The following is a 288,358-nucleotide window of genomic DNA, read 5'->3' as shown; positions in this document are numbered from 1 at the left end:
TGTGGGGTTGATCTTTCATCAACTTTAAAATTACTTTTCAAGAGTAAACCCCATAAGCACACTACAAGAGTTGTAACCATTGACACTTCTCATACAGGAATGCAATAAAATGTACACTTGGCATTTTGGAGTAGTCCTCTCATATCCTAAGGAATGTGATGTCATATCAAATTGTGACACAAAGAAAGATATTTTTAGAATATTGACACAAGTTCATTATGATAGAATACAACAATCCTTATGAAGTAGACGTTGAAGAGGAAGATTATCATGAGGGGATAAATGCATCATTTCTTAAGACATGTGAGTTGACTCAATGTGATAGAGATGATTGGGGGAAGTATTGAGATTAAATAGAAAAAAGGATGCGGGATGACTACATATCTTCATCTTAGTTGTCAAAGTGTACAATTATTATTAGTTGTGATCTCCATTTTTTCTACATGCATCTTATTGAAACAATCAAGTAGCCTCTTCCCTATTGGGATGCTTCATATTTCTTTGTATAATTCACTATATGTTGTTATTTCATATTAATCTGATTAAATTCAAAAGAGGCATACCTAATTATCATTGAATGATGGAAATATGATGTATCATGGGTTCTTCACAAACTACTCCATAATAATAAAACATGTTGCACTATTATAGCATGATCTAAAATATTGAATATAGTATATTTTACTAGGATACTTCAATTTAAATATTGACTTAAAGAGATTTTATGAAGATTATGTGATCTAAATATTGATCAAAATTGATCATAATTATTGAACATGTGAACGACATATTAATACTACTTTTTGTGGACTGTGAATACTTGATATCTCTATTGAATGACCTTATTACCATGGTCTCTAAAATTTGATGTCTCTAATAAATGTTATTGTGAATACTAATTATTGGCTTTGATACATCAAATATGAATCTAAACAACATTCTTCCACATGTAAATATAACAAACTACTATAAAATGGTGGAAATAAAATCATATTAGTATATATTTTACAATATTGTTTTTATTGACAAGGGACTCTATTGATGGAAAAACTTGAATTGCAATTTGCAGCATAGATTTTCTTTGTGTAGAAGGTTGAGGCATGGTTGTGTCGATGGAATTATTTGTATCATCTTTTTCTCATAGTTTGTATTTGTCTCTCTACAAACAATTCCCTTCAAGCATTACTGGCAACTGGAATTCAAGTAAATGTTGTCAACTATGATACATATTATAGATGGTGACTTGCAAGTAATATCAAAGTATCTCTAGGAATCACAATTAAATTAAAGTTAATTTACATTTAGGTTTCTTATCTATGTCATCACATGCATAGCTTACTTATTCCATTTGTAGCAAGAGTGTGAACATGTGCTACTTACAATATGCTTCCAATTAGTAGCTGCCAAAAACTTACATCATTAAAAGTCCCTTTAATTTATCCCCAATTAAAATTGTTGTTATTTGACTACATACTTGATGTAGGTATTGGCTACTTTAAATTGAGTGCAAGATTCTTAAAATTGACATTTCTATTTATTTTTGTGTTGTAATTTTAAATGCAACCAGTTGTACATGTCCTGAGTATAAAATAAAATGGTTAAATGTTATTAAAACTTTTTAACCATCCCTCTTTAGATAAGATCTCGGTAGATTTGTGCATATAAGTGGTATTTTTGGAAATTACATTTTCTTCACAAAATGAGATATTTCATTGATTATTATTGTCAATGGTCATACTCATAACAAAATGTGTATCTCAATTTATCAAATTTAGGGAAATACAAGCTTAAGTTTGCATGCCGGAATAATATTTTAACATATTCTTAAAAATAACAAATTAACCACATCACCATATGAACATAGAAATACCACCAACATGGATATCTACTATATATTAAAGAAAAAGAAATCCCTTCATGACAAAATACATATTTTAAAATAATTTAAATAAGAAAGAGCCAAAAGTGTTCATTAGTATAACAAGATATAAATCTTAATTTATCAATAATAGGGTAATGCAAGATTCATAGGTAGCATTACATAGATGTTCTTGATACTTTTGTAGATTAAAATACTATCAACTAAAAGTTTCCATTTAAATACACCAATGAACTAACATAGTTGAGTTCTCTTACCCAATCATATGCAATAGTATGAGACTTATGACAAGGTTCAATATCTCAAAACAATGTAAAGTTATTTTCATGGATCATTGATGAATCGATTCTCAATCCTATTTCATGTGGTGATTTTCGTTATGTTTTCCTTTAAAAATAACTTAAGAAAATTCTACATCCTATTCTAATAAATGTGCATTTCATCATTTTTTCTTACAATCCATATTATATCAAAGAATCCTCTCACAAATTCATCTGATTTTTTCTATAAGAAACTATACCAATATCATAAAATGATTTCCTAACTAGTTAGTCTACAAGGAATAACTTAAAACACAATGGCTGTAGCTACATATTTTCTTAAAATGATTACACTCCTCTAAGTGTAATTACAAATATTGATTTTCGTGAATTATAGCATTCCCTAAAGTCAATGGAATAGGTAATCACTTGGTTTGTGGAGATTTTTTTTCATTGCCTTCTAAAATGATCTATAATCCATACTCAGTCTTGATTTACTATCCATGTTTCACACACTATCAAAAAATTGTATAGTTTGTGCTAGTTAAAAATGTGTTATTGTTCAAAAACTACATCAGCAATAATTTTTATTTGCTACATTTATATAACATTAATATTTGATTAACTTACTATTAATAAGAAGTAGGTCTTTTAATATAGGCCTATTATGATTTGGGTCACTCAATATTGGCCTTTATGATCAATCAAATATGCATACTAAGTGTTTTATATTAGTATATGCAAGTGTGATGTAATGATGTTAAGTGCAATCTGCAATCTTTTTTTGTTCATCACTAACTTTAATAAAGCTAAAATTTCCCTTTATTTATAGAATGATGAACATTCTAGATACCTGATGATATTAAAAACAATAACAATATCTTTATTAATATGAATCAAAATAGTGAAATGGAAGAACACCTTATGAAGATGCGGTACAAGGTATGTGAAATCATAGTCTAATGTGGTTTCGGTCCTTCTCAACACTCTAATTTTTACAATCAATTGTGTTACATAGATATATAGGTAGATAGGTTACTTATCAGAGTAATTAAAACTAATTCTGAGAAAAAATCCTCTATCCTTATGCTTGATGGATGTCTTTACCTTGTTTGGTCTATTTATTGGAAGTCATTCAAGGAACACAAGTATTTTGGAAGCTATTCAAGGAACAAAAGTTTTTAGACTTGCTCCATGAGCAACTCAATCTTGAAAGGAAAGGTGAGGGAGGGTTTAAAAAAGAATCCTAGACAACCATTGAAATGAAGTCCAATGGAGAGCTAAACTTGAACTTGTTAAAGGATAATTTCAAGAACAATCTCAAAACATGGAAGCAATGATAAAGAATAATTAATGAGTTGAAATTATTACTAGTTTTGTGTAGAATGAGACATCTCAATCTATGGATGTTGATGACACAATTTGGGAAGATTTATTGAAGGTAACATGCCCTAAAAAACTGTTTTTATTTAAATCTAACTTATTAAGTTAGTAATAATAGTCAAATAAGTAATTCAATATCTATTCCAAAATGTAGAAAAAAAAAATTTAAAATGTCAAAGTGTTTAAGAGGTGCTCATTCCAATACTACAATGACTCAGCCTTACTTGTGGGAAATGGCATTAATGAGGGAGCCACAACTGCAAAAGGTCAAGAGATAGAAGGACACACTATGGATGAGACCCTAGATCTTGAGATGATTATGAGGATATTGGTAAACCACTTTAGGTTGTTGCTGATTTGGATGATGAAGATATGAGTAAATCTATATCCAATCACTATAGTGCAAAAAGGGGCAAACAAGCTCATTCAACATCATCATCAAGGAGACCAAAGAGGAAGAAGGCAAGTATGGCTAGTTCCATGAATGAGGTATTGATTAATAAGGTAAATAAGAGCCTCACTAAGCCTCAAGTTATCAATTTGGATGAATATTGTTAAAATTATATTATATTTATGGAATATTTAAAATTAAAATTTCCTAATACACACACACACACACACACACACACACACACATATATATATGTATGTATGTGTGTATGTATGTATGTATGTGTGTGTGTGTTTGTATACATGTATGTATGTAAGTATATGTATATATGTGTGTGTATGTTTATATGTATGTATATGTATGTGTGTATATATACATATATATGTATGTGTACATATGTATATGTGTGTGTGTGTGTGTGTGTGTGTGTGTGTGTGTGTGTGTGTGTGTGTGTGTGTGTGTGTGTGTATTTATTTATTTATTTATGTATGTATGTATGTATGTATGTATATCTTCTATGTTTAGAACCTCTTCTCGTAATTGCATTTTAATATGTTATATGTTTTTCAAGAGAGGGTTTTAACTCTCTTTTTATATCTCATAAAATATAGACTATGATTTTACACCATTACCCCTTCATGTCAAATCACTTGATCATTCACATGACCCATAACTAAAGTATATCAGTAAATGAAGATTTTATTAAAACAAGCTTACATATCCCATGCACATGATTTATTTTTCCACCTCCATGTGACATGTTTTTTATTAGATAAACAAGTTTTACAGGGAACCTAAAACTTGAAAGTTAGTACATAAGAAGGCTGATAATAAGCGTGATAGCCTAGCCAAAAAAGTTTAAGTTCAAAGGCTGATAATAAGCATTAAGCCCAGCCAAAGGAAAAAGTACTGAGAAAAGACCAGGAAAAGGAAACAGACAAAGCCACGGCCAAAAGCTAGCACAAAAAATCCAAAAGACAGCAAAAAATAAAGGAACAGGAAAGAGTTATTCCTCGTTCTTTTGCTCCATATCCTGCATCACTTGAGCGGCCTCAAAGGCCTGTTGATTCTCCTCCATTTCCATCTATTGCCCCCTTTGATTCCCTTGGTCCTGTGTAGGAGTGAAGTTGTCCTTTGCAGGGTCATCCTCTGTTCTGGCCTCATCTCTGTCATTTCCATCCTCATCCTCATGTGTTTCTCTATCTTTGATCCAGCTCATGAGAGAGATGATGTTGTTGTTGATGGAGCTTAGCAAGGAAAACATCTGGTTGGCAAGGTTGTGATTGTAGTTTTCCAGATTGTGTATCCTCTGTTCCACCAGAGTGAGCCTATCAGCTAAATCTGTCCTCCTGTTGGCATCCATACCTTCCTTTTTGGCCTCAATGTGGCATCCATACCTCCATGTGACATGTTATAGGATCAATGAATATGTTTTGATTGACCACCCAATTCACTTTCCAATACACATGACTACTATGATGTGAGAGGGTGTCAGACTTTATTTTGATCTAATTGATATGAATGAATTTAATTTAATATTTAAATCTTTATATTAATTAATATACATATTAGATATAAGCATAATAAATAATATATTGATTAATATACTGTGACACTAGATATATATGAAATAATAAACTATATATTCCTCTAATAAAATTAATCATATTAAAACGTCATCTGGCAAAAGCTACAAACATTAGCACTCTTAGCTAGGGATGATGATTATGAAAAGATTCATATATAATATGAATAATATGTTACCTTAACATAATATTGGAAATGGTGATATTGTCCCATAATATTTGAAGTAATGGCTTAATAAATATCAACTCAGGTGGCATTCACCAAGTACTCTTGAGTAATGGCCTCCCAAACATCAAGATGCATAATATTCACCAAGTACACTTGAATTATGGCCTCCTAAACATCAAGTTACATGATATTCACCAAGTACTCTTGAGTAATGGCCTCCTAAACATCAAATTGCATCGCTTTCACCATGTACTTAAAATGTTTATAAAGTATGTGCATACACATTCTCATAATATGTACCGTATAAAAATGCATGGTCTGATTAAGGAACTTAATCCACCATGCAAAGGATAGTTTATCATGATCTGCATCGACATTGTAAGATACCCATCATAATAGAAAATTTAATTTATTGTAAGATCATCACCTTTCAATCACTTTTTCAATTACAAGTGATAATCATTTGGAAGTCACCGCTTCCTCGTGATGTACATAGGGCCCATATGAAATAATATTTGTCAATAAGTAATTTATTAGTACAATAATCAAATACTCTAAGATACTTCTCAGTAATTACAATATACAAGTTTACCTCAGAAGTTTTCAACCTTTATTTTGCAAGAGGCTTGGTGTAGATGGTAAAGAATAATGAAGTCACTCTTAATCCAAAATTTTATTAAAAAAATCAATATGTTGAAGTTATTTAGAATAGAGATTTCTCTTAATCTAAGTTTGAATTACTAACTTCAACGAAGGAAGCTAGATGTTTGAGTTTGTTAGGACATATTGTTGTAGTGCGACCATAGTTTTCGCATCTAAAACATTATATTTTAGAAGGATCCTTTTATTCTTGAATGGTTTTTTAACACTTTTTCCCTTTTTCCTTTTCAAATTAGTGGTGAGATTTTGAATATCTTCATTTGTGGATTTCATGTCAATTCCTCTAAATTTCAGATTATGCTCTTCTTGAATACAATCAACTTTTAGTTGATCAAATTTGGGGAGCTTCAAGCAAGTGCATATGCTTTGTCTAAAGTTTTCCCATGAAGTTGGGGGTCCATTTAATGTTTCCATAGTTAGATCTTTACTATCATAGATGTGAGCAATTGTTAAGAGTTGGTTTCTTAATTTTGTTATCCTCATAAAGTATGAGGTGATTGTCTCTCCTTCATTCATATTTATATTAGTGAGTTGTTTCTTTGGAGTAAGAATCCTACTAATGTTGTTAATTTTGAACATGTCTTCTATGGATTTTCACATCTCATATGTAGAGTCTAACTTTATGATAATAGGTAGTAAATTATTTTTCACTCCATCCACTAATAACTCCATTGCTCTAGTATTCTATTTTTCCTACTAACTATTTTCATTGTCTTCCTTAGGGCAGGGGAACTCACTATAGTTATTAGATCATGCTTCTTCAAAATTAACATCATTCATAATTTCCAACCTTCAAAACCTGACTCACCTTCATGCCTATCTTCAATTCTCATTCTATTTACCATTTTGATGAGTATTGTTAGTAAATAAAGAGGTCAAGGCATATTACATTCGAATATAGTTTTTAGGTCTTTAGTAGCTTTTGTGTTGTTGGTATGTTGTAGGGTGCATATATGTTAAATTGTATACCTTTGAGATTGGTTGTTTAACTTTTTCATTTTACTTAATTTGGGTTCTTCACATCCCATTTGATGGATTTTTGCAAGGATTTTCAAATGTTGAGAAACTATTTCTGAACATAGAATACAAATTTATTTTAACATTGTTAAGTTTTAATGATTGATTATGTTTCTATTTTTAGAAAAATATGTGGTTGATTTGATCTTCCTTGTTTCTTTGAATATTCTCATTTGAGGTCTCAACATGTATGATCTTAACTTTCTTGCTATGATGTAGAGAAAATAGTTGTTCAATTTGCTTCATATATAATCAATCTTACAAAACTGAGAAAATATCCTGGCTATAAGATAGACTCTGATTTAGACTAAAAGTTTTATTATTATATATGTTATTGAATTTTAAAAGACTATCTCTTTGCTATTCTACATTCATCAAATGATACTAAATTGCTAACTTTTTTATTCCCCATTCTTTGTTTTTATCAAAATTTTGCAAGATTGAATATATATTATGGGTCTAGATGGAGCTATGAAAAAATCCTCTACTCTATGAATGTCATTCTAAGTATGATCCCTCTTGTAATACCATTGGAACTATTTTATAGCCATGGAAATTATAGTGGATATTCTTAATGTTACTCTGCATTGACATAATTCAAATTTACAAGTCAATCTAGTGAACACAATTTCAACACCTTCTACATTTATGGATAGCATGATCACAAGACCTTATCTCTATTCCAAGATGACGTTCATGGATACCACTTTAGTGTGTGTATATAGGAAGTTACATCAAATGAAGAAAAATATTGATGATATTGATATGATATGCTAATATATGATATAAAAGTGATCTATTGATGTGTATATCCAAATGATATATGTAACTTGGTTATTCCAAAGATTTCCAAGCCATAAATATGTACATACAATTCAATAACCAAGAGATTAGTATTTCAATAAACATGATCTTACATCTAGCTATCCCAATGATGATTGATATATAATATGTTCCAAATTGGAATATGTCTCCCAAAAGGGTATCTAAAAATCTATTCACATTATTTTATTACACATGAAAGTTCTCCTTGTCCAAGACACCATGTTGGACTAAAAAATATCATGTGTTGGAACATTGTAAGGGAAATGATAAAATATAGTATCTTGTGATAATGCTCCCTAAGACCATACAATTAAATGCATATTGAATTATACAATTTTATATCATACAATAATAGGTTGGAAAGGAAATGATGAAACACCAGGTTGTATAATGTAATTCTTTAATATACAAGTAGGAATATTGTTGTTCATAGAACAAGTTAAACCGTAAGGAAAAACATAAATTCTCCACATTGGGGAGTACCAGACACTATCAAATTGAGGAGACCATCCCTCAAATTCTTTATAAACATGAAATCCATGCATTTCATCCCTCAAACATATAAAATATCCACCATCTAAATTACATCAATGAATCAAACCTATAAGAGAAGTTGCATCATATAGTAGTACATATACAATAATCAAGAGGATAAGAGAAGAGAGAGGAGGTCAAGAAAGGTTCTATAATTGGATGATAAGATGTCCCTATTCTCTAATACCAAATAGTGATATAGGTAGCAATGCCTCCTAACCATGTGGAACCCATAGGCCCACGATTTGTGTTCATGGAGATAATGACCCAACCATAATCACATAAGACATAAACATCCAAATGGATTACACACATACCAAAGAGTGCATGATATAACTCATATGATCACGAATAAAATGTAGTACTTTAGATCATTACTATAAACACTATATATGATAAACTATGTAAGGGATCTAGTAGATTTTAGTCACTTGGATTGTAATAGCCCAAGTTGTATGTGGTTATGGTAAATTAACTCCCTAAGAGACATTATACCATGTCCTCATACTAGCTCATATGTAATACACACAATGAAAGTTAAACACCACCCTTACACTAGCTCCCTTGGGATGCTTGTCTATTAATAAGGTGGATCTTGTCTTAAATTAAGTTTTATTATCCCATGTGTTTTATTTGTGATCACTTATTTAAACCTCTTCATGTTACCTTGTTAGCCACTTCTAGACTAGGGTACCCATGAGAAACAACTCCACACATCTCCCCATACTTACCCTTTCCCACCAAATGACAAGAATGAAAAGGCAATGAAAACTTCCCAACTTAACCCAACCCCTTAATGAATAAATTCTCAATTGAGCTTTATCCAACAATTTGGATCTCACAACATACTACCATAGGCACACTCACATGCACATGGGTAGGTACAACCAAATCCATGCAAAATAATGATATAGGAAATGAAAGGGCTAGATTCAAAGAAAAAAATCAACAAAAACCAGAGTTTAAAATACACTCAATTGGCCACTTTTCCAGGAGTATGAATTAGCCTATGAATTTGAAAGTCACAAAGTGAAACATGAGATGAATGGAAAGATAGAGGACAATTAATTTCCACCATCCAAATTCATACCATAGAATCTGATGCATAGCCAAAAGGATATGATTTAACTTATAAACATGACACCAAACTAGATAGGATTGTTGAAATGATTAAGTGGCCAAATACCCCTCAAGTACCCTCAAAGGTACCAAGTCTTAATATCACATTTAAATTATTATTTCAACACCTTTTCATGACTCCTCATACTAAAAAAGGAATATTCCAACTACTTAGAAAACCCTACAACCATTTGTTTACACAAAACCCACTCTTTGTGCTCAACTAGGACTAAGTCCTCAATTAGGTCAAAACCCTGTGTTCTGCCATTTTCACCAAATTCTTCCAAAACATAAAATAAAATAATTCAAAATTAGGATACCCTTTTTGAAACTCTATACCATGTTCCAAAATTAGATAGTATAATTTTGCACCAATTGTACAGACTAAGATAAACTACTCTAAAATTAGGCCTAATTAGGCCACTTTTCCAAAGTTACCCTTAGAAATATTGATCTCCAAATTCCCAAAATCTCAAAGAGGTTATATTATCTTGACAAATAAAGGATGTACTAAGCCATTTGACCAAATGCTCCATCTTATAGGCAAACCACAAAACCCTCACTAATTTTGGCCCAAAACTAGGACTTCTTGGAAATCACACATCCCAACACTTATGTGAACAAATCAATGACCCAACATAATCTCTAGGATATACCCTGACTCTATTTGGCATAAAAACCTATCTCATTAAGTTAGATTTTCTATTGCTATACCCATGACAACATTTTCCTACACTTTTTACAGTCCAATCACAATGTACAAAAAATAGATGTTCTTCTCCTACCTTAAGTTAGTTAGTAGCATTGATGGTATGTTACATGGGATCCATTTTGTGAGAAACCAAAAAAATACATTCACAAACTAGATACTCTTCCCATTAATTCTCTCAAAATAATCAACCCTATTATAAACTTGTCCCACAATAGAATATGAATCTGGAACTTTAAATATTGAAAATGATGTAAATAGACCTATACCAAATGTTTACAGCTATATTACACTATAGGTAAAACCAGTGTTCAGTCTATTCTACAAGAACATTCAAAACAAAGAACCAAAATTTAAGAAAGTGTACTTTATTGATCTCAAAACTTAAAATTTGTACCAAGTCTATCAAATTTCATATCCCATGCCTTATAAAGGATTTATAAGTCTTATATAAACTTCCATCAATTAATTCCACTTAGTTTTTTTCATTAGACTACTCAAAACAATGTATTTTCTCTAATCTTGCTCGTTCTGAACTAACAGTTAGGATTTATATATATGAATTTAAAGCCCTTAAAAATGGAATTTTAATTTCTACATATTACTAAGGCTTCTAAATGAATCTCACTACATCATAAATCAATCCTATAACCTCATGAAACCCTTACAGATGATAGGTCCATTGGTTTCATTGATTGGTTGTATGGTCCCTTTAGGACCATCGGTATATTTTGCTATATTTTGCTAATACATTAAGTTCATTACATTCAAAGGCCATAATTGTCTTTAAAACTTGACAATTCATCCTCATTGGTCTTTCAACTTTATATTTTCTCATTGTTGCCTTCATGCCTTCAATTGGTCCATGAGGTGCTCCTACTTCAAAATTTTAGCTCAAATTGAGCAACATGCAAAATGAGCTACAAGAAAATACCCAAAAAAAAAACATCTCATAATTTGATGAAATTGAACAACCACTTCCAAAATTCACTCAAATTCCTAAGAATCAAGTAAAATTCCCATTTTGGACACATACACAAAATCTGGGAGCATAACAAGACAAGAACTCATATTTTAAATTTACACAACCAACAAATGTTCATACTCAAATAATCAGGCTATGGAATTTCATGAAAAAATAGGGGAACACTAGTTATCATCCTCTAACCATTTAGAAATCAAAATAATCCATTGAAAAAAGTAAAATAAATAAATTTAGAGAGCCCTACTTCACTCCAAACTACTGAAATTGGGAAATGAGAGAAATAAATGGAGAGAGGACCAAATGAGATGAAAACCAAGGGAAAAGATGAAGAATCCTACTACAAATCCAATGAGCATATCCTTGTGATGATTTGAAAAGACAATCTCCACATTAAAAAAACAAGAAAATACCCAAAGAGGGTTTTGGAACAATTTCACAAATTTCACACTCCAACAATAAGAAAGGAGTGTAAAAATTAACTTCTTTCCTAATCTGAGTATTATAAATTATAATATTAACCACTTAATAAACTAACTGACCCTTTCCCCAAATTAATTAAAACAATTCCATATATATGAAATTCAGCTAAAATAAATTAGATACTAGTAAAAATAAATTAATTAAATCATAAAAGTTCCCACAACCATTAAATCTATATTTTAATTTAATATTTTCTGTGACAACTATAGAACACTAGATGAATATAGGTTTAGTTATATAATGTATAATGAATCTAGATTTACTAGGTGGAATGATAATAATATAATAAACAAGGATACGTCATCCACATAGGGATGACATTAGCTCAATATGAAAGGTCAAGGTCACTGTCTCTTGGTACCTATTGTTGGGGATATAGGCATAAACTCAGGTTTTATACTAAGGATAAATGTACCTAGTACCTATTCAATAAATATGAAAACATAAAGTAAAAAATCCTAATATATAAATAGTTAAAGCACAAACAAACACATAGTCATGTAGAAGGAGAATGAGACATCGAGTAGATCTCACAGGCAAGTGACTATGAATCTTTTCCCACTTTGTATTTGCACCAATAGGAAATAATGCATAGGATTGGTGCAATAGAGAATAACAACATATACTTACAAGATATAAAGAATAAATTTAAGTATTTAAACAATTCTTTAGTGTCATATGAGCATATATCTACAAAATACAGATGTCAACAACATAGAAATACACCTGCAATAAATCCAATAACATCCATATGATATAAATACAATCCATAATCCAAGTTCAAATATAAAATACATCATACATCATTATAAAGAATCATATCACATCACTAGTATCATCATGCATATATCATCAAACCGAATAGAAAAATCCTCTAGAACCTAACAACTATGATACTAGTAATCAAAATGATGTATAGTCATCAAAGCATCTCATCATGCATATAAACAAGCAATAATAATCAAAGTAAATCTTGGGTCAAAATGAACATGAAACATAATGAGAACACATGGGTCACTACATACTCCCTCACTAGGTATAGGCTTACCCCTAGAAGCCTATAAATAGATATGGGTGCAAATCTCTCGACTTTGTGGCATCTTCCTGTATAATAGAAGTCTCATTACTTAGGTCCCATTAGACCTTACCTTCTCTATATCCCAACCTCTAAGGATCAACCTCCAATGCTAAAGATTACAAATGGGCTCCAAAAAAAATTCTCATCCTCTACCTATAGAGCACCCCAATCAAGAACATGTGTTGCATTGGGAATATACTAGCTCAAAACAAAAATGTTAAAAATATCTTGGATGCATGATAGAATAGGTGAAAATTCCAAGTAATAGACAACAATACTAATCCTCTCAATGGAGTGCAAACTTAGAACCTTTTCTATAATGGATGAGGTTTTCTATTGATGGACACTCAAAAACTCTTAATCACCAATAAAAAAGTGATGAATGTGCAACTGCATACTTCTTCTACTGATCATAGATAATCACCAAATACTCTCTAATAAGAATGACATGTTGTTCCATATCTTGAAGCATCTCCTGACCCAAAAATATTTGATCCTCTAATTATTCCCAACTCAAAGGAGTATGATACTATCTAATGTACAAGGCCTAAAAAGTAACACACCTAGAGAACTATGGTACCCATTATTATAGGAAAACTGAAATGAATACAAATAGTCTTCCCACTTGGCATATAAATCCATCACATACATGTAAAGAGTGTCCTTAAGAACTTGGGTCACCTACTCTATTTGTCAATCTGTATCTGGGTGATAAACATAACTAAAATTGATCTATGTGACCAAATAATTCTGAAGAGATGTCTATAGTGCCAAATTGAACAGTAGATCTCTATCCAAAAATATGTTATGAGGGATCCTGTGAAACTGAAAAATATCCTCCAAGAATACATTCTCTACCAAAGAAATAATAAATGATGCTCTCATGGGTGAGAAGTGAGCTACCTTGGACAAATATCCACTATCACCATAATAACATCCTGATGACATAGGAGACCCCATAACAAAATCAATGAATATATTATCCCACTTCCTCTCAAAAATGAAATGCAACTGAAAAAGACCCATAAGATGTTGATACTTTACTTTTACTCTCTAACACTCAAGGTATTGAGAAACAAAATCAAAGAACATCATGATTCATCCCTATCTAAAAGTATAATTAACTAAGGTCAACATGCATATTCTTAATGCCAAAATGTGTAGAATATGTTGCACTATGTTCCTTTGACATAATCAAAGAATGAAGATCCCCCAAAACTTGCACTCCAAGTGCCACAATAGCTTTTTGGACTCCAAAAAGAGTAACCTAAAAATTATCCCTCAAGAAAATGCCTAGACTCAATCTCCACTCTAACCTTCTGATACCAAGTGTCACTAGGAAAGTCCTCTAAGATAAGGCTATGTAAATCCACACCCAATGACAAAACTAAAACCTCATGCCTCCTTCTACTTAAAGCATCTAAAAATGTATTCTCCTCTCCCTTGATGTAATAAAAATCAAAATTTTACTCACACAAAACTCCATCCAATGATATTTTCATGCATTTAGGTTTGGCTAAGAAAAGATATACTACAAGATACAATGATTATTATCCAACTCAAACTTGTATTCCAAAATAAAATGTCTCTAGTACACTAGTGCATGCATAATTATTTCTAACTCTAAATCATGAGTGTGGTAGTTTAGTTCATGTTCCTTGAGCTTCTAGGACTCATACATAATCACACATCCCTCCTACATAGGTACTGCTCCCACAACCTCCAATGACACATCAGTGTATCGAGAATAGGCTTTGACATGGATGTGAAGATCAAGGGTGTTGTTGAAGGTTCCCAAAACCAAAACAAAACCATGAAAAAGAGAATCAATGACCAATTTTAAACCTATGGCCAACTCAACTTGCCACCTATCTACTTGTCATATTGTCACTAGCCCACATTATTGACCAAGAGAGGGTGAAATAAAGTAATGTGATGTACTTGAATCAAATAAAATAGTGGTAGTAGTGTAACACACATTTTGTCTCTATTATGGTTCCCTAGTGCTTATCTTGATGGTTACCAATTGTTGTAAATACTTTGTGGGATCTACCTGCATCCCCAACTATAGGCTTTGACATGGATGTACTATGACTTAGTCTAATCAATAAATTTTGAGGACACATTATTGCTTGATGTCACCACAAGAAAAGAATGGTCCTCCAAAATAACCATACTCACATTGAGGTGCACTTGACTGCTAAAACATTCCCCTACTAGGGCTTGACTATACTCTTTGATATAGATAACTATATTGTGCCTACTTGCCTTACTTCTAGTCCTATCCTTGCCCTCTTGAGATATCAAAACCAAGAGGACTTTGTTGGCTCCAAGAATAGTAGAGTCTAAAAAAATAATGACATTCTCCCCTTGAAGGTGCCAACTAAGTATGAGATGGCCCAACAAACTATGTTTGCGTAGAAGGTGTGGCTAGCCTCACATGCCATACACTATAGTTCGGTGTACCTTTTCTTCTACTAAATTCTCTTAGCATAGTTATCTCAAAAAAAAATTCCTTATCAATGAAATTGAAAGTGTTCTAGGTTGACACATACACACATCTCCAATAATAGTGTCATTAAGGCACCAAATAAAATGATAAGTTAAGAGGACCTAATCATGGTTATAGTTGTAATATTGCCTCAAATCAAAGAACCTCTACTCATAATAGTCCATTGACATGGTTCCCTATTTGATCTCATGAAACTCATTTGCACCAAACTTTGTATACTAAGTAGAAAGAAATATCTTTTTGAACTGCTCCTCAAATATCTCCCACATAAGATCTACAAGGTTGATCTAGAGATTCTAATCCAATATATTCCATCAAGTGGAAGTGTCTTCTCTTAGGTGTGTGATCGCATAATGGGATCTAAGGTTCCTTGCAAAAGGATGCATAATAAAGAAACACCTAAGGTCTAATAACCATGCCTAAGCCTAATTTTTTTCTCCCATAACATCAAATAATGGTGGTCAAGGTTAAATGAGGTCTCTCATCATGTCCAAATAGATAGTATCCTTGTTATCCACAAACCTACCTTTCCTATGTGTATTGTTCACACCAAGTGGTGTATGTGAATTCTCACACTCTCCTCTCTTCTCCCTTCTTATACATATGATAATCTTCTCTCCCTATAATCCTTCATTCTATGATCCCTCATATAGTGAACCATCAAGTGTAGGTCCCAATTTATGAGCTCTTGGATCAAAGGAACCAATACCTCCACACTATCTTAGTTCTCTTTTGCCCTATCCCTTTCCTCTTCATGATCCTCCTCACATTATTCCTTGTGATGTTCTTCCTCATGAATGTTCTGATTAACTTTCTTGTTGGCCACAACCCCTTTCGTGTCCTTGTGCAAGAGGCATCTTTCAAAGTCAACAAGGCATGAGTCAGAACCTTGTGATAATATAAATAATTCATAACACAAGTGTAAACCATTTAGAGACAAGTATCCATACATATATAATTTAATTCTTAAAGAAATATAATGTGAGAATAACACCAAGATCCCAACATTTGAACACGGGCTCTGATACCAAGTATAATTCCCTACTCATGAATCCTTGGAAACAAGGATAAAATAAAGACTAACATTTTGTTGTTGTTTAAAGATAATGTTATCCAAAATACTAAGCATATTACAACTGAGATACTTAAAAAATAGCTAAAGATTTCCAAGCCTTGTGTGTGTGTGTGTGTGTGTGTGTGTGTGTGTGTGTGTGTGTGTGTGTGTGTGTGTGTGTGTGTGTGTGTGTGTGTGTGTGTGTGTGTGTGTGTGTGTGTGTGTGTGTGTGTGTGTGTGTGTGTGTGTTTGTGTGTGTGTGTGTGTGTGTGTGTGTGTGTGTGTGTGTGTGTACAATTCAATAACCAGGGGATTAACATGCAAGCTTCATTTAAATTACATATTAGTATTTCCATCGAGGTTCTTTTTGAACCCAAAATACAATTCCTATGTGATTAACCATACAAGTTATTTTTTTTATTAAACTATGTAGTTAAATGTGAGCTTACATCTAGCTACCCGAATAATTATCAATATTTGATCTATTCTAAATTGGAATGTTGCTTCTTCCAAAAGGTATCCAAATATTTTTATTTTTTATTTTTTCACCACACATGAAAGTTCTGTTTGTCCAAGATACACATTTGCATTGTAGAATATCATGTGATGAAAAACTATAAGAGAAACAACAAAATGCATTATCGTGCAATAAAAATTCCTAAGGTCATAAAATTAAATGCATGTTGAATGATAAAGTGTTGTATCACCCAATAAAATGATGAAAGAGAAACAATGAAACATCGGATCGTACAATAAAATACTTCATTATATGACCAAGAGTATTGGTGTCTATGAAATGTTAAAATGCAAGGCCAAACATAAATTCTCCACACCACAAAGTACCAAATACTAGTAGATCGCAGAGGCCATCCCTCAAATTCTTTATAAACATGAAATACAAAAAGTAAAAACATCTAAAATATCTACCATATATTTTGAATCAATGATTCAAACCTACAAGAGAAATTACATCATAGAGTGTAGTTTCAATAATCAAGAGCATACAAAAAAAGAGAGAAGACCAAGAAAAGTTGCAATAGATGAGAAGACCACCCTTATTTTGATCTCCATTTGTGGTATACCTAGAAATGCTCCCCAGCAACGTGGAATACATAGACCTGCCTCTCTGTTCTTATGGAGATAATGACCCAACCAAAGTCAAATAATACAAAAACATCCAAATTAGTTATAAATGTGCAAAACAATGCATGAAAAATAACTCATATGATCATGGATGCAATACAAGTACTTGAGGTCACTCTATAGAAAACTCTATTTGATAACTATGCATAGACTCTAGTATAGTGTATTTTATTTTCTTGCACTGGCCCAATCTATATATGGATATGGTGAATAAACTCACTTAGGAGGCCTCATATTGTGTCCTTCTACTATCATGCACTAGCTTGTGCAAGAGACTAGTGGCCATAATGACACAATACTCTCACACTTGCTCCCTCGGGTAAGTTGACTATTGATAAGGTGGATCTTGTCTTGCATTAAGTCTTATCATCCAATGTGTTCAATTGGTTATTTAAACCTATTCATGTTACCTTGTCAACCACTTCCATATTAGGGTACCTATGAGAAACCACTCTATACATCTACTTGTACATACCATTTCTCCCCATATCATGAGTACTAGAAGACAATGCAAAATTCCTAACTAACACACCCCCCCCCCCCCCCCACACACACACACAAAAAAGAACTCAATTGGCCTATATCAAGGACTTTGAGTCTCGCAAGACCCCTTCATAGGCATGGTCATGTGCACATCGGTTGGACAACCAACTCCATATAAAAATAATTATACACAAAATGCAAGAGATGAATTTTTTTTTTTTTAAATGGTAGAAAAAGTGTAAAATACAGTACCACATTTTCAAGACTATGAATTCGCCTACAAATTCAAAATTCATAAACTAAAAACATGAGATGAAGGGAAACCTAGAGGATAATCCATTTCCATCATCCTAATTCACATCAAAATATTCTAGCTCAAATATGGGAGGCACAAGAAGAATTCCCCCAAAAGAAATCTTGAAATTTGACAAAATCAAAGATACGCATCCAACTCAAATTCTAAAAAATCAAATAAAATTCCCCTTTAGAGTGCATATACAAAATTTGGCAACATAAAAAGATAAAAAGTTACATATTAAATTCACAAAACCAAAAAATCTTCATACTTGACCAACTAGGCTATGGAATTTGATGAAAATGGAGGAGAACACTAGTTCTATGCCTACAACCATTTAACGATCACAATAAACTATTAAAACAATGTAAAAAAACTAAATCGAGAGAGCCCTACCTTACTCAAAAATCTTGAAATCAATAAGTGATATAAATTAAATGAAGAGAGTTTTAAATGAGATGAAAACCATGAGGAATATGAAGAATCTTGTTATGAATCCAACAATGAGACAATATCCCACAAAAAAATAAAATAAGAAAATCGCAAAAGAGGGTTTTGGAGCAATTTCACAAATTTAACAATTCAATAGTAAGGAGTGAGTGTGAAAGCTGATTTTTTGCCTAATATAAGCACTTTTCTAATAAAGTGATTTATAGACTAGAATATTAACCACTTAATTGTTGACAAGTTGGCAAGTATGAATGCATATGTTGTCATTTATGTAAACCCTATGCTAAGGTAAGGTCACATGGACTTATAGTTTGGTTTTGGTTTTCGTTAATGACAAAATTGCTTAAGTATAAGCCAAAAATTCAGATAAAAGAGGTATAATTTTAGTCAATGAGATTCACTTGAGGAATATGTATGGCCACAATTTTGGATAATGGTAATATGTAGTCTATAAATGATGAAATCATTTTCATTGGTATTAATTCTACAACTTGCATTTATATTTTGGATGAGAAATGTAAACACAGGTCACTAGCGCAGAGTATAGAGTATATGGCAAAGAATGGGTAATTTGGCTAAGGAATTGAATTGTCCTATCCATTCAATTACTTGGCAATGTAGGGACGCCATCCTAGATGTAAACCCTTAGTTAACAAGTTTTGTTAACATATTTTGGATAAGTATTTGACACATTTCATCTTAAAGGTCAACTGGACATAATATTCAAATGTGTATATAAGTAGGAATTTTGGACATGCAAAGAACAACTATGATATGATTATGTTTTGCAAGCTTAATGTGTGATGGGATATTTATGTTTTAATGATCATACACAATAAGTTAATGCACTGACATGATTGGATGTGTGATACACAAAAGAACTAATCAAATATTGAAAGTAAAGTCAATTTTGGTATATAGTATCTATAACTCTTGTATAGATTGTATATAATTGTATGAGCGAAAAGCTCTATTGTAATACAACTCCTAATAGGGTTGAGATGTCTAACAAGGTTTGTTTATCTAATAAGGAATCATTTACATAATGTCTGTAATATACTTCTGATAGGGTCAACACTCCTTACTAAGTTTTTAGATTAGTGCATTATCTTGTGGGTTCCATTCTCATGCCCAAAATATAAGGGCAAAAATACACAATTTTTTTTTTAATAAAGTTAAATAAAACCATGTTTAACACATACTAATTTCAATATGTTACACAAAGTTTAAATGGGATAGAAGTGAGTTTCAATTGTAATTCATAATGATGCAGAGTCAACATCTTGACCCTATTGCACCATAACGGAACCTTAGGCTTAGTTGTTATAGGTACACCTAATTCGGGTTACACAATTTGGTTTGATAAAACTCTAGTTAAAGTGTGACATCATATTTTAGGAATAATTAGGGTTCCATAGTTCCTTAAATTTGAATCAATATGTTTGACTAATTTCATACAACATATTAGGTTTGATATGACTCCACATGTTCATTTTGTTATGTTGGACAATTTCATTAGGTGATTTAATTTTGCACCTCTTAGGAAGTGATCCAAAACTTTAATACTTGATCTCATTTAGAATCATACTTTAATTTTATTTATTTATTCATTATTTAATTACCTTCAATATTCATTTCATTTTAAAACATAATCCAATTTACTAAATCAAAATGTCTAGTCAACTTGACTTACAACACTTTCGAAAATTGCAGGAACGTTATAGACCCAATATCTCTTCCTAACCCAAAAATTAATAAACATTAAAATTATAACTAATTGGATATCTCATAGAATACTAAAATTTTTGGATTCATTCGTTGTGTTAAATATATTTATACCCATACCCATACAAAAAAAACATTAGTTCACCTCACTAAAACACTATCTCAATTTAACTCCAACATTACACCTAAAGATTAATATCCCCTAAGCATTTTCAAACTCTAATTAAATCCATAATATTCTAAACATAAAAAAATACAATTTCCCAAAAACCCATATATATATATAACATATTTAAACACATACTTACACCTAAATCATCCATTCCTAACTATCTCCTAAGCCCACATACCTACTAACCCATAACCCATCAACCTATAAATAAATGGATAAATTACCTTTATTATTACTAAGAATCCTATTAAACAAAATAATAAATAAAAAATGATCTAAATCATAAATTTAATAACTAACTACTAAACTAATTAATTAATCCCAACTTAACAATCTCTAATGCTCACTTACTCCCTTAACTCTCTAATTAACCACCCTTAATCCCTAACCCTCCTTTAACCCATATCCCCTTGTAAATTTCCACCCTTCCAAATGAAAATTGTGTTCCCCAAGTCTAATGTGTTGCCCCACATCCTAACATGACAGGGAGTGTACCATCCTTGTTTAACGCATGGTTGACTAGGACAAGGGTGGGGATGCAAAAACAAGAGTTTGGAGTTTTTAAAAGTTTGGTATTAAATGCTCCTAAGTACCCTACTATACATGGCATTTGGGGATATTCGAAGAGGAGTGGGTGCGTGGACCAAGGTCTGAGCTTGTCTCCTCCAAAAGGGGTATGCATGAAATGATGGATGGAGACATAGTTTTTTCTTTAATATTTAAATTGAACGTTGAGTCCCATTTTTTTCTTATTACCAAACCTATGCCTAAATTTGGATGAGGGAGAGTATGAGGTGGAAGTGGGCCCCTATGGGTGTCCCATTCTCTCTTACATCGAGTGTATTTTTTTAAAATGTTTTTTTAATATAAAAAATTGAATGGTGATCCTTGGAAGAAGTTAAGTAGGAGAGTTATATGATAAAGTTTATTAGGTGAGGAATTTCTAAGTAAATTTTGTTAGGAAAAAGAATATATTCTAAGGAATAATCTTAGTTACAATGAGAATTAAAACTTTTCCATACATTTTCCAGAGAGGATTTTGGCTCTCTTGATTAGATGAAAATTGTAAGTTCTCTTTTGTCCTTCAAAGTGCTAGGTTTCCCCATAGGAATTTTATAGTGTCATAGGGTATTAATTTTTTGTCCATTCTATTGAGTGGATTGTGGGTAAAATTTTGTATTCAAGTTTGAAGAAATTTTAGGTACTTTACAAACAATGCAATATAAGGTAACATTCATTGAATTAACCAAATTTATATCAACTGAGGTTTTAATATGCAAGTAAGATAAATGTATCTAGATCAAATATTGATTTTATCATAGTATTTTAAGGATGAATTATAGCAGCTATCAATTAAATTACTCCTATATCCATATTCTATAATAAGAGCTTTTGAATACAATCAAATGAAGTGAAGATTTCATGGAGAAGGATAGAGAGTTATCAACTCAAACTTTTTCAAAGCAATCTAATTGGAAGTAAGATATGATTAACAATTTAATAACACTTGATCACACAACTTGCATATTTCATACACTAATTGAATGTTTGATTTATCAATATTGAAATTATAACATTTAGACCATCTCTTTCATGATCATTCTCAATGTGGATATACAATACAGTAGGTGGTATTATAATGGAGAAACCTCTAATAACATGACACCAAGAACACCATTAGTGTCCCAAGAAAACAAGGATTGCTCCATTATGAGATCCTATATAGGCAATCTGCAAAACATAGAGAACAACCATGGAGAGCTCACCTCCCATCCTAGGCCCTAAAAGGCCACCCACCGAGCTATGAGAACCAATAACCAACTGAGTGACATCCAAAAACCAATCACAATGATACAACTCAACATATAATTCCCCATCTCAGGTATGCACAACATGTTTCATAATGAATGACTAGGGAGAAGGTGGATTTTTCCAAGTAGGAGATGTCAATGAAGAATACAAATCTCATGCCTCTTCCAAGGATACCAAATCACATAAACTTCCATTTTATTTCTCTCCTTATTTCTCCAAAATAACATCATTCTGCATCAGGATTTAACAGTGTGATTTTGAGTCAAACTCATTGACCCATGTTTCATGAGTAGTGATTCAACATGAATCCATCTCTCATGAGAATAAATGGAACACTTAGCACTAATTTTTTATTCTCATGAGAGATGGATTCATGTTGAATCACTACTCATGAAACATGGGTCAATGAGTTTGACTCAAAATCACACTGTTAAATCCTGATAGCAATATCACAATTTGACTTGCTCTGGAAATTATCTCCTACTTACCAATTGATGAGCTTAAGGGTCTTTCTAATGAATGGTTCATAAGGAACAAAACTTGGTAAAGGTTTTGCAAATAGGGTTGCAAGCTTTGGGTTTAACCATGGAGGAAACTCTACAGTTAAGCGTGCTTAGGCTGGAGTAGTACTGGGATGGGTGACCTCTCAGGAAGTCCCGGTGCTTCACCCCTATGAGCATCACCTAGATTCAATGAGTGCTAAGTGTTGAATTTATTCTCATGAGAGATGGAGTCATGTTGAATCACTACTCATGAAACATGGGTCAATGAGTTTGAGTCAAAATCACATAGTTAAATTTTGATAACAATATCACAATTTGACTTCTTGTGGAAATTATCTCCTACTTATCAATGAGAAGAGACTCTTCACTCACTTGGACTCAAGCTAAATCCTTTCTCTCATACATGGAAACTTCTTCCCAATCTGAGGGTGAGTAATTCCAACACTCCCTTCATAGTTTCCCCATCAAAACAAGGAAAAGAAACATGAAAAGAAAGCAAGTAAAACCCACAATACCCATCCCTAACATGATACAAACACACACACATACTACAATATTGACACATAAAAGAAATGAACAATCAACATAACCATGGACATGGAGAACTTACCTTCACAAAGGCTATGGAAATGAATTTTGAGATGAGATAAAATCCTCTCCTTCCTTCCAATTCCAAACTTGACTTCTCTAAATGTAGAGAATGGGTGAACAACCTTCAACTCTTCAAAGGGACTCTAGATAGCCTCCAAACTTATCTACCCAAAATAGAAATAACTCCAAACTTGAATGTTAGCCTCCTATGGTCTTCCCAGTTGCCCCTATCATAAAGACAACCTTTAAGAAAGAGTGAAAACTTGGGTAACCTCATGGTGACGATCCATTTCCACACAAAAGGGAAATTGGGATATTTTAGGGGTCATAAACATTGCTAGGAAGTTCTAGAAGGTGGGAAAGGTTCCTAACCCATACACATACCATTTGGGCACTTGAATTACATTAATTTTGGCTTCTAGGATCAATTTAAGACCTACACAAGTGGCTTGAAATATTTGATCTTCAAAAATTCTAAGGATGTAACCTTTCCACTAAACCCTAATTAAGGGGAACTAATTTACGTTTCTAACTAATTAGTCTTAATTAATGGGTTACTTTGCTAACCATAAATTGACATGTCAGCACACATATGCATATAACAAGTGTCAAGTGACACCATAAGATTTAGTTTTACATAACATTCAACATGTCACAAAATACAAAATGATACACATATATTCAGATTATGATACAAATTAAACACTAGACAACAAGGTTCGAATCACTTATTGGATTCAACCAAGTAGTCTTGTAGTTTGCACATAGGGTTAATTATTGATTCTCTAATTAATTCTATGGTTAATTATCCTACACACTCAATTCGAATATCAGTAGGTCGATAACATCACATTCATACATTTAAACCAAATTTGCATAATCACATTGATTGAAACATTAAAACTTTCATTTAAATAACCTTTCTCATTTCTACACACATATTAATCATCACTAATTGCATAATTAAAGTATTTAACATATTCATAATTTTGAATCATTTACTGAAATACACCATCATAATGCATGCCTACACATTAAACATCAAATAACATGATTAAGCATTTTTAAAGTAAAACATCAAACGACATAAATAATATAGATAATGTCCAATCCATCAAATAATTTCTCAACATATCGATTCATAATGTGTCAAAATGAAATGTATCAGAGGTGCTATGATGGATCGAGGCGAGGCCTCACATCTTTGGACATGCAAAGAACAACTATGCTATGATTATGTTGTGCAAGCTTAATGTGTGATGGGATATTTATGTTTTAATCATCATACACAATCATTTAATGCATTAACATGATCAGATGTGAGATACACAAAGGACTAATCAAATATTGAAAATATTAGTAAAGTCAATTTTGGTATACAGTATCTATAACTCTTGTATAGATTGTATATAATTGTATCAGCATAGAGCTCTATTGTAATACAACTCCTAATATGATTGAGACCTCTAACAAGGGCTAGTTATCTAATAAGGAATCATATGCTTAATATATGTAATAGACTTTTAACAGGGTCAACATTCCTTACTAAGTTTTTAGATCAGTGCATTATCTTGTGGGTACCATTCCTACTAGGTTTTTCCCTTGGTCATGGTTTCCCTAGTTAAAAACTATAGTGTTATGAGTTTCATTGTGTTGTGTAATTTAATTTTCAATTTACTCATTTTTTGAATACAATTGATTAATTCTGTATTGACTGTGATGTTACACAAAATGTCATATCATTGCCAGTCAGTCTATGTCGAGCTCACTTGGGTATTAAAGATAGTTTCCTATATCTGTCAAGCATTCCAAAGCTTGCCTTGTTTAGAAGATAGTATCTATCAAGTTCACTCGGGCGTCAAAGGAAAGTTTGTGAAAGTTGAGTGTTAACTGAGCTCACTCAGTTAATGAAGGAAATGTTGGATGGAACCAATGTTAACCAAGCTCACTTAGTTACCAAAGGAACTTTGTGAATATGTAGTGTTAACTAAGTTCACTTGGTTAACCCAGGAAAATTATTCTAGAGTTAGTGTCTACTGAGCAAGGTAGGCTAGCAAAATATTTTCTTGTTTTGGCATATTGAGTTCAACTAAATTGTCCATTGGTTCTAGCCGATTGAGAAGATTATTCTAAGTTGTATTGAAGCCAACTTGACAATATGAAAGATATAAAGGTAAGGTCAAGTTGAGGATTGAATGTGAGAAAAAGAGTTGAAGATTTGATGATGCGAAGAGGAAGTGAATTAGAATGATAACCAAAATATCCTTGTTGAGATGCAAAGATACATTCAATCAAGAAGGATCAAGTATACAAGCTAGAATCAAGATCTATAATCAGCAATTCAGTTGCATCAGGAATCAGATTATCTCATTGTTACTCTCTAACCATTATAGCAGTGATCTAAATCTCTTAAAAGAGTTGGCTTAATAGCTATTTGTAAATGGTCTAACAAGGTGGCATTTCTATTGAATTGTCTAAAGACCTCTAACAAGGCCACTCCTAATAGGGTGATTAAATCCTCTAATAGGGTCACACCTAACAATGTATTTTTTAACTTTTAATAGGGTTGGATCCTAATAGGGCTCACTTTAGAAGAGTAAATATTAGTAACTAGTTGCAATTGGTGGTTTTTCCCAAATTGGTTTTCCACATTAAATCTTGGTGTCAAGTGTGTTCATGCTATTTCTTCTATGTGTTTGTAACTAAGTTAAAGTAATATAAATCATAGATAATATCTTAAAGATTTCCATGTTATTCATTTACTGAGCTATTTTAGTATTTACCAAGTTACAACATTTTTTTTTTGTCTATCGAGCATCAGTAGAGTTAAGTTTTCACAGAGTTATTTTGTACTAACATCTAAGGGATCTAGGATTTATTTTAGTGGTAACTGACTCACCCCTCCCCTCTTATTTACTCCTCTTATATTTCCAACAATTGGTATCAAAGCTTTTGGTGCTTGCAGAGAAGGTTTTAAGGACCAAAGCTAAAGATCAGTATGTCTTATAGAAGAGAGATTCCCAAGTTGAACAGGGACAACTTTGTAGCATGACAAGGACTTATGAGGTTACATTTTGCAACTATTAGTGATTCAGGTTGTAAGTATCTTGATAATGAATATAAGACTCCTTTTGGAATATTACCAGTTGAAGATATTACTGAAAAGAAAAATCATAACATCATGATGATTGACATTGCTTCTGCTCTTAATTATGCTAAATTTGATGAAGTCAAAAGTTGTACTACAACTTATGATATGTTGATCAAACTAAAAGACATTTATGGAGGAGATGATAATGTAAGAAGAGCTAAAGCTAAAAGTCTCAGAGGACAATTTGATCAAATGAAGATGAGAGAAAATGAAAATATTGCAAAATATGTTGAGAGAATTAAAGAAAGTGTGAGCGCAATAAAAGTATTTGGAGGAGACATTGATGAAAAAATAGTTGTAAGCAAGGTACTTAGAACCCTTCTTCCTATCTATGCAATTAGAGTATCTTCTATTTAAGAGATGAGATGTGATCCAAATAGCAAAATAACTTTGGATGCTCTAGTTGGAAGATTGACAACTTTTGAGTTGGATAACTATGATAACTATGTCCCTAGTTCCAAAGGTATTGACTTTGCATTTGAAGCCAAGTTTTCACTCAAGAAAAGGGGTAAGAAATCAAAGGCATGTCAATCTAAAATTAATGAAAAAGAAGAAAGTTTAGACAGTTATCTTGAAGTTGTTGAAACCCTACTTGCAAGGAAATATTCCAAGGCAGAGGAAAGTACAAAGGTAAGATACCTCTAATCTGTTTCTCTTGTGAAGAAGTTGGTCACATTGATGCAAGGTACCCAAATAGAGAAAACAAGGATGAAAAGAAAGCAATAAGTACAAAGGCAAGAAGGAATTCAAAAACTATAAGGACTACAAGGACAAAGGTAAGAAAAATTATTTTATGGCTAAAGATTTTGATAATAGTGAAGATGAAATGGTGTATATTACTGTAAAAGATGAATCTAATGATGAAGGAGATCAAATGTCACTTATATCTCATGTTAGGAAAAATGACACATGGATTATTGATAATGGTTGCTCACATCATATGAATGGACACAAAACAAAGTTTGAGCACATGGAACATTATGATGGTGGTAGTGTGAGATTTGGAAACAATGAACCTTGTTGCATAAAGGGAAAAGGATGTATCTCATTAACCAATGAACTTAGATGTGACAATGCTTATTGGGTTGAAGGACTAAAGCACAATCTACTAAGTGTGGCACAATTGAATAAAATTGGATTCAAGATAGAATTTATGAATGGGAAGGTCAAACTACTAGATGGAAAAGGAAATATGGTTGGATTTGACAAACAAACAAAAGGTAATCTATTCTATCTAGATCTAAGTGAAAGTTCAAGTTTTATTGCTCAAATAGAAGAAAGTTGGTTATGGCACAAAACATTATGTCATGTGAACTTTGATAACCTGGTTAAGATAAGAAAACATAGAAGAGTAAGATGTATTCCTAGTTTGAGTAAATCTGATATGAGTCTATGCAAAAATTGTCAAATTAATAAGATGGGAAAGACTAGTTTCAAAAGAAAGAAATATCATTCTGAAGAAGTCTTAGAGCTTGTTCATACATACTTAGTGGACCTATTGGATTAGAAAGTTACAATGGAGATAATTATTTTCATTCTTTTTTTTGATGACTATTCTAGAATGATGACTGTAATGTATCTAAAAGAAAAATCTGAAGATTTTCAAAAATTCAAGTGGTATCTTGCAAGAGTAGAAAAAGAATCTGGAAAGAAGCTGAAATGTTTGAGATCAGACAGAGGTGGTGAATTCATTTCCAATGAATTCAATGAATTATACATTGAAATAGGAATTAAGAGATAAGCATCAGCCCTTGGTACTCCTCAATAGAATGGTATAGCTAAAAGAAGGAACATATCCATCATGGATTGTGCAAGAACATTGATGATAGAAAAGAATGTTACAATCAAATACCGGAAGGAAGAAATCAGTATTGTAGTGCATACCTTGAACAAAGTACAGTTGAAGAAAGACTCAAATCAAACTCTTTATGAACTATGGTATGGCTACAAACCTAATGTAAGTTACTTGAAAGTTTTTGGAAGCAAATGTTATATTTTGATAGAATCTAGGAAAGGTAAATTTGATGTCAAAGGTGATGAAGGCATATTCCTAGGATACTGTTAGAGTAAATAATAATTATTTATGTTTTACTTAAATTTACTTAGGATAAATGCATTATTTATTAGTTTCATACCTAGGAGTTAGCATACTTTTATGTGTTGACTTGTTGATAACATAGGAGTTTGCACCTACCTTGTCATACTTATCCTCTCATCTACGTGGAGGATAATCCACCTTTTTTGGGCATGTGCTTAGTTGTCATTCTTATCTCCTAGCTCTTTCTAGCTCATTCTAGAAGCATCCTAGAGGCCTTTATAAATAGGCTCTCCTAGTGTATTTTGTACAACATTTTACATTTTATCTGAGAATACAATTTTCTTATTTCCAGACCAAACCCTTGCCTCTTCTTGTCTTTTTCTTCTCTGTGATAGGTTTTCTACTTATAGGTGATTCAAGGGCTTGTGGATTTAATTTGCATATTTGTTCAAATCCTACATATACTCCTACGAAAGTAAAACATACAAATGTTTGAATTTGTCTACTCATAAAATCATAAAAAGTGCACATGTGAAAATTGATGAGTTTTCAAAAAAGAGTAAAGAAGAAGCAACAAAGAGCCTGAGGATTACAAAAGATTTATTTACTACGAACCTAATACCCTGCCAAATCAATCTGGAAGAAAGGATGCCTCACCTCCCAAATCCCAAAAACTACAGAGTTTTAATCAGTGCAACCTGAGTCATATTCTGAAGGACTCGAGTCGTAGTCAGAAGCTACCAAGTTGTTACTAGAGAAAACTAAGTCTAATGGACCTAAGTCACAAATAGTGGGACCCGAGCTTATCACAAAAGGTCATGAAGAAATTAGTGAAACAAACTCCAAATCCAAAGTACCTATGCTAGCAAGATATGTGAGAAGGCATCATGCACCTAACCAAATCATTGGAGACAAATCAAATGGAACAATGACAAGAAAAAAATTGAAAGGTGTATGTTTACTTGTTAAATTTGAATCTAGAAATGTTAAAGATGCTTTGGATAATGAAATTTGGATTGAAGTAATGAATGAAGAAATAGAACAGATAGAGAAGAACAAAACTTGGACTCTTGTTCCTAGACCTAAGGATAAAAATGTAATTGGCACAAAGTGAGTATTCAGAAATAAGCTAAATGAAGATGGAGAAGTTTCTAGAAACAAAGCAAGGTTAGTATTTAAAGGTTATTCACAAGAAGAAGGTATTGATTATGGTGAAACTTTTTCTCCTATTGCAAGATTAGAAGGTGTTAGAACTTTACGAGCTTATGCAGCACACAAAGGATTTAAAGTTTACCAAATGGATGTAAAATTTGCATTCTTGAATGGAATTCTTGATGAGGAAGTCTACATAGAACATCCTAATGGTTTTGTAGATCCTAGCAAAAGTGATATGGTCTGCAAATTACATAAAGCACTATATGCTCTCAAGCAAGCTCTCAGAGCTTGGCATGAAAGACTTCATAACTACTTAATACATATTGGTTTTTAAAGAACAAATGATAACAGTAGTCTGTATATCAAAGAAGGACCAAATAAGAAGATTGTGTTGGAAGAAATATTTTTGGATGACACTTTATTCAAAAAAAATAATGACTTGTGCAAGCAATTTTTAGAAGAAATGAATAAAGGATTTGAGATGTCTATGTTTGGAGAAATAAAATTCTTCATTGGATTGTAAATCTAGCAGAAGAAAGATGGTATCTACATTACTCAATCTAAATATATCAAGGAGATACTAAATAAATTTGGAATGGAAGACTCAAGACCATTGGAACCCCTATGTCTACTGGACATAAGCTTTCCAAAGGTGATGATTCCAAAGAGGTAGATCAAACCACATATAGATCAATGATTGGAAAATTGCACTATGTAGTACATACAAGGCTTGATATTGCATTAGCATTTGGTATGGTGGCAAGATTCTTAGCAAATCCCAAAGAAAATCACATGATGGCAATCAAAAGAATCATGAGATATCTGAAAGGTACTAAAGACTATGGTTTATGATACAAAATAGGAGGCAATTTGGACTTAAAAGTATTCATAGATATTGATTGGCCAGGAAGTATTGATGACAAAAAGAACACCAGTGGTGGAGCATTCTTTCTTGATAAAAGTCTAGTGTCTTGGACAAGCAAGAAAAAAAATTGTATTTCTCAGTCCACAACAGAGGTGGAATATGTGGAAACATCAGTTAATTGTTCTAATATTGTTTGGTTAAAAAAAATGTTAGCAGGTATGAAGATATAGATCAAGGATCCAGTGGTTATATACTATGATAACACCAATGCAATTAATATATCAAAGAATCCAGTGATGTATACCAAAAAAAAAAATGTTGCTATAAAATATCATTTTTTGAGATAATTGGTACAAGATAAAGAAGACAGATTGAAATATGTAAATATTAAAGAAAAAATTGAAGACATATTCACCAAGCTATTACCTAAGGATGCATTTCTATATCTAAGAGCTAAGCCAGGGACATTCCCCTATCTAAAGCTCACTAAATGAAGTTTAGTGATACATCAACTAGAGCATGTTGAAGATCAATCAGTTGGTGCAGTATTGACAGAGGGCATATTGCAAATGAATTAGTACATAAGGTACATTGATATTCATTAAATATTTTCTTTGGCATGAGATGTCAAAGAGGGAGACGTTTGTTGTCATATCTCATAGAAATTTTATAAAGAGATGTCAATAAGGGAGAATGAACTTGGTCTAATATCAAAGACAGAGTTTTCTATCAGAAGAAGATGTTGAAGACAAAAGTTTTCTTACAGAGGGAGAAACTAAAAGCACAAGGAGTTCACATTGATGGAGGGAGTTTTCATGGATGAGAATTAGAATGAAACTAAGGACATGTTCCTTACTTTTTTCTTGCTCTAAAATTTCATTGCACTATGACATTTTGTATTTCCATTAATGCCATAGAGGAAGATTGTTGAATACAATTGATTAGTTGTGTTTTGTCTTTGATGTAACATAAAATCTCATATCATTGCTAGTCAGTGTATGTTGAGCTCACTCAGGCATTGAAGATAATTTTTTGTATCTACAAAACATTCCAGAGCTTGCCTAGTTCAAAAGATACTATCTACCAAGTTTACTCGGGCGTTAAAGGAATGTTTGCAAAAGTTGAGTGTTAACCGAGCTCACTTGGTTAATTAAAGAAATGTTGGATGGAACCAGTATTAACTGAGCTCACTTGGTTACCAAAGGAACTTTGTGAATATGTAGTGTTGACTGAGTTCACTTGGTTAACATAGGAAAAACATTTCAGAGTTAGTTTCTAATGAGCAAGGTTGGCTAACGAAGGATTTTCTTATTTTGGCATATTGAGTTCAATTTAATTGTTTGTTGGTTCTAACTTATTGAGAAGATTATTGTAAGTTGTATTCAAGCTGACTTGACAATATGAAAGAAATAAATGTAAGGTCAAGTTGAGGATTGAATGTGAGAAAAAGAGTTGAAAATTTGATGATACAAAGAGGAAGTAAATTAGAAGGATAAGCAGAATATCCTTGTTGAGATGCAAAGATACATTCAATCAAGAAGGATCAAGTATACAAGCCAGAATCGAGATCTGTAATCAAAAATTCAGTTACATTGGGAATTAGGTCATCTCATTATTACTCTCTAACCATTTTAGAAGTGATCTAAATCTCTTAATAGAGTTGGCTTAACAGCTATTTGTAAATCCTCTAACAAGGTGGCATTTTAATTGAATTGTCTAAAGACCTCTAACAAGGTCACTCCTAACAAGGTGATTAAATCCTCTAACAGGGTCACACCTAATAGTGTGTTTTGTAACCTTTAACAAGATTGGCTCCTAATAAGGCTCACTTCAGAAGAGTGAAAATTAGTAACTAGTTGCAATTGGTGGTTTTTCCCAAATTGGGTTTCCACGTTAAATCTTCGTGTCAAGTGTGTTTGCAACTAAGTTAAAGTAATATTAATCACAGATAATATCTTCAAGATTTTCATGTTATGCATTTACCGAGCTATTTCAATATTTATTGAGTTAAAGCATTTTTCTATGTATCTACCAAGCATCAACAGAGTTAAGTTTTCACAAAGTTGTTTTGTACTGACATCTAAGGGATCTGGGATTTATTTTAGTGGTAACTGATTCACCCCTCCCCTCTTAGTTACTCCTCTTATATTTCCAAAAATGCAAGTATATGGTTAAGTGTTGAAGTATATAGTTGGGAAAAATGAGTTGGAATATTATTTCAAGCCCCCTTGTTAATTCTAGAACTCTGACATCATACTGGTCTAATTCTACAGACCATACAAATCTGATAATGCATGAAATCCTTTACTATAAAGGCCTATATATAATTGTCTTTTCCTTAGTTGTGATTGGTGTCTCCTTGGGGCAATATTGTTAAAGACTAAACTTGATCAATTTGGTTATTTTAATCACCAACTAAATGTCTTCCTTTGTTAGACGTCAATTTCAAGAAAACTATTCATACTGACCTAGAGAGGGACATGTTCCATTTAGGGCCATGCCCCTTGGTTGCTATATTTATGTAGGGTGTGATTGTGGATAAAGGACACACATTGAAACTAAGTCTTCTCCTTTAGCATTCACTGCCTCATATGACTTATCGTAGAAATAAATATATTATTACAGAACTGTAAATCACAGCAAGAAGAATTAATATATCATGTGGTATTGATAAAGACCATCTTCAACAATAGTAAAGGCACTATACCAGTGTTGGAAGTTCATAATTTATGAAAAATTTACATGGTATCAAAGCTCTAGTACTCGAACCTTGGCTTTGCAAATTAGTAATCAAACTTGATTCATATCTAGCATCATTCTTCTACCTACAATAACTACAACATCTAATGTAATAAGACTCGAAGATAGATTTGATGGTAAAGTCCATTTCAATATAGCGCTAGAAAAACTAACAATATTTTAGAATTAGTCCACTCAAATTTATGTGGACCTATGTCTGCTCCTTCTCTTGGAGGATACTAGTACTATATACTTTTTATAGATGATTTCTCTAGAAAAACATGGATTTACTTCTTAAAATGTAAAGAAATAGAAGAAATAATTAATATATTTAAGGAATTCAAATCCTTAACTAAAAACCTATCAAGACACAAAATTGAAACTCTTAGGACTAATAATGAAGGTGAATATAATTTAGATTAGTTTAAACATTTTTGTAAAGAAGCAAGAATTACAAGGGAGTATATTGTTCCTTATAACCCACAACAAAATGGGGTAGAAAAATGGAAGAATATAACAATTATAGAAGCAATAAGAGCTATGATATTTGATCAAAATTTAGAATATTATCTTTGGACAGAAGCCTCATGTACTATTGTCTATATTTAGAACAAAAGTCCTCACTCCCACCTTAGAGATAAAAAACTTGAAGAAGTCTTTTCTAAGGTTAACCAAATATAGGTCATCTTAGGATATTTGGGTGACTAGTATACATACATGTCCCAAAGGAAAAGAGAACTAAGTTAGAACCCTCTAGGAGGAAAGGTATTTTTGTCAGGTATAGTGAAACATCTTAAGCATACAGAGTTTTCATACCTAGTCTAGAAAAATATTGAACTTAGTAGGGATGTAATATTTGAAGAAGATTTAGCATTCAAAAGAGCCCTAAGTTATGAAGATCCTACACATATATTGAGTTTTGAAGAAAATCATGAATATGGGTTTCATAGGAAGAACTTTGAAGAAATTTAAGAAATTCAAAATCTTAATCTTGAAGAAACTCAAAATCCTAAGAAAAGACCACTTTGGGCTATTAAGACTGTAGAGGAAGCACAAGACTTTGATGCACCATCTGGAACCTTCAGAGAAAGCAAAAGACCCAAAAGATTTTCTAGTTATGTAACAAATATGAGTGATTCAACTAAATTAGAACCAACCAATGTTTCAAATGTTATTAAACATACAACTTGGAAGGATTCTATGATAGAAAAATACCAATACGTTATTAAGAATGATGTTTGGGAAATTGTTCCAAGGCCTGAAGGAAAATTTTTTGTTTCTTCTAAGTGGATATTTAAAATCAAACATATTGTTGATGGTAGCATTGAAAAATATAAAGCCAGATTCGTAGCTAGAGGATTCTCTTAGAATTAGGAGGGAATTGATTATGAAGAAACCTTTTCTCTAGTTGCCAAATACACCTCTATAAGAGTAGTCCTACCTATTGTAGCATCAAAGGGATGGAAAGTACATCAGATGGATTTGAAAACAACATTTCTAAATAGAAAGATTACAAAAGAGGTATATTTGGAACAACCTAAAGGATTTAAAACTCTTAACCCTAAAGTCTTTGTTTGCAAGCTCAAGAAATCTCTCTATGAGCTTAAATAGGCTCCAAGGGCATGGTATGAAAGAATTGATGAGTATCTCACTAGTTTAGAATTCTCCAAGAATGAAGCTGATCCAAATCTCTATTATAAAAAGGATAAAGATGATATGATAATTTTGATACTATATGTTGATGATTTACTAATAATAGGTGATGATCATCTTATAGATCAATGGAAGAAAGATCTAATCAGAGAATTTGAAATGAAAGATTCCTTCCTTACTTCCTAGGACTGGAAATATGGTAGAACTTTGACAACATCATAGTTACTCAAGGAAAGTATACATTAGACATCTTGAAGAGATTTGGAATGTGGAACTATAGACCTATGTCTTCTCCTATGGGGAGTAATCTACACAAACTTAAGGAAGCAATGACAGAATCAGCCTCCATAGATTCTACTCTTTACAAATAGATGATTGGGTCTCTTATGTACTTCGTAAATACAAGACCTAATATTCGCTATGTTGTTAATGTATTAAGTCGATTTATGTGTGAGCCAAATGATATTCACCTAGTTGCAATCAAACACATTATGAGATACTTACAAGGCACTCTTAACCTTGGGTTCAAGTATGAGAAAGTTGACTTGGACTTACATGGGTTCACAAACTCAGATTGGGCTAGAAGTGTTACTGATAGGAAAAGAACTTCAAGATGTTGTTTTAATTTAGGCTCAATAATGATATCATGGAAATGTAGAAAGTAGGCATTAGTAGCACAGAGTTCCATAAAAGTTGAATACATTGCAATAGCAATGGCCTCTCAGGAAGTAGTTTGGCTTAGAAAGTTACTTGTGGGATTATTTGGTCAACCCATGAATCCCACTATTATTCACTATGATAATTAGAGTTCCATTAAGCTTTTTGTGAATCCAATTTTTCATGATAGGTTCAAGCATATTGAAATTCATTATCATTATGTAAGAGATATGGTAGATAGGAAAATTGTCAAGTTATAATACATTTGCACTATAGATTAGACAACAAATATTCTTACCAAACCTCTCTCTTGATTGAAGATCAATCATTTCAGGAAAAGACTAAGTATGGTTAAATTATAATACATTTGTATTCTTGAATTATTAAAAAAATAATTTTGTGTTAAAATTATTATTGTCAGGCTATTAACTATTATGGGCTCCACCATTTGTATTCATTATCTAAGAGGTGACGATCTGTGAGATAATGAACACTTGTATAAAAGACATTATGAGAGATGATGATCTCTAAGATAATGTACTGAACAATAGAGAACTATTGTCAAATTTGGATGAGTTCAAGATTACATTGTGATGTAGACATTTCTATGCCTATGAGTCACAACTTGGATAAATGAAGGATTTAATCATTCTCCAAATTTTATCTTATGTACTGGTAGATCTTAACTCAGGATCATATTGTGATATAGGCCTTTTGGTACCTATGAGTCACAACTTGGATAAAGGGAGAATTTAATCATTCTCTAGATTTTATCTTGTATAGTAATATGACATAGTATCATGTGTTTGTTGCCCCACTTTTGTTTTCTAACCTATTGGAAAAAGTGAGTTATGTGTGTTTAGATGAATTCAGTCTTGTTCCTGGAAATGTTTGAGTTTAAGTCTAGATTCCTAAAGGGCAGGTGGTCTTTATTGGATTTTCCCAATATACCTTTTGTTTCTTCATAGCTAAGAGGGTTGTTGTTTATTTCTTGTAATTTGTTGGGTAATTTTAGTACTCAATCTGATAAGATCAATTTTCACTCATTGCAGATGAAGCATGCTCACTAGTTTTGTTCCCATGCTCTTGAAACTTCTATAAGATTCACATCTCTTCATAGCACTAGCTCACGACATATCAATGGTTGATAAAATAAGCATTGGCAGAAAATCCCATGTTGCCTTCTCCATGGCAGGTTTTCAACCCATGAAGGTGATTTTCCACGAGGGCTCACTTGGAGACGTATCTAGCTTAAAAAGATTCAAAGGGCATAGATTTTAAGGAAAATTGATGTTTGAGTCTAGGATCGGACTCCTAAACATAATTTGGATTCATTATCACCCAAATACTAAGCCTTGGTAGAAAACCCCATTTCATCTTCTCTTTGGTAGGTTTCCAACCCATGAAGACAATTTTTTGCAAAATAGATAAAAGTGAAATACAAGATGCTAAGTGACATCCAAGAGAATCCACACACCTCAACTAAACATCTTTAATAGTTAGAAATCATTTGTCAAAGATTCAACCAATAAGGAATTGTTGGTGGAAAAATAGAAATTGCCTCCTCTTTGATGGTTTTCCAACCCATGCAAGCAATGTTTCCACTATGTGTAGGAATCAAATCAATAGGTGAAATTTGGCCCTCGTACTGGATCTAGTATATGTTAGGATGATATTGGAACAAAACAAACCATTGCAGAAAGAAGATATGGCCAAGATCTCACTTGGAAAATTTTCATCAACAGAGTACCCTAGGGGCAACTTTTTGAAACTAAAAGGAAAATAGAAAAGTAAATGGCGTGTTAATGAAAAGTTATTGTTATATCCAACAGAATAGTGAAAAGACTTTTAAATGTCCATTGAGCCATTACATTTACTCTTGTGGGTATTTCCTTAAATTTCACTCATGTGACACAAATTCTAAAGTATAACAGATGAATTGAGGTCCTTGTATAAAAACTCACAGGAAGTTGAATGAGTTACCTTATTTCCTTGATTTCTCATTTTATTAGTACACATAGCTTTCGAAAGCTAGTGATTATTGTGTCTATTGTCTTATTCATTTTTTAATTCAAAATCTCATTCATAAGCTATGGCCACTAAGTTTGCAGGTTTTGATCGTTTGATTGGGATCAAGTCTCAGCTATAGAATTTCACAGACACATCCCTTCATTTCTATGATATGGCAAACTTCCAAAGGAGGGTAAAATATGAACACATTCATCCTATCACTAAGAAGCTTCAAGGATGTGGTTTGGTCGAAGTCCTTGGTTTCCTAATTGTAGTTCAAGCCCCAGAACTCATTTATGAATGTATTCACCATTACAATCTGAAAAACAAGTAGATAGTTTTTCCTGATGACACTGCATTGATTTCAATCGATAGACAAATGATGGTGAATTTCCTTCATGTGCTAGAATGGAAGGAGCTTTCTGACCTAATTGTCAGTGGAGTTGTTTCATAATTCTCAGCAAAGAAGATGATATGGAGGAAGGAGATCATGTGATCATAGTTCCAGAAACCATGGAGTGCTAAGAGAAAAGTCCCCAAGACTTTATTCAGAACGAACTTCAAACTAGAGATAATTAACATTTTAGTTCTTAGCACAAATTGAGAGGTGAGGTAGAAGCCCTAAATTTTGTTGAACAATACTTCTTTTTGGTTTAGGTTATATGTTCAGATACACAGTATATTGATTGGGCACAAGAGGTAAGTGAGATTATGTCCAATGCTCTCCAAGCAGCCAAGTTTTACAATTCATTTTATGTCTCCATTCATGATTTATATGATGGTGTGCTTGCAATTATGGCCGGGTCCTCCACACCTAGATGAATTTCCTGATAATGTCAAGTCCTATGAATTTTATTCATGTCTCTAGTTATATAATAGTTATGCATATTATGTAAAATTGAATGGCGTGTTTACTATGAGAATTTGCAGGGAACTACAAGGGTGCCTAGAAAGGAGATTCTCCCCTAAAACCATGGCCACTATCAATCAATTTGGTTGTTATTTTATTTAGTTTTCATCTTTTTCTTACCCGAGTCTTACAACTTTTGATGGATTTCCTCTAAAGCTGCCAAGATGTCCTGATGATATGATAGTCTTGGTAGAGATCATCTGACAAGCTCTACAAGTGAACGTCCTGAGTGGAAGTATGAAGAAGAAAGGATACGAGTTCCCATGAAGGTTGGAGCATTTAGTTGTGACACCCAGTTAGATGCCACAAATATGATGAAGGTTTTTGAGAAGAAGTACAAGCTAGATATGTACGAGGTCTTGAGACCTATGTTTGACTCCAATGGATATGCTAAGGATGTCCTATAGATTGGGATTTTCATAAAGCATATCAGCACCATTGAAGACTACTGGGTTGATTACAAAGATGAATTTGAAAGTCATGATCACACTTTCACAAGATTGATAGTAGATCAAGTTAAGCTATATAAGGTAAATAAAGATGTGGACGGAGTTAAGGATGATGGTCAAAATATATATAGCACTAATTATTTGACCAAGTTAAGGAATACTCCTATAAGATCTGAACCATTCAAAGATGCCATAGAAGACCTAGATGTGATGATGGCAAGAATTTACAAGAGGACCAAAAAGTGGGTCGAGTGGACCATGGCATGATGAGGTAGGAGCAAAGGTGCATCTGCTCAACCCTCCCCAAATGTAATGGCTACTTCATCTTCCCATAGCGGTGCTTCAAGAACAATTCTACCTCTCACTGAAGGACCTGCTCAACTAGCCAGAGGAGGTGATCAACCTCCTAACAAGAACATCCAACTAGATAAAGCTTGTCATGATGGCTTAGTACCAGTGATCGGGACAGAGGTAGAAGTCAAGAAGAAGAAAGTAGAAGAACTAAAAGATATTGCAATCACAGTGAGTCTACCATCCCCCAGCAGTCCAATCCCATCTATAAGTGCAACACTACTACCAAGTAGCCCCCAAATACAAGTAGTTGATCTTGGAGATGTCGGGAGCAATGAAAGTGAATCCACGGAGTCAGATGAGGCAGTAAAGAAAATATCCAAAGCAGAAAAGGTATTCCAAAATTCATTTCTCCTACTCCAATAAATCATTCCTACTCATCATCAAAGGCCTTGACTCTTGTTAAGAGAAAAATGTTCAGTGTTGATACACTAGGAACTGTATCCAAGGTAATTGGAATCGAGTCATGGCTCAAGAATACTTTGGATGGAAAGAGGAAGAGGATAGAAGATGGGGCTCTAAACAAAGATACTATGTCTCTGGCCATCCACTCTGGATTGACATTGAGCAAAGTAAAGAACTAGAAGACTTTTTCTATACTCGACTAAAACCCATATACAGGGAACCTAACTATGGAGATTGCCAAGCCCACCAAAGATGGTAGGATTAAAGATCTAACTACAACTAACTTCACATTGCAATCTCTAGATCTAGGAGAGGTCAAGAATGAAACCAAAGCAGGCTCGTGGAAATCATCCAATGAAGTAATAGAGAAAGAGCTTGAGGGCCTCAAGCTTGCCAAAGTCAGGATGGAGGTAGAGATCCATGAGCTCAACTGCTTCATCAGGAAATTAGTTGCTCCACTAGCAAGTATTTTAGGAGTACCACCTACTAGTGATCCTACACCTACAGATATTCAAGGAGTCATCTCTCAACTGCAAGTGGATAAGCATTTTGGGTAAATTGGTAGAAAGTGGAGTGAAAAACTCAAGTCTGAAGGACTTGTGGTTGTAGAACAAATAGGCAATGTAGTGTTGAAGCTTGAGACAAAAAAAGATAACATCCTAACTAACTGAGCTAATTTGTCAACAGAAAAGGCAAAGAGTGAAGACTGGATCTCCCTCCTACATATGGTCATTCAAATTAAAGACAAAGAAGTAGTAGAAGAAAAGATTCTATAGAAAGGAGATGAACCTTTGTTTGAATGGAAACAAAGATTGCAATTCAAATCTGAAATGATCTCAATAGTAGAGGAAGGGCTATAGAAGACATAAAGAAAAGTTAAGGAGGAACGAGATAGGAATTATGAATTGGTGAAAGGTCTATGCACTGACTCCCAAACAAGTCGACAAGGGAAAGGAGTAGTAGGAGTTTCTGTCATGCAAAAGACTTTCTCTAGTTACTTGGATAAATTAATAGAGAAATCTACTAGCCATTAGGACAGAGTGTTTGATCTCCAACAACTCAGTGGATGCTTACACATGGTGATAGAGGAAATGCAAGAGCGATTGAATATAATCAAGGATTTGGCCAGAGAACACTCCAAGTGGCTCCTCAGGCACACTAACGTCCACGTCCACAAACACAAGGAACTCATTCCAATCATTATCGCAGCCAACGCCTATAAGGTGAAATAAGAGAAGGGGAAGAAAGAAAAATGATATTTCTCCCACTTTTTTGTATTATGATGAGAAATTGTAATTGATAATTGGTTTTTGGTCATTCATCATTTTTGAGGAGATGAACCGATTCAACTACTTTTTGTAATGGTTCATCTCAGAATCCTATATGTACTTGATTCAAAGATTACTGAAAGGTCAGCTAGGCTTTGGTGTGGAAAACTTCATATTGCAGAGACAAATTGAATGTGTTTTCTATCATTTATTTACTGTTCCATTGCTTGTTTTAGTTAAAAGCATCTCTTTGAGTTGAATTGAATTAATGGACAAACAAAGATTTGTTTCCCTATTTGATACAACAAACTGAAGATAATCATCATATTGTTAGAGGTTAAAAGAGATTATTTCTAGTATTGTTTCTTAAGCTATTCCCTTGCATTTTAGAGTTGAAGGCATCACGTCAGAGTATCTGGTTCGTATGAATAGAATTCATTTACTACATCATCAAAATTTGCAGGTTAATAAGAGGTGTGGATTCACAAAGTTGATTGGTTTTAAGACCCAAATTCTAGCCTGAGTTAATTCCTATCTAGGCCTAACTTGGTTTTCCTCTCAAAATCACAAATTCAAGGGAGCTATACCTATAAATTTAGAGGGAAATTGGTCATTTAGTGTGGTTTCCCCACTTTTGTAATTAGTTATTGTTCATAGATATTGGGTATTTAAAGAGTCAATTTAAAAAAGACAATCTGTTTATCAACAATGTTCAATGATACCACATGCTTAGAAGATTCAGATAGATATAGAGTATCAATCTATGCTTATTCATCTTAACTAATGGTGCTAGATATGTTATCTCTTAGTATGATTATCAAGCTAAGAGGGAGTGTTAATTTTGTAACTCTAACATCATGTTGGTATGATTCTATAGATCGTATAGATCTGATAATGCATGAAATCCCTTGCTATAAAGGCCTATACATAATTGTCTTTTCCTTAGTCATGATTGACATCTCCTTGGGGCAATATTTTTAAAGACTAAACTTGATCAACTTAATTAGTTTAATCACTAACTAAATGTCTTCCTCCATTAGACATCGATTTCAAGAAAACAATTTAGGCTGACTAGAAAGGGAAATGTCCCTTCTAGGGACATGCCCCTTGATTGTTAAATTTATGTAGGGTGTGATTGTGCATAAAGGACACATATTGAAACTAAGTTTTCTCATTTAGCATTCACTACCTCATACGACTTATAGCATAAATAAATATATTATTGTAAAATTATACATCACAACAAGAAGACTTAGTATATCTTCTAGTATTGATAAAGACCATCTTTAGCAATAGTAAAGGCACTATATCTGTATTGGAAGTTCAGAATTTGCAAAAACTTTACACCCCTCTGCCTTGATATTATCTGTTTCTAAAATTAATAAACTAATTGGGCTTTTTCCCAAATTAATTAAAATAACTATAGATATATAGAATTTAACTATGCCAAATTAGTTGTTAATAAAAATAAATAAATTAAAACATAAACATTTCTCACTACCTTTAAGTCAATATTTTAATAAAATATTATCTACAACAACTGTGGAACCCCAAATAAAAAGGAACACTCACTAGTCCAACCATATAATGCATAATGAATCCAAATTACCAACATTGATAAATGGAATAATAATAATGCAATAAACAAAGATATGTTATCTATACAAGGATGCCATTGGATCAGTATAAAATACCAAGGTCACTATATTCTAGTTCCCACTGTCGAGGATAAGGTACACAGTTAAATATTGTACTAAGAGTGAATGTTCTCGGCACTTATTCAAAAAATAAGCTAACACCAAGTGTAGATGCTCAATATATAAATAGTTGAAGCATAAAAAAATACATAGTCACATAGAGGGAGAAAAATATATTATCACATAATATAACATTTAAATTAAATAATTTCAATAATCATTTAGAGTCATATGATCATATATCTTTGAAGGTAAAAATTGGATATCCATAGCATAAAAACACACCAACAATGAATCTATTAACACTCATTTGATATAAATATAATCCACAATCCAAGTTCGAATACAAAATAAAATATGAATCATCATGTCACATCACTGGCATCATTATGAACATATGATCAAACTGAATAACAACATTATCTAACATCTAACAACTACGATAATGGTAACCAAAATAATGTATAGTCATCAGAGCATATCATCATGCATATAAAGAAGTAATAATATTCAAAGTATCTCTCAGGTCAAAATTAACATGAAACAAAATGTTAACACATGAGACACTACAAAACCTTAACCTGGGTCAAGTGTTTCCTAGATGACATTGAATCGCTAGATCAATTTGGGACAATGACCAAAGGTCTAAAATGTGATGAGAATACAAATTTTAGATCAAGTGTGAGCATAATAATCTAGGCCACCTTGACCTACCAAATAAGGTTGGGCTAATGAATGAATTTCCATAATGTGAAGAAAATATAAATTTTTGTGTAAGTGTGAATATAATCAAACACAATTAGCCATGGAAGGCCAAAAAAATAAAATAAGTCACAGATGAGCATGAAATTGTCTAAAGATACAATTTTCGGTGCCACATCAACAAATGTTGTCAAATGAATCCAATGGTGCTAAATTCCTTAAGAGAATTATGTTAATGATTGAATTCATATCCAATATGTTGACACCTCTATATAGGACCTTGGCTCAAAAGAATGATCAATGCCACCAATTATAAGTCAACATATACATAAATTTAGTTTATACTCAACATTTCTAGGTACACAATAAAAAAAAAAAGTCAAATTGTGATTACACTCTAATAAGATAGCCTCAATAGATCAATACCCAACATTGTTACACTCAAGGTACTTGCATAACTAATTGTCTTGGATTAAGCACATCCTTTCTACTTTGGATGTTTTCTTTACTGCCTCGTCTGACTCAAATATAAAGCCCAAGATATTATACATTAGACATGAAGTCAAAGAAATAACCATACATGACACCACCATATCAACATATATAGTTAACCCCAAGAGTAATAAGGTTAAGCCACCATATTATCTTTAAAACATGTTGAACATTGGTACAGATAGACCACTTAGAAGCCACTTGGGAAAATTTACTTCTAGAAAGCTAAGAACCATCTTCACTTGCTACTCAGAGCTTTCCTAATGGTTTATTTGCCATGAAATGTATTTCAAATCTAATTCATCATGTTAATCACAATGCTTCATGTTATTTAATTATCTGCTACTTTGCCTGACTAACTAAAAAGTTAATATTATATAAATACATAATTCAAAAAAATCATGTTAGTTATTAAGCAGATAAAATTAGGTGTAGATAATGGCAAATCCTCCATCTAGAAATTATCTCTAAGCTCAAAGATTTTTAGGCTTGTTACATTAAACACATAAGAACTGCTACTATGTGATTCTTGAGATTTTACTAAACATAATTAATTTAGAAATTAAGTAAAATTCAAAAATAATTAATCTAAAAATAAGTAAAATTTAAAATTAATTAATCTAGAAACTAAGTAAATTAAAATGATCGTGTATACAAAATCCTCATGCAACAAGGAATGTGTGCAATTCTAATTACATTTTCAGTTCTCTTTCTTTTTCCAAAGTTTGCACCATTTCAAATGGCTACATTCTAAAAAACATCAATCCCCATTAACCCATTAATCTAATATAAATACATGCACACAAATTTGATTGTCTTAAAACATAAAATAGCTCAATGCTACTAGTAACACTCTAAAATGACCAACAAAGCTAAGGAGAATGCACAAGATGAAGTAGAAACTAAACTCGAATGAATCTAGCAAAGGGTTTGTAAAACAACCAAAATTACAAATATTCTTCACATATTGCTTCATAAAACAATAATTTTATGTGATCCTCAATACATTGTGACATAAAAATCCATTATTAAACTTTACCACAACCTCTAAATGGTGGCAGGTTTTTTCTACCATATTTTTCATTTGTAAGACAAAGTTGTAGAAATCGGACCATAGATCAAACTCACAACCTCTTAATCATAAATGTGAAGTAAAAAAAGGGAAAAAGAATCCCTTGAAGATAACTTATAAAATTTAAACATTGATTAGAAAATTTACGAAAGAATTAAATAAAACAAAACAATCGATATCATATAGAAATTATTAAAGTAATAAGGTGTTGTCTTATTAACTCTATTTTACTTAAGCTAAACTTTAGGCATTTAATAATTAATTCTTTTATTAATTATTATCATGCAACTTAGGTTAGTTTCATTTAGGGTTTTGAACTCCTTTATAAGGATGGATCTCTCTTCGTAATTAACATTTTTTGATTGAATAATAAAATATCTTTTTGCTCATCAAGAATGTCTCATGTGTAGATTTGTGGATTCTAGCCTCCATAGCATTTTCTCCTCTCTTTCTATGATAGGTGTTTTCATGTAGTGATTATTGAGAGATGTCGTGTGAGTTTTCCTCAAGTTCAACAAAAATGTTGAAAAAAGATAATAAAATGTAATGAAGAAATACAACAAATTATTTATCATCAACACCAAATTGCAAGGTGGAAAGGACATTGTGACATTAATTGAAGAGCATGCTGACTTATAGACAAGGACCAAAGAACATTGTGAAGAGGGAGTGAGAAGATAGTCAAGAAAAATAATCTCCAAAATGTGACGATATTATTGAAAAAAGAGCTTAAAAATGCCCTTTTACCCATGCTAAGGAAAAGACCCAAATGGCCTATGGTGAACATGAAACAAAGAGCATAATATTTAATTTTTTTTGCTCGATTACAAAGAGTCTAATATTTAAATGTACCCCATACAAGATATTAATTCTTATTAGGTGAGTAGTCTCACGTGTCTTAAGACATTGAATGATATATTTTGTCTAATTACTAATTTGGTATTTATTTTTTGGTTGTCTAATGAATGGGTAATGACACAATAGAGGTTATCTTTCAAATGATACTTTAAAATGATCATTTCTTGACCCTTACACACATAACAGATCCTAAAACATGTGTTATTACTACCCAAAAAGCAAAACAATAACTATAAGAAGACATAACTAAACAAATTTGTCGAAGTCCAATGCAACATTTAAGTGCACATAGTTATCTATAAGAAGTACTAGTAACATTGAAGATAGTGCCATATTGTTGTCATCATATGTATGATAGACTATAAAAGGACCTTTCCTTTCATTTCCTTTTCTTTCATTTTCTCTATAGAATTAAAAACGACAATATCAAGTACAGTGGATTTCCACAATAAAATGTCTATTATTCTCAACTCTCAACTAAAAATTGTGATATTGTAGTTTTTGAGTCAAACTCATTGACCCATGTTTCATGAGTAGTGATTAACACGAACCCATCTCTCATAAAAATTAATTGAAGACTTACCATTATTTGGATCTAGGTAATGCTCACAAAAGTAAAACACAAAAACTTCCCAAAAGATTACCCATCCCAACTAGGTACGTGAATTCTATATTTGTATATCACACAATATCAATAATACTCTAAAATTTAAATGTGCTCCTATCAATACCCATCGACCTCCTACCAAAATTAGCCGATAATGGCCGCCCCTCAATTTTATGCTGGACTTCCATAAGAGCTCACTTCCTAATTAAATTGCATAAAGAGAATTCAGGATTCTAAGGCTTCCAATTAAATATAGTTTCTGCAATTTTCCATGCCGTGTGGTAATATAATTTTAAAAATTGACCTTGAAAACACATGGGCTGCAAATTCACCAGTTTAGTAGCGGTAGTTACCCTGTTTTTTCTCCTTTTAATATGGCCGGATCGACAAAATTGTCTGCAAAATAAACTACTGACAGGATTTATTTTGGCGGTGGAGAATTTTGTGCCCTTTTCCTTTCATCCACAGAAGATGGAAGCCGATGCTTCGTTGGAATGCGAAAAACGAGTTGAATTTTTTATATCGCGATGGATTTTTAAGAATAAAAGAAACGAATTTCTTAATAATTATTCTTTTAGAATCAAAATTTGTCGCTCTCTTTTTTTTGTTCCAATTAAAATCAGTTGAGGAAGTTTCCATGGAAACCTTCGCGAGTTTCTTTTTGTCGCAGGTAATTGATGCGTTCTTTCTCCCAACTTCTTGTTTACTCTATTGTAGTTGTTTTGTTATTTCGGTCAAGATAAGGAAGTTACCTTTTTATGCGTTGAATATATTATTCATGTAAGATGACGTAATGGCTTGCAGAAACATACAACTCTTTATTAATTTACATGGACCTATCACAAAAAGAATCTGATAGAGGTGGGGTTCTTTTGTTGTACATTCCTTGGGATATTCTCTCATGAGTATTTTTAAGCATGTGAATGGTTCTTCATTTGGTTTATTATCCAATTATGTTTCTTTGTCCATTTTCTTTTATAATCACGTAGGGAAGACTATACAATATTTTAACTTCATGTTTATCAATTTTATTTTAGAAATTTCAAATCATTCTTAATTTTTAACTCTAGCTTATTTGTCAAGTCTTATGTTTATAAGTAAGGTTTTAAATCTACATCGTCAATTATGATACCACGTCAACATGTTTATGTCAGATCGTCCAAAACAACCTAAATAAACAACAAGACCAATGATCGTGCAAAAAATGTACCCATACTTGAAATAACTAATGTGACATCAATCATTGGTTTCTTTTTAAAACTAAGGGTGCAGTTTTTTCCATTATCAACACTCATCTAACAACTTTAAAGTCGCAATGATTAGTTCAATATTGTCAAAGAAAATAAACATTAAGACAATACTCATTAATATTAAATACATAAGTGTGGGTATCAAATGATCAAATTTTCTCACAACCATTAGAACAAGTTCAATAATCGAGTCCTTTCCCCTATTATGAAGGAGTTCATAATTAGATTTTGTTGCTTATAATTCTTTGTTAACTTTTCACTCTTGTAAATCTATATAACAAAAGGTATATTCATGTTTGTTAATATCTTGTAGAATATTAAGAAAAGTTTAAGAATTAATTAACAACACCAAATTATAAGAAAACAAAAGATCTAAACATATTGTAGAGCTTTTATGAAACTTAACAGGTCAGTCTACACAAACAAAGTACCATTTTCCCCAAGAATTTGAAAATAATTATAAAAAAATGTTTTTGATATACTATGTTTAAGCTTTTAAGGCACACATTAGAGTTTATGTTCTTTTATAGGGTTTGGATATGGAGAGACTTATATGCCACCCACATTTTAGACTTTAAGAGATAATACACCGTGAGTCCTCTCATAAAGATCATTTAGTTTAAACTATACTAGGTCGACACTCAAATTAACTTACATGTAATTTTCAAATGAAGAAGTTTCTAACCCTCACATAGTGTTAGTTGAAGACTTTGCATGTGAATTTAGGTTGACTATTAGATTTGATTTGACTTATTCATAGAAAGAACATTATAGATACTAAGTTGACAACGAAGAAGTTAAATTCATGTCACATGCAACTAAGTTAGACAGGTTCTTTATTTGTCCAAAGTTTTCTAAACTTTTCTTAGGATATCTAAGGAAGATTGATATATTGAGTCATTTGTATAAAGCATATTGTCATGTCCCCTATTTTCTTCTAATATAATTTAATAATAAATGTAATAAAATAATAATAAAATGGATAAAGAACTCTTTACTTTGAGAAATTAAATATTATCATATATTACTATTATATTATAATATAATATAATATAATAATAATAACAATGTAAATTCATGATAAAGAATAAATAAATTTTCTTTGAAAATTTGAATATTATCATATATTATAATATAATAATAATATTAGACAAGAGCCTACAACACAATAGTAAATTGTGAGCTTCTTATCGAAGAGGTCTTGGGTTCAACACTACACAAGCTTAATAAATAATAATAAATCACATAATAATAATGAATCTTGACTTCAGCCTTTTACCGATAAAAAAAATATTAAAAATATAATAATGATATTGCAAATCTTATTATTAAAGAAACAAACCATCTTATCCGAATAAGCAAAGATATTATAAAAAACAACGTGAACCAAAGGTCACGACCATACATCTGATATAAGGCAGAGTTAAGGAGAAAACATAAAAAAAGGAATAGGGCAGACAAAAGGCGGAGGAAGGAAAGGCACAAAATTACGTTGAAGAGTACCAGATGAAACATCGAAACATTCTCTGCTCATAGCGGATAGATAATTGAGGGAGACAAGTAGATATCCACCGTGGGCCATGCCTTGTTTGAAGGAAGATCACTGTCATCGCACAAAGAAGGAAAAACATGAACGTTAGGAGTGGAGACTACCCAAATACATCAACAGAACAACTCGTCATAGAAGTATTGCGATACAACTGGTAATCGCCATTTAAATCTACAGCGAGATGATATGAGGAGGAATGAACATGGGAAGCCACCAACAGGCTAGAAATCCAAATGAACAGAGGATACACCGTCAATGTTAGGAGAACGTCTAAGTTCCAACACTCGAGAATACCATATAAATCTTTCATCGACAACAAATAAAGAATGATAGAATGTAGATTCATGGGAATAGGAAGTATTGTATCAGTCTTCAGGTTGGCTTCATAGGGGATTAATACAAATAAAATATTGAGACTATTCAAAAATGTCTGTACATCCTTTCCGGGCCACGAGCGTGTATTAAGTAATATCGAAATTCATATCGATAAGACTATACGATAATTGTTGAGACTATTCCACTGCTTGTTGGGAGTTGGGAAAGGAGGTTATATAAAGGCTTTCCAGGCTAGGATGACTGTCAATGAATACATGTGAACTCGGCTTATCAGGGATAGGAATGCCAGGCAAAAAAGATATAAATCAAAGTTACACTACATAGAGAGTGTGCACGATAGATCATAAGAGATTTCACTACAAATGGAATTGGATAGCGAAAGAATCTACTTCAAGGAATTAAAACAAATCAAAGAGGAAAGATAATCGACATTACCAAGACTTTCCTTATTAACATCCAATTCAAGTGTATAATTATAATGGAAATCATATTGCATATAATATCTATTGTATCTAATACTTTAGAGACCGTAATGACTAGTGAGTTAAAATTTATCCTCAGGGATCAACTCCCTTTAAGGAAGCATTCCATCGAATTAATCTAAGATAATAAGGAGCCTTGATATGGATTATTGATATATCAGTGGACCTATATTTCCATTTCATGAAATTAAGGTGAAATTGTGATTGAAAATCATAAGGTGAAATTGTGATTGAAAATCATAACAGGAGAGGGAATTCAAGTTATTGTAAGGCAGGCAGATAGGAACATTATAGTGGTTGGAATAGGAATAGGCTATTCCTATTCCACCTTTTGAGCAGGAATTCCGCTACGTTCATTTTGGACTAAAATTATAATTAATAAATTATAATTCTACTTTTCGTGTTTACAACCAAATGCTGAGTTTCCAAATTCTAGCAGTCAAATTTTCCTATTCCCATCGAATTCTAACTACCAAACGGGCCCCAAGAGACAATACACCACAAGTCCTCTCATAAAAATCATTTAATTTAAACTAGACTAGGTTGACACTCAAATTAACTTACATGTAATTTTCAAATGAAGAAGTTCCTAACCCTCACATAGTGTTAGTTGAAGACTTTGCACGTGAATTTAGGACTTATTCATAGAAAGACCATTCTAGATACTAAGTTGACAATTGAGGAGTTAAATTCATAGTCACATGCAACTAAGTTAGACATGTTCTTTATTTGTCCAAAATTGTCTAAAGTTTTCTTAGGATATCTAAGGAAGATTGATATATTGAGTCATTTGTATCAAGCATATGTTATCTCAAATATGACTATTCGTGGACAACCAGATTCATAGATGGAACTATTCAGGACAACAGATACACCCTTGTGAATGAGCTCATCATTTACAAAGGGCAAATATTTTTGGTTCTAGGCTCAGCAGCGAGGAGAATGGTTTTGAAATCTTTTTATGATTGACCTATGGCAGGACATCTTGGTTTCTACAAGACATACCAATAGATTAGAGAGCGATTCACATGGAAAGGACTCAAAGCAGAGGTACTTCGGTATGTTAGGGAGTGTCCCACCTGCTAGTAGAATAAGCAGGAACACTCCTATCCAACCAGTTTACTTCAACCACTTCTGATTCTTGATAGGAAGTGAGAGTGTTTATCTATGAACTTCATCACAGGACTGCCTACAACACAAGGTAGGGACTGCATATATGTGGTTGTAGATCATTGTAGGAAGTTTGCACACTTCTCTCTGATCACTGCTACATAGGTGGAAGAGTTGTTCTCCAAGGAGATATTTAGATTACATAGCTTACCTCAAAGCATTATGAGTGACAAAGACAATAGGTTTATGAGTCACTTTTGGTAGGAGCTATTCAGGTTGTGTGCAACAGAGCTCACTCTGAGTACTAGCTACCACCCTCAGACAGATGGTCAGACGAAGATAGTGAATAAATGGGTGGAGGGATATCTCATAAATTATATAGCAGGGCAACAAAAGACATGGGTAAAGTGGATTTATCTCAGTGAGTATTGCTACAATATCACTTATCACATGTCTATTCATATGTCACACTTTATGGTCCTGTATAGGTATGAGGCACCCAATTTTATGGATCTGCTTTTGAGTGACAGTAGAGTGCCTAGTGTAGTTGATTTTTTATAGGAGAGTCAAGACATTGGTAAGACTCTCAAGGATAATATAACCAAGGCACATAATCAACATAAGCAGTATGTAGACTAGAAGAGGAAGGAGCGAAATTTTGAGGTTGGAGATATGGTGTATCTTATGTTGCAGCCTTACTATCAATTCACTCTCAAGAAGAGTGGTGCTGAGAAACTTAAGCCATGATACTATGGTCCATTCAGGATTATCAAGATAGTGGGAGAGGTGACTTATGAGTTAGATTTGCCGGTGGAGAGCAAGATGCACAACATTTTTCATGTGTTACGCCTCAAGAAAGAACTAGGACATCATATTGTTCCCTCTACAATGCTTCCACCCTTGGATGATGAGAGAAAATTGGTATTGGTGCCAGAAGCTATCATTGATTTAACGGAAAGGAACTTGAGACGACGTACTATAAGGGAGTGTTTGGTGAAATGGAAGGACCTACCAGTAGAGAAAGTGACATGGGAGAATGAGGAGATTTTGCAGCATCCAGACTTGAAGTTGCTTGAGGACAAGCAATTTCAAGGAGGGCGGATTGTAATGTCCCCATCTTTTTAGCATCTCAATGGATTTCTTAGCCTTTACATTCTCCAAAGGCTAAGCAGAGAAATAAGGAGAAATTGATAAAATCATTTTCTTATAAAGTCATTAAATAAATTAAAATTAAAAGGTGACTTTATATTTAATCAATTTAATTTTCTAGAAGCACAATTAATTATTGCATTGCAAGGGAGAAGCTTCTAGAGAGTGCATTTTCTAGAAATACAACTAATTATTGTATTGGAAAGAGGGAAGCTTCTAGAGAATGCAATTTAATAATATTTTATTTTCTTCTAGAAGGGCGAAGGAAAATAATAAATAGAGGTGAGAGCATCATTGTTAATCATTTGATTATTGTGAATTGCATTTGATATAAAACTAGGAGAAGAAACCAAGGTTTTTGATTTCAGTTAGCCATTGGAGAAAGTCTACTCTTCAGTGTTGCTTGCGGTGGTGAAATATCCACTGAATTTGATATTCAGGAGAGCTTCAATTTAGGAGTTCTATTTGTGCTTAAATTGGAGAATACATTTATTGTTGGCTACTATAGTACACAAGAATGATGCTATGCTACAGTACTTATGCTTGATTCATCTCCATCCTTGGGCATCACTATTGTCAGGTTCCTCTTGCAGCTATTAGTAGTTAACATTGTAATTTTTTAGGGCATATGATTTTGCTGTGATGATTCAGATCAGATTTTGACATTACTATAGTCATTATTGTAAGCCATTTGTCTTGGCAAACTCATATCAACATTGTACACGAGAATGAATTCAATAAAAGAGATACATGTTGCATACCATTTGTTTGATGAAATGTCCATCTAATAGCATATATGATCAACATAATAGTTGTATGCCAATTGTTTGTCAAAATGTCAGTGGCTGTAGGTATGCATTCCATATCTAGTTTTCATGTATATGCATTGAAAATATCAAAATAACTGCACTTGCATATTAGTTTATTGTAAGATGCATTGTAATATCATTTGCAAACATTCTAAATGTCTTAGCATTGAAAGACAACAATACAAGTGTTTGACAATATTCCTTGAGCTAAAATCAGTCAGTTTGGGCAAGGGATATTACACCAAGCAACTTAGATACAAAGTGTCTAAACGATGAAACAATATGTAGCATCTAGATAATGTAATTACTAATGCCAATGATGAAGAAACTGATTATTTGATGATTACCAATAACCAAGGGCTATGCTTAAACAAAAAATATTTGGTATTCAATTGGAAGTATTTTTACATGTTAAAATATGAATAATGGTCATAGTATTTTAAAATAATTCAACCTGGAAAAAATAATACATTTAAATTAGAGGCAATCCAAAGGATATATTTCCATTTATGGTTGGATATAAATTAGAAAGATTTGTTCTATTCTAAAGATTATTGATAATAAATAAAATAATATTTTAGAGTTATAGTCTATTTGTGTATAAATCGAAACAATGGAATATTTAGACGTCGTCAAAACATAAAATAAGTATAAAATAAAAAAAGAAAAAGAAAAAAATAGACACTTCTATCTTCTATGAAAACATTTGTATACTTCACTCCTCCATCTCTAAACTATCAGCCAACAACCAAAATTAAAATTAAATTTACGAAATAAGCTACATGTGGATAAAGATAAATTCCAAATAAATCTTTAAATGACTTGGGAAAACAAGTATCTTTAATATTAATTCACACGTACTCAACTATTATATTAATGAGCCAAACAACTGCTTAACTCGTCTTTAGAGCATACTTTAATTGCCTTCATAACGAACCACGCAATCCACCAACGAACGTCACCAAGTAACGACCTCGCCTCGAAGTGACCAATGCCCCCCTCACATCAAATTAAAGTGGGGCTCTGATGGAATTTGCTTCCTAATTAAATTTGATCAACAGCAATTTCAGTCAGACACTTAATTTATTCTCTGCAACTTTCGTTGCCGCGTGGAATTTTTGTTTTTTTGACCCCACAGTATAATACAATTTCTCAGCCATGAACGCTGCCGCGGCCTTTACAATCGAAGTAGCCGGAACGACAAATTTGTTTGTAAAATAAGTTAGTGCAAGACTTTAATTAACCAGTAGAAAAATCGGCGTCTAAGGATGGATTCCGGCGCTTCAGATGCGAAAAATGAGTTGAAGACATTAATAGCAAATGGTGAATTTCATAATTTTAAAAATAAATATATAAGAATCATTTTATATCTATAATTACTCTGTTAGAATTAGTTTTTAACGAATATTTGTAAATTAATCCATATGCATTTTGTGTTCAGTGGACGAGCCTTTGAAGAAAACCTTCGAGGTATTGTTTGTGTCCTATAATGTAATTATTCTCTCTTCTGTTATTAATTCTTTCCTTTCTTGTGGTGGTAAGAATTTACTTTTTGGTCAACTGTTTAGTTTAAGATGTTTCTGTTAAAAAATAGTTTATTTTAGTTGTTTTGGAATCAGCCTGCTTAAAGGAATTTATGGTAAAATTTGAGGGAATTTAGTATGGATAGGGGAGTTTATGGCCAAAATTAACAATAAGAGTTCCCACTTTACGGCAAATGTCTGCAGGGGCTCGTTTGTAGGCTTGCCGTGTGTGTGCTCTCTCATTTCTTTGTGTACTCTATCATATTTGTAAGCATGTTTCAGAAGGAGGGGTCTCGATGAAGCTTTCTATTTGTTTACAGCTTATGTGTACTATTTCGCTCTTGTAAACATGTATAAAAAGGAGTTAGTAATTAAAATTTGCTGTTCATGTATAATTCTCCGTGTATTCTCTCGGTCTTGCAAACGTATATGACAAAATATCCTAGCATTAGAATTGAAGTTCCTGTGCATTTCTTGGCGGGCACTCTCACTTGTGGAAATTAGTATCACAGAAGTACTTGCAATTAGCCTTGCTGTCCGTGTGTAATTGTCGTTTATTTTCACTCTTGTAAGCATCTGTCATATAAGCGCTCAAATCAGGTTTGCTATTGGCGTACGATTCTTAATGTACTTTCCAATTATTTGAATCCCATATCTTAATGTTGTTGATGATTTGTGATTGCACACATTATTTTAGTCTCATTCAGCTAAGTAAAATCTGTCCCCTTTATGTTATGTTGGATTATCTTATGATATGGTAACTTCAAAATAATTTCTTTTACAATTTTTGATCGGTAATTGCAAACTTTTTATTGATATTAAAATAAAATAAGTACATCATTTGCTACAGTATCAGCCACCTTCCGCAGAGCCATCCAAATACCTCCACATCAACCTCCAACATGACCACCATACCGAAAGTTTAGGCATTGTAAAGCTAACACCCTGCAGCTGATTTCAAAACCACCATTCTACACCCATTTTCATCACCACAAAGCCAGCGATTACACATTCCAGAGTTAGGGCACCAGGCCCATGTATTTAAAATTCATTGGCACTACTAAAATGACACAATGTGAAAACCTTCCCAGAGAATATGAAACTCAGGATTCTAGGTGCCCACTACAAAAAAGGAGACTCAAGAATTCTACCCACACCCAACACCACACAAACCACCCTTCTCAGAGCCTACCTCAGCAATTTTTGTGCCCATGTGCTTGGTCTTCGTTGATCTCCTTTGCCTCAGCAGCTGTGGGTGAGCATCTGCCATGTCCATGACTCTGTGCATCTTTGCTTCATGCTTTCTCAAAGTCATCTTTAGGGCTTCCCATGCCACCTTCACTTTCACTCGATACTCGTCCCTATTTACTCACCCCGACCATTGAGCAAAAGGGACAATTCTGAACTCCTCTGCTTCCTGCTGGTTTTCAATCCCTTCCGAAACATCAAACCCTGCTCCAGGCAGTGCCCATTCAAACATCAAACAACAAGTTATCATCTACAAGGGACTTCAATACCCATTTTATTGTATTAATGCCTTTGACAATTTCAAGACTCCATGCTAGCACTAGGTGGTAATGTCCTTGTTTAAATGATACTTGTGCTTGGCATTGATGAATTCAACACCCAACAAATCCAGCGTTGCCTTCTTCAGTTCATCTTTTTTGCATTTGAACAATTGTTTCAATCTCTGTGGTTTGACCGCTTCAAAAAAAACCTTGTTGTTGCCGTGGCATCACAAGAGAAAAGGTTGCCTGGTTTGTAATGATTTAATCTTGCAGTGTAAGATTTTGGAAATCTTCGAACTGAATCTCCCAACATCAGATGTCAGGACTGACTCCAAAGGCAAATCCACCACCTCATTACTTTGATGTTTACTATTGGAAATTTTAGAACCTTCAAAATTAGCGTACTCCTTTCAAATGACATGGATAAGTTTCTGCAGCTGCCATGCCTATGGTGTACTGCTATAATCGCCTCCACAATGAGTTTGAGTAAGAATCTACACAGTTAAATCTTGATAACAATATCACAATTTGACATGTGGAAATATCTCCTACTTATCACTTGATGAGCTCAAGGCACTTGGTGAAGGTTTTGCAAATGGGGTTGCAGGCTGAGTGGGTTTAATCATGAAGGAAAACTCCATAGTTAAGCGTGCTCGAGTTGGAGTAGTACTGGGATGGGTGACCTCATGGGAAGTCCTAGTGCTTTACCTTTGCGAGCATCACCTAGATCCAATGACTGCTAAGTGTTCCATTTATTCTCATGAGAGATGGATTCATGTGTGAATCACAACTCATAAAACGTGGGTCAATGAGTTTGACTAAAAAACTACACAGTTAAATCCTGATAGCAATATCACAATTTGCCTTGTGGAAGTATATCCTACTTAATCACTTGAAGAGATTAAGGGGCTTTCTAATGAATGGTTCAAAAGACACATCACTTGGTGAAGGTTTTGCAAATGGGGTTGCAAGCAGAGTGGGTTTAACCATGGAGGAAACTCTGTAGTTAAGCGTACTCAAGCTGGAGTAGTACTAGGATGGGTGACCTCCTGGGAAGTTCTAGTGCTTCACCTCTGTGAGCATCACCTAGGTCCAATGAATGCTAAGTGTTCCATTTATTCTCATGAGAGATGGATTCATGTGTGATCACTACTCATGAAACGTGGGTCAACGAGTTTGACTAAAAAACTACACAGTTAAATCCTGATAGCAATATCACAATTTGACTTGCTGTGGAAATATCTCCTACTTACCAATTGATGAACTTAAGGGGCTTTCTAATGAATGGTTCATAAGGCACAACACTTGGTGAAGGTTTTGCAATTGGGGTTGCAAGCAGAGTGGGTTTAACCATCGAGGAAACTCCTTAGTTAAGTGCGCTTGAGTTGGACTAGTATTGGGATGGGTGATCTCTCGGGAAGTCCTAGCGCTTCACCTTTGTGACCGTCACCTAGATCCAATAAGTGCTAAGTATTCCATTTATTCTGACGAGAGAGGGATATATGTGTGAATCACTACTCATGAAACGTGGGTCAATGAGTTTGACTCAAAAACTGCACAGTTAAATCTTGATAGTAATATCACAATTTGACTTCTTGTTGAAATATCTCCTACTTATCATATATCTCTAATTTTATCAATCTTCGATAGGCTTTGCAATATCCCCACTTTGTTACTTAAAATATGCTTGCAAACCCACGAATGGCCATATCTCTCTCAGCAAACCTAAAACCACAACCAAGTCCAGAGCCCTCTTGTAACATTGCTAACCTCTCCACAACATCATTTTACATGTGTAATTTCAAAGGATGAAACATATATGCATATACTTCTTTGTCTACTCTACCAACCCTTCCATGGAGCTTACACATTTGTGCAAGTCCAGAAAGATGAGCATCTTCAATTATAATTGTGTTTGCATTTTGGATATCAAGACCAATTTCTACTATATTTGTACACAGAAGGATTTTTATTACGCCTTGAGCAAAATATTTCATACCGTTTTCCAGTAAAGAAGCGGCTTTGCTTAATCTCATCTCACTGATTTTGTGTTGGCACTGATCATTTCTCCTCCTTGTCATTGTTTCTGGTTATCATAGCTTCACTTCTGGCTTGTCTTCTTATTCATTTTTTGTTGTGGGGTGTGACTTGGATTTCTGTCAATATACTTATATGTCTCTCACTCAATCTGGAGTTTAAATTCTTAAACACTGCCTATCAATTACCTGAGTGTCATTTCACCCTATGATGACGGTGGAAATAGGATTGCCCATGAATTGGCATCTTTTGCAGTGTCACCTTATCCATCCTTGCAAACATGTGACTTTGATCGCTATTCTTTTCTATCCTTTCATTCCTCTCTATGTTGTTAATTTGATCATTACCAAATTTTTCTTGTGCACTCCTATTCCCTTGCATTTTGGATATCAAGACCAATTTCTACTATATTTGTACACATAAAGATTTTTATTATGCCTTGAGCAAAATATTTCATAGTGTTTTCCAATAAATAAGCAGCTTTGCTTAATCTCCCCTCATTGATTTTGTGTTGGCGATGATCATTTCTCCTCCTTGTAATTGTTTCTAGTTATCACAACTTCACTTCTGGCTTGTCTTCTTATTCATTTTCTGTTGTGGGGTGTGACTTGGATTTCTGTCAATATACTTATATATCTCTCGCTTAATCTGGAATTTCAATTCTTAAACACTGCCTATTCAATTACCTGAGTTTCATTTCACCTTATGATGACAGTGGAAATAAGATTTGCCCATGAATTGGCATCTTTTGTTGTGTCACCTTATCAGTCCCTACAAACACGTGACTTTGATCACTATTCTTTTCTATTCGTTCATTCTTCTCTATGTTGTTAATTTGATCATTATCAAATTTTTCCTGTGCGCTCCTATTCCTTGCTATGTGCCAATCTATTGCCTTAATTAGTTTCATTGGTTGCATCATATATATATATATATATATATATATATATATATATATATATATATATATATATATATATATATATATATATATATATATATATTTGGTAGTTAATCCGTAGCCTCTGATTTACTTCTTTCTTCTTATGCTTATTTTTCATTTAAAGATGCCATGGGTACTCAAACACAAGAATCTAATGTTATTTAGCATATCTAAACTTTTCCTACGATCCAACACAGGCATTCTAAGTGTAGAAGCCTCTTCATAGTGCTTCTCAATGCTAGATTATATGTATACATATCCTCTGCGATATGTATGCCTTTTAGTCTTCGTAAGTGCAAATATTTTTCTGTGATGTGTCAGGATAATTATACTATCTTCTACATTTGTAGTTGGCTTTGATGTTGTGTTAATTTTTCGAGGATTGCTGCAAATGTACTAAGCACTGCCATAATATTTGGTATGTGTATTCCAAATGGTAGCGACCTCTTATTTATAATGAGAAAAGGATAAGAGGAGACATGTCACTTCATGGGACATGACATGTCTATTTGTTAATTTGATAATTAATATAATAAACATTTAACTATTGTTATATATATATATATATATATATATATATATATATATGTATATATATATATAATATTAATTTCTCTCATATAATAATAAACTTTTATAGATAAATTATATTTCATATATAATTATATATAGGTTTATCCGACAGAAGCTACCAAATATCAACACAAGTCAAAGTGACAAGTTTCCTAGAGGCGAGAGCAGTAAACTAGAGAACTAGCTCAACTGTAAGAGTAGAGTTGTCAAGTGAACTCATCTTGATGAGAGTGACATCGCACCTAATTATTCTTACTCAAGGAGATGAATATGGTAAATGTGTCAAAAAATCTAATCTATTGCTGGAGTTGAAAAGAGTTGGCATGCGCTCTTAATTTCCAATTCACCCAAGTAAATAGATTAATTACCTAGGTAAACTTTCTAAAGATGCAATATAGATTACACAAATAATTTATTACAAGCCTTTATATGATATTCTGAATTCAACCATACCAGTTATGATAATACAATTTCAATGTGGCCACTTATGATGGTTTGAAGTACCTTTTTCTTCCTCATAGTCATAATTAGGTAGAGGAACACCCCTTAATCCTAATTGGGCTGGGTTGAGGAAATTACCAGAATTAATTACTGAAAATATTAGGGTTAAATTTGTGACAAGTGCATAGTATTATTAGATGTAGGATGATAGAATGTTAGGTGCACAGCATGCACATCCAATTCAAAACAATGTTGCTGTCAATGCTTAACAATTCCAAATGCTTTTGTAGGAATTGTTCATCTTCCCATATTGCATCTTCATTGGCGAATTCCTCTACTTGATTCGGATTTTAGAAGTGGCTTTGTTTCACAAACTGCTCATTTCTTTATGACTACAAGGTTATGAAATAATCTTCCCTTCATCTAACAAACACAATTTTGACTGGATTAGAAGCTTGTTAGTATTTCATTCTTTAAGCAAGAAACACTAAATATAGGATGAATGTTGGAAGAGGGTGAAAATTCCGACTTTAACCCACACTGATGGTTTGGAAGGTTATTATTATTATTGAAAATATTATTTTAGCAAAGCACATTTGTTCTTCTTCCTGTCTAGTTCTGTATTTTTTTGTTTATGTGTTCTTGCAATGTTGTGCAAAAGCTTTTATGGGATAAACCTGATGGGTAAAAGGGATCCTACAAGTGGATTGGAATTTTTTGCAATTTTATGGACGGGGTACTGAATCCCTTCCACGAGTGCTTAAGGGATCGGCTAGGTTGGAAAGTGGGTAGATGGAATAGTAGAAGGAACTACCATGACTGATTTTATTTTGTCATTGAATCCAAAGCTAACATATTTAGTGTATTAGGGTTCCTCTTACTTAAACTGCGTGATATTGTTAATAATCTAAGTTACCTATTTCGAATCTAGGTACGAAAGACCCATATGTAGATATGTGCATATTTTTGGGGGTTTTGGATGCGTTTGGGTACGCATATATATATAATGTCCTCGTTTATGGTCAGCCTATGTAGTTGATAGAGTTAGCCCATCATAGCGACCCTCGTGAGCTGACAGGGCGTTTTGGGGGTCTCAGTTATGGATTTACTATTTTTAGTAGTTGCTATTCTTGGCAGTGTAGTGGGTGGCTTGGCAGTTGATCGTCACTGCAGTTGATCAGGCTAATAATTGCATGAGCTCTTATTTATTTATTATTCATTGAGTTGCATTATTATAATAATGTTTATATTATTATAATAATGACTTTTAGAGATATTTCTAAAAAGCAAGTTGGAAAGTTTCTAGTGTTGAGTTCTTTTGGGAAACTTCCACATTTTCTGTAGTGGAGTTTTATTGAAACTTTTGCCAACGAAAGCTTATAAATGAGAGCTCATTTCATTGGGAAAGACATGCTTGATTATATATTCGATTTTGTTTCTTCGTGGCTTTTTCCTGGGTTCTTAATTGTATGTCCTTGCTGATGTATAAGGGTTGGAAATTCTGAGAATTGCACTTGCAATTTAGCTGCTGAGGTATAGCTAAGATTGCCCAACTTCTCTATTGTTCATCACTATATTTGAGAAGTGTTTTTATTCCATTGCTGAAGTAGAGTGGATCTGATATTTGCTAGATAATCTCTGGCTGTGGTAGTTGTGGTTAAGGAGACAATTGTTGAAGGGTATTAACTGAGATTGGAGGACGGCACTTAGCATTTGAAGTGAATTTGTTTATGAATATTGTTGGCTGCGTTTGTAACCTTGGATTCACGTGTGGCTTGGAGTTCAGCTGGGAACTGTATGACTTTGGCAATTTGGACTGGGCATTGGCGGCGGCTAGGAGAGCTTTAATATCCCATTCTGTGGTCACGTGTGCAACCCTCGGCTTCATACTATCCATTAGACGTCAGTCTTCCTGCCTGCTATTAACAGTTGAGGCCGAAATCAGTGAATACAGCAGAGGATGTTGAGTCTAGGTGATGCGTGGGTGTTGGATAATGTTAAACGCTTCTATATAGAAGCTGCATAGTGGACGTCACTTCCCACTGGCAGGTCCAGCAGGTTATGACACGGCAAATCAGGTTTATTTAATTATAAATGTTGGACATTTGGGATTATGACATTTGTTTAAAAACTCTTTGTCTCTCCATTATTATTAATACTCAAAGAAATTCTGGAATTGTTGCATAGTTTTAGCTCCTTCCTTTGTGTTCATTATATACTCTGAAAATATATAAAATAATATATTTGAAAATCAAAGAGAAACAACAAAACACTGTTCAGTGGCATGCATAGTACTGTTGGGGCATATATATGGTTTTCACTATATATATATATATTTATATTTTATAAATTTATGTATCTACAAAAAATATAAAAAATATACAAAACTAATCAAAAAATAGGAAAAGAGGATGATAGTGACACATATCACAATGCCCTACAATACTAAAACCTTCATAAGTGGGGCCTGGCTTAGGCAAAATCTTTAGAAAAGTGGAGATGGCACACAATAAGAATTACATGTACATGAAATTACTCACCTGCTCATAATCTTATCTTTCTTTTCTGTCTCAACTTTGTATCACGCTTCTACAATTTATTGCTTGTATATACACAAAATTATCATCTACGAAGAGCTTTGTTCTTCCAAGGTCTAGTCTTATGGACACCAGCAGTCCATTTACTAAACAATTCAAGGATTGAGCAACTGACAGCCCGTGGCTAAACAGCCACGAAAATGCACTTCCTTTACATTGCTTTTTCTAACTTTTTAAAAATTCAACTAAGTCCTCTCCTTCTTATGGAAGTGCATTTTCATGGCTGTATAGACGTTGCCCAACTGACATAAGCCATTGGACTTATGATGAGTATAACATCCAAACCTTTTATTGACACAAAAAAGTGTTTTTTTCCAGATGCTTAATGGTCTCATCTCAGGTATACAAATTTGGCAGAGAAATTCTAGTAGTTAGGTACATAGGAGGGAAGCATATGGGCCGAAATGACGATTACTGTCTTCAATTGCCTATGAAAACTATGATAAATTGACAAAGTCTATCAATGTTGCCTAACAGCAAAAAAATCATGTATAAAGCATTTAAAACAATTGATCGTCATGATGCCTAACATAATTTTCTGCTATATGGCCCTCTTATTGAGTATCAATGTCTTCTAGACAATACTTATGATTATTACCACATTCCTGAACTTGGTACTTCAGTACATTGCATAAACCAGGCAAAGGAGGTTGACCTCTTTCAAAATTTGATCACAGATGCATCCTGATGTTGTCCAGGTGCTCATCGACAACCCATGGTTGTGCATCCGGATGCATCCACAAGGCTTACTGTCGCATCTCCCCATGCATCCACACCCAAATGCATTCACACCAGAACGCATGGGCAGGGGGTGTGAATCTGGTAACTAAGATAATATTGAATACGCTTTCACTCTTTCAGGTTTAACATCACTTAAATGTGCTGGATTGTGTGGTATACAGTGTTTGACCATCTTGAGTGGAAACTTGAGGTGCCATGGATGCCTAGGGATTTGTGGTATTACCCATCTGGATGATTCTTTATTCATGTGTTAAGTTTGCCTTCTTGCCAAGGTTTGATGGACAAGACTGAATGTTAAAGAGCCTTTTCGTTTGGATAGATATGTGGAATCTTGAACCTTTGCATATTGATCTGAGAAATTGGACTCCTGGAAATGCAATTCCAAGGGAGATGCCTTTTTGGACATATTGGAATTGGAATAGTGAGATGTTGTATAATAATGTGATAATTTTTTTTTATGAATTAGTGAGATACAAGGTTGATCTTGCTTCATTATAGAACAAAAGGGTGGTGGGTGAGGGGTCTGTAAAATTTAAAATGCATTGCAAAAGGGGGTGCCGGTCTATTTGGAAAGCACGATCTTTCCATAAGGTTTAAAGTTTCGGGGTGTTTGATTTCTACCATTGATTAATGGTCAAGGCTTCAACAGTTAGGTGTTGCGGAAGACATTTGTTGCAGGCTATGTGATAGATATGAAATAGATGAGCATGTCTTTTGGAAATGTCCTTACCAGAGTTTTTGTGCATAGCTTCATGTTAAAATCAATTCTTTATGTAGAGTCCTACTTATGGTGGGAGGTCTTCCACTTGGAGATTCATGGATAAGTTGGTAAACTGTTATCGCATACGATACTAGTGTTTAACTTTAATGGAAGCTCAAATGTAATAACCCTGACCCGGCTACCACTTAAACAACTCCAATTTTCACCAATTTCCCTTTCAAATCAGATGTTTGGTATTTTAACAAACACTTGGCAGGCAGTGTCCATATGTTTGAAATGATTTTAAAAACATTTGTAGGTTCATAAGTTTTCCAAATTCCCAGACTCGAGCAAATAAAAAGAAGTTAATGTTCTGATCTAACAATGGAATGGTTACATCTGAGCCAACTTCAAATGGAATGCAATTAATCAATTTCCAACTACAGCGGAGAGCAACTTGTCTTGCCAATTTATTGTTCTTCAATTCCACATTTACATGGCCAATTCTTTATTCCACAATTCATTCGTATGTACTAACAAAAATCATAAACAACAATGATTTAAATGGTGACAAGAACCTTTAAGTGTAGTTCTACCAACATCAGCTGTAAGTTAATTGCCTCCAAAGCATATGCATGTCTCTAGATGAATTCACTGTCCTTGCTCACCAAAATGCAGAAACAAATATCAAATGATGACTATGGTATTGAAATTGCAGACCTTCATGATTAATCACAGGCTTAAATAATGGCCATTTGCAGCTAATGTGACCCTCCAAAATGAAACACAGGACCTCTATTTCAGATCACTGCTTCTCTTAACTTCAACACAGGCCCTCCAGACCAAAGAATCAAAAATCGGAATCAGATCGGAATCGGCAAGGCTTACTCGAATTGTGAATCACCTATGAATTGCTTGAATCGCCGCTATGAATTGGCAAAGTGAAAAAAACTTTGAAATTTAAAGAGTTTAACAATTTAAAACTTGTTTCATGCACCCTTTACTGAATATAACTAGAAAACACTATAACATCATCAAATAGAAGTTGACATACATAAACAAGAAGCCTAATTGATAAATCCATCACATACATAAAATGTAAATTGTAGCTTAAGTAAACAAAAATCATAGGATCATAACGAGTCATGACATAGATATATAGATTATAGAATTACAAATGTTGTCAAATCATAAATGTGTGTAAGACGAAGATCCATAATGATAATCATAAGACCAGATAAAAAATGACATCAAATCATAATGTATGTAAGATGAAGATCCATGATGAAGAATCATGAAACACATGTCTATTTGTAAAATCAAAGTTTAAACAAAATGAAAAAACAAGGCTCTAGCTCAAGCCTTAGGCTCATCATCATCCTCAAGATCAGCTGCAGCCTCAGGATTAGACTTAGCCTCTGAATGCCTTCTACAAAGGTGTCTAAGATAGGTCCTAGAGGACCGTTGAGCTATAGCCCCTACATATGCGATGGGTGCACAAACATCAGTAGGGCCTATATCTGGGGTGTGCTCTGTGCGTGCACGTGTGTGTTTGCCAATGCTTGAACGTGCTCTAGCCTCCTCCTCTACCATGGCCACAGCCTCTACCTCTATATCTGTAGCCTTAGTGAGCCACTTTGACTTTGGATCAATCTCCTCTAGAATGATTGAAGAGAAGTCAATGGCCAAAATCTATCTGGTACTAAGGCGGAGGTTGTAATGAACAAATGCAAGATCATTCAACCTCTGCATAGACAACTTGTTTCGCCTATTCGAGTGGATATGCTCGAACATGGACCAACTGCACTCACATCCGGAGGCACTGCTAGGATGACTCAAAATACGAATGACAATCTTTTGAAGATTTGGGGTTGATTGCCCAAACATTTGCCACCATCTATTTGAAATGAGGGAAAAGGAAAACAATTAATCTCATTTACAAGCACAACTTTAAGGCTAAATTACAAAATCAAAAACTAAAATGCATAAGTCATAACAATTATGAGTTAACTTTAAGAAAATATTGTTTTTACTTGGTTGTAATGATGTGTGGGCCTCTATGGCCATTCTACTAGAGAAAAGCGGCCCCTCCTTATTATTGAATTTGTCCAGCTCAATGGTTGCAGTTGCGGCACTACCATCAGGACTCAACCTCTGCATGACTATGTATAGGCTGGTAAGGACCTCCTCATCTGCCCTGAAGTTAGGAAGGAAAAAAGATATGCTGGATTAAGGTAATAGGCAGCTGCATGGATGGGCCTATGGAGTTGATTCTACCAATAATGTTCCAAATGGGGCCATACTTCTTCGGTACTCCTACATACTGGGCTCTAATGGCCTCCTTGGCCCTATCCATGCCCTCCTATATGTAGCCTATAGAGGGCTTCTCCCCATCAGCAGTTTGTAGGAGAGATACAAGGGTCTCACTGATCTGCATATAATGTAAAAATATAAATTGAGTCAAGACTCAAAACTAAATTATAAAGCTAAATCATTAAATCATTAAAATTATGAAATAATAAATAACAATACTAAATGTTAAATTGTAAAAAAATTACCTTGATTATTTCTTGAGTAGATGCCCAAAAACCATCCTCATCAAAGAGGATATTCCCCACATCCCTTGATATCATCAAGGACTTTAGTGTGATGAAATTCGAGGCAAACCTCGTGATGCCTGGACAAGCTAGCTTCCTATCTTTTGTGTATTTCCTCATTGTGGCGAGGACAAATACATGGTTGTATATAAACTTGCATATACTTTTTGCCCTTTCAACACATGATTTTACCCACTCAATCTTACCAATGTCCGCCAACATGAGGTCAAGGAAATGTGCGGCATAATGAGTCCAAAATATAGTGGAGTGCCTCTCCATCAATAGTTTGCTTGTAGCAATTTTAAAATTAAATAGAATTTTAGTATTTACACATGTTAAGAAACTTAGAATTTGAAAAGCTCAAAATTTGATGAGTCAAAAAGTTAAAAACTTAAACTGTTAAAAATTAAAAGTTTACCTATAGCAACATAACTTGCTGCATTATCCATCACCACCTGCATCACATGTTCTTCCCCCACCTCTGCTATGACTTCCTCAATTATTTCACACAAGTATGTGGCGTTTTTGACTTGAGAGGAAGCATCAATAGATAATAGAGCGAAACATTTAATTATCATGATTATGATTCAAGGACCATCAACAAATTAACAATCAACAAATTAGCAATCAACCATTCAAAATTTAAATTAGCATGTGGGAAAGTAGAATGATCAATCACCTCCACAGGAAACAAGAAAATTGAGGAATGTTCTTTCCCTCCTATCTGTCCAACCATCAGTCATGATGGTGCAACCCTTTATGGTCCATTCCTTTTGGTGGTTGGGAAGCTCAAACTTCATGTCCTCTACCTTTTCATCTAAGAGGTAGCCTCTCAACTCAGCCTCAGTAGGGGCTTTAAAGCCCAGACCACTATTTATGTTTTGTAGCCTCACTCGGATAAATTGTAGCATATATATATTTTAGAGATTATATATATAATTAATTATAAGATTGTAATTATGTTAACGAACAAACATGTCCCATGTCTTTTCTTTACTCACTTTCTTATATATATAAGAGGTTGCTTCCATTTGGAAAACATATACCAAAAACATGGCAATGTGGATACATTTGTAGTAGACATCCAAAAAAACCAACATGGTATCAAAACAAGTTTGCTACTAGGCTTGCAAGACTTGAAAGATAGTTTAAAAATAAATTTTGTAGATTATATGAAAGTGGATGTGCACAGAATAAAAGAGTAAATAGAGAAGTTCATCATTAAACATGGTGGACATGATATTTGAAAACTTCTACGATAATAATTTCCATATCAAATATGAGGCAAACATTTAGAGCCTGCGTGGAATCGCATTTATGTAGTGTTGTGCGCAAGAAAATAAAAAACAAAACTTCAACCCTAATATATAATATTAGAACATCCAATCAATAACAAGGGTATTCTAATAGCACACTTTCACAGTAGATTGGACTATTTGAATAGTCATCAAGGATGCTTCATACACGTCAAATGGAAAGATGACATGGCCTCTGAAAATGAGGCAAATAAACTAGTACATATTGCCAATATGCTCCTGTGCATATCTCCAAGCATAGGAGATCACACATTGTGAGAAGCCCTCCAACATGAAGTCTTATGAAAGAACTTACGCAAAATGATATTGGCTTAGATACGACTGATACGCCATTGTGGAGAGTTTTGCAGACATTAAAGGATTGAAGAGATCAATTACTTCCCACCTGCAAGGTCAAATCGAGCCCATGCATATTTACACCAATGTTTTGCATTGGAAATGTGCGGAGGAGAAGCAACATCCCATCAAGCGCACAACATCAGTACATAATCGATGGTTGTTTCCGATTACACACCTTTAACAGATATATATATATATATATATATATATATATATATATATATATATCTTACATCGTACAAAATAGAGTAACACCACTCCCATGTGCTTCAAAAGACATGAGTAGTGGAGTGTTCTTGAGCCTCATACACGTTCTCAACTGTGTAACAAGACTTGACGATAGAGGTCATCCAAGGAAGACATTGCACATAATAGAGGGTAGTTGATTTAGTTAATAATTAAAAGGGATTTTTAAGGACTTGGGGTACTGATCCCCTAAAGATGATTATGATATTAAAATCAAGACCACTGCGGATAGGACATTGGTTGACAGGCATCAAACCCTACTTCAAAATCTTTAGCAAGGATTGTTGTGCAAAGGCTACAATAAAAAAAGAAGTAAATTGGATATATGATGAGAAATGTGGATGCCTATTCATCGGTTATAGCGGCATCATGGGGTAGAAGGTAATATAAAGAGAAGTATCAAAATCTAAACCGATAGGTAAAAAAGGACTGATTTCTTTAAGGTAAGTTCAAAACACTTATATTAAGAACTCCATATTGATTTAAGAATTTTTAGAGTTTTACATTAATGTGTTATCATTAATAAGTATTTTATAGTTATATTATCTGAGATAGTATATTCTAAGATATATGGTGATTATATATATATATATATATATATATATATTGAAATTTGTCACTGTAAATTATTGTATGTGGTATTATCAAGGAACTAATATATATATATATATATATATATATATATGTATGTAGGTATGTATTGAAATTTGTCACCGTAAATTATTATGTGGTATTATCAAGGAACTTATATATATATATATTCAAGTCTTGAATATGTGCATGTATGTTCAAAATATATTTTATCTATATTGAATGGTCTTATTATTGTGCATATCTATTTATTATTCTTGCTAATTATTGTGGTCTTTCTCTTCTTCGAGATTTTTATTGTAGGAAGAGGGAGATTGATATTGAGAGGGAGCCTGACATGTTTGAAAAAGAGGGAGAAGATTGAGGATGTTATAAACCATCAGTGATCTCAGTGTTATTGATTAAAAGGGAGTAAACCATGATGAGATGGATTCTCTAGTGATCAATAAATTGTCACAGTCAGGTGGATCTTGATTCATACATTGTGACTATGTGATTTTAATGGGCCTACCCCCTGTGTATATCATGAGGAAGTGACGAATTCCAAATGATCATCACTTATATTTGGAGAAGTTGTTGTAAGGTGACGATCTTGCAATAACTTGTATTATGAGATTTAGCAAATTGAGTAAATGGTGAATGTCTTGCATCTCAACATTCTGGGAGACCATTACTTTGAGTAATTGGTGAATATCGTATGATATTCTGGGAGACCAATGCTTGTGATGTCAAATGTGATATCACACCTTATTTTAGTACTTTGTGAATATCGGATGTCGATATTTTGGGAGGCCAATACTCTTGATATCAAATGTGATATTAAAACTTTATTTGAGTACTTGGTGAATATCGGATGTTGATATTCTGGGAGGCCAATACTCTTGATATCAGATATGATATCAAAACCTTTTGAGTACTTGGTGAATATCTTTGATATTCTGGGAGGCCAATACTCGTAATATCAACTGAGATGCCAAAATGATAGATATCATTTGATTAAAGATATATTTTTACCATACCTAATATTACCAATGGTGTAATGCATATCCTATGTTTATCCTCCTTGGCTAAGAGGGAGTGTTGATGTTTTGTAGCCTCACTTGAATAAATTGTAGCTTTTATATATATATATATATATATATATTTTAGAGATTATATAATTAATTAATTATAAGATTGTAATTATGTCAACGAACAAAGATATCCCATGAAGGGACATGTCTATTTTTTACTCACTTTTATACATATATATATATATATATATATATATATATATATATATATATATAAGAGGTTGCTGCCATTTGGAAAACATATACCAAAAACATGGCAATGCGAATACATTTGTAGTAGACCTCCAAAAAAATCAACAACCACAAATAGTTACGGCATCTATCATGCATTGCCAATAAGGAGTCCTGTCAGAAATAGATTATGATTAGAAATTTAGTCTTTAGATAACAAATCATTATGTAATATCAAATATGAATCTACGATTACACAAGTAGAAATATTAAATTTAAAAAAAAAGAGCAAATAAAAAAGAAATAATTACCTTGCTGCAATAAATGGAATGTTGCAAAAGTACCAAAACTTGCAAATTTGTTTTCTGGCAGCATCATGAATCTCCTTGTTCAAACTACCCATGCTCTCAAGCGAGGGTTGTGAGCCAGGAGTAGTGCGTGGCACAAAGTAACTATCCAATCTGAACTTCCGCACTCTAGGCTGAAATATAATATGCCCAGGCTCAATATAAGAATGACTAGCACTAGGACAAGCACTAGGACTAGTAGTAGCACTAGCGCTAGCACTAGGACGAAAGGGAGGCCTAGAAGAACCCTCTCCAACGCAACCTACGGATGCGGATGTGGATGTGGATGCAGGTGAGGGCGCATGGGGAGCCAATAGCACCTAACTGTCCAAGTTGTCTTTTCTTATTTAACTTCACTTGTTCCAAAGCCTCTAATGCCATATAACATTTTCTTTTTGCCTCAGCAGTTTGTTTAGTGCATGGGGTAATATCATGTCCAGGTATGCCTGCAATATGATATTTGAATCTATAGATGCCACTCGAGTTTATTTCTTTACAAAAAAAACATTTTGTTTGATATTTTGTTCTTTCAGTAAATTCTTCAGTATAGATCCAAGTGTCATCCTTTTTAGGCATGATGGAAAATGAAAGCTAAGGTTGCTACAATAAGAAAAATCCATTACAAACTTAAACTAAAAAAAAAAACAGCAAACCCTACATTATTTTTGAGCAAATTGTACAATGTAAAATCACATAGATGTTTGCAATTTGTCATAAAAACCAATTGTAGGGTTTGCAAGATTGCACCTTGCAATTTAGTAAAAAAACATGTAGAAACTAAAAGACATTTAAGATTTATAAATGAAAACTTAAAAAAATTGACAAAAGAATGAAAAATAAACTAACATACAAAAAAAATCAACACTTACCTCTTGCAAATGAGTTGAGGAGTGTTGCTATTGGCTCCTTAAAGCTCCCAATGCAATCTTATGGCCTCCCCAAACTAATTCTTGATCTCCTTGATGCTCTTCTTTCTTGCTGTTTGCAACCCTATGGTTTCTCTTTTCTCTTCTTCTCTCTCACTTTTCCTCTCTTCTTCTCATACTAAACAATTAGAAGGCCCTTTAGGGTTATAAGAAAGAGGAAAGCCACAATAAAACATAAAAAAAGTGTTTTAATTTTTATGTTTTTAAGTTGCAAATTCATGCTAGCCATGGCTGATTTCACGTGCCGATTCATGGCGATTTATGGCGATTTTTGCATCAATCTCGATTTTGGTGATTCATGCGATTTTTGCCCCAAAAATCGGCGAGCCAATTCACTGATTCACCAAATATCGCTCAGCCTTAGTTGGATCACCAAATCGCCTGAATCGCGGCGATTCACGTTACTCTGCTCTAGATGCCCAAGTATTAGAAACACAGAGCTTGCTAGCTGATTTCAGGCCTTATAAAATGTTCTTGAGTGTAGAAATATGTCAGACGCTGCTACAGGAAGAATGAAATGGCAGCCCCAAACAAAGCACATAAACCATTCCCAAGAAAACACAGCTAGTATTGGATTATCACAACAGTAAATATTTTTCAAACCACCTCAGTTTCCTTCAGCAGTAATTAAATCTTCTTGCAGACTCAATTCCTTAGCCAGAATCAAAATTGTAGAGGACAGTGAACGAAATATCTAGAATAAATGAAATCACTATACCTCAGCAGTGATTTCAAATACCTCACAATCTCAAACCCTTATACTTCAGTAAGGGCATGAAAAATCAAAACTTCAGGAATATCACAAAAACAATAAGCATATAAGATAATCAAATAATTGGATGCCTTTTCCAATGAAATGAGCTTGTATTTAGACTCAATTCCTTAGCCACAATCAGAACTGTAGAGGACAATGAACGAAATATTTAGAATAAATGAAATCACTATACTTCAGCAGTGATTTCAAATACCTCACAATATCAAACCCTTACTTTAGTAAGGGCATGAAAATTCAAAACTTTAGGGATATCACAAAAACAATAAACAAATAGGCTAATCAAATAATTGGATGCTGTTTCCAATGAAACGAGTTCGTATTTATAATCCTTTATTGCCAAAAGTTTCCCAAAAGAACTCAAATCCAAAAACTTTCCAACACAACTTCACTTTATAACATGTAATACTTGGCTTAGGCTTATAATTAATTAAATAAATGACTCCTTAGAATGATGAGTCAACCCTCAACTTAAGTGAGATTATAAAGTTAAATTATAACTTTATTATAAGCCATTTAATGATTTAATAAAAATTTGGCCACTAAAAATATAATTAACTCCCAAAATACTCGTCATTTCAATATGCCATTTGAAATAGGAGCCACACCTATTATTTCTCCATGTGACCAAAAATATTTTCCAAAAATAGAAAGGGTCCATCTCAATCAATACCCGACTTACCACAAATAGTAAGTACACAAAACTAAGCCCAAACGAAGGCCAATCTAAGCCAAACGAAGACCAACATGTAATTTACTGAATTTTGGAGAAGACAAGACCCTCCCAAGCCAAGCCAATGCCTCATAAGATCCTCTATCGACGATAATTAGCCCATGAGGATCACAATAATAGGCTAATCTCTTAAACTTCGATGCTAGCAAAAATGGGGACATCACAATCCTCCCTCCCCAAGATTGCTTGTCCTCAAGCAATTCGGCAATATAGTGAACTCCAACCTCTAACTAGATCCTAAATGAAGAAGTATGTGACACCTTTGTCAACATTCAATCGAGTGCATACCATTAACATCATTAGGACCAACAACATAACTTGCAACCTAGCACTCAAAACTTGTGCTGATGATGTAGGAGTTAGGATATCACCAGAAGACAATTCCATAGGAAATCTAGTCATACTCTTCTTCCGGTCAGCACCCACATAATATATATTGGATTGGAATCTTGATCACCAATAATCTTTAAAAAAGACGTAGCTATAGGAGAACCATATACACTCATGCCAATTGTATCAACAATAGGTGTAGCCATGTCAAAATATGTGGACGCAGGAACATCACCAACTGCCACAATAGAAAGCTGAACTGATTCTTCAAATGGTGAAAACTAAGCCCAACTCCACTCAAGTGAGTGATCAACATCAGTCTCAAAAAGGGGATTGTCATAAGACAATGCCAAATCCATATCGAACATAGGGTTGTCTGCAAATTGAACATCAACACTGTGTTGATCAATAGTATAACATAACTTTGTCTCTACATCACTCACCTCAATAACATGTGTACTATCATTAGTGCACACATCCACAACCGCATGCATATGGCTAAACTCCTCGGTAGATGGCTCAACTGACACAGAAGTGGCTGTTGAGATGACATGGCTATTGAGATGACAATATCCTCGCATGCTCCTACCTCCACTATCACCACATCACCATCAAATGCACAGTCCTAGTATACTCCACATCCATTGTGTCCAACTCATGCGGTGTCTCATAAGAAATATCTCGCACATTTGTAGCCACCACTATATATCATTACATGTCACTCTTTGAAAAAGTAATAGCACACTCGGTTCAATTCTTGGATTTGAAATCAATTGGGTCATCCGCTTTTTTCTTATTCAACTCATTTACTAATATATTCAACTGTTTCAGAATACCAAACTGTATCACAGTTTCTTCATCCCTAGGTGGTGAAGTACGCCCTCTGCCGGTATAATGTCTACCCAGAATGAATCTCCTGTCACCATCCATAACTATTGAATGCCAAACCAAACAAATGCTATCAAACTCTTGAACAAATCATTGATCAAAAAATTCTTATCTCAATTCCTGCAAGCTGGCAGGAAACCACTTTGATGCCACTATAATAACCCTGACCTGGCTACTACTTAAACAACTCCAATTTTCGCCAATTTCCCTTTCAAATCAGATGTTTGGTATTTTAACAAACACTTGGTAGGTAGTGTCCATACATTTGAAATGATTTAACAAATATTTGTAGATTCGTAATTTTTCCAAATTCCCACACTCAAGTAAATAAAGAAAAGTTAATGTTCTGATCTAACAATGGAATGGTCAACCAATATAATTAGAAGTTCTGTTCACATCTCAGCCAACTTCAAATGGAATGCAATTAATCAATTTTCAACTACAGTCGAGAGCAACTTGTCTTGCCAATTTATTGTTCTTCAATTCCATATTTACATGGCCAATTCTTTATTCCAGAATTCATTCGTATGTGCTAACAAAAATCATAAACAACAATGATTTAAATGATGACAAGAACCTGTAAGTGTAGTTCTACCACCATCAGCTGTAAGTTAATTGCCTCCAAAGCATATGTACATCCCTAGATGAATTCACTGTCCTTGCTCACCAAAATGCAGAAACAAATATCGAATGATGGCTATGGCATTGAAATTGCAGACCTTCATGATTAATCACAGGCTTAAATAATGGTCATTTGCAGCTAACGTGACCCTCCAAAATGAAACGCAGGACCTCTATTTCAGATCACAGTTTCTCCCAACTTCAACACAGGCTTTCTAGATGCCCAAGTATTAGAAACGCAGACCCTACTAGCTGATCCCAGGCCTTATAAAATGTTCTCCAGTGCAGAAATATGTTGACGCTGCTACAGGAAGAATGAAATGGAAGCCCAAAACAAAGCACAAAAACCCTTCCCAAGAAAACATGGCTAGTATTGGATTATCACAACAGTAAATGATTTCTGAACCACCTCAGTTTTCTTCAGCAGTAATTAAATCTTCTTGCAGACTCAATTCCTCAGCCACAGTCAGAACCGTAGAGGAAAAGTAACAAAATATTCAGTATAAATGAAATCACTATACATCAGTAGTGATTCCAAATACCTCACTGCCTCAAACCCTTATACTTCAGGAAGGGCATGAAAAATCAGAACTTCAAGAATGTCACAAAAACAAAAAGCAAATATGATAATTAAATAATTGGACGCCTTTTCCAATGACATGAGCTCATATTTATAATCCTTTAATGCCAAAAGTTTCCCAAAAGAACTCAACTCCAAAAACTTTCCAACACAACTTCCCTCTATAACATTTAATTCTTGGCTTAGGCATATAATAAATAAAGTAAATGGCCCCTTCCAATGATGTCTCAACGTTCAACTTAAGTGAGATTATAAAGTTAAATTATAAATTTACTATAAGCCATTTAATGATTTAATAATAATTTGGCCACTAAAAATATAGTAACTCCCAAAATACTCATTATTTAAATATGCCATTTGAAATAGGAGTTACGCCTATTATTTCTCCATGTCACCAAAAGCACTTTCCAAGAATAGAAAAGGTCCATCTCAATCAACACCGACTTACTACAAATAGTAAGTACACAATACTAAGTCCAAATGAAGTTCAATTTGAGTCAAACAAAGACCAACCTGTAACTTACTGAATTGTGGAGAAGACAAGACCCTCCCAAGCCAAGCCAATGCTTCAGAATATCCTCTATCCATGATAATTAGCGTACGATGATCACAATAATTGGCTAATCTCTTAAACTCTGATGCTGACAAAAATGGGGACATTACATCAAACATTAAGTAATCTTTCATGAACATCTTATTACTCTCATTCTGGGCTATTTATGACATTTTAAAGAGATTGTATTTCTAATTGAAGTTTGGATTCAACCTTTCCCGTAAAGAGTTTGAGTCTTTTGCTCATGGAGAACATGCTTAAATGTTAAATTTTCAATCTTTCTTAGAAAGAGACTTCTCTTCTGTCCCTGCTATTAAACTGATCCTTTGTTCGGTTGAAATAATTTAGGATGCATTTGTCTTGTAAAAAATTGATCTTAATGTCTCTAAATTTACCATGGATCAAATAGAGCTCAATTAAAGGTAGTTTTAGTTTTCAATATTCATTCAATTTGTTTTCTCAAATAACTGTTTCTTGGTTTGTTTACAGATGCAATCACTATTTTATTATGTAACTTTTTCATTGAGAATTTATGATGAATGAAACATCATCATTGAATCAAAAGCATGGTTGTTGGAAAGTTATTATCATATTTATAAAAAACATATGTATATGCAAATGATAAGTAGCTAGATGTCTTCTATGCTATTGCAGAACATTCACCAAGGTTACCCACAGGAAACATTAGAGAGATTTTTGAAGGCACGTGAAGGAAATGTTCATAAAGCACACAGAATGGTGGGATGCTTCTGAAATCTCTATTGATCTTCAAGTTTCTCTACTTATACAACAAAACAAATCATTTTCCTTTTCATTTATACCATGTATCTTTGTCTTCTGCAGTTGCTTGATTGTCTAGATTGGAGAGTTAAAAATGACATTGACAATATATTGGCGGTAAAAATCTGACTGCCTGTTAGTTTTTGGAATTTTTGTTTGGGTGCAATTTAATGACTTTTATAATTACTTACAATTTTTCATTGTCAAATATTAATCTCAACCTCTCTGATTAACTTATCCCAAGGTCTGCACATTTGTGATATTTAGTAGAAAATACATTTACCATCTAAATCATAAGCTTCCAGTTTTTTCACCTATACATGGATTCCTTATTGTGGTCATTTGCTATTGAGATCAATACTTCAACACTATTAATCTGTGGTTTTTTGTCTGATTATTGCCAACTATCATTTCAGTGTTATGTATTGTAAGTAGTCTACTTGTTTTGTTTCACCCCTAACATCTTATGCTCTGAGTATCTTGAAGCTCCACATTGTAATATGAGAATCATCTGATGCATAATACAAAATGAGTTTTGGTGCAGACATGAATAACATTGAAGAAAACTAGAGCCAGAAAATCATTGTGCCAATTCGCATTGCCAGAGATATAGTGATAGTTATTGATGAATTAAATAATGGGACTTTATTCTCATTTAGTGATATCTCTAAACTGATTGCAGAAACCTATCGAACCAATTGAAGTCTACAATGCTGTTCGGGAATCACAACTCATTGGGATGACAGGGTATTCTAAAAGAGTAAGAGAGTTGTAGTGACCAGTTTTATTTTCTAATGCATATTTCTCAAGTTTTTAAACATTTTTCCATTGCTTATGCACTTAGTCCTACACATGAAACGCAATGGGAAAACTCAGGAAGGATAAGAAATGTCAAAAACAATCAAGGGTGTAATAAAGAATGTAACATAGCTTCCTCAGTGACAATGGAACATGACAATGTAAAATCCCGAACTTGGCTATAACATGAACAATTTCCTAATTCACCAATTTCTTATATCATTTGGATGGTTTGACATTTTATTAAGCCTTGGCAAGTATGCAACCAGTCCTGATGTAACTAATGCAATCAACTCTATACTGATTATATCCAATATTGGAAATGATTTATAATTCCAGTTAGACTTCTGTCTGTTATTCCTCACAACCCACAACTTGCAATAGTAATACTGAGAGGTGGAATATATATATCATTTTATAGTTCTTTTGTTTGAATTTTGGATGCAAGAAATTGTAAAGAAATGACCAGCATTTACCACCCAAAGTAACTGAATTACCACTTATTTATTAATTGAGCTTACATAATCAGAAGAGCAAATTAAAGAACCTGGTCATAATTCTCAGAATTGCACAATGCTGGAGAAAGATTTTGGAATGCAATTTGGCTTCCATCAGCTCCACATTCATGCCAAGCACTCTAATAATTAAGTGCAAATGATCTGAACTGGAAACCAATCTGCCTCCTTCAATTTGTAACACCTCAACAAACCAGAGGTCCCTTTTAATCTAAATGCCATGCTTGGTCTGCTCAAGTGAACATTGACTGGGCATTATGACTGATCTCTGACTGTCCACAGTAATGTAGGAAACCGAGTGTAGTTAACGTGCAAGGAACTGCTGCAGACACATGCCTCCCAACCTCCCCAACATGGCTGCTAGATAAATTGCAGGCCCCAGCAAAGGTATGTTAGCCACCCAAGAATCATTCCCACACCAAATGCAAGGAGTAAAGGCAAAATCAGGACCAATATAATGCTGCCGTCAATCCCCTCTCAGTTACGTCTGCCAGAATACAGACTTCCAGAATTAAACTTCCACCAATGTGGTCTCTCAGCAAAGAAATATAAACTCCACAATTCAAGAGCTGATCCCTATCAGAATCTCTCAGCCACAGTTGACACAGTCGGGGGATTCTACAATTGTTTCTCTCAGCACAATTGTAAATGAAGACCTCGGGAAAATTCTTCAAACCCACCACAGGATGACTCTCTCCTTAGATACAGTGAGCACAGTAAGGAGAATTGGTAAAGTACTCAGAACTTGATCCACAATACCTCAGTTGTGGAATCAATGCACAGCTCAGAATCAAACCCTTATACCTCAGCAAGGGATTTGAAAATCAGAATCTCAGAAAAGCCACAAAGGTAACAAAAGAAATTGTATATTCAAGCGTGCCTTTCCCAATGCAATGAGCTCTCATTTATAATCTTCCACTGGCCAAAGTTTCCAAAATAGCGCCACCTCAAAAATTGTGGAAGTTTCCCAAAAGAACTCAACACTAGAAACTTTCCAACACACTTTTTAGAAATATATCTTAATACCATTAGTATAATAATGCAACTCAATGATTAATAGATAAATAAGAGCTCATGCAATTATTACTTTATTAATTGCAGGTGATGACCAACTGCTAAAGCCACCTGCACTGCCAAAAATAGACCTACTAAAAATAGTAAATCTATAGCTGGGACCCCCAAAACACCCTGTCATCTCACGAAGGTCACTATGATGAGCTAACTTTATCAATTGCGTAGACCTACTAAAACGGGGACATTACAGTCCTTCCCGAAGATTGCTTGTCCTCAAGTAATCTGACATCATACAAAAACCTCCACCGGGATCCCATAAGAAGCAAGTGATGTCCCTGTCCTCACTGAACCGACAAAATGCCAATACTATCAACAGAACCAATAACATGACTTGCAATATAACACCGAATACTTGTGCCCAAGTGTCACTTGTAGTCAGATCCATAGAAGCTCCCAGTATGTCCTTTGCACTAACCCAATCTTTTTGCCAATCATTGGACTTAGGTACAAACAAACTCTGCACAACATACGATTCCTGCACAAATCTGAAGCAGTACAGACTCCCCATAAAATATACCTCACTACATTCCTCACTAGAATCCTAATCATCTCTAGTAACCCTTGTAAAAGATGAAGCCACAAGAGAACTAGGTGTAGTATGTGGTTCTCTGTTTCTCTCAACAAATGCACTCACCTCCATTGTATCCACGACGCCCATGTCCTCATCAGAATCGACAAAGATAGAAACACCACCAACTGCCACTATAGGAAACTGAATTGTATCTGTAGATGGTGTAAATTAAGCCCAACTCCACTTAGATGAGTGATCATTGTTAACCTCAAAATCAATAACATGTGTACTATCAACAACACACCTGAACATCTAAGGTACTACTACTAAGTGCTTCACTAAATGAATCATTTTGTTACATCCCAATTTTTGACCTAGCTTGAAATTTAGCCGTTGAGGTTCACATGAAGTCAGTTGGCAGTTTAATTTGATATAATCTAGCGAAATGGTAAGATAGTTGGTCGTTATGATTTCAGGTGAAGATGACATGTTAGTTGATTGTTAATCGTGAATTCATGGAATTAAGATGAAAGGTTAACTGTTATGATTATTTATGATTAAATAAATAAATAAATTACTGAGAAATTCTTTGCAGGGATCATGTTGAAGGGGTGGAAGCATTGCCAGAAAAGAATTAGGCAGGGCATCACCATTACTGGGTAGACGGGTAAAGGACCTAATGATTTGAAATAGAATACATCTGCGGGACTCACATGGGTTATTTAACAATTAAATTAAATTAATTTAGTTAAATATAAAACGTATCTTAAAGGATTTTCATTTATCTTTCATCATATTATTTTAATTAATATTTATAAAATGTTCATATATGTATAAATGATTTGGCACCATTATAATTTAATAATTAATAAAGTAATGTTGCTTGTACTTATAAGATTTTAATAATGTTCGAATTATAATAACATTTCAATTATTATAATTCTCGAATTATAATCTTCCAACCCTATTCTTTTCAATTTAATATTATTTGCTTTTAAATGATAAAACTTGGCATAATTAATTGATTTAAACATTTGGCAATTTGAGTTTTAATCTTTCCAACTTCTCTTCCTCATCTTTAAATTTTAATTTTTGATGTATTCGTATAGTCATCTTGGGAATTCGAGGGGCTTTCTTTATAACCGATGGGAGCCGGATAGTCATGGTTCGTCCCTTATATGGAAGCTGTGTGATATATTTTAAAAGACCCCAATTATTAGTTTTCTTGGATACGTTTTTTCCTTCCTTCCAAATTTTGATCATCTTTTAATTAACTTGCAAGTTGGGAAGACAGGGACTCATATTCGTTTTCTTTAAAACATTCCTTTCTTTTTGGTGGATTCATTCCTAATCGATTAGTTGGCCGTACATAGTTAATTTGGCTGAAGTCGTGATGAGAGAGAGGTTGGTTATGAAGAAATAGGAGAGATAATTCAACGGCATTGGGATCAATTGTTTTTGGGGGAACATAAGTTGAGCTTGGATCAGTTACCAGAATATGCAGAGAATGCAAGTTCATTGTGGTACATTGCCCATCGCCCTTTGCAAGTTAGAGTTTGGGGGCTCATTGTCATTTGAAGTCATTCCAGGAGACAATGCGGGAGGCCATTTAAATGTAGAATTCATGCAGTCTTCACCCATCAATCATGGCTTTTAGAAGGACGCACTCCAACACCACTAATGCCACCACACACTATTGTTAAGGTTCTGGACGTCTTGATTGCATGAGAGCCAATATTGATGCCGGTCTAATACAAGACCGAATCAGGTAGACTTAAAATAGATTTTTAATTCTTAGAGTCTCTTTTTTTATCATTGATGTTCTTTAATCGTAATCGAGTACCATCCCTGTATATGTAGGATGGAAATACATTGATAACCATGAATTATTGAATCTATCTGAACATATTAATTGCGGTTGTGTTTCATAGTATCGTCTTTCTTATTTGTTGTTTTCTACTTATTGATAGAGCTGAGGATAAATTTAAATATGTTTTTCAAATCATTTATTCTTTGATTGAGTATCCAAACATAGCCGAATATTAGAGAACAATTTATAATACAAGCCATTTGCATTTTTAAATGTATATAAGACCATTCATCGAGAATCCCTAAGAATATATTATTTGTGAATTTATTTGACTGTTGTATTATACTTGATCGAATACATAAATCCACATCAATGCATAACTTTTTTTTCTAAATTTTTCGAACAAGATCAGAATTCTATAGATTTCCTATCACCAAGGATTCACCGGTGAATATGCTATAAAAAGGTGAGGAGGTGGAGTTATTCTGCAAGAACACGGTAGAGGAATTAGTTATGAATTAATTAATTAGACATTCAATTTTGAGATCTTTAAAGAACATAATTATGTGATCATAATTTGTGAAATGCTGGATGCATGTATAATTGACAGAACCGGTTGTTTTGAGAATTCCTAACACCTGGGATCCAACCGGTTGTGTAGCCAAGAAAAAGGGTGACGAGGTGAAAAGAGGAATCTGTAGTAACACGAATTAGTAATCAGTTATGATAACTCAATGTTTATCATTTTAATATGAATTAATTAATAGCTCATGCATATCCCTGTTAATGTGATCTCCTGCTGCCAAGTCGTATGGTGAGTTAATTACTAGGAAGCCCAGTAGATGGCAAGATGACCTTTGCCTATTCCGGGTAGGGAGGGCCTTTCTCGTTAGAGACTGTGTGGGGATAAAGATGTGGTCCAAGGTTGGGTGGTTAATCCCCTGACAATGTTTCACCTCTCCTCAAGATATCAGATGTGCGTTAGACAGAGATAAGCTATGCATTCAATTGTTTATCGGAAACAGGTAATATTACTTTTATTTATGAGGTAAGATTAAATTGAATTATTTCATTGTTACTATTATTTTACACTAGATAAGAGATAGAATCATGGACTACTTACATTTATATGAATATGAAGTATAAGCATATTTCTAATCTTGAGATACTGTCACAGTTAAATAATTGGAGGGAAAGGAATTTGAAGCCCTAATTGATTGAGAAATGATTGGAATCCTAAATGATACAGTGGTATCGAAATCCCTAATTGAAACCGTGGTATTGAAAGCCCTATTTAAATCCGTAGTATTGGAAGCCCTATTTGAATCAGTGGTATCGAAAGCCCTAATTGAATCCGTGGTTGTGGAAGCCCTAAGTGAGTTAGCAGTATCAGAAGCCCTAAATGAACCGATGGTAATCAATGCCCTAATTGATACAGTGGTATGTGATGCCCTAATTTTATATAATGGTATTTAATGATAGTTGTCATTTGATTTTGGTTTAACAATATTGGATAGAAGTCATTTTTGTGGTATTGTTATACAGGTATTTGTGGACTAACCTGGGTGGTTGTAGAAGTATCCCTAGTGGATTTCAATCTTAGTTTTCCAAGGTATGTAGTTTTCAATTTCTGTAATAAATACATTTGATGGTGCTTCAAGTTTTTAAGTCAAGAAATTTTGTCTAACTATTTTTAACAGTAAATCTTATTCACATGAACATGAATGATATAACTATCTTCCTATGAAACGAAGTAGTAACTGTATTCCTTGAGTACGTTGGATGTTAATTTAGACCCGGGAAAACGGGATGTTACACATTTATCACAAAAGTAGCTGTAGATATATCATCGCACACACTTACCCCCATTACCACTGCATCCCTAGGCGAAGAAGTACGCCCTCTGCGCGTATAATATCTACCTGGAATGAATCTTCTATCACCATCCATAATGCTGGTAACCAAATCACAAAATCAATCTGAAAATCCTCAAAGTCAACATTAATAATAACTGAGCCCAATTTTTGCAGGTTGGCAAGAAACCGCTTTGATACCACTATAAAAACCCGAACTTGGCTATAACATGAACAATTTCCTAATTCACCAATTTCTTAGATCATTTGGATGGTTCGACATTTTATTAAGCCTTGGCAAGTATGCAACTAGTCCTGATGTAAATGACGCAAATCAACTCTATATTGATATATCCAATATTGGAAATGATTTCTAATTCTAGCTAGACTTATGTCTATTATTTTTCACAACCATATATATATATATATAGTTTTATAGTTCTTTTGTTTGAATTTTGGATGCAAGAAATTGTAAAGAAATGACCAGCATTTACCACCCAAAGTAATTGAATTACCACTTATTTATTAATTTAGCTTACATAATCAGAAGAGAAAATTAAAGAACCTGGTCATAATTCTCAGAATTGCACAATGCTAGAGTAAGATTTTGGAATGCAATTTGGCTTCCATTAGCTCCACATTCATGCCAAGGGCTCTAATAATTAAGTGCAAATGATTTGAACTAGAAATTGATCTGCCTCCTTCAATTTGTAACACCTTAATAAACCGTAGGTCCCTTTTAATCTAAATGTTGTGCTTGGTCTGCTCACGTGAACATTGATTGGGCATAATGACTGATCTCTGACTGTCCACGGTAATGTAGGAAATCGAGTGTAGTTAACGTGCAAGGAGCTGCTCCAGACACGTGACTCCTAAACACCCCAACACGGCTGCTAGATAAATCGCAGGCCCCAACATAGGTACATTAGCCACCCAAGAATCATTCCAACACCAAACACAAGGGGTAAAGGCAAAATTAGGACCAATATAATGCTAACGTCAATCCCCTCTCAGTTACATCTGCCAAAATACAGACTTCTAGAATTAAACGTCTACCAATGTGGTCTCTCAGAAAAGAATTATAAACTTCACAGTTTAAGAGCTGATCCCTCTCAGAATCTCCCAGCCACAGTTGACATAGTCGAGGAATTCTACAACTGTTTCCCTCAGCACAATTGTAAATGAAGACCTCGGAAAAATCCTTTCAAACCCACCACAGGAAGACTCTCTCCTTAGATACATGGAGCACAGTAAGGAGAACTGATAAAGTACTTAGAACTTGATCCACAATTCCTTAGTTGTGGAATCAATGCACAGCTGAGAATCCAACCCTTATACCTCAGCAAGGGATTTGAAAATGAGAATCTCAGAAAAGCCACAAAGGCAACAAAAGCAATTGTATATTCAAGCGTGCCTTTCTTAATGCAATGAGCCCTCATTTATAATCTTTCGTTGGCCAAAGTTTCCAAAATAACTGCACCTCAGAAATTGTGGAAGTTTCCAAAAAGATCTCAACACTAGAAACTTTCCAACACGCTTTTTAGAACTATCTCTTAATGTCATTTTTATTATAATAATGCAACTACCAACTGCTAAAGCCACCCATTGCGCTACCAAAAATAGACCTACTAAAAGTAGTAAATCTACAGTTGGTACCCCCAAAACACCCTGCCAGTTCACGAGGGTCGCTATGATGAGCTAACTCCATCAATTGCATAGACCTACCAAAAACGAAGACATTACAAACAAGAAGGGAATTTGAAAACGAGGAATATTTACTTGATAATTAAAGACAATTTTATACTGATGAAGCATTGTTTGTAATTATTTTTCCCTTGCCAACTTTTTTGGTGTGCAATTCATAGAGGTCATCAAACCTTAGCATGTGGCTTTTGTAGATTCTGTTTTGAAGCCAAATATTAGTATTTTGCCGAATTGAAATGGAACTGAAGAATTAATCCCCTCTTATTGATGATTGCTATTGTTTGTAGGAGGGATATAAAAAAATTCTAAGGTGAAAAAATTCTTAGAATAACTGAAATAGAAACAAATGGGAAACTACATTGGTAAGAACATTAAGAAAATGTGGTGGTTGAATTCAACTTTCATTATAGACACAAAGTTTTCAGAAAATATGGATGCTCTGTGCAAGTGTAGGAAACCATAGTAATTCACAATGAAATTGTCTTATAAATGACCTATGTAGACTTGTGGAAAATCAGGCTATGATGAGAGCTGCATACAAAACTCAACTTTTATTATAGACTCAAAGTTTTCAGAAGATATGGACACTCTGTGCAAGTGTAGGAAACCATAATGATTCACAATGAAATTGTCATGTGAACGACCTATGTAGACTTGTGGAAAATCAGGCTATGATGAGAGTTGCATAAAAAACGATTAATGGGGTTGATTCTTCCCTCAAAGCTCAATGGTCACACTAAATCTTTTTGAGAAAATGCTTACATAGGCAAATTTTGATGTCCCCATATATCAGGTTCTCTAGCAATGTAGTTGTCACTAACTTTTTGGGTTTGTGTCAATTTTCTCACAGTGGTAATTTAATGTTATCAATGAGCTTAGATGGTTTATAGGATTCACATGACACTTTTAGATATTATTTACGGCTTTTGGTTTGGGCTCAAAAATATTTAGAGGGGGCTTCTATTTTTTGTTAATCATCCAATTAGGTCCGTTTTGTTGAAGTTAGCTTTGGGAGGCTTACATATCAGATTCATACATTGATTAACTAATACATTAATTATTCATTATGACAATCTAAAATTGATTCCTCCCTAGCTAAGAGGGAGTGTTAAAAATAATGCCAAGAGAACAAACTAGGAGTTATCAAGAAGGATAGCTAAGTGGTAGTGTTGATGTCATTGTAGTTATGGCCATATTCTTTTAGGCCGACATAGATAACATAAGTGGTTGTGATGATATAATTATATTATTATGATAATATAATTATATTGATAACATATATATCATATAACATAATTATATAATTAAAATAATTATATTATATGATATTATAATTATTAGTGTGATAAATAATGATAATTTTATATAATAATATAATATATTAAAGCTATTATATTATATTATATAATAATATAACTGTTATATCATATTATTATATATTAAGAAAAGAGTGGTGACCCTTGGTAAGGGTCACCAACAATAAGTATAAAGAAAGAAATAATTCTTCATCTTTGATGATTGGATTAAAAATAATATACAATTAGAAAATACCTGCATGGTATTAGAGCATGTATGATTGGAAAGATTATAGATCACTATTGCTAAGGTGATTTATTTTTGCATCAATCTCACTATTAGCTCAGATTTAATTATTAGTAATGAGAGCATGTATTGCCTTAAGACCCCATTCATTCTTTATCCAGAACTCAGGGTGGTCGGTTGAGTTTCTGGTGCGGTATTGATAGATTCAATCTTTTCTCTTTAGTTGGTGAACTGTTTCACCTAATGCGAATCCAATCAAAGTTGTCTTAGTTGGTTCATGGGTGATGCAATATTAACAATGGCTTATTCTTTGTTGGAAACAACTTTTGTGATGGTTGTTGATGGTCACAGATCTATCCACACCAGCCTTGTATTGTCAGAGAGCTTGAATAACATTTATACTAGCTATTTTCATTTGTGGTCAGATCTCTATTTTAGGCGACTGACTCCTATTGACTGGCGTACTCAAAGAGGCATCAATTTTTTTGTAGACATTCATCAATAATATCTTATGTCAAGAACTGCCTTGGTTTCAAATTGGGGAGTTCTATCATTAGTTAGTGATTATTAGCTATCTCCATTGTCTGTGATGACGATGCAAATTGATGTTAGTCACTATGGTCTAATCGGACAAATTGTTTGCGAGTGTATGATAACTTGGAGTATTGAAATAATTATGATGTTCAAACCAATAACATTTGCTATCATGATGATGATGTGTGACTTTTGTGGCTACTATCGTATATGTTATGCATGTTGTTGATATCAGGTAGTCTCTGCAAACAGAAATCATTTTTTTGTAATGTCTATTGCCGCCTTCCACAAATGATATCAATTATGTTTGTCTTGTAGTAGATATCGACATGAATTTTGTAGACGATCATAGTGCTGAGGAAGAGTGTCGTTGTCACTCCTAGTGACTAGTAGATGAACATATGGTATCATGCGGATATGTTCTTAGTTTGTTCAAATTGAAGGATGTAATTATGTTAAGGATTTGTTGCTTAATGATGACATTGTTGATATGGAATTAGCAGTGTCTGTCACTTTGCTTGATACATTTGCACATCCTAGTACATAGATACATCAACAATTTGTGCAACCAATGCGTAAATTACCACCTAAACTGTATTACGTGGCACTGGCATGATGTATCATATATATGAATATCGGTTAAGATCCAAAGGCCAATATTATTGACTAGAAGGGTGAGAGTTGGGAAGTTCGAGGCCCATGGACACTCGTATGTTATGGCATGAACATAAATATGCTTTTCGAGTAATTTTTGGTGACATGAGCGATGACACCACCAACACCTTGATTCTAGCTAAAATTATGAGTCTAGAGGAAGCAAAAGTTTCTCTAATGGCACGACTTGGAAACACAATTATTTGGTTATACTTTATGATGACTTTGTTTGGATTGTTATTGACTTGTTGGTCATTAGGGTGACTTATGAGTTTGATGAGACATTTGCTGATGGTTGTTCTTTTTGTCAATAAGGTTGATGGTAAGATTCTTGACGATGCTCATGGTCTCTATATTTCTTAAAGGACGTTGAGGGTGCTTGGGCTCTCAATTGAGATCTCAAATGTTCATTGATAATGTTCCCCTTGTCAATGAACTTAGGAAGCTGTTGATTCTATTTTTGTATTAGTACATGCATTGGGGCATGACATTGCCATTTTTTACAAACAATTATAGAAACCTGGCTTTGTAGATGAGATTTAGTTATTTTGGAGACTGGAAGAACTCTTATTCTAAAGTAGATCGAATTCTTCAAGAGGAGGAATCAATATTTAGAGGGAGTTTGACAAACTATTGGAGGCAATCTAGGATGAGAAGTTCAAAAGGTTGGTATCAGTCTTAGAGGGAGTTTGACCTGGACAAGGAGGTCAAAAGGGTGATGTCTATCTTAGAGAGCTACATCATCATGAAAACTGTTAACAAGTCCTTTGTGAGGAATAAGTTTGAGGTACAATACCTTGTAATGCATTCGTCTTTGTGGGAAGGAAGTTTGAGGTGAAAGCACTTGTTCCACCCTCTGGAATAGCTATGGTAAATCCACCCTCTAATATGGTTCATGGTGGATGTTATGTGTGTGATGCAATGACAAGATCATGGGAGAGAATCTGTGGTGATTATCTTGTACTTGTGAAATGAATATCTTGTACACTTGTATAATGTTACCTTCATTGTGAGATGACAATATCACAATGATGGTTGATATCTCATGAAGTAATGGATTCCTAAAATTCATTACAATATTTATGGTGAACCATAATAATAAAATTCATATGACATAAACTAAAATGGAAGCCTCCCTAGCTAAGAGGGAGTGTTGAAGTTAGCTTATGGAGACTTACATATCAAATTCATAATGATGTCTCAAATAATGCTTTGTATTACTTGAGACATTGATTAACTAATTACATTACTTATTCATTATGACATAATCTAAAATTGATTCCTCCCTAGCTAAGAGGGAGTGTTGAAGATACCATTGGGAGGACAAACTAGAAGTTACAATAAGGATTCCTCCTTAGCTAAGGAGTATTGATGTTGTTGTATCTATGGCCTGATTCCTTGAGGCCTACATAGATAACATGAATGGTTGTGATAATATAATTATATTGGTGGCATAATTATTGTGATATAATTATTATAAAATAGTTATTCTAACAATATCATATGATATAATATACCAATAATGTTGAGAGTTCATGGGTGAAAATGTTTGGAAGGTTGCAAAAGATTTTAGAAAGAAAGGGAAATTTGTCAATGAGATCAATAACACTATCTTAGCCCTTATCCCAAAGAAACAAGTCTGTGAAACAATGAAAAATTTCTGCCCTATAGATATGTGCTATTCTCTCTATAAAATACTATCCAAGGTGTTCGCGAACAGGTTGAAAGGTATTGTTGTGACCACTGGTCACACCACGCCCATGCCTGGGACCCCCACCATTTTGTTTGGATTTTGCCAGCTTTTTCCTTTTTCCGCAGAGCACAGTTTTAGAGAAGTCATGGAAAAAATAAAATCCTCCAATCCTTAAGAATCCCGCTTTCCATTAAGGCACAGAGCACAGTTTTAAAGAAGTCATGAAAAAAATAAATCCTTCATTCCTTGAAAATTCCGCTTTCTATAAAGCGTGGAGCGCAGACTTGAAGGAGTCATGGAAACATTTCATAAAGGATAAAATCCTTCATTCCACTAAAAGCCCGCTCCAGTAAATCTCGAGCACAGAATTAGGGATTGCAATTTTTATCTCCAATCCAAGGATAGATATCGGGATTGATAGCGCAAGCCTGAAGATAGTGAGCGAAATGTTTTAGAAAAGATGAAATCCTCCAATCCTCAAAAACCTCGGCCTATTAAGGCAAGGAGCGCAGTTTTCAGGAAGTGGAGGAATGTTTTGGAAAAATTAAATCCTTCATTCCTTGAAAACCCCGACCTCCTAAGCATGGAACGCAGTTTTTTTTAGGAAATATCGTGAAGAAAAAATCCTCCATTTTGGGAAAAGTCGGATCCCGTGAATCATGGAGCACAATTTTAGTGTGGCATAGAAATATTATCATTAAAAAATTAAATATTAGTTTACTAATATTTAATTTGATTTTTTTTTAATAATAATCCAAAGAAAATAAAAATGGAAAAAAAAGTTGCAAATGAATTTGATTTTTCATTTAAAAATGGAAGTTAATTAAATATTGATTTTTTTTAATTGATATTTAATTAATAAAACTAAAAAAAAATCAAAATAGAAATACTTAGCTTCATCATGAAGTTAAGAGCATTAAAGATAGCAACTTTTTGAATCAAGTAGCAAAAAGGCGACAAGTGGCACAAAAAATGGAAACCTTAATGGTTAAGTAAAGCAGTTGCCTAATTTTAGTTTGCAGCTTTAAAGGCATCTTTTTTGAAGGATGATTTCTATAAGAAACCCTCTCATTCATTCAGGCTCACACAGAAATTTGAAGAGCAGATCGAGAATAGGAGTAAGATTTGAGGAGTTCAAGGAAGCAGATTTTTTTGAGAATTTTTTTGAAATTGTTGAGGAGTTTTCTGGGAATTCACGTTAGAAGATTTTGAATCCTATCAGAAAGGATTTTTTCTTTGCAGTGAGTTGTTGAATTTCATATTTCTCGCGAAAGTGTTAAAAAGTTAATCTTGAAAGGAGTATGGAAATTTTGGCGAAAATCCAAAATCTTTGTCTTATGGACAAGTCATATCTGTTGTTTTTAATGCTTTCCTTGCATAGTCTTATGTATGTATGTTTTCTATTTTGCAGGAAAGGAAAATGGCAGAGCCCAGGGGAACAGGAGAAACGCGAGGACAATTGATAAAGAATGAAAGGAGATCTATCCTGAATCCAAAATCATGTCAAAGTGGACAGAAATTGGAGATACAAGTCTTGGCGGCCTTGATTTGAAAGATTTTAACCGGAGAATGCTCGGATATAACGACTATCACCCAACACACCTGGCTACAAAAATTGTGAGAAGTGGACTTTTTGTTGCAGTTGGTTTCCCTCCTTCTTTTCAGCATCCAGAGTTAATCGTGGAATGTACCAAGCATTACAGTCCTAGAGATAGAACCATCCGGGATTCTAAACGAAATATTTTGGCAGATTTTTCTCCGACATCCATTTCTGAAGCATTTGGAATTCCTTCAAATCCAAGGATGGTCACAAAAACACAAGAGCAAGCACTGAGAATCTATACATCTGGAATCAATTTTTGTGAAGAAATAATCAACAAAAGATGGTTGAAAAAGAATAGACCACATCATTCCAAGATTCCTAAAGAAATAGTATGGCTCGACTTGCAGAGGGAATATAGTGATATGGTCATGATGTTGAGTCGCATATTTGGCATGCCTTATTCTTATAGGTTTGAATCTTGGATGTGGTATTTTGTTGAGTAGGTAATGGAGGAAGGTGACAGAATAGATTGGGCTGGGCTCATAAGTGATAACCTAAATGAGCAGTTGATGAATCTAGAGCATACAAGGAAATTTTACATGAGCTCCTATGTCATCTACATGCTAGCACGGAGGACAAATTATGATGGACTACGATGCAAAGGACCAATTGGAAGCGGAAGCTAACACCTCAAAGTCCACGAATGTTACCCGCAGTTGCATTTGTATTCAAAGGATGATTACATGAGGGTTAATGATATATTTTCCATGCGCATAGTAAGAACACTACAAAAGAGGCCACATATAAGAATGTCAATGGGTGCAATGAAGTTGGTTGAAGAATATGGCGCCTGGTTCATTCAGTTTCCTACCTTTTCATACATCCGAGTTCAAGGATTCTCCACGGAGCCATACAAACTTCCCAGGTATCCAACGGATAAGATGGTCTTGTTAGAGCTTACTCGACAACTTACTGCCTATGACAAGATTCAGAAAGGGAAGAAGTTGGGATTGCAGTTTCCAATTTCCATAGGAGAAGGGAAAACTGAGGTATGCCCATGTCTAAAAGCTGCAGAGGAATCATCAGATGAGCTCCACTTCTTTCGCCTTCCGCTTTATCCAAAGAGGAATGATTTTGATCCTTTCAACAAGATCTCATCAGTAGGAGGGTCAAAGTACCAACACAAGGTTCACCTTGAAGACTTTTGGGCAAATGCAGCAGACAAAAACGAGATTAGAAAAAGATTGCATTCAAGACTACCATTGAACATTATTAGAACATGCAACATATTCAAGGTTCCTAATCAAATGGAGGAGGACCCAAATGTGATGCGAAAAGGATTCAATCCAGAAATGATAGCTTAACCATTTGATTGGAAGAAGAAAGAAATTATAGATCTTGAAACCCTTTCAAAACCAGTCTTAGATTTTACAAAAGGGTGGATCGAGCGTAAGCTTGAAAAATTAGTTGCACCAGCTAATGGATTCACATATAGGTTGCTTGGCCACAGACCACTCAGGGATGAAAGATCAAGACAAATATCTGAAGGGACTGTTGAAGAAAGGGGAACTCCATCCGAAGATGTAGGAACCAAGAAAGGGAAGGAGGTACCTCGAGAAAAGCATCCTAGGATTGAGGAAGTCATCCAGGAATCTCAAAATAAGAAGCAGAAACACGGAGATGCTCCCTCTTCTCCAAGTCGAACTCCAAGTGCCCAAGAGATAGAAACTTTTGAAAGGCAGGATGTGGGGACAAGTATAAGGAGATTTGAGCAAGAAGAGAATTTGGATAGGCCAATTCATGATAGGTTGAGTATAAATGCTTATGAAAAATCCATGCAAGAAAGAGGGAGAGATCAAGATATTGTTAGAGAAGAAATTCTTGCCACGATCTTAGAGCGAGAAATGATTAATGATGGAGATGGTCCACTAGAGGAAGAAACTCCAGGGGTAGCAATACATCTTCCAAGTGTCGAAGCTATAGTTCCTGAGGTTACAATGGATAGTCTAGGAGGTGAAGAAGAGATTGACATTCGAGCGGTCCAAAGGAAAGAACAATTGGTAATTCCAAGGGACCAAAGTATACCCAATCCGGAATGGTTGAGGCAACGAATTCAATTGCATCAACAAAAGGAGGTTGATCCAGCAATTGAATTACAGGAAATTTTGGACCGATCAAACCAATCAGAAGAACAAGGGAAAGCAAAAAGATATACTAAATTCATCAGAGGAGAATCAGGATCCAGAATCTTGCAAATTGCGACTCCCACAGTTGACAAAGGAAAAAATCAGATTGCTCCAGATGAATATCATGTTACAGAAGTAAATCTTGGTCGGGCCTCCCGAGAGCAAATATTGGAAGAATTTGATGACTCCACACAGGCATTGAAGGATAGGCTGAAGAAAGTAGAAGAAGGGTATGAAAAACAGAAAAGAGAAATTCGGGCCTTATGTCAGTACATCAATAACTTGCCTCATCCAGTAAGAGAGGAAGGTCCATCATTTGTCCCTCCAACAGGTGTTTCCAGTGAAGTGGTAGGTGATATTGACAGAATCAAGCGGATTGCTCAGGGTGCAAAGATTTGGATCGAAGGAATTCAGGAGGTAGCCTTCAAACATGCAGAAGAATTAGTGCAAGTGCACAATAGGGCATTGGCTGCAGTCTCTAGGATTCAGTGCATGGAGGAATCATGGGTGGATGAGCATATTTACCAAGAAGAGGTGATTGCCGACATTCAGAGTCTGATGGATACCCCAAAGCAAGAATTGATTGATGGTCGAGTTATCAGCGAGGGGGATTTCTATGATTTTATTCGATGGTACAGTGCAGTGATCATGGCTAAGGAAATGTTCGAGAGCTTTACTAGGGAATCTAGTCGATGGAAAAAGATTGTTGATAACATCAAGCAAGGAATATCAAATGCAGTTGCGTCCTTGTTATCACAAAGATTAGGGGAAGAGGAAATGACAACTGATAATCTGAAAGTCAAGCTAGAGGAATTCTTTCAGCTAAACGTATATGGAAGAGATGATTTTGAGAACTTCTCCATCTTCTCAAATACAATGCACAATACTAAGGACTTACTACCAGATTGGGATGAAAGCTTGGGAAAAGCAGAAAGAGCAATTGCAGTTCTAGAATTCAAGCAAGAATCTGCACCAAGCATCAGTACAGAGGAGTTGGAAATAGTATTAGATCAATTTTGATCTTTCAGGCGAAGAAATCAAGGATAGATGCATTAAATGCAGAGTGGGTGTGCATAGGGATCATTTATTACACCCCACTCCTTAAATTAGCATGCATGGTGGGCATTTATTACCCACTACAGTAGTGGATTCTTTATGGCATTAATGTAGATTCCTTTCCATTGCCCTAACCCTAATTAGGGCTGATGTGGCATGATCTCGGCCATCGGTTATTGTGATCATCCGGGCCACCCGTTGTAATCGAGGACATATATAAAGGCCTCATTTCTCATTTGTAAAGAAGATTTTTTATGAGATTGTTGCTATGAGCTACTGAGATAATAAAGTTTTCATTGGAGTTTGGTGAATACTTGACGTGTCTTAGTGCTTGCTTGTTCTCCTAAATCTCTTCAAGTAGATTAAGTTTAGCATAGTCAATGTGTGGTGATTACAATGGAGAATATGATGGTGTATTGATGAATTCCTTTGGTTCATACTTTTGACGTTTTAGTGATTTTAATTCATTGTGTAAAGTTAGCCTGAACCTCTTTCATGCATATGCTCAACTTCTATCATTTGTATACATTGTTCTTTATGATGTTGTATGCGGTGATATGAAAATCTTTGGCATAACCCTTGAAGATTGCACTGGTTCATGCTTAGTTGTAGTATAACTTGGTGAAGCAGAATTTAGTAAATTGAGGAATTTGTCCACTAGAATACTATTTGTTGTTATCACTACCATTAGGATTAGAATAGAATTCCTGAACCCCATCTTATTTAATTTCTGCATATTCTGTGAAAAATCCAAAAAAAGAAGCGCTTCATTGCAAAACCTTAAGATAGCTCCCTCATCCAGTATGGCTTGAAATGAATATGAATAAACACGTAAGGCCCCTTGTGATCATCAGCAAATCACATCAACCACCAATCTTATCCATAGTCAAGACCTGGCATTAAAGGAACCTTGAAGTCATTGTATGATCTTCTAGCAATCTTAGCATACACAAGACTTTATTCAAGAGAGGATAAGATATTTCGGTATTTTGTTCTACTGTTTGGTGAGTCATAAAACAGACATCAACAGGTATCACTAGTAAGCTCATTTCTGAAGATCAATACAGACAGATTCACGGCAGGAGGAGAAGTCTCGGACAGCATATTGCTCGAAGTCATCCATTCGTTATACAACAAGAAGAAGAAAGGTATGCTTATTAAATTGGATGGATGTAAAGCCTATGAGAGAATTGTATTGTCTTTTCTAATAAAGGTCCTTAGGAAATATGGGTTCTGTAAAAAATGGATATTGTGCATTTACCATTGTATATCCTTTGTAATAATCTTTAGTGGTTAATGGTGTTGTATGTGGATTTTTTAAAACGACCAATAGATTGAGAGAGGGAGATCCTCTATCTCCATCCCTGTTTGTACTAGCAGCAGAAGTCCTTAGCAGAAACATTAAAAAGCTATGCTCTTCAGGTATTTGTGAAGGTATCTAGGTCCATAGGAACATCCATCCTTGATCTAATTCCCAATTTGCGGGGCCTCAGGATCAAAAACCAATATAACCAAAAAATGCTTGGAGAATTATTAAGTTGGATCAGGTCAGTGCATGAACAAGGAGAAATCACAGAGTTTCTCTCTTCATACTTGCAAGTTTAAGCATAAAAAGATTGCTAGGATCTTGAATTTTTCTGTTGGATCCTTTCCTCTGGTTTATTTAGGCATCACATTGTTCATTGACATAAATAACACTCATATTTGGCATGATATGATAAAAAAATGTAAAGACAAGTTGGCCTTGTGGAAGAATAAATAGTTAACTCAAGTTGGTAGAATCCAGAGGATTAAAGTTGTTTTGTCATCCATTCCTATATATTTTATGTCTTGCTTTAAACTTTCATCGAAAGCAGTGTCTTCTCTTGATCGGATATTGAAGAGGTTTTTATGGGAGGGATCTAAGGAAGACAAGAAGATCCCTCTTATAAATTGGGATATTGTCTTAAAAGAGGAGGAGAAGGCCTCAAAAAGATGGAGCTGCACAACTTGTTATTAGGTGCTAAACTATCTTGGAAGTGTATAAATACCCAAATAGACTGTGGTGTAGAATTCTTAGCATCAAATACCTTGACTCAAGTGACTCTGGGAGAACCTTTTCGATTGCGAATTTGAGTGCTAGATCTTCTGTTTGGAATTTCATTTGGGCTAGTAGGCACCTAATTACTGACCACCTATCTTGGAAGATAGGTGATGAGAAGCAAGCTAAATTTTAGTGGGATTTGTGGAATGGTGAAGAGGCAATAGTAGAATTGATAAAAGACAAAGATTGGACTAGGGAAGCGGAAATACCATAGGAAGCCATGGTTACAACTATATTGACCCATGTAGTCTTATCTATTTGCAGATAGTTTGGAAAGACATTTTAATTGGAAACTCAACAAATCAAAAGATTTTATTTGACATCTTCAAGAACATAATGATTTGTCGATTGGAGCAAGCAAACACACTTATGTGGTGTGCATATAAGTTAGGAGAATATAAGGTAAGCTTGGGGTATGCAGTCCTAAGAAAGAGAAATATTGACTGTAAATGGCCATCACACTTATGTTGGAATAAAAGGCAAGAGCATTCCTTTGGATATCTCTTGATAAGTGCATTTTCACTAGAGATAGGCTTAGAGCCATTGGAATTACCAGCCTGAGTTGGTGTGGAATGTGTAAACAAAATGAAAAATCTCTTGACCATCTTTTATTATGGTGCCCCTTTGCAATCTCATGTTGGGATTGGCTGCTCGCTAACTGTAAGGTTCAAACAGTAAGGAATTGTAACCTATTGGACTTCTTGTTATCTTGGCCAATCAATAGAAAGAAGTGATCTCTGGTTAATATGCCTCTCCCTTCATTTGGCACATCTAGAGAGAGAGACTACATGATTTTCAATAACAGAGAACTTAGAATGGAGAGGGTATTGGCTGATTTGAAAGATGGCATTAAAAAAGTAGTAAATGTGCACTACAAGCACAAGGAATTCAGATATTATTCACAATGGGACAAAGATATTGAGGGTTTCTGGAATGTGGAATTTGGAAGCAACAGAATCATTTCCCATCAAAAGATTTCTAGAAAGGATGTAGCACAATTTCCTCCCCCTATTGGATGGGTTTAAATGGACTTTGACGGAGCAAGCAAGGGTAACTCAGGTAGAGTGGGATACCGAACTATATTGAGGAATAAAGGGAAGATGCTTTTCTCAATTCTAGGTCCTTATGGTATAGCCACAAATAATGAAGCAAAACTTAAAGGTATATAAGCAGGACTGGCGTTGTGTTTTGAAAAGGGCATCAAGGGAGTGGTGATAGAGGGAGACTCGTAGGTAATACTTAACGGGATTAGCAAAGGTCATTTTACCAATTGGAAGCTTCAAAGATGAACCAACAGAATTAGGGACCTTTTGAGATGTCTGGAGGATTTTAAGCTTCAACACACATTGCTTTGATTGGCTAGCTAATAAGGGGATGAGCAACAACTTTGCCATCATTATTGAACACCATAGCCTACATGATATTACCTTCTTGACTCTCCTTACAAAAGATGCGAAACCAAGAGATAGAAGGGCAATATAAGAAGACTTCTTGAGCATATCAGAGCATCGACAACAGGATATTGACGAACTTTAGGAGTAGGTAGAGGAGCAAGCAACATACAATCAACTGGAGGTATTTATGCTTTGCAATACAAGGTGACAGTCAATGGGAACCCGGGAGTATGGAACAAAAGTAGATGGGAGATATTGTCCTAGAGGATCAACAACCAACATGATTTACTCGTCCATAGTCAATGTGACCTAGGGCATGAACTCGATGTAAGGGATCGAAAGATGGAGATGGGAAACAACAGATCTTGCACCAATTTGAAGCATAGTCTAGGTAATGAAGAAAGGGCTATGCTAGGAGAAACTAGAATGCAAAGTGAAAGGCCGAAAATGTGAGAAAAAGTGATTAAGGTAGTAAGTGGGAATGGAGTATACAAAGCCTAATTTGTAAAAGGTAGTTCGAGTTGTCTGTAAATTTTCACAAAGTAATAAAGGGAGCTATTCCTAGCAAAGATAACACTTAAACCCCCCATGGAAAATTATATATGATATTATAATTATTATTGTGATAATATAATTGATTCGGTATTATTATTATATAATAATATAATACAATAAAGTTATTACATTATATTATATAATTGATATATTATATTATATATATTAAGGGAAGAGTGGGGACCCTTGGTGAAGGCTCGCCAGCAATAAGTATAAAGAGAGAAACAATTCTTCATCTTTGATGATTGGAAAAAAAAATACAATTAGATGATACCTACACAAAATAAAATGTTTACCATCTTTTATGATTGAGACCACTCTAATGTAGTTATGTTTCAATTCTAGTTCTTTTCAGCCATTATCATTAATTTGGGTATATTATTGAGCTATGTTTGATTAAAATTACTAAGATTGCCATTTTAATTAAAATAATTTATCGGTTGTAATGGCTCCGTTTTCATGCCTTCTTGAGTATCTATTATTTTCATGGTTTTAGAGGGTAATGGAGTGTTCATGGGACCCTTTGTGGGTGAATCAGAGCTTTGTATTGGACCCTTGGGTTGTTTATAGTTATACTAAAACTCTCCATCTTAGAGATTCAATTTTTTGTGGTATTTTTTCTAGATGTCTTTCAAACTCCATTTGTACGCACATAGTATTTTTAGTAATTCTTTTGAGCATTGGGTCTCATACTAATTACAATTAGTCAATATGACAATCAGAGGGTATCATGACTATTACTGGGTAGTTGGCATAATTAAGTAAATGTTCCGATCATAATTCAAAATCTCGTTTAGTGCTACGTATCAGTGAGGCACAAAATAAAGTTCTCAGCAAATACCGGAGCTAAATCAGCAACTTCTTGGGAAAATATTGGGAATTTAAAAAATGATGTAAATTCAATTAGAAATGCACTTTTTTTTTGCAAAATTCAATAAGGATACGCATCTAATGAGTCAGTAAATGAGTAAACAAACCAAACAAGAAATGTAATATGTAACAAAGTTGCATCCTCATTTGGATTATCGATGGCTGGCAGCCATATTCAAAGACTCTGAACTATAAAGCAAACTAGAAGTAAAAAATTGTCTTTGTAAAATGATAAGAAAATGCAAATTTCAAGTAACATATGAAACTAATCTACATCTTCCTCTTCCCCTTTCCACTAAAAAGAAAAAGAATTTAGAAAACTTACATGTGAATCCGGAATCTGCTTTGAATCCACTTGTGATTTATCTACGAGGTTGCCAAAAACTATTTCTCTGCCGAAACCCTTCTCTCCTCCAAACACTCAAAATTGCAAAACAAACAATGAATGTGCAAGTCATTGGGTATCTCAGTTTTACCGGTGTCTCCCAAGAGAAGTAGTTATCGCGAGAAGTATGGGATTTATTGCAGAGAAGTGGCCAACTTATTGGCGAGAATATGAGGTCTTCTCGGCTTGACTTTCTCGCCAGAAAACCCAAAGTTTTCTTGTTTTGGAAAAGTTCTCATGAGTAGAGATATCTGTCACTTCTCGGAGAGATTTTAATCTATGGTTCGGCTTTTATTGGAGATAATGATTAATATTAATTTATTAAAGTTTTTACTTTAATAATATTGATTAAATTAATGTCTTCAAATTAAGGAGATATAAGGGGATTCAATAGCATAAGTTATTTTAATGATTAGAATGTCATTTATTAAGCCTTTATAGGGGTAGCAACTACATTGAATGATTAATTGAGATGAAATGAAATTATAAAAATGCCTTTTGTATTCTCCAAGTTGTGGGTTTTTGAGAAAGTTATTAAAGGGCTCTTGAGAGATTATTAATTTATACTTGTCTACACATTTTACGAGTAGAGCTGCAACAAGGGTTTGCTGGTTTGTGGAAGCCATAATTTTCTGAGAACAAAATCCCACAAAATAAACATTGTTTGTAGCTGTGGAAGATACTCAAGAACACTCATTTTGATGATCTTATCTATAGATTTCATAACTATGCTACATTTTTCAATTCAACACAGTCTGATCAGAATTTCAAGAGATAGGAGGAAAGAAGATTTAAGGGTTTAATTTGCAGATGGAGGCATTGGAGATTACTAATTGCCGGCCATACCACCTCCGATCAGGTTGTAACATTCCTAGGACTAATATGGGGTTTGAGGAAGCAATTCTAGATCAGTTTCAGACACAAAATCAAGCTGGACCAGATTTATCAGCAGCCGTCTGATAGTCATCAGTAAAAATAAACTTCCAACTGGACATTTTGGAATGCTGTGCTGCCTGAAGGAGAGCAGATTGAAGGGTTTAATTTGCAGATTGGAGGCATTGAAGATTAATCATCGCTGGCCATGCCATCTCCAATCAGGCTGTACCATTCCTAGGACTAATGTGGGGTTTGAGGAAGCAATTCTAGATCAGTGCCAGACTATATATCAGGCTGGACCAGATTTATCAGCAGCGGTCCAATAGTCATCAGAAAAAATATCATTTTCTGACTGGACATTTTGGAATGCTGTGGTGCCTGGCTACCCTAGGCACTTGATTGCGGTATGTTTAGAAATTTAGTTAAGTGCCAATAATATTTCAGTTTGGTGAAAGTAATTTGTCTCTTAGAATTAGGAGTCATTCCATTTTTGTTTCTCAGCTTTCATTTTATCAAATGCAAGGAACACACAAAAAATAAGGAAATCACAGAAAACAAAATAATCAGAAATTAAATATCAGTTCATCTTGCATATTCCTAAGTGTTGTATCAGATATAGCAGCGACATTGTCTCATATATCCTATCAATTGCACAGCATAAACATTTAGAAGTGGTATCATAGATTATTATCCTATATGTTATTTGAGACATTGTGGAGAGAAGTCTCTTGCAACTGATCTTTGCAAGTTGATTATCCCTATTTTATAAGTTCTAGCAAAACGGAACATGTCACGTAACATCATATTAGGATCATAGCAGAAGGTTTGGTATTCGGGGAGGAAACCCCTGGATTTGGTTGAAGCAATTTCGTACAGAAGTTGCTGTGGTGCTATTGTTGAATGATGAAATATATTCTGGCGCATTCACATCGGATTTGAATGTTTGGACTTTGCAGCTTAAGGAATGATGAAGGCACAGAGAGTTTAAAGATTATCGAATTTGTTCAGATGCCAAAAATAACATTTGCAATAATAATTTGTTGGAATAAAAGATCGAAGATTTCCACTGCTAATTGCTTTATAGAGGAAAACTTCTTATTGATCGTTCGATTCATTTCATAGGTGTTGGATGCTCCCTATCTGTTAGTTGTAAAATTGATGTTAAGGCAAGAGGGTTGACTACAGGAGCGGTGGGCAATAAGGAGTGAGTAAATAAGAGGAGATGTTTTATGTTTAATCTGATGTTTTCTTGTGATTGTTGTGTGAAGCTGTTATCGTAATTATTTTCATCGCTGAATGCTATTTGGTAAAGGGCTGGTATCTCTTATGCATAGTTGCACACCTTCCAAGTGTTATGTTTTGGATTAAACTGGGACAGCATGTTATTTTTGGTTTACTGGAGGATAATAGGTCTGGGACTAAATAGGAGTCCAGGGTTTTTAGAGGAGTGTAAGGTGTGGAAAACAGGTTTTGTATTAGTCACAACACTATGAGGGTTGTTTATGGCAATGAAACATCAAAAAAATACCAGTCTTAGCACTGTGAGGCAGGTGTCTAGATATCTAGGAGTTCTGGGCCTTTTTTGGTGAATGAAGATTTATAATCACTCACCATATGAATAATGACAAATTGTGGCAGTTGGTATTGATAAAATTTTAGCAGGCGGGCAATAAGGAGTGAATAAATAAGAGGAGATGTTTTATGTTTAATCTGATGTTTTCTTTTGATTGTTTAGTGAAGCTATTTACATTGCTGAGTGCTATTTGGTGAAGGGCTAGTATCTTCTATGCATAGTTGCACACCTTCCAAGTGTTATGGTTTGGATTAAATAGGGACAACATGGTAAATCGGTTCGTGGGAGGATAATGGGTCTGAGATTAAATAGGAGTCAAGGGTTTCTAGGGGAGTGTAAGCTGTAGAAAACAGGTCTAGGGTTAGCTGCAACAATATGAAGGGTGTTTTTGGCAATGAAACATCAACAAATACCAGTCATAGCACTGTGAGGGAGGTGTCTAGATATCTATGAGTTGTGGGCCTTGTCTGGTGCTTGAGGATTTATAAGCACTCATTATATAAATAATGACAAATTGTGGCAGTTGGGATTGATAGAATTTCAGTGGTCACCATTGGGGAAAAATTCTGCTGCGAAAAATTGAAGTAAAATATGGTTAACTTGGTAATTTTCAGTCTTTAATAGGTTTGGTGTTCATGGCAGAGTGGCATCTAGTCTACTAGTGGATGTAGTTGGAGCACTAAGTTTGGATCTGTCATCAGGCTTATAATATCATTGAGCCAAGGCCCTTGTGTAAAAATGTGTACTTTTTCTATAAGTGATGTTAGACGATGTTTATTGTTGAATTTTGTATTAAAACATTCTTAGTTTTATATTAGAAGTTTTAGGAGTAAGTTGTGAATGCCTGTTAAGTTTAATTGGCATTAGTTTGATCTTTTATATAGTGCTTATCATATTCGTGCAATATTATAAATTATCTACGCATTTTTTCTTGAGGAAAAGCAGTTTAATAAGTGTGCAAACCTAATGAGGTGGCCAATAGGAGTAGATATGAATGGTAGTGGCTGGTGGTGCGGTGGAGGGAGGAAACATAAAAAATCAGTAAGGGATTTTACAGTGAGTATTTTGATGGTAAATCGATGTTGTTTTAGTTGTATTAAACAAAGGAGATGAAAGCTACTTATATAGATTTACAAAGACGATGTTTCTAAAAGAAACAATCTTGAACTAAAGATGGAAATATAAACTACTATATAAACTAAAGACTAATTAAGATGAGCATTAAAGAAACACAGAATTTTTAATACCCTCCCTTAATGGTCATTGTCCAACTAATGTCTTTTGGTCACAAATTTTTCAAAACATTTTCCTGCTGCTGAGACCCCGAATCTGCAAAATATTAACGACCAAGAAGCCAACATTCGCCCATAAAAGAATAGAGAAGGGTGCCCCCTTGTTCATAATGCTTTGCAACAAGAGACAAGAGCCTGCCATTGAGATAAGTCTGCCACTAACCCTCCCAAAATCAGCAAAACACTTGACCAAATCATCCCAAAAACATCCAACCTAATGTTGGATAATGAAGCTTCTCTTCCCTGGAGACAACAACAAACACTGAGAGCAACTAGCACGATTTTGAGGAAAAATTGGCAAACCCGTTAAACTTTGCAAATGAGCATGATGCTCCAAAGCAAACTGCAAAAATCCACAATTTTTGAGGAGAAAAATTGACAAAAACTCAACACAATTTTCGAGGTGAAAATTGATCAGAATCCAACATGATTTTTGAAGTGAAAAATCAATCAAAACCAAATAGAATTTGAGACATAGATAAGAGAATATAAAGCTTCGTTTTTGAGGAGAAACGGTAAAACCCACTAGATTTTGAGGAAAAAATTATAAACCCACAAAGGAATCCCACGCAACTTTGCGAATTATAGAGACCCATAAGAAATTTTTTAAGGGAAAAAATATAGAAACCCAAAAAAAAAAATTAAGGGAAAAATTATGAAAACCCATCATAAATTTTTTTAAGGGAAAAAATTATGAAAACCCACTAGAATTTTTAAGGGTGTCAAAACATAAGACGTTGCATGGTAAACTAGCACATGCAAGTACATATAAGTACATGCAACAACCATACAAGTACATGCAACCCTAAAAACTAACAGAAACTTTTGCTACAACCAAGATATTGCAGGATCAAAACCCTTAACCAAGCTTGCGATTTCCAGCAAAAATCCGCGAAGATGAACCACAAAAGTGTCATAAAATACCTCTTTAATTATTTTTATTTCTAAAAATTGAAAAGCAATTTTTTGGAAAATTTTCCAGATCAAAATAGGCTTGAATTTTTCTTAAATAATCCTCCAAATTTTATGAAATCCCATCGACCTGCTCTAATACCATGTTATGGTAAATCGATGTTGTTGTGGTTGTATTAAACAAAGGAGATGAAAGCTCCTTATATAGATTTACAAAGACGATGTTTCTAAAAGAAACAATTGTGAAGTAAAGACGAAAATAGAAACTACTAAATAAACTAAAGACTAACTAAGATGACCATTGAAGTAACATTATAATATTCTAATAGATATATCATAGCCACACTTCTTGCCAGCCTATCAATGAGCCAACTTTTGTTGCGAATTGACACTTACAGGACAAAGTTTGATTAGTTGATGTCATTTTAAATACTTTTGTTTTGGTTTTAGTGGATTGCACAACAATGGTATATCTTATAGAAAACCATCAAAGAAAGGTTCTTGCTATATGGATTGCCAATTGAAATTTTCATCCAAGAACAATGTAAGAGTACAAAAGGAAAAAATGAACTATGAACAAGAGGCCACCAGAGTTGATGATCGGTATCAAGAATTATTGGGTGATTCAAAGAGCAAGTTTCCTTAAAGGGATCTTTGAAGTTGCTAGAGTTAAGAGTAGCCAAGCAAAAGAGACCTTATAAACTACTTAAGGAGTTCAAGAACGAAAGAGGAAGAGACAAGGTTCTCTAGGAGAAAAAGAAAATGTACTTAAGAAATTCATAGCCTAAATCTTCAATGATGAAGATCAAACTTTGTTTTAAGACATGCCCTTCTAGCCAATAAAAGATGAGTTTTTCAATTGCAAGGAAGAATGATGACAACAAGAATGATCTTATATGAAGAAATCTTTGTTTTCTATGTAAAGGAACTTAGGTGACTAGCTACCAATGCAAGGATAAAAAAGTATAGTTGTTAGAGGTAAAATTCAAAACAAGGGAGACCAAAAAAGAGAAGGAACAAGTGAAAATGAGTACTTGATTTACTACGACTATAACGAGTTAAAGACTCGTGAATTCATGAACTTATCTAGTAATGAGGAGATTGCCAGTAAACAAGAAGATTGTTAGATTGCATTTCCAGAGGTATATTAACTTTTCTTCAATGTATAGTGACAGTAAAATAACATTTTTATGAGGATCCATTATCAATAAAAGTAAAAATTTTAAATCTTTACTTATTTCATTTTCCACTAATCAAAACCAAAAAGTCCGCTCCATACAATATTCCAAAGGCGGATACTACCCACTATGTGACTCTTATTTTAATTGTTTATTGAGTGTGTGGGTTTGTGTTGTATGGCCAAGCCTAGCTGTATTGAACCTGTTACTAAAATTTTGCACGTGTAAAATTTAAGCATCAAGCAAAAAGGGAGAATAATATTTTGAAAGGTACACATCTGAATTCAAATAGTTCAGTATTACATAAATGATTATTCATTTTTGTCAACTACAAAAATGTCATTTGTATTAACCATGAAAATTGCTGAATTACAAATGTACCTCTCACACAACAAAGCTGTAAGAGTAGCCTTCACTACAATGCTACTTCCTATCTTATACAAGTAAAGTAATAAAGAGAACGGTCGAGGGTCAAAGGGTGCCAGTCAATGCCTGGTAATGACTGGCTGCTCGCTCCTTGCTGGTTTGTCCATTGATGAGTTGCTCGCCGAGGTACTAAGGATCCTACAATATAAAGAAGAATGGGTTAGATCATCACGATCTAAGCAAAGATGGCGTACCTCACCTCAAAAGCAAGAAACATTCATTCTTCTTTATCATTACACTTGTATAGAATAGAAAATAAGCTTTATAATTGAAGGAACAGCAAGAGATATATCAAATATTGCATTGTATCCAAGTGTAAAAGATAAAGCAGAGAAGAAGGTTCATGAATGTCTTATTGAACAACAGCGAAAATCTGTTCACAAGCTATGCTGAAATAACAGAAGAGCGAACTTTTGATAACACAACAGCATGGTCACACTGGCGACTGGAAGAATCATTTTGGGCAAAGTGTGACAAGATGGTGAAAATCATAGCAAACAGCAATGAAGCAGCTGTAGATGTTGTTATGATGCAAAGAAAGATGAGATTAAATAACCAAAGAATAGTTTATTGGACATTCAACAGGTATAAGGAGATCAGTAGGCATAAAAGATGAAAAGCTACAGGAGAGAAAAGAGGTTAGAGTTAACATCAAGCATATTCATGGCAGATTCAGTTAAAAATCCAAACACTCAAAGAAGCAACATCAAATACTCTCTAATAAACTTGTATTTTCTTTAGCCTTCTTACAAATAAAATGAAGAAATTATCAACTGAGGAAAGCCCGACAAACTATAGAGACCTGCAATAGCCAGCAGCAAACCAAAATAGTGCTCAAATTGTAGGAAGGCAATCAAAATGAAAAATGCCCAAATATAAAAGATTACAACAAGGGTTCAAGCTAGAGATCTCTGATATTAAAAAAAAAAAAAATGATGGTAACTCAAATAGAAAACGGATAGATGAATAAATGGAGAATAATCAAAACCCATGTTGCATAAGAGGATATAAAAACTCACTCCAAAAATAACTTATGGCTGCATTGTGAAGACTCAGTTGCAATTTAAAAGACTCCAGATGGCATTAGAAATATCAGCAAAGCAAAGCCACATGTGTTTCAAAGACCTAGTCGCAGTCGGAAAAAGACTCCAAAATGGTGTGTGAAAATGTATAAAATCAAACACATTTAGCTCCAAAAATGGCTCAAATCAACCCTATTTTATGCCAAAATTCAAGCTAAAAAGTAAACAACATCAATCACGACAGCAACAGGAGAGTTGATTTTTATGGTGGAAAAAGTCCGGATTTAGGTTCCATATTGCACCAAAGCATATCGACGGCATATTCAAAACCCTCTCTCAACATTTTCCTCAAACTTCATATGTTTCGAATGAGGAAGAAAGATGTTCTTAAGGTTTTTGTGTTTTCCTCATTTCTTTTGCATTCTATTTGGAATCCGCAACCTAATGTCGAGCTATGTTGAGTATAGAAAGGCTAGATGTTTTATTATTTATATAATTATACATTAGTTATGATATTTTATGTAATGTATTATTATATTAATAATAAAACATAATTTTTAAATAGATGATATACTTTATAATATGATAATATGTTGCTTTAAACTATGTCAGGTAATATATTATCATATTATTAAGTATTTCTTATGTTTGCATTTTAATAAATTGTTATTATTATTGATTGATTGATGTCATTATAAATCAATTTATCAATAATTAATTTAAGTGCAAATATAAGAGTTGAGCAAGGGTATTATCGCCAAGTTTAAGGGGGCTCATAAAGGTAGAGGAATGGATTTGCATTGATGAAGAAGGAGAAGTTCAATTTGTTGGAAACAAATGGAGGAAATCTAAGAGTTGTGGAGTCATTCTAGGAAGTTCGGATTTGGCTTTCTCCCAGTTTTTAAAGGCCATTTAAGAGCAGTTGGAGTGTTTTAAGGTCCGTTTTGATGAGCTGTTGAGTTCTTTGTTAGATGGAGTGACTTTTTCCAAATGAAGGACTTCTTTTCAGTGAGCTTTGACTCCTATTTTTTGGCCTTTTTGGTTGGATTCGACCGCAAGAGGTGGAGTTCGAGTTAGTACTTAATGAGTTTGCAGTTCATTTGTAAGGAGTTCTTTCTTATGCAATTTTGGCTCTTAGTGATTTTTCTATATCTTTTAGGAACATTTTTGCATGATTCTATAACTCGGTTTATGATATTCAAAAGCTACCTTGGATCATAGTTCCAAGAATCACGGCGATTCATGCGATTCACGCGATTCAGCGATTCGATTCAAGCCAAACGATTTTTTGTGAATCGGTGAATCGAATCAGCGATAAAGGGTTTATGAAATAAGTTACTCACTAAATTTTAAGGGTTTTTTAAATTTTCTGATTCATGGCCGATTCGATTCCGATTCATGGCCGATTCACGATTTGATTCGGCCTTGCCGATTCCGATCCGATTCCGATTCTTGTTACTTTGCCTTGGATACTATTTTGGCATAATTTTTATCATTTTTTTTCATTTGTAGAATTGTGTTCGTGTGATTTGATCAAACTATTAGTGAAAGCCTTATTTTCCTTTCAGTTTTGTCTTACTTTTGTACCTTTTCTATGATAAATGTATGGCACAGTTTGTAAGTTGTGTAGAGTCGATGTAATGTGTTCTCTATTGTAAAAGATTAATTTTCATTTACTGAGCAAATATCCCTTCCAACCTTTTTGCAAAATATTTATGTGCATGCATGTGTTAGGCAAGTTGTGTGAGTTTTGAAAATTGTTTCATGGTTTTCAAGTGTAAAAGTTCTTTGAATATCACTGTTTCGAACTTTAGGTGCATCACCATAGGTTTAGTTTTTGTTTTTTTTTAATCTTTCTATTCCTTTCCCTCATAAGTTTTCAAGTTTTAGGTGAAGCATCTGATAGGAACCGGCCTAGAAACCGGAGGTCTCACTTCAACTACATGTCCCACATTGAAGTGATTCCAATGTTATACTAGAATTACTGAATGAAAAAATACTCCCATATAAATTATAGGACCAATACATGAATGACAATAATGGTAATAAAGCTGGTAAATTTCTCTTGATTTTGGGTAGTCCATACATCAGGTTTAAAACCATTTCAAAAAATGGCAGAAAAAAGCCAAAAAATGATAAAAATGGCAAAAAAAGCCAAAAAATGGCAAAAAATGGAAACATTCCCTAGGGAAAACTCCTTGATCCAAAATCATTGTGATAAAGCTGGTCATTTTCCCTCTATTTTCGGTAGTCCATACATTAGGTTTAAATTTTTTTCAAAAATGGAAAAAATGAAAAAAAAAAAAGCAAAAAATTCAGATAAAAATCCAAACACTCAAAGCAGCAACATCAAATGCTCTCTAATAAATTTGTATTTTCTTTAGCCTCTTTACAAATAAAATGAAGAAAGTACCAATTGAGGAAAGCCCAACAAACTACAGAGTCCTGCAATAGCCAGCAGCAAACCAAAATAGTGCTCAAACTGCCCAAATATAAAAGATTACAACAAGGGTTCGAGTTGGAGATCTCTGATATAAAAAAATAAAAAATGATAGTAACTTATATAGCAGACAGATGAATAAATGGAGAATAATCAAAACCCATGTTGCATAAGAGGATATAAAAACTCCAAGTTCAACTCCAAAAATAACTTATGGCTGCATAGTGAAGACTCAATTGTAGTTTAAAAGACTCCAGATGGCGTTAGAAATATCAGCAAAGAAAAACCACATATGTTTCAAAGACCGAATCGCAGCTGGAAAAAGACTCCAGAATGGCGTGTGAAAATGCATAAAATCAAACACGTTTAGCTCCAGAAATGGCTCAAATCGACCCTATTTTATGCCAAAATTCAAGCTAAAGAATTCCAAGTAAACACATCAGTCATGACAGCAGCAGGAGAGTCAATTTTTATGGTGGAAAAAGTTCAGATTTAGGTTCCATATTGCACCAAAGCATATTGACAGCATTTTCAAAACCCTCTCTCAACATTTTCCTCAAACTTCATATGTTTCGAATGAGGACGAAAAATGTCCATAAGGTTTTTATGTTTTCCTCATTTCTTTTGCATTCTATTTGGAATCCGCAACCTAATGTCGAGCTATGTTGAGTATAGAAAGGCTAGATGTTTTATTATTTATATAATTATACATTAGTTATGATATTTTATGTAATGTATTATTATATTAATAATAAAACATAATTTTTAAATAGATGATATACTTTATAATATGATAATATGTTGCTTTGAAATATGTCAGGTAATATATTATCATATTATTAAGTATTTTTTATGTTTGCATTTTAATAAATTGTTATTATTATTGATTGATTGATGTCATTATAAATCAATTAATCAATAATTAATTTAAGTGCAAATATAAGAGTTGAGCAAGGGTATTATCGCCAAGTTTAACGGGGCTCATAAAGGTAGAGGAATGGATTTGCATTGATGAAGAAGGAGAAGTTCAATTTGTTGGAAACAAATGGAGGAAATCTAAGAGTTGTGGAGTCATTCTAGGAAGTTCGGATTTGGCTTTCTCCCAATTTTTAAAGGCCATTTAAGAGCAGTTGGAGTGTTTTAAGGTCCGTTTTGATGAGCTGTTGAGTTCTTTGTTAGATGGAGTTACTTTTTCCAAATGAAGGACTTCTTTTCAGTGAGCTTTGACTCCTATTTTTTGGCCTTTTTGGTTGGATTCGACCACAAGAGGTGGAGTTCAAGTTAGTACTTAATGAGTTTTTAGCTCATTTGTAAGGAGTTCTCTCTTATGCAATTTTGGCTCTTAGTGATTTTTCTCTACCCTTTGGGAATTTTTTTGCATGATTCTGTAACTCAATTTATGATATTCAAAAGCTACCTTGGAGACTATTTTGGCATAATTTTTATCATCTTTTTCTCATTTGCAGAGTTGTGTTCATGTGATTTGATCAAACTGTTAGTGAAAGCCTTATTTTCCTTTCAGTTTTGTCTCACTTTTGTACTTTTTCTGTGATAAATGTATGGCACAGTTTGCAGGTTGTGTAGAGTTGATGTAATGTGTGTTGGTTCCCAAAACAGCAGATTGGGAATCCAAGAGCTTTCCACTTCTCCAATAGGACTTCTCAATTAGTTCTGGCCAACGAATAGGAGTACTTTTCGATTTCCCTGCACTTCAGGCTCTGCTACACCTAGGTGGATAGACCTTCTCCTCAAACTTGATCACCTGGTTTAGAGGTTTTCTAAAGTGAAATTAAACATAGGAGTTCTTTGACAGGCAAGGTCCTCGAACTCGATCAAAATGAAACTGAATACTGAATAATGGTTGGATGTTTTGTATAATTGAATAATAATAAATTTGATGCTTGTAGGAAGGAAGCATATAGATTTTTTAACATCAATAATAGAAAGATCAGTGCCTTTGCTCATCCGGGCAATAGAGTCAATTTTAGTGAATTTTAACGTACAACTTTATAATGTTCTATGCACTTATACTGCCAACAATTAAATAATCAAGATGCAATAGATCAAATATTTATGCAATCCTAAATTAGTCTAGACTGAGTTTTAACTCCTTTAGTAGGGAGACAAACTTGATATAGATAGGAAACAATTTGATATTTCACAATATCTGTGATGATCAAATTTAAAATGCTAAATGACCATGTCAACTTATCCGATATTTAAATTGTATACAAAATTTCAAAAAATAATTACAAGGGACGATTTATCTGCAGTTTAAATCTCCATGCCATTTAGAAATAAACAAAGGACTTTTTATTTCATTATTAAAATAAAATAATTGAATTTATATTACAAAGTCATATTAAATTCCTTATCCCTCCATACAAGTAATTTAAAATACTTTATGTAGAATATGAATGTTCCAAATATGTCTTTCATCTACATTTCATCTTCTATTTATATCCTCTTATTTTAAGGATGTCTTTTCATACGAAAAGTTATAACTAAAATTTACATCCTCTAAAGTTTGTCACACCTCTTCATATTTTAATTTCTTTTGTTTGCAACGTTAATTACCTTGGAACTTAATTGTTCTCGATGAGCTTTTTGGAAATGGATGAATTTTTATTTTATTTGCCTCAAATAGTCTCCCGTGAACAAGTGTTTTGTCCAATTACTCTCCGTGATTGTTCTTGTGAATGTTTAGTTTTGAGCACCTTTACCTTCAATGTACTCAGATTGTATATAATTAATTTATTTTCAATTCTTTTGCTCATGTGATGCATCTCCAATGTCCCACGATTCAATTGCTGAGTATTGTGCACACATCATCGCCTGACCATGACCTTCATTCTGCTTCAAACTCTTTGCTTTCTTAAACATCTTCCTCCACAGGTGTGATCTGGCAAGTCCCATTCGACATCATCCATTGTTTTGTGAAACCCTTTATGATATGGAGTCATCTTCAGATGTGCGTGAATGGCATCTAATTCTTCATCTGTGTGCATCTCACAAAGCATGATCGACACCATCCACCATTTTTTGGCATGGCATCCTTTAAATGTCGTGCATGCATATCATCATGTCTAGAATACTCCACGGTGTGCGTTGTATTTAGAAGTAAGTTTTCTATGGTGCATTTAATATTTTGCCGGAAGTATACTTCTGAAATGATGCCTATTCATAGTTTGAGGGATTGTGCGATACTATATCATAAAATACAAGAGGAAGACATAGTAAAATGCAAAAGAGTATTATGGGGATGATTAGCCACGCAGGTATGACTTCTTGGAAACATTATGAAGGCAGGTGCTCTGAAAATTCAACAGCCCAATAGCAACTCATGGCTCATGGTAACATTGGTGATTCATAGTACTCATAGCAGTCACACTGGACCAAACTAGAAGCACGTCTTAATAGTGACAGTGTCCAATTTCATTCAACACAGTTATATTTTAACCCAAATGCAACAACAGGACACCCTCCAGTAGCAGTAGGTATTCCGAAAACAATATTCCAGGTGTATGTGAACTGGAAGTAGGTAAAGAATGAAAAGAACTATCATGTCACATTCCATTCATTGGAGAGAAATTTTGGACAAAACCAGACTTTGAGATATTAGATAGTGAATTCCCATTAATAGTGGACATGTTGGGATTACTAAAGCTTTGGGGTCCTTTATCTTTGTTTTTGTTAGAACATCATTGGATTTGCTCACTGAACTAGGAACTGCTTTGGTATATTTCTAAATATTAAAAAAGGTCCAATTTCTTTGCATATTTCTACTAGTTGCTCTTCTGTTGCTTCATATGACTGTATCAACTAGAACTCATTATATACTCTTCATACATGACAGAGTCTCATATCATTAGTCATCAATAATGACACTGTATTTATGTTGCTTGTTAACATCTCTCCTTGTTGCTAAGTGGAGGCTCTTAAATTGTATAGTATAAGACGATGACTTCCAACCCTATTTATTAGCAGAATATTGGTAAAGAACTAAGCTATTGAAGTGGGATGGATCAAAATAAATAAAAAATCTGGTGATAATAGTAAATATATTTGTCAAGCCATAATACTTCATCAAGTCTCCAATATCATCTCTTAAATGGAGGCTTTATTTTTTGGGAATAAAATAGGGCTCCATCAGTGGCTCTTGTTGGGGTCACATACCCTATGCGGGCATGATGAGATTCCAGCTATCTCTGGAGGAGTAGAACGAGCATCCATGCTTAACATGATGCACGGTGAAATTGGGTGGCCCCAGGCCCCCCAAAAGTGAACATAGGTTTTTCCCTTTATCAAACACTCGATTCTGATCATGTAACACCTTCTTTCTTCTGATCATGGTATGCTTTCCTTCATCATTTTAGTCTGCTGCCCAAATATCAGACTTGTAATAGGTGCACCATCCTCATGAAGAATATTTATTGGCTCCATTTCATCAATAAAGTTTTTGGTACCCGTCTTACTTGCCTTTGAGAGATCATGAGCTGCAATGTGGTCTTTTCTGAATAGAAGATCCCCATAGTCATGTATTTGATCAGTTGCACAAACATCTTCTTGAATGCCTTTCTCTACACAATTTGCGCCATACTTCAAATATTGTTTCTCTTCATAGCAAGGCTTTGAGAATGCCTTATCTTCTAGAAGTACATTTTCTTTTTCACCAAGAGTTTGATCAGCTAGGATACTTTGGAAATTTTAAACACCATACTTCAATGCAATCTCCTCTTCACACATATCTGATTTTGTATCTCCTTTACATGTTTGAAACAACCCCTCCTCATAGGATGAACTAGTGCATGACTCCTTTGCTAAATACACCTCCTCATTCATATCTGGAGTTTCATCATCTTCAAAGCTGTCATTAGGCCTTCTATCTTCATCATGGTGCTGATGGATTGGCTGCATGGAAAATCTTACTCAAATAAAGGATTCAAGAACACAAAAAATTCAGACCTATCTTCAATTACTTCTTCTTCAAACAATGGGTTCAAGAATATAGAGAATTCAACCATATTATCATGAGAGCTTTCATTTGGATCATCACTTATGTCATCAAGAAGACTAATGTCTTCATCAACATTATCTTTTGAACTTTCCTCTTGTTCATACACCATATGATGTTCTACTTCATCCTCACTATACGATTGCTCAGAATGATCGTCTCTTTCATCCAATACCTCTTGAGAATGCACTAATCCATCGCCTTGCTCACCATGGTGATTCGAGAAAAGATTTGAGCCATTTTTCTCAACATGCTTCTGATATTCCAGATCTAACAAGGCTGAGATTTCTTCCACACTAAGAGAATCCTCTTTCTCATTTTCAAATTCACTATCATCTGTAGGCATATAAGTATCATCATGGGCTGATTCTCCTTCAGGATGTTCAAAATTTTCATCTCCATTTGAATCTGAAACTTCATTTGACTCATGTTACTTTAGTCTCGCATTCATTTTCCTCTGCAACTAGTTCATTATCCATAAGTTTGAGAAAGTTAAGAAACTGATGATCATATAAGAGACCTAAATCCTACATCTTTTTGAGAAGATTAGATGATGGAGGTCTGTATTTTGAATGTATTTCTTGATAGACATTAAACATCCTTATGAAGAATTGTGTTGCAGATTCATCTTCTTGCTTTTCTAAATTCAAATATGCATCCAAAGGAGATATATAACTTTGACTTTCATCGAATATTTGGAAGAGAAGCATTAAATCAAGATCTTCTGGTGAGATTCGTAACTCACGAAACTGTCTTATCAATTCCTTGCGTGAAGGCATGATGTCTGAAGGTACTTCATGAAAAATATCCACCATCCTTATAAATAAGTGTGCCGATGTCTCACCTTCATATCTTTCCAAATTGAAAAATACATCCAGGAGATGTATGTCTACATTCTCCATGGTGTAACATAGATCCGCTTCTTGATCATAGTACATATTGTCCATGTTAGGTAATTAAATCATTTCCTTCTGAGTCATCTCCCTCAGCAGAGCTACCAATTGAAACTTTATTAAATAGAATGCCATCTCTTTCGAGGAATGTATTGATCTTCCGGGTTCTCACTTCCAACAGAATACGCTTCTAAAGAAATTGATATAACTACCTTTTGATTCTGGTCTTACGAAATCTGAAACTCTGAGTAACTGCACAACACTTGTTGCAAGCAACTCTCCCTAGTAGAGTCATCAATTTGTTGGTTCCCAAAACCGTAGATAGGGAATCCAAGAGCTTTCCACTTCTTCGATAGGACTTCTCAATCAGTTCTGGCCAACAAACAAGAATACTTATCGATTCCCCTGCACTTCAGGCTCTGCTACACCTAGGTGGGTAGGCCTTCTCCTCGAACTTGATCACCTAGTTCAGACGTTTTCTCTAAAGTGAAATTAAACTTAGTGCTTTGACTGGCAAGGTTCTCAAACTCGATCAAAATGAAACTGAATATTAAGTAATGGTTGGATGTTTTGTTTAATTGAATAATAATAAATTTGATGCTTGTAGGAAGGAAGCATATAGATTTTCTGACTTCAATAATAGAAAGATCAGTGCCTCTGCTCATCCGGGCAATAGAGTCAACTTCAATGAATTTTAATGTACAACTTTAAAATGTTCTATGCACTTATACTCCCAACAATTAAATAATCAAGATGCGACAGATCAAATATTTATGCAATCTTAAATTAGTCCAGATTGAGTTTTAACTCCTTTGGTAGGGAGGCAAACTGGATACAGATAGGAAACAATTTGATATTTCACAATATCTGTGATGACCAAATTTAAAATGCTAAATGACCATGTCCACTTATTTGATATTTAAATTGTATACGTAATTCCAAAAAATAATTACAAAGGATGATTCATTTGCAGTTTAAATCTCCATGCCATTTAGAAATAAACAAAGGACTTTTTATTTTATTATTAAAATAAAATAATTGAATTTATATTTCAAAGTCATATTAAATTCCTTATCCCTCCGTACAAGCAATATAAAATACTTTATGTAGAATATGAGTGTTCTTAATATGTCTTTCATTTACATTTCACCTTCTATTTATATCCTCTTATTTTAAGGATATGTCTTTTCATATGAAAAGTTATAACTGAAATTTACATCCTCTAAAGTTTGTTGCACCTTGTCATATTTTAATTTCTTTTGTTTGCAACGTTAATTACCTTGGAACTTAATTGTTCTCGATGGGCTTTTTGGAAATGGGTGAATATTTATTTTATTTGCCTCAAATAGTCTCCCATGAACAAATGTTTTGTCCAATTACTCTCTGTGATTGTTCTTATTAATGTTTAGTTTTGAGCACCTTTACCTTCAATATACTCAAATTGTATATAATTAATTTATTTTCAATTCTTCTGCTCACGCGATGCATCTCCAATGTCCCATGGTTCAATTGCTGAGTATTGTGCATACATCATCGCCCGACCATACCTTCATTCTCCTTCAAACTCTTTGCTTCCTTCAACATCTTCCTCCACAAGCGTGATTTGGCAAGTCCCATTCGACATCATCCATCGTTTTGTGAAACCCTTTATCATATGGAGTCATCTTCAAACATGCGTGAATGACGTCTAATTCTTCATCTGTGTGCATCTCACAAAGCATGATCAACACCATCCACCATTTTCTGGCATGGCATCCTTTAAATGTCGTGCATACATATCATCATGTTTAGAAAGCTCCATGGTGTGTGTTGTATTTAGAAGTAATTTTTCTATGGTGTGTTTAATATTTTGCCGGAAGTATACTTCTGAAATGATGCCTATTCATAGTTCGAGGGATTGTGCAATACTATATCATAAAATACAAGAGGAAGACATAGTAAAATGCAGAAGAGTATTATGGGGATGATTAGCCACGTAGGTATGACTTCTTGGAAACATTATGAAGGCAGGTGCTCTGAAAATTCAACAGCCCAATAGCAACTCATGTCTTATGGTAACATTGGTGATTCATAGTACTCATAGCAGTCACACGGGACCAAACCAAAAGCACATCTTAATAGTGACAATGTCCAATTTCATTCAACACATAATGATATTTTAACCCAAATGCAACGACAAGACACCCTCCAGTAGTAGTAGGTATTTTGAAAACAATATTCCAGGTGCATGTGAACTAGAAGTAGGTAGAGAATGAAAAGAACTATCATATCACATTCCATTCATTGGAGAGAAACTTTGGACAGAACCAAACTTTGAGATATTAGATAGCGAATTCCCATTAATAGTGGAAATGTTGGGATTACTAAAGCTTTGGGGTCCTTTACCTCTGTTTGTGTAAGAACATCATTGGATGTCCTCACTAAACCAGGAATTGCTTTGGTATATTTCTACTAGTCGCTCTTCTGTTGCATCATATGACTGTATCAACTAGAACTCATTATATACTCTTCATACATGACAGAGTCTCATATCATTAGTCATCAACAATGACGATGTATTTATGTTGCTTGTTAACATCTCTCCTTGTTGCTAAGTGGAGGCTCTGAAATTGTATAGTATAAGACGATGACTTCTAACCTTGTTTATTAGCAGAATATTGGTAAAGAACTAAGCTATTGAAGTGGGATGGATCAAAATAAATAAAAAATCTGGTGATAATAGTAAATATATTTGTCAAGCCATAATACTTCATCAAGTCTCCAATATCATATCTTAAATGGAGCCTTTATTTTTTGGGAATAAAATAGGGCTCCATCAATGTTTTCTCTATTGTGAAAGATTAATTTTCCTTTACTTAGCAAATATCCATTCCAACCCTTCTGCAAAATATTTATGTGCATGCATGTGTTAGGCAAGTTGTGTGAGTTTGAAAATTGTTTCATGGTTTTCAAATGTACAAGTTCTCTGAATATCACTGATACGAACTTTAGGTGCATCACCATAGGTTTAGTTTTTGTTTTCCTTTATCTTTCTATCCCTTTCCCTCATAAGTTTTCAAGTTTTGGGTGAAGCATCTGATAGGAACCGGCCTAGAAACCAGAGGTCTCACTTCAACTGCATGTCCCACATCGAAATGATTCCCATGTTATACCAGAATTACTAAACTCATTTAGTTCAATAGCGGGTGCAAATTCTGGTACTTAATAGAACCTTAGGGACAAAAGGGACAATCACCAAACCCAAACCCCAAACACAAACATGAACCTGAACTGTCAATCAATCTATTTATACACCAGGTTTTCTTTTATTTGAAAAAGATGAAATAGCGTAATAGATAAGGACAATAAAATCAAAATCATTCTATAAATGGACACTTTGTTTAACATACTAATTAGAAATAATTTTTCATAGAAGTAGGGGGCGACAAGTACAATTTGGCAGTTTTTTTATTTCAGTCATTGATATGTAATTTATTTTCAGGTGGTTTTTTTGTGCAAATGTCAACCATGCACATAATTCAAATCATAGTACTCCTAATTTGGCTATGACTTGGCAAAATGAAAAAATCCTTTGAAATCTAGAGTTTTATAATAATTTAAAACTTGTTTTGTGCACCCATTATTGAATAAAACTTAAAGACACTATAGCATCTTCAAATAGAAGCTAATTTGTTATGACATACATAAACAAGGAACACAAATGATAAATCCATCATATATGTAAAATGTAAATTGTAGCTAAGTTTGTCAGGAAATGGAATTGAAACCAAAGGGATTTTGGATGAAATTAGTTAAAAGCTTAAAACCTTTAGACAATCCTTGTTCTACCTTTAATTTGACCATAGAAAGCTAGAATAGGTCATGGGGGGTTAGAGTGCTGAAGTCGTGCCGAATCTTGAAAGTTGGCCGAGTTCGGAAGTTCTTGGAAAACCACAAAATCTAGATTTTGCATCCTAACTCCTAAGCTGGAGCCTATCTCAAACATCCTGATAATATTTATACAAATATAACTTAAAGTACAAGAAAACTTATTCTTAAATGTTATATTTGTATAAATCCTACCAACCTCTGAGCAAAGTATTGAATTGTAGAGTAGACTTGCAAGTGTATACTCAAACTCGGTGAGTTGGGCTAGTAATGAGAACTTGGCAAGTTGGGTGAGTCATGCCAGAAAAGTTGGTGAGCCAAGCAGCCAAGTTGTCGAAACTCGACAGAGTTGACTCTGCTCGCCAACTTGTGGTGAGTTTGGGAACTCTGATTCAAATTATAGCTATTTTAGTTTGTTTAAGGTATATATCTATGACGTAAAATTTGATTTAGTTCATTTTAATAATGAATGCATTTCCATTTCTTGAGCTATTTCTAACTTCAAAGTAGCATTTTGCAGGGACTTCCTGTTTTTGCTATTGGTGTGGGGCTGAGCACATTTGATAAAGCATCTGTAAGACTAATTTCAAATAAAGTCCTTTTTAACCTATCTCTTGTAATCTCTAATTTATATTTTGGTTATATCTCATGCACTAATAACATTTGTCATTTGTCATTAATTATGTCAAGGTTTTCTGAGTATATGCTTGAAATAAGCATAGGATTATTTCTTTTTTTCCTTGATAATTGTATATCTGTTTGTGGGATGTCTAAAAACATTTGATAATTTTTTGATATTATTCAGGAGGATAAGTATGTGCAGTCCCATATACAGATCAATGAGTATCGAGATTGCATTCTGTTGGTTAGTTACATCCATAGTTTTTTGTTGAGGAAAATTTGAATAATATTTTGTAGCAACAAATTTTCTTGTCAATTTGTATTTTGCATTTTAATTTGCAGATAATTTTTAACCTGGTATTTGATCTATTCTGATAGCCAGAAGCAACAAAGAAACATGGGAGTTATATTGGTACTTGCTTGAAAGTTTTGGACATGACAGGACTGAAGTTCTCTGCAATAAGCCGCCTTAAGGTCTGTCATTGCGAATTATGGAAAATTGAATTGGTTTGTGTATTGCACATCCAGGCTTTGTTATTTTATAGATGGTTGTTTATGAGTGCCTAACATCACATTGAGGAAAAGAACATGTGATGGAAGTTTGTTCAGGAATCTTGATTAAAAATACTATTTAGCATCTTATTTCAATTATAGATTGTTTCTAGCTAGGCAACACTCTTTTCTAGATAGAAACCTACCGTTCTTTCAGTATCTAGGCATTAATTAAGTTGTTGAACAATTATTCTAATATTCTAAAAAGACAACGATAACTGATAATTTATTATTAAATAGAAAGCTCCATAAAGAATTTGGTAAAATGATTTTAAAATATGACTAAGTTGTTTTATAAGGTGTTCCTAATATAAGGGAACAAAGTCAAATATTGAAAGAAAAGAAATTTTAAAAGACTTCTAGAAAAGAATTTTATAAGGTGGTTCATCTTTTAGCTAGAGGGAAAAAAACACTCCTGGTTATGAAATCATAAGACACAAAATTTCATGGTTTCCAGCTAAATTTGTGATTAGTGTCAGGAACTTATTTTTGATTTTCAGAATTTGTGCTGAATCTTAAGGACTTCTAGGTTTCAGTTGTTACAAATTTACAATAGTTTGTCATTGATGTCAAATCAATATACAGGTTGTATGCATTCATCAGATATAGAAACTTTTGCCAGTGATACCTGATCCTGTTGTTTGGATTGCATGGTGAAATAATACTTTGTTAATTTTTGATGAAGTACAATCTGCATCATGTATCTTTGAAGTAACTTGTATTATACATCATTTTTGGGTTCATCTAGGCCTTTTTTATGATTGGAATCTGTGAATAGATTCAAGACGAATGCACAAGAAAGATTACTTTCAGAAAAATGCATATGGTTTGTGTTTACCGCATAAGTTAATTAAGAAATGCACACAGACAATGAACAGCAGAACTCCTTCAATTATTCGCATATGCCAACAGATTACATTATGCTTCATAAGATGAGATTGAATGATAGATGATTTACAATGATCCCAGACGGGATATAAATACTATCCGCTGAACCTTCCCGAAGGAGTTTGTCGGCCACAAACATTATGTCCGCTACAAACTATTTACCCGTTGGCTACAGAATACAGAATCACCGGTGACAATCACCCCGTCGGCTACAAAAACACCGACGACAATCATTCCATCGGCTACAGAAACACCGACGACAATCCAGTCGGCTGACAGTTTGCTGTTTAAGAATAATATCATTTGTCAGAAAAATATGTTACAGAAGAAAATCACCTATTTGAAACTTTTTCTGTTTTGCTTCAGCCTAATCATGGAAGACAGTTTGCAGAATTGGCAGGAGATTATAAGTGTTATTAGGATAATTACCATGCACAGCAGATGGGTACAGCAGTGACTGATATTTGATTGGTTGATCAACTGCCTCTGGATAATATTACATTATCATTGACCAGTGCTGTGATGATATGTTATTCAGACTTTTGGTAGATTCCTAGAGACCATCTTCTATTAATATAGGCAGCCACAATAATGAATGATGAGAAGCCACGATGGAAAGTAGTTTTGGTTGTGGTTTGAGTGGTGGTTGGTGTTTAGAGAATGTTTATAGCTTCTTTAAGATTCCTAGCTAGTTGATCACTTTGGGTGTTTGTACACTAGTATAGATATCTTAAATAAATCTATCTAAAGAAATGCCGATAAATATCCACTACAAAATAATTATAATTTAATTTACTACATCTAAAATTATTTATATTTCCTTTATCTCTTTTTATTTAATTTTTTACTAACTTAATCTTTTTATTTTAATTTCTTAAAAAATGGATGATTTATATCTGCAAATATTATAATTTAAACTGATATTTTATTTGTTATTTATTAAATTGTTTTTAAAAGTATATTCTATTTATAATAAGATTTAAACTTTTGACATGTAGATGGTTGTCAAATTTAACCATGAAGAATAAAAGTTAACATTAACATGCTCACACCATCCCACTCCCCTATTCTGCCATTGTAGAATGCCTATCAGCATTAATAAGCATTGTCATTCAAAAGGTTTGGGGGAGCTGTGAAGTCTGTGAAAGATGTGATTAATTGTGAATGAGAATATTAATACGTTGGTGATAGAGCAGTTTGAAAAGAGTTTTAAAGTGAATGTGTGAAGTGTGATCAAAATCATGTTGTGTGAAGCAGATTGAAACATTAAGGGATCTGAATATTTGAAGATAGATATATTTACAAGTGTCAGAAATATTCGTTCCAAACTTGTTTTTAACAGCTGATCAAAATGCTTATTGTATACACCTTGTATAGAAAATGTAACTGAATAGATCAGAACTGTAAATCTGTTTTGTAAATCCAGGCACAGGAAACTGTTTTTGTTGAATCAATTGAATATGTAAAAAGATTCCCTGCTGAGCACCCAACGGCAGCAGGACTGTGACTCTCATGTAGTTCTTTAATGGATAAATAATAGAGAAAAACAATGATCCCATTGAAGTATTTCACAAATCTATGTTAACAGTGAAATCTGCTTTTCAAATCAGTTTTAAAACTGCAGACAAGTCATAAGATTATTCAGAAATTGAATTCTCAGTGTTAAATTATTTCAGTTCAGAGAAGTGCTATTATTTTTTATTTGAATTTAGTTTGCAGAGAAATTGATATAAATATTTCAGGTTGAATTTAGTTCGTAGAGATAGTTTTTATTTCAAATTGGGTTCAGTTTGTAACATTGCAGTGAAATAATTGTAGTTATCTCGTTGGATCAGAAATCTTTGTTCACATTTTTAATAAAGGAAATCACAGAACTGCGATCAATTGTTATTCTTGTATATTCTATGTTGGAGGTCAATTCATAGATGAGTTGGTGCTCATAAAAAGGGTTTTGGTGATTCCTTGGGTTGGTGCCTGAAAAAAAAATTGCAACTCTTTAATTGCAAGGTTGGATTGGGACAATAGATCCCAGAACCATTTCTCACTGGTTTTCCCATCCTGGGTTTCCATGTAAAAATTTGCGCATTATCTCTCGTGTGGTTGCATTGCTTTCAGTTTCAAGTTACAGTTACTTTCACTTTTTAGTTTGAAGTTTAAAAGTTATTAGTTGTGAAGTTTGCATCTAAAACTGATTCAAAACCCCCTCTTAGTAGTATAATTGTATTCTTTAAGTGGCATCAAAGCCAAGTTCATGGAAGAGACTTAATCAGTCTAAGTAGATCTTGAGGATAGAACACATGGCTTGTTAGGAGGGATCTTTTTCTAACAAAACATCTTTGTTTGATTGCACCAATTATGCATTTTGGAGTATAAGAATGGAAAACTGTTTGACCTTTGTAGGATTTGATACTTGGATGTCAGAAAAATAGTTACACTATGCCTAAACCTCCTAATACTGATCCTTTCAATAGGAAAGATCCTGAGAGCAATACTAAAGCTAAAGATGCTATTTTGTGTGGATTGTCTAACACTGAATTTGTCAAAGTAATACATTCTCAGATAACCAAGGAAATGTGGTACAAGTTGAACAATTATACAAGGAGATGATAAAGTGAAGCAAGCTAAGTTGCAAACTTACAAGCCTAAGTTTGAAAGTGTAAAGATGAATTGTGGATTATCTCCTCAGGGTTGATGAGATATTAAGTGGAATCAAAGGTCTTGGTGAAAAGGTGAAATATTTTGTGGTGGTTTGATAAGTTTTATGATCTATACCAAGTATAATGCAAAAATTTATGCTATGGTAGAAGCAAGAGGTCTTGGCAGGATCACAATTGATAAGTTACATCTTATCCTAATAGCTTATGAAATAAGGATGGGTGGTGTTGTGAGGTTTTCACAACATCACCCCATTGCAAATCGACACCCCCTCTTTTTGTTTTGTTGTAGTTAGGTTTCCTTAGGTCTTGAGAGGGTCAGGTTGGGCAGTCCCTTTTGTTGAGGAGAGAAGTCCAATGAGCTTAGAAAGAGGGAGACATCAGTTAAGTCCTTAAGTTGGAAAGTGAAATCTTAATCAGTGGAGTAGGCATGAGGTCTATAGATTTTGAGCAATACATGAAGATAGGGGTGAAATTGTAGAAGCAAGAGCAACGACATTCAAATCAGAGATGAATCCAATTGAAAATGCAGACAGACAACTATCAAAAGCCTAATTTCTACAAGGAATCACCAAGAAAAGGTTATACTTGTGGTTGAGAATTATGAGGGAGTTTGAATGAAGCTATACCAAAAGGGGTAATCTTGAGAATAGGTCGGATTCCAACTTGGACTTAGGATTCCATATCCTAACTCACGTTGATATGATTTGTTCCACTACAACATACAAAATCAAATACTCAATATTTCAAAGTTACACTAAATACTTAATCCTCTCAAACTAAGCTTGCAAACTAAGATCTTGAAATGACTTCAAGGTTTCGTCAATTGTGGATACTTGCTTGAAGAAAATACTGTGATTTGCTAGGATCACTAAGGGGACTTTTCCTATTCATTCAATGAATATCAACTCTTTTTAAAGATTTATCTCCACAATGTGTAATGAAAATATAGTTTTTGTTTTCCCAACTCTTCAGCTCTCAACTTAACTTCTATTTGTAACTATGAATGAAAGGGAGTATGGATGAACCTAGACTATACAACATGCAATCTTGTTAGCGACTCTACCCACCTAGTGCAAACTTCTAAGGTATAGTCAAATGATTGTCAAATTAATATCTCCTCGTCAATCTCATCAATGGATGCACAGTAAAGATTAAATATCAGTTGAAGTTAAGTACTCTCACCAGCTAACCACACAAGATACACAACGAGTAAGAGGCTAGTGGCCTAGTTTTTTTGAAGTCAACCGGTAAACATCCACAATTTCTTTCATCCAACTAAACTACTTCTAAACAACATGAAATCAAATCTACTTCAAGTGAGGGATTGAAGAAACTATGCAACACTTCAAAGTAATGTTAAGTAATCCACCTTGAAGACCAAGATTTCTGGCTAGGAGTGCTTTTTTTTCTTTGGCCATTGGCAAAATTTCATAATAGACAATACTATTATTGTTTTTACCTAACAACATATCACCTATTGTTGCAACATAATGGAGATAGTCTATGGTGACATGGGGGTTGACCTCAACCACTTTGCAAAACTATCAATGCATTAAGAATGAGGCTTCTTCCATTTTTGTACCAGTGGATCATATTTTTAGCCTCGAATCAAAGAACCAAACTCTTTAAAACATAGTCATTATCCTCTCAAAGAAATTCTCTGCTCTATCAACTGACTGTGTTATATGGAAAATGATTATGCTAAACTGAAACAATAGCTTGACTTGAACCGAAATCAGATCACCAAAACCTTTGTCACAGTTTCCTCTTCCTTAACTAAGATTGCTGGTTGCAAATAATTAATAGACTCACACTTTGAGCAGGTTTCAGGGATCAAATACATTAAAGAAAAGCAACACAAATTGGACAGCTTATAGACCTCATTGAAAATGGAAACAGAGTCATAGTTGAAATCATGGGCAACAGTTTATAAGGAAGGTGAGACTACCCCTCCTCTTACTTGGGTGTAAACACTCGTCCACTGCAAACTTGTTGATGAGAAAGCTAGAAGAGCTAGAGAACTCAACTTTAAGGTCTGTGGCCTCCCGTTCATCACCAATGACCTACTAGTTGTGGCATATGTTTTTCTTTGTAACCAACTTGAGCGTCCTAATAGATCTCTTGATAAGGCATGGGTTATATATGGTTCTACCTTGTTTTTACGATTCCACAATTCCTCAGATAGACTTTGCATACTCAAGGCACATAGGAAACTCTTTCCTCTACCATTGAAGATATATCTTGTTGAGGACCTTTCTAAATCACAGGTAGCAAAACTTAAATAGGTTCAAGCTCTTGGGAAAGCAATACATCGGGATAGCAAGTAGGTTATGATAAGGAACCTTAGAGCAGTGATTTGTGACATTTTCCCCCTTGTTGGGTGGGCAAACTAGCACCTACAACTGCCAAATGGTGGTCAAGCATCAAGGAACATAGCATTGGTTCCTTGCATGTCAATTGTTGGAATGATAATGTAACCTTTTGGTCCTTGTCAGGTTGCTTCATGATGCGGTTTGTTTAGTGGATCTTCTTCTTGTCATTGAGACACATGAGAGCCCTACTCAACCGCCTCTCAGTGTAATTAGATTTCTTTGGTTGTCAGTTTACAAAGACAAGGTTTAGAGCTATAGGGTGTCAGGGGTTCTAGCAGGGTAGCTTGCTTCGTCAACAACTAACTTCAGAATGTGACTTTTGTGGTTCATTCAGACAAATTTTCTAGATTTATGTGGGTCTAGGTTTGGCAGATGGCCTCTCACATAAAAGATCTATTTATTGTCGTATATTACTTTTGGCCCACTTCCTCGCGTTATGATATACACAATGGGTTGAAGGGGGATGCATTCATAAACTTGTTTGACAACATCACTTGTTTGACCCATAGACTAGGCATTTGCAAACTTCCCTCCATGATTGAGCACCTCTTTGTTGGATTTGATACCCCTTGGTTTTCAGAGGTCCTCAGATGATTCTTTGGGACCCTTATGAGATACGACCACCACTTGCTCTAGTTGTGTGAGTCCTCGAACTTGGTGGTCCTAAACAACCTTTCTAGCCTTCTTGGCTCCACTTCATTCACTTGTTGGCCTTGCTGTGGGGTGTGAGAGTGGTTGAATATGCCCCGTCCCATTCGTCTCTCATTTCCTCTATCAATCTCTTCATCGTCACCCACCTCCCCCTCGCTGGCCATGCCCTCCTTAGCCTCACCATTCAAGCTTCCCATCCCTCCTTTGCCCCTGCCAGCACCCATGACCCCCCTCCTTGACTTCACCTCCTTGTCGCATCTCCCTTAACTTTGACAGTGGGGACTAGGACCTCTTCACCACGCACCTTAGGGTTCTCCTTCATATTGTTTCTCCTCCCTTGAGAGCACCACCTACAAGTTTAATTGCCTCTCCACATCAAATTTGGAAGGCTTCCCTACTTTCTTTCCCCCATCGCACCAATTGTTGGGCCCCTTCTCCCACTCATAGCAACTCATGCCTTATAAACCAATGGTACGATGACGACTGTAGATCCTTTTACTGCATGTTGAGCACAACCTCTACCCTTCACTTGACTTCCTTTGAGCAATTGAAGTACTCTTTCTGCCACTTTCTTTACTATAAGAAATGCACTTCCATCTTGCATTGTAGTTGGTCTCTTCGGATCTCGCTCCTTTAATCTCCGAAGGCCTTTTGGCGCACCTTTTTTCTTCACAGGTCCTCCCTTCCCCCTGCCTTGGACCACATCTCAGTAGTGTTACATTCCAATTTTTGACCTAATTTTAAATTGCTCATAGCCGTTGGATTTAACAGGTTTTTCTTTCATAATCATGTGAAGTAGGTAGTTATTTATAGCCGTTGTATTAACTGTTAATGAAGATGGTCGTTAACCATTACTTGTTATATAATGTTTAGCAGTTGCTTGATCTTGGAATTATGATTAATAATTAAAGTCTTTTAAATATTTATTATAATGGAACTTGTTATTATGGTGGAAGTGTTTCATGGGTGATTGCAGGAGAAGATGAAGGGGGGAAGCATTGCTAAACGGGATCAACGGAATGAGATATTAGCTTAGTCCAGTCATCAAGATTGACAGGTATGACCTTAAATTGCCTTGGCAAGGACCTAGCGACTTGAACTTCAAGATACAACAGAAGGACCCGCATGAGCTATTAAATAAATAATTTAAGATACATAAAATAATTTAATTAAAATATAAAATGTACCTCAAAAGATTTGAAATAATCTTTCACCATATTATTAATTTATTATAATATATACCTATGTACATACACAGATATAAAAATGAAGTGACATTATAATATTATTTTCTTATAATCAAATGATGCCACCTCACCAATATATTTACATATACGTAGATAAATATAAATCATAATAATTTTTGAATTATAACCTTCCAACTCTTTTTCCATCTTTTTATTCTTTTCCTTGTTTGAAACCGATTGAACACTTGGCATTTTTAATTGGCAAGATATTCTCATGTTACAGAAGCCAAAGAGCCACCTTTATAATGTTATAAGAAATCGTGAGTAAGAGACAAATGTATTATTTTTGTAAGCACATGACTACCTTTTCCAATTCTCTCTTTTATTTTCCCGACTTCCATTCAAAGTCAGTAACCTACAATTACCATCTGAAAATCTTTGCCGCTTATAACTTTGCAAGTTCCTTTTTGTTATAGTCCTGTTTTGTAGAGGACGTGATCCTTTTATACATTGGATATTTGCACCTGGAGAATGTTTGTGGAGAGGCTGAACCATAGCGGCCAGCTAGGCTCAAACTTCTTTCTTTTCCAGAATAGTCTCAGGTTACGTAATCAATCATGTTACAAGCTTTGCTGAATATTTCCATGTCATTTGCTACTGTTTTTCCGATTTTCATAACAGCTAGATTGTAGATACAATCATCATAGATAATATCAGATAGAACCTCTTGAGAAAGAGCTATTTAAATGCAATAAAACCTGATTGAAATATACCATATGGAAATCAGAATTCAATAATGTTTTCAGCTGGTCTCAAAGAACATATTCTTTCAAGTCACAGTTTGTGATAAGATATACTATTCAATGAATCCTTTTAGAATTAATGAATAGAGCAGATTGCTCAGAATTTCCAAACACCTGGAACTTACCAATTGTATGGCCATGTAAAGGTGAAGAGGTGAGATGAAATCTGCAAGAACACGGAAGTGGAATCAGATATGATTAAATAAATTAATTAACCATACTTAATAGCTCATGCTCATCCCCATAAATGTTTCTTGTTGTCAAGTCGAGTGGTGGTGAACAGATCATTGAACCCATCAGAAAAACCTTTGCCAAGGTAGTTCAAAGGCATGTTTGCCATCTATTGATCACTTGATGTCAGTGGTGCTAGTTATGCAGACATGTCCGTCCATAACTGTGCAGACATTCTAAACACCAGAATGCTCAGGTGGCCCGATCCCGGGGTAGGGAGGGCCTTTCTAATTCAATAGATTTTTTGGGGATAAGTATGGTCTGAGGTTGGGAGGTTAAGCCTATGTCAATGCTTCTCCTCTTACCAAAAGCCGAGGTTTGCACAACCAGCTAAAGACCCACCGGATATACTCTTATGTTTCTTTTCTTCTTTCCATGATAAGCATTTACTTACTTGTATGTAGAAAATATAGTTAATCGTTAATCTAGTTATTTCAGTTAATCGTTAGTCTAGTTATTTTAGTTGATCATAGATACAGTTTTCTTTAGTTAATCATTAATCTAGTTATTTCAGATGATCATGGATAAAGTTATTTTCAGTTAATTGTTAAACTAGTTATTTCAGTTGATCATTGATATGGTTATCTCAGTTGAACATGGTTATATCAGTTAATTGTTGATAGTTAAAACAGTTAATGTCATGAGAAAAGGAATTCAGTTATCTATTCAATGAATGTTGGAAAAATCTCTTTATAAATTGTCTTTGTTTTTGTTATGAAAAACCGTTTGTTACATATGGTATCAAAGCGCTGGGTTCGACACTGAACCTAGGGCACACTACTTGCTAGTAAACCTAAAAGATTCTTAGAATAAATGTACAGGATGCAAGTACGTAAAACACCCCACAAGAAGACTCGACATCCCATCTTCTCTTAATTAAAAACATGCCAAAATTCGACTACACTTGCTGCTCCATGCCCCGAGACAATGAAGCCTTGAACTAGGCCTTGCAACAGATGAAGAAGGAAAGAGTCAAGCGGACTCCTGTTAGTAAAGCAACATATAGGAACAAACTAATTCAAAACTGGAATGCTCGTCAGGGAAACTCTCTTTTGCATTTCCATAGATCCTGGATGGTGCAGGATATGTACAAATCTGAATTAGAACTGAATACAGAGAAGCAAAAATTTAGATTCCATAATGTAAATATCCTCAGTAGAGGAATTTTTTGTAAATAAGGCTGCCATGAATGCAGCAGCAAAACATTAAATTAATCGTTAATCTAGTTAATCTAGTTAATCTAGTTAGCCAACCTTTCTAAATTGTCACCTCTCCCCCTCACTATTACCTTTTCACCTCCACCAATCTCAACAAGGTGGTTAGGTCCATGAATAGTAGAAGGGCTGCATATTAGGAAGGGTTCCACGAAGAACTTTTTAGGAACGACATCACGATTTGGGGCTTGTTCCTCACAAATTTTCTCAATAGGGTGTTTGCTCGGGTTCTCCCCTCTTGGTCACATCATATCATCCATCCAACTCATAAGGTCGAGCTAGTGTCGAACCCCAACAATTATAGAATCATCATGGTGGGAAATACTTTCTCTAAACTATACACCATAGTTTTACACGATATTCTTTCTAGGGAGCTTGATTAGAGAGAGCTTGATTAGAGACATATACGAGCTAGAGAGAAGGATGGTTTCCAATTGTATTTTCAAATCTGTAAGATTTGAGCAAAAGCGCATAACAAATTCACGTAGCCCAAGAAAACTTGCATGCAGAAAACCTGTCACGGAGAAGAAAAAGACAAGAAGAGGCAAGGGTTTGATCTAAAAACTCAGACGAAGAAGAAAAATATTATTCAACGGATTCTTAATGAAAAATACAAAGAGATCAATCCTTATAAAAGGAGATCGAAACCCGAAAAGGATAACCTAAAGCCTAAAAAAGCTAGGGTTGCACATTGTAATTAATAAAATATTAATTATATATACCTACAAGATAGCTTAAGCAAACTAGAGTAATAGGCAACTTAATTAATTAAATCACTTTGATTTAATTAATAAGTGAAAACAACTAATTACTCTAACACCCCCCCTTAAGTGAGCTCGGAGGTAAGCTAACCTAACACAGCTATGAAAGTAGAAAAGTGGGTCTCAGCAACAAGGCCTGATTAGGTACCCAATACAACAAAATTTCTATGAAATGGAGAAATAGAGAAAACCACATGGGAAAAACCCTACTCCAAAAAGAGATAGCAAAGAATGTTCCAAAAGAAGGAACAAGAAGAGATCATGAAGAGAACCACTGAAGCATGAAAAGCCGCAAAACTCTGTCAAAAGGTGCTGATTTCTAGAACCTCCACGGAAATAGAAGGCATGAACCAAGCGTGTCTATATGGTAGATGATCCATCTCACCGAAATGCATAGGTAGCCAGCCACTGCAATGGCCTAGTATTTAGGATCAGGTACTAAATACATAGCTCACACTAACGAACCATCGAACCAAGGAAGCATTAGAACCAACAATATAACCCCCCCTTAATGTAGACGGGGTGAGGTGACAAGCAACTGAAAAGATGGGCCAAAAATCTCCTACAACACAGGAACCAAACACATCGAGAGTGAGGTACAAACACCTATAAAGGCACGTGCCATCGACACATCATGGGGCTAATGTCGTGGAAGGGACACTCACTTGACAAAGGAAGAGGGCCAAAATGGAAATCAACTATTCCCCCCCATAGCACTTTATAAAATAGTGTGAGTACAACAAATGACAATGATGAAAAGGATCTCGAAACGCAAGAAGTGGTACTTTATTTCAGTGCATTTGCATAAAGATGCTTACAATAAATATCAACAATGATCAGAAAAAGCATAAGGCTGGTACAACAGAAAGTACAAGCCAAAACGAAGCATCTGAAGCAACAAAATCGATCTCCGGACCTGAAATAGCTAGGATATCCACCAGCATGCAAAAACACAGAAGGCTGAATAAAATGTGCCTGGAGTAGAATTTGGAACAACAACCAGCATCACTGAAAAGAGCACAGAAAGAGCTTTCTAGCGATATAAAGAAGTCCAAAATCGGAGATCGGATGCTCAAAATACGCCTCCCGGAGTGTAAAACAGAACATCCAGCTTTGACTACCAAAATAGGCAACCAAACTGCACCAAAACTCAAAAAAGCGTGCACAAATATCTCTGTCTTGGAACCAGCTTTCCGGCGCATTTTTCAGATCAAAAAAATACGTCCGTATGCTCAAGTTACGGAAAAAAAACTATAGGGCCCCTGAAAATGCATGAAAAATTATTATTTTTTAATAAAAAAATAATAAAATAAATAAAAATAAAAAAAACACCGCCGCCCATGTGCTGAGCGGAGGTGGGCGACGTAGCCGCTATGGAGCTGAGCCACGGTGGTGCCATGGCGGGGCCACTGGTGGAGCCGTTGCAGGCCGTCAGGCGTAACCGCTAGCAGTTCCGCTACGGTTAGTAAACCGCTTTTTTAAAAAAAAAATTGTGATTTTTTTAAATTTGCATCTCGATTTGCGTGCCACGAGCCGTATGACCCTGTCGGCAATTTTTTTTTTGGCCTCCCAAATCAACGTTGTCCAAATTGGACAAATTTTATATGGAAACGAGGGTTTTAACGCCTTCTAAATCCATACGTGATGTTTGTTTGGCCTCAAATTGCTCCAAAAATCAATGACCCCCTATTTTCTCAGGAAAAACTTGAAAAAACACCGGATCTGATCCACCAAACCCTTGTTCTCCCTTTTTCTTGAAACACCAAACAAGCTACAACAGATCTGGCTCTGATACCATGTAAGATTTGAGCAAAAGCACATAACAAATCCATGAAGCCCAAGAAAACCTGCATGTAGAAAACTTGTCATGGAGAAGAAAAAGACAAGAAGAGGCAAGGGTTTGATCTGAAAAACTCAGACGAAGAAGAAAAATATTATTCAACGGATTCTTAATAAAAAATACAAAGAGATCAATCCTTATAAAAGGAGATCGAAACCAGAAAAGGGTAACCTAAAGCCTAAAAAAGCTAGGGTTGCACATTATAATTAATAAAATATTAATTATATGTACCTACAAGATAGCTTAAGAAAACTAGAGTAATAGACAACTTAATAATTAATTAAATCAAAGTGATTTAATTAATAAGTGAAAACAACTAATTACTCTTAACAAAATCATGAACCACATCTTGACTCTTAGGGATATTATTGAGGAAGCACATCTTTGATTCTTGAAGGTGTTTTGTTGCTTTGTGGATTTTTGCAAGGTGCTTGATTCAACCCTTAGGACAGTCCTCTTCTAGAAATTGTGTGACATTGTTATCAAGGACTTTTGAATGCCATCATGAGACTTCGTGAGATTGTGGTTGGTTGCGTTAGGACCCCTTAGGGGATGTCATAGTTATTTTGGAGCACTTTTGGGATGAAAAGGGATTCCCTTTGTTTCCCACTTTGTTTGGACTCAACATTGTTGAGTTGGAGGAGTTTCTTTAGGCACACTCCCTCCCAGGTGATGGTTGCTTCTTAAACCAGGTTTTAATATTAACAGTTTACACCACACAATTAAGGGGGAAGGGAATCAATTGTGTGTAATAATTATAAAATTCAAACTTCTTAATCAAATCACCAACCAAGAATATAACAATGCATGAGAAGATAAAAACCAACACAATAATGCAAAGATTTTTGTTCTCAAGGAAAACCCTATTAAGGAAAAAACTCGGTGGAGATGATACCTACAAGATCATGCTCTATATGAAAATGTCCCTTTTAGGACTTGGCTCTATTATGAGTCGATACGATACATTTAGTACATCTGTCCCTAAGGACAAGTCCCTATTAAAGGATTGAACACCTGATTAAAGGTTCCCAACCCTATGAGGAGTTTTTGAGAACAAAAGGCTCATTGCCAGAGCACACTGCTCGAAGAGAGAAGGTTAAAGCCACCTTCCAAAGGACCACTCTCTGACAAAGTAAGTAAAGGTTAAAGCCACCTTTGTTGAATTGACTGTCTGACAACTCATTTACGTTTATAGTTCTAGTGAAGTACACAAGGAGTGATAACAAATTCCACTCATATCTTTACCAAAGCATCTGACAAGCCTTTAGCTCTGCTCTAATATCCAACATCAAGGTTCACACATATACATTCATTCCATATATTACAATTAAGGAACTTTTTTCCTTTATACAAGTTACAAAGAAGCAATTAGGCCAGAATGTTAGGACTTCCCCAATGCACAAATAAAATAATCGACCCATGCTAAGGCATGCACCTTCTCAAGCAAATATACAATAATTACATTTCAAAAAGTGCATGCTACGATCCAAAATTAATTCTCACCAATCAAGACAACGTGCTACACCATCGAGTTGTCTCACAAAAGTAATATTCCATACCTACTCACTAGAAGTCAACCCAACATAAACCAAATGACCCACAAATCTCGAAGCATGCACTCTTCCAAGTCTTCTAGACACATTATGCTCGCAAACCTCAAGTCTAGCTTGCCAACATGCTATACCCCAAATACATTAACTACCTCTAGCATAATTCTCTGTTACTGGCTTGTAACCAATCTTCACCAAATTAACTGTAACTCACACAAACCATCACATAAAGAGCTGTGATCATAGGCATAAGGTCTACACTCATCTTGCAGATATATCTTTGCTTGCATACTCAAGAATCTTGTACGCTGTCCATATTGTCCTCATCAGTAACCTGTAACATACAGAATCTAAGTTCGTCTAACTACTCTTTGAAACTCCTAAACATATGTTGATATGAATGACAAACCTATAATGAACCCTATATTTCAAAATCTCAACGACCTCAATACTCAACAATCTCTCATGCTCTTGGCAGATGACGTGGTCCTCATGACCTCCTCTTTAGAATGCCTATAGAGACTCCTTGATGATCTCTCTTCTTTCTACAATTTATGACCATTGAAGAACTTGGGTAATGGTCTTCAATTGTCTCAAGACCTCTCATCTTCACTTCTTTTTCTAGGGCAAGGAGATTGAGATGACTTCTTCATACACTTATTTGAGGTAGAATTCTCTGGCCCTCGCTTCAGCATGAGACCGACAATTCAGCCTTGTACCAACAAGGGTTATGACTCTTTAGCCGTTGTTGAGAGATAGTGTTGTAGACATCCCTTCTAGGACACCATGTCTAAGATGACTCTTTTGGACACTTTGATTAGATTGACTATGCTCTATAGGTTTGTTGTTTGGGGGTCGTCTTTACTAGAGTTGTATTTGGCTTTAGTAGAGCAAATCCAAACTCTTTTCCTTCAACGTATTAATAAATATAGACTGCCTACTTTGAACAGTGTTATCCTTGCTGAGTTCAGGGCCCATCCTTCCAGACTTGAAACTATCTTCAATTTGGTTTGGTTCTTATATCACCTATGGTGCTTCATGGACTCCCTTGAGGGATGTTACAAATACTCTTACCTAGTCTATTGCACACTTTGAATCCATCGGTTGAGCTCGTTCTTGGTTCTCTCAAGCCTCTTCTCTTCTAGGTTTGATTGTGATCGATATTGATTACCTCTCCCTTTCTAGTATTCCCTAGACGCCCCATATCATCTTTTACCACCTTGGTAAGTGTTGAACATGCATATCAAGATGGATATCTACAAACAACATATTCTCACTACTTGGGTTAGTCCTCTTAGGGGCTTCCCCTGAGGGTGGCATTCTATGTGGAGCACTTTCTCAAGTTATAGGATGGGATCATTGCTTTCCCCTCACACTTGTCTCGCGGTTGGTTTCATGCGCTCTATGTCTCTCTTGGTTCATTTAGAGTAAGCTCACATAAGCTTTGCATTGACATGGCCTCTACATTCAGATTGATAACCATCTGCCTAGAGAGGATAGGATCCACCAACTTTGTGACCTAGGGGAGATCGAGACGAAGTCATTTCATTTTTCACTGCCCTATCTTCTACCATATCAGAGGGAAATTTTATTGCGTATTTAGGGAGACTCAATATCTACCAACCTTTTTTAGATGTACGGACCATAGGTGCCTTGCACTCTATCTTCAAGAGACATAAAGGCTTCAAGACCTTACCCTGCAATATTTGTTCCCTAGAGATCATACTCCAATTGGTTCATCACCTCATTCTTTATAGTGGTTCCCCCTCACGAGGTACCAAGCGGGCACTGGATCCTCCTTCTAGGTCTACCAGACATGTGAGACCTCATAGATCCTTTACAACAAGGCCCTCCTAGCATTTTCAAGGGTCCTCAGAGACAACATGGGATTTCTTGTCCTAGGGCTTATTCGTTGGTTCTAGACTTTTTCTTGGTTGCTCAGAGAAACCACCATGGTTGTTTGGTTTGGTGGATTCTTCTTACTCTTTCTTTTTATTCAACTCTATCTTTTTTGTTGGACACTATTTGGTGCTCTTGTTGTATGCTATGTTACTACTTTGTTTCAAGCTGTCTCTCGGACCCTCTTGTTGGTCTTTTGTTGGACATTAATAAATTTGTCTAATCTCCTTATTTAGAAATTCGAGGTTGAAATTATGCAAAATAATAGACATGACAATTGGTAAACTTACCCCCTCCTCAAGCTGCCTTATCTTTTAATAATTATGTTATATTTTTTTATAATTATATATGAAACTATTAAATTACTTTCATTTATTATTTATGACATGGAGTATCCCTTTGAGGGGGCTCCACCTAAGGACGACTTTCTATGCTAAGCACTACATGGGTATCCATGATAGGATTATTGTGCGCCCTTGGTACCTCACTCATAGTTGGACTCACGCCCTCTGCATCTCATTGGGATCATTTAGAGTGGGTTCCCACCAGTTACGTATACAAAGTGACCACTAGATTGATAGAGAGGACATGATCTGCCACCTTTTTCCCCTTGAGGAGGTGGAAATTAAGACACTATTGTTTTTTGCCGTCTCATTTACTATGAGATCAGGGGGAGGTTCTACTACTTGTTTAGAGAGTGCACATGTATTTCTTTATTTTTCAAGTATACTAATCAGTAATGTCTTGCACTTTACCTCCACAAGGCTATGCGGCTTTGTGATTACACTTTGCAACTTCAGTTTTTGTCAGACTTTTGACCATCTCATCACCTCCTTCACATTTGTGTACCCTGCCTGGGGGATGAAGTAGTCGCTCAACCCTTCTTTAGGACATACTAGATCTCTGAGGTCTTGTAGAGGACCCACTTAGCTACATTACCCTATCTCCAATAGCTCCTTGAGATGGTCTGGGGCACACCTTTGCTCTTGACCATATCCTTCGGTTCTGGACTACTTGTCTATGAGGAGTTTTTAGTCTTTCTTTGTTGCTGCTACTTTTTCTTTTTTGCTTGTTCTTCGTGTAGACACCAGTTGGTGCTCTTGCTGCTGGCGGTTTCCTTCTTGTACTCTTTTTAGTCCCTTAGACCCTTGTGGTCTCTTGTTGGACATTAATAAATTTATCTCATCTTAAAAGGGATTTGATCCAAAATTGCTAGAGCTATTAAAATTGTGAAAAGAATGTAAGGCCTTCAAAGAAAGTTTTGGAGGGAGGATATCTTTAAGAATGTTAGTCTCTTCTTAGTCTATACTAAAATTTGTATTAATATAGGCCGAAAAAACCCTTTCTAGAGGCAATTTCCTAAAAATCAAAAGTAAGGGAAATGTTTTCATGGGCACTTTGCAAGGTCATGCCCAAAATTCTAGTTGGAGGGAAATAGTTAGATGAGGAAAAATAGTTTAGGGAGAAAAAAGGAAAGAACAAAAGTGAAGGTTAGGAAACCAATCTAGACTTTTTAACAGCAATCTTATAGTATTGAAATCAGAAAAGAAAAAAGCTTGGATGAGAGACGTCAAGATATAGTCATCTTGGAACTATATACATCCTAACATTAATAGCCAGGGTTTAGTAGGAAGGAATGTTTACAATATAAATCTAGAAACCTAGTTGAGTGAACAAACGAAGAAATGCTTGAAATGGAATTGGTCGAGGGAGATGCTCATGAAGACCAAGGGTTGGAGAAGCTTGCATCCTCAAAATTGCCAATTAAATAGGCTTAGGTAAGGAAAAGGATGCCTAGAAAGATTGCATAATTTAATATAAAAAATAAAGAAGCCTAGACTGGGATGATAAGCCAAACCTAGAAACAAATGGAACAAGACTAAATTCAAATAGGATGTGAGAATCCATGAAAGCGAGCTTGACATTGAAGTGTAATGTCAAGGAGATAAGAGATAACAAGGAAGGACTCATCTTGTAATGCAAGCAAAGTGTTTAAGAACCATGCCGCCTTCAACTTGGTGGATAAGCTTTTTGGTGGACCCATACAAGTTTTTATATGGTGTCATTTTTTGAGTAAAATATAAGTTGTTTCTTATCTAGCGAGTCTTTGTTGAATTTGTGTCTCCCATGTTAGTGAAGGTCATGTTTCAAATGTTTTAATCAATATTCTGATTTCTTGCCTAGCCAACAAAAGAGGCTTTCCAACAAAGCATAGGGATGAAGATTTGCACCCTTGTTTTTTTGTTTTCTTTTGTCTAAGTTGTTAAAGAGAAGTGATAGAGATGTAGAAGGGTATATTTTGCAACAATCACACTTGCAAGGTGCAACCGTATAGAAATCAAAATAACTTTCAAAATCATAATATTCAGGTAAACCCCACAACCTACAATATTTTAGTTTTATTTTCAGAACTGATCATAATATTTTTTCAAATCTTTAAATGCCTAGATGATTAGACACATTACAACGAGATATGAAACATATCCAGAAAACCTGAGTTACAAATTACTAATTTTGTAGGAAAGACCAGAAAATTGGGAACCCATTGGATGCCACACTTTTTGAAGGCCTCCAATGTTTGCATTTTGAATATCTTTTGGTAATGCAAGTTTCTAAACAGCAATGATCATCTCCAAACCCTAGCTCTCTCCTTCCAAATCCTCATGCCCTCGCACCAAATTGTATGATCAACAAGGAATTGGTATGTCCAGCAAAACAGAAGGATAAATCTGCTCCAACATCTGCAAATAACCTCTTCATTATCCCTTATTGGTATCTCCCTAATCCGCCCTTAATATTTGTTCTCAAATCTGGAGATCTTAATCAACTATGCAACACAACTATTATTCCTAGATGAGATCACCAAGGAATTCTCTAGATTAGATCTTTAACTAATGTAAAGGATGTTCCTTACAAGTGTTTCATCCTCACAAAGCCACAAGATGAACAACTTCAAACAGCCGAATTTGTTTCCAAATTATCAAATCCAAGCATGCAGCAAATGAGATCAAAAGTGGCTTTTATAGGCTTCCAAATGTCCCCACCTAGCCAAGTGGGTTTACTTTATAATTTAATTGAAAACATTCTTATATCTCCTCACTGTTGGCACCCGATCCAATTAGACTACTTATTCAATATTTGCCCAAAAGAACTTTTCAATTTTAACTTGGGTGGCCATATAGTCAAATATTAAATATATTAGATAATGTTAAAGTTAATTGTATAGTTTTTTATATGTACATAAATATAACTTATCATTATTTAACATGGGGTTTGGCAGAACTATGGTAGGCAGGAATTTAGCGGTAGCGATCGACGCTGGTAGTACAGGGAATTTGGAAGCGAGGAGTTCAGAAGGGGGTGCAGGGAAGTCGGATACGGGTTTTGATGGGCTTCTAGAGCAGGAAGAAGACAAAGTTTTGTTGGGTTTTTTGTGATGTTCTTGACCTCCTCTAGTAAACAAACAATCAAATAATGGTGTGTATGCCCTATAGGAGAGTGCCATACACATGGTGTATGATGCAGGTATGAGGAATGGTCGCTCAAGAGTCTGTACGAAAGGCCATAGCAATCGTACAATAAAAATAACTAAGTCGTACGGTGGGAAGTGGGTGGCTTGTATGGTGGAATTTGCTAGGTTGTAAGGTGAGAGATTGCTGGGCAGTATGGTGGAGATTGCCAGGCCATATGGTGGAAGAGGGGCAGCCGTATGGTGGGGATAGATGCTGTGCGGTGAACAAAGGAGACAGAACAAAGGACTATGCTGGCCATACAAGGAAATAAGAAGCCAGACGGTGGTGTATGAAGGTCGTATGGCTGACTTGAGAGGTCGTACGGTAGACAAAGCCACAAGCCGTACAATGAAGGATGGATAATATGGATGGATGGATGGATGAGGGGTCGTACGGTCAAGGAGTGGGTAGTACAGAAAATGATAGGAGGCCACGCGGTCAGGTATTTGAGCCCAATATGGAATACAATTTGGTTCATACACAAAACACAATAGATGTTGATAAAATCCATACAATAATAGAGACTTGAAATTGCTGAAAGATGGTGTTCCGATTTGCCAAATCCGAGCGAAGAATTACATGCAACAACAGAATAGGGTGAGGGATGAATCCCACCGAAACCGCAAGGCCAAATAGGGAAGATCTTTCACTTCCAAAATTGTGAACAATCCAGAACTCCAATAGGAATTTGCAGTACATAGAAAATAATCCAAAAGCATACCTAAAGACAACCTACATGTCGTGCTTAAATACCCATCGGGAACAACTTTTCGAGGGTGTACAAAGATATCCGATGGCAACACCACTATGGAAACAAAAATAAAAATGGGTCTGAGATACATTAAATCAATCGGCCTTTAACAATAGTTTGATTTATGATTTATTTTATAATAGGAACATTACAGTCCTCCCGTCCCAAATTTTGCTTGTCCTCAAGCAAATGTAATGTCGGGTGTTGGAGAATGTGCTCACCTTCCCACGTCACATCATCCAATGGCAAGTGTTTCCAACGCACCAGATATTCTTTCACTGTGCGGTTCCCTAGGGTCTTTTCACGTAATTCAATGATCTTGGCCAGTTAAAAAATGAGCTTTCCTTCTTCATTGAGCGGTGGAAGGCCAATAGCAATTGTGACATTTTGCCCTACGGATTTCCTCAAACAAGAAACATGGAAGACATTATGAATACGGCTACCCTCCGGAAGCTCTAGCTCATAAGCAACTTCCCCAATGCGGCGAGTTACATGATAGAGGCCATAGAATCGGGGTTTTAGTTTTTCTTTTCCTTTCTCCTTCAATGAGGATTGTCAATAGGGTTGGAGTCGGAGATAGACCAAATCCCCTACTTCAAAACTCCTCTCCATTTTGTGTCTGTCGGTGTACATCTTCTCTTGATTTTGTGCCCTCTATAGATTGTCCTTCAAGCATCTCAGAATGTCCTGTCCCTCCTGAAGCCAATCTCTCGCCCTTGGTGCATGGCTGTCTCCCAGAACTGTGTCAATGAAGGAAAGGGGTTTGTACTCGTACAGAGCTTTGAATGGTGTCATTCCGATGGACATGTGGTACGTAGTATTGTAGCAATATTCCCCCAGATGGATCCATTTGACCCATGCTCGTTGTTATGCCGAAACGTAGTTCCGAAGGTAACCTTTGAGCCATATGTTCACAATCTCCGTTTGTCCGTCTATTTGTGGGTGGTAACTAGTACTTGGTGACAATTCTATCCCTGCCATCCAAAACAATTCTGTCCAAAAGATACTGATGAATCGCCCATCCGATCACTAACAATGTTTCGGGGTAACTCGTGCAATCGAAAGACTTCTCTAAAAAACAGCTCGGCAACTTATGCAGCCTGAAATTATGAGAGAATGGTAAAGAAATGTGCGTACTTTGTCAACTTGTCAACCACCACGAAAATACAATCCTTTCCGTACACCTTGAGAAGCCCTGTTATGAAATCCATCGAGATACTTTTCCACTTATGTTCTGGAATTGGCAGCAGTTGTAGTAAACCGGCAGGTAGAGTATGTTCGGATTTGTTTTGCAAGCAGACCGCACACTCTCTTACATACTACAACACATCCCCTTTTAATCCTTTCCATGAAAACCTCTCCCGTAGACTTCTTTGAGGAAGTTTGGGTGTCCTACCAAGGGTGAGTTGTGTACCTCCTTCAGGATTTTCTGCTTCAATTTAGATTCAGGCACTAGGAATATCCGACTCTTATAGTAAATGATGTCATCTACTACTCTATACTCGTCATCCTTAGCGATGCGACAATGCCATCCATTATCTCACAAGCAAATGTGTTTTTGAAATATTCTACCAATAATTGTGCTTTCCAATCAGTTGAAATCTGGGTTAGTAAGCAGACGGCGGGTTTTCGGGACAAAGTATCCACAACCACATTGTTCTTTCCTTTTACATATTCAATGTCAAAATCAAAGGCCTAAACCTTGCTTACCCATTTCTGTTGCCTCTCATTCAAATCCCGTTGCTCCAGAAAATATCTCAAACTATTATGATCAGTTCGCACGACAAACTTGGCACCTACTAGATACTGCCAAAACATGGTTAGTGCATTTACGATGACCAACATCTCTTTGTCGTAGATGGAATAGAGGCGTTTTGTTTGCATAAGCTTCTTGCTCTCATAAGCTATGGGGTGTCTATCATGCATTAGTACTGTGCCAATGCCTTCTCCGGACGCGTCACTCTCCAAAATGAATGGTCGAGTGAAGTCAGGTAATGCAAGTACGGGACAAGTGCTCATTGCCTCTTTCAGTTTATCGAAAGTGAGTTGTGCCTTTTCGTTCCACTGGAAAGACCCCTTCTTTGTCAAATCCGTCAAAGGTGCGCTGAGTTGAGAGAATCTTTTGATGAACCTCCAGTAATAACTACATAGCCCAAAAAATCCTCGCAAATTTATGAGTGATTTTGAGGGAGGCCAATCAAGGATAGCCTAAATCTTCTCCTGATGCACTTGAACTCCATATTTACTGACATGCCCTAGGTACAATATTTCTGTCATGCCGAATCCACATTTGGATTGCTTGGTGAACAAAGATTGGTCCTTCATGATCTTTATGACTTCATTCAGATGCTTTAGGTGCTCCTCACATGTCTTGTTATAAATAAGATCATCAAAAAATACCAATAAGTACTTACGCAATTGTTTGTTGAAAATGTGATTCATGCATGATTGGAATGTAGCAGGTGTATTTGTCAATCCGAACGACATGACCAGGAACTCATAATGTTCGTAGTGGCAACGGAAGGCCATCTTTTCTATGCCTTCCCCCCTCATGCAGATCTGATGGTATCCGGAATGGAGATCTATTTTCGAAAAATAGACTGCGCTATGCAACTCATCCAACAACTCATTTATCCTTGGAATGGGATATCTTTTTTTTTTTTTTTTTGTTCAACGCACGATAGTCCACACACATGTGCATCGTCCCATCCTTTTTGATCAAAATCACAAATGATGTGAAAGGGTTGGAACTGGGATGGATCCATCCTTTCTCTAGGAGTTCCTGAATCATTTTTTCAATCTCATCTTTGAATTTCTTTGGATGGCAGTACGGTGTGGTTATGACTAGCTTGGCTCCTACTTCCAACTTGATAGTATGCTCAAACCCTCGATGAGGCAGTATGCCAGGAGGGATGTCAATGAAAACTTTATCATGTTTACTCAAAATACCCTAGAGTTCATCATCCCGTGGATGTGTCCATTGTCCTTTTATAGGTTCCACCAAGATTAAACAATGTGCAGCCCACGCATCGTCATCACGCCAAAAAATTGCCTCCATCCGATGTGCTGAAACTTCCTTTGGACCCTCATTTGCCATTCCATGGAGAACAACCTTTTTTCCATCGACAAAAAAAGTGAAATCCATCCATTTGAAGCTCTGAGTGTATTCATCAAGTGCCTCCATCCATTGTATGCCCAAAACAACCTCCATGTCATGAAGGTCTACTATGAAGAAATCCTCGGTCACTGTGTGATTTGCCATTGTGATACTTAGCTGAGGAACCAAGTGTGTATAGGGCAGAAGAGTCCCTCCGGCAACCTTGACCTGAAATCCTGCATGTGTCTCCATAGGTAGACCCCTTTGCTTCACCAAAGATGAGTTTATGAAATTTAAAATAGCTCTACTATCCAGCATCACCGTAACCCGTTGTCCTTGGAGGGTTCCCCATATATGAAAAACTGTGCACTTTGGGCTACCCACTAGGGCAATGGTTCCTCCGCGTCGTACCAAAGTTGCAATTCTTTCTGTACGATTTAAACTGAACGTGCTAGTGTTGTCATGAGGTTGGTTGTCTACGGTAGGCATTTCTTCTTGTGCGTCCTCATCATCGGACATGACCTCAATGTAATGGATCTTCCCTTTTCCTAGGCATTTGTGGCCAGGCTCACAAGGTCCCTTGCAATTGAAACGCAATTTTTAACTTCGGAGTTCCTATCTGGTAGCTTCGTCGAATGATGGTTTCCTGGGTGGAGGTTTATTTTCCCTCGGAAACACTGATAGTTTGGCATGTGAGTAACTTCGAGAGGATGACGCAGATGACAATGCCATACTCTGTGCCTTAATGATAGCCTCCGACAGGGTGCCAGGATTGAACCCCTTTACCCAACCTTTCAGAGGTTCCGTCAATCCGTCCATGAAGAGTACTACCCATCTTCTTTTAGAAATGTCCGTGATCAAGACAGAGAGTTTCTAAAATTCCGCAATGTACTGATTGACTGATCCAGTTTGCCTCAACTGTGCCAAGTCTTTAAAATTGAGTTCCGGATCTTTACCATCAAATCGATCTATCAATCTCTCAGTGAATTTTGCGTAAGTATTTATCTGATCATGCCCTAGTGTGATAGTTTTGTGATACCACCATTCATGCGCGACTCCCTCCAGGTGCAACGCTGCAAATTTGATTGCTTCTCCTTTTGGCATAGGATTCAATTGGAAGTAAGTATCGACCTTCATTACCCATGCTTGCGCAGATATGGATCCGGATCTGTCAAATGGAGACAGATTTACTTTACTCAACTTTCTTTTAAGATCATCATTAAAATATCCTCTGTTCTCGCCTCCCGAATATCTCATTCTCAGATCTGCATAATCTTTGTAGGATATGTCTTCGTCAAAATTTGCATTCTTCCAGTCTTCTCTCAATTGTTCTTGCATCGTTTCAAAGGTTGGTTGTTTCCCTTCGTGTCGTGCCTCCGTCTATGAAGGAAAAGTCGGCATGGAAGGTCGAGAACGTATTGGGTGAGGGTTTGATTTACTCGACACCGAGCCCATGCTATGACCATTTTGTTTTTCGAATATTTTATTGTCCGCCAACTTCTTGAGAGTCTCTTCCATGAGTCGTTGAGTATCAGTGATTTGTGCCTGATTCCTAGCAAGTTCCCTCAGTAGTGCCATGAGTTCGGCAGCTGTTGGTTCTGGTTCGGCAGCCATTCGATCAACAGAATGTGTCCTGCTTCTCCTCTGGCTATAAACTCTCATTCACTGTCCACAAGCTAGCAAGATTGAAGAGCTTTGATACCATTGTGATGTTCCTGACCTCCTCTGGTAAACAAACAATTGAAGAATGGTGTATATGCCCTACAGGAGAGTGTCGTACGGATGGTGTACGATGCAGGTATGAGGAATGGTCGCTTAGGAGTCTGTATGGAAGGTCACAGTGATCGTACTGTAAGAATAACTAAGCCGTATGGTGGAATTTGCTAGGTCGTACAGTGAGGGATTGTTGGGCAGTATGGTGGAGATTGCCAGGATGTATGGTGGAAGAGGAGCAGCCGTACAATGGGAATAGATGACGTACGGTGAACAAAGGAGATAGAACAAAAGATTATGCCAGCCCTACAAGGAAATAAGAAGCCGGATGGTGGTGTATGAAGGTCGTACGGTTGAACTGGGAGGCCGTACGGTAGACAAAGACACAAGTCGTACAATGAATGATGGATAATATGGATGGACGGATGGATGAAGGGTCATACGATCAAGAAGTGGGCAGTACAAAAAAGGATAGGAGGCCACATGGTCAGGTACTCGAGTCCAATACGGAATACAATTTGGTTTATACACAAACCGCAATAGATCTTTGATAAAATCCACACAATAATAGAGACTTGAAATTGCCGAAAGATGGTGCTCTGATTTGCCAAATTCGAGCGAAGAATTACATGCAACAATAGAATAGCGTGAGGGACGAATCCCACCGAAACCACAAGGCCAAATAAGGAAGATCTTTCACTTTTTGAAATGGCGAACAATCCCAAACTCCAACAGGAATTCGCAGTACATAGAAAATAATCCAAAAACATACCTAAAGACAACCTACATGTGCTTAAATACTTGTCGGGAACAAATTTCCAAGGGTGTACAAAGATAGCCGACAACAACACCACTACAGAAACAAAAATAAAAATGGGTCCGAGGTACATTAAATCAATCGCCCCGTTGCAATAGTTTGATTTATGATTTATTTTATAATGGGAACATTACATTTTTGTTCTAGAAGATGTGGGGTCTTTGAATGTAATCATTTTGATCCTCTGATTGATAGCTTAGTCCAAATAAGGGACTTACTGAAGGAGGGGAATATCTCGGTGGATGTGGGCAAGAATGTTGAAGGATCACGCGCTAAGGAGCAGAAGGAGGATTTTGAAGTAGGTCAACGAAAGTGGTCTTCTTTGTTTGGAAAAAGGCTAGGAGGAAAGTCATCTTTTCCACCTGTTACTTTAAAATCGTGCTGGAAAAAGGTGAGTTTCAGATCTTTATCGTGGATTCGATAGTTGATTATTCTTTTTCGACTATGGATTTTACCCTTTTGGAAAATTTTTGGGGGCTCATCCAGATATTGATGCTGTAATGTTTCCATTATAAAATAAATAATAAATCAAACTGTTGTAACGGGCCAATTGATTTAATATCGGACCCATTTTATTTTTGTTTTCATAGTTTGTGTCGCCGTCCGCTATCTTTGTACACCCTCGGAAAGTTTCCCGACAGGTATTTAAGCATGGCTTGTAGATTGTAGTAGGCATGCTTTTGGATTATTTTTCTTTGTACTGCGAATTCCTGTTGGAGTTCTCTGTTATTCGCCATTTCAGAAGTGAAAGATCTTCCCTATTTGGCTCGTGTGGTCTGGATGGGATTCAACCCTCACCCTACTTTGTGGTTGCTTGTATTTCTTCACTCGGATCTAGCAAGTTAGAGCATCAACATATTACGAATATCTATTGGTTTGATCTATTCTTTGTTCTGTATTCCATTTCTTTTTTATCACCATTAAATCTAGTAACTTACATTACCTGTTAGCCTGCAAATTTCGATCATTTATCTCCCGTCACCCCTCGTGCACCGGACGACCTTCCATTTGTTACCCTTCATCTCCTCCTAAGACCATCGTATGAACTTCCAATTTGACTGTATGGACCTCTGCACTTGCATTTGGAAGTGGTATCTCTGAACACCGAACGGCCTGAAGGAATACATTGCCGTACATCCTACATTATCCCACCGTATGGATCACCCTTCATTCCACCGTATGGGACATCTCACATTCCCCACCATATAGGTCACCTTCCCCATCGTATGGCTCACCCTTACCCCCACCGTACGACCACCTCTATTGGCATTTCGTACGAAAATACTTGCTTGAACGTATAGCCAACAAAAATCAGTTGTACAGCCCTTGCTTTCGTACAGCTATTTTGCAACTCACTTATGTTGAAGTCGTCTGGGAATATTACAGACGCCCTTAGAAAAATGATTATAAGGAAATGGGCTATCCATGGTCAAGTGGATATTGCTATAATGATGAAAGGGTTCTTCTTTTTTGTTTTTACATGCAAGGAAGATTTAAATATGGTTTTATGTGGAGGTCCTTGGTCTTTTTGTAAGAGCACCTTAACGATTAAAAAGTGGGAACGAAATATGGATCTCTCTGATGCTTTCTTCCTTACTAATCCAGTTTTGGGATAGACTCCTAGGGCTCCCGCTTGAGTTTTGGCATGAAGACATTTTTAAAAGATGGTTCTTTTGAAGAGCTTATAGCTATTGATAATATGAAGACATCTAGATCTAAACTTCAATGTGCTAGAATCTATGTGAAAGTTGATCATCTAAAGGACCTTCCCCAGAAGGGGAAATTAACTCAAAATTAGGAAAGTGGATGCAAGAGATTGCTTTTGAAGATCTTCCTAATGCTTGTCTGCAAAAAACAAGGTCACTGGGCAAAAAATTGTCCATTGAAAATTAAAAATAAACAAAAGATGGTGAATGTGGAAAAAAAAAGGTTCAAAAAAGGGTTTGGAAACCTAAAGCTCTCCCCAATAAGACAGTCTTGCATGAACTGAAAGATGATCAAGCTAATCAAAATAAGAAGCTGAAGGAGGATGAGGAGAAAATTTGGAACATTGAGGATATTAGTATCAAGGATAATGAGGATGTGGATATTCCAATGAACCAGATGGTCATATATCAAAATAAAGATGACAAGCTGGAAGAGATAGAAGATTTAGAGGAGGCTGAGGAAGGAGAAACTCTTGAGGAAAGGAGTGGTCAACTGGATGAGATTGAAATTTTAGAGGAATCACAAGATGAAGAAACCCTCTTTCTATTGAATCCTCTATGTCAAGATTTTCCTCTTATTGAAAGCGTATTAGATTCAAGTGTTTGGATTTGATAATTGAGAAGAAAGAACCTAAACAGAAGCAAGGTCAAAGGAAGAAAATAGATTAAAAAGCTAACCCTTTGCCCATAAGAGTTGAGACCCGGGAAGTAAATTGGAAATTGGCTCTCTTGAATTGAAAATGAATGTTGGGACTCCAAAGAAACCTGGCAGAAAAACAACTAGGAAGACAAGAGAAAGTGAAAGTTCGCAAAATATTGCTGATGGGAAGCAGACAACTATTCTGGATTTTACCCCTAAAAATTTATAATGGAAGTTATCACTTGGAATATTTAGGGAGATGAACAATATCCATAAACTTGATGTTGTTCAAAATTTTGTTAGAGAGCACAAACCTAATATATTGGTGCTCCAGGAAACTAAAATGGACAGAGATAAAGCTGAAAATTTGAAATCTTTCAATAACTACTGTATCATGGCTAGTAGTTCTGAAGGTGCTTCTAGGGGAATGATGATTATGTGGAAGCACTCTTTGTTCTCTGGTACCTTGATGGATGCCAATAAACATTTTATTGTCGTTAGGATTTAGAGTTTATCCCAGGATAACTATTGGTATGTTGTCAATGTGTATGCTTCTAATAATAAGAATACTAGAAAAAAGTTTTGGGATTCTCTGTCTAAGCTTAAGAGTGTTGTCTATTATGGTAGATGGTTATTTCTGGGGGATTTTAGTGTTCCTCTTTATGAACATGAAAAAAAAGGAGGTAATGCTAGTCAACTAAAAGCAAGATTGGATTTTATGGACTTTATTAATAATGAAGGCTTAATGGATTTAGATCTTCAAGGGATTGATTTCACTTAGAGTAATAAAAGAGTTGGAAATGATTGTATCCAAGCTCATTTGGATAGAGTCCTTATATCTTCGGATTGGACTAAAGATTTTGTGTGTAATCTCAATGCTATTCAGACAATTGCCTCTAACCATTTTCCTCTTTTGTTTAAGGTGAAGGCTATTTAAGCTAGGAAGAATTTTCCATTCAAATTTGAGAAAATGTGGATGCAGCACCCACATTTTGAGGATTTGTTGGAAGAATGGTGGAATATTAATATTGAAGGAACTTGATGGAGTTGGTAAAGGAAGAAAATGAAAAGTTGGTGGACTACCATGACATCATTTCTAAAGAAGAGATCTTTTGGAGGCAGAGGTCTAGATCCATTTGGCTGGAAAATGGGGACAAAAATACTAAATTTTTTCATCTATCAACTATGAAACACAGAGCCAAGAATCGAATATCTATCCTTAAGGACGACAAAAAAAAAACTAATGAAAAGGATACTTCTAATGAAATGGTCTCCTTTTTTTCTTCTCTGCTATCTTTTGACCCTAACGTTGATGAAACTAAACAGGTTGAGCTGCTTGAAGCTATTCCCCTTCTGGTTTCTAATGAGCAGAATAAAATGCTGAGTGCTATTCCCAAGGGAGAGGAAATTTTCAAAGTTGTGTGCTCTTTTGAAGGAGATAAATCCCCAAGGCCGGATGGTTTCCCTATGTTTTTCTTTCAAAAAGAGTGGAAACTGGTTGGCAAAGATGTGTGTGATGCTGGCAAAGAATTCTTTGGAGCTGAAAGAATGCTGAAGGAAATTAACTCTACCTTTTCTTTGTCTTATCCCAAAGAAGATTGGAGCTGACTCCCTTGAACACTTCAGACCTATTAGCCTTTGTAATTCGATTTATAAAATCATTTCTAAAGTCCTCACTTTGAGATTATTGAGCATCCTTCCTATTCTGATTTCTAAGAAACAGAATGGCTTTATTCCTAGAAGACAAATTCTAAACTCTATTATATGTGTTCATGAAAATATCCATTCTTTATCTCTTTGTAATAAATTGGGGTTTATTATGAAATTTGATATTGCTAAAGTTTATGATAGAGTCGAATGGACTTTTCTTCACAAGGTTTTACTTTCTTTTGGCTTTAGTGATAATGTTATTAAGTTAATTGTGTAGTTGGTCTCCACTACTTCTCTTGCTGTGTTAATCAATGGGAGTTCCACGGATTTTTTTAACCCCTCTAGGGGGTTGATGCAGGGTGATCCTATCTCTCCTATTCTCTTTACTATTATGGAAGATAGCTTGGGTAAATATATTGGGACGCTGGTTTTAAGAGGGGCAATTCAAGGTTTGAGACCTCCTCATCCTCTTATATGCTCTCATGAACAATTTGTAGATGATACTATTTTTTTAGGTAAAGTTGATGTTAGGGAGGCTAGATGCCTTAAAAAGGCACTCATTCTTTATTCCTCTTTTTCTGAGCAGCTGATTAATTGGAATAAGAGGTCTCAATCTTTTATTAACATTCCTGAAATTAGACAGAGAAAGATTGCTAATATTCTTGGATGTTCTATAGGATCTTTTTTGTGTTCCTCTCTTGGTCTCCCTCTAGGGCTTAGCCCTTCAGATACTTTTTGGGAGGATCTAGTTAAGAAATTCAACAAGAAATTAGCCGGTTGGAAAGGTAATGTGTTGAGTCAAGCAGGTAAAGTTACTCTTCTCAAAGCTTGCCTTCAAAGTATCCCAACTTATGCTTTGAGCGTCTTTATGATTCCAGCTAAATTTGCAGATGCTATTGATAAAATTCAAAGGAATTTTTTATGGTCTGGAACTAAGGAAAAGAAGAGAATGGCTTTGATTGCTTGGGAAAAGATCTATAAACCTAAGATGGATGGTGTCCTGGGTATTAGATCTATAAGAAGTATGAATAAAGCTTTATTAGCTAAACAAGGGTGGAGAGTGTATCATGATAATAAGGAATGGAGCTCTATTTGGAAACATAAGTATCTTTATGAGGCTCCAACTATTTCTGACTTTTTATCTTACCCTGTTATTCCTACTTTGCTATTTGGAGTGTGGTCCAAGGTGTTAAACATATCTTGAATAAAGGTTGTAAATGGAAAATTGGTAATGGATGTAAAGTCAGATTCTAGGATGATGAGTGGCTTTTGGATCACCCTTTAGTTGAGGATTTTGAGGATATGAATTCTATAGAAATTTGCAAACAGATTTATGGTGAATTTGTGGAGAATTATTTGACTAACAATGAGTGGGTTAATATTGCTTAGATTATTCAAGAATATTCTAGTATCTAGATTGCCCTGAATGCTTGTAGCTTTTATCCACAATAGGAGGATCTTGTGGTGTGGGAGATTGATCCTGGAGGTTGCTTTAAGGTCTCTTCTGTGTTTAGATATGAGGACAAGGGTAACTCTCTAATGTGGGCTAGAGCGTGGATCAAAAGACTTATTCCTAAAATCAATATCCTTTTTGGACTACGCTTCAAAATAAAATTTTAACCCTACATAATTTGCCAAAATGAGGGGTTTATTTGGTTAACAGAGGTTGTCTCTGCAAGATGTATTCAGAAGATAAGAATCACCTTTTTTTGAATTGCAGATTTAGCTAGAATGTTTGGGGTTATCTTCTTCAATATTGGAACATCTCTTGGGTTTAGCATAATAGCATTGATCATTTTTTTAGAGTTGGATATGTCTTATAAAGGATGCTGAAATTGGTTTTCTCTAGAAGATATCTCTTCCCCATCTCTGGTGGGGTATTTGAAAAGAGGGGAACAACAAAATTTTCAAGAACAAGGAAACTCTAGATTGAGTTTTGGGTCAAAATATTATCAGAGCTATTAAAGAGAATTTCAAATCTTAGAACAATTTTTTTGATGAAACCCAAATAAATAATCCTATGAATGGTAAAGGTACTGAAACTAAATAGGATGACCAAAGACAGTATGTGAAATGGAGATCTCCCCGTTTGGTTGGGTTAAAGGTAATTTTGATGGTTCAACTAAAGGGAATCTTGGAAAAGTGGGGTGCAGTGGAGTATTGAGAGACCATTATAGTAGAGTAGTGGATGCTATTTCTATACCTATAGGTCATTCTACTAGTCATAAAATTGAGGCTACGATAGCTCTGTTCACGGTGAGGATGGTTGTGGAGTCTGGATTCCGGAATTTATGGTTAGAAGGGGATTCTTTTAATATTGTCAATATGCTAAATAATAAGAGTACGATAACTTGGAGTATTGAGGGCAGCATCATGGAAATTAAAGATCTTATTAAAAAAATTTATAATGTTATTGTTACTCATATTTTTCGTGAAGGTAACGAAGTCACTGACTGGATAGCGAATAAAGCAGTTTACAGGGAAGCTAAGATGAGTTGGCAAGATTACCTCAGCAAGGAGTGTGAGCTGACAACAATTGTTAATTATGATATGAGAAATGTTATTGAAGGAAAGATTACATAATATTGTGAAATTTATGATGAGAAGTGATGGTTTTATGGCGGATTATTTGTGTATCCCAAGGAGGTACCATTGTGCCATCATGGAAACTACTTGGCATGTTTTTAGGGTTAAAAGTTTTTTTAAGATTAAATATACTTTGTTCTCTTTTTGGGTTACCGTTTCTCAAATTAGTTGCAGGTGCAGAGCCAACTACGAGATGGGTGGAGAGCCAGGGAAACAAGAACCGAAGACCTGCAAGGAATGGAAGGGGAATTCAGTTCTGTGGGATATTTTTCTAAAAGGAAAAGTAACGACCTATATTGAGAAGCTTCTATTGGAAATACAATAGGAAAGTAAACTCTGAAAGGGGGGGGGGAGGGGGTGAATCGGCACTTAAAACTTTTAACCTCTAAAACTATTCACCACACATCCATCTCACAATCTATGCATATCAACTAAAATACCAAATTAAACATATACATCCATAGCATGAAAGTAAATATTCAACACATGTATGACACAAGATATTTGGTTACCCAGAAACCCTTCAAGGAGGAGGTAAAACTGAGGTGGGGATGATACTCACAAATCTTCATTACTGGAGTAATAAAGTGTATCCAATAAAGATTACAATGTTTGACCATGAAACATGATCTACCTTGTGAAAGGTTTGCCCTGTTAAAGGCTTACAAGATTGTTAGATATTACCTTGCTAAAGGATTTAAACACCCTACTAAAAGTGTGCCTGGTAAGAGGACTATAACTTACAATGTAGAAAGCACCCTGTTAAAGGATTTACAACAGCCTGTTAAGACTACTCTATTAAGAGATTTAATTGTTCACCTGTTAAAATGTCTCAGCAGATCCTTCATTTAGCATTTTATTGCTTGATGTCAAATCATCTCTATACTGATATGTACTTGATCCTTTCTGATCAGATGTACCTCTATTGTCCTCTAATTCCTTTCCTCTATTCTCCTTCTAACTGATTCTACAATGTAACTCAATTCATAACACCTTAATCACCATGAATGCTCTGTTTGCACATGCAAACTCTCTTGAATTCTCTTTAGCATTTCTTAGAGAGTTTAGGGTTTGTCTTCCTTAAGAAGACCTAGGTGATTTAGGGTTAGGTATGAATCAACGGTAGTGATTCACCCATATTGCCGATTAAACCTTCCCTTTTTTTGATTGGATGCATGTAATGCATAGGGATTCACATTTAAGATTCGTCCTTATCAACAAAGATCGTAGAACAATACTTAAGTCGGCTAAAAAACGGTTTACATAGTAGTTTGTGCCAATACAAACAACTATGTCAAAACTGTATTACTCGGCATCTGAAGTCCTTGGTGCTCGGCACTAATTGTAACTTCAATGCTATCACTTGGCATCTGAGTGACTTGGCATGCATTGCTTGCTTGACACTTGAGTGATTCGACACTTACTATTTACTTGGCATTTGAGTGACTTGGCACTTACTGTTTACTCGGCATGCACTATCTTATATGTTATGCTTGACATATGTTACTTGTTCAGCTGAACTATACTCAGCATGCATTGCTTGCTTGGCACCTGAATCACTCGGCACATACTATCTACTCGACATTAGAGTGACTTGGCACTTACTGTTTACTCGGCATGCACTATCTTATATGTTATGTTCGGTATATGTTACTTGTTTGGCTGAACTAAGTAAATGACTTAAGTGTACAGACACTCATTTGTCAAAACCAATCTGAGATAAAAAAATCTCCCCCTTTGCCATGAGTGTCAAAAACACTTGGTCATGCATTAATGATCTTATCCTTACGAGCATAACTTAGATAAATAGTATCGACTCGGCTTCTATACGCAAATTTCAAAATATCAAAATTTTGCAACACATGACTCATCAGTCATACCTCAAAATTTCATAACTCCCTTTGAGTTGATTGTTTTGTGATATACTTTGTATCTGAACCAAAATCTTTCTCCTACTGAGTAGATCTTTTGTTTGTTTTGCTTGGTCCCTATCTCCCCCTTACTCTTTCTCATTATTACTCGCCCTTTGCTCTTACTCCCCCTTTTTGACACTTATGTCAATGGGTTATACACTAATAGTATGGTTGTCCAAAAATGGTTTGTGGATCTCTAGTATAATCTTTAGAGTTGCATCCCAAATATTTCAAGCTACCTCCAATGACTTGATTTGGATGACCAACTCGACAGCAAGGCATACCAAGGCTTCATGTGTAGAAAGATGAGAATCTTTCTTCATGAGAGTTTCAACATAGGCTAGTTCTTTGCACAGTATCTCCATGTGCGGAGTCAATGTAGACTGGATGCATATCAGTTTAGCCTTGATGTTGGCTTCATCTGCATGTAATGTTGCTATCTGACTTTGGGAATGTAGGAGGGTGCATAAGTGTTTCTCACTTTGGGCTGGAGACTTTGGTAGAGTTATGCTAGATGTTTGCATAATACTCTCCAAGTTTAGGATATGACTCCTAACTTCCCTTGTAAAGAGTGTAGTATTATTCAATTTGGTATGCAAAGAGAAAATATTCTCTAGTATCTTCGTCACATTCTCTATTTTGGTTGCTAATTCAACCTGTGGTAGTGCAATAGCACTTGATATCTTTTCATCAACCTTATGTTGGAACTTTCTCTCAGACCATTCAAGTAGTTTGACATTAGAATCTAGGTCTGTATCATTTAGCTTCTCCACTAAGTTGGTTAACTGTTCTATTATTGGCTTGTTTTCCTCTGGAGCTGGCAGACTGAATGCATTAATAAAAATGTCTTTGACATCAATCAAAGCTTGCTTCTGCCTATGCTCTTGTCTGAGCAATTCTTGAGTCTTCTTCTTTGCTAGGGCTTCCTAGAGTATGCCCATCTACTCAATAGTAATAGTTGCATAATCAAATTTGGGCAACTGAATTACTTCATCCAGATTTACATCAACAAATGATGTAACTTCAGCTTCCTTGGATGTACTTGGACTTGGCCTTGAGGATTGTAATGGTGTAGCTAAGAAATGCTAAAGAGAAGAGTGGTAGATTCTAGTAATGTTGCCAGTGCTTGTATTGCTAATTGCTCCTTTGGCTTTGTTGTCAAACTTGACTCTTCAGTTGTGTCCTCTTTCTTTGTATTACCAATAACACCTTGATTTTGTGTTGTAGGTGCAGGAGTATCTACCTGACCTGTTTGAACTTGTGTTCCTTCAGTCTTCTTTGTCTCATCTTTCTGCTCTCCAACTGTCTCACCCTTGTCATGTACACTTTCCTTTATAGTGATTGAGACTGGAGTACTTTGTGCCAATGTACTGATGGTAGAAGTAGTTGTCTCCTTCCTTTGATATACCACAAGGGGTAATGTAGGTTATATCATGGTGAATTGAGGAGGAGCTAAAGGTGTAATTGGTTTCTGTACTTCCTCCCTTGCAGATACCTTATCTGCCTTCTCAATCACATCAATACTCACCAATATAGGATTCTCACAAAGTTTGGCCTGGGTGGTGGATTCCACCAGTATCTTCTTCAAATCATCCTCTGTGAGGGGATTGATGTTTTGAGTGATAGTATGAGAAACATCCTTTATCTTTACAGTATCATCTTCTGTGTTCACCTCATGTGGAGGACTGGCACTCAGCACTAGTGTATCTAGTACACTCTATTTTCTTGGCTGCTCATCCTCAGCTGGTGCTTGTGTGTTTATGTTCATGTCCATGCCTCCCTCAATTGTATCTTGTTCAATGCCTTCTTTTTCTCCTTTTTCCTCACCAACCTCAATAGGTGTCTGCAATATTGCCTGGGATGTTGTCAAACCATATAGTGATTTCCACATCAAAGTAGTCTTTTGTACAACATCCTCAATGTTTTTCTGCAATATATTGAATTCCCTGTATTTTGGTGCAAATTTTCCAGTGTGTTTCTTCATGGCTTTTGCTATTGCACCTTTACTTAGTTTTGGCATTATGTTTCTCTTATTTGTTTTTTAGTATCCAGACAGTAGTGCCACTTTTGCTCCACTCTCTCATACAAACTTTTAGATATGGAGTTGGCAATTTCAAGAGGAGCCTTTTTAAATATTGCCATCATAGCATATACTGCCTCTTCAACTTGATTCTTTTCAATCTTCCCAAGATTGTCAAACTCAATGTGAGAGAATTCAAATTAATCAACATTATTTCTAATTTTCTCACATAGATTATCTAAATCTAAAGAAGAACTGTGACTTACCACTTGAAACTGGCTGTTGTCATCAGATTCAGCTTGAGCAATGTATTTTCTCCTTGGTCTCTTTTGAGATTCTTCACCCTTGCTAGCTTGACTAGCTCTCTTCTCCTTTGGCTTGGCTACTTTCTTAGCCTTTTGTACAGTGGCCCTTGTGCTAGCCCTTGTTGTAGGTACTGTAGGCTGAGTAGGTTTTGCAACCTTCTTTGGTTTGCTTACTGCAGGTGCTTTAGCTTTTCTTTTCTTCTTTTTAGTAGTTGTAGGTGCTTCACTAGCTTCTTCTCCCTCGACACCTTCTACAATTTCTACTTCCTCTTCTTGTTGGTCCTTTCCTTGACTTTGGGTGATGGCAAGTGGTGCTTGGACAAATGCATTCTCTTCTTCTTCATTGTCATCATCTTCTTCTTCTTCTGCCCCTTCACCATATTTCTCTTTCAGTTTCTTTACCATCTTATTCTTTTTTCTAATGACTGAAGCAGTCTTCAAGTCCCTTATGATTTTTGACTTGGCCACATCATAGTTCCTAAAAGTTGTAGCCTCCTTGTCCACTTCTTTTGCAAGTAATGTTGTCATTGTTGCAGAGGTTTCATCATTGTTGATTTCATATCCCAATGGTCTTAACCATCTGACTCTAGGAATTGCTGCCTGGACATATGTATAGTCAGTGTCAACTAGGAAGCAAACATCACCAAAATGTTTCTCCACTAGTGAAACTGGTATCCTTAGTCATTTCTTCATTGTCTTCTTGAAGTCTTTGAAGTAGCTTGTCATGATTGACTCAAAATTATCACCTAGTTGCTCAATGAATTCACCTATTTGTACTGCAATAGATCTATTTACCTTCCATGCAACTTTACCAAAAGTAGGAAATGTATTCTGTACATACAAGAATATATCCAAATTTGCATTGTGCAATCTTGGTCTTCCTTATGCCTCCTAAATTCTCAGTCAATTGTTGCAACTGCAACTTGGCAAGATCATAAGTATGATCTTTCTTCACTATCTTGTATCCTACGTCTACTACAATACATGGGACACTGTTATGCCTACTGGATTGGTAGAACTTATGTGCTTTAATCCTTACTGCAAAAGCAATTAATGGATCTGTAATTGTACCTATTGTCATCCCTCGTTTATTCCATACAACCCATGTATTCCTTTCAATTACCTCTTTTTCTTCACTTCTCAATGTCTTGGGCCGATCTAGGGTTGGATACCTTGTAACTCTATGCACAATTTTCTTAGTGATTTTCACCGGTCCATTCTCTAATCGTATAAAATTGTCATGTACCCTGCTCAAAACTATCTTTATCCATTTTGTCTTGAAGACGTTGGGGAAATCTAGGGCATGGGTTAATCCTTTCTTCTCAACAATTTGGAATTCCTCCTTCAATGCTCCATTTTCACACAATTTCCCATATGTCTCCCTAATTTCCATGTCACCTATGCTTCCAACCTTATATGTATAGCAGCATCTAACATCTTGAATCATTAAGACTTGCGGTGGTATCATTGACAACACACCGGATGGATCTTGTTTATACGCTATGTTTGAAATAGCTCTAAAATTAGGTTGTTTAATCTCATTACTTATCAATTGCACATTGAAAACTTCCTTTCCTTTGGCTGTTGAAGAACTAGATGCCATTTCATAAAACTAGGTTTTGTGAAAATTCAAACTGCATAGCTCGGCACACAATGAATACCTTTGTGAATCTGTAGTGATGGTGTCGAGCGTTTGTTGAATTTGTCTACAAATGCTCAGGACAATTTCTCTGGTTTGTCTTTAGCTCTTCGTGCTCTCCTTCAAATTTGAATGATGTCAAACAAGTAGAAATCGATCATATAGACCTCAAAACCTTGCAATTAATGCTAAGTGCTTACACAACTGTAAGCTCGGCTTCAATAAATATTTCAACTCACTCGGCTTCCATGAAGTTTGCTTTCCACTCGGCAACCACTACGAGCTCGGTCAACATTAACAATTTTGATAGCTCGGCATCAATTAACATTTCACTCGGCAACCATAGTGAAACTTTTCATGCTCGACAATAACATGAAATCAACAAAACTTAAGAATTTATTCTCGATTCTTAACAACACTTTGCATCTTTTTTCATGCATATGTAATCTTTTCTGAACTAAATCTTTGAAACTGATGTAAAGTATATCCTTTTAGATATTAGTCCCACTTACCTCTTGATTGATTAATTGGAGGAGGTGTAATCACCTGACCCATTGAATGAAGTGATCTCTTCTACACTTGATGTGCTACAATCTTTCTCTCTCTTCCATGTCTTGTTCATTTCATCTCTGACATTCTCAACATCTGCCTTTCCTTTACCTTTGTTGAACTCACTATTTGATGCCTTTGATCTTGTTCGACAATTTCTGCTTATGTGACCAGTCTTCAAACAGCTAAAACATGTGTTTTGACTCAACCATCTACTATAGTCACTTTTGAAATGTGTTCTTATGCAATGTTCAGCAACATGTCCATACTCTTGACAGTAGTGACAACTACACCTTGTATTATAATCCCAATTATAAGAGTTGTCATTGTGCTTTACCTTTGTCTGCTTATTTGATGACCATTTAGGCTTGGATCTGCAGTTATATGTTCTATGTCCATACTTTTGACAATTATAGCAGTGTCCTTCAAATCTTTGTGAGCTTATGGTCTTGGTTCTGCATTCATGTGCCTGATGTTCTTGTTTGTTACATTTATGACAATGACCCATGAACTTCTGCTTAGGATTTTGATTTGCAGTCTTGCTCATGCAAACATTAGCAATATGAACTATCTTACTACAATTATGACAAGTAGGTTTGGAGTTCTTACCTTTGTTACTTCTTTCTTTGCCACTTTTGGATGATTCTCCTTCTTCAATACTAATCTATCCCAATCCAAAAGTATCACTGTTGGATTTAGGGGATCTCATCAATTGTTCAAAGTATTTGATGGCTTCGCTAGGTTTATTGAAACTATTAGCAAACTCCTTTTCTCTTTTCAGATCATTTCTTAGTTATTCATTTTGTAACTTCAGTGTTCTGATCTCAATATCCTTTGCATTCAGTTCATGATTTGCAATCATCATTTGACTCAAAGTTTCCAATTGCATGTTAGCAATCCTAGTTACCTCTGATGTTTTCTCTTCGAGTCTGTTGGTCAAAATCCTTTTGTCATCTTCAATCACGACTTTGCCCTCTTCAACTTTCTTTTTCTGCTCGGTCACTTTACATAGCAATACTGATTAGACTTCTTGTTCTCTCTTTAGATTTTTGACCTCTTCAGTTAGGGTTCCATTCTTTTCCATTTGATCTACAACTATTGCATTAAATTCATTGGAGTTTCCATTTGCAAATAATTCAGTAGTGTCAATCTCTTGGTATTATGTGTCATTCTCTTGAATAGCAATTTCCTTCCTTCTCTTTAATGATCTCTTGCTTCATTCAGTTGATGTAGAGCAAGTTGTATTTCAATTGTTTGGTTCTCAATAGTCTTTCCCAATTTGTAGACTTCCATCTCTAACATCTTTCTTAAAAGTTGTTAAGCTTTTCTTTCAGAGAACTAGGCTCTAATACCAATTGTTGGAAATATAATAGGAAAGTAAACTTTGAGGGGGGGTGTTGAATCAGCACTTCAAACTTTTAACCTCTAAAACTATTCTTCACACATCCATCTCACAATCAATGCATATCAATTGAAATACCAAATTAAACATATACATCCATAGCATGAAAGTAAATATTCAACACATGTATGACACAAGATATTTGGTTACCCGGAAACTCTCGAAGGAGAAGGTAAAACTGAGGTGGGGATGACACCCACAAATCTTCACTACTACAGTAATAAAGTGTATCCAATGAAGGTTACAATGTTTGACCATGAAACATGATCTACCCTATGAAAGGTTTGCCCTGTTAAAAGTTTACAAGATTGTTAGATTTTACCCTGTTAAAGGATTTAAATACCCTATTAAAAGTGTGTCTGGTAAGAGGACTCTAACTTACAATGAAGTAAGCACCTTGTTAAAAGATTTACAACAGCCCATTAAGACTACTCTATTAAGAGATTTAACTGATTCACTAGTTAAAATGTCTCAAAAAATGATCCTTCGGTTAGCGCTCTGTTGCTTGATGTCAGATCGCCTCTATAATGATATGTACTTGATCCTTTCTGATCAAATGTACTTTTGCTATCGTCTGATTCCTTTCCTCTATTCTCCTTCTAAATGATTTTGCAATGTAACATAATCCATAACACTTTAATTGCCATGAATGCTATGTTTGCGCATGCAAACTCTCTTCAATTCTCCTTAGCATTTCTTAGAGAGTTTAGTTTTTTCTTTATTAAGAAGATCTTGGTGATTTAAGGTTAGGTATGAATCAACGGTTGTGATTCACCCATATTGCCGCTTAAACCTTCCCTTTTTCTGATTGGATGCATGTAATGCATAGGGATTCACATTTAAGATTCGTTCTTATCAACAAAGATCGTAAAACAATACTTAAGTCAGCTCAAAAATGGTTTACATAAATGCCAATACAAACAACTATGTCAAAATTGTATTACTTGGCATCTAAAGTCCTTAATGTTCGGCATAAACTGTAACTTCAATGCTATCACTCAGCATCTAAGTGACTCGGCATGCACTGTTTGCTCGGCACTTGAATCACTCAGCACATACTATCTGCTCGGCATCTGAGTGACTCAACACTCACTATTTACTCAACATGCACTATCTTATATGTTATGCTCAACATATGTTACTTGTTCAACGTGAAATAAGTAAATGACCGAAGTGTATAGAGACTCATTTGTCAAAACCAATCTGAGATCAACAACTTCATGGTCACAAGCCTTACATTACAAAGTATTTTTTCAAGAACTGGATTGAAGATAGGGTTACGATGCATGGGGTTACTGTGAAATTGTCTAAGGAATTTCTAGCCGAGATTACGAGACTTCCTATGGAGGGCCTAAAATTTAGCAAGGAGACCAGCATTTTGAATGTTGCCTTCAAGAAATTTGCAAAAAGTGATGAAGAGGAGAAAAGGCTTGAGAAGACTGGCGGCTTCTACGACTTGAGCCAAATTAAGGTTATATGGAGGGATGTTTTATCCTGCATTCATGAGTATTTCATCCTTGATGGAAGATCTAAGAGGGTACACAAGTTTCATTTTGTGTTTTTAAACCACTTTGGGTATAAAGATAGGCTGTCTTTCTCATTTTATTTGAAATTCTCTTTGATTCATAGTCTCCAAGCCCATAGGAAGGAGTCTAGACCCATGCTCCATGAGGGGCTAATTTTACTTATTGAAAATTATTGTAAAAACAAAGCTATTAAACCCTCTCCCATTGTGGAGAAGAAGCATAAACCACTTGGTAGTGACCCTCATGCAAAGAAAATTAAGGTTAAAAATGAGAAGGGAGTTAGTGACAGTAAGGGTGCCAAGAAGGGTAACAAAAGGGAGATAAAGAATAAAAATGTGGAGGAAGTTACAGAGTCTAATAATACTGCTGAAGATGAAGATAAAACAAAAATGGGGAACCTCAGTTTAAATCTTGACGATTACTTTGGAAGAAGAGGTATTTCAGACAGTAAGCATAATGTGGATAGTAGTAAAGAAAGGAAAACAGAGTCTAATGTTGGGTCTGAAGCTTCGGGGCATAACGATGGGAACCAAAGTGCTCACCCTTCAGCCACAAAAAGGGATTCTACTGAGGATAAAATGGACATACAATTGAAAAGAACGATGATGGAAAGGCCCTTCTCATGAAAGAGCATAGCTTGAGTAAGGAGAATAAATAGGAGCTTAATGAGAAGTAGGGCTTAAACACCGAGAATCAGGTCAATATAAAGGATAACCAGGAAACTACCATTGACTCTGGGAATAAGTCTGCTGAAAGGCTTAGGGATGATTCTCATTAGGTGAACTTGTCTTTCCTCCATAGAGCCAAGCTTAAAGCTGATGCGTCTCTTCAAGGAGACTCATGGCTCTATAATGAGATTATGGTGTTAAAGAAAAAAGCTGGTGAGATGTAGAAAGAGTTGGATCATGAAGGAATTTTGAGAGACCATCTGGAATGCCAAGTTGGAAATATTCCTGAGAAACGTAAGGAGTATGAATTGGAACTCCGACAATTGATCAAGGATAGTGGGCAAAAGATGGAACTTGTCACCTCCAACTTATGTGCTACTGCAGCTAGTTTAGGAAAGAAAAGTAATGAGGAGATCATGTCTCTAGATACTGTTGGGGCTAAGAGTCTAAGCTGTCCAAGTAAAAGAACAGGTAGAGTAGGAAGAAAAAGGTTATGGACGCTCCTAAGGTTCCTGGGTTTGCAATGGAAGACATCATCCAGAGTATTGCAGAGGCAGGCAATGAGATAGCAAAGGTCATCAAAGAGCTTCTTTAGAAGCTGGTCGGGTTCGCTAGAGTGCTAGTTTTTGGTTCATGCTGGTTTGTTGGTTTTGTTATTTTGTTGTTTCCAGCTTTTTGTATTAAACTTTGGTCCTTGTAAAACTTGGGTTTGCTTCTGTTTGTTTACTCTAAGTGGTTTCAGGTCCCTGTAAAACTTGGTTTTTTGATGTTTTGTGGTGAACTTTTAGGTTTCAAGTCCTTTTAAAACCTGGTGATGCATCTGCTTATCTTTAGCTTTTGTAAAGGGTTTCGGGTCCCTTCAAAACTTGTTTTTGCATTAATCTAAAACTTATCATTATTTACATTAGATCCATTAGATCACATTAAAACCCAAAATATCATCATCACCTATTCTAATTGATGTTACCAAAACATATATTATACCAAATAGGAAAGTCAGTGTCCATCCTGAACCTTATTAAATATAGTATGGACAAATTATCAAAAATCACTCTAGAAGAGTGCATTATGAAAATCTCAATTGCGTGAGCTCAATATTGCCAAATAAGGTGTATTGAATTTTCTCCATGAGTCCTCCAACCCTAATTCATTAGCCTAAAGGAACTCACTATTTAGAATAACATTCACTATATTAAAGTTCTTAGGAAGGGGATATTATAGTCCACCCTCCACAAATTGCTTGTTTTTAAGAAAATCCAACTCCAAATGTTGTAGGCTCTGTTCATTTTTCCACTTTGGATCTTCTACTGACTAGTACTTCAATTTAGCCAAGTACTCTTTGATGATCCTTTTCCACAAAGTATGCTCCTCATAGTCTATAATGGCTTCTAAAATCAAGATTAACTTCCCATCCACATCTAATGGTTGTAACTTTGATGAGGGACCCTATTATCCCTCAATGCCTTTTTGAGGCTATTTATATGAAACATATTTTGCACTTTGTTGCTATCTAGTAACTTGATGCAAAGGACTTAGGATTCACCCTTTACCATCTTAAGAACATTTCAATCTTCTACTTTGTTTTGCAACAACACTCACCTAAAGGCATCTCAAAGAAATCATTGCACTTCTTATCCTATCAAGGAAACAAGGAACTCTTCTATTTCTGAACAGCATATCCTAACATGCACAGTCATTCAATGAAAGGTTTACAGTATGTACCATTGGAAAGAGGACTCAAAGGACTAACAACTACCAGACTTTTTTTTTGAATGGTGGGATTAGAAGTAATTGCTCAATTCATCATCAGACCCTTGACTAGGAGGGTTTTGTCACAGTTTTAAAAGAATTGGATCAAACAACCTTCTTAATAAATGGGCAAACATCAAATCGAGTTTAAAATGAAGCCAATACATTGCACTTTGTCTCTTAAGAGACTTCGGAACCAAATCAATCCAATTACTATCAAATACTATCTCTAATGAGCAAGAAATTTGGAAATGCACATTACTGGTCAGCATTTTTATTGATTGTGTCCTTCCAAATCTTATACCTCATACATCCCTTGACTCCAAGAGGGCTTAAATGCATACTCCAACTAGTTACAACTACTTTTGATCAACTATGCAATTAGCTGATCAGTTGAGGCTCAAAAAGTTGTCAAGTGACTTTTACATTTTATGTTCAAATGACTTCATATGGACCTAGAACCTTGAAAATATGTCAATATGAGATAATAACATGAACTAAACCATTTTTGACATTTTTGACCACTACTAGCAACTTTGACCAATGTTGACCAAATCAGGGCTTGAAGGGCATTATGTACTCAATGGCTTTCATATCCTACAATTTTGCTTCAAATGAACTTAATAGACCTATTTATCCTTTAACAAATTGGAATGACCTTACATTGGGGCCTTATTACATTGATTTTGACCAAAGATAGTCATGGTGCCTTAATGTATCTTTGAGCTCTTGCATCATGACTCTAGCTCATGAGCTGCTTCTCCATTCCTTGTGAGAATTTAAAAGGTGCTTAAGCGACCCTGACCAACTTTTCTTGAGAGTGAATTGTTTGTATGGCTGGAGCCTAAAGTAAACCTTGTCACCTACATTGAAATTGCACTCTATACAATGCTGATCAACATTTATTTTTGCTGATTTTGTGCTTGTTGCAAGTTTTCCATCGATGGTTTCATAGTACCTGGAGTCTTTTGCAACAAATCTCTTGCCTTTGGCACTTGACTATCCCCTAAGTGAATCAACAAATTTAGGTTCCTCAAATGCATACAATGCCATAAATGGTGATATCTTTGTTGACATATGATAGGTAGAATTACAACAATCATAGCCGCAAGTCACCTAATCCTGTCTCATTAGCCTATAGGAACCTACTGGATAGTCTAATGCTCCCCATATTGAAGTCCTTAGGAAGGAAACATTATATATGAGATTGTATATGAGAGAAAGGCAATTGCAGTTTAAGCCATGAAATTGGACATCTCTATATATTGGAGCATTCCAATATGCTAGCCTGCTAAAAGTGTTAAGGTAAAGAAAAACGGTCTCTTAGGCCATTGGAGCATGTGTTAATGCATAAAGAGACAAATGGTGAAAAATAAATTTGAAGCAAAATATCAAAAAGCAGTCATATAGGCCAGTGGTATGCACAAAACAAAGTAGGACCTAAAATTTCAAAGAACATAAAGTTACTTTTGAAGCATGAAGTGTAATGTCCCCATTTTTAGCAAGTTCCTACAGTTGGCTTGGTCAGTTCATCATCGCGACCCTCGTGAGCTGACAGTGGGATTTGAGGGTCTTAGTTATGTGGTTATAGTCTTTCAAGCAGCCTATGGTGTGTTTTGGCTCCATTTGAGAACTGTAAAAGAGTTAAGTGATGCTCTCAATTTTTATTTTGGGCTTCCAGTTTGGCCTCCAAGAATCTTGGAGGGAGCCTCTATTTATAGTAAGTTACCCCGTCAAGTTCATTTATTGTCTTTCATCATCATGATCACTTTGGTGTTGTCAGATTTTGATTCTGATGCTTCTTCAGTTGTTTTTGCAAGACGGGTGAACTATTATTATTATTCATCTAAATACACTGAGATTGCTATTTTGCTGGTGTAGTTTGTTGGTTGCCTTAGTATCATAGCTCGTTGGAACCAAGACAAAAAGTTTTAAATCGTGGGAACAAGAAATAGTGGCCTTATGTGTCAAAATATTAAGTTATGGTGGAAAAGGTCATTTTTGGAGCCAAAAGCAATTAATAAATTATATTAATGACACTTTATTATATTTTAATGTTGTGTAGAGGAAGCTTCTTAAGTAGAGTTCTTTTGGAAAATTGGTGCCATTTGGAGATTATAAATATGAGGACATTTGATGAGAAAAACATCCAATTATTTGTTTATCTCTTTGCTTGTTGTCTTTGTGACAATTCTGAGTCTCTGGTTTTGTGCCCTCGCTAAAGTATAAGGGTTAGATTCTGAGTTCATCTTGCAATTTGCTGCTAAGGTAAAGCAATTTGTAATTGTTTCTCTACTGTATCTACTGTTATTGAGAAGTTGATTGAACAAGTGTTGAAGACTGGATTTTGGAGAACGAGTTGAAGGCTGAATTATTAATTTTATGCTTCTACGTCTTGGCTGGGAGTTCAATCTAATAAGTATTATAGGGCTTCCGTTTCACTATTGGGCAGCAGTTTATCAATTGCAAGGTCATGTTCACCAAAGTAGGGTTTGTGTGACATATCTGAGGGGCTATGTTACAATTTTCAAGAGCTACGTTCAATTTATATGGCCTACGATATATATTATTGGGGCTGATGTAGATTCATATTGGATTGCAAATTAAAAGTCAAAGCCAATCTATATTTCCAGATTCTCGGCATTTTAATATATTATTGCTGCTGCTGTTTGTTTGAAACATTATTGGTAATGAATTAAAGCTGGGGCAAATCCTTTGTCTTTCATAATTATATAATTGCACAGTTTGTAGGGCAGAATTATGAATTAATGTTGGCATTCGTACAAACTTCTTAGTATTAAATTGATCTGAAATTATAATTGCCCAATTGCATTCTCTAGTGTAAATTTGGAAATCAGATTTTCAAATTCGCAAGACCGCCAAATGTTTGACGAAATGTTAGACTATTGATTAGCAAAGGAAAATTGATGATTGTTAAGGATATAGCCAAATGGGGTTATTACATGAAGCAATTGTGGAGATGTTGCTTTGACAAAAAGAGTATTACATCCCTCAATCTCATGTTTCTTCCTCAAAGAAACCCTACCATTTAGGATCCTCATGTGAAATCAAGGTTAGAAAGCAACTAAAGGCTTAGAGTTGAAATATCCTCATGTATGCCCTTACATAACTCAATTCACATTAAGATAATTAAAATCCTCAGTTAGGCAATTTTTTTTGTTTAATCAACCCTTTAATACTGACTATAAAGGAAACATAGTCATCAGATTAAACATTTTCATTCCAAAAATATAACTGATAACTAAGGCCTCCCTCCAAACCTCCATTTAACAATAGGCCTACTTTTACCTAGAAATTTGTAATTCAATTCACCATTGAGCTAGAGAGCAACTCTATGGCCTATAGATCAAATCTCACTAATCTTTGACAATGCTTGCTTACGTACTAATTTCAATTTTACCCTCCAAACACACCCCAAATCATAATTTTACATGTTTCTATGCAGCCATTGGTTGTAAGTCAAATGATACTTGAACTTGCTGGTTTATTTAATATATAGCCTTTGAAATTAAGCAGTAGGAGGTGAAAATGAATTTCAATTTGTCCTCTATCAAACTTATGAAGGATTGCTTTCATGGCAACTTCCCTAGTCACAATGTTAAATCACCAATTTGGCTTGCTAGAATTTGAATTTATTGTTTGGCACAAATTTTATTTCTTAATTTTATTGACTTGTTGGTTCAACTGATGGCTAGAATGCACATCTCACCTCATCAACAATTAGTGTTGAGTCAAGGTTTCACAAAATGCCTTATTTGCAAATCAATGCAGCAGCAATCAAAGAGATTAAATTTGGTGTTGGATTGCTTGATTCACTTGATCCTACAAATGATGAAAGATAATCAAGTAGATATTTGCACATTAAAACAAATTTTATATAATAGCAGTGATACTATAATAATGGAATGAAGTCAAGCCCATTACCTTGAAATGCAATCACCTAATCAAAGGATTTGACTTTTTCCATTTGTTTTCCTTTCTAGGAATTCAAATGTAAACACTTTTTCTAGTGTCTATACACTAGATTAAGCATCAAGGAAAGTATGTATTTGTCAAATCTATAGAGGAAATATATGAATGGAAGTCAAACATTTGCTCACTACCATCTGGGTTGCATCATGCGATCCCTAAGCACTTGATCAAAGGTGATGTGCAGTTTGATATGTGGGAACCTCAGTCAATGTGTGTGCAATTGTTATTCAATAATTGCAAGGTCAATGACCTTTAGTTTCCTTGTTATTAACTATAAACACTTTCATATCTTTGATCAAGTGTTTGAGCTTTGTTGCATTAGTTGCTTGGTTTGGTGAACAGACAATATTCATTCATTTGGTCAATTCATTTTGTGCATATTCAAGCTTTCTAATAACAAGTGCCCTAGCCAATCCTTAGACATGCCATTAAAGGCGTGCATATTACTCACTTCGGAGGCCAAAGTGTGATGAAAAGAACTCATTAACAAAATTGTTCAACACTTGAATAATTTCTTCCAAAGGACTAAGATGTAGGATATGTTGCATAAAATGGAAAAAAAAGTCATGGCCAAGATATAAAACATTTGAGATCAACATGCTCAAATACTTAGAACTTATCAAATATTATTTTGGCAATTTAGCATGTGTTAAGTGATGTTATTTATTGAGTTATAGAATAATATGTCTCCAAAATCCTAAATTAGTTTACTTGTGGGTTGGAAGGTGGCTACTTAAGAAAAAGATGAAGGGAGGTGTTAGAAAACATGGATCGGTTTCTGCAAATGTAATTACATTGCCATAGTTATTGGTATGTTCCAAATGTAGATCCCAATCTCTTATAAATATAAGAGTAGGAGACATGTCTTAAGAAGAGACGTGTCTCTATGATTAATCATTATTAGTTAATATATATTAACAATATAAATCACAATATAACATATGTATTATACATAATATATATGTATAATATATTATAATATATATAATATAATATATTTATAATATTAAATATATATGATATATTGTATCAACATTGTATCTTATGATTAAATCAATTTGGAATGTAGTTATAATCTTAACACTCCCCCTTAGCTAGGGACAATTTGATATGGAACAGGTTATGCTTCAAGCATATGGAGATATATAATCTCACTGTGATATTCCTGAAATGGCATATCAACAAATCCATCAACACACACATATATATTAACATATGGAATTGGCTTCAATTCACTATAAGGCTAAATTTCTCAACACTCCCTCTTTAGCAAAAGAGAATTGAAGCAATTATAATACAAGATTGGAACACCACTTTAAGTGTGGTCTATGACAGATTTAAGTTATGGTGTGTGGCAAGATCCGGCTCGAAGAACCATAACAATTGATTTTCATAGTGTTCGGCAATATCCAGCACGAAGAACCATGATGAGTTGATTATCAAGGTGTACGGCAAAATCCGGCCCGAAGAACCTATGATAAGTTGGTTATCAAGGTGTCCGGCAAAATTTGGTCCGAAGAACCATGATAAGACTTGCTCCAACACATTTTGGTGTTAGGAGATAGATCAACTATTGATAAAGTTGTCACCTTACAAAAGTGACCTCACACATATGAAAGATCGTCACCTTTCATAACACACAATTTCAAAAATTTAATCTTTTTGTGACAACTTAATGAAGTCTATTATGATACATTCGTTATCATGACTTTCAACACTTTGGGACAACAACTTAATGAAGTGTGTCATGATAAGAGGTAACGTCCCCACTTTAGCAGTTGTCTAGTTGTGTGACCGTTAGCCTATTTCTACATGGTCCCAGAGGCTAACGAAGAGGTCTGTGGGATTCTAAGATGTTTTGGCCTAGTCATTTCCAGTTCGGGCCATAACGGAGTTGATTTAGATGGTGTTGGGCAAACTTACTATTTTTAGTAAGTTAGTAGGGCATGGACAATGTCAGAATTAACAATTGGGTTTGATGCTCCTCGATGAGAGCTTTATGACGAGCTATCACTCATATTATCCCGAGCCCAATTACTATTTTATTTTAATGCCTGAAGTTTATTAAAGTAACATTTAAATTAAATGTGAAAATAATAAAGTATTATTTTAATATTATTCATGTTGGGTTGTGTGTTGGAAAAGGGTAGCCCAAGGGAGACATAAGGTGTTATTTTATTTTATATTATTTTAGAACACTTTATCCCACATTGCTTGTGAAAAGTGGGTCAACCCTATGAAGTAGAAATAAAAAGGAGAGCTTGTGGCGTCTATTCGGGATGATGAATATGAGAAGAAATGTTGTGTGAATTGCAGGTCCGTTCTTGGCATTAGAGGACACCTATTCTCTTCTGTGACATTCTAGACGTCATTCCCTTAGGGTTTGGCCTTTGGAATCCATTGCTATCAGCTTCGCTATTAGGCAGTTTAGTTGCATTTCTAGCTACAGGCGGATTTGATATTTCGCTCATATCTTCTTCACTACTTGATCGACGTTTATGTCGCTTTGAAGGAATGATTTTATGAAGGTAGTGAACTATTTGAAAGTCAAAGTACTGTAGAAGCACCTTTTTGCGGCACTATTCATGTCATTGTAGCAGCAAGTTTGAAAGCATGGGCTGGAGTATTATGCCAATGATATTGGAGTAACTAGTGAGTTGATAATCTGTCATGTATTTGATTTAATTAAATTCTGAATATAACATTTTATCGGCACCAGTTCATTGTCCACTTTGCATATTATTGTAGTTTATTTCTTGTTTATGTTATATGATTCCTATTCCATGCACAAAATACAACAAACAAATAAACGTTTGATTTCTGAAGTTATAAGGGGTTTAAACATTAAATGGAGAAATAAGAAGTTGAATGCAAACTGTTTGACATAATTCCTTTTAGCAGTTGGTTTATTTTTTTGGGGAACTCAGAGGTGTCCATTACAGTGGTATCAAAGCTATAAGTCATGCTATCCTGTGGAGGTCTTACAGGGAATTTGGAACAGCCGGATAGAGGGAAAAGTGTTTGACAAAATCTCAAAACACTAAAATCAGAAATTAAAAGACAGGCTAAGCATTTATGTTTGAGCATGCGACAAGGGCCTTATAATTTCCAGACTACTAGAGCAAGATAAAATAGGATTTCAGACCTGTAGAGCAAGCTCTCTACTTCATCCGTGCAGGTGGACATACAATCCAGTCATACAGACACAGAGAAGATATTCTTTGATCAGGACAACAATATGGGTGATCGAAATGACAGGAATACAGGATTAGGCAGAGGTGGGAATACCAGTCCAAATCAGGGGGAGGTAATGTTCAGACAATTACTGGATACATTAGAGTTGGGGTAGTGTATGCAGCAAGAGCAGAATAGGCGAATGGACATGATGTTGCAACTTATGGCTAGACAGATGGGCGTCAATATTAATCTAGGTGATGCCAACAATGGAAACAATAACAATGGGGGAAACGATAACAATAGGGGCAATGATAATAATGGAGGTTGAGGCAACAACAGTCCTGAGAATAACGTTAATGGTAATAATGGACATGGCAACAATGGGAATGAGGCTGATAACTTTAGACACATTGCACGCCCGACTCGAACAGCAATCTTGAGACCTCTTCTACCCACCTTCCCATCCAAAGATTCGGTTCAACTAGTAAACGAACTGCAAATTACTGAGTTATAGGATTAGTTCAGGAGGGATTGGGAGGCTAGTGGACTGAAGTTTCAAGCGAACATTTCCCTTAGAGATTATATGGACCTAAGGATGACACATGCCTAGAGCAAGAGGGAGGAATCAAAATTTTGAGTTGAGAAAGAAAGTTGGAAAACTTTCTTTACCTTATTATGATGCTTTGGGGAAGATGACTGCACAAGCTTGGGTGCAGAAGGTACATATGTACTTGTAGCTGAATCTAATGCCCGAGGAGGAGGCTATAAAGTATGCAGCTTCATTTGGATGGCCCAATGCATGAGTGGTGGCACCATGGCATGGTAACCTTGGGGCATGATCAGATCACATCTTACGAGGAGTTCATTTAGAGGCTCATAGAGAGATTTAATACCAAGGATCCCAAGTTACAATTTAAGGAGTTGGCACAACTCAAGCGGTGGGGATTAGTTGAGACATAAATCAGTGAATTTCAAAGGTTAGCTGTATTGGTCACAGATATTTCAAAGAGGAGGTTAGTAGTGTTGCTTATGGATGGACTCTTAGATCCCTTGAGGGGTTGGGTCAAGGGGCATGACCTAGCTACATTATAGGAGGCTACTAAGAAGGCTCATGACTTAGCACCTTCTTCTTTTAGGAGCAGATTTCAGCCTAGGGATTCACATACGAAGAAGGATAAGAAGGACAAGAAACATTTTCACCGGGATGCTCGGCCAAAAAGGGATAATAAGTTGGATAATGACATCCTGAATGAGTTGAGGAGGAAGAAGCTATGTTTTCATTGTAGAGAGTATTATGAGGTAATTGGTAAATACTTCCTTGTTATTAACAGAGACCGAAAGGTCAATTTATACAAAAGAATGAGACAATGTTTCCTTAGGAAACGATCGTAAAGAATAGAAACATTCTATTCCAGAGAAAGCAAAAAAAACGAAAGCAAACTAAAGCTAAAGATATTTACAAGATAACCATTAACTAATAATAGATGTCTTATCTATTATTGTAATACCCTCCCTTAATGGTTAATCTATCTAACACACCAAGCTGTCCTCTGAATTTGACAAACTTTTTAGGACCAAGAGGCTTGGTGAGAATGTCTACAGTCTAATCTGTGGTAGGAACATACTGCAGATCTATAGTCTCGTCTTCAACCAGCTGTCGTATGTAATGACAATGAACATCTACATGCTTGGTTCGTTCATGGAAGACTGGATTCCGTGCTAACTTGATAACGCCTTCGTTATCAACAAACAGAGTAGTCGGTCCTGCTGGTGACATCTGCATATCCCCAAGCATCCGACGAAGCCAGACAGCTTCACATCCTGCGTTAACAGTCCCTCTGTATTCAGCCTCTGTAGAAGAGAGGGAAACTGCCTGCTGCTTCTTGCTAGTCCATGTAACTGCACCGGATCCCAAACTGAACACATATCCAGATGTTGACTTTTTATCATCAACAGAGCCTGCCCAATCTAAATCTGTGAACCCACTGAGTTTAGGATTAGAACTCCGAGAATACAGAAGTCCATAATCAGAAGTGCCCTTCACATAACGAAGCACACGCTTTGCTGCCATCCAATGATCAACCTTAGGAGCTGTCATAAAGCATGAAATATAGCTGACTGCGAAGCTAATATCAGGCCTAGTAGCAGATAGGTAGATGAGGCTACCTACTAGTTGCCTATACGTAGTATCATCAACGGAAGGAGAATCAGACTTGGCTGATAACTTGAGACCTTTCTCCATAGGTGTAGATGCAGGTTTGCAATCCTGCATTCGGAATTTGTCTAATAAGGCCCTGGCATATTTGGATTGAGAGATGAATATACCAGAAGACTGTTGCCAAACTTCAACACCTGAGCAATAATGCATGAGCCCAAGGTCAGTCATATCAAAAGACTGGCATAAGTGTTGTTTGATTCCCTGAATCAAAGATGCCGAACTACCAGTGATGATCAAATCATCCACATAGATAACCAAAAGGATGATGTCACGGTCAATAGTCTTGATATACAGATTTGAGTCTGAAGAACTCCTCTTGAAGCCTTCATCACTGAGGTACGTATCAATCTAGAGAGCTTTTACCAATCTGAGAACTTGATGGTCTTTACCAGCAACCTTGAAACCAGGAGGCTGCGTCATGTAAACCTCTTCATGGAGATCACCATTCAGGAAAGCACTCTTTACGTCCATCTGATGGACCTTCCAGCCAAACTGTGTTGCCATGGCTGGGACTAATCTGATGGTGCTCATCTTTGCAGTAGGAGCAAAGGTCTCCTCATAATCAATGCCCTGACGTTGAGGAAAGCCCTTTGCCACTAAACGAGCTTTGTACTTATCCAAAGTACCATCTGATTTGTATTTGATTTTGTAGACCCATTTGCAACTAATGGGTTTCTTTCCTGGGGGAAGATCAGAAAGGACCCAAGTGTTGTTCTTTAGCAAGCTCTGGTGTTCAGACTGCATGGCATGTTCCCACTCTGGAATTCCTTTAGCCTCGGAATATGTTTGAGATTCAAACACACTGTGAATGTTGGCCATAAGAGCAAAGTTAACAGAATTTGTAGTTTTGCTCTTTTTTCGAGCAGTTCTCCCATCAATGAGCTCATCATCATGAAGATCAGCAAGTGTCTTAGCCCACCACTTAGGCCGGAGAGGAGAATGACCAATAGTAGTACTAGGAGATGCTTGATCAGCAAGATCCTCATCAGAAGAATCTGGATCAAACTCAGGTGAAGCATCTTCAAAACGAGGTGATCCTGCAGGAGAAGCCGAAGGTGTCTGTACAGGTATCACTGGCATGACTGGAGCTAGAGGAGCTACTGGAACCCTCCAATCAGGTAGACCTAATGGAAGCCGAACTCCCAAATCATGAACCTGCATAGGCTGATCTGTTGGATCAGGAACAGGAGAAACAGGCATGAATGGTCCTCGCTGCTCATCAAAGACTACATCGCGGCTGTATATGAGACGAGATGTCTCAACATCAATAAGGCGGTAGGCTTTGTGAAGACTGCTATATCTAGCAAGCATCAGTTTCTGACTCTTGGCATCCAACTTGGTGCGTGAAGCATCAGGGATCCAAACAAAAGCAAGAGAGCCAAAAACCTTCAGGTGACTGATTCTGGGCTTGCGACCTGACCAGGCCTCTTCCGGAGTTTTACCTTTGACCGCCACTGTGGGTGACCAGTTCAACAGATAAACTGCAGTGTTAACTCCTTCTGCCCAAAAACGCTTCGGAACATGTCTGTGTTCGAGCATGGAACGAGCCATCTCGGTGATTGTCCTGTTCCGATGTTCAACTACACTGTTCTGTTGTGGCGTGTGGGGTGTGGTGAACTGGCGTTGGATGCCATGTGTATCCAAGAAGCTGGAGAAAACATTAGAACGAAATTCCCCCCCATTGTCTGATCTAAGAGTAATAATAGATTTCCCAGACTCTTTTTCAACTAAGGTTTAAACTTCTGAAATACAGTAAATGCATCGGATTTGTTTTTAAGGAAATACACCCACATTTTTCTACTGAAATCATCTACAAACAACAGAAAATACCTGTACCCAAGAACAGAAGGAGTGGCCATAGGGCCGCAGATATTAGCATGAACAAGCTGAAGTACTTGAGAAGCTCGCCAAGAATCGCCACTGGGGAAAGGTGTGCAACGTTGCTTCCCAGCCTGACATGCGTCACAAACTCCAAGGTGTTGGGTTTGAATCTCTGACAAACCAAGAACAAGCTCATCCCGAGCAAGTTGTGAGAGATAATGCACATTTAAGTGCCCATATCGCTGATGCCAAAGTGTGCTGATGGAAGATCGCTGAGCAGCCATAGCTAAGTCCTGAGAATCACCAGAATCAGTAAGTCTGAAAAGACCATGATCCTCAAGACCAACTGCAACAGTAGACTTAGTCGCCCAATCAGTGATGGTGCACTGATGTGAACAGAAGGTGACTGCCAAGTGTGGAGAATGTCGCAGCAACTGACTGACTGAGAGTAGATTTAGTTCCATCCCTGGAACGTAGTACACATCAAGGAATATGAGCTTCCTCCCAACAGACTGAATTTGAATGTTGCCTTTACCAACAACCGTGTACTCTTCTCCACCACCAAAGATAACAGAATCTGAATAAGGCTGGTAGTCAGTAAACCAGTCTCTGCGGTGAGTGAAATGTCGAGAGGCACCTGAATCAATGTACCAGGCAGATGACTGCACATGATCTGCGGGTCTTTTAGCCATAAAGGCGTAAAAGGCAGATTCCGCCTGCTCAGTGTGCTCTGCACTATTCGCTTTGGGTTGCGAACCTGGTTGCTTAGACTGGGCAGCTAAGCGTTTCCGACATGTGACCATACTTGTAGCAATAGTTGCATTGAATGTTCTTCTTTTTGGTACCATCGGATGCTGGAGCAGAAGACTTCTACTGAGATGGTTGCTAAAACTTGCCCTTATCCTTCTGAAAGGATTTCGCAGCAAAGGCTTGCTCAGTGGAGGTGGAACTGGAGCTGCTACCGAACTGTTGTTTCCACCGATCTTGCTAAAGTAGTAGGGTGCAGAGATCAGTGAACTTTAGATCAACACCAGTAGATGTGATGTTGAGAGTCTCGATAAAATGCTCATAGGAATTTGGTAAACTCCGAAGAGTGATTACCACAATATCCTCTTCCTCCATCTTGCGACCGATGGCAAGTAACTGATCATGAATTTCCTGAATCTGATTCAGGTGTGCCTGGAGCGAAGTGCGCTCATCCATGACAATAGAAAACATAGTGTTTTTCAGAAAGAAGGCTCTGCTCTTGTCGGAAGTCTCATGAAGACCTTTGAGATGTGTCCAAATTTCGGCAACTGTCTTGCCGGATGGAATCTGAGAAAGCTGGTCATCAGCTACGGATAGTTTGAGAAGCATTACTGCCTCTCGATTATTCAGATCCCATATATCTTGATCAAGACCCGGAGAAGTCGGACGCTGCTTAATACCCAGAACAAGTTGATCGGTGTTTCGATATTCGAAGATTGCGATGATGCGCTACTTCCAGGTTCCATAATTGCAACCATTGAATTTGGAATTATGTTCGAGCAGAATATTTGTCAGAGATGCCATGGCACGTTTTTCAATGAAAAACTGTGAAAATTTGTGAAGGCACGTTCTTCGAGGCAAAAATACGGAAGACCCAGAAGAATCAGAGAATGACCCAGAAGAGAGCTCGAAAAATCCAGAAGGAATCTGCTGTCATTTTCTGAATCCGCTAGCTCGAAAATCAAGGCACAAAAATCGAGGCACCCAGAAAAAATGGACAACCCAGTTGAGCTCTCGGAAAACCCACCAAGAACCTGCAAACAAAATATTTTTTCGACACCAAAAATCAGGGTTTCGAAAAAAACGGCCCTAGCTGAAAAAAGCTTGAAAAAACTTCAGATTTCTTGATGAAAAATGGTCGAATCTGCTTCAAAAATGACTAAGAACAGGTGGGATTGCAGAGGCGACAAGTACTGGGTGAAGGTTGCGACTGTATTTGCATGAAAAAACAGAAGAAATTGCGCGGGTTACAAAAAACGCGATTTCCCTGTCAATTTTAGATGCGGGCCGACCATACACAGACCTCCAAAAAATGCATTTTTCCAGTCATGAAGCCGTGATTTGCAGAGTAGTTCGGTCAAAAGAAATCGCGATTTGCATATACCAGTCACAAATGGTATAAAATGGCCATGATTTCCACGCGATTTGCAGACCCGTAATTCGGGAATTTCTCCAAGCAGAAAACCCTAGGTGGGTTTTGGAGAAATTAGCTGAAATAATTTTTGGAAAAATTTAAACAAATAATTTCAAGAAGAAATTATAAATCTTTCCGAAAAAAATTTAAGTATTTAGCTTTGATACCATATTACGAGGTAATTGGTAAATACTTCCTTATTATTAACAGAGACCGAAAGGTCAATTTATACAAAAGAATGAGACGATGTTTCCTTAGGAAACGATCGTAAAGAATAGAAACATTCTATTCCAGAGAGCAAAAAAAACGAAAGCAAACTAAAGCTAAAGATATTTACAAGATAACCATTAACTAATAATAGACGTCTTATCTATTATTGTAATAGAGAGCCTTGAGACTTATCTCATGAGTGTCCTCTCAAGGCTAAGGCAAATCAAATGGAGTATTTCTTAGCAAAGGAGTCACAGTCAAAGAGGGAGGATCAACACTCTAATTCAAACGAGGGTAGCACTACAAAGGAAAGTAGCATTCCTGAGGATGAGAAGTCATTGGCATGATTAATTGGGGCTGAAAAGGTAATCACATCTAAGGTTAGGGGTACTATTCAGGGGCAAAAAGTAATCTCACTCATTGACATTTGGGCTACAAATAATTTCATAGATACACAATTGGTAGCCAAGAGAGGTTTATAGACCAAGGAGCATGTTGGGTTTAGAGTCATGGTGGCGAACGGTGACAAATTATTATGCACTCGGAAGATATCTAACCTTCATATAAAGTTTGGAGATGGCTATGAGTTGGAGGATGAGTTCTATGTAGTAGACATGGGAGATTATGATGTCATCCTCGACATGACATGGATGGCCTCGCTGGTTGATTTCACACTCAACCTAGCAAAGTTGGAGATGAGGTTCCAGCGTGAGGGAAAAACTGTTGTACTTAGAGGACTTTCGGATGGGAGTTGTAGAGTAATCTCCTTGAGGAGAATGTAGAGATTGTTTTGGCATGATGATGTAGCGTGGACGGTAGAATGTTTCACTATGCCAGCCTCATGGGAGCCACAGGTGAAGAGTCATCCACTACATATCTAGGAGATACTTGATAGGCATGCTAAAGTTTTTGGCAAGATTTTGCATGGGGTTCCTCCTAACAAAGGGATAGAGCATGTTGTTGAGCTCGAGGAGGGAGCCAAACTAGTTACGATTACTCCCTATCGCCATCCTAAGAAACACAATGATGGGATAGAGAAGGCGATTAAGGATTTGTTAGAGATGGGGCATATTAGACCTAGTAAGAGCCCCTTTGCTTCAGTAGTAGTATTGGTAAAGAAGAAGGATGAGATGATGCATATGTGCATCGATTACAGGGCATTAAATAAGAAGACCATTAAGAACAGATATCCCATCCCGCGGATAGATAAGCTGATTGATGAGCTGTATGATGCATGCTTCTTTACGAAGATTGATTTACGATCAGGGTATCATCAAATCATTATTAGGGTGGAGGACATTGAGAAGACAACCTTTCAGCGTCACTATGGCCACTTTGAGTTTTTTGTTATGCCATTTGGGCTAACCAATGCCCCTACTACATTCTAGAGTTGCATGAGTCAAGTATTCAGGGGGCATCTTAGGAGATTTGTCCTGATTTTCTTTGATGACATTTTGGTCTTCAGTAAGACTTGGGAGGAGCATTTACAACATCTTGAGATGGTGTTGTCCATTTTGGAGAAAGAGTCACTATATGCCAAGGAATCAAAGTGCGAGTTTGGGTTGACTGAGTTACTATACCTTGGGCATATCATCAATGCAAATGGAGTTCGGGTAGGTCTCGAAAAGATTAGAGCTATTGTTGATTGGCCTACTCCTATGAACCTCACATAGCGTAAGGGGTTCTTTGGTCTCTGCGGGTTTGATAGGAGATTTGTTATGGGATTTTCTCAGACCGTTGCACCCTTGACAGACCTTACCAGGAAAGGGGCCTTCATATGGACAAGGGCAGCTCAGAGATGCTTTGATTATTTCAAGAAGGTGATGTCATCATGTCCAGTATTAGCCCTACCGAAGTTCACGAAGCCGTTTGATTTTCATTGTGATGCATCAGGTGATGGGATTGGAGCAGTCTTGATGCAGGAGAAGCATCCCATTGTTTTTGAGAGTAGAAAGCTCTGTGGAGTGGAGAGGAGCTATTCCATCTATGACCGGGAGATGTTGGCCATTATGCATGCATTGGCCAAGTTTCGGTCCTACCTAGTTGGGGGGAAGTTTGTTATCAAGACTAATCACAACAACATCAAATACTTCATGAGCCAGCGTGGCTTGAATGATAGACAATAGAAGTGGATTATGAAGTTGCGGGCTTATGACTTTAACATTGAGTTTGTCAAAAGTAAGAAGAATGTGGTGGCAGATGCTTTATCTAGGAGACCTCATATTTATGCTCTAGCTGAGATTACAGGAGATTGGAGAAAGAAGATTACAATAGAGTATGCGAGGGACACTTGGGCTTCCAGAGTGATTATAGGCACTATACAAGATGATTGTTATGTGGTGATGGATGGATTGATCAAGTTCCAGGCTAGCATATATTTGATTCCTTCATCACAGTTGAGGGAGGTAATACTGAAGTCATTTCATAATGCACCTACAACTGGACATCCAGGGGTCTTTAAGACCTATAGGCAGATTCATGAGTGGTTCACATGGAAAGGGCTCAAGGATGATGTTCAAAAGCATGTCAGGGAGTTTGCAGTTTGTTAGTAGAATAAGGGAGAGCACACATATCTTGCAGGGTTGTTACAGCCTTTTCCCATTCCAAATAGGAAATGGGAAAGTATTTCTATGGACTTCATCATCGGGTTACCACAAGTATAGGGGAGAGATTGCATTTATGTGGTAGTTGATCGGTTGACGAAGTTTGCTCACTTCTTTGCTATTCCATCCACCCACACAATAGCATAGGTGGCCAATCTTTTCTTCAAAGAGATATTCAGGTTACATGGGCTACCTGGTTTCATTGTTAGTGATCGGGATAGTAAATTTATGATTGCTTTTTGGCAGGAATTGTTTGGGTTGTGTGGCACAGATCTTACACTTAGCACTAGTTATCATCCACAGACAGATGGGCAGATGGGGATTGTGAATAAATGGGTGGAAGGATATCTGAGGAACTATGTGACTGCACAACAGAGAGCTTGGGTCAAATGGCTACATATGGGAGAGTACTGTTATAACACCACTTATCATATGTCCATCAAGATGACTCCATTCATGGCACTATATGGTTATGAAGCACCTAGCTACATTGATCTGGTTTTGGAGGATAGTAGAGTGCCCAAAGCCAAAGACTTCTTGCATGATAGTCAGGATATTTTGAGGGTGCTCAGGGAGAATATACAGCAAGCCCAGAATCAGTAGAAATTGTATGCTGATCAACACCGGATAGAGTGCAGCTTTGAGATTGGGGATATGGTTTACTTGAGGCTACAACCATACAGAAAGTCATCACTCAAGAAGAGTGGAGCAGAGAAGTTGAAGCCTAGATTTTATGGTACCTACAGAGTGATTCATAGGGTGGGTGAGGTTGCCTACAAGATTGAACTTCTAGAGGGCAGTCGGGTGCATAATGTGTTTCATGTGTCGAGGCTTAACAAAGCCATTGGACAGAGAATTGTGCCTTCTACAGATTTGCTACCATTGGATGAGGACGAGAAGCTCGTATTGATTCTTGAGGCTATTCTAGATACCAGGGAGAGGACTCTACGAAACAGGGTAGTTAAAGAATATTTAGTCAGATGGAGAGACTTGCCAGAGGAGGATGCTACTTGGGAGAGTGAGCAGGTGTTACAACAAACATGACTGAGATTGCTTGAGGACAAGCAATTATAAGTGAGGCGGACTGTAATGTCCCCACTTTAGCAGTTGTCCAGTTGTGTGACCGTTAGCGTATTTCTGCGTGGTCCCAGAGGCTAACAAAGAGGTCAGTGGAATCTTGAGATGTTTTGGCCTAGTCATTTCTAGTTCGGGCCAAAACGGAGTTGATTTACATGGTGTTGAGAAAACTTACTATTTTTAGTAAGTCAACAGGGCATGGATGATGTTAGAATTAGTGATTGGGTTTGATGCTCCTCGATGAGAGCTTTTCGATGCGCTATCACTCATATTATTCCAAGCCCAATTACTATTTTATTTTAATGCCTGAAGTTTATTAAAGTAACATTTAAATTAAATGTGAAAATAATAAAGTATTACTTTAATATTATTCATGTTGGGTTTTGTGTTGGAAAAGGGTAGCCCAAGGGAGACATAAGGTGTTATTTTAATTTTATTTATAGTTGTGAAAAGTGGGTCGACCCTATGAAGTAGAAATAAAAAGGAGAGCTTGTGGCCCTTGTTCGGGATGATGAATATGAGAAGAAATTGGTGTGTGAATTGCAGATCCGTTCTTGGCATTAGAGGATGTCTATTCTCTTTTGTGACATACTAGATGTCATTCCCTTGGGGTTTGGCTTGTGGAATCCATTGCTATCAAGCAGTTTGGTTGCATTTCCAACTATAGGCGGATTTGATATTTTGCTCGTATCTTCTTCACTACTTGTCCAACGTTTATGCCGCTTTGAGGGAATGATTTTATAAAGGTAGTGGATTGTTTGAAAGACAGTGTATTGTAGCAACACTGTTTTGCGGCACTATTCACGCCACTGTAGCAGCAAGTTCGAAAGCATGGGCTGGAGTATTATGCCAATGATATTGGAGTAATTAGGGAGTTGATAATCTGCCATGTATTTGATTTAATTAAATTCTGAAAATAACATTTTATCGGCACCAATTCATTCTCCACTTTGCATATTATTGTAGCTTCTTTGTTGTTTATGTTGTATGATTTCTATTCCATGCACAAAACACAACAAACAAATAAACATTTGATTTCCGAAGTTATAAGGGGTTTAAACATTAAATGGAGAAATAAAAAGTTGAATGCAAACTGTTTGACATAATTCCTTTCAGCAGTTGGTTTAGTTTTTTGGGGAACTCAGGGGTGTCCATTACATAAGAGGTCTACCATTTATAAGATTGTCATCTTACAATGATTACGTTATGTTTATATATGTCAATGAAAGATTGTCACCTTCATTACATATCATATGCGAAATAGTAACCACAGTGAACCAAGTCAGAGGGTGGTACAAAGGCTTTAACCTCAATTCTCCCTCAGAGAGTAGAATGCATTACAAGGAATTTCACTTAGAACTTCTCATAGAGAAAATATCATTTACAAAGGATTTCACCTCGAAAAATTCTTCCTCTGAACAATGATCCTAAGAAATCAGGTCCTCTAGTTACTTCCTGAAAAGCTCTCTTCACCCAAGGATGCCTATCGAACTCACTCTGAATCTGATATCAATCTTTTGATTTTCTAGTGATAAATCAATACTCCCTTATGATGTACTCAAGAGTAGGTCGACTCCCTCTAAGTATCAATCTTCTAAGCTCCTATGTTGGCTTCAAAGAAGTGTCATACTCCCTCTTAATGTAGAAGGATACTCATAATCTCAATCATTAGAGATATTTGCTTCGAGGGCCTCACTTTATTCAGCTTGATCACAACTTCTCTTTGAGCTACTGTCCCTATTGCAATTTTATTCAGTCTGATCACAATTTTGGTAGCATGTGTACCAGCCTTCTTTTCCTATAAGAACATCCTTAGACATAAAGGAAAAGATCAAGGGAAATAACTCTTCTAGTATGTATAGAACTACAAATATGAGAGATACTACAAAGCTTAGATAAATGTAATACTCAAGGATAGAATAAGTATCTGCCCGTGAGGGTCATGGAACATTTCCTTTCTAAAGATGGTTTGAGTGGGAATGAAACATTGGTTATTATTCCCCCTCCACAATGTAAATTTTCCACACTTATATAGATGAACAATTTATTTATTTTTTGATTTAGCCATAAGCATCATATGGGTATCTCCTCTTTCAACCAGCTACATCTAGTAGCCCATGTAGCAACTGAATTAGATCTTTCTTGACATTAAGAAGTTGAAATCTCTTTCTAATTTCATTCATATCTCTTCCTATCTTATCAGACCCAAGAGTACTCTCGAAACTGTTCTCAAAGATGTGTGATATGTAGAATATGTAAAAGCTCTATCATATGTATATATCTAGTTTGGATAACTAATACATGTGACTTTCTGATTTAATTTTACTCTCTTCATTTGAAACCAGCAAGTGGAGTATCAGTTGCAAGCATTTCAAGTCATCGCCAAAGTCTGATTGATCTTCTGTTCAATGTCTTCCATACATAAATTTTGTCCACCATTATTTACTGGCTTAATTCTAGTTTATAATGTTGTGTACTCCTTTGGACATTCTATGCCTTATCCTTCCTGATTGCAGAATTTAGATATGCAGAAAGAGACGGTATTTTGTTTTTCTTTTCTTTGGAGAACTAAGCTTTTGGTGTTCAATCAAAACAACATCTAGGATATCTTTACTAATATAAATACCATATCATTTAGAACTACAATGTTCTCAATAGATTAAAGTAGGATCATTTTGTCATTGTTGTAACTTCTAATAGAACTTTGGATACATCTTTGCTGAAGATTTATGTTGACCATATGTTTCAGATATGATTAAGTTCTTCTTAAACCATAGCTTCCAAACATGAAGATTTGGAACTAAAGACGAGGTCTGGGAGTAGGGGACTTGCATTGAAAGCGGATATTTCCTCTTTAAGAGTGGCCTAGTTGACAATTTTATTCATATGAATATGTTTTATTTATTAGATTCGTTTATCACTCGTATTGACATAATACATTCATATCATTTGCATTTGACTTCTTAATAGGATTCCTTGTCTTTTAATTCCTCATATCAATGTACCTCAAACTGCAATATTTGCAAATATCTTTCACAAGATAGCAATGGATTACCGAGATGCTACAGTGAGTATGAGATCACCAATGCTGTGATGAGTAGGTAGATGATATGTCGTTGACCTCAGATCAATTTATCCTTGACTATGTTAAATTCTACTCATGAAATGATCTGCGTACGACATAATGCTTTCAAATTACGAGAGTGATCTGTATAGGACCCATAGGATGATCAAAAGAAGGGATGGAATTAGACCACCCATGATCAATCATCGTAGGAACCATGTCTGAGAGGATTATATTGATTCCTTTTAACAATCTAATTCATTTTAAATTTACAGGTACAAAATCCCAATCTCCATCGTCTTACATATTGTCACCAGAGATGAACTTGACAATTTACATAGTGTTTTTTCTTCATAGATTCTAAAGTAATGCCCCAACTCTCACAAAGTCAAATGCTACTTGTATTAGCATTGTGCAAATATAATCTGTCTTGGGCTTTAGCAGTAAACAATTTGGATTTTATAAGATATCCTTGTCATGGAATGCATAGTTATTGACGAACTTTTGGGAAGCCTATACTTCGAAGTTCACATATAATTTGCCATTTTGTGAAGAGTGATATGCACTTTCAGAAGTAACTTGTAATACCCTTCACAGCTTGATCTGCAACCCGTATACCATATGACTGGCATAACATTGGTGCAATTTTAACTGTAACTGCTTTTGAATATGCAAGAGTAACTAAACATGCGACTCAGGATTCTTCACTTCCAGCCCAAATATATTGTCTGCTTGAATAGAAAGGGTGGAATTTGAATCTTCACAGTAATAATGGTTTAGTTTGAACTCTTTCTTCCTCTGTCTAAACTTCCCTTTTAGAAGTTTCTTCTATTCGCAAAGAAAAATTTCAATCTTGATTGCTATAAAATGATATCATCTGGGATTCAAATACAGTAATCTTAAAACAGAATCGATTGTACTCCTTGAATGATATTGCAAATAATTTATTTGAACAATATAGGGGTGATAGAATGATAATAATCAAGCTTTTGTTTGTCAAATAAATTGTTTTCCATTCCAACACATTTGAAGCCTCGCGATTAATAATCGGTACCCGTGAAAGAATGATCACATCCAATATGCAGTGAATATCCAGCTCTTGATCAATTTCTCGGACTATCGAAAGGAGGAATGTCGTAGATCAGGGTGACCACTGTCTGATGTGGGACAGAGACTGTTGTGTTGGCTCCAAATGCCGGTAATGTATGGTCAATGCCTGATCCTGTGTGCTGATGTGGAATCTCCATCAGTGGTGTGCCTTGTTGACGAGTTTTGGGGGTGGACTCGACAGGTCTGTATTTATTTTATTTGAGCCTTCAATAAATAGGATGATCTGAAACTTCTTATGCATTTATTTATCGACCGAATAATTTCTAAATCAGATAAAGTATTTTAAACTCTGCAATAGCTCTGGTTATACTCAATAGGATGTCAACTCCATGAGTCTCATAGATGAAGGTTATTCAAGCACTCATTCTTCCTTACATTTGCAGTTTGGCTCTGATACCATGTTAGAAAACATGGATGTTAGAAAACATGGATCGGTTTCTGCAAATGTAATCACATTGCCATTGGTATGTTCCAAATATTTATAAGAGTAGGAGACATGTCTCTACAATTAATCATTATTAGTCAGTATATATTAACAATATAACATATGTATTATATCTAATGTATATGTATAATATATTATATATATTTAACATCATATATTTATAATATGATATATATATATGATATATTATATCAACATTGTATCTTATGATTAAATCAATCCGACTGTAGCTATAATCTTAACAAGAGGAACCTTGGTGATAGCTCTAGGGCTAGGAGGAACACCAAGTCTTCTGTAGGAAAGATATCCTCAAAATATCAAGAGGGAGTAGTGTTCTAGGGAGTTCTAATTGTGATGGTATCTTAAAATGACATTTACTGTGATGTGATTGGAAAAATGTGATTAAATTTGTGATGTAAATCCCAGGACCTATTTGTTGCCAAAGCAAATGTGCTTTTTTTTTTATCGAATCAATTCTATTTTTTAGTGATCATGCAATCTATCAACATCAATTTTCTTTTGTTGTTTTCTTAATTCCAGGTGCCACATGGATGATTGTCTTCATTTTGCATGCAGAAAAATAAGTCACGAACCTTTTGTAGTTGTGAAAGATGCTCTAATAAATTTTAATGTAAAATTTGATCAAGAAGTTAGAAGTTAAGAACTGTAGAAGATGCTAGCAAATATTGGAACACTTCTGGAAAGGGCTTTGAGCCTTTGCCACATGTAACATAAAGGCTAGCTCTGTAACATGCTGTTGGGAGACCACCAACCTGAAACATGTCTTTGGATAAGGAAATACCAGAAAGAAATTAATACTTTTAACGAAGATATAACATTATGATCCAACATACAAGATAACAATTATCATACTACTATGCTTTGTAAGGAGGCTGAACGATCCTGCAAGGGATCAGCAGGGAAACCTTCTCACATTGTTGAGCCAAGTGCATTTACCAATTATTACTTGTTTGTACTCAGTGGTTTCCCTGGGTTAGAGATAAAAAATTTCATTTATCTCATGGTAAGGCATGCCTCGATTTTGCCTTGATGTAATAATCTGCATGCAGATGGTATTGTATGTTATAAGATTATGATATGCGCTGATTAATGTTATCTATTGGATCTTGCAGATTTTGTCTACGATAGCTACCATTGATGATCTGAACTATCCAGAAAAGACAGAAACATATTATGTTGTCAATTCTCCATATGCTTTCTCTGCCTGCTGGAAGGTAATTGGTTGCTTTTCTATGAAAATTCAAAACTTTTACATTAAGAAAATACATAGATTCATGGCATGCTTCACTTAAAGGCTTAATTAGTTATATTCTTGTTGTTTAAAACCAAACAAATTTGTTTTCTATGATAGCATTTTAATTTCACGACTTTCAATGTGACAAATGGAAAAGATATATAGTCGGTATGTTATTTAAATTAGGAGGATATGCTCCTTGTAGATAAAAATTAGCATAATCTGCACAATATATACTTGCTCTCTACAACTTTTACGGTGCATTGTGGGGTGGTTCATTGATAATGCTGATTAAAAATATCTCTTTTTTCTTGGAATCAAACAGTGAAAAAGATCAACACACTCATTAACTCAAGAGAAAATACTTTTTTGCTTACTGATGGAAAATAAATAAATTTAACGACTCCGTGCTTGCAGTTAATGTGAGAAGAGATATTAAAAAATGCAATTACACATAAACATTGGATAGATTATTCATTAAATACATAAGAACACTGATGTTTAGATAAATAAAATTGAGAGATCTGTGCAATGACACAAATTTTAATCTGGCAAGTTGAAAGATACCGTCTGATCTGATGACTGAATTCTTTTTGTTTTTCTATTGTCTTCGAATTTTCTGATTTTGTTTTAGGTTTTGCACTATTCTATTTTTTTTTATGGTTTTTCTTGATATTTGTAATATGAAAATGAAGTGCTAAGAAAGTACAAACTGAAAATGGGAGTACAGATTGAAAGGTACTGATAAAGCAATAATTTACTGAATTTTTGTTGACTCAAAACTCCATTAACATACCCGTATAGGTCTGGCACAGATCTGAAAATTCTTTAGATGTCCTACCAGCATATAAAAGTTTGAATTCATGCACAGAGGCTGTTTGTTAAGTCTGATTTGTAACAGCATGTTTAAAAAACCCCCAAAAATGCCTGGCAATGGCTTTCAAAATGCTACACCCAGCTAGTTACTTATTCAGTCAATCAGTAAGAGGTACATATGGCTTGGTATGCTTCTAGATGATGAATATATAGAGCCAAATGACCCAGGTCTGGAATCAATTTCCTTGAATCTGCTCTGAAATATATCTGAAACACTGATTTCTGCTCAATGATGAATTCTAAATGAATTCATTTTCTATGAAATGTTGGGTTTCTGTCCAACTTTTCAATCTCTAGGGAGTTTTTCGTTCCCAAAATTCTGATCTTCTGTTGAAAGTTTGAAACTCTTCCTCAGCTTAATTCCAAATGGTTACTGTGGAAATGAATGCTTGAATAATGAAATGATACCTCTCATGTGATTGCATCGACTCCATGCCCTAATTGGCCCTTTTTAGGTTTCCACTTTATTTCATTAAATTCATTTTTACAAACTTCATTTCTCATCATCAAGTTCAAACCCCTTATGAATCCCTAATTTATAATACTAAATTGTTTTTAAATCAACTTAATTTAATCCTCCCTAGGCATCATGTCCCATGGTGGTCCATTGATTGGTTGATTTATTAAAATAATATAAAGTAACTTTACTAGATTTTTTTTATTAATTTATTTAGAACTTTATATTCATAACTTAAATGTTCCATTTTATTCCTGAAATTATTACCTAGACTCTGAACTTAAAATTGAATGCTGCCATGAATCGAAGGGTGGGAATTCGCCTAAAAAATAGGAGACTGCATTGCACATATTTGGAAAGGTTTGTATGGCCCCCTGCAAGGCTCCACTAACCCAAGTTGGGTCCTCTAACCACTCTGCTGACCAATGGGAACCCCTAATAATAGGCCAACTCTGTTGTCGTCTGAATAGCCCAAGAAAGGGATACTACATAAGTACACATAAATACTGGATAGATTAAATAAATAAAAATGTAGATGTTTAGGTATATTAAAATAAGTGATTAGTGCAAAGAGACAGTTTTCAAACTTTAAGCAAACCTACAATATAGAACTTGCGACTTGATAAAAGCAATTAAGTTTCCTAAGGACAAAAAAAAAATAGCAATGGTTTTTCATTATTAAGTTCTTGTAATGCCCTTCTTGGGAACCCAAGAGAAATAGACCTATTATGTTACAATGTTTACTGAACTATTTTATTTTTTAAGTTTAACCAACATCAAAATAGCATTAATGTGGAAGCAATATACACATACACCTCAAGTACACAAGCAATTACAAATCAATTTCCATTCCTCAAGGGTTCCTTCACGTTGAGTTTTGTTAAGAAGTTTATATTAATTAGTTTAAGTTCCAAGTACAATGTCTCATGATCATAAAGAAATAACAGATACATAAACTCATAAGCAAATGCATACGTACAACTAATACAATGAAAGTACATCCGTTAAATAACATTCACTGCACATGTTCCAAGGTATGTGAGGATAGATAAAATACATCATAATACATGATAACATATATACATCAACTGAATAGAAATCTTTGAGGTAGGAATGATAAAGGTACAACTGCATCATCGTACATCCCATAGCTGGCAATGTGAGGGGGACCCAAATGGTAAGAAGACACTACCTTCAAACCATATGGTTAACTAGTTAGGCTTCCACTACCACCATGCAGGGAAGATAGTGAACAATCCACATACTACTAATCAATCATGAAACATTCCTAGGCAAGGAATCCTAATAGCCAAAACTACATGAAAGGTGTAATGTCCCTGATTTAGCAAGTCTTCGGAGTGTGGGTTTGTCAACTCATCAGCACAATCCCCATGAGTTGACGTTTGTTTTTGGGGGTTTCTGATATGGATACGCTATTTTTGGTACTTACTATTTTTAGTAAGTCACTTCTGGCCAATTTCTATTTTGGTCAAGGCAGTTCTGACTTTGTTGGGTACTTATCATTCTACTTTCGGACTTTGGGCAAATTAATCTGATGAAGTCATGGTTATTGCAATTAATTCGAAACTTAATGATTATTTAATGTGCTTTATATTATAAAGTATGTGGACTCTATGTTATAAAGGGATGTTTAAGTGAGAAGTGTCAAGGTGAAGCCAAGTTGCACAAAATCTTATAAATATGACTTCATTAGAAGAGAAAAGCATCTTGAATTCATACATCAAATTTGCTCTTATTGCCTAGCGGAGGGTCTTTGAAGAATTTCTGTGAACTTGGATAATTGTGCCGATATATACAATTATCAAATTACTCCTATTGTGGTGACTCTGTCCTGGAGTTAATTCTATCTGAAAGAATTTGATTGGTGTTAAGGATTGCAATTCGATATTCACACTGCAAATCGATTGTAAGGGTTGCAGAAATTGTTTGTGCCAAGGAGGCATTTCAATGTAGGCAGCTAGAAGTCAAACTGTAACCCTGTGTTATCTACACATTAGCCGTCACGTTCCACGTGGGTATACTCGCAACCAAGTTTGGCAAGTGTGTTAGTTGATATATTGGTCACTGTTTCGGATCAAAGGTCACTGAGATAGCAACATTACCGACTTCCCTTGTGTTGGCGTCAAGGAATTTACTTGGTACTGTTACTCCTAAGTAACGTTACAGTTCTTCCAACAGAGTCCTCAGTTATTTGGCATTGCGGAAATCAAGTCTTTGTCTTTATTGCTGATGTTACATTTGAAATTCTATACAATCTTTTAAAATATTCCTTTCTCAATACAGTCACACAATAAATCGTATGGATGTTGTATGTCTCTCCAATTTTCTGAATTATAAATAAAACAAGGAAATTTGGTACTGTTACATTGTGAACTTCAAATTCTATTGGGTTAGTTTTATAGTCTTTACAAAAGGTAACACATACTAATCAAGAAGATAAGATAATCCAAAAAGAAAGAACACTCAATCCAATACCAACACTGTATAACAAAACATCATACATATACCAAGATAGATCAAATCACCAAAATCATGAGTTAAAGTCAACGAAAGATATCCACCTCAAGTCAAGAACCACATGTCAAAAGTACATCATTCTTAAATCACCAATCACCATCAATGAAAGTAACTAACCACATTAAATACATCCAACAATAGGTACACCACCAGAGGTACAAACGAAATCTACGGAGGAGACTTAGGCTACATACTAGGGAGTTTCATCACATGGTCAAACTACTTGAGTTACCTTGGACTGATCTCTCAATAGACCCCGAACCCTCAAGCATTGAATTACCCTAGACTGGTTACTTTGAAGTTTGAACCCCAGACGCTCAATGTGACACATGCGGAACCAAAATACCTTCTCAAGAAGACGAGGCAAACTAGGCATACCTTTCACTAGGTATCATCCCATTCCCATCCTTAGTCTGTACAAGCACTCAAGGCACAGGCAGGGCAAATATCTCTAACTTATCTTTTTATTGTGTTTCCCCAAATATTAATTACTATATTATCACTTATTACATAACTTACAATAGGTTACCCTAGCAGTGACCTCTTTGCGTCCTAGATCCCTACTACAAGCCACTCCCAAAGACAAGTACTTAGAGAACCTCTCCTAAGCACATAAAATACAGTTGTGTTTGTGTAATGTCCCCTTTCGAGCATTCATAGCATGATGTTGTCGTTAGCCTATTTCCCCACAGTCTCGTAGGCTAACTAGGACATTAAAGGGGCTTAGAGGCCATTTGGCCTAGACAGTTTCAGTTGCAGGTCTTTCTGAGGGGTTCTGAGGCAACTTTGGGCATACTTACTATTTATCGTAAGTCATCTTGGACATGGCCGGACATTCAGTCACAGTGGTATGTCGATGGTAATTGTTTAAAATCGACAGGAAAACTTATTTATCATTGATAAGATTTGTTATGCATTGATAAAGCCATTTTATAAAGTTAAATTTAAATATTTAACTTTATTAATGCATAGACTATAGTTTGTGGGAAATATTTAAATTAAAAGAGTTCCCTTTATTTTTATAACACATTGGAGACATAAGGTACATAAAGGGAGTTATGTTTTATCCCACATTGAGAAAATGAAGGATTGAGCTCTTGTGAGAACACTATAAAAGAAATGGAAGAGCTTTTTTTTTGTATGCTTGGATGAAGATTAATGTTATGTTGCTGGATATCTAATTATCAGGCTTGGAGGACAGAATCCCTCTTTGCTAGCATTCTCTTCGTTGTTGGAAGACACAGTCAGGAGGATCAAGGGTGTTTTCACTTCAGGAAACACACTGGGTTTCATTTGGGGCGTTTGTATAAAGAAATTTACAAGGGTTTGAGGTGCAGATCTGAAGTTAGTTATTGCTATAGTGCCGCATGAACAGTATTTTGCTACAGTCGACATGAACAGTATTTGCTACAGTACGGCGTGAACAGTGTTGGTATCAAGTTTACTTGTTTTTCCGGCTGATTAGAAGTTTGGAGGGCTGGCCGACTACATCTGCAAAATACTACGGCAACTAATTCCAGGTTTCTTCTGTCAAATTTTGATATTTTGCATAATAATTGTTGAATACAAGTCTGAATAGTTGTTGCAGCCTTTAAGGCAGCTGTAAGTGCACATCTACATTTAAAAATCACCCTTTATTAGCAGATTGAAAGAGTTTCCAGATTTTTCATATACTATTGAATGTGTGCCAAGTGTTTGTGAAAATTTTATGATGTGTATTATGCATTTTAATGTCACTTCATAGTTGTTCGTAAATCTACTCATTGGAAAGCAATTTATTGAGGAAATCAGCTTTATGAGTTTGCATACAAAGTGTTTGACAATATTCCTTAAGTTAAATTTTTGCAAGTCAAAGTTCAAATCAGGGGAGGATATTACAGTTCGATACCACAACACCCATCATAATCAAACTTGGTTCCTTAACAGGCAACCCGAAAATAAGTTGGTTCTCCTAACCCAAGTAAACATAAATGCACCACATAGCAAATCTCATAAAGGAAATAGTCAATATAAATCATAAAACTCATCATAATATCCAGAATGGAGAACATCATAAAGAAATCATGAAAGTAAACCTGCGGTGTACGTCCTAGTTGGCCAACTAAACAACTCATAGGAAAAGAGCCATCATAAAAGATAGCCATAAGACTACAAGCATAAACCAGAAGAACATAGATAATCAAGTTGCATATTTAAAAGCACTCTTTTGATTTGGCCAAAAGAACCTCTTTTTAATCTCCAGGTTAAAATATGGTTTCAAGATTAAACATTGTTCCTACAACCTTAATAAATATAGAAATACCATCATAGTCACACTCACCGACTAAGTTAAGTATTATAAATCAAAAGATCATCATACTTAAACTGATGTATTTTAAATACCGAACTTCATTAGAAAACAATGATATTTAGATTTTACTATATCTCTAAGAACATATTAAAAAAAACATCATTAAGTCTAATATAGTAGATTTCCAATCTAAAACAATTCCAATTTAAAGCAATTAAAATATACTCCAAACACCTTTTTAAATATAATCTCAATAACATATATTACTTATTAGTTTATTACAAATTAATTAACTATAAATCAATTTAATAAAATAGTAATATATTTAATTAATTTCTATAAACAAAACTAATTAATAATAATATGAAATTTAAATAAAAAGTTCAATTAACTAAAAATTTAAAATATATATATAATTTTTTCCTAAACTAAACCTAACCTCCAATTAAGGGGTGTGGTCCTAGTGCTCGCGTTGCCCAAGGCAGCGTACACTACCTTGGCAGCGGCAGGACAGTCGTGTGATGCCTTGGCAGCATAGCTGTCCTTTGGACAATGCTGCCTTGGCAGCTGTGGGGGTTGGGGATGGTCTCCCCCCCGCCCCCCCAATTTTAAAAAAAATCTGTAGGTGCAAGCCTGGAGGTCTAACTTTTCCAGCCAGCAATTTATTTTATTTTATTTTTAAAACAAATACAGAGACATTTCAATCAAGTCGAAAATTCAATCTAAATAAAACTCCAATCAAACCCTAGCATTAAAATTCATTTTCTCTCTAACATTTCTTCTATAGAAACAATTAAAAATTCTAATTCCATTCATACAGATCTGGGAAAATAGCCAAAATGACAAATAAGATTCAAGCACCCAATCAAACATGAAGCAAACAGATTTTTTTGAAATGAAATATCCAATCTCGGGTTTCCAAACCCTATCTCATGCTAATGCTAACAATCTGACAACCTATTGAAAAACCTTGCTGAAACGAAACCCTTGAAGCTAGCAGAAATTTCTTCTTCTTCCAAATCCTAAATTTGCTCCTAAAAACCTGTGTGTGCAATAATGACCCGAAAACCCTCTAATATAGAATTCTAATTACCTTTTAGGGTTTTTGTCTCCACAAGCTCTAAAGTTGTAATTATTTAATTTAATTATTCCTTTCATGCACTCTTAATCCACTTTTAAATTAAAATATTTGTTTATTATTATTTATTTATTTCTCAACTTCATCATTTAAAGTAAATCCATAAAAAGACATTTATCTATTATTTAATTAATAAAGATAACTTAAGCACATTATTTAAATGCCACTAAATTATTTTAAATCTTTATTAATTAAATAATATTGGTTTACAATATTTAATTTCTAAAACCTTTTAATGTAGTTTTCTAACTTTAGACTTTTGATTAAATCTTTTAATTTAACTAAATATCCATATAATTCCAATAATTCCCATATATGCAAAATCATCCTATTTTTCCATTTTTCCATTTAAAAAAAAATTAAATAACATTTGATAAATCAATGACAACGATTGATCCAAGAATCATAAATAACTAGTCTATTAGGCAAATCACCAAGTCAAACCTTAAGAAATGCATAAGAAAAATCAACCAAAGCAAGAATCAAACCACATACGCACAAAAGATTCACAATTTTAAAAAGGGTAGACAGTCTGTTATGAGTCCTCCTTGCAAGATAAGTATTTAGGCTATGTCTAGGATTGGACCTGATCATTATCTTCCCATTCTCACCATTTGAGTATTTGTAGTAGGGCACACTCATTTTGGCAATTCAGGGAAGTCGAGTCGATGCCTGGTCACTACATCCTACATAAAAGAAAAGCATGTACATGTACATAAATATATCTAAACTAAATAGGCAATGACAGGGAGTGGTACAATGTGTAGATCTCGACTAGTAGGTGACTATGACTCCCTCCCTTAACCACATCAGACATGTCAAACAAAAAGGTAAAACAGACATGTGCACCATACACATGAAAGTATGGGGTAAGTATCATAGTAAATCACAAGTCAAACATTGAATGCTCAGATATAACAATGCATCATTACAAATATAAAATAATCATCATTAAAAACATCATTTGACATCGTTATGAAGGAAATCACATTTATTAACTACGAATCATTTGAAACATCATTAATGCACAATCAATCATAATCATTAAACAACACGTGAAATATAATCAACTAAGTAATCATCACTGATATATCTAAAATCGAAGTTGTGAAATAATATCATATAACTGTAAATCCAGTATTTCTAAAAATAACCAATGCATGAAATAGGTCTAAATAGTTTGGCAATCAGAACAAAAAAGCAAACTACGGGTGGCCATTACTCATATAGATAGCAATAATGTTCAATGTTGGGAGTAATACATGTTGGTATCAATTCAATGCTACATTAATTGTCTCTAATTGATGGTAAGCCTTTTAGTTCTTGACAAATCTGTCAATAGCGTTGAATGATCTCTTTGAAATTCTAGTGGATGGTGGTTTTTTGCATTGTGTGCTTTACAAAAGTTTGTTATGCCATTATTTTGAAAGAGCCCGTTCAAAGTAATTTCTCCACCCTATGGGAGCTAATATTTGATTTGGTGGAGATTTTACTCCTACGACTCAATGTTCTGTGTTTCCCCTTGTTGGTTTTGTGTTTCATCTTGAGGTCCATATATTCTCCGAGCATTTTTTACTAGAACTTAGCACCTATTACTCTCCAATGTTGAATAATTTGATCCAAGAGTTCTTGTAGAGGGGGTATTTTCCATTTGATAGCTTCTAGGAGGCAAATTATGTATGAATGTCCTAGTATTGACTAATCTAACTCTTATCGTTTTGATTGATAGTTCTATAGTTGATGGGGTTGTCTCCTCTATCATCATGGTCCTTGTTGTGATCCGCATTGTTCCCTGATAATTCTAATTAATATTGTCCATCATTAGTTGATTTATCATTGTGCGCATTGGGAAAAGTGCTTTTTTAAAATCGCACATTGACCCCTAGCAAAGTCATTCTATATCTCTAGTGCTATGGTCCTATTGTTCTTTATCTCCCATGTATATTATGTTTTCTTCTTTCCGATTTCTGTTGAAATTTGACTTACTTCTCCTAAGGTAGTAATGATGTGTATGTGGTTGTTTTCTCATATTGCATTTCACCCAACTCCCCTATTCTTGCAGGAAGATCAACTTTGATACAATTATAAAGTTGCAGATCTGATGATGTAATGTCCTCTTTAATGACAAAGGAATTATTTAATTATAGATGGCACATTGGATTTTTATAATAAAATAATTCTTGGGGCCAGATTTATTTAGTAACCCTCGAAATATGGCCTAATTGAAAAATTCAATTATTTTGGAGGGAAGACCATTGGAAGCACTATAAAAGGAGAGCTATGAGAAGTGATTAAGGCATTGACATTTAGATTTATGTCTTCTTGATCAATTAGCATGTAGAGCTAAGAGATTTTGAGCAGTTTCAATGAAAATCAGTATCATCCTAATCTGCTGACCAATTACCAATTTTGTAAATTCTCCTTTGGAGACGAATTTTTCCAAAGCAAGTATAACAGTGCATCTGAAGACTTAGTTTTCTAGATTGATGATTGAAGCATTAATGATGGTTTTGAGTTGACATTAGTCAATACCCAATGTGAGAGATTGATTTAGATATCTTTATTTGAGCCGATTACACTTAGAGTGAACTATAGAGTGGGTAGGCATGAAGGTATTGGAAGTTAGGACTGTCAACGAAGTATTCATCACAGAACACTTGATTAGGAATCAATGACTTGTGGTTTGATTTGCATTGAGTAATCTGTGCAATTGCTGTATGAATTTTTAAAGATAAAAGTTTTAATTTAATAGAAAATACTGAATATAATAAATGGTGGTTAAGAGGTCAAGAGAAGCTGCATCTTTTGCTCACATGGAAATAAATATTGGAGGATCCGTCAAACTAAGTGTCCCTGAGTGATCACCATAAAAAGAATAGAGTCTAGTTTCATCTTTCCTATGCTATCTTTGCATTAGTCCAGGACAGATAAAATTGCAGAAGTGTAATAGTTAAAGCCTAAAGGTACCAAGTGTGAATTAAGCTATAAACATCAATGACAAGAAAGATTAGTAACCACTGGCACAAAGATTACAAGTTGTACTAATCAGGCCATATGAAGAACAAAAATATTGCCAAAGGGATCCCAATACATCATATTGTTAATATTAGACAAAGAACCCACTATTAAGATCCATCAATTGATAACCATGATGGCATGGTGATAGGTAAGAACAATCGATAAATAAAGAAATGATAGTGATCACAAACTTATGCCTTTATGCCTATCGACCAATTGAAGACCAAACACTAAAAGTCATGACAGTGATATTTATTAATTATAAGCTAGTGTTGAAAGTCATAAAAGAAGTTGATTGCAATGGACAGAATGGCAACTAAATAAGCAAGTACATAGGTGATCAAATCAATAGCAACAAAGAATCTCTCAAGTACACAGCTGTTTGGAGATCGTTCATGGGAAAAGAGTCAACAGGAAGAATTACCGGAGGATTCCGGTATTTGAAGAATGCAATATATCCTTTGAAAGTACTTGTAATAGTATTATAGTCGAAGGGCAGGAACTGCAATTGAAGATGTGGTTTGAGGAAATACTAACAACGAGCACCCGTGGGAATCATCATAAAGACAACTACTTGTCATTGGTGGCAAGGATAAATATGATTATAAGGAACAAATCGACTAAGACAATTGGTTTACTCATTTAATAACAATTCTCTCCACATCATTCATAATCTAGGAATTAGTTGTCAATAATAATTATGTACTGAAGACAGTGATTATTGAATAAGTTATCAAAAGGCACACATTACGGGTTATGAAGAATAATTGGTGAGTCATAGAATACTGGAAGGATGGGATTAAGCATCACAGTTTTTTCATATACAAAACAATTTGATAATTAAAAGTAATATAAAGGCAGCAATTAGTAATAATATCTAGTCTGTAATGTCCCAAAGGGACATTAGAAATTAAGTAAATAATTAATTTTTTAAAGTTGTTGAAACATAATGACAAAAGTAATTATTTGATAGGGAAATTAAGATGACTTTCAATGTCAACTAAAATCATAAAATAAAAGTCACTTTATTTCAAACTAAAAGATAAAGAAATGGAATGCCAAGAGACAAGCTGATGGAATGTCAAGAGTTCTGCAATGGGCTTAAAAAGGAGGAGAGGGTCATAATTCTTGGACGTTTGTGGGTTAATTCATTTTTCTCTTGGAGAATTTGGGAGCTAAGGCTTTTATTTACAGAAAATCCTAAGGAATGGAAACCTTGAGATTTCCTTGTGATTGGACAGAAACCTGGTTCCAGTTGGAGGTGTCATCCAAGTATCTCACTTTGCAATTACATAATATGTTATTCTTGGAGATTTATTAATAATTGTTGAAGTCACTGGGGAAGTTAATATTATATTCTGAGAATTTTACACTTTTGAGCATACACTAGTCATATCTATATATTCTGAATATTATAATTCCTGGTGGCTGAAGAATGGCATATATATTTATGTAGGTCAGAATTCTTCAAAGTTAGATTTTGCATCGATATTTCAAAATAATTTTACTAAACTTGGGAGTTAATTTTTTGGAGATAAAGTTTCATGGGACTTTCATGTTTGGAGCCAAGAAAATAATATTGTTTCGTTCCAATTTGTTGTTAAATGTTTTAGCTTCAGTCAGATTGAATTGATGTAGAGTCAATTCTTCTATGGTTATTGGTCAATCATCAATTAGACAAACTGTCTTATGTGTACTTATATATTTATTATATATATTTTATAATATATATTATTATATATATAATATATTAATATTAATATTATCTAATTAATTTATTACCAAAGAGACATGTCTCTTCTACGGATATTTATGTAACCTTCAAATCTGCATTTGGAATACACAGAAATAAACGGTAGTGCTTAGTACATTTGCAGAGATCCTTTCACTTAACATGGTATTAGAGCAGGTTGCAAATGTAGAAAAGAAAATGAAAATGACAAAGATCATAATTTTCAAAGAGAAATCTATCATACACAATTTTAAAAAAACGTATGGTATCTAAGTAGGATCTCATCCTGATATGTGAGTTGGAGGAGTTCATGAGAAATCTGGAGAAAAAGAACAAGAGCAGGTCGCCGGATGTGGAGAAGCTGAGAGACTTGTTCTTCAAAGTTGGTCCCAATAGGTTGTCCAAATGCAAAAGTGAGATCAAGAAACTGCATGACCAAATCATCTTCCATCTTGATTCTTGATAGGGTTTCTTTTGGTGAGCGAAGATCAGAGTTTTATTTCTTTTCATCGGAATAGATGTCAACCTCTTTCTTTTTGGCAAGAATAGAGATTCACGTGAGTGGTCAACCAACATCTTTTCATGCTTGGATTGAAACCTATCTCATTATACTTGCATCCAGAGTTTCTACATAGCCCATGATTGGTATTATAGGGGCTTGTGACTTACACAGTCGTGTGGTGAGATGTTGAGCCTGTGTATGGAACTTGGGTTTCCTCTTCTTGTCTAATCGTAGAAGCTTCCTCTAGACAGCGTATTAGTATTGGATTCCCCCTGGCAACAATTTGGATCTGTGCCTGAATGTTCAAGACGTTCCACTCATTTTATTTGCAGTGATCAATTTTATATTTAGAGTACAATGTTTCTGAGTTCTGAGGCTCGCATTCGCTTGTTTGTCGCCACTTTCTCTTCCATATTTTGCATACACTTGGAGATCGCGTTTATAGTTTCAGGCCTGTGCATTTTCTCTTGGTTGTTGCTTATCGTTGAAGGGTAGTAATTGGAGCTTAATCTATTGTATCAGAGGCCCGATACCTTTCGTGGCATTGAATTCGTACATTTCTCGCAAGAACATATATTGCTAGTGGTTTTTTTTGGAAGTCGTGGCTTCTATTGTTTGCCTGAGCCATTATTTTTTTATCGATTTGTACTCCACTTGTGATTACTACAAAGCCCAAAGAACATGTTCTCCGACTCGGTAACTTATGCATCATAGATCAGTATATGGTGGATGTGATATTTGTAGCTCATAAGAAGGGTTGTATGGTTTTCACTAAAAGCTTCTATCAACGGTTTTAACAATGCCAAAATCATCTGTGCTTGGTATTGTGATTTAGTCTATGGGGTCATGGGGTACAAGTTTCTTTGTGAAGTCCATGGTCAACATTTTGGATTTTTAAAAAGAATTGAAATCATTTCCTCATAGGCTGTCAATGTATCAAATTGAACAATAGGACATATCAAAAAATGGAAGCTATAGGAACCAATTAGGATAGTAAGTTCGTTGAGTAGAGGAGGAACGATAAAATGAGGAAGTTATTGACACAAAACCGAGAAGACAAAGATTATGCGGAGGAAGTTATTGGCACAAAATCTGGAAGACAATGATTATACGGGCACCACCAATTTTTATAATAAATCTGACTCAATCCTGTCAAATGTCTGCAGATAACCTGTAGCAATTGAGTGCATATATTGATCATCCTCGTTAAACAAAGAATAAGGAAAGGCACCTCAAGTTATAGATCATAAAAGAAACACAAGAAGGAAAATATCCAACACCGAGTTGGAAGACCAGACACAAGTTCGAAGAGTTGACTCAGTACTTTTAATTGAGCATAGAATGGAGAGGTGATGAAAATAGATATGGTACAGTAGCTAGTCACAAGTCATGGAGGGCACATGCTGAACATGACATTAATAGTTACCAACAATGTATAAGATTGAACCAATAAGTCTCGTCAGTACCATAACACAGTGATTATAATAAGTCAAATTATCTAATCAAAAGCAGCAAATAAGAAGACTAGACAAGGCCTAAGAGGAAAGATAGATCAAACTGACTCAGGAATTCTCATCAATCACTAAATTGGGAAGAAACATGATAGTCATTTCTGGACAGAGAGATATATATGGATAAGGTACATAGTGGATATTGTATTCTACATGAATGCATGGGCGTATATATATACCCACTTTTATTACAGGAGGACAGATGACATGCCATTTAAATTATTCTAGAGCTCGGTGGATTGGTGGAGGGAACAACCATAAAGTGGTGATGAATGCATAATCATCCTGAGAGTAATTTGTCACTGACTAGGACATTATAGTCTTCCAAAGGTGTCAAAGAGTTTTATTACATCTTAAGATGAACAATGCTACAACATCCAATAAATTCAGTAGAAGATTATCCTAGTGATTTGGAGAAAACAACATATAGTTGTGAAAGGAAACGTCAATTCCTCGACCAAGGATGTGACTATCAAACACACACACACACAGACATATATATTTGATATAGTTGAAAGATTATAAGGGGAGGAAGTATGAATGGGGAGTTAAATTTAATGCTCAGACTTTACCATACACTGAATATAAATCAGAATCAGCAAATGGAACATTGGACATCAAAAGAAAATGCATTCACATCATAGAAAAGAGACATTAATAGCAGCACTTCAAACTCACCTACACAACAAGGAATTCATTAATTAGTGTCCATTTCAGACTCTTGCAAATCATATCCAATACTTAATATCAAATTAAGAAATCTCTTAGAGTTCGGCACATAAGTATTTGGTCTAGTACAAAAAATAATAATAACTAATAAGGGACATCACAGGAACCTCTTGTTCATCATCTCTGACAAACATTATGAATGGTATTTGAGGTTTGCAGGCATATCATTCATGGATTATTATCATTCATTGGACTTGATGGTGATTGAAAACTCTATAAAATGGAATGACAAGGAATTTTACATTGTCGGGGGGGATAATACTACATTAATAACCAATGTTCCATTCTCCATTTGAACCATCTTTAAAGGAAAGCATGTCAGAGGAGAGACATCATTAGAGTTCCAAATTGAAGTATTATTTGATTTGATGCATATGGACCTTCATTAGAGTAACTTGTACAGATAAGTATTTATTACCCTTAAATATTTCATTTAACTACTCACTATAGTCTCTCTTGTTCCTATATGTGCTAGAGGAGCCATTTGCCTTGATCTTTTCCTTTTCTCTAGGAATGTTCTTGTAGAAAAAGAAGAGGGAGTAGACAATGTCAAGATGGATTCTCCAGTGATCAAATATTTATTGAATTAGAGAAGCATGACACCACTTGTCACCAAGAGATTACAAGGATGATATCAGATTTAGAGGGAGTTTGATACTTAATCCGAGAAACCTTGTACAAGGAGGTTAGAAGGTTGATATCAGTTTCAAAAGGAATTTGACATTCCATCACACGTAACTTTGATAAGAAAAAGTCAACAGATTGAGAGGGAGAAGTTCAAGGAGCAATTCCTTGTAATACATTCTTCGTGAGAGAGAAGCTTGAGGTGAACGCCTTGTTCCACCCTCTGACTTGGTTTATGGTGGATATCATGAGAGTTACTATTTTTCATATGTAGATTAAGTCATGAAAGGTGACGATCTTTCATTGAAGTATTTGTGAGCTCTTTATTGTAAGGTGACGATCTTAACAATGGCTTGACCTGTTATCATGGTTGACTGACTACATTAAGTTGTTGTCATGGAGTGCCATATATCATGATATCGAATGTATCATGATAGACTACATTAAGTTGCTGTCCCGGAGTGTTGAAGATCATGATACTTGTCATGATGGAGATCATGACATGATTACTTGTTATTTGATAGACTGCATTCAGTTGTTGTCCTAGAGTGTGGTAGATCAAATAACCCATATCTTTCTAAGATATAACATATTCTTTTGGTAGGCATCACAGAATTGATGCAGTACACATACCAAAAGAATATATGTATGATGAATATCATATGATTGATATTTCTTGTTGAATCATACTTTGGATGATATTGAAAGTTAACATCCAAGTTGATTCCAAATTAAACTATTATTTGATTTGATGCATATGGACCTTAATTAGAGTAACTTGTATGGATAAGTATGTATGACCCCTAAATATTTCATTTAACTACTCACTATAGTCTCTCTTATTTCTATATGTGCCATAAGAGCCATTTGCCTTAATCTTTTCCTTTTCTATGGGAATGTTCTTGTAGGAAAAGAAGAGGGAGTAGACCATGTCAAGATGGATTCTCTAGTGATCAAATACTTATTGGACTAGGGAAGCATGACACCACTTGCTGCCAAGAGATTAGAAGGATGATATCAGATTTAGAAGGAGTTTGATACTTCATCCAAGAAACCTTGTACAAGGAGGTTAGAAGGTTGATATCAGTTTCAAAGGGAATCTGACATTCCATCATATGCAACCTTGATCAGAAAAAGTCAACACATTGAGAGGGAGAAGTTTGAGGAGCATTTCCTTGCAATACATTCTCCATGAGAGAGAAGCTTGAGGTGAAAGCCTTGTTCCACCCTCTGTCTTGGTTCATGGTGGATATCATGAGAGTTACTATTTTTCATATGTGGATTATGTCATAAAAGATGATGATCTTTCATTGATATATTTGTGAGGTTGCTATTGTAAGGTAACGATCTTAACAATGGCTTGACCTGTTATCATGATTGTCTGAATATATTAAGTTGTTGTCACAGAGTGTCGGATATCATGATAACGAATGTATCATGATAGACTGCATTAAGTTGCTGTCCCAGAGTGTCAAAGATCATGATACTTGTCATGATGGAGATATGATTACTTGTTATTCTAAGTTACCACATTCGTATATTGAACCTGACATTTGGTAGTCGATTCGTTCAACATTCAAATGCGATTCTCATTCAATGGGAATTTGCTATTTTCTAATTCATTTACTGCCAAATCAGTCAACGGAACCCTTTGCAGTTTTTAGATGAATGCCGACGAATTTAAGAATTACAAAACAACTTGACACCGATTCACAACGATTTCGTAAGTATTTTTCGAGTTATCGGTACAACATAACTTTTTCCTTTTAGCGGTGATTTTTGTTTTTTTATTTCTGTCATTTTCAGGCCACAAAAGATTACAAACCTAAATATTTTTGGCAATGTCAACAAACTATAATTGTCTGTCGGGATATATGCTTGAAATGTCCTTTACATTTACCGAGTAAGCTTCTTTCTTCCTGTTGGCACAATAAAGATTGTATTCTTTATGTAGAGAAGGAATTTTGTTTTGTCTCCAAGCGATGTGTTTTTGCAGAAGTTGAGTAATAACATTATCTCCAAATCTTCAAAATGTTTCTAGGAAATAGGCAAACTCATTATAAGTGCCACATAAAAAATGTTTCATACTATTTATTAGATTATTATGACTACTGTTTGTTTATTATTGTTAAAGATTAGTTGTCTGCTTGATATGAAGAAGTTGAAACTAATCTCAACTATCACCAAACAAATATATATAAGACTTGGCTTCTCTTTTAAGTGTGTTTTGGAAGATAAAACAAAACAAATATATGTTTTAAAAAAAATCTTGTATGAACGAACGCAAAATGAACCAGAATCCAATCCAAAAAAAGTTTGAGTGAATGTCGAACCAAAATTTTGAACCAGCATATGAATCGGCAACTTATTTATTATTTGATAGACTGCATTCAGTTATTTTCCCAGAGTGTCGGAGATCAAATAACCCATATCTTTCTAAGATATAACACATTCTTTTGGTAGGCATCACAAAATTGATGCAATGCACATACCAAAAAAGTATAATTATGATGAGTATCATATGATTGATATTTCTTGTTGAATCATACTTCAGATGATATTGAAAGATAACATCCAAGTTGATGGATATATGTTAATATCCTTAAATATGCCATTCTAAGAATATCTTATTGAAATGATATTTCTCTATGTGCTTGAGAGCGAGTGTTCTATAACAATCCTCCCTAGCTAAGAGGGAGTGCTAATGTTGTAGCTTTAGTCGGATTGAATTGACGTAGAGTCAATTCTTCTATGGTTATTGCTCAATCATCAATTAGACAAACCCTCTTATGTGTACTTATATATTTATTATATATATTATTATATATAATATATTAATATTAATATTGTCTAATTTTATTACCGAAGAGACATGTCTCTTCTATGGATATTTATATAACCTTCGAATCTGCATTTGGAACACTCAGAAATAAACAGTAGTGCTTAGTACATTTGCAGAGATCCTTTCACTTAACACGGGATAGTAAACATCTAAGTCTCAATCTAATGTTTGCCAATTTAATAAATAAAGGACATATAAGCCTGGGTGTTTTTATTATTGGCAGGAGCTCAAATATAATTCTGGAGCTGAATATTATTCTTATTCACGTCATATGAAATAAATAAAGTAATGTAGAAAGGAAATATTAATGGGCTTTTATATTCCTAAGGTTTGATGGGCTTAATTAAAGTCCGAGAATATAAATAACAATACATAGTGGCTGGAAGAGAAAAATCAATATTTTCCACGAATTTGATTCTAAGCTTAAGCTTGTGGATGGGATACAAGAAGATGGTCTATATTTTCAAAAGCACAACTGTTTCAAATTTTTAGTAGTGAATATTTCTTATGGTTGGGATAAACCCATTCAGAGGTGTTGTGAAGTATTTCAAGAACCATTTCATATCTCTGAGGTGTAATCTTGGAACAAAGGAAATAATCTTTGGGACTTCTGCGGTATGGTATCCTGGTTTGTAATTGTTGGATATTATCGTTTTGGACAAATGAACCCTGTGTGGGATGCTATGACAAAACAAAACATTTCAAATCACCATATGGATGTCGAGAATGGATGCCAATGTGGACACCATGTTTGAGGATATCTCGTGCATGCTCTTTCTTGTACAAAGCAATGTTTACAACTATTTCTCATATTCAGTTACCTTGGAACTAGTTGTATGTGTGGTTGCTGCTATGAAAGAATCAAACTGGGCTCCGTTCCTTTGCCACTGTGAATTGAAACTCATTCTCCACACAGAATTGGCACTAACCTAAGAGAGAAGATCCTCCATCGTATGCAGAGTTTGGAAAGAGATAACATTGAGTAGGAACACAGGGTCAACAGGGTTAACTTCTATAAAAAATTTAGGGTCTTGCAATGCTATTTTTCAATTTGATGCACAGAACGAGAGATCTGATTATCATATGAAGTGTACTTGGGTAACTGTTAGTTAAGTTACTTCTGCTCACATTCTTAGTACATGTGTGTGACACATGTTCAAGAAAAGAGCATGATTCATTATTACTTGTAAACTGCTTGTTCTCGAAAATTAAAGTAAATCTTCTATTTGAATATGTTAGCTTTGTTATGATTTATGGTAAACTTTGGAGCACATATATGCCAGTTTATAGCAAACATTAGTAATCAATCCTGAACGAATAACAAAACATCAACTAATGGTGTTTTAAAGAACAGCAATTTACTGTTCTTATTTGTCAATGCACGCCAATTTGTTGCCATAATCAAAATGCAAAACTTTATTGGCAAATTGGGGTAGCTTCTTACATAGTCAATAATAGACAAATGTTATGGAGTTCAATCTAGAAGAGTTGACTGATCAAACCCAAAGGCTGCGCACCCTGTTCTTTCCCCCCCCCCGTCCCCGTCTTCCACCATTGACCTTCATTCTCTCGCCTCACATACCTCCACTCTGTACAACATTATTTTCCAACCTTCCATTCACCCTCCCTTTTATTGTCTTTTTTGAGATTGTAGGTCCTTATCGGCTTTTTTTGGCTACATTGACCAGCATTGCCTGGCGCTTTATCTTTGGGAGGCCACTTAGCTTCAAGATCACACTTTGCAGCTTCCTTTTCCTCAGCACCAGGCTTTGGATCAGCATATTGCCGACTTTTATGCGCCCATGTCCCCCGCCAAGGGCATAAGTGGGAGTTGTACACTCCTGCTCCCAGCCACATCTGATCAATGAGACCTTGTTTTGAACTCACCATACGACACTCCTCATCCGATAATATACAGAGATGTTCAGGAACCTTTGGTCGCCCTGTTCCTTATCCTTCGATGGTGGACTTCTTTCAGCCAAGGAAGGGTGCCTAGTCCCTATCTTTGGCATCTTCCTTTGCTTCTTTGTTGCTTTGTTGCTTTATTACTTTGTTCTTTCGTTGGCACCGTTTGGTGTCCCTGTTGTGGGTGGCTTCCGTTTTTTGTAAACTTTCAGTCCCTTAGACCCATGTTGGTCTCTTGTTGGACACTAATAAATTTATCTTATCTATCAAACAACATCATCGGGCTTGGAAACTTGTTCACCTTTAATGCATAATTGGATCTGCTCATTTGAACTATTGCCTATTTGGATCATTTGGTTGCAAGCACATAATTCTAAATCAGAGATGACACCATGGATTGCAATCGAGGAAAGCACATATCAGACACAACATGAACCATATTGTTGCAAGTTAGTCAAGTTCAAACATAACAACTATATTGCTACAAGCGATAGTTACAGATCAGACATTGCATGTTTTAAGCATTTATATCAGAGACAGCAATTTGTATTGCTAAAAGCAATATCATTATATCTGAGCTTGCATATTGGGATGCTTAAGAGCCTCCCTAGGTTGCTAATTAATTTGGAGAAGTGTTCTTCCTTGACCTAATTGACCGTGATCCATCATTCATGCCATTGACAATGAAAGGATCAGAATAATAACATTGTAGTGAATGCTACCTCTTGGCTGCAATCAAGATATTTGTAGCAATCAGACTTGGGAAGCGTTCGTTCTAACAATTTCTATATCAGCAGTTATGTGATCTATACGTCTATTGCATATTCACGCTGGCAGAAATCAACAAATCTGTATATTACTATATTCATTGTAGCGGTGATCATATTGCATATTACATTGTGATCATTATTGCTGTTGTATTAGTCTCAGCATATATCATAGTGATCAGCATTCTTGTTGCTGAGGTTGGTGCTCGGCATTACAAATTGAAGATTGACAATGATATCCTTGGCATACATTTTGAGTTTCATGACAGCAGGATTCACTGTAGTCTATTCTGTGACTTGCAACGCAGGATCATTGTTTAAAGTCTAAGGTGCAAGATTCCTGCCATTGTACTCAACTATACATTTATATTGCAATCAGATTTTGTGTGCATTGTTAAAATTTACAAATGTTAGTCTATCATTGTCTATCATTTGTCTATCATTTGCTTGTATACACTGCATTGGGATATTCCAGTGATATTAGAGCCTTGACCTTGCCAGCCTACTTGGTTAAGGTTGATGAGTGGAAAAACACAAGACTGTTGTCTATTAGAGTAGAAGACACTGCTCTCTTGATAGAATGGGAGATGCTCAGCTGGATATTATGATTCTCTTCGGCAAATTGGCAAGAAGACAACAAAGAATAAATGACTCTTGATCATTTGGCAGATATGAGGGTAAATGTTGTCAATAGAGAGAATAAGTATCATGGTGATTATTTAGTCAATGGGAGGAACCATAGTTATAGATCCACCAATTTGATACCAATGATTCATACCTTCCTTTCAATGACTGAGAAACAAGATTACTATACTCCCTCATTGGTAAAGTTGCAAGAGTAATTCAAGTAGGATTGGCTCAATGGAGGATTGCAACCATACATGTACCTTAAGGATTACATGGACTTGAGGATGAGGCATTTGCTTACTAGGGGTAATAGGGACTATAATAATGACTTGGGGTGGAAGATGGCAAGCTCCAAGCCTTCCCTTATTTAATGGATGTAGAAGATCAACACCAGGAGCTTGGATGCAAAAGGAAGATACGCACTTTCAGCTCAATCCAATAACTGAAGATGAAGTGATCAAGTATGCAACATTTCAGTGCTCACAAATGTAGGCACCTTGGAATGGTAACATTGGGGCATGATTAAATCACATCTTATGCTAACTTTGCAGAGGCAAAAGATGGCAAGATAAGCCTCCCCTTATTTAATGGAGCTAGAAGATCAACACCATGAGCTTGGGTGCAGAAGGAAGACACATACTTATAGTTTAATCTAATGCTTGAAGATGAGTTGATCAAGTATGCAACACTTAATCTTGATGGCATTGCTCACAAATGGTGGTACCATGGAATGATAACATTGGGGCATGATCAAATCGCATTGTATGCCCACTTCACAGAGAGACTCATTGACAAATTTGATGGGAAGAATCCCAAGCTCAATTTCAAGATTTAACATAGGTGAGGCAAAAAGGGTTCGTGGATAGCTATATTGTTGATTCCTAGAGGAGCTCTTGGTATTGGTGATTGACATATTGGAGAGGAGATTGGTAGCTCTTTATGAATGGTTGGATGGATCCTTTAAGGGGTTGGATCAAGGCCCTTATCCCTAGCACACTAACGAAAGGAATCAAGAAGGCTTGTGATGTGGCCATATCTACTTCCAAGAATCAAAGTGTTCCTAGGGTGCCCATTACATAGAAGGATACAGGCAAGAAACCATTTCAAAAGGATTGTCCCAAAGAGTCTCCAATGGATGATTTGACCAGTCAAGACTAAGAAGGAAGGTTTGTTTCAACTACAAGGAATCATGGGAGCTTTGTCATAGATGCCTTAGCAAAGGATTGATTATTACACTAAAGTTGTTTCAGACAAGAGGAAGATGAGGAATGAGAGGAGCACAATGGGGAGGCACCACAACAAAGAATATAGCCATAATCATAAGGTACAAAGATACCATGGCTTCTTGTGTAGGGGGGAAATTTGAAGCTATTGGAATAGGTCTCAAATACTTCATACTTCAGGGGGTTATGACCTTACACCTCGAAGTTAAGGAGTCGATCCTTTCAATTCCAACTCAAGGTCACTAGATCTAAGAAGATTAGTGCCAACCAAGTGATAAAGGAGCACTAATGCAAGCAAAGATCTAATGATTATAGAATTAGAGGACTGATGCAAGACCCTTAAAACTCAAATGTAGCAAGAGCTATGAAATGCAATTAAGACTATAAATATAGAAAGTAGATGTGCTTAAATAAAGAAAACAATTAAATGACTTACCTTGAAAATAAGGGGGAATATTGTATCTGATTTTCTAATGTTTGTGTAATTCCAATCAGCGAACAAATCAAGATCCAAACATGAAACTGTGAGATCTTCGAGGCCCATGAATCATTTAGCTGTCTAGTAGAGTCGACTTTTGGCAATAGGATCGACTTAGCAGGGCCAATGTTCAGCCTTACTCAACAGTGTTCAATTGTAAAACAATTTTCAAATCTTTGAAGTTCTATGAAAAGGGTATCCAAATGTGCAACTTGTTTTTCCTTTCGAGACCCACAACCTATAATAAAAATGGTTTTTTTTTTTTTGATGGGGGGTTTGCCTTGGTCAAACGCCAATTTAGGAATTAACTTTGAAATTGAAATAATTTAAGTGCTAGAAATGTAAAGTAAATACACGAATTCACCTTACAATAGTATGATCTCTCAAATCAAATACAATCTGCTCACTTTGCCAATTGTGAATAAGATCAAGAGGATTGTGAATGGAAAAGAATGGATGTATGTAGAAGACCTTCCTTGATGACAAGCTTCACTATCATCAATGAAGGAAGCTAGATCTTGAAATGTTGTAGTTTGAAGATGATAGAGATGATGAAGCCCCCAAATGAACTCCTTGAAGCTCCTTGAAGGCACCTTGAATGAAAGGGATATCCTCTCCAATGAATTGTAAAAGGATCTCCTTGAGTAGACTTGAAAAATGGCTTGAATCCCTTGAATGCTTGAAGACTTGAGTGCTTGAGTGCTAGTGCGTGACAGATGCTTGATATGACTTGCGGATAGAATGCTTGTGTGTGTAGAAGATGGATATTGTGAATGCATGATGCAAAATGAGGCAGCTAGATGGGCTTATATAGAAATTGAAATAAACTTTCTCCCGTCAGCCGACCAAGACTAAAAATTAACACCTCGGATCAACCTCGAAACACGTCCCAAGAAGAGGACCCAAAAATGGAACCCAAGCAAGGTTGAACTTTGGCCTTGATTGAGCAGGGTCGAGCTTAGGCCTTGCTAACAAGGTCCAGAAATCCTTGGGAATCCCTCAGGGTCCCAAATAAATATTGGTTTTTGGAAATTAGGTGCAAAACTCAAGAAACCTAGTTCCAGTGCAAAAAAGAGATTCTGAGTGATGTGAAAGAGGAAAAGCACCCAAGTGGATAGGTTCTACATCGAGCTTTGTGTCGCGAAAGAGGAATATTAAGGAGGATTTATTACATCCTACCTGATTTTATCTACGAGAAATAAAGAGAGATTAGAAGAAAGGGGAGAAATGCAAATTAAATGCAAGCCTAGCTTTAAATCTCACGAAATAGGTCCAAAATCATCATTAAATTGAAGTGCTTCCAATTTAAGATGGTACATTTTTCCCCCACTTTAGTGAGAGTATAGACTCGTTCCAAATTGTTGAAGAGCACACGATTATAATGAGAGGGGGGGTGAATCAGTATAATAACAACTTTGGCAATTTAAAACTTTTATCCAATTAATAACTTGAATTGCTGAAATAAACAATTATACACATGAACACAATAACACAAGATTTCCCTGGAAACCCAATGCAAGAGAAAACCATGGCAATAAATGCTTTTATATAAACTTTGATCTTTTACAATGTATTGTAGGCTTCAACCTACTAGAGGCTACAACCTCTATGTTTATGAGCATCGACTCACTGGAAGCTCCAACTCCCACACTACTCAAGTTCCGACCTACTAGAAGCACCAACCCCCACTGTTGTCTTCGTGAGCACCAACCCACTGCACACAAACTTCTTTTCCATCTTAGCGATGTTGCCTACCCAACTGGTTATGGACACTTTCTTGGCACAACTTCTTTTCTTTAAATTTGTACACATTACCTTTTTATCTCTTCCTTCTTATTTTATCTCTCTCTCTCACACACACACATATAAGGTAAATCTTTATAAATCTTTTATATAATTAATTCCTTAATATATATATCAGATGTATATCTGCATTCACATATTTAAATACTCTGCACCTTTAAAGTTTCTTCATTTTAACTCTTCTTTACTCATACTTCCCCACACTCCTTTTTCTTCTTGTATATTTTTCTCAAAACTCCACTTCACATCTGCTCATATATATTCTCTTTTTATTGCATTCTTAAATTTATTCTTGTAAAGTTTCTTACCAGATTTCAAATATGAGGCTAATTGATGCACAACTTTTGATTCCAGATATTAACACTAATGCTAAAGAATAGATTTGCTCCAAAATCTGTATATGTTAGTACAAAAATAACAGAGATAATAAAATGTTCTTGAACTTGAAATGTTAATCGATCCTTTTTTGTTCTTGCATTAATTGATTTTGATGCCTTCTTATGTCGGGTAGATCGAATATACATATAACACAGAGAGGTGTAAGGGTGAATGGGCATGTCTTCGAATGGAGACATGACCATTCACCATTAAACCGATTCATTGTTTGTTTATCATATCCGATTTTAATTAGACTTAACACAAGTCTTAAACATGTATAACTGATCATAATGAACTCGATTCATATGCAGCCTGACATATAGATCGATAATAATCTTGAATCAAACGAATCATAATAAGTTTCAATCATGTCTGAGATGTGATCTCAAATAATATATATATGTTCATCAGTTTCAACTGTATCGATCATATGCAGAATTACATATACTGCCATTATATATATATATAACAATGTGTACATCATACTGGTATACATATACACACGTATATATAGATCCAGATGACGGTTATTGTTAGACTAAAGCTATATGCTTTAACACTCCCTCTAAGCTAGGGAAGACAGTGCACACACACACATATATATAAGTTCTCCTTATTTGAAAAGTGATATCATCTAGATAGTGATATACTTAAGAAAATCAAGTCTCGTGATATTCTTTCTAGTTGTGTGTACACAGATATCAAGTCTCATGATATCTACCATAAGAGATCATGGTATATCCATAGATATTATGTCACATAATATCCACCGTGATAAAATTGAACATACTGGTCTTCTATAGATATCACGTCACATGATATCTATCAACATTTTCTTTTAACTATCATGACTTGTCCATGAATATTAAGTCACATGATATTCATCATGATAGTAGTCTAATAATTATAAAGTCGTCACTTTATAATATTAGAGTCAACAGTTCATTATAAAAGATTGTCACCTTTTGATAATGTACATAGGGTAGGCCCATAAGTCATAGAGTCACACATATGACAAAAGAGTTTACACTAAAAACATCTTTATTGAAAATAATACAAATTTACAAAGTTGAGACTCAATCTCATAAGCTTACATTTCAACCATACCAAGTTTCTTTTTGAAATGATCAACCTTCACTTTAGGAAGAGCCTTGGTGAGAATGTCAGTAGTTTGATCACTTGTATTAATATATTCCAGCTGAATAGCCCTTCTCTCCACCATGTCTCTTACGTAGTGGTAAGGAATTTCTATATGCTTGAATCTATCAGGAAATACCAGATTCACGGATAACTTGATACAACTTTGGTTATCACAGTGAATAGTAGTAGGTTTCGTAGGCTCATAGAATAAGCTAGAAAGCAATTTTCGAAGCAACATTGCTTCTCTAGCTCCCATTTCTACTACAATATACTTTGCCTCAGTAGAACTCTTAGCAACTGAAGCTTGCTTCCTACAGATCCATGAGATCATAGTTGATCCTAAGCTAAAACAACATCTTGATGTGCTCTTCCGGTCTTTCACATTTTCGGCCCAATTAGAATCAGTATATCCATGTAACTCCAAGCTAGTATTCTCATATTTAAGTTCATACCCAATAGTGCCTTGGAGGTACCTTAATATATTCTTCAAGGCAACAAGATGTATTTCACGAGGTTCACACATGAACTGACTTAATGCATTCACAACATAGCAAATATCAAGTTGAGTATTCACAAGATACATTAGAGACCCAATTATCTGTCTGTATAAAGTGGGATCAACTAGTTTGGATTCAACACTTGCTTCTTTTAGTGTGTGTAAGTTGGTTTCCATAGGTGTTGACATAGGTCGACAGTTCCACATCTTTTCAGAATATTGGTAGTATACTTCTTTTGATGTAGGAAGATATTCCAAGACTTTTGACGAACTTCCAATCCAAGGAAGTAATGAAGAATCCCTAAGTCCATGTCAAATTCAGAAGTCAAATCTTTCTTACACTGATTAATGAGATGGTCTTCTCTTGTAATCAAAAGGACATCAACATAAAGAATTAGAATCAACATATCACCTTTAGTTACTTTAAAGTAAAGATTTGGATCAGCATCATTCTTGGTGAATCCAAGACTTAGAAGATATTTATCAATCCTTTTATACCAGGCTTGAGGAGCCCATTTGAGTTCATATAAAGCCCCTTTCAATTTACATACATAGGAGGCAGCATCATGTGTCACAAATCCTTCTAGTTGTTCCAAGTACACTTCTTCCTCAACTGTTCCATTTAGAAAAGTAGTTTTTACATCCATTTGATGAATTTTTCAACCTTTAGCTGTTGCAATGGCTATTACAGTTCTAATTGAGGTATACCTAGCAATTGGTGCAAAAGTTTTTTCAAAATTGATTCCTTCCTTGTGAGAGAATCCTCTAGCCACAAAACGAGTTTTATGTTTTTCAATGCTACCATCTACAACATACTTAACTTTGAAGAGCCATTTGGATGAAACAATAGATTTTTCCTTTAGGCCTAGGAACTATATCCCAAACATCATTTTTTTAGTATGGACTGATACTCTTCCACCATTGCATCTTTCCAAACTTGATGTTTAAGTGCTCCTGAAGCATTAGAAGGTTCATAGTTTGGAATCTTACACATGAATGTATTGTATGTTAATTTTCGAGGTCTTTTGCTTTCTCTGAATGTCCCTAAAGGTGCTGCAAATTCATCTCCTTCCTCTATAATTTTCCTTGCCCAAAGTGGCCTTTTAGAATTATTATCAAGACTCTTTTCTTAAGTCTCAGGAAGGATCTCATTTTCATTTAAAGTCCCTTCAGGGTACTCCCTCTGAATCTTAGGAGCAGGAGCCTCTTCTAGAGAACAGGATAAGTCATTTGTATCTAGTTTATCTGAGATTTTGGCTCTTTTAAAAGCAGTATCTTCTTCAAAGATGACATCTCTGCTAAGTTCTATTTGTTTTTGTCCAGGTATGTAGATTCTGTACCCTTTTACGGTTTCACAAAAACCGACAAGAATTCATTTTCTTCCAGTAGGTTCTAACTTTGTCTTTTTCTCCTTAGGTACATGAATATACACAGGACATCCAAATATCCTTAAATGGCTAATGTCAGGTTTCATTCCTGAAAATGCTTCTTCAGGAGTTTTGTTTTCCAAATGTGAGTAAGGACATCTATTTTGAATATAGATAGTTGTATTAGATTCGTCAGCCCAAAATGACATGCTCAAGTATTGATCATATATCAAAGCCCTAACAGCTTCTACAATGGTTCTATTATTCCTTTCAGCAACTCCATTTTATTGAGGACTATAGGGAACTGTAAACTCTCTTAATCCCAGCAAGTTTGCAGAATTCTTTAAATATTTTAGAAGTGTATTTTTTCCCATTATATGTTCAAAAAAATTTAATTTTCTTTCTCGAGGATTTTTTAGTGATAGTTTTGAATTCATTAAATTTAGAAGGAATCTCTTTAAATTCTTTGCACTTAAGGAAGTATATCTATGTCTTCCTTGAAAAATCATCAATAAATATCACATAGTACAAGAACCCTCCTATGGATGGCTAAGACATGGGTCCACATAGGTCAGAGTGCACTAGTTCTAACACATCTTTAGTTTTGCTCAAACTATGAGGAAATGACTTTTTAGTGTTCTTCCCCAAGGCACAACCTTTGTCGGATTCATTTTGAATATGACTTAATTTGGGCATTCCAGTTACCAACTTCTCCGTAGATGTTAGAGCACGAAAGTTGATATGGCCTAATCTTCTATGCCATATTTCATTTGAATCTGAAGTCTCATGAACAAGTGACAGATTTGTCTTAGTGCAAAGCTCATATAATAGTCCTTGTTGTACTCCTATTGTTAGAGCCTTCTTTACAGTTGAATTCTTAGTCCATGCTAGTACTTCACCTTCAATAAATGTAATTCTATAACCATCATCTTCAAATGCTGATATAGATATTAAATTCCTTTTAATACCTGGAACATATAGAACTGTAGAAAGTTGATTAGATTTTCCGGAGTTCAATTTGATGAGCAGGTCCCAATTTCTTTTACAGAATGTGCAGAATCATCCCCAATTGTAATTTCTTCATCTGTATATTTGCATGCTTTGTAGGTTATCTTGATATCCAGTGATGTCTTGAAGATCCACTGTCAATTATCCAAGTGTTGGACTTGGTTGATATTTGACTAGACAATGCTGAGTAGAAGGCATATTTCTCATAATCTTGACCTTCGATTGATTTATCAGTTTTGGCAAATGATGCTTGAAGTTTTGATTGATCGGCACAATTTAGTGCATAATGTCCATATTGATCACATCTGAAACATTGAATTTTGGACAAGTCTTTCTTCTGTTTTGACTGTCTTTTTCCATGAAAGTTTCTTTTCCTTTTGGTGTTTTTCTTACCCTTCTTATGAGAGTCGGTGTTAAGAACATGAATGTTTTCATGTAAGGTTTTATAATTTCCTTTAATCATTAATCTCAATTCTTCTTGAAGACAATCAAATCTCAATCGATCTAGTTTTGGGATTTTAGATCTTGCACTTATACCTTGTACAAAGGACTCCCAGGAATTTGGTAGTCCTCCTAACACTATTAGGGATAACTCTTGGTTGTCAATCTCATAACTGATAGAAGATAATTGATCTCTCAATTCTATGATTTTCATAAAGAAGATGTTCTCTGTTTCTCCTTTATTCATCCTGATATTATTCATTTGTCTTTTAAGAGCAAGTTTTCTACCAGTGTTATTTATTATGAATGCATTTTTAAGAGCTTTAAACATGTGATATGTTGTTGCATGTTTTGCCATAATAGGCACTATGTGATCTTGAACGGCATCCACAATTATCTTCATGGCCGTCTCATTATTTTTTATCCATTGAGTTTTCTCTGGATCATCTTTAGTTTCCTTATTTTCTTCTCTTACAAAAAATTTTAATTTGTTTTCTTTTAATAGCATCATTATACAAAGTTTCTAGGATTCAAAGTTATTAGCACTTGTAGGGTGGTGTTTGAATCTTAACATGTTTGTCATCTTGAAGAGTAACGGGAGAGTGCAATTTAATGTGAAATCTGATTTCTTTAACTTAATGAGATCTATCCTTAAGAAGGCTCTGATACCATGTAAAGTTTCTTACTAGATTTCAAATATGAGGCTGATTAATGCACAACTTTTAATTGCAGGTATGAACACTGATGTCAAAGAATAGATTTGCTCTAGAATTTGTATATGTTAGTATAGAAATAACAGAGATAATAAAATGTTCTTGAACTTCAAATGTTAATTGATCCTTTGATGTGCTTGCATTAATTGATTTTGATGCCTTGTTATGTCGAGCAGATCGAATATACATATCATAGTTTAAAAAATCGGCGTTATATCACCAAACCTGCAGTATATTGCAGGAGTTTCCAGCGGCCGAATATATTGCTAAATATATCGGCACCGTTAAACGGAAAAAACCCACGGCAATAAATGCGAAATAAATTGCGTGATAAACCTGAAAATCGGCAAAAAAACCATTGAAAATCTCATTGACTGGTTGTCGGGATTTTAAGTAAAAAAATTAGGTTTACAACATTTTATATCTTCACTCCCAACCGCGTTTGATATTCACGTGAAAACAACTTCCTCCAGCAGCGTTTAATAATCAGTGGCCACGAACTTCTCCAGCGGCAGCGTTTATAACTTTATATAGTTGAACGAGTTTAGTTTTGGACAGGTGAGCGAGGTGCAGGTGAGCAAGGTGTAGGCGGCAAAGGTGTCTGGTTGTGCTTGATGATGTTTGGATGGCAGTGCTCAACTATATAATTGCATTCGACCTCCTACTCTTGGCATTCAATCTCCAATTGCAGATTTCAACTTTTCTTGCAGAACTCTTGGTGGTATGTGAAATATTTTTGAATTTTTTTAAAAAAATTAATATATATTGTAACTTGTTATATAAAACTATATATTGTGTATAAATAATAAAACTATATATTATTATTATTTTTAATGTAATAGTAATACAGTAATACTAATTAGTAAATTACTATTAGTAATTTAGTATGATTCCAGTTTTAAACACAGTTAGGATAGTTTTAAATTTAATATCAGTAAATAACAGTATAACAAAATTGGAAAGAACTATTAATGTTAATATAAATGTCCCTTAATTATCAGCAAGGTAAATAACAGTTGGATACTCATTCTATTTTATTTTGCTTATAGACTAATTCCAGTTTATTTTAAACCCGAACAGTTGGATAGTAGATCTCACCCTCCTTTTGATAAAAGTTGGATTACAAATCATTAAATTCTATATATCCATATTGTTGCAAATTATGTTTGATATCAATCTTATTTTATATTTGATTGTTCGTTCTTATACTTGTAGAGTGCAGACTTCGAGTGTCAGTGACATACCTATAGAAACAGGATGACTGGTGGTAGCAGAGCTAAGGATCCTTTATGGAAACATGGGATCCCGGGGGTAATCAATGGACATGTCAAATGTATCCATTGCCATAAGAAAATAACTTTAGGGATAAGTCGATTGAAATACCATCTTGCCAAGATTCCATGCAATGATATTACAGCGTGTGAAGAATGTCTGGAAGAGCTTACAAGAGAGGCTTTGACAAGCCTACAAAAATATGCACAAAGTAAGGCAGAAAAAAAGAGGACATTTGAGGCCATGGCAGCCCCAATGGGGACTTTTAGTTCTACAGGATCAAAAACAGGTGGAGAGGGTTCTTCTTCTATTGGGCCTTGAATACGATGATTGGGAAGTACGAGTGGGTCTCTTGCAAACTTTTGAGTTCTACGTAACACTCTTGATGCTCAACCCGGCTTGCTAGACACTGCATGGAACAAAGAGATGCATGAGAAGACAAAGGTGACAATTACAAGATCTTGTATCCGGAATGATATTCCCTTCAATTCTTTATGTAGTCCATATTGGGATCAAGTGGTAACTTCCATTTCTTTGTTTGGTAAGGGGTTCAAGCCCCTAACTCCTTATGAGGTGAGTGGGCCATTGTTATAGGACGAGGTAAGAAATATTCATCAGCTTGTAGAAGAGCAAAGAAAAGTTTAGGAACAGAAAGGTTGCACTATTATATCTGATGGGTGGACAGATGGCAGGAACAGGATGCTCATCAACTTTATAGTTGCTTCAAGGGGGTAGTTGGTATTTCTAAAATCAGTTGATGCCTCTAATCGAGTAAAAAATGCAAAAAATGTGTGTAACATGCTGGATGAGGTGGTAATAGAAGTGGGAGTGGCTAATGTCATCCAGATTGTGACTGATAATGCAGCTATATATGTAGCTGCCGGTAGACTTTTCATGGAGAGACATCCCACATAATTTTGGAGCCCTTGTGCTGCCCATTGTCTTGACTTGCTTCTTGAGGGTCTAGGAAAACTGAGCTGGGTGGAGAAGGTGGTTAAAGATGGAAGGAATATTGCTAAGTACATCTACAATCATACATGGGTCTTGAGTCTTTATGAGAAAGCACACTAGTGGTAAGGACCTTGTACGAGCAGGGGTCACATGCTTTGCTACTAATTTTCTTAACTTGCAAAGCATATCTGAGACAATGCTAGATCTCAAGCGCATGTTTCTTGATAAGAAATGGTTAGAGAGCCCTTATGCCAGCAGTGAAGATTGTGAGGATTGTGTTTGATGGTAGCTTTGAAAAGCTGATGGCAGAGACCCTCAAAGTAAGTCCTCAAGTATTCATAGATGATTTAATATTCAATTTTGAAATATTTTCCTTGGCTGATTTTTGTATGTTTTATTATCTCTAGGTATCAGAATCGTTGGTGAAGGTTCTACAAATTGTGGATGGGGATAAAAACCCCATGGGGTTTCTATATGAGGCCATGGATAGTGCAAAAGAGGCCATTCAACACTTATATAGGTCAAATGAGACCAAATATAGACCCATATGGAACATCATTGATCGTATGTGGAACCGACAATTCCGCCAACACATTCATGCAGTTGCCTACTTCTTGAACCCCAAGTACTATATTTCCAACACTTTTAAAGCAGATGTAGAGGTTCAAATTGGCTTGGACACATGTATTCGAAGATTGGTTGCTGATACGGACCTTCGAGACCTCATACTTGATGAGTTGCAGAGCTACAAGAGGGAAGAGGGGCCATTGTTTTCTTCTTTTGATTGCAAACGTAGGAGATACGCCTTGCAGCCAAGTAAAAAAGAACATGTTTAGTTTTATCATATTGTTCATTTCACTCGTGAAGTTTATTGGAAGTTTTACCACATCATAAATGGTTTTTTTAATCCTTGCAGTTCTGTGGTTGGAAGATTATGGTGCCACAACGCCTAATCTTCAAAAACTTGCCATCCGAATTTTATTGCAGCCTTGTAGTGCTTTTGACTGTGAGAGAAATTGGAGTACTTTTCAAAACATACACACAAAGAAATGTAATAGGTTGACTCAAAAGCGTGCCTGAATGACTTGGTTTATGTAAAGTACAACCTTCTATTGCACAAGAAGAAGGTGAAAAGGCAAGCTTCATATGAAGCATTAGACTTGGATGACACTGATCCATACTCAGCCGATTGGATTGTTCCTCTTGATGGTGAGGATGCAGGTGTTGGTGAACCTTCACTGGCAGATGAGCAGCTAGCTGAGTTTGAGAGAGAAGCAGATGGGTGGGATGCAGATGTGGCAGCACGTGAGGAGGAACATGAGCTTGGTCATCCATCAGAGGCTTCTATCGAGCATGAGGGACCTATTAGGGCACATGTTGAGGATGTTGCCACAACAACTACTTCAACACCACCCACCTAGCAGCAAGGATCTCTTTTGAGTTTTACTCGTAGATGCGATTTATGATTGCTACTTTTAGTTTTCATTGATACCGAGACTTGAACTTAATATGTATTTAGAAGTAGTAGTTTTGTACAGTTTGACTTCTATGTATCGAACTTATTTATATTCAGATGTTCTACTTTTTTTTGGTATACGATTCTAGTAGTATGTTAATGATTAATCAACTAAGTTCCTCTTGCTATAAGTATAATTTACTATTTAACTTAAAACTTTGAATGATATATGGTGGATATCGCAATTTTCAAATTATTATATATTTTACAAATTTGGTGTATGTATGCGTTTTTAAGCATATTTTAAGAAATTTTATATTTTCAAATGTTTGATAAAAATGCCAATTTATTGCCGAATTTTTGTCGATTCCGAGTTTTTCAAATTTTTTGGGTTGGCCGAGATATTGCTGATACCGAGTTTTTAAACTATGATACATATAACATGGAGAGGTGTAAGGGTGAATGGGCATGTCTCTAAATGGAGACATGACCATTCACCATTAAACCGATTCATTGTTTATTTATCATATCTGATTTTAATTAGACTTGACACAAGTCTTAAACATGTATAATTGATCATAATGAACTCGATTTATATGCAGCCTGATATATAGAGTGCTAATGATCTAGAATCAAAGGAATCATAATAAGTTTCGATCATGTTTGAGATGTGATCTCAGATAATATATATATATATTCATCGGTTTCAACTGTATCGATCATATGCAAAATTACATATACTGCCATTATATATATATATATAACAGTATGTACATCATACTGGTATACATATATACGTATGTATATAGATCCAGATCACAGTTATTGTCAGACCGAAGCTACATGCTTTAACAATTCTCCACACTTTCTTCATTTTTTCTTTTTGATTCACTTATTATACAATCACTATAACCTTTCAGGCAAAGGTTGTGACTTTTCTTTATTAATTATAGGCCAAACTTAATTATATCTTTATAATCACATTTGTTATTTAAACTATGATGGTTCATTTATCAAACCAAAGTCTTCTTGTTATTTGTTTATTCTTTTGTCTATCATATTTGCGTATGCTTCTTTGACTCATTGTTTAACCTTCCACACTGTGTGTTGCCCTTAAGCTGCTACACTGGACTCTTCTTTCACTGATGGCTTCTTTAATAATTATTATTTATTATCTCCTCTCTCAATCAATGATGGTAGGCTGCTAGTACAGATGATATTTATAAACTATTTCTCTTGCTCAATATATGTGCATCCATATCCCGTGGTTCTTATTCATTCATATTCTGATGTGGCATATGACTGTTCTGGAGATTCCCAACGGCACTTTAATATCTAATAATAATGATCTCTGCTAAAAAACAATCACATCCTTATAATTTATTTGATAGTTCCCTGAGGCAAATCATATCTGATTTGATTATAGTGGAGACTTCGTTTTAAACATGTATGCTGCTAGAATATTATCGCTGTCATGTTTTGGTCTGTTTTAATATGATCGCTGATCTGTCATCTGAATAGGACAAAAGGAAGTCTTGTATGCTTTGTCGTTTATTGGTAAAATTGACAGCTGCCTTTGGTAAAGATTAATTGTCTCCTCCATTTATCTTATACTTTTGCCTTATCTGAATTTGTTTTTTTCTTCATTTTTTCTTTTCTGAGTTGTCTCCTACGAATGTCCTGTAAGTTTTTAACTTTGTTTTAGTTGCCTGTGTTTTGGTCACTGCTATATATAAAGGATCGCTGCCTCCTCTAATCTCTGTTCATTACCGTCTTCTCTTAATTTTACATCCTTATTATTTCCATTGAAGCTGCTTAAGTTTTGAATTCTAGAATCATCAAATGAGACAGCAACATGGTTCTTTGAAGCTGTTTGTCTATTTATTATATTTTTGAACTTAAATTCTTTCTCTTCTTCACAATTCATATTCTATATCACGCTAGGCCCTCACATAGCAATCATTGCATGTGTAGGTCATTATTATGTTTAGATCACCTCTGCTGTCACCAGTCATCATTAGCGATAACTTCTCTTTCATATTTGAACACTATTTCAAATAAGTCCACCATCTTCAAATTTTTACTATGCATCCTTGTTCAAAACATCTTCCAAATGAAAGATCCCTAATGGATGCCCTTGCTGATCTGCTGTAGTTTCTAAATTAAAAAACTATGTTTTCCTGTCATTTTTTTTATGGTCTTTGAGAATAGACAGAAGTTGCCAAAGGTTTTGTTTTTGTTTTGATAGTTTTCACAATAGTAATGAATAATGAACAATAAACATGAAAGGAGACTGAAAATAAATAAGAGCATAGAGCCAAATCAGAATTGCTATAAATCGTACCAGGCAGATTTCTGATTTATAAAGCCAAATAATAAATCCAATGCAGTTCCAAAGAGCTTACATCCAACAATGATGCCAAACTGGATGGTGAATAATGAACATGAATCAAGGATACATCTGAGGCTGAATACAAGCATTCCTTATATTCCACGTGGGGTGTACCTGCTACAAATGGTGGCCCTAAGACTGCAAGGATCACGTCTCAGTTGAAAGAATCAATCTGCAACGCTGAAACCATAAATCTGCAACCTGAATCCACAATAAAGAATGGCGTACTCTATCCCTGATAGCAACGCACACTATCTGAAGAATCCAATGCCAAAGAACTGCTGAGGGTTACGTCCCAACCAATCCAGAACCTGGGGTTTGCGTCCCAGATGAAGAATTGCTCTCTTAGAGCCAATTCACAAAAACAAGTTTTTCAATATGCAAAAGATAATAAGAAATTAGGTCTCCATCTCCTTATATCCCCTTCCAACTATAAATCGAACCCTAAAGGAAAATTACACTTTGCCCTTTAAATAAAATATAATAAAATAACATTTTCCCAATTAAAGTTGTCCATGCTATAGGAAAAACATTACTTTATTAAAATTCCATAACTGAAGGCACCAAAAAGTCTATAGATAGTAAAAATCATGTATAATAATTTGAGACCTTTCCAACGAGCTATAACATATAGGTGTACCTAATCAACTGAAGCCAAAATCCCCTTATTACTCCAAAATGGTTATATTATTAACTTATTTTAATTTATTTAATCACCAACTTAGGAAACATTTAAATATATTAAAATATTTCCCAAATGATCCCAAAAAGCTCAAAATGACCAATCTAACATGAATCTGACCTTGTCCCCTGTCTGTCACTGATGCTGGACAAGATGGGTCAATTGGCAGTCCATCCCTAAAATTTAGGGATGCTCCTAAAAAGTAGGAGACAGCCCCAATCAACCAAAATTGAGTCCCAATGACTCTCCCCTACTGTGTGCACCTCTGAGAGAACTGTCACTGAACTGGGAATTCCTCCTAAAAAATAGGAGATGCACTCTAAGTCTCCAAAACGTTCGCCGAGGTCTCCAAATGCCTCCTAGACCACTCCTAGTCAATCCCTACAAATTAGGAATCCCTCCTAAATTTTAGGAAACTGTTGTCTACTGCTCCAAACTACTTGGGAAGCTCATGCATGACTCTCAAAGCCCTTGGGTTGGTTCCCTTTATGCTCTGTTGGCCTATGGGAACTAGATAATAGACCAAACCTGCTAAAAATGTTGTCACTAAGGAAGGGCAGAAATTGGGGACATGACAGTCCTCCCTTCCCAAAGATTGCTTGTCCTCAAGCAATGTCAATCCAACTCCACAAACATCAGTCAAGTCCATACCATAACCAAGAATGATCCCAGGGTCCCAAGCCATCCTGGAAGGTTTGTAGTTCCATCTTTTAGAAACACTATCCTACACTGCACCCAAACAAGTAACCTTCTGAAAACCCCCTGAAGGAAGAGCAATCAAATACTGTACCTACTCTATCAACTCCTCAATGAACTACTCTCCGAATGAACCAAACTAGAACACTAAAGGCGGAAACTCTAGTAAGCCTACATTGGCTTCCACATCCTCAACTATTGAACTGCAAATCCAAGTGATTTCAGGATTCCAAATCCGCCTCAAAAGGGAACCACCATGTTGATGCTTCGTCACTCTGATATAAATATTAGTGAACCACAAGTTGTGAAGCAATTCATTAGGACCCTGAAGCACTAATGTATCAATGAGACCAGAGCCCGGATCCCAAACCAAGATACCAAATGTGCTGAATGAGATGAAGAAGTATCTCAACCGCACTCCATGAAACATACATACAATGAAGCAGACCAGCAAGGTGTGAAAGTGAACTCCCATAAACCAGTATTCCAACCCACATGACCACCTAACAATGCTGCTATAATTCTGACCAGCAACTCGAATGATATCATAGACGTCATCATACCAATGCCAAACAACAAATGTCCCAAAGAAACACTCCTCAATGCCCTCATACTGAATCATGGATGTAGTCAATGCCAAGTCAAGTAGTAAATGATTTCAGCTTGGACAGCCACTAGTCCATGAGGAATTGAAGACTATGGAGTCACCAATCAACAAGGATACCACTGCCATATCAATGGATGTAGATGAAAAACTCGAAGATGAAGTATGTATGCCATCATGAGAAAAACCAAAGCATGTGTCATTTGTACCCAACATTGTAGGATTATCAATTTCTGAATCCCATATCGATCTAAGAAATGTTGCTCCACCCAACCACTACACTACTCTAATGTAAACATCTGTATACCAAAAGTGAAGCAACTCAACATGAATCCACTGAAGAAATGCCCAACACATGTTGATACCAAGATTCCAAATCTTTGCACTGACACATCCCTCCGGCATGTTGATACTCATTATTTTGCTATTGTGAAACTGTACCTCATCTAACCAACTAAGAACTTCATTCCAAATGAAGCCACAATTACTGCCAACAACCAATGTTGTTAGGAATTCACAAATGAGCCAATCATCAGCAAGGAAAGTTTGTTGAATACTTTTCCAAGTCCTCCAAACAGCTGCTGCAACTTTACCTATATTTCCACAAATTAGTGTGCCTTTATTAAAGGTTGTTAAGTAAATGTTTTGTTTAACCATGTAACCAATGAAGTCCCTTATATTCTGATCTTGAAAGCCCAATGTAATATTTAAAAAGTTTGAATCTTCAATCAAAAGGTACATCGCTGACCTATCATATGGAAGAGGTGATAAACCCATTGATGAATGAGAGATGTTTCTAATTCTCAACAAAGAAAGGCTCTTTGTGGCTGGTCCACTAGGTATGCAACTTAATATATCATCAACTCTTGGTGGGGAAGGATCAACTTCACACTTGAACACCCCAACTTTACTGTAACCAATCCAAGGTTCAAAGTTTGACTCATGAGATGAAAGAGAATTGTTGTGCAAAGTCAGAAAATCAGAAGTATGTTCATACCTTTCCACAATGTTTTTGCGGTCTTCTCTTGCCTCTCCTTCCAAGGTAGGTGACTCCTCTAAAGGTGCTGGTCCATGGGGTGTGTTCAAACGAATATAACATGTCCCATTAACTGCCTTAGCTGCCCAAAATCTAATCCATACCTCTATCTCCATAACTGATATGTTTTCCATTACTAACAAACTCCAAGGTGTAGTATGCCAAACAAACCAAACATTATCAAAATGCAATATCTTCTTAGTAAGCAGCCTCTTAGTCTCCCTAATCATCTCTTTAAGACAAGATGCTTCATATGATGTTAACAATTGTCCTTCCATTGTAGATGATGCATGACTAACCAAATCAGAATCAATAATGTTCCATTCCACACAAATGAAAATAACACTTGTGGCTGGTCCATCAAGTGTGAAACTAATATCATCATTGTTTGGAGCCTTTAAGGGGCTCTTTAAAAGAGGAACCTCATAAACTTCATGATGCAAACTAGACCAAACTGAGTTTTCTAAATCATAACTCTTTTTCTCTTCACACATCTCAACATGCTCTTCTTGTGGACTTACCTCAAGAAGCTCTTCTCTTGTATGCTCAACATCCTCACTTTCTTCCCTTGGAAGAAATAAGGATCTAATGTATGACTCTCTTTGTTTTCTTGCATTATCAAGCTGATTGCATCTTTCCTTGACCCCTTGTAAGTGTTGTCTTGCTTGGGCAGCAAGCATCTTGGCCTTCTTAGCTCTATGTGACCATCCATTGCACGTCTCTTGAGCCTTTTTCACATCTTCCAAGGTGGGGTAAACACAATCAGAACCTTTGTGGTTTGAATCCACAATATAAATCTCATGTGCAACACACTTAACCTAAGTACCATCATAGGAAGACTCAACAACCTCATTACCTTCATGTGAAATGGATGATACCACATGACTAGAGCTACTGTTGCAAAAATTAGAATAGGTATCAGACCTTGGAGACATGCTTTCAGCATCCCTAATGGACTGATCCATGATTGTAATCTCTTCCATTTTGTGATCAACTTGATGAATCAATGGTGTGCTATGTGTCTCCTCCTGATCTAGAGTTATTTCTTCTTTAGGAATTCCACATGATGACTGATTTTTGTTTTTCATAGGCTGCAACTCAAATGATAACACATCTTCATGCCTTTCTTCTCCATACCCTGCAAGTGACTGATCCATTATGGTGTTTTTATCATGAACATGGATAGGTTGACACAAATTTTCTTTCTCACATGAAAACATATCATCAACTATGGCATGGTATTCCTTTTTTGTAAGCTTAACCTTATGACAAATTTTTGGATGCATGTCAATGTAATCTTTGAAATGAAAGTTCTCCCTAACATATTGAGGAAGAGTATTATACTCCTCAAGTATGCTAATTACTTCCGTTTTCTTGTCTAGTGGCAATGGATCCTTTCTAGAAGAAGATGATGATCCACTAGCATGTCCAAATTTCTTTGACATAGAATCATTGAACTGCTGCAATTGAAGCTTGAATTTTTGTTGTGACTGTTCCCATTCTTTCCACAGGGTTATATCTCTTAACAATTTTGCCATAATGAACTACCACGCTGACCAACTGAAACTAACATGCCAAAACAAAAATTGACCCTGTACTGCTAAAAAATAACATGCAAAGCGAAATCCCAACAGGCTGGCAGAATCAAGGCTCTAATACCATTGAAAGATCCTTGATGGATGCCCTTGTTGATCTGTTGTAGTTTTTAAATTAATAAACTATGTTTTCGTGTGATTTCTTTGATGGTCTTTGAGAATAGACAGAAGTTGTAGAAGGTTTTGTTTTTGTTTTGATAGTTTTCACAATAGTAATGAATAATGAACAATAAACATGAAAGGAGACTGAAAATAAATAAGAGCATAAAGCCAAATCAGAATTGCTATAAATCGTACCAGGCAGATTTCTGATTTATAAAGCCAAATAATAAATCCAGTGCAGTTCCAAGGAGCTTACATCCAACAATGATGCCAAACTGGATGGTGAATAATGAACATGAATCAAGGATACATCTAAGGCTGAATACAAGCATTCCCTATATTCCATGTGGGTTGTACTTGCTACAAATGGCAGCCCTAAGACTGCAAGGATCACGTCCCAGCTGAAAGAATCAATCTGCAACGCTGAAACCATAAATCTGCAACCTGAATCCACAATAAAGAATGGTGTACTCTATCCCTGATAGCAACGCACACTATCTGAAGAATCCAATGCCAATAACTGCTGAGGGCTATGTCCCAGCCAATCCAGAACCTGGGGTTTGCGTCCTAGATGAAGAATTGCTCTCTCAGAGCCAATTCACAAAAACAAGTTTTTCAATATGCAAAAGATAATAAGAAATTAGGTCTCCATCTCCTTATATCCTCTTCGAACTGTAAATCGAACCCTAAAGGGAAATTACACTTTGCCCTTTAAATCAAATATAATAAAATAACATTTTCCCAATTAAAGTCATCCATGCTATAAGAAAAACATTACTTTATTAAAATTCCATAGCTAAAGGCACCAAAAAGTCTATAGATAGTAAAAATCATGTATAATAATTCGAGACCTTTCCAACAAGCTATAACACATAGGTGTACCTGATCAACTGAAGCCAGAATCCCCTTATTACTCCAAAATGGTTATATTATTAACTTATTTTAATTTATTTAATCACCAACTTAGGAAATATTTAAATATATTAAAATATTTTCCAAATGGTCCCAAAAGGCTCAAAATGACCAATCAAACATGAATCTGACCTTGTAACCTATTTGTGACTGATGCTGGACAAGATAGGTCAACTGGCAGTCCATCCCTAAAATTTAGGGATGCTCCTAAAAAGTAGGAGACAGCCCCAATCAACCAAAATTGAGTCCCAATGACTCTCCCCTACTGTGTGCACCTCTAAGAGAACTGTCATTGAACCAGGAGTTCCTCCTAAAAAATAGGAGATGCACTCTAAGTCTCCAAAACGTTCGCCGAGGTCTCCAAATGCCTCTTAGACCACTCCTAGTCAATCCCTACAAATTAGGAATCCCTCCTAAATTTTAGGAAACTGTTGTCTACTGCTCCAAACTACTTGGGAAGCTCATGCATGACTCTCAAAGCCCGTGGGTTGGTTCCCTCTACGCTCTGCTAGCCTATGGGAACCAGATAATAGACCAACCCTGCTAGAAATGTTGTCACTAAGGAAGTGCAGAAATTGGAGACATGACAGATTGGTGGTTTGGGAAAAGCATGTTCGTCAAATGAAATACTTTGATAACAGTAATATATTAGAGTCTTAGACAAACTAGTGACAATAATAAATCAGCCATGACTTTGCAATTAGGTTTGTAGAGTCTTCATAATTCTGTATAAGTCTAATGCGTCTGGTCACTAAATCTTCAACCTCACTATCTTCTTTGATAGTAGTCTTTTCAAAACATTAATGGCTATCCTTCCACATGGAATGCTGGAGTCCACTTCTAGCAACTCAATACTTATGTAAGACTAAGAACTTTTTCTTCTATATTTTTTGGCATAGACTCTCTGATAGCTTCCACACTAATTTCAACACTTAACAAATATAATTCGACATCCTATCTTAGAGATTAATAACAAGATCAAACATCAATGGCACATCCCACAATCTCATTCTGAAGACCTTTGACATCAATGACAATACTTTCATCAATTGTTGGTAAAGTAGAGAACAAGGCATGAGATAATCTTATCATGATCAAGGTGACGAAGAATCCGTCAAGCCCCAAAGGAATTGAGTCTTTGCTAATTGCAAAATCATAACAAGAGAGAAATCACCGATTGGGAGAAGCAAAGGAAGAAGGGGCGTGATTAATTCTTCCTATGAGAAAGGTACATCTCATTGTAAATCACGCAAAAAAAAAACGTATTTCCTGTGTATGGGACTTAGCATATGCTTGAATGGGTTACCTATATATGAGATTTAGCAAATTTATATGCATTACCCATATATAAGATTTACTGATTTAGCATATATTTTTAAATGTGTTACTTGTGTGTGGGATTTAGCATATGTTGAATGTGCAAAAGAAAGAGAGATCCAATCTTAAGGATGTCCACTTCCTAATTTGAAGGTGTACATGGAGGATCCATTTTTTGAGATTATGCATAATCCATAAAGGGATTCACAAAATGTGTGTACAAAAAGTGACCAAGTGACAATGCATAGATTTTAGAATAACGAAGAAAGCATACCAAATCCCCAATGCTAAAGTACTCTAAGCCATACTCAAAATCTGTTTTTGCTACTCCATGATTATAGGCCAAAAAGCGAGCAGAGTGTATGCTCCCATGTTATAATCATTGTTAACACTTCAATAGGAGCAGTTGCTATAATGGAGTATACATACATCCACTCAGAGATGTTTCCACTATGAAATGCCCCCAAGAGAAGACGACAAATTAAGGGAAATAATCACATAACAGATAGAGAGCACAAAAGGAATCTACTAACTTGGGGGTCAATATGATCACAAGATAATATATTTAAATATTATTGCAAATGAAATTTCATCATTAACCATAGGAAGTAGAACTACAACATAATGGAAGAAAGACACGTAAGAGTTATGAAGAAGTCTTTTTGGACTACTATCATGGAGATGAAAAAGGATTGGTCTTACCATGTTGCAAATCCAAGCGAATAGACACAAGGACACAATTCCGAACATTGGCACATGTACAACATATAGAAGAAGTGAGATGCAAATAGAAGAATGATACAACATTTTGATTCCTTTATCACCTCGTGCCAACGAAGCAACAAGGGTTGTTTAAAGAAATCTAAACAAACACACAAAAGCCATCATGCTAGAGCTATCACTCAAGTGCATCTCTCGCCTCCCCAATCTTGGTCTGTATCATTTAGAGAAGATGGATAACTTGCAAGAGGAGCAACATCCAACACATAGGAACAATAGCTAAATCTAAATAGGGACCCCTTGAGAGTTACTATGCTCAAAACTAGATGTGAGTGAAAATTGTTTTGAAAGCATGTTAGGAAAATCATTATCAAGATCAATACTATCATATTCATCATCATTAGTAGCAACAAGATCATCTTATGTATCTTCTTCATCAAGATTCATAGCAATAGAATCCAAAATACGAATATCACATTTATCTATTTGATCATTATTATTAACTACTTCCATAGACATAGGCTGGTCAAAGGAAGGAGAAGAAGAATGAGCAAACTTGCAAATGGGCCTTGGCACGAGCTTGACGCTTCTTTTGACAATCATGGGCATGTTGGTTACGTTTAGTTTTGCTAGAGATTGGTTGGGAAGAAGAAAGGTTAACTTGCATAGGTTCCTTTTCATCTTTGGGTTGAGGAACAGGAGGAGGAACCACACTCGAGGGAGCATTGGATGCAAGTAGTGGTTGCTTATTGGAAATGGAGGAGTTTGAAGAAATAGGTGTAGAAGATGTAGGGAAAAGATCACGAGTAAGATCCTTAGGCATACTCAATTCAACAATCTTTCTACACTTACGAGCTTGATATGATTGGAAAACATAATCACGACAGGTAGTTGTAGTAGGAATAGAAGGCCAAAAGAAGTCAAGGACAACATAATTTCTAAGCTTAGAAGGATGATAAAGACTATGATTGATTGTCTTAATCTCGCCATCATGAAGAAATTTGATGTGTTGATGAATAGGAGATGCAATGACTTTAATGGAAGTCAACGAAGGTAAGCCAAGCTTCACTTCAAAGGTAGTATTCACCACTTTCCCAAAAAGTTAAACAAATAAAGTAATGGAACCATGAGGTGGATAGAAGAAACCATTACAAGTCTAAATCCATGTATTAGTTGAATCATAAAAGTCATGATGCAATCATTTGGCAAAAGGATGTTCTTCAATGATGACATTAACCATGGAAGTAGGATCAACTAGACAACCATAAGAAGGATACTTAGCAATCCTAGCAGCAATGTAAAGAAGTCCATCAGGAGCATGAAATTTGTCAAAATCATCAAAGGTAATAGTAAGGTTTCTAGCGCACTTAAGAGTAGGTTAAGGCTTAGGCGGAACTTGAGGTTTAGGTTGGATCTTAGGTTGAAGTTGAGGTTGAGGGACACATTCTACAGCATTAATGGTATGGTCATTCTCTTCCTTTTGTTGATCATAAGAAATGTTCGTATCAGAGGAAGAAGAAGGTTAAGCAATCGTATTAGCAGTTTGTTGAGGTAAAGGATTGGTGTAGATTTGAAGATTTTGATTAGGATCTACCACAGATTTATTTCCATTAGCATGATTATCAACAGACAAAGCATTGGAATGAATCAAGTCTTGAATCTTATGTTTCATGGTATTACACTTTTCAATATCATGGCCAAGTTGACGATGATATTGACAAAACAATTTGGAATTAGAGTGCAGACTTGATGTGGTAGAAGGAAGAAGTGATCTAACAAGAGGGAGTGTCTAATATTAGCACTTTATAACCTTCCCATAGTTCAATACAAAGATTCAGAGAGAGGAGTAAACTTATGATTTATCCAAAAAAAGAGGAAGAAGCAACGACACCTTTGGATGCAACAGCTACTTGATCATCTACTATATTCGTGGCTTTATTGATCTTGACATAGTAGGTTTTTGAAATTTGTTGTGACTAGGTGCGGCATCACTCTTGTCAATAGAGACAGGAGTCATTGGAGGGGTGCTCTCAAATTGGCTCACTTGTAATTGATAATAATGAAGCACTGCATGAAGTTGTGAAACATAGGTAAATTTAGTAAGTAAAATATTATCTCTAATGTCTTTTTGTAAATTAGCAATAAACATATGTTGAATATCAATGTTAGGCACATGATGAGAAATCCGAGCATGCAAATGCTTAAATCTACTAATAAGATCAGTCACTTTTTCCTCGGGACCTTGTTTACAATGCATCAAATCAGTCAAGGACACCTTGATGACCAATGTTGTTTTGGAATTGTTGAATAAAAACATTAGCAAGTTTGTGAAAGGAATTAATAGAATAAGGTGACAAGGAACAATACTATTGCAAGGCCTTGTCATGAAAGGTACAAGAAAACAACTTAGCTAAAATCCTATGTTCATGGGAATAATCACTACATAGGACTTGAAAAAGTTTTAAGATGAGTCACAAGATTACCCTTACCATTATAAGTATCAAGGTAAGGCATATCAGTTTGTTGAGGGGCAACGGTACGGATAATGTCCAAGTATAAAAGACTATCCTTATCACATGTAGGTACACTAAACTTGGATTGAGTTAAGGAAGCGAGTTGTTGTTGCAAAGAAGAAACAGTTTAAGCAAGACTAAGGAAAGTGGAAGCATTAGAGGAAATAGTTGACAATGGTATATTCGACACAGTAGGAAGAGTGTATGAATTAGTTGGAGTAGAAGGTGTTACGGGTGGGACACTAGGAACCATAATAGTAGGAGGATTAGAATGTGTAAGGAACACTATTATATGAAGGCTGCTAGGTAGGAAATGAGGTAGGTGGAATAGTCATAAGGAAAGAAGAGATAAAAAGACTCGTGATAGGAGGATTAGATGGTTGAATAGATGTAGTCACAATAGGTGGAACATATGTAGGAATACTAGTGATAGGAGTGGAAATAGGCAAGGAAGGCTCAACACTAGTGATGGGTGTAACCATTCCTATTTCAGATACGGCTTGAGCCAAAGGCTTAACATGTGAATGGACAAGGTGAGTAAGACTATGCAAAAGATTAACACCATGTTCATCATTATGGATCACTTTCTTAAGAGCATCAAAAGCAGCAATAGCATCGGTATTGTGATTCTCTTAGATAAGCTAATCATGCATCTTGTCAATTTCATTAACAAGCTTATGAACTTGTTTGGGATGAAATCTTAAAGCCTCATCTTCATCATGAGATGAATGGGAAGAGTCATTCTCCATGGAAGGTTTAGGATCATGGGAAACCATAGTCTCACTAAAGTTTCAAAAGAGAGGGGAAGAAGTTTCCGGATCAATGGAAGCCATGAGCCTACGACTTATGTTGATGGGAATGCAATAAGTAGGGCTTAAGGTAATGAAGCTCATACTCCAAACAAGGAAAGAGGAAGATCACACAAAGAAAATCTAACCTTAAGGTATGAACTAAATCACAAAGCACACAATGCAATCTAATGAAAGTGAGTACATGCAAAGGGAGATCACACAAAGAAAATCTAACCTTAAGGTATGAACTAAATCACAAAGCACACAATGTAATCTAGTGAAAGTAAGTACATACAAAGGGAGATCAATAGATATGTATTTAACAAGAAAATTCAATGTAACACACAATATAATGCAACAATCTAACTCCAAAATTGAAAGAGGAAATGTTGATGGTTGGGTTCACCAAAGATGTGTAGGGGAAAATGTGAAGCAATTGGAATAGGTCACAAATAATTCACACTTAAAGGGTTTTTGACCCTTACACCTCGAAGGGGAGTTAAGGAGATTGATCTTTTCGATTCCAACTCTAAGGTAACAAGATCTAAGAAGATTAGTGCCAACTAAGTGATAAAGGAGCACTAATACAAGCAAAAGATCTAAAGATTATAGAATTAGAGAAAGATTGCAAGACCATCAAAACCCTAATGTAGCAAGAGTTATGAACTGCAATTAAGATTATTGATATAGAAAGTAGATGTGCTGAAGTAAAGAAAACAATTAAATGACTTACTTTAAAAATAAGGGGGAATATTGGATCTGATCTTTCATGTCTATGTAACTCCAATCAGCAAATAAATCAAGATTCCAATTCGAAATAGTGAGATCTCTAAAACCCATAAATCATTTGGCTGTCTAGTAGGGTCAACTTTTGGCAGCAGCATCAACTTTAGGCAATAAGGTCAACATAGCAAGGCTGAAGTTCAGCCCTATTCAACAGTGTCTAATCGTGAAACAATTTTCAAATCTCTGAAGTTCTGTGAAAAGGGTATCCAAATTTGCAACTTGTTTTTCCTTAGGAGATTAGCAACCTCCAAAAAATATGGTTTTTTTTTGTTGATAGGGGGTTTGCCTTTGTCAAACCCCAGTTTAGGAATTAACCTTGAAATTGAAATAATCGAAATGCTGAAAATGTAAATTAAATGCACGAATTCACCTTACAATAGTAGGATCTCTCAAATCAAATGCAATATGCTCACTTTACCAATTGAATCGGATCAAGAGGAATGTGAATGCAAAAGAATGGAGTTATGTAGAAGACCCTCCTTGACGACAAGCTCCACAATCATCAATGAAGGAAGCTAAACCTTGAAATGTTGTAGCATGAAGATGAAAGAGATGATAAAACTCCCAATTGAACTCCTTGAAGCTCCTTGAAAATAGCTTGAATGTAAGGGATCTCCTCTCCAATGACTTACAAAAGGATCTTTTTGAATAGACTTGAAAAATGGCTTGAATGCTTGAAGATTTAAGTGTGTGAATGCTAGTGTGTGATGGATGCTTGATATGACTTGTGGATGGAATGCTTGTGTGTGTGTGAGATGGATATTGTGAATGCATGATGCAAAATGAGGCAAATGGAAGGGCTTATATAGAAATTGGAATAAAATTTCTTCCATTGGCCGATTAGACTTAAAAATTGACACCTTGGATCAAACCTGGAATAGGTCCCAAGTGGGGACCCAAAAATGGGACCGAAGCAGGGTCAAACTTCAGCCTTGGTTACCAGATCTAGAAATCCCCGGTAATCCCTTGGAGTCTCGAAACAAGTCTCAGTTTTTGGAAATCAAGTACAAAATTCGAGAAAACCCAATTTTGGTGTAGAAAAGAGATTTTGAGTGATGTGAAAGAGGAAAGGGAGGACTCAAGTGGATAGGTCCTACCTCAAGCTTTGCACCGCGAAAGAGGAATATCAAGGAGGATTTATTAGGTACTACTCGATTTTGTCAGGAAAATTAAAGAGAGATGAGAAGAAAAGGGAGAAATGCAAAGCATGCAAGCCTAGCATTAAATCTCACTAAATAGGTGCCAAATCATCATTAAATTGAAGTGCTTCCAATTTAAGACAATATACATCCCTAGTTAGCACATTAGGTCTTAACGTATTTTGTGTTCATGGCACTCTACAAGGATAGTAGGTCATGGCCTTGCTCGATAGTGGGGCTACTCTTAATTTAATCAAGGTCTTCGTAGTGACCAAGAGAGGATTGCATATAATGGAGCACATGGAATTTGATATCAAGGTGGCAGGAGGCCAACTCCTACCATGCAAACATTTGGTGCCATAGATGAGCATCACCATGGGGAACTTTTTTGCAACAGATGACTTCTTTGTGGCAGACATAAACGATACAACTGGCATTTTGGGCATTTAGTGGATGGAAACTCTTGACAAATAAACCTAGAGTTTCAAGAGCTTGAATTGGACATTTAAGGTAAATGGGAAGGAGGCGGTCTTTGGAGGATCGTAGACCTAGGGTTGTTTTGGTCAAATGCATGGAGGTGATATTCAAGCATGATAATGTGGTATGAGAAGCATAGTGCTTGGTTTCTTCCAAACCTTTGGACAGCTAGCAAACACATGACCATGATGATGAGCTACAAACAGTGTTGGGTAGGCACAATATGATTTCTAATAATATTTCCCTAGGAGTACTACTAGAAAGAGGTTATAAGCATATGTTAGAGTTGGAGGAGGGAGCCAAACCAGTCCTCATGACTCTTTATAGGTGTCCCGAGATATTCAAGGATGAAATCAAGAAGACAATTAAAGACTTCTTGATGTGGAATGCAACAAGCCCCCATTTGTGGACTTGGTGAAGAAGGATGAGACTCTCAAGATCTCAATTAACTATTAGACCTTGAACATATACAATCAAGAATAGGTACCCTATTCCATGGATTGATGAGTTATTGTACAAACTTCATGGGGTTGTCTAGATCTCAAAGATAGATCTTAGATCTTCCTAAAACCAAATTCGAGTGAGAGAGCAAGATGTCTACAAGATAACCTTCTAATGCCAATATGACCATTATGAGTTTCTCTAGTCATGCCTTTGAATTGACTAATGAGCCTACTACATTCTAGTTTTGCATGAATTGCATCTTCAACAAATAGGTACAAAAGTTCTTATTGATATTCTTTGATGACGTCCTCCTATACAACAAGACATGGGAGGATCACTTAAGGCACATGGACGAGGTTTTGGGGATCATGGAGACATAGTTGTTTTATTTGAAGAAGTCCAAGGGTTGAGTTTGACATTGCAAAGGTCCTATACTTGGGCCACATCATTAGTGCATGTGGAGTCTAGGTGTATTACGAGAAGATCCAAGCAAACTTCGACAGGTTACCTTTAAGGAGACTTACAAATTTGCATGGATTCTTTGGTCTATGTAACTACTAAATAAGATTTGTGAGGGAATTTTCACAGCTCAGAGCTCAATTGATTGACCTCACAAAAAGGGTTGCATTCAATTGGATGGAGGTAAAGCATGGTTTCAAAAAGTTGAAGGAAACTATGAGCACATGTCTAGTTTTTGCATTGACTAATTTCTCTCATTCATTTGTCCTTGAGTGTGATGCATTTGGGGAGGGCATTGGTGTAGTGTTGATGCAAAATTGTCACCCCATTATGTTTAAGAGCTAGAAACTCAAGGATACTGAGACATTGCATTTGGTCTACAACAAGGAGATGCCCTTGACCATGTGCACATTGACTAAGTTTAGGTGGTACTTCAAGTGATGTGGTAAGGACCAATCACCTTAGTCTCCAATACATTTTGGAGTACAAGGATCTAAAATAGAGGCAATAGAAATGGGCAAGCAAGATTCAATCCTATGATTTTGCTACCGAGTATGTGAAGGGGAAGAAGAATGTGGTTGTTGAGGCTTTATCCAGAGGCCTTCCATTTACTCTGTCTGAGGTCTTGGCTGATAAGAAGGCTCATTTGTTGGTTGAGTACTCAAAGAATGCCCCTTCTTGCTAGTTGATGAACAAACAGATTTACAATGATAGATACAAGGTGGATGATGTCATCTACTACAAGGGAAAAAAAAATTTGATATCAGGGTTGAAGTCTAAGGAAAAGATTCAAAGTGTAGTTTATGAGTCACTATTTGCAAGGCACCCCAAGTACTTCGAGATGTAGAGATAGATTTATGAGAGGTTCTCATGGAAGGGCCTTAGGTATGATGTGTTATAGTTCATCATGGAGTGTATTACATACTAGTAGAAAAAATTGGAGCTTACCTTTCACAAAAGATTGCTACGACCCTTAACCATTCTAAGTTAGAATAGGGAGAGTATCTTGGTATATTTCATCACAATATACCACAAGGAATAGGGCAAGGCTTGCATTTATGTGTTGGTTGACCATTTGACCAAGTACGCCTACTTTGCGATCCTGACGGAGTTTAGAGAAGTGCAAGTTGTGGAGTTGTAGTCAGGTTGAGTAATGGAGATTATATTCCTCAACACTTTTTGGATAGAGCTTTTTAGTTTGGGAGACATTGAGCTAACTCCAAGCACCTCTTATCACCCATAGATGGACATATCAAGACTGCAAATGAGTGGGTATATGTAACAACCATCTTTCCTACCACTGAGTTTCTCTAGATTATAACATTCAAAATAAACTAACTACATATTCACATGCATGGGATTGACAATTATAATAGATTAACAGATTCTTGTGAAATGCCTTAACTAACAAATGAAGATCTACTTCCTTTATTTAATCACAATAACAATTAAAATGTTCGAAAGAGAGATCATCTATTAATTGAACATTTTATCTATCATTTCATTAATTTGATAGAAATAAATGTAATTTCATTTATCTTTATACACATATCTAGCTGAACTTAAAAACATGAATGGAAATGCAAGTCCCTGTTAAATCACATTAGGCTAAGAATGCAAATCCCTTCTATCTTGTACAAGTCTTGCCATTGGTGGAGAGGTGAAGCACTACCAGAGGCTTAACCTCCCAATCATGGACCTAGCGTATCCCCTCTCATTCTCAACTGAGAATGACCCTACCTTGCACGGGAAGGATACATACACACCATCTTGTCCTGCCACCTAAGCATCCTGGTGTTAGAGTGTCAATCCCTCATCCAACTAGACCGTCAAACCCTTTGAACAGCCTATCCATCCAAGTGTGAGTTTTCCTAACCTCTGAGATCATAGCAACATCATTAGCCACTAAACCTACCTTGGCTAGGGATTTACATGGACACTATCTGCTTGATCACCTGCCGCTTGACTTGACAAACAAGACATTGCCCAAATCCCCACCATGAGCTGACTAGATTACTATTTCAACTTATATCTTTCAACTCTAATTCTGATGTAAATTTTTGTTTTATTGCAGGGAATTACATAAGCATCTTGCATAGGCTACACTACATATCTCGGCCTTGCATGGTCTTCCTTGATGGTCCTTGGTGTGATTCCCGACGTATACTAGGCTGGTTGAACAATGCTAGGGAATTGCAAAATTCTTTGAAGATTTAGTTGTGAAGGCATGAAAACAAAACGATAAGCCTTCTCAGTTGTTTCACATCTAATTGACCATATTTTCATGCTCTCAATGACACATAGGAGGGTGTCGTTGTAGCATTAATTGTGTGATTCCAGACAACTGGTCTTCTTATTGATGCCCTAAAAAACAAATGTAAGAAAAAGATTTGTAAACATTATGAGCCAACGGCTCATCCCATAAATCGACATGACTACACATACAACTCACACTCTGTTTTATAATAATTCACGTTCGCTTGGACTATTAGCAAGAAGAAGAATAAATGTGGATAAATCAAACTACCATAGAATGACAATAATGGCATAGGAGAGATAACAATTGAGACTTGACAGAGCTGCATTGCAAAAAGAGTAAGATGGTTTCCATCTGTTCCAAACTATGAGCTTTAGAAATCTAATCTATAATGGCCGTTGTTTAGTGCTTGCACAAGATTAAGCTTTTTTTTGCAGAACTTATATGAAATTGCAACCAAGGCAAGTAAAAAGGAGAGTCAATCCATGTGAAGCTGCAAATTTCTTCTAAAATAGAATGATGCTCGGCTATTCATTTCTTGAATCGATCAAGAAAGGGAGTTACGTGCATGGGATATACGCAAGGGGACAAGCATGAGTTACAATTTTGAATTAAAAATGTAAGGAGTTGAAATAATGAGGAATGAAATGTGGCCAATAGACTCCATGTATTAATTTCAATTTCCATAAGAAGAAAATAATAAAATTTCTCCCATGATTTATTATAACAATACTTATATTATATACATGTTTATACGTGTCATTTACACAAGCATACATACACGTTATATTTTATATACACGTATTCTTACATATATGTTATATTTAAATATATGCATACATACATACATATACGTGTATGAAACACATACAAATGTACGTAAATACTATGGGTATCATTATGATAAATCATGTCTAACATCACAAAAAGGATTGCAGAGCATCCACATTCTCAAATCAAAGGTAATTGTTTTTACTTCAATTACTATTCAAGTGAATATATATTTATGCATCTTTTTTAGATTTGATGACCTAGCTAGCTCATGGTGGACATTTACTTACCACAATATGCTTTACTTACCCTATACTCTAGAAAGACCTATAATAAAATCCATGGATATACTTTCCCATTTATGCTTGTGAACAAGTAAGGGCTGCAACAAACCAGCTAGATACATTTGCTTAGACTTGTTTTGTTGAAAAACTAAGCGGTCCTTTACATGCTTAAGGGCATCATACTTGAGGTCCTTCCAAGAGAACCTTTCTATGAGCTGCCCATGACTCTTAAAAACCCTGGATGACCTGCAATATCTTGTCCTTAGGTCTGAACTCAGGGACTCAATAAATTATGTTTTTATAATAAATCACATCATCAATCACCCTTCACCTATCATCTTGGATTTGTCCATCAATAACCTCACAAGCAAATGTGTTCTTGGAATACTCATCTAAAAGTTCAGATTTCCAACCGGCTGATATCTCTGACATCGCCCAACAAGTAGCACAAGTTTGCATTCTAGAGAGTGCATCAACAATTACATTATTCTTCCCTTTGACATACTCAATGTCAAAATCATAAGCTTGTACCTTTCTGATCCACTTTTGTTGTTTATTCAATTCCTATGCCAAAAAAAAATTGTAGATTGTTATGGTCTATTTTTACCATGAATCTTCCTCCTATAAAATATTGCTTGAACTTGGCCAAAGCATGCATAATGGCTAACTTCTTATCGTAGGTGGAATACAATCTCTCATGCTCCTTCAAGTTCCTACTCTCATTAGCAATGGGGTGCCTATCCTGCATGAGCACTACATCTATACTCTAACCAAAAGCATCACACTCCAACACAAATGGTTTAGAGAAATTTGGTAGTGCTAATAGTGGACCTCTGAACCCTGTCAAATATTGCTTTTGTATCAATTGACCACCTAAAAGAACTCTTTTTATTGAGATCTGTGAGTGCTGTTGGAAGCTGAGATAGCCCCTTAAGAAATCTCTTGTAATAAGAACATAAACTAAGGAATCCTCGGAAATCATAAACGTTTCTAGGTGGCAGCCAATCCATTATGGCTTGTATCTTTTCTTGGTGAATCTTGGTCCCAATAGCCCCTATCATGTGCCCAAGGTATAGAATCTTTGTCAAGCCACACCTGCATTTGGACTCTTTAGCATATAAAGAATGCTGCCCCATGATACTCAAAACCTCAACCAATTGTTGTAAGCATTCTTCCCATGACATGCTAAATATCAGAATGTCATCAAAGAATACCAACACGTACTTATGTAATTTCTTATTAAAAATGTGATTCATACATGACTGGAATGTAATAGGTGCATTAGTGAGTCCAAAGGGCATCACCAAAAACTCATACTGTTCGTGGTGGCATCTAAAAGTTGTCTTATGCACATTCTCCTCAAACTTGAATCTGATGGTAGCCTGAACAAAGATCAATATTCGAGAAATAAATGGCCCCATGCAACTCATCTAATAGCTCATCTATGCGAGGAATAGGATATTCGTTCTTGATAGTGCTCTTATTCGGAGCCCTATAATTAATGCACATACACAGAGTCCCATGTAAAGAAAATGGGCACTAACTAGGTTTAATGTATCTCGTGGCTGGTAACTCCTTGATCGTCTTTTTAATCTCCTTGTAATGTCTAGGATGACCATAGGGTGTAGTAATGACGGGCTTCACACCTTCCTCCATTTCTATCACATGCTCAAACCCAAGACCCGAAGGTATGTCAAGAGGAATATCCCCAAAAAATCTCTTGTGCTTATCCAATAGTGATTGTATGTCTGTGATGCTGCTGTCCCAAATTTGAAATGGATTGGGTAGAAAGAAAACAATGTGCTGCCCACTGCATGTCATCTGCTTCAATATGGCCTCCACCCGATGAGTAGAAACAATGTTGGGACTTCCATCGATTATGGCTCTAAGAATAGTCTATTGGTCTCCTCTTATAAACTCAATTTGTCTTAGATCATGATCAATAGTGTACCTACCAAGAGTCTGAAGCCACAGGCATCCATTCTCCCAAACTCAATCACATAACAATATATAATTAATGTACAACTCCCCATCCGAGTACTAAGCTATGAGAATTTTCTTGAACCATTAAGTAGATCTCCACCAGCCATCTTAACATCATATTCAAGAACCGCTTCCACTCGTAATTTCCTTTTCACTACTACAAAACTCTTGAGAGAGTGGCAACTGTAGGAGACTGATCGGAAACCTGTCCTTCAATTGTCTCTACCTGTGGCTGCTCATGATTACCTTCCTCATCGCTGTCATCAAAGCTGTTATCTTCATTTTCGTCATCAAAAACCACTTCAATATAAGGGACCTTACCCTTCCCAAGACATCTAAGATCCAGGATCTAAGGTTCTTTGCATGTGAAGCATAATTTCTTACTTCTTAGTTCGTTCTTGCAGTCAAAATCCAATTTAGGTTGAGCGGCTTTCTTCTGATTTATGGATTTCAGATTTGTTTTTGATCCCTTAAAAGACTTCTTAGGGGGCTGAATTGCAGTTGATGAACTATCCAAATCAAGTGCCATCTTAATTGCATCTTGAAGTGTATTTAGTTTTAGGACCTTCACAAACCCTTTGAATGTTTCACTCAACCCTTCTACTAACAACATTATACCTTTCTATTTTCTGACATGTCTGGAACCATGATAGAAATTCGCTGAAACTCATCAATATATGTATCTAATATACCACTTTGCTTCAACTGGGTGAGCTCCCTATAGTAAACTTCTGTATCTTTCCTGTCAAAGTGAGTGATCAGCTTTTGCTGAACTCTTCATATGAATTGATCATGCCATGATCTTAGGTAACAGGACCATGATGCCACTAATCATATGCTGTCATGTCTAGGTGCATGGTAGCAAACTTAATTGCCTCTGGTTCAGACATTGGTTTTAGTGTCAAGAATGTGTCAAGCTTATGTATCCAATCACTAGTTCTAGTTTTCCCACTTCCATCAAATATAGTTAAAGTTTACTTATTGAGAACATGTTTTAGATTCTTGTTTGGGGCCCAGGCCTTCTATCTTGTCTTGCCCTTGCCATTTCCCTCTGCTATCCCATATACTGAACAAAGCTCAAATCTGCCTTTACATTGACCGGAAATAGATCTCACTTGGCATGCATGGCCATAACATCTTTTGGAATACCTACCACTGCTCCTGCATTCCCCACTTCTACTAAATAGTTATTCTCAGAAAATATAACTTTTAACGGTCTATCTGTTGTTCGAGTAGGTGTTGTAACTTCTCGTGGTGATCCAACTGCACTACTACCTTCACAGTGAGGACTTTGAGACCTGCTTGGTCCTATATTAACTGATGTATTGCCTCAATAAGCTGCTGTAATGCATCAGCAACATGTGTTTGTCCTTCTCTGATGGCTCCCAAGGTTTCCCTTGCTTCTCTATCTACTTCTTTTGCCATGTTTGCAGCCATCTCTGTATTCAAATCAACTTCCACAATTTTTGAAACTGTTCTTCCTTCCGGCACTACTGGAGGTATCCAAATCCGACATGGTTCCTTATTATACTTCTGCATTTAATGTCAAATTTCCACTAGGTAGCAGGTTCACCACTATATTACTCCAAGTGAAGATTGATTGCAAATTTTAAATCAAACCTAATACCCAATTCCTAAGGTCTGAATTGGAAGTTTGGTTTGAATAACTTATTTGGTTTCAATGATATTTCCTGTAACTTCTCACATGCAATCACCTAAAGTCTGTATATATTTCAATCTCAGAAAACTAAAAGTGGAATAATGAGCAATACAACTGATAGGAAATGGATTATAAAAAGTTATTTCACCATGACTCAAACATTCAAAATTAACTGTTTAAGACTACATTAAGCAGAAAACATTCAACTCGGCTACTTAGTCATCAACCACATAAAATCTTGGTAAGTTCTGGTTTACAAGTTCAATCAAATAGAGAGCAGAGTTTCTGAATTAATTAGGACCTGGTTATTTGGCCTTCTGAATCTCAGTTTACTGGCGTCGATTAGTATAGTTTGCCTTCACGGACAGCTCCAGTCACCTGCAACCAACAACTCTAGCAGGGATCCCTGTATCTGCAGTTGGAAAATAAAGCTTCCTATATGCTTAACGTCAGGCCCGGATGGCACACGGTACCTTAGAATCCATGCCCAAATCATATGATGGAATTGGTGAATGAAGCCGATTATGTCTATCTGCATGCTCGACTCCGTCTCTCTCTCTCTCTCACCAAATGAATCAATAGCATTGATACGTTTGGGGCTTGACAACACACGAACTGGTTCCAAATGTATATGTGGGCCTTATTTGTAACTCCTAACAAGAGTAAGAAAATCTAAAGGTTTTTTTAATTCTCAAGAGAAAATAATTAAATCAAGCCCCCAAGAATGAGCCTCTTCTTTTAAAGCCCATTGTAGTACTTTTGACATTCCATCTGCTTGACCTTTGGCATACCATTCTTTGTCTTTTAATATGAAATGAAGTGATGTAATGTCCCCATTTTTGGCAGGTCTACGTAGTTGATGGAGTTAGCTCATCATAGCGACCCTCGTGAGCTAACAAAGTGTTTTGGGGGTACCAGTTGTAGATTAACTATTTTTAGTAGGTCCATTTTTGGCAGTGCAACGGGTGGCTTCAGCAGTTGGTCGTCACCTGCAGTTAATAAAGTAATAATTGCATGAGCTCTTGTTTATTTATTTATCATTGAGTTGCATTATTATAATAATGACATTAAGAGATATTTCTACAAAGCGTGTTGGAAATTTTCTAGTGTTGAGTTCTTTTGGGAAATTTCCAGAATTTCTGAGATGGAGTTATTTTGGAAACTTTGGCCAACGAAAGATTATAAATGAGAGCTCATTGCATTGGGAAAGGCACACTTAAATATACAATTGCTTTTGTTGCCTTTGTGGCTTTTCTGAGATTCTGATTTTCAAATCTTTTGCTGAGGTATAAGGGTTTGATTCTGAGTTGTGCATTGATTTCACAAGTGAGATATTGTGGATCAAGTTCTAAGTACTTTACCAATTCTCCTTACTATGTTCACTGTATCTAAGGAGAGAGTCTTCCTATGGTGGGTTTGAAGGATTTTTCCAAGGTCTTCATTTACAATTGTGCTGAGGGAAACAATTGTAGAATTCCCCAACTGTGTCAACTGTGGCTGGGAGATTCTGATAGGGATCAGCTCTTGAATTGTGGAGTTTATATTTCTTTTCTGAGAGACCACATTGGTGGACATTTAATTCTGGAAGTCTGTATTCTGACAGACGTAACTGAGAGGGGATTGACGGCAGCATTATATTGGTCCTGATTTTGCCTTTACCCCTTGCATTTGGTATTGGAATGATTCTTGGGTGGCTAACGTACCTTTGCTGGGGCCTGCGATTTATCTAGCAGCTGTGTTGGGGTGTTTGGGAGTCACGTGTCTGCAGCAGCTCCTTGCACATTAACTACACTCAGTCTCCTACATTACCGTGGACAGTCAGAGATCAGTCATTATGCCCAGTCAATGTTCACGTGAGCAGACCAAGCACAGCATTTAGATTAAAAGGGACCTGTGGTTTGTTGAGGTGTTACGAATTGGAGGCAGATCGGTTTCCAGTTCAGATCATTTGCACTTAATTATTAGAGGCCGTGGCATGAACATGGAGCTGATGGAAGCCAAATTGCATTCCAAAATCTTACTCCAGCATTGTGCAATTCTGAGAATTATGACCAGGTTCTTTAATTTGCTCTTCTGATTATGTACGCTCAATTAATAAATAAGTGATAATTCAGTTACTTTGGGTGGTAAATGCTGGTCATTTCTTTAAAATTTCTTGCATCCAAAATTCAAACAAAAGAACTATAAAACAATATTTATATTCCACTTCTCAGTATTACTATTGCAAGTTGTGGGTTGTGAAGAATAACAGACAGAAGTCTAACTGGAATTATAAATCATTTCCAATGTTGGATATAATCAGTATAGAGTTGATTGGCGTTAGTTACATCAGGACTGGTTGCATACTTGCCAAGACTTGGTAAAATGTCAAACGATCCGAATGATATAAGAAATTGGTGAATTAGGGAATTGTTCATGTTATAGCCAAGTTCGGGTTTTTACAAGTGACTTTTATTTTACAATTTTGGTTAACATAAAATGTCTCTTTAATTGCTCCATTAAATATTTAAATTGAGTTGTCATTCTATTTCAACAATATTTTTTAATTATTTAGTTAATTTCTTACATCCCAAAAAGTGGACCTTACAAGCCTTGTGGATAGCCTTTGTGATAAATATGCTGTTCTCTTGAATGGTAGCATAAGCTGGTGCTCCAGACTGGAGATGGATATATTTCTAAATTTAAGATTATCTTTTTATATGTTACAAAAAAATTTGGCACTGAAGGAACATGAGACTTTTGATGTATTTTCTTAAATCCTTCTTCCTATAATGAAAAGCAGGATACCTTTTGCACTTGGACTGGTGCATTTGTTTAAGATTTCATAACATGTTTGCCTTAAAATTAGTTATTTGTTTTGCACTTCTGAATTGCTGTGTCTAGCAATTCTAATCACTCTACAATTCAATTTATCTCTTTTATTTGGAATTTTAATATCTAATTTTTGCAGGTTGTCAAGCCCTTGTTGCAAGAAAGGACAAGGAGAAAAATACAAGTTTTAGAAGGTAGTGGCAGAGAGGAGCTTCTAAAGGTAATACTCGTGGGTAAACCATAATTGTCGTAAACTTAGTGTTGGTTTTGTGGGATTCCATAGCTGTGGGTTTCTTATTTTTGTTAAGTGGAGACTGTGATCTACCTAATCACCATTCTGTCAAGTTCGGCTAAAGAGGTCAACCACTCTATGCACTGCCTTTTCTTTATAGTTAAAATTATTCTGTCATCTAACTAGTATGATAGAATAAGACAATCACTTTTCTTTAAAGGAACTGATTTCCATTCACAATACTGTGACCTTAGACAAACATAAGCAGGATATTGTATTGCCCTAGCATTGGGCAATATTAGCTAGGGCTAACATACGATCCAGTCAAAATTGACAAGATATTTATCAGCCTCTATCATAAGATGCCTTGTTAGTTTTCATCAAACATTGGAATATTTTATTTTTTATGGAGCATAGGTAATTATTTGTGAATTGCACACACCATTTATTGTAGGTTTCAATTCAATTGAGATTCTCAATTACTGTTTGTGCATGTATAGTGTGCAAACTTTGAGAAACCTTGGGTTGCATTTTTACATGACCATTCATTCTTTCTGGTGCAACAAAATTGATTTTTGAAGTATGTTTAAATATGCATGACTAATTATTAAAGTATATACTTGCAGGTGATGGACTATGAAGCTCTTCCTTCATTCTCAAAGCGTGATAGCTCTGGTTCCTCAAAATACAGTAATGGCGAGATATTAGATTGCTTTTCACTGAGACACCCTTTTCATTCAGAACTTTATAATTATATTAAGCAGCAAGCAACAAATAGAAGACCTGTCAAGCCTATAAAAATTGATTCTTTCCATGTACAAGTGCCAGAGGATCCTGAAGGATCTATAATAGCCCAAACCCTAGAGTCTGAATTGCATAAATTGGAGGGTGAAGAAAAAGTTGTGAATGCAGTACACAGTCTAAAAATAAATGATGGAATGCGGTCAAGATTAGAAAATGCTGATACATAATACAATGCCAAAATGGGGGAACGCTCTGATGCTGATCTTTCATCTGGGTAGAACAAGACCATGATGCCATTTGCAACTTTCCGTAGAAACTATCAATCTTTCTGTATCTTCAGAATGCTTTCAAGGCTGGTATTTTGTCTCAAGAGCCTCGATTTTGTCAAATATATAGAAGTCCATGGGGATTAAAGAGAATAGACGTGTGATTCTATTTCCTCTTTCAATGTAGAAATGGAAATAAAGCTCTACTCAAATGGAAATGAAGCACAATTAGTACTTTCAATCATTCATCTGCACTTAAAGTTTGTTCCTTCCAAAATATTTTTTTAATATAATATATTGGGGTTGTACTTATGAAGCTCCATACTTTCTAGCATCACACGTTAAGACTATATGAATATCCAAACATGCTTGAACACTGTTAAAAGTCATAAAAATAAAACCATACAAAACATTTTAACCAGAATATAAATTGCTGGAATAAACCTTGGCGTGTATATAGCAGATATACAGAAGTTCAAAATATAAACTGACGAACAACAGTAAACACCTATCAAAAAGAACAGAGATAGATCCTGGTAGCCAAAAGACTGACAGAAGCAAAACAATGTCTTATCATGGAAGATTAGATACCAGCATGCCATGCTTCCAGCCCAAGGCAATTACTAATGATCATATGCTTGGTTATAGATGCCACTGACAGATACTACCACGTTCTCCATCAGTGGGGAAAATTGATGGCTGCTTGCTTGAGTCCTACAATCATGACGCGATCAACAATTTCCATTCTTCTTCAATTTGTCAATGGTATATCATTCTCAAGTAACGGGAAGTTATACCCACTAGAGATTTCTAGGACTGCTATGGTGTGTTATCAGTGATCACCATGCTTTTCTAACGAACTTGAGATTTGGACAAAAGTCTTCAATGGCATGGATATCCACCATTAGAGCCCTTACTTCTCTTGCATCATCTTGAACTTCTATATTATCCATTATTTGTCTACCTTTCTTATCCCTATCAGGTATATCCTCTTTTATCTCCAATATTTCCCTTGCCCTCAAAATTCTCCTCCCCTTGGAGATGAACCGATAGAACATGAATGTTTTCTCTTATCCCATTATCCTAATTTGCACCTGCAATTAAAAATAACTAAATTAATATCATAAATTGAGTTCAAACCATCCCCATTATAGTACCTGCACCCAAACTAGCTTTTAGAACCTTCAAAGCTTTAGCATTTGCACAGTTAAATTTGTTCCTTAAATAACCGTCTGTCACTGGACCATATGGCATAGGATCCCTTGAATATTTTCTTGGCGCAATGACTAGAGCTCCACCTCAAAAACCACTAGCACTTGTAGCACCCCAAACTCAAATGTCCACTTAGTCAATACCAATGGCAGAGCAAAGAGATGCAAACATCATGATCAAAATTTTCATCTCATTTTTCCTTTCATGAGTTTCCCATCAATCAATCATTCATACATAGACCATTTTAATTTCATCGCCACCCTATTTTGTGTGATTATACAATGTGAACTCCTTTGTATACACTTAAATATTTAAGAATAATTTGTAATACTATCACTGTATCATTAAGTATCCATGGTGGGCAACCATCATTTATAATATTATGCAACAAGGACCAATCATTTACTAATGTTTTTTTATTGTAGTATACTCTATTAGATATAAACCTTGGTTAGCAAGAAAACAGCTGTATGCCTTGTTGCTCTCTATATGAGTATATAACCATCTCAAAGTCGAATGTTATATCAAGACAGTTTTTTATCTTGTACTGCCCCAAGTTTCTGATTTGGACAATATCCTTTCTCTACCATATTAACGAGGTCTTTAAAGTCTCCAAATGAACTCCAAATAAGTTGCTTGGATTCCAGCTCTCAAGGCTTTCCATTAGGCTTCATTCTTTGTTTCATGGCAAAAGTGCACCATGCCCCCCAAGAAAAACCCATCCTTGGTATCTCTTACTGCATATGTTGCACCCACTTCACCCTGGTTCCATACATAAGCCCCATCAAAGTTAAGTTTGACTCCTCTCTACTTGCTGCCAATTTCGTCGTCTTTTATGTAGAAACGAATCCTTTTAAAAAGATATTATAGCACTTGGTTCAAATTATCTTGATAACATTTTTACTTTGAAGTTTTTATTTGCCAAATGTATAGATGCTGGTTAAGGAAAATTGTTGTAGTTGGAAATTTTTGTAAGGAGCATTTCAACTATTTTGCATATCTATTGTATAGTTCTATACTGGAAATGTCACTGGTGTATTTATGCCCTGGAATGTTTTAAAACTGTACTCATGATTTATAGCTTATATTAAAACATATTATATCATCTCAAGGAAGAAAGGGAACGGTGCAAATCATTGGATATTGTCATCTCTTTTCTTCACTCTAGTCCCGAATGTATACCTATTGATGCACGTGACACAGAAAACAATAGTAGCTCATCTAATTATAGAAAGAACAATAAATCTCATTTTATTTGTTATACCCAAAAAATGTGTATACTGAAACTCATCTTGGCATTGATATGTTGAAAACATCAACATGCTTAAGGTTTTATTTTGAGCTTCTGTGAGGATAATTGTGCTTAGGATGGAAGGATGTTTTGTTAAAGGAACAATTAACCACCCAGTGTAGAAAAGAGTTGGACATGGATCTCTTCAACCACTACGCAACATCACAAATCTGATCTATTGATATTCAGAGTTGAAGGTATACTCTATACTAATGTCTAGTAGCATTACAATACCACTAACTACAAATGGACAAAATCCTGGGCCAAAAGATAACTAAAATACTGTTTTTTGTCAAATCACAAGGTGTAACATAGTGCAACACTTGAGAGGTGGTCCTGAAACAAATAACAATGGCTGACAAATAATAATCCAAACAATAAAATGTCGTATATTTGTAAGATGCAAAATATTGCTGCCTCTAAAGGAAGATGTACGCACTGGCAACTCAAAAACAGTTTAGCTTTAAATAGATATATAAGAAGTGAATTTTCTTTCTAAGAATCTGCCCGTGCAACAATTATTATCATATAGCTTCAATGGCACAAAAGTAAATAAATAGATGAGTGGAAGTTGCTACATGCATAGAGATTTTCTCTTACAAGTGTGAGTTGCATACATCTTGGAAAAAATGTAAAGTTTTTCTTTAAAATAATTATATTAAGTGATTGTAATTGTCACTTGACCAACCTAAGAATATTCTTCCTAGCTAGTGTGTATTAAACAAAAGCAATTATCATAGCACTGACCATTCATCTATAGCTGTAGCAATTGTAGATTTTAGGTGGCTACTAACGGTAGTAGTTGTCATTGCTGTCTCCTTTCCAACATTAACAATTTTCCATGAATCCATCAAATGTCGATGGCCTTAATTGTCTTGAACAGAATTATATGAGACTTCTCTTCCTCTTATTGATGGATCCACTGTAAACAGTCCATATTCGAATTCCCTTTCTTCATACTCATGACCATTGTCTTTAAAACAATCATATTGATTTACAATAACTTAATCATTTGCCAAAGTAAGATTTATCTACGTTCATAAATTTTGGCACATCAAGATAATTAAATTGTTTCGATGTGTTGAAGATGGCATATGCATTAGCATGAAAAGTCCTATGATTCTCCATAATCAAATTCCATGATGAGCACTACACTTCATGTAATTGTTGTTTAATTTAATGTTCCCTGTCTAAGCAAGAGTAGTCCTTGGGGGGTTGGCTTATTGCTAGGTTCCCGCAAGCCAATAAGATGTTTAGGATACTAACCAAGGATCTACAGAGTGGTTGCAGAGTGTTGTGGGGTCTATTTGGAGCCTTAAGTATTGTATTGTCTTAAATTGGAAGCACTTTAATTTAATGATGGTTTAGTACCCATTTAGTGAGATTTAATGCTAGACTTGTATTCAATTCACATTTCCCATTTTTTTTTCTTCTCTATTCATTCCTCCTAAATGGAATTAGGGTAGGATCTAATAGATCCTCCTTGGTATTCCTATTTCATGGTGCAAAGCTCGATGTAGGACCTATCCATTCGGGGCCTCCCTTTCCTTCCTTAAATCACTTGAAATCTCTTTTTCTCTCTAAAATAAGGTTTTCTCAAGATCTGCACCTAATTTTTTGAAGTCAAGACCTATTATGGGACCCCAAGGGAATCTTAAGGGTTTTTGGACCTGGGAATTAGGGATGTAGTGTGTCCTTGATGATGCAGTGTCCCCGATTGGTACCCATTTTTTGGTCCTCTTCTTGGGCTCTATGTCGAAGTTGATTTGAGGCATTCATTTTGTGTTTGGTTGGTCAACAAGAGAGTTTATTCTGAGCCCTTTGTAAGCCCATCATTTTGCATCTATCCGCCTACAATTCATCCATCGCATCCACACAATCACTCAAGCATTCAAACATTCAAGTCATCTTGAAGTACATTAAAGGAGATCCTTTTGCAAGCCATTGGAGAGAAAATCTGTTGCATTTAAAGTACTTCTAGGGAGTTCATTTTGGGGTTATATCATTTCTTCTATGCTCATGCCACAACCTTTCATGATCTAGCTTCCTCCTTTGTTGATGGTGGAGCTTCCCATCGAGAGAGGGCTTCATTATTCTTCTACATTCACATCCTCTTGATCTATTCAATTGGTAAAGTTAGCCCATTGCATTCAATTTGAGAAACCCTACTATTGCAAGGTAAATTTGTGCATTTACTTTACATTTCCAGCATTTCAATTATTTCAATTTCAAGGTTAATTCCTAAACTAGGGTTTAACCAAGACAAACCCCCCATCATCAAAATCAAACTATTTTTCGTATAGGTTGCAGATTTGGGAAGGAAAAACATAGCGCAAATTCAGATACCCTTTTCGTAGAACTTTAGAGATTTGGAAATTGTTTCGCTTAACACTGAAAGTCAAGGCATGGTATGGCCCTGATTTTACTCTAGATCAACCCTACTCCCAATTGGCCCTGATCATGGGCCTAAAGATTTTTGAGTTTTGGAGACTTCGTTGTTTCGAGTTGTACAAAAATTCGAAAATCAAATTCAATATTCTATCTGACTTTTTAAGGTAAGTTATTTAATTGCTTTTTTTTTATTCAGCACATCTATTTTCCACATTTGTAGTCTTAATTGCATTTCATAGCTCTTGCTACATTTAGGTTTTAAGAATCTTACCTTCCTTTTCTATTTCTATAATCATTAGATCTTTGTTTGCATTAGTGCTCCTTCATTTGGTTTACATTAATCTTCTTAGGTCTAATCTTACCTTAGAGTTGGAATTGAAATGAATGATCTCCATGATTTCCCTTTGAGGTATAAGGTTAACACAATCTCAAAATGTGAAGTATTTGAGTCCTTTTCTGATGGATTCACATTTTACCTTATACATTTTGGTTAGATCGCCTATGAAAACTCTTTCTTTTGTGGTATTAGATTCCCCCTTGCATTCTATTATGTGTACATCTCTTTTGTGAACCCACCAGTAATAATGAAGTTACATTATGCTATCTTGTTAACTAATCTATTGTGATCTTTCTTTGCATGTTGCATGTATTTACTTTCATTTAAATTACACTATGTGCCTTGTGTATGCTTTTTCTTCTTCTAGATTTGGTTCATACCTCAAAGGTTAGATTCTCTTTGAGTGATCTTCCTTTTGCCTTGCTTTGTATGTGAGTGGCATTACCTTTAACTCCTACCTATAATATTCTTTTTAGGCAAAGTCTTAGACTCATGGCTTCCTTTGATCTAGAATCTTCTTCCCCCCTCTTTAGAAACCTTGGTGATACATTGGTTTCCCATGATCCGAATCCTTCCACGGAGAATGACTCTTCACATTCATCTCATGATGAAGATGAGACTTTAAGAGTTTCCTCCTAATCAATTTCATAAGCTTGCTATTGAGATTGATAAGATACATAATTGGCTTATTCAAGAGAATCATAATATCGATACTATTGCTTCTTTTGATACTCTTAAGAAAGTGATACATAATGATGAACATGGTGCTAATCTCTAGCTTGGTCCTACTCACCTTGTTCATTCACATGTTAAGCCTTTGACTCAAGTTGAATTTGAAATAGGGATGGTTCCACCTATCACTAATGTTGAGACCTCCTTGCCTATATCCACCCCTATATCTAGCATTCCTACATATGTTCCTCCTCGTGTAGATACATCTATTCAATCTTCAAATCCTCTTATTATGAGTCTTCCTATCCCTTCTCTTCCTAGGAGTGTTCTGCCTACTTCATTTCGTACCTCACAGCCTTCATACAATAGTGTTCCTGACACTTGTCCCAATCCTCCTACTATTGTGGTTCCTAGTTTCCCACCTATAGCACCTTTTATTCCCGCTAATTCATACACTCTTTCTAGTGTGTCAAATGTGTCAATTCCAACTATTTCCTCTAATGATTCCACCATCATTAGTCTTGCTCAAACTGTTTCTTCCTTGCAATAACAACTTGCTTCCTTATCTCAATCCAAATTCAACATGCCTACATGTGACATGGGTAGTCCTTTATCCTTAGACATTATCTGTGGCATCGCGCCTTAGCAAGATGATATGTCTTGCCTTGGTACTTATAATTGTAAAGGTGATCTCGTAACCCATATGAAAATGTTTCAAGTCCTATGTAGTGATTATGCCCATGACCATAGGATTTTAGCTAAGTTATTTGTTCGCACGTTTCGTGACAAGGCATTGTAATGGTATTGCCCTTTGCCACCTTATTCTTTTGATTCCTTTCATAAACACTAATTCTTTTATGCAACAATTTCAAAACAACATTGGTCATCAAGTCTTCTTCATCAATTTAATGCATTGTAAACAAGGTCCCAAGGAAAAAGTGGTTGACTTTACTAGTAGATCTAAGCATTTGCATGCCCAAATTTCTTATCTTGTGCCTAATATTGATATTCAACATATTTTTATAGCTAATTTACAAAAATATATTAGAGATAAGATTATGCTTACTATATTTACCTCTCTTCCACAACTTTGTGTAGTGCTCCATCATTATCAATTACAGATGAGCATTTTGAGACCACTTCTCCCATGGCTCATGTACCCATTGTTAAGAGTGATGATGCACCTAATAACAACACATTTGAGAAACCTAATAGCTATGTCAAGATCAATAAAACCATGAATACAATAGATGAACAAGTAGTTGCATCTAAAATTGTTGTTGTTTCTTCCTCTATTTTGTAGATGAACCATAGGTTTACTTCTCTCTCTGAGTCTTTGCATTCAAAAAAAGGACGATTAGTAAGTGCTAAGTTTATTACGCTTCCTCCTAATAGCCACTTCTTCCTTCTACAACATCATGTCCACACTTTGATTTCAAATCCTTTTGTCAATATTATTGTCACTCTATCCATGATACTAAAAAGTGTTATTCCTTGAAACATAAGATTTAAGACTTGATTAACTCCAATGCTTTGTCTGTTGATAATCATGATAGTGGGAACACATCTATGGCACCTCCTAATCAAAATCTTCAAACTTCACTAATCCTTTGCCTCAACACACTACTAATACGATTTCTCAACCTTCTTTGTTATGGACATTGTTTTTTATCAATTGAGGGAAGAAGATGACCATACCATTAACATTGTGAAGTATGTACCTTAACTTCCACCTCAACCTAAACCTAAGTCTCAACCTAAACCTAAAGTTCAACCTAAGCCTAAACCTACTCTTAAGCATGCTAGAAGCTTTACTATCACCTTTGATGATTCTGACATTGTTAACTCTCGATGGCCATCTTTACATTGGTGTTAGGGTTGCTAAGTATCCTTCTTATGGTTTTCTTGTTGATCCTACTTCCATGGTTAATGTCATCATGGAAGGATGTCTCTTTGGCAAACAATTGCACCATGACTTTTATGATTCAATCGCTACTTGGATTTAGAATTGTAGTGGTTTCTTGTATCCACCTCATGGTTTTATTTCCTTGTTTGTTAAACTTTGTGGTAAAGTGGAATACTACCTTTATTGTCACTCCTACTTCTGGTCAATTCCAACTGAAGCTTGGTTTACCTTGGTTGACTTTCATGCAAGTTATTGCTTCTCCTATTCATAAATGCATCAAATTCCCTCATAATGGTGAGATTCAAATGATCAATCATAGTATGTACCATCCTTCTAGGCTTGAAAATTGTGTTGCACTTGACTTCTTTTGGCCTTCTATTCCCACTACACCTCCTACTCATCTTGATTATCTTTTTGAATCATATCAAGCTCATAGATATACAAAGATTTTTTAGTTGAGTATGTCTGAAGACCTTACTTGTGGTCTTTTACCCACAACCTCTACACTTATTTCTTCAAATTCTTCAATTTCTAATGGGAAACCACCTCCTGCATCCAATGTGCTACCTAGTATGTCTCCTCTTTATGCATCTCAACCTTCTATGGTTCCTTCTACTCTTCTATTTGAAGACGGAAATGAACCTATGTCTATTGATTCTTCTTCTCAGTTGATTTCTAGCAAGACTAAACACAACCAACATGCTCATGATTGTTGAAAAAAGTGTCAAGCTAGAGCTAAATCTTAATTGCATGTTTCTCCTTCTTTTGACCAACCTGTGTTTGTGGAGGAAGTCAATCATAATGATGAGATAAATAAACATGATATCCATATTTTGGATTCTATTCTAATTAATTTTGATGATGAAGACACATTAGATGATCTTGCTGACACTAATGATGATGAATATGACACTATTGATCTTGATAATGATTTTCCTAACATGCTTTCAAAACAACTTTCACTTGCATCTATTCTTGAGCATAGTGACTCTCATGAGGGTCCTTGTTCAGACTTAGCTATTGTTCTTGTTGTGTTGGATGCTACTCCTCTCATGAGTTGTCCACTTTCACTAAATGACACAGACCAAGATTGGGAATGCAGGCGATGTGCTTGAGTGGTTGCTTTAGCATAATAGCTTTTTTTGTGTATGTTTGTTATGATGTGCTTACCTTGTACAAAACTTGCTATTTGTCTGTTTAGATTTCTTTAGACAACTCTATTTGCTCCGCTTGCGCAGGGTGATAGAGGAATCGCAAATGTCATATCATTCTTCTATTTGTATCTCAATTTTTCTATATGTTGTTGTTATGTTGTACATGTTTCAATGTTCATAATTGTATCCTTGTGTTTGTCCACTTGGATTTGCAACATGATAGCACCAATTCTTTTTGGTCTTCGTGATGGTAGTCCCAAAAGACTCTTTTTCGTAACTCTTACATGTCTTTCTTCCATTGCATTTTAATTCTACTTCCTTTGGGGAATGATGAAATTTTATTTGCAATAATATACATATATTATCTCACAATCATACTGACCCCATAGTTAGTAAATCATTTTTTGTGCTCTCTATATGTTAGTGATTATTTCTCTTGATTTGTTTTTTCTTGGTGACATTTCATAGTGGAAGTGTCTCTAAGTGGATGTACATATACTATGTTGAAGTCATTTCTCTTGTTAAAGTATTAGCAATGACTTAACATGGGGTCATACAGTTTGCTTACTTTTTGCACACACACACTTACTTGACAGCTTAGGTGCACATTGTGAATCTCTTTATGGATTGTGCACAATCCTAAATAATGAATTCTCCAAGAACACCTTTGATTCCTTGAGGAAGTGAGCATCCATAGGATGGTGTCTCTCTTTCTTTGACACTTTCAACATATGCTAAATCACACATTCAATTACAATATGCTAAATTCCATACATAGGTAATGCATGCAAATACATGCTAAGTCCTATACACGAGTGATACATTTTTAGTTTTAAATTTTTGTGTGACTCACAATGAGATATATACTTCTCATTAGGCAAATTAATCACACCCCTTCTTTCTCTTCTTCTCTCGGTGAATGATTTCTCTCTTAGTATGATCTTGGAGTTAGCAAAGACTCAATCCCTTGGGGTTTGATGGATTCTTTGTCTCCTTGATTGTGATAAGATTATTGCATGCCTTGTGCTCTACTTTACCAAGAGTTTGGGTTAAGCCCACACTCTCACTAAAGTGAGGGATAAGTATACCATCTTAAATCAGAAGTACTTCAATTTAATGATGGTTTAGCACTCAGCGAGATTTAATGTTAGGCTTGCATTTAATTTGCATTCTCCTATTTCTTTACACCTCTTTTCATTCATCCTAGATGGAATTAGGGTAGAACCTAATAAATCCTCCTTGGCATTCCTATTTGATGGCACAGAGCTCGAGGTAGGACCTATTGATTTGGGTCCTCCCTTTACTTCATTAAATCACTCAAAATCTCTTTTCTGCTCTGAAACTGGGTTTTCTCGAGATCTACACTTGATTTCTCGAAGTCGAGACCTATTCTAGGACCCCAAGGGAATCTTGGAGGTTTTGAACCTAGGAATCAGGGATGCAATACATCCTTGATAATGTTGTGTGTCAATGATGATGTAGTGCATACTTGATTGGGACCCATTTTTTGGTCACCTTCTCAGGCCCTACGTCGGGGTTGATCCAAGACATTAATTTTGTGCCTGGTTAAACAACTAGAGAGTTTATTCTAATCCCTTTATAAGCACATCCATTTGCCTCATTTTGCACCTATCCATCTACAACTTATCTACCTCATACACAATCCATTGCATCCAAGAATCCACACAAGTACTCAAGCATTCAAGTCATCCTCAAGTACATTCAAGGAGACCCTTTTACATGTCATTGGAGAGGAGATCGCTTGCATTCAAAGTGCTTCCAAGGAGCTTCAAAGAGTTCATTTGGGGGATTTCCTATTTTCTTCCATGCTAATGCCACAACCTTTCACGATCTAGCTTTGTCCTTTAGCAATAGTGGAGCTTTTCATCAAGAGAGGGCTTATATATTCATCCTTCTACATTTACATCCTCATATCCATTCAATTGGTTAAGTGAGCTCATTGTATTCGATTTGAGAAATCCTACTATTATAAGGTGAATTTTTGCATTGTAGTGTTCCCCATCTTTTGGACCCTCAATGGAGTTCTTAGCTTTTCATTCTCCAAAGGCTAAGTGGAGAAATAAATTAAATTAAAGTCAATAAATAAATAAAACTAAAGGTGACTTTATATTTAATAATTTAATTTTTTAGAAGCACAACTAATTATTGTATTGGAAAGGGGGAATCTTTTAGAGAGTGCATTTTCTAGAAAGGCAACTAATTATTGTATTGGAAAGGGGGAAGCTTCTAGAGAGTGCAATTAAATAATAATTTATTTCATTCTAGAAGGGTGGAGGAAAAGAATAAATAAAGGTCAAAGTTCATTATTAGGCATCCATTATTTGCTTATTTGATTTCTTTGAGCTCTGAGCAAGGGTTTCAGCATTTTCCACTGGACAACAGAGTTCTTTTGTGTGCCTCCTTTTAAGTTGGCGAAATACCCAATGAATTTGGTATTGGAAGGACATCAAACAAGTATTCTATTCGAGCATATTGGTGAAAGGTCTTCCAAAGGGTTGCAACTATTGGAGAAGACAAATCAGTCTTTTCATTGTGTCGAATTTGTGGCCTATAGCCAGATTGTGGAGTATGATTGGAGGAATAAGTCAGATATTGTTACAATGTCGCCATTGCTACAGTGACTCGCTACATGTAAAATTCAAATTTATTTTACGGTTTCCAGGTTCCTATCCATTTCATTTTACATTTCATGGAGGATAGATTTGAATATCTTAGGGCATGTTTAAGAATCTAGAAATCATTTGTAATCTGGTTTATATCAGAGTTTTACATTAGAATTTGTTTCCCTAATGTCTTATTAGTGTAGATGCATATTTTCTCATTTGTAACTAGTGTTATATGTTTCAAAAAAATACAAAAACATTTGCATCTTCATTGTTAGATGTTTTTGAGTTCTTTGCAAACATATTTATTAAAAGTTTGGCATTTACAAAGAAGTTAGAATTTAGATCTACAATTTATCCCTTGTGTACAAAGTGTTTGACAAAATTCTTAGGTTAAGAAATCATAATTACAAGGGATATTGCATTGGTATCAGAGGGGTTTCATGCCATCTTGTGGGGTGGAAAAGTTATTTTATTCTCAAATTTGTTGTTACATTTGGAGTGAAGCACTCTAGCATTTTATAGTGATGGACAAACATATGAGGACTAGCAGTTCTAGAAGTCGATGAAGTAATGATGAAGTTAACATGAAAATGAATGCTTTGCAAGAAAGTATGGAAAAACTTAAGCTTCACCAATAGAGGTTGGCAAAGAGTTTGTCAGCTCTAGAGATAATTGAGAGGGTAGTGAGCTATATGGTTACTTCTTTTAGAAGGCCAAGATTGAGGTTGTGGGGAAGGAAGCTTGAGTTTTTTTCGACATGTGTCCATGATGCAAATGTACCTATACTCAGTACAACACTAGCTAATCCTATCCATAGTGTTGATGATGCATGTATTTCACATGGACATGTAGATGTGTTAGAGATCTTGATGGATAGCAGCACTGAGCTACAACAGGTTGAGGTTCCCAAAGTAGTTGCTACGGTTAGTTCAAAGGCGGTTGATGATGTAGTTGTCACTGATTGTTCAGACTCTCCTGAGGAGGGAGTTGTTATTGGAGACTTATATGTTAGCTATCATAGAGTTTCTCCAGTGCAGGAGGCAGTTGATTCCTCAGGTGGGAGCAAAGCATATATAGAGTCACCTAGTTGTGATGTTGGTGATAGTCAAGAGTCTGCAATTAAGGCTTTTTTAGGTGATGGGGATGCAGATAGTATGGACACCTTTGATGATTTGTTTGATGATGATGAGTTGCATTGGGTATGACATCCCTTGTCATATATTGGGTGATGACTCTAAGGAGGTTTTTGATGAGTCCCAAGATCGTTGTGTTGGTTAACAATTTGTCCCTCTTTCTAACTTGGCTTTATCTTGACTCTAGATGCCCAGAATGTGAGGAACCAAAAGGATGTCACCAACAAATGGGTCAGTGTATGTATTATATCACTGCCCTTTGAATTATAATGTAAAGCTACTTTATATGCAAGATATACCTGGAATGATGTTTTTATGTGATCAAAAGGGTTACTATGGGTATGCTCTTAACCTGAGAGCAGAAGAGGCTAACCAGATTACTCATAAACATAAGCAACCCAAGACAAGGTTTTAGGTCTAACACTAACTCTACTCCTAAATGCATCTAAGACTACGAGATGCAAGGAGATGTAATGAAAGAAGGACATCTATGGCCCTAAGTGGATCTCTGACTAGTCCAAGTTACCCAATGGCAAACTCTAAGCACACTTCAATCCTAACTTCACATCACAAATGCAAGATGTTATCTAGCTCTAGAAAAGAGTAGAAATACCTATGAAAGATAGCACTCTGGCTAACCATACTATTAACACTGTACTAATACTCTGATTAGCCCAAATACTAATAGCTTCACAAGTACTTGTTCTACAATTCCAGAAAGACTAATCTACATGCATGTTAGATCAGCCGAAGAAGATAATGAAAGAAACCTAGGCATGCTAGTTCTATGTGAAATTATAACATCACATTACCTAGTTACAGACATCAATCTAATCCTTCATTCCATACACCTCTCGATTCTCACTCAATAGTCTCTGCGACAGGGGGAGAAAATGCATGAAACTTGTTGATCCTTTCTATTAACTTAGAAATTTACATATATGGGTCCCCTCGTAGGGTTCTTGGCTAGTTACAGATTCATCGGTTCTATTAATAGAGCTCATGAAATGCTCATAAATTTAACCGTCATCAATTACAATTCAATACATCAAATAAAGAAAGTAGAAATGATTAGAAATCCTCAAAATGGTTGATATTCTTCTCTGATCTGTTGGTGCCAAATTCATATAATTTGAATTCCAACAATCACTACAAGTTTGAATTATGGCCATCAATCTCACATTAATGATCATGATTAAAAAATAATGCTCTTTATTTTTCCTTGTGGCTTCTTGTTATTCACACGATATCTTCTTCTGATGCGACAATGCGATCAATCAATTTTCGTTGTTTCACTGAGTTAACTCAAAGTTTTAGTTAACCCCTTCAACTATGCAATCATTAGCTTTTGCTACTTCGTCGTGCTAACTTTGAGTTGTCTCTAACCACAAGTGACCATGCAACTATTTATTTTAAGGTTTAACTGTTGATGCTTTTGTTGGGTCGCGACTTAAAATGTTTTGAATGCTTCTTAACCGATGACCTTGCTAAAATTGTTTACCTTAACCATTGTCACAACCTTAACTTCAAGTTACCCTTAACTGCCCCCGGCCTTGCAATCTTTAGTTTTTGTTTCTTCACGGATTTAACTTGTGATTAAATTAACTACTTGTGATCCTGCAACCATGTGATTTATATGCTTTCTCTCTATCGTTGCCTTAACTCTGGCTTTCTTCTAACCACTCGCTACTATGCGATCATTGGTTTTTGCTTGTTCACCCTGTTAACCCAAGGTTGATTTAAACTTTCTACTGAGTGGGAAATGTGGACCTCTGTGATTCACACAAACTTCAACATGGTCCTTATCTAATGAATCATCCCGCAATGAACATGGGATTGTTCATCTGAAATAACCAACAGGTTAATCTGTTGCCTCCTAACTAGAATGATTTTGTTAATTGCTCTTAGATTGAGAAGCTAGCAACCAGACATCTAGAATGAAGGGTTTTATCTAAGCTAGATGATATGCAAACTAGATGTATGCAAGTAAATCCAAGAACATAAAGAACATATTAATCTATATGCATGCATGATTAAACTATATGAGATTGCAAAAATGAGAGTATTAGGCTAAGAATGCAAGAACAATGAGTAATTATTTCAGCATAAGTTCGATATAATTCACTTTCAACCTCTAAAATAAGCAATTGAGAGTTTCTTAAATAGAATTCCATAATTGATCAACAGTGAAGATCAATTTGGATGAACAGTCAAGATTAGAAATGAGATTCAGTTAGAATGGAAACATCCTTGTGCAAATGAAGTTAACCGATTGCTTTTGAGTGGAATAAGGAGTTAACTAATTTAATTGCTTTTCTTATTTTAATCAACTCAGAGTTTCCAATTCTGAACTAAAGAGAGAATATTAGAGAAGATATTTGATTTAAGGAAATTAGATCTGACCTCATAATTGAATATTCTAATCAATTGAATAATTAAAATGAGGATATTTAATTAAATCGAATATATTTAATTCCTCATGTATATTAGCTAAATGGGTGAATTTTATTTAATTAAAGTACTAGGACTTATAATTCAATTAATTCAATTAAAAGGTTAATTTAGCCAATCTAATGAATATTCAAGAATTAATTCAAGTATGTCATTAATGCAGACTAGGGATTTTCTACATTTGACACTTATGTCAAGTAGAGATTATCAGAATCAAGATTGCCTAGTAAAATATGACTTAAGATTGATTAAATAGACCAAAATTGGTTTAGCATGGTAATGTGCCAATTTTGGGGTATTACACCTACAACTTTGTGAACACAAGTTTTTCACTCTGTCATGACACTAACCTCAATTCATATTTAATCCCTTGTGACCCTACAGGAAATGGTTTTTGTTGTTTCGCCATGCTAACTCATGATTTATCTTTAACCCTTGTGACCATGTGACAATCATTGATCTTTAAGATCTAACGGCTAAGAAGATACATCTCTGAGGACCATTATAATTTCATCTTAAAATGTCATCCATCGATCTGGTCTTCATCTAATGATCTAGATTTAATCTCTGAGCCATTTGACTTGTCAACTTTGCAACATAGACATGTAGATTAAATATAAGCCATTGATTGGATTTTAAAGAGAGTCATACCACCTTTGACTAGGTTCTTTCACCATTTCTAATGATTTATCTATTTCTCCTGCAATCGATTTGACTTCTCTAATTTTCATTATGTTCATGTGATCTACACCTTGGACCTAAGCTTCGATCTAAATGCTTTTAGTTGCCATATGTTCTGAATGCAATGTGATCTTCTTTCAAATGTATCATGCCTTCAATGAAATATTTGATCATAGAGTTAGGATTTTAGAACAACTTTCTTCAAATCTGGAAAATGCATAAACTTACCCTTCCTTTCCTAATCATCTAATATGAACCAATGCATTAGATTGCTTTGGAATGTCCACCTAGGTGTACACAAAGGAATAGATGAGAAGAGAAGTCCCTTAAAGGAAATCTAGACACACATATGACATTGCATTGACTCAATCCTAATCCTAGAAGTTTGAAAAATATTGGTGACTTAAATCATGGAAACATGTTGTTTACGTGATCTTACTATTGAAGTGCAAGTTGAGACATGAAAGGAGATTGATACTACAAGGGCTTCCATTTCTTTGGATGAGTATTTTTTTGAGGTACATAGTAGTTGTATATCGGATGTAGATTTGTGCAAGGGTGATAGCACAAGTATGAATGATTTTGTAGTGAACGGTTTTGATTCAATTTTCTATCACAATGTAGTTAGTGAGACACATATCTTGCATAGGAGTTAGGGGTTACAAAGGCATGATGTGACTTATCAGTTGAAGATGAGTGATAGTGACATTTATTCATCTCTTGGTCATTATGATGTTATTCATCAGATGCTAGCTACATCTGGTTGGGGTGCTCCTATGTTAGATGAGCACAATGATAGTAGTCTTTCCCTAGTAGAGGTTCATGTGCTTTGAGAGGCTATTAGGATCTTGAAGTATATTTACTCTTAGTTAGTTGCTGACAGGGATTACCTTCTAGAGTGGGTTAGTACCTGCTATGAGACGTTGTTAAGAAAAGAGGAGGAGGTAGTTGAGCTCACTCGGGAGCTTGAGGTGATTGTGGACTCTCTTTAGTATACTCAATTGTCTCTATAGGAGTCACAGTCACAGTTGGATGAGGTTACCGTGGAGTTAGAACAAGTTCAGTCGACACCAGTCCTAGACCCTATTCAATTGCATATTGAGGTTGGTGGTGAGTTTTCTTCCATGGTTAGGAATGAAGGACATGATGATGTGTTAGACACATCCATCCATGATATGGATGCAGTAGGTATGAATGAGTTGGCAGTGCCACATTTTTAGAGGGATCAGTTGTGGATCATGGGGGAGCAAGTTGATGCTTCTACATATAATTTCTATTGCATAGAGTTCTTCATGGAGTATCTATTAGAGAGTTTAGATGTATGGGAGGATTCATACAGAGCGTCTGAGGGTACTCTCATTCAAGACTCTCGTACTATATGATGATTGGTGAAGAAGATTGTAGAGACCTTGGCTACAATGCTTCCCAATAGGGAATTTGTGGTTGGATTTTGTTAATGTTATAATTCTGTCAGATAAATTATATTATATATATGAGATATATAATATATGAAAAATATTATATATGGGATAATTAACTTATATTAAGAGTGATATATATATATATATATATATATAACCATTATAATAAGTTAAGGATATATTACTTGTGTTATTACTATAACTAATGTAAGTTAATATGTTAAAGAGACATGTCTCTTCAAGAGACATGCCTCTTTATTTCACATATATATTCATTCATATAGTAACTTGGAAAACACATAAATATCTACAAGTGCTATTACAAGTTACAAAATATAGTAATCGATCCTATTTCACTAACATGGTATCAAAGCAGGTTGCAAGTGTAATAATAGAAGCCATGGAGAATGCAAGAACCAGATGGTTTGCCATAAGTGAATTGAAAAATCGTCTTCCACGTGATTTTGTTTTTGCAAAAGCACCTAAGTTGCTATGGCATTATCTTTGGTGTGACTTGATTTGTCCACACTTCAGCTACCTAGCATTACTTTTCTGGCATGGAGTAGACAGTAACATTACTTTATTCAAAGTAAATTGTACAATTGGCATGAGATCTATTATCATACTTGATTCTTTGTACAGCATTTGACTACATTATCTTGCTTACTATGATGGAAGTTGGATGAAATGAAATGTAGTGCAGTGCTACAATTCACATGCTACTTACTGGCATCAAAGAATCGTATTGGCAGAGATTATTTAGAAGAGAATATGATGTATTTGGAAAATAAACTTGTTTAAATATTGAGGATGACAATGTATAGGGATGGTTGCCTTGATCAAAATGTAGAGTGAAACATTCACTAAAAGGGCTACCACTGGCTGCTACTATTTAGAAGGACAAGCGATCTACTAAAAACTTGAGGAAGGAGTCAGCAGAGGATCAATTTTTTTTCAAACATCTTTTGAGAGATATCACCATTGCACTTATGTCACTTGGTCTCCTATGTGATTCTGACCTAAATCTAGAATCACCATATTTTATTTGGTATACACGTGAGATAGCAAAGAAGACCATAGTGATAACACTGTAGTTGATGTTTCAAGAGTTGTTCAGTAATCTGACCAGGGAAAGAGATTAAGGCATGGAGTCAAAACTTTAATAATGATAGAAAGAAGCTCTCAATGACTCTGCGTGCAAAGAATACTACCAAGTGCAATGAGTGGATAGTGATTGGGTGCCGCGTAGACAAAATCTCTAATGTTGAACTAAGGTTACCTTAAAGTTGAGATGGCTTTCTATCTGTCAATGATCAAATATGGGATGCGCATCTTTAACAAGCCCTGTGTTGGGGTGGATGTGATTGGGTGGCTAACTGTCCAAACCTGGAGGACATCCATCTAGTTCAGGTGCATATGGAACTCAACAAGGTCCCAAGGAATATGGCTAATACAATACAATTTCATGGAAATGAGTGTTGTGTAGCTACAGTAGATGATGTGGAAGATGTTGATTTGAATAGACACAAACAAAATTTAGTTTAGACCTTTGCCAAGCTTTGATAAGATATTCATGTGCAACATTTGAAAATGTGCAACATAGGAGGTCTTATGTCTTTTGAGGAGGTCGTATATGAATATGATTTAGATAAGTATTTATTATCCTCAGGTATTGCATGTATCTACTCATTGTAGTCTCTCTCTTATTTTGTATTTCTATAATTACTATAAAGAGCTATTTGCCTTGATCTTTTCCTTTGTCTCTGAGTATATTCTTGCAAGAAAAGAAGATTGGTACATTAGACATGCTACCAAATATTGTACAGACTCAATCTTATGATAGTAGCTCCAAAGAAGCTGTGATCTAAGATTCCTGAATCATCGGATGATTATGTTGGATAATGTGAGTTTCTTGAAGAAAATATTCTTGATGATTGAAATTATAAGAGGGAGTCTAACAATTCATTAGAGGCAACCTTGAAGAAAGAGAGGGAGCAGAAAATAAAAATTGGTTCAATCAAACTTTTGATGATCTTGGTTCAGAAGGAGTAGACCTTGATTGATGGATTCTCCACTAGTCAAAAATTTATAATAGCTAAAGGACTATGATTCATAGGATAAAGTCTCTTGTATGTAGGCTAGAAGGCCTTATGCTATCAGTATAACCATTAACCTAAGGAAGCATGACATGACTTGCTACCAAGAGGTTAGAAGGATGATAATAGATTCAGAGGAAGTCTGATACTTCATCGGAGAGAACCTTAGGCTAAGATGTCAGAAAAGTTGATATCAAACTAAGAGGGAGAAACCTTATTCTCTGATATGTTTTTATGGTGAATGTTGTGACAACACCACTTGACAGTATTCATGGAGACTTCATGTAAACTTTTGATGTCATACATATATGAGCCTGTCCCCTGTGTACATCATGAAGAAGTGATGACTTATAAATGATTATCATTTGTATTAGGAGAAGTTTTTGTAAAGTGACGTCCTTACAATAACTTGTAGCATGATTCAATTTTGCGAAATTGTTTCATGCAAAGGCTTTATCTTATAAATCAACAACTAGGCGGTTGATATCATTAATTTGATTATCTACAAGTTGCTTGTATAGATATATTTTCGGTACTTGGTGTATATCTTGCCTTGATATTATGATAGGCCATTACCACATTGAGTACTTGGTGGATATCATTTAGTTGATGTTCTGATAGGCCATTACTCAGAGTATTTGGTGAATATCATTTGATTGATATTCTGATAGGAAAATGCTCATGTTACCAAATATGATATCAAATAGTAATTAGTGAATATCATATGTTGATATTCTGATAGACCAATACTTACATGATATCATATTCTATAAATCTTCTAATCAAAAGTTTCCTATTTGTATGATTTTTGAAATATTACCTAAGGTGTAATATCTATGTGTTTTAGCCTTCTTTATTAAGAGGGAGTGTTAATGTTATAATTCTGTTGAATAAATTATATTATATATATGAGATATATAATATATGACAAATATTATATATGGGATAATTAACTTATATTAAGAGTGATATATATTAACTTATATTAAGAGTGATATATATATATATATATATATATATATATATATAACCATTATAATATGTTAAGGATATATTACTTGTGTTATTACTATAACTAATGTAAGTTAATATGTTAAAGAGACATGTCTCTTCAAGAGGCATGCTTCTTTATTTCATATATATATTCATTCATATAGTAACTTGGAAAACACATAAATATCTACAAGTGCTATTACAAGTTACAGAATCTAGTAATCGATCCTATTTCACTAACAGATTTGCTAAGAGGGTCGCCTAGGATCCTGCCCAACCAATAGTTCAAAGTCAAAGATTGGAGCCATCTTCTAATTCCTAGTCTGATGATGATGAGCCCTTGAGAGAGATTGGGAGTTTTTATCAGCATTACATTGTGAGGAGTGTTCATCACTTTTCTTTTGATGCACAGGTAGAGGACTTGATTTTTGGCATTATAAATGGTGATAGAAGGTTTGGTATTCATTATACCTGTAGAGGGCGTACTTCTCTACCAAGGGATGGAGATTCTGAGATATAGGGTATTGTGAAGCAATTGGATGTGCTAGTGAATGAGATGAATCAAAATCATAGATGAATGACCCAACTGATTTCAAATTTGAGATTTGAGCAGAGCATAATATCACTTTTTTGAAGAGCAAAATATGATGATACAATTGTGGCTTTATATTGTGGGACATTTATTATGAGACATTGAATGAGTTGGGCACAATTGAGGTGGAATATGATGAGAATTCATGTCAGGTTAAGTCAGATGATGCAGTTGTTGGCATGAGTTCCTCGGATCATGTATTTGATGGTGATGCGGTGATAGTGGGAGTAGGAGCATGTGAGGATACTATCATGCCAACAACCACTTCTATATCGGTTGAGTCATCCAATGAGGAGTTTAGCAGTATGCATGTGGCTATAGATCTATGCTCTGATGATAGTACACTTGTCATTGTTGATGAGGTGAGTGATGTAGTGATGGAGTCATGTTATACTATCGATCAACAAAATGTTGATATTCACTTCATGGACAATCCTATGTTTGACATGGATGCAACATTGTCTTATGACAATCCATTGTTTGAGGTTGATGTTAATCACTCACTTGAATGGAATTGGGCTCAACTTTCACCATGTATAAAGATTCAGTTTTGTGTTGCAGTAGTTGGCAATGTTCCTATTTCCACAGATTTTGACATGGCTACACCTATTGTTGATACAAGGGATATTAGAATGATATAATGTAATATCCCTTGCAATTCTGATTTTAGTTTTCTGATTTCTTTACCTAAGAATTTCATCAAACACTTTGCACACAAGGGATATATTGTAGATCTAAATTTAACATATTTCTAAATGCCAAAATTTTAATAAATATGCTCGCAAAGAACTCCAAAACATCTAACAATGAAGATGCAAATGTTTTTGTATTTTTTTGAAACATATAACACTGGTTACAAATGAGAAAATATGCATCTACACCAATTAAACATTAGGGCAACAAATTTTGATGTAAAAATTTGATATAAATCAAATGATTTCTAAATTCTTAAACATGCCCTAAGATAGTCAAATCTATCCCCATGCAATACAAAATGAAATGGATAGGAACTTGGAAACTGCTCAAGAAATCTGGATTTTACTTGTAGCGAGTCATTGTAGCAGCAGCAACACTATAACAATATTTGACTTATTCCTCCAATCGTACTCTATAGTCTGGCCCTAGGCCACAAATTCGACACAATGAAAAAATTGATTTTTCTTCTCCAATAGTTGCAACCCTTCTGAAGATCTTTCACCACTATGATCGAATAGAACACCTATATGATGTTCTCCCAATACCAAATTCATTGGGTATTTCACCAGCTCAAATGGAGAACACAAAAGAACTCTATTCTCCAATGGAAAATGTTGAAACCCTTGCCCAGAGCTCAAAGAAATCAAATAAGAAAATAATGGATGCCTAACAATGAAGCTCTCACCTCTATTTATTTTTTTCCTTCACCCTTCCAGAAAAAAATAAAATATTACTTAATTGCACTCTCCAGAAGCTTCCCCCTTTCCAATATAATAATTAGTTGTCCTTCTAGAAAATGCACTCTATAGAAGCTTCCCCCTTTCCAATACAATAATTAGTTGTGCTTCTAGAAAATTTAATTAATTAAATATAAAGTCACCTTTAGATTTATTTATTTATTGACTTTAATTTAATTTATTTCTCCACTTAGCCTTTGGAGAATGAAAGGCTAAGAACTCCATTGAGGGCCCAAAAGATGGGGAACATTACATGCATTTACTTCACATTTCAATATTTCAATTAATTCAATTTTAAGGTTAATTCCTAAACTGGGGTTTGATTGAGGCAAACCCCTATCAGCAAACCAAAACCATTTTTCTTGCAGGTTGTAGATTTCAGGAGGAAAAATAGAGCACAAATTTCAGATACCCTTTTCTCAAAACTTCAAAGATTCAAAAATTGTTTGGTAATCAAACACTAAATATTAGGGATGCAATGTGACCCTGACTTACTCTTGCTTGACCTTGGTCCTTGAGATTGACCGTGCTCTTCCAAATTGACCATAATCAAGGGCCTAAAAATTTCAAGGTTTTGGAGACCTCGCTATTTCCAGTTTGAGATTAGGCTTTCTCACTATTTGGAGTTGCATAGATATCAAAAAATCATATGAAATATTCCATCTCACTTTTCAACATAAGTAATTTAATTTCTTTCTTTGTTTCAGTGGATATATTTTCCATATTCATATTCTTAATTGCATATCATAGCTCAGGCTACATTAGGGTTTTAAGGATCTTGCATTCTTTCTCTAATTCTATAAACATTATATCCTTTTTTGTATTAGTTCTTCTTCTTCATTTAGTTTGCATTAATATTCTTATATTTGATAATCTTAGAGTTGGAATTGAAAGGACTTATCTCCTTATTTTCTCTTTGAGGTATAAGGTAAACACAACCCTTAAATGTGAAGTTATTAAGTCCTTTTTTTATTGCTTCACATTTCACTTTATATGAGAATTATTGATATTTGATAAGAAAATGAATTAATATTTCTTAAATGGAGTTGAATAATTTTTTTAAGTGAATAATACATTTACTTTGTTTTATAATTATAATAAGTGAATCATATTACATTCACTTAATAAATATTTCATTTCAAGTGATTTCTACTAATACCAATCAATTTCAGTTCTGAGTTTGGGTACGAAGGATCGATTTGTCAATATGACAAAAAATTTAGAAGGGGTTTGAGATTGTTAGTACAAAAAAATGTAAAAACTATATACATTTGTATGCATGTATGTATGTGTGTATATGTATGTATGAATGTAGTATGTATGTGTTTGTGTACATATCTACATGTGTAGATATATACATATATGTATATGTGTGTGTACATATCTACATTTGTAGATATATACATATATGTATATGTGTGTGTACACACACACACACATACACATATATAGACATGTGTGTGTGTGTGTGTGTGTGTGTGTGTGTGTGTGTGAAGTACAAGATAGGACTAGAATGTGACATAGTATCACAAAACATTTAAACAAAAACATTAAAATTTTATAATCATAGCATCATGAATCACAATCATACCATTATATACTTCAAGTTCAACATCAAAGATTCAAAATATTAAAATTAAATCATAACATCAATTCAAGTATCATTATTTGAAGTTCAACTAATGGATTAAAAATTTAGAGATATTCTTCTTGTTCATTGTCTTCTTCTTCATTGGCATTAGGGTCAACACAAATAGGTCTAAGGCCAATGGGATCAAGTGCACCAATAATAGTATTAACATCAAAATCTTCAAATTTATTAAGTGTAAGCCGAGAAGTGAAAGCATCCAAGTTTGTAAGCTCTACATTTATAATCTACTTGTTGGTCTCCCTGTCATGGATTATTTACTCTTTGTCAAACTAGACATAAGTTGTAATGCACAAATATCAAGTACTCCATTATTTTTTATTGCAACCTATTATGCTTCACTAAGTGGATGAAAGAATATCTACTCCAATTTCTTTCTAGTGTAGATGAACTAGCAACCTATGAAGATAAGACAAAGTAAACTATTAAAACAAAATTATTAATCTTAGAAAATAAAAATTACTAGCAATTTATGAAGACAAAGTAAACTAATTTTAAAAATAAAACTTTCTTGTGATACAAATTTTATTGTCAAGGTATGCAATGTTTGAAATCTTTGGCCATTGAGGTACCACCAACTATGAGCATCCTACCTAAATTGATGATGACGAGAATAATCACTTTGATCTCTTGCCTTCAAAAACCCTATGAACTCATCTGTAATCAAATCTTGCATATCATCATCAAGAAAAAGTCTTACAAATGTCGTTATATATCCATCACATTTTTAAATCTCTATAGGGTGGTAGTCTTACTAGTAGATTAGTAAATGGGGTTCTATAGTATTTGGGTGTCAATGCTAGACAAGAAAATGTAGAGGAGTGGTCATTAAATTGTTTCATCATTCTACAATAATTGTTTTTATTCTTTAAAGTATTTCTTGGGGATCTTTCTCTTTTTATTTACAATTTTCTTGATCTTCTCAAGTATTATGTCCATGTCATCACAGATCTCTCCAAAACAAGGCCTATCCATGTCAATGTACTTACACATATTCAATATGGGATCAATGAGCTTAATACTCGATGCTCCTTACATTCCTACCATGAGTTATCCAATATCCTTTTCTTATTTTGGTTTCCTTCTCATTGTTATGTTGCCTCCATATGGTCTAAATGTTGTTGATTACCATATTGCAAAGTGCCTCTTTAACTTGCACGAGTCATCTCAAGATGATTGAATTTGATGCAAAATGATCTTAACAACCTGTAATATAAATTAGACAAAAAAATTACAGCTATATCAGATATATACTTTTAAAAAGGATATACATTAGACAATCAAAATATGACAATAGAAATTGTAAGATGCTAATTTTTTTAATAAAATAATTACTAACTTGAGTTCAAGTTCACTTACTATTAGTACCTCCAAACACAAGAATTTTTTGCTATTCTTTGAGTCATGTGGTGGTTTATGATGAACATCTAGATGTTAGCATCTACATACACCTCTTTGATCCCCCCAATTTCAGTCACAATCTTTTGTAGCATAATATTGAGTGTATGTACTGCACAAGGTGTCCAAAATATATGTTGATATTGTCTTTCAACCAAAAAACTAGAAGCTCTACAATTTATGATTTGGACAATATTTATAGCACCCACTTATCCATTGGTAGAGATAAGAATATTAGCATTTAATGATCCATCTTTTACTTTCCTTTCACAATCCATAAATTTCAAAACATTGCCCTCTTAGAGGATATCACCAAGCCATTAATCAAGGGATGATTTCTTTCATCTTTCCATCCATATCTCAATCTAAAATGATTTATACCCCTATTTCAATTCATGAATCCTTTATGGTCCTCAATTGATCATCAATATTTCTTGATCCGACAAGGTGGTTCTCAATCTCTCTTAATTGGGCCCCTTATACCCTCTTCTAGATTCACTGACACTATTCAACATCTTCCATTATGGAGACTAAACAACACTAAACAACAACTCATTTGAAACAATAATATTGCCATGTTAATGTCAAAAAATTCCTAACTCTAATTTTGAAATGCAATTTCTAGTTGTCTGTTTGTTTTGTGTGTAAGGGTTGCTTCAATTTTTGTATCAAGGCTAGTTGAGTTAGTATAAAAGGGGTGGCCTTCTATCTAGAGGGAGGTTGTATTCCCTTTTCTTTTTCTTTTTTTTACTTTTACTCCCACTGATTGTATTTTTCCTATGTCCTTTCTCTTTTTTTGTCTCATGCACTACAATATATTTTAATACTATTGCATTTCATATAGGTGAACTATTTTCTAGGGTAACCACACAAATATATTTCCACCCAAAAATATGTACTATTCCTTTCCACATCACAATCCTGACATCTATAAAAGAAAATGCACCAACTCTTGGAAGGGGTCTTACAATATCAACATACTTCCACAAGGGAGAAGTAGATCACAGTTCTATTCATTGTTTAGCATTTCCTAATGAGGAAGAGATAGATCACATTGTAGTTTATTTTCCTATGTCTAGAAATTGTATTCATATTCATTATAAAAGAGAGAATAAAAAAATTCTGGAAAAATATTGGTAATCTTATGGACAATGAAAGAGAAATGAAAAATAAATAAAAACTTAAATAAAAACAAAAGAAAAATGAACTAGAACTTGTGTGCTAAAATTTTGACAAACTTCTATGAGTCTTTATATCCAAGATTTCTCAAGAATGAGGTCTCAAATGGCGACTCATAGCTCTCTATTCATGGAGTGCAAGGGTTTGTAATGGAGGCCCTTAGTTTGGCCTAGTTTGTGCCCATGCTAGTACACCATAAAACGAGAGATCCAAAGATCAAAATATGCATACAAATGAAGATGCAAGCTAATCTAAATGATAACAATACAAAGCAATGCAAGAAAGGAAATCTAATCTATGAAAGGAAATAACAATGCAAGATTAATTTATGAAGCAAATATGACTCTAAGCTAATATGAAAATGCAAGGATGAAGCATGATGATGGAAGCCATATATGCAAGAAAGAAGAAGACACGAAGAGAGAAGTTGCAATGAAGCTCCAATGTCCAAACCCTAATGCTCAAACTCCTTCTCCAAAATCACTCTCCAAACCTGCAGCATAACAATACTATAGCAATGAGCATCTATCTAATGGAGAAGGAGAGGGCTCCTTATAAAGGAAAATGTGGAGGTTGGAGGCTTCTCACAAGAGCAATGTGGGATAAATCCCTAAAAATAAAGTAAGAGGAAAAAGCCCAACACTTAGAGATATGTTAAAAAAAAAAAATCTTTATAAGATTTTATTTGATTTATTTCCCTTTTTCATCAAAAAGAGAACTTTAAGTGGGGATTTATTTATTTAATTAAAAGAGGGATTTTCTTTTAATAAAATAAGATAAGATTATTTAATTAAAAGAGATATTTTAATTAAATAAGATAAGATTATTTAATTAAAAGAGATATTTTAATTAAATAAAAATTATTTAATTAAAAGAGATATTTTAATTAAATAAAAATTATTTAATTAAAAGAGATATTTTCTTTTAATTAAATATGATTATTTTATTTATTTAAAAGGGATGCTTTCTTTTAATTAAATAAGATAAGATTATTTAATTAAAAGAGAGATTTTCTTTTAATTAAACAAGATTATTGATGAAATGATCAAACCTTGGGAAATATTGAAATAATTAAATTAATTGCAATTTGATCAAGGAAAATGATTTGAATTGATTCAATAAAACATTGCAATGCATTGATTCAAAAAATTGATAAATTGAAGAATGGTGGCACATAGTCTAGGCGACCATTTTAGGGTGCACACAGAACTTACCTCTCCCACTCATTGTAAGCTTGCAAAGGTGTAGGAATGAGACACAAACACTTGAAGGAGGCCCACAAATCAATCTTTCAACTCCTTTCACAAAAAAAATCTTCCTTAATCACCTATTAGCTCTTGCTCAAGACAAAATAACCTATTTACACACAACAAATTAGAATGAGAAGTCAAAATAGGCTTTTCAAATCCACTTTTTTAGGGTTGTGAATGTCAAAATATTATTAAATTTGTAAAAAAATCACTTAAGAAGTGTTCACAAGCCCTAGTTCGATGTAGTTCATGTGTGGTTTGATGTAAAATGTCTTGATCCAACCATGTTTCATTCTTCACTAGCCTGATTTGAAATGGGCAATTATGAATTGAACCCATAGAGGGACTAGACCAGGACTACATACCAATTTGAACTCGACCTAGTTCAAGGGGGAATAATGAACTAGACATTTATATTCACTTTATTAAACAAATAATGTTAGGTGATATTATAATTGCTTACGAAGTAATAAGATTTTTAAATAAAGGGGCACAATTAAATTAAATTAAGAGCTTAATAGTAATATTTGATATATTAAAAGGCTTGTGGGGCTGCCAAATTTTGAAGGCCAGATATTAGTAAAATTAAATAAATGCCTTGGAGGGTCAATTTCTACAAAAAACATTTAACATTGGGTTTGATGTAGTGATTTAATGCAAGAGCAACCTGGGTTCTTAGCAATCTTGGCATCAACCAAAAACATTTATTTTCATTTTGTTCATGTTTTCTAGTTTAGAGAATGATGCAAGGGTCATTCATCTTTGAGAGCTTTTGGTTGCGGTCTTGAAATCTCATTAAAGACTCAATAGTTCTTATCTTCTCTATTGCACCTCATTTGGTTTAGTTGTGTTCAACAATTTGATCAGTTTTAACCTCACCAATTTAGTTGTGTTCATCGGTCTGAGTAGTTGTAATATCATTGGTCATGTCATGTTTAGTAGTTTTTGATAGAGGATTGTAGTGGAAGTTTATGATCAATGAGGATGAATGGTAGACCTTTACATAGTTGACTTGGTGGTAGGATCTCTTTTGCTAAGTTAATCAGTCATTGTGATCATTTAGGAATTTGGCCAACTAGTCCAACACATCTATCTTGGAATATGCAATGTCTTGAATCTCAACCTATGGTGTCTATGTGTATAAATCATAGGCTTCTGATCATTGTAGGGTAGCAGAGTAGTAGAGGGCTACAGGATGATATCTTTGAGATAAGTGGTAACATCTGATAATTGAATTTGTATATGGCCTAAACCAAGAAGGAATTATAGACCAATATGTATGATTTTCCTATTTAAATAAATTATTGATTTCTCTCTCTCTCTCTCTCTCTCTCTCTCTCTCTCTCTCTCTCTCTCTCTCTCTCTCTCTCTCTCTCTCTCTCTCTCTCTCTCTCTCTCTCTCTCTCTCTCTCTCTCAAATCTATGTTATTGATTTTGTGTGTGTTTAGCTACAATGTTGGGCATCCTATCTTGGGGATCTCCACCTTGGTACTAAGTAATCTTATTACTAGGTTCCCATAAGTGAATAGGATGTTTAGCAAACTGAAAAAGGATCTATATAGTGGTTTCATAGTCTTCTGGAGTCCATTTGCAACCTAGGGTTCTATTTAATTTTTTGATAAGGAAATGAATAAATGTTTCCTAAATGGGATTTGAATAACTTATTATAAGTGAATGATATATTCACAATTTTTTTAAGTGGTTCATATTAAATTTACTTTAATAAATATTTTATTTGAAGTGATTTTTATATTCACTTTATTAAACACAAGCTTTGTTCAAGCTTGAGTCCATACCTTCCGTGAAGAGTGGTGAGCAGGGCTGGAAAGAGAAGATGTTGTTTGCATATATTTTTAATAATTTTATGTACCTTTATCAATACAGAGTCATCATTATAGTGTTAGAAAGCTACTCTAGTTTTCATAGCTCTTCATAGTTTCTTGCCCTAGCTACGAGCATTTTTGCATATGAACAAGTCCATGGAGAATAATGCAATTGATTGTATTAGATTTTACTAGAATTAAGCAAAGAAAATTTTAATAAGTCTCAAAAGTTAATCTATTGTAGACTATGAATTTTTTTATTTTTCTTTAATAAGGAACTTGCAGATTTGGAAAAGTTTAAAGAATTTATTAATATGTATTAGACCCTATGTATATATGTGAAATTTAGGTGATAGAGAAGTTGGTTGATAGGATCTAAGTACAATGTTCTGCATTGATTAAATTGTGGTAAAAAAGCTTTAGAAAGTTTATGAAGATTTAAAACACTAGTATTTTGATTGGAATGAGAAAAAATAAAGATTTAAAAGTAGTGCAGGCTCAAGAAACTCATATCCATAGGTAGATCCAATGACCACTCCCACATAGTTTAGACAATTCTTACCAAGTGCTTAAAGTGGTGCACATTCAACAAAATCAGATTCTCTCTTATAAAATTCAATATGTCACACTTCTCAAACTTACAAAAAGAATTTAGTATTCAATAAGATTCTGGGTATACAATTGTATGTGTTTGTTTCATGTTTGTTTGGTAGTGACAGCTTGTCCTAGTGAACTACATAACTTTTTTTATTTCTAATTACTGACTATTTCTTTTAGAAGCATATTTTTTCCCTTTTCTAGTTCCTTTTGGAGTTGATGTAATTGTTTCTCTTAATGACCGAGGACCAGTAGAACCCATTTTCAAAGGATAGAAAATATAAAAATTTTAATATTTATATCAAGATTCAACTATCTAGTTTTTGAGAAAATTTTCAAACTCATATTTCACGAGTAGCAATTGACACAAACCCATCTTCCATGATAATAAATTATCCACTTAACACTCACCACATCTAGTTTATGGTTACATGAATGAAGTATTGGAACTTCCTAAAAGGTTATCCATCCTAAAACTACTCAAACACAAGCATAATAAGCATCATTACATCTAGTTGATGGTCACAAGGATGACATGTTGGAACTTTCGAAGAGGCTACCTATCCTAACACTACTCAAACTTAAGCACAATAACCATGGAGTTACCTCCAAGATCAATCCCACTCTTGTAGCCTCCAAAATTACTATAAAGCATCATTAGCTCAACCATTGACAAGTAGGTTGTATTTATTACCATGGACCAAATTATAATTAGTTAAATGGGCTTGATCTTTTGGAAACTTTGTGGTCGGGCATGCTTGCACATAATTAGTTCTAAGATGATGGCCTCCAAGGAAGTCTTGATGTTTCCCTCTTATAAGCATCACCTTAAAAAATGGAATGATTGTTATGTGGCCTATTCAGTCTGAGGAATGACGAGTTTTTATATATCCCAATTCATGCTAGTTGAATCTTGAGATAAATTCCATAATTTGGCACTCTCAAATTTACCTTGTGGAAGGGTGAGAAGGTAGATGAGACAAGTGGAGTTTTAATTTGTATTATATGTTTAATGTATTAACAATTTAATTTGCAATAGCAAAAGGATTATTTGTGGGCGTAATATCCTCCAATTGTATGTGTGTGTGTGTGTGTACACACACACAACCTATTATAAGTATTTCTATTAAGGAAAATGTAAAAGCAATTTGAAAAATTACACCTAGTATATGACTTTGAAATCATTTTATATGAGAATTATTGTTTAATTATATTGAGCTAATTTGATATGTATTCTAATTCTCTTAAGAATATAAATAGTATATTATTTTATTATTAAATATGTATATTATATGTACATGTAGATATACATATATACATACATGTATATGTACATGTAGATATACATATATATATATATATATATATATATATATACATGTATATGTACATGTACATGTACATATGCATGTGCATGTATGTATATATGTACATACATTTATACATATATGTACATGTATATGTATGTATACATGTACATGTGTATACACATATATATGTGTATATGTATGTACATATACACATATATATATACATATATATGTGTATACACATGTACATGTATACATCATATCCATGTACATATATATGTATATATACATATACATGTATACATACATATACACATATATGTATATGTATATATATATGCATGTATATATATGTACATATACAAGCGTATATATATATATGTATGTATGTATGTATGTATGTATACATATACATATACACACACATATATATGCATGAATAGACAAATAGATATTTTTGTACACATACATACATATATATACTTTTATGATTAATTATTTAGTGATTTTAGTAATTATCTTCCCTCTCTCATATTCATTGAGTAATCTCTATTATTTATTTAATTGATCATTTTCTTCTGTTAGTTAAATAATTATTTCCAATTTTATTAATTCATCTTGTCGTGATCAAATAATTTCACTATTATTTAATTGTTTAACTTTTCCTTTATGATCGAATAACTTGTTAAATTTATTCCCTATTGACATTCTCTTTCTAGTTGAAAAAGGTAAGTATATATTTATTTACTCATGTCTTACTCGCAAAATTAAATAATTTTAATTATTTAGTTCCTTTTTCCTCTCCTTGGCCATGTTGGCTTTTGATTTGACAGAATTTCAACTACCTCTTAAATGATTAGAAAACCTAGGAATTAGCTAAAGACCATAATGTGTGTTCTGATAAGCAAACTAAGAAAGGACCAACCAACAAGACTCTGAGGTCTTCTCCACTTTGAATTCTGCAAGATTAAGGTGGGTTTACCTAGGAATTCATTCTTATTCATCTAATATCCAAACTTACAACATGAATTCCAAAAATAGTAGATATTTTAGCCTTCTTTCTTCTAATTCAATGATAGTAAAGAGATGATAAATTGTCATTTTATCATACCCTAAACTCCATGAATCAAGCACAGGCTAACACTTTCAAACTTCAATAGCAAGACACTTAAAAGATTGATTTCAAAAAGATTTTCTGCACAATAAGATGTTCATTCTAGATCAAACTTCAAAGGATGAACAATGCCTTATCTATTGGGTTACAAACTCATAGGAATTAGACATTTACTTCTGAATCTCATCTTGACACTTTGTGAAAATATTGTTAGTATTCATTTCCAAATCTCATACTTATCATATCTTCAATGAAAACCATAAAGTTCTTCCAATTTACATTAAGTATTTACATAACCCATTATATTATCAACAAAAGCAAATTGAAATCTATTTCAAAATGAATTACAACTAAAATTTAATAAACTTTTCCATTAAATCTTAGAGAACAAAATAGAAATGAATGAAGACACAAGATCTAGGATGAACAGTTAGTTTTCTACATTTTGTATTAATTTCTTTGAAATTGTATACAATTCAATGACAGTTCGTAGTAGAATATAATACAAATTGTTGGAAATGATTGAAATGATCATAAGGAAAGTTGTTGGAATGATCATATGGAACTGGTAAAGAATGTTCTCGATCATTGTTTTGTCATTGATGTCAAACTTGCTACTTGCAGGAATGACAATTGCTTTAGTGATCCAAATACTATCAATTAGTTGATTGTCAAGAAGGAGGCAATCAATAAGATGTAACTAGAACACCTAGAGAAAGGTTGAAGTTATGATGTTGTAATGAAGTATAAGGATTAGCTAAGCCATTGATGAAAAAGTGTATTTGATGACATACTATAAGATATAGAGAATGGGAACACTAAAACATATCAAAGTTGTAAGGTTTTAGCTAAGTCTTTTGTAAAGCTCAACTAAGTTCATTAGAGAGAAGGAGTCGAGCAAGCTAGTAAGTGCCGAGAAAATTCCTAGTTAATGCCGAGTAAACTTCAAGTGTCGAGCAAGTTCAGATGTCGAGTAAACTTCAGATGTCGAGTGACACAGAGTCTATCAAGTGCCGAGTGATATCAAGTGCCGAGTGATATCGAGTACCGAGTAGATATAGGTGTCGAGTAACATAGAGGTGCCAAGCACTAGCAAAACCAATATTGCCGAGTAACACAGAGATGCCAAGCACCAGTAAATCAATAATGTTGAGTTGTTGCATTATTTTGAAAATCGAAGATTCACTAGAACTAAGCCGACAAGGTTGTTACTTAGAAGTTTGTGAATTAAATGGAAGATAAGAATGATGAGCTGGTGGCACAGAACACCATGTAAAACATTTTTAAGGATACAACTGATGAAGTTCGAAGTTAAGAACAAGATATGAGTAGATACATTGTATCCTACCTAATCCATTTGAAACCCTAAAATTGGAGAGGGAGAAATGAGCGACAAAGGCAAATCAAATTTCTACTTAAGGAGTCATAAGTTAATGAAAAGAGAGAGAGAGAGAGAGAGAGAGAGAGAGAGAGAGAGAGAGAGAGAGAGAGAGAGAGAGAGAGAGAGAGAGAGAGGCGGTTAGGCATGAAAGCATGAAATGCTGAAGGAGGTGCTAAGGAGAAAAGAGAGCATAGTTACTCTATTTCAATAAGAAGACCCCTGATATGGATGCATTGGTACAATGAGTTAGAAGACTTAAGGAGACGAAGCTTGAGAAGAAGACAAGCAGTCAGAGCTGAAGGGATTAAAGCCAAGCATAAGGATTGAACTGAAAGTATGATCTAAAATTTGCAAAGTATGTTGTAAGTTATATCAGATCAAAAAGCCATTATCGTTACTTTCTAGCAATTGTAACAGTTAGTTTAAATCCTATGGACATAGGTTGGTTTAATAGCCATGAGATAAATCCTTTAACAAGGTGACATTCCAAGTGAATGTTCTAAAGACCTTTAACCAGGCCCATTCCTAACAGTTTGGTGAAATCCTCTAACAAGGTCACATTTAACAGTGTGTTGTAAGCCTTTAACAGGGCAGGCTTTTAACAAGGCATCACTTCAGAAGAGTGAGAATCAAGTAGCATATTACTAGTGGTTTTTCCCAAATTGGGTTTCCACGTAAATCATTGTGTCATGTGTTGATCCTGCATGTTTTATCTTTGCATGTTGATTTACTATAACTTGCTAATATGGTTGATTTAAGTTAGGATGGATGAAAAGTGTATGGATTCATTAAAAGTAGTGAAAAAGTATCAATAGGGCATTTGGACCTTGGATAACTGATTCACCACACCCCCTCCCCTCTCAGTTATTCTAAAGAATTCTAACAATTGGTATCAGAGCTAGACTGCTGATTCAATTTAAAGGAACTATAAGCAGAAAAGATCAAAATGCCTAAGAGAGAAGTTCCCAAGCTCAACAAAGATAACTTTGTTGCATGGAAAATCTTGATGAAGCTACATCTTGGATCCATAGGAGATTATGCCCAAAATTCAATTATCGCTGAACATGTAGATCCAACAGGTGCTCCTACTGCAGAAGACATGAAAAACAAGCAAGAACACAATCAGACAATGCTGGAAATTGCCTCTGCACTCAGCTATGCTGAATTTGATGATATCAAAGGATGTGACACTGCATTCAAAATGTGGAAAGCCCTATCAGACATCTATAAAGGAGATCAAAATGTACAAAGAGAAAAAAGAGAAAGTCTCAGAGGAAAGTTTGATGATATGAAAATGGAGGAAAATGAGAACGTTGCTCAGTATGGTGCAAGAATAAAGGAAGTGGTAAGTGCAATAAGATGCTTGTGTGGTCAATTGGATGAAGATATTGTTAATAGTAAGTTCTTAAGAGCCTTGCTTCCTATCTATGCTATTAGAGTATCAGCAATACAAGAGCTAAGATGTATACCAGGAAACAATCTAAGTTTTGAAGGAATAATAGGTAGACTCACTGCATTTGAGTTATCTAATGTTGACAACTACAGACCAAAGAATGTTGAATCTGCCTTTAAGGCCAAGTTATCACTGAAAGATGTTGAACAGGTGAAATCAAAGAAAGGAAGAAAAATGAAGTATGTATCCAGTGACAGTAGCACTGATGAGGAAGATGTGGAACAATTAGAAGCACTGCTTGCTAGAAGATTTCACAGGGGTAAAGGAAAATTCAAAGGTAAGATCCCTATCATTTGTTTCAATTGCAATGAAGTAGGTCATATTGCTGCTAGGTACCCACAAAAAAAGGATTCTAAGGAAGGCAACAAATATAAGTACAGAAGAGATGATGACAAAAGAGATTACAAAGAAAAAGGTAAAAAGTGTTACATTGTTGAAGAAAATGCTGATGATAATGATGATGAAGTTGTTTATGTAGCCATGAAGGACCAATCTGATGAAGAAGAGCCCACAGCATTGGTAACATGTATGAACAAAAATGACAGGTGGATCATAGACAGTGGATGCTCACATCACATGATAGGAGACAAAAGTAAGTTTGTTAACTTTACTCAGTATGATGGAAATAGTGTTAGATTTGGTAATGATGCTCCATGTCAAATCAAAGGAAAAGGTTCCATTAAGCTCACAGAACAAATTTCATGTGATAATGCATACTATGTTGAAGGATTAAACTATAATTTGCTGAGTGTCTCACAGTTAGGTAATATAGGATGCAAAGTAGAATTTGGAAACAAAACTGCAAAAATCTATGATACTGATGGCAAACATATAGGAAAAGGAAATCAAACAAGGAGTAATTTGTTTTACCTTGATATGGATGATGTTTCTTGTTTTATTGCAAAATTTGATGATGAATGGTTGTGGCATAGAAGATTATGTCATGTCAACTTTGACAATCTGGTCAACATCAGTAAAATAAAGAAAGTCAGAGGTTTACCAAAATTGAAGAAGCCTGATAATATCATGTGCAAACAATGTCAGCTAGGAAAGATGACAAAGTCAAGCTTCAAAAGCAAAAACTATACATCTAAAGAAGTACTTGAGTTAGTTCATACTGACTTATGTGGTCCAATGGAAGTACAAAGCTATAGAGGAGATAAATACATAATGTTGTTTGTTGATGACTATTCCAGGATGATGACTGTTATGTTTTTAAAACAAAAATCTGATGCTTTTCAAATGTTTAAGTGGTATGTGGCTAGATTTGAAAAGGAAATAGGAAAAAGCTTGAAATGCCTAAGATCAAATAGAGGTGGTGAATTCACATCAAATGAATTTGAGATATTCTGTAATGATAAAGGAATCAAAAGGCAAACGTCAGCTCCTAGAACTCCCCCACAGAATAGAATTACAAAAAGAAGAAACAGATCTGTGGTTGACTGTGCCAGAACACTAATGATGGAAAAGATTGTTGCTCTAAAATACTGGAGAAAAGCTGTAAGTGTAGTTGTTCATACACTGAATCGAGTACAAGTCAAGAAAGATACAAATACAACACCTTTTGAATTATGGTATGGTCACTCACCCAATGTAAAACATTTCAAAGTATTTGGTTACAAATGCTTTATTCTTAAAGATGCTAGAAATGAAAAATTTGATGCAAAAGGTGATGAAGGCATATTTCTTGGTTACTCCACTAGAAGTAAGGCATATAAGTGTTTGAACATTAACACTAACAAAATTTTGAAAAGTGCAAATGTAAATTTTGATGAGCACACTAAAGTCCAAGCTGAAGTACCAAAGAAAATGGAAGAGTACAGAACCTTTGTGTATTCTTATAAAGGGAATGACTGTTGATGAGAATGATGTTAATCAAATTAATGCTGAACAACAAATTTCAGTTTCAGCCAAGTCACAACCAGTGAATGTCAAGTTGCATTCAAAAGCCGAGTTACAAAATGAAGAAAATGCACAATCTGATTCTGAAGATAGTACACATGATGAAGAACAACCTGACAACGAAGTGCATAGTGATCCTGAATCTGAAAGATCAAACATGGAAACAAGGACAGAGCCAAGATTATCCAAATATGTAAAAAGACATCACCCTATTGAACAAATAATTGGTGACAAAAATGCAAGACCAATGACAAGGAACAGACTAAGACACGAATCATGTCTGATCAGCAAATCTGAACCCAAGACAATATATGGTGCATTACAAGATGATAACTGGTGTAAAGCTATGGAAGAAGAAATTGATCAAATAAAGAAAAATAAAACCTGGAGTTTGGTTCCCACACCAACTGACAAGAATGTGATTAGCACCAAGTGGGTATTCAGAAACAAGTTGGATGAGAATGGTGAGATTACCAGAAACAAAGCTAGACTAGTATGCAAGGGTTATGCTCAAGAAGAAGGAATAGACTATGGGGAAATATTTTCCCTTGTTGCTAGAATGGAAGGAGTAAAAACTTTACGTGCATATGCTGCCTA

At 35.2% G+C, this 288,358-nt stretch overlaps 1 protein-coding gene across 4 annotated transcripts; it reads left to right on the top strand.

Annotated features, from left to right (window-relative positions):
- Positions 1 to 54,479: 54,479 nt before the first annotated feature.
- Positions 54,480 to 250,650, top strand: LOC149568156 (phosphatidylinositol/phosphatidylcholine transfer protein SFH1-like). 4 transcript variants are annotated; one of them, XM_089821159.1, is made up of 11 exons: positions 54,480 to 54,902; positions 55,021 to 55,049; positions 77,380 to 77,463; positions 77,569 to 77,622; positions 78,188 to 78,265; positions 120,279 to 120,332; positions 120,564 to 120,623; positions 120,758 to 120,853; positions 188,240 to 188,341; positions 249,214 to 249,294; positions 249,933 to 250,650. In XM_089821159.1, the coding sequence occupies exons 1-11, from the start codon at positions 54,848 to 54,850 to the stop codon at positions 250,275 to 250,277; spliced, it is 1,038 nt and encodes a 345-aa protein (XP_089677285.1). In that variant the 5' UTR covers positions 54,480 to 54,847; the 3' UTR covers positions 250,278 to 250,650. The 4 variants fall into 4 exon arrangements, with proteins under 4 accessions (XP_089677285.1, XP_089677287.1, XP_089677284.1 ...); XM_089821158.1 differs by having other exon boundaries at positions 54,654 to 54,902; positions 55,021 to 55,070; XM_089821160.1 differs by lacking the exon at positions 78,188 to 78,265 and having other exon boundaries at positions 54,711 to 54,902; positions 55,021 to 55,070.
- Positions 250,651 to 288,358: the final 37,708 nt, after the last annotated feature.

Source organism: Cupressus sempervirens, chromosome 3, assembly GCF_028749045.1.
Source record: "Cupressus sempervirens isolate cs-2001-9-10 chromosome 3, ASM2874904v1, whole genome shotgun sequence".
NCBI classification, from domain to species: domain Eukaryota; kingdom Viridiplantae; phylum Streptophyta; class Pinopsida; order Cupressales; family Cupressaceae; genus Cupressus; species Cupressus sempervirens.
This window is presented reverse-complemented; position numbering and strand designations above follow the sequence as displayed.

Bases quoted from the DNA above. Each gene is read 5' to 3' on its own strand.
- LOC149568156 (XM_089821158.1), top strand. From the start codon at position 54,848: ATGGATTCCGGCGCTTCAGATGCGAAAAATGAGTTGAAGACATTAATA. The intron at 120,333-120,563 runs GTAAGACTAATT...GATATTATTCAG, and splicing joins GCACATTTGATAAAGCATCT to GAGGATAAGTATGTGCAGTC. The intron at 249,295-249,932 runs GTAATACTCGTG...ATATACTTGCAG, and splicing joins GCAGAGAGGAGCTTCTAAAG to GTGATGGACTATGAAGCTCT.